This window comes from Hakea prostrata, chromosome 6 (assembly GCF_041222555.1).
Source record: "Hakea prostrata isolate BN-2017 chromosome 6, UWA_Hpros_2, whole genome shotgun sequence".
NCBI classification, from domain to species: Eukaryota; Viridiplantae; Streptophyta; class Magnoliopsida; order Proteales; family Proteaceae; genus Hakea; species Hakea prostrata.
The window spans coordinates 22,364,903-22,653,260 of record NC_142605.1 but is presented as its reverse complement, the minus strand read 5'-3'; the positions used below and the strand labels follow the sequence as shown (position 1 = coordinate 22,653,260).

The 288,358-nt window shown below is 37.4% G+C and overlaps 12 protein-coding genes, 2 non-coding genes and 2 pseudogenes across 18 annotated transcripts; 12 read left to right on the top strand and 4 right to left on the bottom strand.

Annotated features, from left to right (window-relative positions):
* The first annotated feature begins 8,849 nt into the window (after window positions 1-8,849).
* LOC149012664 (putative caffeoyl-CoA O-methyltransferase At1g67980) lies at window positions 8,850-10,465 on the top strand. 2 transcript variants are annotated; one of them, XM_089159104.1, is made up of 4 exons: window positions 8,850-8,965; window positions 9,050-9,135; window positions 9,217-9,361; window positions 9,954-10,465. In XM_089159104.1, exons 1-4 carry the CDS (start codon window positions 8,885-8,887, stop codon window positions 10,374-10,376), a joined length of 735 nt encoding a protein of 244 aa, XP_089015230.1. In that variant the 5' UTR covers window positions 8,850-8,884; the 3' UTR covers window positions 10,377-10,465. The 2 variants fall into 2 exon arrangements, with proteins under 2 accessions (XP_089015230.1, XP_089015229.1); XM_089159103.1 differs by having other exon boundaries at window positions 9,050-9,361.
* Window positions 10,466-22,674: 12,209 nt separating this feature from the next.
* On the top strand, window positions 22,675-24,013 carry LOC149012663 (G-type lectin S-receptor-like serine/threonine-protein kinase LECRK2; the record flags this gene model as incomplete). Its single annotated transcript, XM_089159825.1, is given in 1 exon segment — window positions 22,675-24,013. A coding segment is annotated over 1 exon segment (1,248 nt), but the record flags the coding sequence as incomplete, so codon positions are not given.
* Window positions 24,014-42,840: 18,827 nt separating this feature from the next.
* On the top strand, window positions 42,841-45,600 carry LOC149012662 (G-type lectin S-receptor-like serine/threonine-protein kinase LECRK1). The gene has a single exon (XM_089158851.1). It carries the CDS (start codon window positions 43,046-43,048, stop codon window positions 44,783-44,785), a length of 1,740 nt encoding a protein of 579 aa, XP_089014977.1. The 5' UTR covers window positions 42,841-43,045; the 3' UTR covers window positions 44,786-45,600.
* A 10,814-nt stretch (window positions 45,601-56,414) lies between these two features.
* TRNAI-AAU (transfer RNA isoleucine (anticodon AAU)) lies at window positions 56,415-56,488 on the top strand. Its single transcript has one exon. It is a non-coding gene; the product is annotated as a tRNA-Ile (tRNA).
* Window positions 56,489-60,233: 3,745 nt separating this feature from the next.
* Window positions 60,234-60,307, top strand: TRNAI-AAU (transfer RNA isoleucine (anticodon AAU)). The gene has a single exon. It is a non-coding gene; the product is annotated as a tRNA-Ile (tRNA).
* A 14,219-nt stretch (window positions 60,308-74,526) lies between these two features.
* LOC149012659 (uncharacterized) lies at window positions 74,527-77,555 on the top strand. 2 transcript variants are annotated; one of them, XM_089160161.1, is made up of 3 exons: window positions 74,527-74,887; window positions 75,017-76,321; window positions 76,482-77,555. In XM_089160161.1, exon 2 carries the CDS (start codon window positions 75,199-75,201, stop codon window positions 76,246-76,248), a length of 1,050 nt encoding a protein of 349 aa, XP_089016287.1. In that variant the 5' UTR covers window positions 74,527-74,887; window positions 75,017-75,198; the 3' UTR covers window positions 76,249-76,321; window positions 76,482-77,555. The 2 variants fall into 2 exon arrangements, with proteins under 2 accessions (XP_089016287.1, XP_089016289.1); XM_089160163.1 differs by having other exon boundaries at window positions 74,527-76,321.
* A 10,635-nt stretch (window positions 77,556-88,190) lies between these two features.
* LOC149012658 (eukaryotic translation initiation factor 3 subunit C-like) lies at window positions 88,191-100,041 on the bottom strand. Of its 2 annotated transcripts, XM_089158327.1 has the most exons (5): window positions 99,700-100,041; window positions 94,319-94,445; window positions 93,648-93,714; window positions 91,736-93,559; window positions 88,191-89,564 (listed from the first exon to the last, which is right to left on the bottom strand). In XM_089158327.1, exons 3-5 carry the CDS (start codon window positions 93,669-93,671, stop codon window positions 88,575-88,577), a joined length of 2,838 nt encoding a protein of 945 aa, XP_089014453.1. In that variant the 5' UTR covers window positions 93,672-93,714; window positions 94,319-94,445; window positions 99,700-100,041; the 3' UTR covers window positions 88,191-88,574. The 2 variants fall into 2 exon arrangements, with proteins under 2 accessions (XP_089014453.1, XP_089014452.1); XM_089158326.1 differs by lacking the exon at window positions 94,319-94,445 and having other exon boundaries at window positions 88,192-89,564.
* Window positions 100,042-106,473: 6,432 nt separating this feature from the next.
* On the top strand, window positions 106,474-124,707 carry LOC149012657 (Peroxisomal membrane 22 kDa (Mpv17/PMP22) family protein). 2 transcript variants are annotated; one of them, XR_016173914.1, is made up of 8 exons: window positions 106,474-107,235; window positions 108,417-108,504; window positions 109,185-109,279; window positions 114,734-114,806; window positions 114,928-115,020; window positions 115,119-115,205; window positions 121,129-121,286; window positions 123,468-123,532. XR_016173914.1 is itself a non-coding variant. In XM_089158161.1 (8 exons), the coding sequence occupies exons 1-7, from the start codon at window positions 106,862-106,864 to the stop codon at window positions 123,546-123,548; spliced, it is 891 nt and encodes a 296-aa protein (XP_089014287.1). In that variant the 5' UTR covers window positions 106,474-106,861; the 3' UTR covers window positions 124,217-124,707. The 2 variants fall into 2 exon arrangements, 1 of the variants encoding a protein (XP_089014287.1); XM_089158161.1 differs by lacking the exon at window positions 121,129-121,286 and adding an exon at window positions 124,217-124,707 and having other exon boundaries at window positions 123,468-123,548.
* A 10,957-nt stretch (window positions 124,708-135,664) lies between these two features.
* On the top strand, window positions 135,665-197,060 carry LOC149012656 (myosin-1-like). Its single transcript, XM_089160225.1, has 23 exons — window positions 135,665-137,024; window positions 145,525-145,629; window positions 145,715-145,858; window positions 145,957-146,107; window positions 149,303-149,330; window positions 150,973-151,138; window positions 151,280-151,343; window positions 151,463-151,476; window positions 151,565-151,649; window positions 157,331-157,434; window positions 157,545-157,683; window positions 159,381-159,499; window positions 159,902-160,054; window positions 160,145-160,234; window positions 168,864-168,941; window positions 170,557-170,715; window positions 170,825-171,031; window positions 171,222-171,427; window positions 171,543-171,678; window positions 172,561-172,690; window positions 173,137-173,283; window positions 187,410-187,489; window positions 195,703-197,060. Exons 1-23 carry the CDS (start codon window positions 136,620-136,622, stop codon window positions 196,369-196,371), a joined length of 3,579 nt encoding a protein of 1,192 aa, XP_089016351.1. The 5' UTR covers window positions 135,665-136,619; the 3' UTR covers window positions 196,372-197,060.
* An 8,233-nt stretch (window positions 197,061-205,293) lies between these two features.
* On the top strand, window positions 205,294-207,108 carry LOC149012655 (pentatricopeptide repeat-containing protein At2g20540 pseudogene; annotated as a pseudogene).
* A 1,953-nt stretch (window positions 207,109-209,061) lies between these two features.
* SYP111 (syntaxin of plants 111) lies at window positions 209,062-210,372 on the top strand. Its single transcript, XM_089159883.1, has one exon. It carries the CDS (start codon window positions 209,186-209,188, stop codon window positions 210,134-210,136), a length of 951 nt encoding a protein of 316 aa, XP_089016009.1. The 5' UTR covers window positions 209,062-209,185; the 3' UTR covers window positions 210,137-210,372.
* A 111-nt stretch (window positions 210,373-210,483) lies between these two features.
* Window positions 210,484-221,925, bottom strand: LOC149012653 (uncharacterized). Its single transcript, XM_089159882.1, has 9 exons — window positions 221,175-221,925; window positions 217,801-218,112; window positions 217,476-217,525; window positions 217,101-217,385; window positions 215,959-216,048; window positions 215,433-215,533; window positions 211,790-211,836; window positions 211,605-211,681; window positions 210,484-211,160 (listed from the first exon to the last, which is right to left on the bottom strand). The coding sequence occupies exons 1-9, from the start codon at window positions 221,536-221,538 to the stop codon at window positions 211,038-211,040; spliced, it is 1,449 nt and encodes a 482-aa protein (XP_089016008.1). The 5' UTR covers window positions 221,539-221,925; the 3' UTR covers window positions 210,484-211,037.
* A 20,799-nt stretch (window positions 221,926-242,724) lies between these two features.
* Window positions 242,725-248,319, bottom strand: LOC149012652 (polygalacturonase-like). Its single transcript, XM_089157644.1, has 10 exons — window positions 248,275-248,319; window positions 246,440-246,568; window positions 246,200-246,337; window positions 244,623-244,790; window positions 244,031-244,057; window positions 243,737-243,944; window positions 243,561-243,642; window positions 243,364-243,481; window positions 243,061-243,177; window positions 242,725-242,958 (listed from the first exon to the last, which is right to left on the bottom strand). The coding sequence occupies exons 1-10, from the start codon at window positions 248,317-248,319 to the stop codon at window positions 242,725-242,727; spliced, it is 1,266 nt and encodes a 421-aa protein (XP_089013770.1).
* Window positions 248,320-259,037: 10,718 nt separating this feature from the next.
* On the top strand, window positions 259,038-263,152 carry LOC149012651 (uncharacterized). Its single transcript, XM_089159909.1, has 6 exons — window positions 259,038-259,428; window positions 259,887-259,987; window positions 260,171-260,998; window positions 261,104-261,209; window positions 261,438-261,637; window positions 262,126-263,152. The coding sequence occupies exons 3-6, from the start codon at window positions 260,271-260,273 to the stop codon at window positions 262,391-262,393; spliced, it is 1,302 nt and encodes a 433-aa protein (XP_089016035.1). The 5' UTR covers window positions 259,038-259,428; window positions 259,887-259,987; window positions 260,171-260,270; the 3' UTR covers window positions 262,394-263,152.
* A 6,079-nt stretch (window positions 263,153-269,231) lies between these two features.
* On the top strand, window positions 269,232-271,751 carry LOC149012650 (uncharacterized). Its single transcript, XM_089158900.1, has 2 exons — window positions 269,232-269,788; window positions 270,665-271,751. Exons 1-2 carry the CDS (start codon window positions 269,440-269,442, stop codon window positions 271,552-271,554), a joined length of 1,239 nt encoding a protein of 412 aa, XP_089015026.1. The 5' UTR covers window positions 269,232-269,439; the 3' UTR covers window positions 271,555-271,751.
* Window positions 271,752-273,284: 1,533 nt separating this feature from the next.
* LOC149012649 (putative aspartic proteinase GIP2 pseudogene) lies at window positions 273,285-274,758 on the bottom strand (annotated as a pseudogene).
* Window positions 274,759-288,358: the final 13,600 nt, after the last annotated feature.

Here is a 288,358-nt window from a genome sequence, read left to right as displayed (position 1 = left end):
GTTCATGAACCCATTTAGTCACCAGTATCTTTTCTTTAATGGATTTATCAAGTCCAATAGTATAAAATTTAATCAAGTTAACCTTAAGGGATGGCTTAGTTGGTAAAGATTAATATTTCAAAAATAACAATATAAAAAAATTGATCTGTGAAACCAATGTACCTAAGTATTAATTAAAGTAGATGTTCTACCCAAAAATAAAAATAAAAATGAAGCATACGTACTTCCAGAAATGAGATCATATATCGAGTTTCACTCTCGCGTTGCAACAACCCTCCTTTCCATTGCTACTTGAAAATTTGATATATATATATATATATATATATATATATATATATATATATATATATATATATATATATATATATATGAACTGAATCTCTGTAAAAATAGAATTTAATTATAATAATTTAGCAATGAAAATACGATTGATTCCATTGATCAAACGAAAACAGCTTCTTGCTTTTTTTTACTGAGGCTTTCCTCCTTTCCATGCGATTCTATTTATATAAATAAAAAAATAGAAAGCTCACAGAAAAAGCACCTTGTTGCTTCAGTCATGTACATAAAAGCCAAACTCTCATATTTGACGGAAAATTTCTACCGAAAAGAAATATTGATGGAAAACCATGTGGACCGGCATTACGTAGGTTGAACTAGTTTTTTCCTTTCTTGTTTACCAAGTTTCTTGCAGGAGTGAAAGTTTGACCTTCATGTACAATGTATTATTTATATACATATACACCTAGACAGGTTGTCAATTTAAAACTCTAGCAATGAGGTCAGGATATTTTCAAAATATTCTAGTTCTAAATTAAGGTCAAGGTATTTTCAAAATATTCTAGTTCTAAATCAAGGTCAGGGTTTTTTCAAAATATTCTGATTCAAAATTAAGGTTAGGATAAACACTTAAGATCCATATTTCTCGGTGGAGAGGTCATGGATTAGACCCCTGCGGGCGACAAAGCTCCCACCTGAGGATGTAATCGAGTGCGTGCAAACTGGCGCCGAATGAACCTCAAATACCAAACCAGCTAAAATTTCCTTTTTCTTTGTTGACAAGTTACTGGTTTAACTTTTTAGTGTAGAAGAATGGATATGAATCCTTTGAATTCTTCAACTCAACAGATATATGAAAAGTGATTTTTTTTCTTTGTTGACAAGTTACTAGTTTAACTTTTTAGTGTAGAAGAATAGATATGAATCCTTTGAATTCTTCAACTCAACAGATATATAAAAGTGATTAACTTTTTTTTTGTTGACAAGTTACTGGTTTAACTAGTGATTATTCCGAAAAATGGATGCAAAATTATTGTTTTTTTTCTTTTCTGCCAAAAGAAAAATAAAATCGGACTGTGTCAATGTTACACTCCAATTTTATTTAACATTGTCCTATAGATTTTATATGCCTCTTATGCTTAGGGACAGAGTTACATAGGAGCCACCCCTCCTCCAACACCCTCTTATTTTTATTTTTATCTTATTTTCTCTTTTACATGTAAAATATCATTATTTTTACCTTAAAAAAATAAAAATAATTTTAAAATTGAAAATAACTAGTATAAAGTAAAGGCTTACAATTAAATCTTATATTTAAGAAAGAAACAATTAAATCTCAATCTTCTCCATAATCATTCCTCTCTCTCTTTGTCGAATTGTTTCTCTCTCTCGATTTTTTTTTTTGTTATCTTTTTCATTTGATTTTATATTGTTTATTTTTCTTCATTTATTTTATTTTATGTTATAAATAAAATATTTGTAATTTGTAAGGTAACTAACTACTATGATATCTTTGGTTTGCACTTAGCCTTTTATTATTGAAATTATTATTTATTGTTTGCGACCTTCATACTGTAATTTACCTATATTTTGTAAGGTAAAAATGTAATTATAAATAATTTATCTATCATTTTAATGTATGGGCTCATGTTTGAATATGATAAAATAATTCAGAGGTGGTACCCTTGAGTAGATCTCACAAAGGCCCCACACAATATGTGTGGTGACAGAGTGTCAGTGCTCCCCCAATGGAGAGGTGATCCGGACTCTCATATTTGCACCCCTTTTGTTGAACCCTACATCCACCACTGCCTATAATGTAATCTATTATATTATGCGTTCAAGATAAAACTGTTTGGGCTCCCTTAATAAATTTTTTTCTTTGGTAAACAAAAGGGAATACAATTACTAGAACCCTTCAAGTGTTATAAGGTACAAGTGCATGTTATAAGGTAATGCTAAAACCATAGGGGAAAAAATCACAGAATGGATTTATAGAATTTTGAACGAAAACTAGAATGATGTGCATGAATAACCATATGCACACCCAAATCTCATAACACAATAAGGTAGGAGGAACTCGTATTATCACAGCCAGCTTCCATTCTAGACAACAGTTAGATTGAATCTCTCAATATTATTACAAATGTTTTTAACACTTCTTTCAAATCCACCTTAAAGAACTGATGAAGGTCTGTTGAACTGAGTGATGCAAGGGGAAAAATGTCACGACCCCAGTTTTCATAGGCTTGGTGGGGCCCACATCACGTACATTCCACTAGGGCACGTGAGAGTTCATTCGGTAAAAGAAACCTGTTTTTAACTACTAAAACCGGACTAAACATTCTTTAGCACAAACAAACAACCGATTTGCCTCATAAACATATATATGTACCACTAAAGTCCGGTTATATTTACATTTGACCTTTCAACGTGTCTAGATCAATACATGCAGTCTCAAAGAAATATATACATTCACTGTCCAGTTATACAAACATCAAACGTAACGAAATGAATGATATTACATTTTCAACCAATTCAATCTAATCATTGAACTGTCATCCAATCCATGCATTTTCGCACAATACACATAAACATATATCATGCACTTTCCATAAATTGCATCAATGAATACATAAAATGCTTTTATGTTATCATGTGCATGCTACATATCTATTAAAGGAAAACACCCACTTATCATACATGGTTGGTCAATATTACTTCCTGTTTCGTGCGTGTCCGACCTTGGTTCCATCATAATCCGCTCTCCCCGCATCTCGATCGATCAACGGCAATTACGACGCAGGAGCCAACAGGGAAATTTTTCCCTTTTTATATTATTTTCTCTCTCCTCTTCATTTTCTCTCTCCTCCTTTCTTGTCTTTTTCCTCTCATTTCTCTCTCCTCTTCTTTCCTCTCTCCTCTTTTATTTCTCTCTCCTCCCCACGGTTTGTCTCTCTCCTCTCTTGTCTTTTCTTCTCATTTTCTACTTTTCCTCCACTCCTTCTCTCTCCACTGCCTCTCCACTCCTTCTCTCTCCTTTCTCCTATTCATCTTCTACCTCTGCACTTCTCTATTTCGTCTCTCACCTTTCCTCTCCTCTTACTCCTCCTCTTTCCTCTTCTCCTTAACCTTCTAACCGTTTCTCCAAAATCTGAAATCCATTTCTCTTCTCTCTCTTCTCTTCCCCTGTACGCTTCTCTTCTTCCCCACTTTCTTCACTCAACTTACCTCTATTTTCCTGCAACTTTTCTTATTCTCCACTTCAATCTTCTCTCTCCTCACTTCTCTAATCGCTTCTTCTCCCTCTATTAAACCTCCACCTCTCTCCTCCTTAATCCTCTTCTCTTTCCTCTCCTCTCTGCTATGCTATCCCTCTTCTCTCTCATGCTGCACGCAGTCTTCATTCCAGTTTCCTCTTCTCTTTCTTCTCCTTTACTCCTTTATTAAAATCACAAGGGCGGTGGGAAAGTGGGAGGTGTCACCTCCTCCCTCTTTCCCTCCACTCACCTCCATTGCCTTTTTCATACGGGTACACCTCACCCCCTTATTTCTCACATTTTACAAAAATAATAATATATATATATTAATAATAATCTATTACATATATGATATATATATATATATAGATCCTTATTTCATGGGCTTCTTTATGGACTTGTGAGCCCACTCTTTTACTTACACATGACCCACTATGGGGTGCGAAAATTCATACCTCCGGGTTCAGAAATTTATGCTGATCATTTCGTCGTTTTCGGGGTCTTCCATCGTTGGACCCACAAACGATGTCTGACCTCGATCACAATGACACGTTTGCTCACAATAATAAAATAATAGTAGAAAAAGATGCGGGGCATTACAAAAAAGGAGAGAAAAACAAAATGACAAGACATAGATTGTAGAAAAGGAAAGAATTACCAACAGAAAAGGTGGTGAAGTAGAAGATATAGGAAACAGAACAACATTCTTATCTTCAGAAGAAAATGCAAGAAAGAAACACCCAGCATGGTCTGGGAATGAAGCAATCATGGCCACTTATTCCAAATCTCACTCTGTAACCACAAGTGCAGATCAAGATCAAGGAGGAAATAAACAAGGAGAAGAAATGAAAGTACAAGATGAACCTACTGGAAAAAGAAATGAAACAACATCAGGAGGGAGCAATGAGAAAGCAGGAAATGTTGAAAACACAGAAGCAGAGGGAAGAAAGGGTGAAGAAGTACTTGATGCCTTTGGCTTTAACAAAGCTCCGGTAGGAGAAGAGGGAGAAGTAGAAGAAGGAGCGACACAAGCAGCAAGAAAATTGGTCTCAAACATAGGAAAGGAAAACAATCAGCTTGGTGAAGTAGCAAATATGAAAGACCAACAACAAGAAGTAAGGAGGAAACAAGATACACAAAAATTGGGCTCTCAGAGACAGAGGAAAAAGGAAAAGCAGGGGAAGGAGCAGGGCAGGAGGGCAGACAGAAGGTGAGGGGACCTAGTCACCAACATATATAGCATACTGAGGACCCTGATCAACTCAGTCAGAATACTCAACCCAAGGAGGAACAGCTAAAGAAATTTCTGGAAAATTTCAAAAGAAAAGGGCGAAATCTTCAACAACTCCATTAATGCACAAAATGTGAACTTCTACTGTTCTTGTATGGAACTCATGAAAGCTGGATCTCCTGCCAATCCCCAGGGAGGGGAAAGCTCTTGCCCAAGCCAAATTCCTAGCCCCAACCGAAACAAAAAGAGGAGAAGAATACCTGAAAAGTTACTCGTACCTGACCCTGTTGATACCCTAAACAACACTCTAGACTTTGTGTTAGCTTCTTGCCCTCAACCTTGGGAAACTTTTCAGCGCTACAGGATGGGAATAGAGGCTCGGTTCAACAACTTCATCCTGCCAAACAACCTGATGCAATCCAGAATGAACAACAACCAACAAGTGCCAAATCCACAGCCGCAAAATGAAAGCCAAGACCAAGATACCGATGCCCCCCAGATCTTTCCCTATCACCTCTACAGTGATTTCTTTGACAGTTGTATTACTCACTTCATCTGTGTTTTTAGCATACTGTTTTTTTGGTTTAACAATATTCAGCTTATTAAGTGGAATAGGTATCATGCCTAGTCTTTGCTTTTGAAAATTTGTCTTTTCCTCATACTAGTGATAGGATAACCTTAGATTTTTTTCCCATCTCTTCTGATGTACTACTAGCTTGCTTACTGTTAACTTTGCAATTTGGTCTTGTTTGCTGTGACATGTCTTTCCTTTGTGGCTTTCGGGTGATGAAACACTATCCACTTTCCCTTTCTTTCTTGAGGAATTGCTTGGTCTTGCTTTCTGTTATTTCTATAATGAAGATATGCTCATGGAATGTTAGAGGTATAAATGGAAAGTTCACCTCTCAGTGCTTGTCTAAGATAATCAAGAAACACAATTTGGATCTTGTATTTCTTATGTGAAACTAAATGCATTGATCATGAGAACTTTTAGCCTAAGGAAAAAGTTTTTTAGAAAACTTAAACCTATAGCTTTCTCAAACAGTTATGAAAGAAGAGGCCTAAAACGAGGACTTTGCATCTTGAAGAACCCAAGTGTCGAAACATCCATCATCATACTCATCAATCTTTCATTGTTGTCTCTTGCTCCAATAACAATACCCCATGGATTATCATTTTCATCTATGCTCCACCAACATACTTTAAGAGAAATGTGTTTTGGAATATCTACATTGCTTCATTGACAACTTAGCCCACCCTTTCCTTATTATTGGGGATTTTAATGAGGTATTGAAACTCGCAGATAAAGTTGGAGGACCATAAAAACCCTCACCATCCCTGCATCTCCTTACCCAAATCCTTGCAGGTTTCTCATTAAATCAACTCTCTAGAACCGGGAATCCTTTCACTTGGTGATCAGACATGCAACAACCACCAAAGCTAGTAATAGAAAAACTTAGATCATGCCTTTGTCTGTCCTAATTGGATTTATCTCTTTCCTAAAGCATCTTTTCAAACTCTACCTTGAATTGGGTTTGAACACAGCCCACTTCTTCTGGTCACTCAACCTTTTAACCTCTATGGAAGAAAATTGTTCCACTTCCAGAATGCTTGGTATCAACATCCTGAATTTCTTGATAATCTCAAGATAGCAAGGGCTGTTGATGGGGACTAGGGGTTACATATCAAGTTGGCTAACTTGTCTCGATTTCTCCAACACTGAATAGGACTGTGTTTGGAAATATTGATAACCTCTTCTCCACCATCTCCTTTGAAATCGATGCTCTCCAAGCCTCCATCAATCCGAATTCTGATTTAATCAGTCAAAAAATCAACACCATTCAATGGACTCTTTAGGTTGAAGAACTTTTCTGGTTCCAAAAATCAAGAGAAAAATATATCACTGATGGTTCAAAAAAAAATATAATAAATAAATAAAAGAAAAAGAAATTCACCTAAGGTGAAAAGGGGTTTTTATTTGGCTGCCAGCAGCCATCAGCCATCAACCAACAGTGGAGATTGCACCACGTATACAAGAATCATCCAACGGTGTTAAATCGAATAGTGAGAAAATAGATGTAAATAATATATATATCCCTACATTTACCTGATTCTAGGAATCAACAAATCTCTACCCAAAAAGAACAACAACCCTTCTGCTTCACTGGTTCCCACCCTCCTTTTTCATTGTGCTCTGACGCTGCAAATCCTTTTATGGTGGTAAAAGAGAGGGATTCCTCAACAGCGGGATAGGCCCTTGATTCTGGTGGTGTAGTTTATTGAGGTATTTGAGTCATATCCAACTTATGTTGAGGTACTTAATTTATACCCAACTTATATTATAATATAGGCCATCAGATTAGTTACGATCTAATGGAGTAATGCGCCTTTGTGGGAGAGTTCAATTACCAATAGAATCCAATGTGGTTCTATAAATACTAGTTAGAAGCAATGGTCTAGGTATTCTAATCTAGATACTCAGAGTATAATATTTTAATCAGTCTTGTACTTAAACCTTAACCCTAACATAGTTGTAGATGGGATTTTTCCATGATCTATATACTTTTCCTAACAAGGATTGTTTTTGAAGTAATCAAGATACACGTAAATCCGTCCAAATGAGCTTTAATTCTTAAATTTTTTTTTTAAAAGGTAAATAAATTGAAATTTACCTTTAAAATTGAAATTATCATCTATCTTTTTTAAAATTGAAATTTTAGACTTTATTACTCTTTGTTGATTGATGCGATATTTGACTTAGAACCAATTGGAGAAAGTGCCATTCAATTATGAATTGCATCATCGTGCAAGTAAGTCGATCCTTTCTTTTCCACGAAGAAATTTCATGTAATGGAAAATCAAGCCCACAGGGCATTAGTTTGAATTCAAACTTTGTCAATTTCTCTTTTCTTCTTTCCCAAGCTCCCTAGTTTCCTTGTGCAGACGCCTACCCATGAGGATGTAGCTTATCTATGCCATGCACCTCCAAAGTAATCACTGAAATTCAAATACTAACAATGGAGTTTTTGACTATTTTTCTTCTTTTTGAAATAAGTTCTAATTCTGTAAAAATGTTACTTTTTTGTAAATGTGTTTCAGATAAATAAATGTAAATCTATTGGTATTGTTCAATATCTGGAGCATACAATAGACCATTCAATTCTTAATGAAATGATAAAATATCATTCAAATCCAACTTCTTTTCATCATCATCAAACTAGTAACAGTTTACCAAAAAAAAAACTAGTAACAAGTATCGAGGGTCCATAAGTCCAGGTGAGGGAAGGGGGGAGGGGAGGAAAGTATGAAGGAATAGAGCATGAAACCCAAGACCTCCTTATATTTACTAGCTTACATAAGAGATTGATACCACTATGCTAGAAGCACATCTATTTTCAAACAACTGGAGACTCTTTGATATCTAGGATGGTGAGAATTGAAAAGATTTTATAAAGTGTAGCTTATGTTACTACTAACATCTCTCTTCTCTCTCTAAAATCGAGATCAAGGATATCACTAATTTGTCGTTTCATTCACCATACATTCAGAAATGGATTGTTTCTGAACACTGATACAATAGATCTCCATAAGAGCATTGTTTGGACCCGGCCATAAAACTATAAATATTTTATTTATAATTTTTTTCAAGAAAAGAACATATACAACCAGTTCCAAATTGTAGATTAAAAGGGAATGGTGGATGGGAAAAAAAAAATCCTTTCCTGTCACATCTCTTTACTGTGCACTGCAGTGCATTTTTATCCCACATAGAAGGATGTGATTAAAGGCTGAATAAATAAATAAATAAATCCTCGATAGTCTTTTATTTTTTTGTTTTCTCAACTACTTATTTGGCATATAAGTGCTGTGCATAAGAGAAGATGTAGTGAAGTGAATGGTGTTGAGTCCACATCATAAGTCAAAAATTAAGGGAAGAAAAAAGGCATTGACTATATTACTTCTCATGACTTTTGTGCCTCTAAATTTACCAACTGTGTTTCTATTCTTGGATGTCACTTCTTCTCCAAATCCTCTATATATATGTATCCTTCCTTTGTTCCATCAATCCAACCATCGAACCCAAGAATTGCACAGTATATTTTAGTTTTCAGCCATGGAAGATAGAGAAGCTCTTCATCCAAAATCCGGCTCTTGGAGTTTTAAAGGCATCCTCCAAAGTGAAGCTCTTCATCAGGTCTGTCACTTTCTGTTGCCCTAATTGTGTGCTAGTCCGTCTAAGGGTTAATTGGCATATCATAATTTTCTTCTTTAATTGCAGTATATCTTACAGACAAGTGCTTACCCAAGAGAACATCATCTGCTCAAGGAGATCAGAAAGGCGACCAATGAGAAGTACGGTTGTCGGTATGTGCCCTATAACTATAAAACCTGCAATCTAATTAGCTTCTTGCTGATGTTGATCTGCTCTTCTATGTTATTGAACAGGAGTAAAATGCTTATTCCAGCTGATGAAGGACAGTTCTTGTCCATGCTTTTGAAGATCCTAAATCCCAAGAACACATTGGAGCTTGGCGTTTTCACTGGTTATTCTCTTTTAACCACTGCTCTCGCACTGTCAGATGATGCCAAGGTGGGTGGGTTGTTCAATCGAAAGGTTGATAGTGTATGTTAGGTACTTGAATAATGCTCCAAAAGTTTCAAACTTATGGAACGAGTTGAATCAAGCACTTTAACTTATTCTATGCTAAGTGACTTACTTTAACTCATGCACCAAGGTAGATCTCATTAGTTCACATAACATACCACTACGCTTTGGTAATTGTTGCCATCAACGGCTCTCACTCTAAGCTGCTCACACTCTGGTTACAGGTAACCACCTATTCTCGTTGTATTCCAGATAGCCCTTCTCCTAGGTAATCTTTTTTGAGATTTAAACCCCTTAATGTGGTGTCAGCTCTAATACAAAATGTTTGATAATCTTTTTTCTAGGATCTGAAACCTCTTGATGTGGTGTTAGCTTTAATACCAAATGTTAGGTACTTGTCTAATTCTCCAAAAACTCTAAAGTTGATTGAACGAATTGGGTCAAGCCTTTTAACCTATCCCATGCTAGACTGGCCTAAACTAGCACGCATATACTTAAGTGGGCTTCATTAGACACATAATATTGTATAACTACATATTCAATCGTAACTAATTAATCTATATGATTTTTTTAACAGATAACAGCAATTGATGTGGACAGAGAAGCCTATGAGACTGGTCTGCCATTCATAAAAAAAGCTGGTGTGGAGCAGAAAATCAACTATATCCATTCAAGTGCTCTAACAGTCTTAGACGAAATGCTAACCAGCAGCAATGGAAAGGAGTTGTTCGACTTTGCATTTGTTGATGCTGATAAACCCAATTTCATTAATTACCATGAACGACTGATGAAGCTGGTGAAGATTGGTGGGGTTATTGCTTATGATAACACACTCTGGAATGCTACAGTTATTGTTGATGAAGAGAATACCCAGGAGAGATTCAGAGATTACAGAAGGGCTATCCTGGACTTGAACACTTACTTGGCTTCTGATTCCCGTATAGAATTATCACAAATTTCTATTGGTGATGGTGTTACCTTGTGCAGGCGCCTTCGCTAAAAAATGTTTGAATTCAATAACATGTTTTTATTTTTGGTCGTTCACTACTGAAGAAAACAAGGTCGATATATATGACCAGCAATGTAATAAGTCAGCTTAAAGTCTTTAGTCTAGTCGGAATAAGTAAGTTATTGTCTTGGCTTGTATCTGCTCTTCTCCTCTTAATATCGAAATCCGATTCAAAGTCCATAAGCTAAGTCACTAGACTCGACCATGAGTTCAGCCCAACAAAATATAACCTTGATGTGCCCAGGAATTGGCTAAGTTGATCTCAATTTAAAAGAAGAAGGAAGAGGAGGAGGAGTACTAGTTAGGCTGCGAGTTCAACTAAAAGACTTAACCATGGCCTAGGCTAGTTTAACTCAATTCAAAATATTTCAATCCTGAGTTTCTATTAACATGTTTTGATGCCATGAATCTAGCCATGGTATCTTAATCCAAGCTTTGGTGAGTTTCAGTCCAATCAAAATGATTTGAAAAGTATTGGATTGTAGGCTTAACTAACATTGTTCCATTACTCAGGATATTACTGACCTTATCATTATGAAAGCGGTTATAATTAGGATTTTATATATGTTATAAATAACATCTAAGGTCTCCGTAAGCACCGAAATTGTAAGAAGATATGGAAATAGTATAAAATTTAATCAAGTTAACCTTAAGGGATGGCTCAGTTGGTAAGGGCCAATATTTCATAAATAACAATATAAAAATTGAATTATCTTTGAAGTAGATGTTTTACAAAAAAAAATAAAAATAAAAGTTGAAGCATACATACTTCTAGAACTGAGATTATCTAATGTCACTCTCGTGTTGCAACAACCCTCCTTTCCGGTGCCACTTGAAAATTTGATATTTATAAACTAATCTCAGTAAAAATAGAATTTAATGATAATAATTCTTCCCCGCAAAAGCACCTCGTTGCTTCAGTCATGTACATAAAAGCCAAACTCTCATATTTGACCGGAAAATTTCTACCAAAAAGAAATATTGATGGAAAACCATGTGGACCAGCATTACGTGGATTGAACTAGTTTTTTCCTTTCTTGTTTACCAAGTTTCTTGCAGGTGTGAAAGTTTGACCTTCATGGACAATATATATACATATACACCTAGACAAGTTGTCAATTTAAAATTCTAGCAATGAGGTCAGGGTATTTTCAAAATATTCTGGTTCTAAATTAAGGTCTGGGTATTTTCAAAATATTCTGATTCTAAATTAAGCTTCTAAGCACAGTAGGACGCGAGGAAGAGTCCAATTTTAGTTCCCTTAGAGCCCCTACCTTCCTCATCGGACATTTAAGGAGTCTTGTCTTATTAACTTTCAGAGACTGTCTTGAAAGTGAAGGATAGTATGGTAAATTATGCTCACAAAGAAGTGATCCTAGATCAAAAACTATTGTTATCTTTTTTTTTTTAAAATAAAATAAAATTAGTAACTTTATAATAAAAAGTGAGAACTAATATATATATCACAGATAACATCAAATCTGTAACCTCTTTACTAGAAAGTATCCATGATTACCGACTAAACAATCCTTCAATAGTAAAAAACAATGTTATCTTCTTCAATGGTGTACCATCCTCAACTTGGCCAGAGTGAGTAATTGTAGTCATACTCATATATTTCCCGGTCCATCCATCAAATGGTCAGTGTAACCCCTTAATCAACAAAAATAAATAAAATTCGCTTACCTAATGGCGGCTGGTTTTGTTTTCTTTTTCTGATAAATGTGACAGTTTTGCTTTTTGTGCACAATCATGGGTGTGCATGATTCAACTACATAGTTCAACTCAAAGATTTGGAAAATAAAATGGAAAAGAAAGAGTAAATTACATCCAACAATCATGAAGCAGACATGGTGGATTGGATTGAAGAAAAATTATTTATGAATTGTCAATGCAGGGTTGGTAGAGTGGTAAAATTCATACTTCTCAGTGGAGAGATCATCCATTCGATCTTTACGGGCGACAAAGCTCCCACCTGAAGATGTAATCGAGACGCGCGCAATCTGACGCCGGATGAATTTTAAATACCAAAAAAGAAAATTAATAACTTATGAATTATTTATTTAATGCGAAGCCCTATCCTCTATCTACCAGCTTAAATTTTCTTTTTTCTTTGTTGACAAGTTACTGGTTTAACTTTTTAGTGTAGAAGAATAGATATGAATCCTTTGAATTCTTTTTTAACAAAAAAAAAAAATCCTTTGAATTCTTCAACTCAACTGATATACAAAAAGTGATTTTTTTTTCTTTGTTGACGAGTTACTTGTTTAACTTTTTAGTGTAGAAGAATAGATATGAATCCTTTGAATTCTTCTTTAACAAAAAAAAAAATCCTTTGAATTCTTCAACTCAACTGATATACAAAAAGTGATTTTTTTCTCTTTGTTGACGAGTTACTGGTTTAACTTTTTAGTGTAGAAGAATAGATATGAATCCTTTGAATTTTTCAACTCAACAGATATATGAAAAGTGATTATTTTGAGAAATGGATGCAAAATTATTGTTTTTTTTTTTGGCTAAAAGAAAAATAAAATTGGTCTTTGTTAATGCTATTTAACATTGTCCTTAAGATTGTGGATGCCTCGTATGATTAGGGACTGAGTTACAATTCAGTTTTTGTGTGATGCTTGTTAAAAAGGAAAGAGTCATAAACTCCCCTTCTCCTCTTCTACTTCAGTCTCTAATTAAAGCCCATTTGGATTTGATTTATTCGGATGCGTGGGGACCCTCTCCTATTGCTTCTATTGATGATTTTTGGTACTATGTTATTTTTGTGAATGCTTTTAGTAAGCACACTAGGTTGTATCCTATGCATCTGAAATCTGAGGTTGTTGGGAACTTCAATGGTTTAAATTACTTGTTGAAAATTAATTTTCTAGCAAAATTAAACGATTTCAAAGTGATTAGTGGCGAACATCGCACTGTGTCTACCTTTCTCACTTCTTGTGGGATTGATCATCGCCTCCCTTCCTCACACTCATGAGCAAAACGGGGCTGTCGAGCGCTGTCATCGCCATATTGTTGAAACTGGCTTTACCTTGTTAGCTTATTCTTCTTGTCTTAGAAAGTTTTGGAACTATATATGCTTTTGAAACTACAATATTTCTTATAAATAGGACTCATACCCCTATTTTGGGCATTGTTTCACCACACTACAAACTCATCAAAGTCCATTCAGACTATGCTTCCTCAAGAGTTTTTGGTTGTGCATGCTATCTTTACCTTCGTCCTTATAACAAACACAAGCTAGAGTTTCGCTCTAGCATGCATGTTTTTCTTGGATACAGTCCTCATCACCGTGGCTATCGTTGCTTCAATCCTCAAACAAGTAAACTCTTAATTTTCCGTGGCTATGTTGTTTTTGACGAAAACAGTTTCCCTTTTACCATCTGTCATCCACTGTGATTACCCATTAATCTCAACCACCTTTACCTTCTCTTCTTGGCCCTCCTCCTGTGTTTCCTTCCCCTACTCCATCTCCTCCACCTCTGTTCCCACCACCCCAACCCACACCCTTGGCTGAATCCCCTCCCCAACTAACCCCTGTTTCTTCCCCTAGGCCCCACACCTCCACCTCTTCCTTATCCTCTTCTCCCTCTTTGGATATCTTTATTGACCTTCCTTATGAATCTCAACCTCCTTCTCCTTCCCCACCTCATCCAAACTCTTCTCTTAACACTCATACCCTGGTAACTCGCTCCAAAGCTCACATCCACCTAGAGCCCTACTTACGTCCATCTCTGATGATATCCAAATTGAACCTATCTCTTTCACTACTGCCAACAAATACCCTCACTGGCAAATGGCTATGGATGATGAATTTAATGCATTAATAAAGAATGGCACTTGGTCTCTTGTCCCTTCTCTTCCTCAGACAAATGTTATAGGTTGTAAGTGGGTGTTTCAAATTAAAAGAAAGGCTGATGGTTCTATTGAAAGATACAAAGCCCGCTTAGTGGCGAAAGGGTTCAATCAACAAGAGGGTCTTGACTACAATGAAACTTTTAGCCTTGTTTTCAAACCCACTACTGTCACATCCACCCAGCCGGTACCACATTTGGAATACCCGAGATGTGATCCACAGTCCAAGGATCAATGATCTGAGGTCCATGCCTCCCACATACACGGTAACACAATCATGAACAATAATAATCAATGGTAAAAACAGCTAATATCAAGTATCATGAATAAGACAAGATTAACTAAATCAGAGTGCGGAATATAGATAATAAATAAGGTATGATCAAAATCATAAAGGGTGAGAAGGTATGGTAGTCACCCTCTCAGAGCAGCGGAAAAGTATTAAATCAAGTTAGCTACATATCCAAGTATCACCGGAATAATTCAAAGATAAGTTAATTACAAAATCCAAGGTTCCACAAATACACCAGGGGAATGGGGCACTATGCTAGGGTTTCTTCTATACTAATGGTAGTCTCCTCAACAATACGGATGAAGTAAACCCAGTCCTGCGCCGCCTCCCCGCACAACCTGTGGGGCTAACCCTGGTGCGAATAATAATCCTCCTCGGCTCCAATATACGAATCCTCACCGACGCCCACTACCCGGAGGGTAGTATGTGGAATCATAGTCCGCCTCATAGGAGGTGCCATCGTAATCTTCGGTACTGGAATGTAATCTAAAACATTTGCACAAAAGGAATGAGTTCGAAGAACTCGGCAAGGAAGTTATTCCATAATTAGAAATCATACACATTCGGAACATATAATAATGCAATGTGATATGGAACATATGATGCGAGATATGAGCCTAACTCTATGAATGCTTGGTCTCTAAGGTAGACATGCTTTAAGTCATAGCACCGTACTTCTGCTGGTCGTCAGTCACTCTCCCATTTCCATATCTTGGGAATGCCCGGGGGAAGATCGGTAAAGTCATCAAAAACCATGGTAAGGGGAATCGGTCACCGCTCTCTCACATCACCATTTGGTCAAGTATCTGGCGCATGTCACAAGAAAGCCTAGCCCAATGCAAGTCATCTACTCCGGTCGGTCAAGTCAAATTCAGATACGTCCATTCCTCGCCCCGGCGATCCTTTCCGGTATCCTTCACACTAGAGTCAGCGAAATCCCGGATTTCGGACTCATCAACCCTATTGGTCATCCACATATAGTAAACGGGAAGCTCTCACATCCTATCACGGATTGGTTACCGGTCTTGAGCGCCCGTGAGCCCAAGTCTATCCATATGCAACTCTACCAATAAATGGCCCCTTTCGGGTATCCGTAGCATGGTTTATGTCCCCTACCGGATTGGTTACCGGCCTAGAGCGCCCATCCAACCATACACTACCACGGGTTGTTCGGTCTCAATGCCCTTCTGATTCGGGTCTGACACGACAAGGATGAACCTAGCCACACAACTAGACACTCCTATGTATGTCATCCGATAACTCGGGAAAGTGTCGATAGGCACCATCGGAGAACATCCCATACTATTCCCTCCGATGCCCAAGGACGGAAGTGTCGATGACGACACCCTCCAATCCCAAGTCATACGTAAGCAATCACACATCAAATCTCATCATTTCTCATGCATCCAATGCATATTCATAATAGTACTCAAATCATGATATTGAAACGAATCATTATAAACATAAGCAAATCAAAATGATAGAGTAACACAACAAATGTATAAAGATTTAAATGTTACTTGTTCTAACACATATGTATCAAGATCATAATGATTGAAAGAAATTTAGGGATTTCATTCTTTGAACAAAGCATAGTTCAATATTTGATGACTTATATGTTTATGGATATAACCATCCTTACCTTGGATGAGTTGATGATGAATTGAGAATACCAAGAATAGTCCAATAGAAGTGTTAAGGCCCTAAACAAACATCAATAATAAGTTAGAAAAGAAGTCGGGAAGATCGGATGTCATTTGAGTCAAAATCGACCAAGGTTGTCGACAACAACTTTGGTCGATGGTTTTGGTCGATGGTATCGACCAAAATGATCGACCAAAATAATCCTCGAAAGTGAGAATAGTGGATTTTGGGGATTTTGGTCCGAAATGAGTCTTCCGGTGTTCGGATCAATCTGAAACTTGGAGGCATACTTAACAACAATAGTAGGACACTATAAATCAAGGAATTTACCCAATCCAATGGTCTAATTAAAAAGCCCCAATTTGAGCTATCAAGTTCAAGTGATAAACATCATGGCATGAGTTGGAATTGATTGCATTGATGAGGAATAGCATGCAATAGCTAGAGGGACTAATAGAAATTCGATTGGAATCATATGGCAATGTTAAACATGAACATAATATACTCTATAGCTCAGTTTGATATCAAATGGTATGATGTTAATAGGTAAATCATGGAATACATATGCTAGGCATGAGATATAAGCATTAGCATCAATGAATGGCTAAGGGAATCATGGATTGAGCATGAGTAGGCACTTGGAGTGGTGGTTGCAAGGTTTCAGCACCATTCCAAATATCCCATCAACAAGATGACAATAGAAAAGAGTAGGAAATGGTAGGGTAGAGAGTGGAATGAAGAGTCATACCTTAGTGTAGAAGATGAAGGCAAGAATCAATGATAAACTAAGTGTCTTTGATGAGATACCCTTCACACTAACCAAGGAACTGCTTTGGGAAGCTCTCCCCACGTTCCCTGTGAGAAAAATGATTGCAAAAGGCTCAAGGCTCGAGGTCATATTAAATAGAAAAGGAATATTCCATGGAATCATTAACTTGGCAGACTGGGACATTTTGGTCGATGGTCCTTGGTCGATGGTATTGACCAAAATGATCGACCAAAATGTTTTCAGCAGAAAACTCAGGTTTAGAACAGCAACTTCAAGTAGGGATTTGAAAGGCTATACAAGGTCAAATTGAGTGAGGTTTTCTTCCACAATTCAATCAAGAAGTCTAGTTTTGGGGAATACCTTCGGATTGTGCACAGGAGGTCATTTGGTACATCAACCATATTAATCTTCTCCGATGCGCAGACTTTCCTTAAACACTGACAATGCATTTAAGCAAGGGGTACCATTGTCAATGTCCATGGGCTCGATCTCCGAATCATGATCATCAATCAGAATGGTCCATAAATCTCTTCTTCCACCGCTTCGGGTCCTCGGACCTGAATACAACAGTGGATCCGGGTCAGGGTCAAGGTTAGAATAGGGCTGGATATTACATTCTCCCCCCCTTAAAAGAATTTCGTCCTTGAAATTGAAAGCGTACCTGTGCTTCCAAAAAGATGAGGAAACCTTTCCTTCATGTCTTCTTCTTTCTCCCATGAAGCTTCTTCAGGGGTATGGTTTTTCCATCGGATCTTCACCAGAGGGATGGTGCGATTTCGCAACTGCTTGTCCTTTCTATCTAGGATCTCGGCTGGTCCTTCATCATAAGAAAGATCGGCACTAAGTCCTTCGGGTGCTTGCTGTAGTATGTGCTCTGGGTTTTCTAGGTATTTCCGAAGCATTGAAACATGGAACACATTGTGAACTCCAGCAAGTGACGGAGGCAAGGCCAAGCGGTATGCTACCGGTCCAACCCTTTCCAGAATCTCAAAAGGTCCAATGAAGCGGGGACTAAGCTTTCCTTTCACATTGAATCTTGTCACCCCTTTCATAGGTGATACTTTAAGGAAGACTTTCTCTCCAATTGGAAATTCTAAGTCGATTCTTCTCTTGTCGGCATACGACTTCTTTATGGTCTCAAACAAACCCCTCGTACTTGGTTTGATTGTCTTAGTTCATTCTTACTGGAATTTGGTTTTGTTGAATCTAAAATTGCTCGCATTTTTGTTGGGCATGTGGCTTTCTCCCCGTTGGACTATGATCCATTGACCAAATACCACTGCACTGACCCAAGGGCCAGTAATTCGCTTCAAAGCTGACGGACTGATGCGCGGGGCATCTGACTAGCTTTGGGTTTTTCTGAAACTGTTGATCCCTTGTGGATTATATTTGCTTTCGAGGAGTAGCCTTCCGTTGGTAAGGCGAAAGGACTGTCCACCTTGGCACCGACCCTGAAAAGGTGGTGTTCACTTTTCTTTTTCATTTATCATGGTATTTATGGTACACTTTTTATCAAAATTTATGACTGATATTGCCTCTGTCTTTGTTGTCAAAGATCTTGGTCCCTGACATTATTTTCTTGGAATGGTTGTCTTTATTCCCTGATGGTCTTCACCTTTGTCAACGACAATATATTATTGACCTTCTTCACAGGGCCAACTTGAGTGATTGCAAGCCTGTTACTAATCCTCTTTCTCCCTCTACCCAGTTGAGCAAATTTTCGGGGGTGCTAATGGCTGATCCTACTTTGTACAAAAGTATTGTGGGTGCCCTATAGTATGCTACTATGACTCGTCCTAACATACAGTTTGCAGTTAACAAAGTCTGTTAATTTATGCAAAGTCCAACTCTTGATCATTGGTCTGCTGTCAAAAGGATTCTGAGGTACTTAAAGGGTACATTATCTCATGGAATAGTCATCAACAAATCCTCTAATATGACTTTAACAGCCTTTTTCGATGCTGATTGAGCTGGATGCCCTTATGATTGTAAGTCTACCAGTGATTATGCTATCTTCCTAGGGCCCAACATCGTCTCTTGGAGTTCTCGAAAACAATCCATTGTTGCTTGCTCCAGTACAGAGTCTGGATATCAAGCTATTACTAATACTGTTGCTGAGCTCACATGACTACAATCTCTCCTTCACGAGCTTCATATATTCCTAAGTGATGCTCCTATACTCTGGTGTGATAAGATTGGTGCCACCTATCTCACTACAAATCCTGTATCTCTTGCTCATACCAAACATGTGGAGATTGACTTCTACTTTGTTCGTGATAAAGTTGACAAAGGAGATATTCATGTTCGTTTCTTATCCATTAAGGATCAGCTAGCTGACATCTTCACCAAGCCGCTATCTACTCCACGTTTCAGCACCTTGCTGGCCAACCTCAAGGTCACTTCACCTCCCTTGAGTTTGCGGGGGCGTATTAGGGATATTTCTGGAAAATCAATCAAAACCCTAGCCACCACTCTATCTTAAGCTTATGCGGCTAGGGTTGCTTCCAAGAGTTCCACCGTTGTTAGAAGTCCCATAGCTGATCAAACATCAGTTACTACATTCAAGGCTTCCAAGAGTTCCATCACTATTAGAAGTCCCACAGCTGATCAAACACCAGTTACTACATTCAAGAAGAACTCTACAATTGGTACTCACAAAGACTCTAGTCAACCCAAAGAAAAGTTTGATATTGATTGGTACAAAATCCTAGTCAATATTTTATGTAATCTAAAACACCTATCTTCATGTAAACCAAAACACTGTAACTCAAGAGTAGTAGAACCACAACTACAAGAGTCCTAGAATACTGAGGAAGAAGGACTGTATTTCTATACAAAGCCTTGTACACAACTCTCTGTAAATTATGTGAATAATATACTTGTTCTCTCTCTCTCTCTCTCTCTCTCTCTCTCTCTCTCCCCCCCCCCCCCTTCAACGTCAGATTCTTTGTTCTCCTTACTTCGCTTCCCTCCCTCAACAATCTGCTAACCATCAAGCTGACGGACATCAATTACTTACCATGAATTTAATGATAGTAAGACTAGGCACTTTCATTCCCAACATCCGCTCCAGACAAAATTGATGTGATGTTAAGTGTTACATGCTCCCATACATGATCTCGATTTTGCATCAATGTGCCGGATCCTATTTTGCTTTGTTTCCGTAGCATCTAGTCAGCCTAAACTATTACATGGATGGTACCTAATATTATGGAACCATGAGACCATGGGATTAATCTGCCTATTTGCTATGGAAACCGATTTCTAATATGCCTTAGAATTCCTTATAGAACATTTAGAATTCCAAAAACCACTTTATACAAAATTTGGTATTGACACTGTAAAGAAGCTTCCCCTTTTTTTTTTTTAACTATTGTGGTCAATGGTTGGTATTGTCTTTCTAAACTTGCTAATCTTGAGTGTCTTTTTAAACTTGCTAATCTTGAGTGTTAGTGATCAAGTCTAGCCATCTTGCACCCTTGGTAGAAACTAAACCCCAAAACTAATTCCCAACTGATTACTTTTGATACAATAAAAACTAGTGTTACAAGCAATGTGCATGTATTCTATCAAACAATCAATTCATAACTGACAAATCATAGAGAAATGAATCCACTTTAGAAGCAAGAATGTCAATTGCCTACTTTGATATCCTGGCCATTAATTTCTCTTCTCATTGAGTCCTTTAACTATACAATTAACCTTTGTTTCCCCAATATTTATGAACTCGTATCTGCAAAGTAAAGAAAGAAAGAAGAAGAGAAATGGATTAGTAAGAGAAGAAAATTTAAGAATTATAGTGTAGTTGAGCTCATTCTGAATATTATACGTGTTAAAAGTATAGGAATACAAGTTTCTAGCATCTATTAGAGTATAGTTGCATTATTGCATTTCGCCTCATGTCATACTACACTATGTGATGTATTGATTTGGATTGTGATATTGGTTATTTGTTTTTGAACTACTTGTTGAGTTTTTTTGAGCTCACCCTTCGGGAAATTGTTGTTCTAGATGACTATGCAGGTGAAGAAGAGACCCCGAGCTCAGGTTCGGAGATGCTTCTCATTTATTATACAGCTGAGAAAATAATGGGAGCTGACTGTAGCTCGTGGTAGGATCCCAGTACTGGTCTGGAGCACTATAATGGCTCCGATCAACAATGATAGGAGATACCTCATTCGTTGGTGGGACTACGAGCTAGAAATTGATCATAAGTTGCAATTTACAAGCAATTGGAGAAGAAGGCGAAACATTAAGACACTTGGGAAATTGTGACTTTTATTTATTCTTTCCAATTGATTATTTTAGACTTGACATCACTTCCACACTTTGATTCAGTTTTAAGGTCCTTCTGAGAACCCTAATACTTGATTTATTTCTTTATTAATATTATAATCTTGATTTATTATTGTTCATGATTGGACTATTGTGTGGAATGGTTGGTAATTGTCTAAGACTTAATCTATAGGGCTATGGATCACACCCTTGGGTATTCGAATGAATGGATACCAACTAGGTGGATATGACAACACTTGCAAGGTTTAGAGTTTTAGTATCGAGTATCAGTTAAGGTGATTTTAAAAAACGTATCGAGTATTGTATTGCACTGACATGTACATTTTAATGCAATCCAATAGAGAGATGTATTGATCTGTATTGTACCAAATGTATCCAATATGGATATGTACCGGATATTAGACGTATCGTGGAGATACTTTAAACCTTGTACATTTGTATAGACTTGGGGAACAATTTGAGAATAGTCGCTAGGTCTGGAACCAAGGAGTTTAGAGGTGGTGGTGGTGGGTCGCTTCCTGCAGGTTGAAGGTGGAGCAGTAGTGGTTTTTTTTTTTTTTTTTTCTTTTTCCAGTGGTGGGTAATTTTTCACTAGGGTGGGGCTGCTGGTGGCTAATTTCTGTGATGGGGTGTAGGAGGTCAGGTGTAGGAAGTGGGGTATATTGGTCATTTTACAAATAGACTTAACACCCTTCAAACAATGTTAGTTGGCTTTGGACTTAGACAAAAGATTTCCCATTAAATGAATCCAACAAGATTTTAGGCTTTGATTTAAAGGACTCACATAAAATTTTCTAAAGAAATCCATCAGTTCACACCCATGGAATTTTCCACATGATTCTTGGACCACAATAGAGATTTTTGTTATTGAAAATAAGTATTGGTCTTCAATCCTGTGGTCTCACCTACCCATAAGACTTTGATCATAGTTGCAACAAATAGTTGATGTGGGGTTGGGGATCAGGGACTAGTTATCATGAGCTACCAGTCAAGTCTTTTTTTTCTTTTTTCTTCTTCTTCTTTCTTTCTTGTTCTTCTTTTCTTTGTTTTCTTTTATTATTTTTTTTTTTTTAACGTGAAAGAAATGTCAAATTTTATCAATACTATTTTGTTTTGGTGTTGACCAAGACCAACAGGAAGATGATTCAAATAGAACTCCAATAAGAACCATTTGACAGGAAGATGATTCAAATAGAACTCCATTAAGAACCATTTGAGTAAACTAAAATCTCCACTTTCCGGCTTTTTAAGTTTAGGAAACCAGAACGCTTATCTAATGTGTCATATATGGTCTTTATTTTAATGGCAGAGTAACTGCACATTAGGATTAGATTTCTTTCGTCTCCGATTTATTTTCAGACTTCATCATATCTTGCTTTCAAAATGTTTTAAGTTCTGTTAGGCCTTTGGGTTTCATGCCTTGATATCATAGCTACTGTGCAGTTGTTATTTTTAGTAACTACACATGCTGGAAGAAGAGACTTCCAGTCTCCAATGGGAGGTTGAGTGCAAGTGACACTGGAAAGGCTTTATTCAAAATTAAGCTTGCAAGTTCTGTGACACCTGCAAGCTCTTCAAACTCGACGAAGAAAGACCGAACAATAGCTATCCTGGCTGGATCATTGGGTGGTTCTCTAGTTGTCAATTTCATATTGTTAGCTGCAGCCTGTGTCAGTGCTTTCATTGCATACCAAAGAAGACCAAACAGTGGTAATCAAGTTTCTAGTATTTCATAGACCAATCTACGTTCCTTTACATACAAACAACTTGAAGAAGCAACAAATGGGTTCAAAGAAGAATTGGGGAAAGGTGCCTTTGGGATTGTTTACAAAGGTTTCTACCCATTAGGCTCTAAGAGTCCAGTTGCAGTGAAGAGGTTAGACAAGGTGGTTCAAGAAGGCGAGAAGGAATTCAAAACAGAGGTAAGTGTGATCGGTCAGACACACCACAAGAATTTAGTCCGATTGTTTGGATTTTGTGAGGAAGGGACACACACGCTTTTGGTATACGAGTTTATGAGCCATGGCTCTTTGGCCAACTTCATCTTTGGACTCTCAAGGCCTCATTGGGACCACAGAACCCAGACTGCAATTGAAATCGCAAAAAGACTTGCTTATTTGCATGAAGAATGCAGCTTTCAGATCATCCATTGTGATATAAAGCCTCAAAATGTACTTCTAGATGATGTTTTTAGGCCAAAAATTTCCGATTTTGGATTAGCAAAATTGTTTACACCTGACCAGGTCTTAACTCAAACAGGCATTAGAGGAACTAAAGGGTATGTGGCTCCAGAGTGGTTCCGGAGTATGCCGATCACAGCAAAGGTAGATGTTTATAGTTTTGGTGTGATGTTGTTGGAGATCATCACTTGTAGGAGGAGTGTGGAGACAGCATGGGGTGAAGAAGGCAAAGCAATACTGACTGACTGGGCTTATGACTGCTACAGAGAAGGTAAACTGGAAGAGCTGGTGGAGAGAGATGAGGAGGCCATGAGGGACATGAAGAGGCTACAGACTCTGGTGATGATAGCAATTTGGTGTATTCAAGAGGACCCATCTCTGAGGCCTACGATGAAGAAGGTATTACAAATGCTTGAAGGAGCTGTTGATGTTCCCAGCCCACCATGCCCTTTCCCGTTCATCTCTTATATTACAAATTCCTTGAGTAGGTCTTGATTTTCTTTGTCCATCATGTCCGAATGAGATGAAGTGAAAAGATAAATAGGCACTTCTTTAGACTTTATTTGGTTTCCAGAAGTGTACACAATTGTACCTATATGGTATGAGATTAAGCCATGTTCTTCTTTGTTTTAAAACTTCTCTCTTTCTGTTTGTATCATCTTCTACATACAAGTCTTCTTAAATCCATTTCACCACTTCCATGGAAGTTCCCACTTGACTATGTGGTTAACCACTAATTGGAATTTGCCTTTGAAAATAATGAAGTTTCCTTCCAATACGATGGTCTCAACTACCCATGAGACTTTGATTTCAACTACTAGATAAGATTGCAACGGTGTTGGGACAAAGGAAAAAGGTAACCATGCATTAATGAACCACCAGTCAAAACTAACTTTATTATTATCATTTTCTTTTTTCTTTTTTATTATTATCATTTTCTTTTTTTCTTTTTTCTTTTTTGGTAATATTATTATCATTTTCTGGGGTAAGGAATTATGATAAGTTTGCATCTCAGTCTTTTTTTTCTTCCTTTTTTGATGTAAATTTCATTCATTAATTCAGTAGCTAAAGGACACAGTATAACATCGACAAAGATCTAGCAACCATGGAGTGGATAACGGCCAATAAGTCCGCAGCTGCACGAGGGGCAAACCCCCGCGCGGTAACACAAATGGGGACCCCCCCCCCCGCCCCCCCCCCCCCCCTCGGAAGTTTACAAAAAACACCCGAAGCAGGGGGATGAGCCCACCCAACCCCCCCCCCCCCCCCGCGGAATACCCAACCAAAATAGAAAAGGAGAAGGAATCACACACACACAAGACAAGATTTACTTGGTTCGGTCAGAGACCTACATCCAAGGATGAGATATGCTCTCACCAAGCATATGCAATCATCAAATAACAGAGGAAGGTTACAGCCCTAGACAATGACAATACTCTATACAAAGACTAGAGATAACAACCGAAACAATGGAACAACCACACCTGAGTCAAGATGCAACCAGAGCCTCAAGAATCTCCTGCGTGAATCCAAGAGCATCAAATACCGAAGCCTTTACACGCACTAAACAGTATACACTGCTTCAGCTTTGTACAAGAGCAAAGAACCATCACCAAGAACACATTAGGGCTAACCGAAACCCTCAACAGCAGATGAAGAACCAGCAGAGACCGAGAGCAATCGCCAGAGATCAAAACAGAGAGGAGAGAGAGTGTATTCGTGCGAATGAGATGATACAAACCAAACCCCAAAATACATATCCCCTTAGTGTATACAATTACCCTATTGCCCTCAGAACAAACTAATAAGACAACTTATCCTATAGAATGAAAAAGACCATATTGCCCCTGCTAACCCCTATTACATATTACATTCTCCACCTTGACTCTGTCATTTTGCCGATGCATATACCTGAGAGAACACAACCCATCAAATAAAACATATAAAACAATGTAACAAACAATTTATAGGGATAACAGTTTCAATGAGTTTAAGGCAGATTTAAACTTATTAACAGGTACAACCTTAGTCATAATATCTGCAGGATTAATAGAAGTATCAATCTTACACACATCAACTAAACCCTTAGCAATAATATCCCTAATAAAATGTAACTTTACATCAACATGCTTTGTTCTTTCATGAAACACACTGTTCCTAGCAAGACACAAAACACTCTGAGAATCACAATAAACCAAAGAATGCAAGTCATGAAAACCAAGCTCCCCTAGAAGCCCCTTAAGCCACATGCATTCTTTCACAGCCTCAGACAAAGCAATGTACTCAGCCTCAGTGGTTGAAAGAGCCACCACATGTTGAAGGGTGGACTTCCAACTCACTAGATTCCCACCAAGAGTAAACAAGTATCCAAAGAATGGACCTTCTCTTATCTAAATCGGAGGCAAAATCCGAGTCACAATATCCAACAATGTCTAACTTATCAACACAAGAGTTATCATGAACAATTTTATAAGATGCAGAATTTTTCAGATATCTCAACAACCACATAACCGCATCCCAATGTGAATCACATGGCCTACTCATGTATCTACAAACAAGACCAACAAAGATAAGCAATATCAGGCCTACAACAAACCATAGAATACATGAGACTACCAACACATTCTTGATATGGTCTATTAGTTACAGCAGACAATAGAATCCATTCTAAGCTTAAAATGAGCACCAAGAGGAGTAGAAACAGCCCTAATATTATCATGTCCAAACTTGTTAACAAGTTTATGAATATATCCAACCTGAGACAAGGTCAAAACACCACTAGGCCTATCTCTATGAATATCAATGCCAAGAATCCTTTTAGCAGCCCCTAAATCTTTCATTTCAAACTCAGATTTCAACATAGACTTTAGCTTACAAATCTGAGATTTATCCTTTGATGCAATAAGCATGTCATCAACATAAAGTAAAAGATAAATGAAAGAATTAGTGCTAAACTCATAATAATAAATGCAACTATCATATGAGCTTCTCTTATAACCATTCTTAAGCATGAATTCATCAAACCTTTTATACCATTGCCTAGGAGATTGTTTCAAACCATATAATGATCTTAACAATAAACAAACCTTTGTCTCACTCCCCTTCATAACAAAACCCTCAAAGCTGAACCATATAAATATGCTCATCTAACTTACCATTCAAGAATGCAGTTTTCACATCTAATTGTTCAAGTTCAAGATCAAAGAGAGCAGCTAGGGCAAGAAGCACTCTAATAGAAGTATGTTTCACAACAGGTGAAAACACTTCATTATAATCAATTCCCTCAACTTGGGAATACCCCTTAGCTACTAGTCTTGCCTTATATCTAGGTTGCTCAACACCAGGAATTCCAGCCTTAAATTTATAAACCCACTTACAACCAATTAGTTTCTTTCCTTTGGGTCTATCTACAAGAGTCCAAGTCTGATTTTTCATTAAAGATTCCATCTCATCTTTCATGGCAACAAACCAAAGCTTGCTGTCCCCACATCCAAGAGACTCTTTATAGGTTCTAGGCTCACTTCCTTCAAGCTGGTCAGCTACATTTAAAGCATAAGAAATCAGATCTGGACCACCATTAGATTCACACATATTAGCATACCTAGAAGGTCTCTTTATCTCCCTTCTAGACCTATCTCTTGCCAACAAATAACCATCTAAAGGATCCTCATCTTTAAGCTCTTCTTTAACATCAAAAGAATCACTTCCAACTTCCAAAACATCATCCTCAATCATAGGATCAGATTCATCAACAACAGTTTTAGACTTATCCCCTAACTCCACCTCAAATATAGCCTTGTCTAGATCATTCGAGTTAGGTCTAACACTAGATGAATCAATTTTCAGAAATTCAAGTTCATTGAATTTAACATCTCTACTAATTACAATTTTCTTATCTTGTAAACACCAAAGCCTATATCCTTTAACTCCTAAAGGATACCCTAGGAAGATACACTTCCTACCCCTAGGCTCAAGTTTACCCTTGTTTTGATGAACAAAACAAACACAACCAAAAGGTTTCAAGAAATTGTAATCAGTATGCATTTTACTCCACCTAAAATCAGGTGTTTCAAAATCAACAGAGGAACAAGGAGACTTATTAATGACATAACAAGCTGTACTAGCAGCTTCAGCCCAAAATTTCTTACTTAGGCCAGATTCAATCAACATGCATCTAACCCTATCCATGATTGTCCTATTCATCCTCTCAGCCACTCCATTCTCGCTGAGGAGTATAGGTGCATGTTCTATGTCTAGTAATACCATGTTCCTTACAAAAAATCAGAAACTTTTCATTCACAAATTCAAGACCATTATCGCTTCTAAGTTTCTTAATTTTCTTTTCAGCTTTGATTTTCAACCAATACTTTCCACTCTAGAAACTTATCAAAGACAAATTGATTTATCCCTAAGAAAATACAGCCATGTCTTTCTAGAGTAATCATCAATAATAGACAAAAAATATTGAGCACCAGTAAAGAGATAAAGGTACATGTGGACTTCCCCACAAATCAGAATGTATATATTCAAGTACATGAGAGGTTTTATATGAAGAATGAGGGAATTTAGACTTATGAAGCTTACCCATGGCACACACATCACAAAAAGTCAAAGGACTAAACTTCTTAAGACTTATCTGACCACTTTTGTACAAGTGTCCAAGTCCCTTACTACTTATATGACCCAATCTCTTATGCCATAGCTCCACCTCACTAAGAACCCCACTAGAGACTGATGCAGCCCCTAAAACCACACTTCCATTTAAGAAGTATAAACCATTCTTCAAATCAGCAGTTAGAATTACACTACTACCCCTCATAACCCTAAGAGAACCCTCTCTAGAGGTGTATGAAAACCCCCTAGAATCAAGTCGACTCAAGGACAAAGCAGGTTTCTCCTAAGTCCAGTGTACATGTCTCACCTCCTTTAAGTCTCTAACAGTCCCATCATTCAATTTAAGTCTTATTGATCCAATCCCCATAACATCACAAGCATGATCATTACCCATTAATACTTTACCACCTCTAAGGGACTCAAAAGTGATAAACCACTCCCTTCTTGGAGTCATATGAAAGGTACAGCTGAATCTAAGACCCAAGCATCATGATCACTACAAGTTGAAACCACTAGTGCATCACTAGTAACATCAGCCACATGTGTGGCCTCTATTCTCTCATTTCCATTTTCACTTTGCAACTTTTGAAGTCTCTCTTTACAATACTTTCTTATGTGACCTTCCTTCTTACAATAATAACAAACCCTCTTGTTGTTATAAGACTTTCCATTAAAATTCTGATTTGTATTAACATTAGTGTTCTTTGTAACAAACTTCTTCTTTTTCTTATTATTATTATTATTGAACTTCTTCTTAGTTTCATGCATGGTTCTATTATCAGAGTTAACATACAAGCCATCACTAACATGCTTTACTTTCCTCTCGCTTTTCAATTCTATATCCCTAATTTTCAATGCTTCCATCACATCATCAAGGGTTATAGATTGTCTACCATACTTAATAGCATTCTTGACACCAACATGAGAATCGTGCAAAGATTTCAACAATAGGACAGCAAGTGTATTATCGAGATAACTCTTCATCCAAATCAGCCAAATCACATGACAATTTATAAAAGTCTTCTACATTATCAGTTAAAGACTTAGAAGCATCCATCTTGAAACTAAACAATTGTTCTTTTAATAATGTAACACTAGGTATAGAAGCAGCCATATATAGTTGTTCAAGTTTAAGCCAAACCTGGGCAGCCGTCTTACACTCTCTTACCCTTCTCATTACGGTGTTACTCAAATGCAAAATGATAGTGCTATAGCACATATCTTGCATATCTTCCTTCTCTTCATCAGTCATGGACAAGGGAAGTTCTCTATCAATCTTCAATGCCTTATGACATTTGTTTTGTACAAGAATAGCATGCATCCTATTCTTCCACACCATATAGTCCCCCTTACCATCAAATTTCTCCAACTCATACCGGGTAGGAGCCATAATACACAAATGAAGAAAATACAATCAGATTATATCTTAAAAACAGTAACACAAGATATTACTATCTCTATCAAATTTCAGAATTTAAATAATCCAAAAAACTGAAATAATGATATATTATAATATCAGGTTTAGACCAAGAGAACAAGGGATAGAGATCTAATGTTTTATCTAAATCAAGAGTTCAATAATAATGACTAAGAAATGTTAACTGTAACAAGTTAACAGAAAATCAGATTTTCAGAATTTATATACAACTATAATCAGAATAACAAATCAAATTGAATTTCAGATTATAAACTAAACTCAAACAGTAATTTCATATATGCAAACTACTTTGCATAAAGTCCCAATTTATTTTCAAAGAACCAAGGCAGCCGAACCACTTAACAAGTCAATCAGCAAAATTAGATTCTAATTTCAAACAATAAATCTGAGATTTGATATGCAAATTGATCCAAACAGCTAACAGATGTAAAGCCCTAACTCAATTTCAAGAAACCCCCATGGCCGAACCACTTCACAGTCAAATTGCCAAGACAGAAACTGATTTCAATGAATAGAGAAGAGAGATTATACATATACAACTTCAATTAACCAATTACAACAAAAGCCCCAACCTAATTTGAGTAAAACCCTAAATTAGGGTTTCGGTCAGAAATTAGGGTTTAACAGTAAAAGGAAATTGAAGTAATAGAGAAACAAGAATCAATCAAATAATTAGCATACACGATTCACTCATTAATGAGAGACACTAATTCACAATATAATCACGGTTAACCAAAAGTTAACTAACTCAGGCAAGAATCGAAACAAGCTCTGATACCAAAACTGTTAAGCAAACTAACCTAACGCAGCGGAATAATCAATCAAAATAGAAAAGGAAGAAGGAATCACACACACACAAGACAAGATTTACTTGGTTCGGTCAGAGACCTACATCCAAGGATGAGATATGCTCTCACCAAGCATATGCAATCATCAAATAACAGAGGAAGGTTACAGCCCTAGACAATGACAATACTCTATACAAAGACTAGAGATAACAACCGAAACAATGGAACAACCACACCTGAGTCAAGATGCAACCAGAGCCTCAAGAATCTCCTGCGTGAATCCAAGAGCATCAAATACCGAAGCCTTTACACGCACTAAACAGTATACACTGCTTCAGCTTTGTACAAGAGCAAAGAACCATCACCAAGAACACATTAGGGCTAACCGAAACCCTCAACAGCAGATGAAGAACCAGCAGAGACCGAGAGCAATCGCCAGAGATCAAAACAGAGAGGAGAGAGAGTGTATTCGTGCGAATGAGATGATACAAACCAAACCCCAAAATACATATCCCCTTAGTGTATACAATTACCCTATTGCCCTCAGAACAAACTAATAAGACAACTTATCCTATAGAATGAAAAAGACCATATTGCCCCTGCTAACCCCTATTACATATTAAAAAAAAAAAAAAATAAAAATAAAAAAAAAACCACCCACCCAACCACCCCTTTCCTTCCATCCCCCCCCCCAAAAACAACCCAGGGGGCGGAAAACACAAAAAAATTTTTTTGTTTTTTGGGCACAACCCCCCCACAAAAAAAAAAACCTCCCCAAAAAAAACCCCCCCCCCCTCAAAAAACCCCCCCCCCCCCCCCCCCCCCTTTGGGCCCCCGCTGCCATTCCAAGCTACAACCCCAATGCCACTGTCACGGTTTATGCAAATGGATTTTAGATCCGAAGTAAAGAGGAGAGAGAAAATAAAGGAGAGACAAGAAAACAGAGAAGGCAGGATTGAAGAGATAACTTGCTAATTGCTTTCCACTTTGCACCTCATGTCTTTATACAATAGGCCAGATCTACGAGCCATTACAACATATTCTAGATAGTTCCCCGAGTCCTAAATTGCCCCTTGTATTTGTTAATTATGCCACACAGTCCTGCAGAAAGGCTGGTTTTATGCGGTTCTTCGTGGGCCTGGTTGTTGTAGCTAAGTTAGCTGGGTTGGGAAACATGACAGTACTCTCCCCTGGAGAATTCACCTCGTCCTCGAGGTGAATGTTAGGAAAGCGCTGGAGTAAAAGAGATGCATCTTCCCAAATGGTTTCTTCAAGGGGAAGACCTTGCCAGTGCACCAAGAATTGTTCGACGATGGAGTGCCTTTGGCGCACTCATCGTGACTGCAAAATAGCCACTAGTTGAAGCGTTGATGGAGTAGCAGCTTGAAGAGGCGTCAAAGGGTCAGAGATGCCAACACAGGGTTTCGAAGGGGAGACATGGAACACAGGGCGGATCTGGGAGTCTACTAGTAGCTGGAGTTCATAAGCCACATGTCCAATGCGGCAAAGAATTTTATAAGGGCCAAAATAGCGCCTTGACAGCTTCTGATTCAGGCGAAGTGCCACGGTAGTTTGCCTATAGGGATGGAGTTCTACAAAGACCAAATCGCAGACCTGAAATGTGTGGTCAATGCGCTTTTTATTAGCATGGTGATTCATTCGCGCCTGAGCTCGATGGAGACTCTGTTGAGCACATGCAACATGCGATCCCGAGTCTATAAATCTTGCTCAATGGCGGCATTAGGAGAAGTGCCAGGGATATATCGTATCAGGTGTGGTGGTGGACGGCCGTAGAGGGCTTGGTAGGGGTGATATTGATGGACAAATGGTGCGATGTGTTGAAGGAATACTCTACCCAAGCCAAAAATTTGGTCCACTGATTGGGTTCTTCGCTAACGAAAATTGCACAGGTACGCTTCCAAACATCTATTCAAAGCTTTGGTCTGGCCATCACTCTGAGGATAATAAGCAGAGCTCATTGCGAGGGTCGTCCCTTGTAATCGAAACAGTTCCTGCGAGAAAGATCCCAAAAATAATGGATCATGATCAGTAACGATGGAGCGGGGAAGTCCATGAAGCTTTACAACGTCAGCTTGGAATACTTCGGCGACCATCCTCTCATACGAATTCCGGAATTGACAGCGGTGGTAGGAGCCCTGCCAAAGATGATTGAATGGATTTTGTTTGTTGGCAGGTGTAATGCCCCGCATCTTTTTCTAGTATTATTTTATTATTGTGAGCAAACGTGTCATTGTGATCGAGGTCAGACATCGTTTGTGGGTCCCACAACAGTGGAATTAGACTGAACCGAAAGCGAGGAAATGATCAGCGTAAATTTCTGGACCTAGAGGTATGAATATTAGCACCTGAAAGTGGGCCCTGCATAAGATATTACAGCGGGCCCACAAGCCCATAATAAAGCCCATTAGCCATTTAATATTTATATATGTATTATATATATATATATATATATATATATATATATATATATATATATATATATATATATATATTCTATTTATTATATATATTATATATATATTATATTATTTACCCAACCGACTTAAGAGGACCGACTAAGGAAACTTAAAGGGGAAGATGGATTGTTGCGTAGGGGAGAAGCAAGAGAAGAGGAGTAAGAAAGGAGAGAGAAAGAGTGGAGAAGGAAGGAAACAAAAGAAGAAGCCATTAAAGAAGATTCGAAGAGAAGATTGAAGATTTTAGATTTCGTAAACGTGTAGGAGTTAAGGTGAGAGAGAGAGCTAGCATAAGAAAGAGAAAGAGAAAGTGGGTGAGGTCATTAAAGGAGAGAGAGGGTAGAGTTGGGAGAGGTGAGTTGTGTGTGAGGTGAAGTTGAGGAACAGGGGAGAACGTGGAGAAGAGAGAGAGGGAGAGAAAAGGAAAGAGGAGAAAGCCTAGAGGAGAGAGAAGGAGTGGGGAGAGAAGAGGAAGACAAGAAAGAAGAGAGGAAAACCGTGGGGAGGAGAGAGAAAGTAGGAGAGAGAAAATAAAATAAAATAAAAGGGGAAAGTCTACCGTTGGTTCCTACGCTTTCGAAATAGCCAGTAATTGTTCGGAATACCGAAGGGAAAGCGGTTTTATCAGAATCAGGGTCAAATCACACACACATGGAACCAGGACAGGTAAGTAATATTGACCAACCTATGTATGATAAGTTGGTGTTTTTCTTTCTTTAATAGATATGTAACATGCACATGGCAACATAAAGTTTATGTTATTTATTCGATGATGCAATTTGTGTATTGAACAAAATGCATGGAATTGGATGACAGTTCAATGATTAGATTGAATTGGTTGAAATGGAATGTGGATAGTGTGTTTGAACTGTTAATCATGAATTTGCAAGGATGTTTATGCATGTTAAATGTAATTATCATGTTTTCATATGTAAATGATGGAATGTCATGAACTGTGTTTAGATGAGATTGAATGATATCATGCTCTCATGTTTAAATGATTGAATTGTATGGAGTTGTGTCCAGTTTTACTCATATGATGTTAAATGATGATTGAAATGAAAAATGTATATTGAAATGGGCAGAGCATGGTAATGCAATACTGGAATTGAAGATGAAAAGTGTAAAAGAAAAATGAATAAAATGTAATGGCTTCAGAAGTCCCGGTACTTATGTACCCAAATGGGAAGGCATGAAGCAAGACTGAAAAGTGAAAAGATTGAGTCTATGCTGATGGAAATCCATGAGGTGTACAAGGCCTTGTGCCTAGAAGCCACTTCGGTGGTGAAGAGACAGAAGCCACTTCGGTGGTGAAGAGACTGAAACCACTTCGGTGGTGAAGAGACTGAAGCCACTTCGGTGGTGAAGAGACAGAAGCCACTTCGGTGGTGAAGAGACAGAAGCCACTTCGGTGGTGAAGAGACAGAAGCCACTTCGGTGGTGAAGAGACGGAGCCACTTCGGTGGTGAAGAGACAGAAGCCACTTCGGTGGTGAAGAGACAGAAGCCACTTCGGTGGTGAAGAGACAGAAGCCACTTCGGTGGTGAAGAGATATGTGCATCCTCTGGATTTGCCTAGGCTCAAGACTATATGTCAGATAACTGAAATGCAAGTAAAAGAAAAGGGAAAAGGAAAAAGGAAAGAAAAGGAAAAAGAAAAGGAAAAGAAATATGAACAGGAAAAGGAAAAAGAAAGGAAAGTTTGGAATGTATGATGTTATATGATTTTGATGACAGTGATGTGATGATTGATACATGATAAATTGCCTGACTTACTTACATGGTTGTCTTTATTGCTTACTGGGCCGCAAAGCTCATTATTGTAAATGTTGACAGGTCCTCAGACACGCGATAAGGGCAAGGGTGCTGCTACTTGACAGTACCTTTAAAGTTGAAGATGGGAATATTTTCTTTTTGTTGCAACTAATGTTAGTTTGAATGAACTGTGAATGTATATATTTCTTTGAGACTGTATGTACTTTACTAGTAAAGTACTGTTGTAAGGTCAAATGTAAGTATAACAGGACTTTAGACTGTGTACATATGTGTATGAGTCAAATTATCAGACAGGTTGTTTGTTTGTTCTAAAGAATGTTTAGTCTGGTTTTAGTAGTTAAAAACAGGTTTATTTTAAGGAATGAACTGTCACGCGCCCTAGTTAAATGTCCATAATGAGGGCCCCACCAAGCCTGTGACAACTGGGGTCGTGACAGCAGGTTTGGCACTGAGCCACAAATAGCTGACCGTCCTTAGGAGATACCTCATTCGTCGATGGGACTGCAAGCTGGAAATTGATCATAAGTTGCAATGTACAAGCAATTGGAGAAGAAGGCGAAACATTAAGACACTTGGGAAATTGTGACTTTTATTTATTCTTTCCAATTGTTTATTTTATACTTGACATCACTTCCACACTCTGATTCAGTTTTGAAATCCTTCTGAGAACCCTAATACTTCATTTATTTCTTTATTAATATTATAATCTTAATTTATTATTGTTCATGATTGGACTATTGTGTGGAATGGTTGGTGATTGTCTAAGACCTAATCTATGGGGCTGTGGATCACACCCTTGGGTATTCGAATGAATGGAAACCAACTAGGTGGATATGACAACATTTGCAAGGTATAGAGTTTTAGTGTCGAGTATCAGTTAAGGTGATTTTAAAAAACGTATCGAGTATTGTATTGCATTGACAGGTACATTTTAATGCAATCCAATAGAGAGATGTATTGATCTATATCGTACCTGTTGGGAAATGCCATGTCAGCATTTGCCACATCAGCCTCTATTGGTTTTGATGATAATAAGCATGAATTACTAATGGCTATATTGAGTTATGATGTTTTAGTTCAAGATGAGAACAAGTGGACCAACTCCAAGTCAAAGCCATATGCAAGTCAAAGCCAAGATCATGCCAAGATAGACATGAAGATGGACATGAAGTCTAAGTCAAGATGACCATGCCAAGATGGACATGAAGACCGTTGCACAAAATCAAGTCGAAGATCAAGACTTAGGTTGAATTAGGGCTTAGGACACTCTCGCATACACATTCATGTAAATGCATCAATTATATGTAATTCATATTACTAGAGTGACCTAGGACATGTTAGTGAGGTGTACAATGCTTAGGGTTGACCAAAAAGTCCAAAAACCCAAGCCATGTCCAAGCCCCAACTTAAGTCAGCAAAATAGAATTCAGACGGACAGCCGTCTGAGCAGACGGATGTCCGTCTGTACTGATAACTCTGTTTCTCAGAAAACAACAGAAGGCCAGACGGAATTTCCGTGTAAAACCCAGCCCTAACCCTGACCCGGAAACCTTGTTATTTGTAGGTCCGATGACCCGAAGTAAAGTAAGAAGTCAGCTTTGGGCCATCCCAAGAGAGGACTTGGTGTCTGGCTTTGAATCCATGAAAGTTGATGATGAAGTTTTATTTATGGAAACTGAATCTTGATGAAGATCGGATTAGTTGATGGACTTGGAGTGGTCTCTATCTTGGTTTGAAGGCATTTCTACCTATTAGGTAAGTCACATGACATGTGTGCAAAACCCCTTTAGGATTGGATTTGATCTGGGTCTTCAATTCCCTGTTTTGGATTTGTTGTCAACATTGGTCGACTGATTGGTCGACTGGACCAGTCGACCAATCCACTCGACCAATGAGTGCTGTCTTTGGCAATTAGGTTTTTCTTGCTCTATTTAAGTCCAATCTCGAGTCCACTTCGTACTTGCTGCCTCCAAACTCTTTGGAACGAACCAAAGACCTCTGCAAGTCATCTCCCTTGCATCCTTGGTGATTTTCTTGACGGATCTTCGTCGAAACTCTTCCTTTTGCATCAAAAGGTATGTCTACACTCTCTTCTTCTCTTCCATCTCTGATTTTCTTTCCTTTTTGAGTTGAGACAGTAGAGGAGATGCTGCATTCTCTGTTGCAAATATCTCTGGACTTGTCTCTCATGATCATCCTAAGGATTGAAGGCTAGAACAATGATCTTAACCATGATCATTGCAAGCTTTTGAAGGAATCATGATCAAACCATGATCTAATCTTTGTTAAACTTCTTATTTGAATTCTGATCTCCTTGGATCTTCTATATTGATCATGTTAGTAGTTAATTGCTGTGTTTTCTTTCATGATCCATGATCTATCAATCTCTAGTTGTTCTCTTCTACCATACTATGTGTTCTTCATGAATCATGGTAGTTACATATATGGTAGGTTTTGTTTCCTTATTTAGATTTATGCTTTTAAGCCTATTTCCTTGAAGATCTAGGTATGCTTTTCATGATATCTTTACCTGAAGCAATGATCCATCCTCCTATTGTTCTTGTCTTTGATTTCTATTTCGAATTCATCAAGACCCATGGTTGATCTAATTATGGTAACTTTTTGTTTCCTAATTTGGATCTTGATGTCTTGTTTGGATTAATGTTTTGAGATCCCCTATATGTTAGAATACTACTGATGTAGTTTACCCCTTGATTAGTACCCTTTTGAACCACCAAATTCGGATTTCATATCTTAAAACTCTGTTTTTTAGGCTATCACTGCATTGGTCGACTAATTGGTCGATCGGACCATCGACCAATCCACTTGACCAATGAGTACAGCAACTCCGAATTGGTCCGTGTTGGATGTTTTGGTATCTTTTCTGTTAGGGATCTTTCCTAATATGTTGTATACACTTGTTTAGGACCTTCTTCTCAAGTTTGCCAAGATCTTACTTGATTTCTTAGGATTCCTTTGCGAGTTATAAAAGGTAAGGATGGTTATTTCCTTAATTACATAGATAGCATGAATCTAGTTTCTATATTTGAATATCATTGATATGTTTCCTTAATTAGATTCTTACAACGATATACTACTGTTGCATAACTTTGATTACGTGAGCATTACTTATTCATATTGAGTTGATTCATGTATGATTTACTTACCAATTATATACAAGTTGATTGTAATTATTGATTTCTTTCCATATATGAAGTTACCATATATGTGATGATATGAATTGATGCATGTGTATGCTTAAGTATGGTTTGGAAAGGAGAGGTGTCCTTTTGACATTTCTGTCCTTGGACTACTACGGGAATATTATGGGATGTTTCCGGAGATGCCCTATGGACACCTTCCTAAACTGTTGGATGACATATCTAGGATTGTCTAGTAGTGTTTGGCTAGGATGTCCCGTTATGTCGACCCTATTCGGAGGGGGTATTGAGACCGAACGACCCGTGGTAGCAATGGGGATTCATGGGCGCTCAAGACCGGTAACCAACCCGTGAGAGGACAGGAATCACATTGTGGGGGCCATTTATTGGTAGGGTTGCATATGGTTAGACTTGGGCTCACGGCGCTTAAGACCGGTAACCAACCCATGAGAGGACGTGAGAGCTTCCCGTTTACCATATGTGGATGATCAATAGGGTTGATGAGTCCGTAGTCGTGGACTATGAGGACTCTAGTGTGAAGGATACCGGAAAGGATCGTCGGGGACGAGGAATGGACGTATCTGGATCCGACTTGATGTAACTAAGTAGAAGACTTGCATTTGGCTAGGTTTTACCCCGACATGCGTCGGTACTTAGACCAATGGTGATGTGAGAGAGTGGTGACTTAACCCCAGCCATGGAATGTCCCGAGGGATGCCGGACCCATTACCAACTGATGATGAGTGATTGAGACCTTCCTAAAGAAGTACGGTGCTATGACTTAAAGCATGTCTCGCCAATAGAGACCAAAGCATACATAGAGTTAGATTCATTCATTCATTGCCTGTCTCATATCATATTGCATTTATGTTTGTTCGAAATCTTGCCATTTATGATATTATGGATTTAATCGCTTTATCGAGTTTCTTTGAAACTCATTCCTTTATTGTACAATGTTTGTTAGACTATCCTACAGGTACTGAATACTATGACGGTTCCTATGAAGAAGCGCAAGGCGAAGAGGCATATCTCCAGGAAGGTGATTGCGGTTACCACAATTACACTGAAGATTCCGCGAGTGGTTATGCTCCGTACGATGCTTAGTCCGACCATTGAGTGGAAGCGTCCTTGTGCCATTTATGAGATTTACACTTACAAGGATGTTGTCTATAAAGTGGAGAACGATTTAGTTACCCATTGTACTTGCTACTGGGATTAGATTTTGTCTAGTTTATTATCTTTTAGAGCTACTTTTCCGCTGGTTGTAGAGTGGGATTTTTGCCTCACTTTACTTATCTGTTTTGACACTCTGATTATATCTAGTATTCTGATTTATTTATGATTCATTCTTTCCTTATTGGATCTATGGTTTATCTTCCGCACTTTTATTATGATTGTTCATGATTATGTTATTGTTTATGTGGGAGGTTGATTACTCGATACCTGATCTTCGGGCTGTGGATCACACTCTCGGGTATGCGAGATAGGGTACCGGCTGGGAGGATGTGACATTCCGTCTGGCAGACGGATGTCTATCTGAGCCAGTCCAGGCCAGACGGATGACCGTTTGGGTAGACGGATGTCCGTCTGAGCCAGTCCAGGCCAGACGGACGTCCGTCTGACCCAGATTTGACTATAACGGCTAGTTTAAAGAGAATATCCTCTACAGCTGTTTGCAACGGATACTTTTGAGACGGATGACCGTCTGACCAGACGGACGTCCGTCTGGGCTGAAAAACAGGACAAAAAGGTGTCTATTTTCTATCCGTTGGGGATTGGGTTTTGGCACTCAAAGGTGCTCTATATAAACCCAATTCACCTCATTTGAGAGGTACAACACTCACACTTGATCACCCACTCCCCAAGTGATCCTAAAGCTCTCAAATTGCAAGAAAGCCTTGTGCTTTGCCTTTCACCTTCTCCCCAACCTTGAAGAACATACCAAGGTGTTAAAGTAAGCTTGTGGAAGTCAAGCTTGAGGTGATTAAATGCTTTAGTGGTGCATGCATTTCATATCTTGAGCATACAACTCTTATTGCATCACACACACACAAGAGGTAAAGTGTCACACCTCTTGTTAAGGTAACATCATTCTCTTGTAACTGTTTTCAATTCTAGTCTAGGTAGATTAGAATTGGTTTTGGGTACTCTTGCCCGTGAACAAAGATTGGTTGGGTGCTTTTGCCCGTGAACAAAGATTGAAAGGGATGCTCTTGCCCTAAGATAAACAAAGATTGTAAAGGGTGCTCTTGCCCCGCAACAAAGATTATTGTAAGGGTTTGATCTCTACTCATTATATTGAAAGAGAATCAATAGTGGAATACTCTCTTGAGGCCAAGAGAGGAGTGGACGTAAACTTGTATAGTCGAACCACTATAAATCTCGTGTTGTGGTTGCTTGTATTGTTTAGTTTCATTTGAATTTTCAATTTACCATGTATTTCCGCACAAACCGAAAAATTGGGACAATCCACTAGTTGCAACCTAATCACCCCCCCCCCCTCTAGGTTGCACCAACCCCCTAACACCAAAAAACGCGCCCCCGCTTTCCCCCCCCCACCCCCCCCCCTATATGTTCTAATCTGAGCCCATTCCCGCCCTGACCCTAGTTCAGGGCCAAGGATTATTGTCTCTGGCCCTAAGCCCTACAAGGCCAAGCCAAGCCCATTCCCGCCCTAATTGGCCCTAACCCTGGCCTTGATTGGCCTTGACCCTAATCCTAATTGGCCCCCCCCCTGATTAGCCCTTGTCTCCTAGCCCCAATTGGCCCTATCTTGGCCCAAGCCCTTAATTGATCCGTATCCTTGGCCCTAAAATATCCAATGTAAATTCATAAAAAATAATAATAAAATAAAAATAAAAGTATCATGTAACTATAATTCTAGATTGTGATTGGCTCTTGCAAAATGATTGGTCCTAATTGGCCCTGACCCTGATTAGCCTTGTCCCTAGCCCTAATTGACCCTATCTTGGCCCAAGCCTTAATTGATCCTATCCTTGGACCTAAAATATCAAATGTAAATTCATAAAAAAAAAATAATAATAATAATAAAATAAAAGTATCATAAGTAAACTAAAAATAAAATTCATAGAAATATAAGATGGTTCAAGCTCATACAAAATGATAAAATAATCAATAAGTTGATAATGTTGCTTTAAACATAAATAAATTCATACTCCATAATTCTATATTGATCTTTGAAAGTCTCTCATTGCTTTGACGATGGAAATTGAAAACCTCTCCCATTACTTTGGTGATGGAAATTGAAAATCCCTCCCATTGATATCCTTATTCAACAAAAAAAAAATCATATTCAAAACTTTGTTAACAAGTAAATCAACGATAATTTAGTATTGATATTTTTTTCGTAGTTAAAGAAAATTATATTTTAATTACAAACATAGCTATCTATCCTTAATATTTTGTTTCCCTTTCTTCTGAAATATCACATTGGAGGCAAAAGAAAGATGTCAATATTCATGATGAGAAGTTGGGTCTAGATTTGTTAGATATTAATTCTCTAGATACTAACTTTTATTATCTATAATATATTATCTCGCCTTAGTCCCAAAAAAAAAAATCAATGGTTTTTGGAACTAAAAGTGACTTAGTTCAAAAAATAAAATTATCTTAAAAATAATATAAAAAGTGAACTGAAGGTCAAAGTCGAGACTTATAGTTATATCAATGTTAATGTGAATATTAGGGTAAAAATCTAATACACGATCATGGTCAAATTAACATTAAAACTAGAGCCAAAATTAGGGTCAAGATCTGACCAAAATCACGCGGATGCTTACTACATTGGTAATGAATATATAATTTATTTTTATTAATTTTTTACAAAACATGATCATGTTTTTAAAATTTGACACGTGCCATATATTCATCCATGTGGATTATAATTAATTCCTCTCCATATGGGTGGAGGGTCCATATTCAAATCAGGGCCAAAATCATGGGCCCAGGATCAAGGCCAAGATTAGGGCCAGGATCAGGGTCAAAATCAGGGCCAGAATCAGGGCCAAGATCAGGGTCAGAATCAGGGGCCAAAATCAAGGCCAAAATCAGGGCTATAATCAGGGCCAAAATCAGGGACGGGCCAAGATGGGCTGGGCGGGCCAGAGAGTAATCCCAAACCCGCCCTTGGCCCTAGTTCAAGGTCAGAATATTTTGGCCCTAACCCGCCCTTAGGGCCAAAATCTTTAGCCCAAACCCTATTCGAGCTCAAGGCGGGCTTAGGGCGGGTCAGGGCGCCAGGGCCAAACTTGCACCCCTAGTACCAAATGTATCCAATATGGATATGTACCGGATATTAGACATATCGTGGGATACTTTAAACCTTGTACATTTGTATAGACTTGGGGAACAATTTGGGGATAGTCACTAGGTCTGGAACCAAGGAGTTTATGGAGGTGGTGGTGGTGGGTCGCTTCCCGCAGGTTGAAGGTGGAGCAATAGTGGTCTTCTTTTTCTTTTCTTTTCTTTTCTTTTTCCAGTGGTGGGTAATTTTTCACTAAGGAGGGGCTGCTGGTGGCTAATTTCTGTGATGGGGTGTAGGAGGTCAGGTGTAGGAAGTGGGGTATATTGGTCATTTTACAAATAGACTTAACACTCTTCAAATAATGTTAGTTGGCTTTGGACTTAGACGAAAGATTTCCCACTGAATGAATCCAACAAGATTTTAGGCTTTGATTTAAAGGACCCACATAAAATTTTCTAAAGAAATCCATCAGTTCACACCCATGGAATTTTCCACATGATTCTTGGACCACAATAGAGATTTTTTGTTATTGAAAATAAGTATTGGTCTTCAATCCTGTGGTCTCACCTACCCATAAGACTTTAATCATAATTGCAACAAATGGTTGATGTGGGGTTGGGGATCAGGGACTTGTTATCATGAGCTACCAGTCAAGTCTTTTTTTTTTTTCTTCTTTTTCTTCTTCTTCTTTCTTTCTTGTTCTTCTTTTCTTTGTTTTCTTTTATTTATTATTTTTTTATTTATTATTTTTTAACGTGAAAGAAATGTCAAATTTTATCAAGACTATCTTGTTTTGGTGTTGACCAAGACCAACAGCAAGATGATTCAAATAGAACTCCAATAAGAACCATTTGACAGGAAGATGATTCAAATAGAACTCCATTAAGAACCATTTGAGTGAAACTAAAATCTCCACTTTCCGGCTTTTAGGTTTAGGAAACCAGAACGCTTCTCTAATGTGTCATGGTCTTTATTTTAATGGCAAAGTAACTGCACATTAGATTTAGATTTCTTTCTTCTCCGATTTATTTTCAGACTTCATCATATCTTGCTTTCAAAATGTTTTGAGTTCTGTTAGGCCTTTTCACGAAGCTTTTGGCAATGGCCTCTGATGCTGTTTTTCGTCATGTTCTCTTCTTCTCCTTTCTACTTTTGCCCCTCTTGGCTGTCTCTGAAACTAATGTGACCTTAGGTAGATATCTCATAGCTGGCGATGGAGATTCTCGCTGGACTTCACCTTCCAATGACTTTGCCTTTGGGTTTCGCAGCCTTGATACAAATTCCTTTTTGCTCTGCATCTGGTTCAACCAAATACCAGATCAAACTATTGTTTGGTATGCCAATGGTGGAGACCCAGTACCAAAATATTCCAAAATTGAGCTTACAAGAGATGGAGAACTTGTGCTTAACAACTCCAACGGGCAGCAGCTATGGAAGGCTGAAATCTCCAGTCCTGGCGATGTCTCTTATGCTGCCATGCTCGACAATGGAAACTTTGTGCTTGAAAGTAACAAGTTTGTTCACTTGTGGGAGAGCTTCAGCCAACCTACAGATACCATGTTGCCTGGACAAATACTGCAAGTAGGTAAGAGTCTTGCTTCCAAGTTGTCGATGACTAACTACTCACAAGGAAGGTTTCAGCTCCGATTTCTCGAAGATGGAACTCTTGTTCTCAATCCTGTGTCTTTGCCAGCTTATTATCCCTACGATCAATACTACTCCATTCCATCTACTCCCCCTGATAATCGTTCAACGTTGGTCTTCAATGAATCAGGCCGTTTTTATATAGAAAGGAACAATGGAAGCATTGTGGATCTCTCACCTTCCGCCGTACTTCCAGTTTCTGGTTTCTATCACAGAGCGACCCTTGATGTTCGTGGATCACTGTATCTGTTCGCTCATCCAAGGCCTTCTCGTGGAGGTACTGCAGAGTGGTCCACTGAGAAATCATTTCCTGATAATGTTTGTGACATTACTGGGGAATTTGGGAGTGGTGCTTGTGGGTATAATAGCTACTGTGGAGCTGCTAATGGGATGCCCATCTGTGAATGCCCACCTGAATACACTTTAAATGATCCAAACAACACTGTCAGTGGCTGCAAACCAAAAGTTCCACTTGTATGTGAAGAGGGTGAATCTGGTTCCCTGGAGAGTCTGTTCGAGTTCAGGGAGCTGGGTGGCACGAATTGGCCATTTAATGATTATGAAAGGATTTATCCAGTTAGTGAATCCGACTGCAAAAGTTCTTGCTTGCAGGACTGCTACTGTGCAGTTGTTATTTTTAGTAACTACACATGCTGGAAGAAGAGACTTCCAGTCTCCAATGGGAGGTTGAGTGCAAGTGACACTGGAAAGGCTTTATTCAAAATTAAGCTTGCAAGTTCTGTGACACCTGCAAGCTCTTCAAACTCGACGAAGAAAGACCGAACAATAGCTATCCTGGCTGGATCATTGGGTGGTTCTCTAGTTGTCAATTTCATATTGTTAGCTGCAGCCTGTGTCAGTGCTTTTGTTGCATACCAAAGAAGACCAAACAGTGGTAATCAAGTTTCTAGTATTTCAGAGACTAATCTACGTTCATTTACATACAAACAACTTGAAGAAGCAACAAATGGGTTCAAAGAAGAATTGGGGAAAGGTGCCTTTGGGATTGTTTACAAAGGTTTCTACCCATTAGGCTCTAAGAGTCCAGTTGCAGTGAAGAGGTTAGACAAGGTGGTTCAAGAAGGCGAGAAGGAATTCAAAACAGAGGTAAGTGTGATCGGTCAGACACACCACAAGAATTTAGTCCGATTGTTTGGATTTTGTGAGGAAGGGACACACAGGCTTTTGGTATACTAGTTTATGAGCCATGGCTCTTTGGCCAACTTCATCTTTGGACTCTCAAGGCCTCATTGGGACCACAGAACCCAGATTGCAATTGAAATCGCAAGAGGACTTGCTTATTTGCATGAAGAATGCAGCTTTCAGATCATCCATTGTGATATAAAGCCTCAAAATGTACTTCTAGATGATGTTTTCAGGCCAAGAATTTCTGATTTTGGATTAGCAAAATTGTTGACACCTGACCAGGTCTTAACTCAAACAGGCATTAGAGGAACTAAAGGGTATGTGGCTCCAGAGTGGTTCCGGAGTATGCCGATCACAGCAAAGGTAGATGTTTATAGTTTTGGTGTGATGTTGTTGGAGATCATCACTTGTAGGAGGAGTGTGGAGACAGCATGGGGTGAAGAAGGCAAAGCAATACTGACTGACTGGGCTTATGACTGCTACAGAGAAGGTAAACCGGAAGAGCTGGTGGAGAGAGATGAGGAGGCCATGAGGGACATGAAGAGGCTACAGACTCTGGTGATGATAGCAATTTGGTGTATTCAAGAGGACCCATCTCTGAGGCCTACGATGAAGAAGGTATTACAAATGCTTGAAGGAGCTGTTGATGTTCCCAGCCCACCATGCCCTTTCCCGTTCATCTCTTATAATATTACAAATTCCTTGAGTAGGTCTTGATGTTCTTTGTCCGGCCATCATGTCCAAATGAGATGTGAAGTGAAAAGATAAATAGGCCCTTCTTTAGACTTTATTTGGTTTCCAGAAGTGTACACAATTGGAAAGATAGAGATCTCTGACACATCATTGTACCTATATACGGTATGAGATTAAGCCATGTTCTTCTTTGTTTTAAATCTTCTCTCTTTCTATTTGTATCATCTTCTACATACGAGTCTTCTTAAATCCATTTCACCACTTCCATGGAAGTTCCCACTTGACTATGTGGTGAACCACTAATTGGAATTTGCCTTTAAAAATAATGATCTTCCTTCCACTACGATGGCCTCAACTACCCAAGACTTTGATTTCAACTATTAGGTAAGATTGCAACGTGTTGGGACAAAGAAAAAAGGTAACCATGCATCAATGAACCAGTCAAAACTAACTTTATTATTATCATTTTCTTTTTCTTTTTTATTATTATCATTTTCTTTTTTTCTTTTTACTTTTTTGGTAATATTGTTATCATTTTCTGGGGTAAGGAATTATGATAAGTTTGCATCTCTGTCTTTTTTTCTTTTTCCTTTTTGGTGTAAATTTCATTCATTCAGTAGCTAAAGGAGACAGTATAACATCGACAAAGATCTAACAACCATGGAGTGGATAACGGCTAATAAGTCCACAACTGCACAGACCTGGCCTTCCTGGCTAGAGTAACGGCTAGACATTAACCACTCTAGGAATATGTTTACAAAAACAGCTTGAAATAGATGATGATAACAAACGTATATCATCCAAAATTGGTGCAGCTATCCAAGGTACAATTTTCCTTGAATTCTCCAGCCCTTGAATAAAGTCCACAGAGTCCGAAAGCACAATGAATTTGTCTGCCGTTTGTGCAATAGCCTCAAGAAATAAGAATACCTTCTCGAATAGCAAGAGCTTCCCCTACGATAACTTCGCTGAACTCCACATTGTCTAGTCTTGCCACTTTGAGTACTCTATTGCCATTCCAAGCTACAACCCCAATGCCACTGTCACGGTTTATGCGAATGGATTTTAGATCCAAAATAAAGAGAAGAGAGAAAATAAAGGAGAGACAAGAAAACAGAGAAGGCAGGATTGAAGAGATAACTTGCTAATTGCTTTCCACTTTGCACCTCATGTCTTTATACAATAGGCCAGATCTACAAGCCATTACAACATATTCTAGATAGTTCCCCGAGTCCTAAATTGCCCCTTGTATTTGTTAATTATGCCACATAGTCCTGCAGAAAGGCTGGTTTTATGCGGTTCTTCGTGGGCCTGGTTGTTGTAGCCAAGTTAGCTAGGGTTGGGAAACATGACAGTACTCTCCCCTGGAGATGTCACCTCGTCCTCGAGGTGAATGTCAGGAAAGCGCTAGAGTAAAAGAGATGCATCTTCCCAAGTGGTTTCTCCAAGGGGAAGACCTTGCCATTGCACCAAGAATTGTTAGTGGAGTGCCTTTGGCGCACTCGTCGTGACTGCAAAATAGCCACTAGTTGGAGCGTTGATGGAGTAGCAGCTTGAAGAGGCGTCAAGAGGGCCGAGATGCCAACATAAGGTTTCAGAAGGGAGACATGGAACATAGAGTGGATCTGGGAGTTTGCTAGTAGCTAGAGTTCATAAGCCACCTGTCCAATGCGGCAAAGAATTTTATAAGGGCCAAAATAGCGCCTTGACAACTTCTGATTCAGGCAAAGTGCCACGGCAGTTTGCCTATAGGGATGGAGTTTTACAAAGACCAAATCGCCGACCTGAAATGTGTGGTCAATGCGCTTTTTATTAGCATGGTGATTCATTCGCGCCTGAGCTCGATGGAGACTCTATTGAGTACATGCAACATGCGATCCCGAGTCTATAAATCTTGCTCAATGGCGGCATTAGGAGAAGTGACAGGGATATATCGTATCAGGTGTGGTGGTGGACGGTCGTAGAGGGCTTGGTAGGGGGTGATATTGATGGACAAATGGTGTGATGTGTTGTAGGAATACTCTGCCCAAGCCAAAAACTTGGTCCACTGATTGGGTTCTTCGCTAACGAAAATTGCACAGGTATGCTTCCAAACATCTATTCAAAGCTTTGGTCTGGCCATCACTCTAAGGATGGTAAGCGGAGCTCATTGCGAGGGTCGTCCCTTGTAATCAAAATAGTTCCTGCCAGAAAGATCCCAAAAATAATGGATCACGATTAGTAACGATGGAGAGGGGAAGTCCATGAAGCTTTACAATGTTAGCTTGGAATACTTCGGCGACCATCCTCTCACACGAATTCCGGAATTGACGGCGGTGGTAGGAGCCCTGCCAAAGATGATTTAATGGATTTTGTTTGTTGGCAGATTTGGCACTGAGCCACAAATAGCTGACCATCCTTAAGAATCCCTTTCCAATAAAAAAATTCTAAGAGGTGTTTGAGAGTGTGATGGTAACCAACATGACCGCCATAAGGAGTTGCATGATATCCATGCAGAAATTTGGTGTGTAGGGCCGAATTAGATGAGAGCAAAATCTGGTGCTAATAGCAAAGTATGCTTTCAATGAGAAGATGCTTTGGATGAGACACCGGTGATTGTTGGAGCTCTGTACAAATTCATTGCACTTCGCGAGTATCTCCTCACGTATTTGATCCAAAAAATTGGGAGTACTGCAAGAAAGAGCCATGAGTGCCGGTAAGCAAGAGAGAGCGTCGACGGCAGTGTTGTCCTTCCCAGGGCGGTAGGTGATGTCAAACTAATATCCCATTAACTTAGACATCCAGTACTGTTGTTCAAGTGTGTGTATGGTTTGAGTAGTTAGTTCCTTGAGACTTCTTTGATCAGTTAGGATATAAAACTTACATCCAACTAAATATTGAAGCCATTTCCGAATGGCTTGTGTGATTGCTAGCAGTTCTTGGACATATGTAGATTATGCCTGTAAGTGAGAGGACAACTTTTTACTGAAGAAAGCAACTAGATGGCCTTGCTGAGAGAAGATTGCTCCAATCCCAGTTCCAAAAGCATCCAATTCTAAAATGAAGGTTTGGGTAAAATTAAGCATGGTTAATACTGGAGCGTGGGTCAATAGTTCTTTCAATCTGAGAAATGCAACACGGGCTTCTTTAGTCCACTTGTAATTTCCTTTCTTCAATAAATTGGTTAATGGCTTTGCTACGTGGACATATCCTCAAATAAATCAGAAATAGTACCCTATAAATCCAAGAAAGGCCCGAACATCCTTGAGACACTGGGGAGTGAGCCACCCACTAATGGGTCAATTTTGGTCTTGTCCACCTAGTGTTTGGGCCCATAAGTCACATGGCCCAAGTATGCCATCGTGATTATAGTGCATTTAGTCCATTTAGCATAGAGTTTGTGGGCCTATAACAATCTAAGAACTTGTTGCAAATGAGTTAGATGGTCAGCCCATGTAGCAACATAGATAAGTATACCATCAAAAAAAATGAGAAAAAACTTGGGTGGGAAATGCGGAAATATACTATTCATGGTAGCCTGAAAAGTAGATGGTGCATAGGTGAGTCCAAACGGCATTACCAAAAATTCAAAATGCCCATCGGGGTTCAAAAAGCCGTCTTCGGTATGTCTTGAACCTGTACTCGTATTTGGTGGTACTCGGAGCAGAGGTCCAATTTTGAGAAGACCTGAGCTCCATGGAGCTCATCAAAGAGTTCATCTATTGTTGGGATGCGAAACCGATCCAGCATTGTAATAGCATTAAGCTCAGTAATTAATGCATAATCTCCATGTGCCATCTTTCTTTATAACTAGGAGGATGAGTGAAGAATATGAGCTTGTGCTAGGTCTTATGATCCTTACAACCAACATCTCAGAGACTTGTTTCTTGATTTCATTCTTTTGGTAATGAGGATACTGATATGGCCTAAGAATAATTGGCCCAGTTCCTGGCTGTATTGGTATAGTGTGGTCTTGTGGCCGGTGTGGAGGTAAGTCAGTGGGTTCAACGAACACTTATGAATAGGCTGAAAGTATTGCTTGTAAATCTAGGCTCGAGTTGACTTCAGTATGCCCATGGTTGTCCTCTAAGTAAGTTGGGAAGGGGTTTGTTTTGGGTCTCCTTGAAGCTTGACAAGCTGGCCCATATAATGAAACTCAATAGTGAGCTTTCGATAATTGAATAAAACGGGCCCTAGTTGGGCTATCCATTGTACTCCTAGTATAAGATCAACACCAAAGATGGGTAAAATATATGCATCTACCTTAATAGAAATTGATTGAATTTGAACCGATAATTGTCTTACCAAACCATCACATGTGAGCTTACTGCCCCTGCCACTGCCTACCATCATTGTGGTGTGAGGTACCTTCTTAGCAATGCAACCCCATAAATTGAGCTCCTCTGCTCTGAATGTAGTTATGTGTGGCCCCTCCTCCGTCCACCAGTATTTGAATCGATTGCCTGCAATCGGACCCTGTAAACCATATCATCAAGGGTGTTGGGATGCCATTCATGGAGTGGTATGACAATTCATCCACTATTCCGCCCGCCAAGTCCCCTCCATAGTGTCCATCCTCACTCCGTGTGCCCATCGATCGTCCCCCTCATCATCTTATTCGAGCAACAGGAGCTGTCGCACCTTACACCTATGCAATGGGACAAACTTTTCATCACAATTAAAGCAAAGACCTCTCTATTGCATCTCCGTAGGTGAAAGTTCTTTGATGGGAATGCAAGAAGTGGGCGAAGACGGAGCTGGCTGTCACATCCTCCTAACCGGTACCCTAACTGGCATACCCGAGAGTGTGATCCACAGCCCCGAAGATCAAGTATCGAGGAAATCATCCTCCCACATATACAATAACATAATCATAAACAGGAAAAATCAAGGTTTAATATCATAAACAAAGGTTCAAACAATAATGAATAATCAGTAGAATCAGAGTGCGGAAAAGATACCAGATATCCAATGATATCAAAAAGAGTAAAGTGAGGCGAAAACTCACTCCACCAATATAGTGGAACGCAGTATGAAAGTCAAAAGGAATTACAACTGAAACAAATGTACTAAGAAATAAACTAAGATCAAGCGTCTTCTAGTTTATAGATAACGTCTTCATAAGTGTGGACTTCATCAATCCAATGAATCCATTCTAACTCTATGCTATTTTCAAAAGTAGTACGCAGCTTGATCCGCCAGGGGACCATCAGAGTAATCTTGATCGTTACCAGCACCTTGCGTGTAATACGCTTCATCGGCTTGCGCTTCACTATACTGCTTGTCATAATAATATGTACCTGCAGGATAATCTAAACAAAGAATATACAAAAAGGAATGAGTTTCGAAGAAACTCAGTAAGGTAGTTAATCCATAACATCATAGATAACATGTGGCAAAACATAACATGATGCAATGCAAGATAAATGAGATAAAGTATGAATGCATCTAAACTCTATGTATGCTGGTCTCTATGGTAGACATGCTTTAAGTCATAACACCGTATTTCTTTGGGTAGGTCACGCATATGGCTCCTGTTGGTAGTGGGTCCGGGCATCCCTCTCGGACAAACCATGGTAGGGGGTTAAGTCAACACACTCTCTCACAACCATTTGGCATAAGTACCGGCGCATGTCAGGGAAAAGCCTAGCCCAATGCAAGTCATCTAGTCAGTTACATCAAGTCAGGTCCAGATACTTCCATTCCTTCCCTCTCGGGATCCTTTCCGGTATCCTTCACACTAGAGTCACGGATATTACTCACCGGACTCATCAACCCTATTGGTTATCCACATATGGTAAACGGGAAGCTCTCATGTCCTCTCACGGATATAACTCACCGCTCGAGCGCCCATGAGCCCAAGTCCAGCCATATGCAACCCTCCAATAAATGGCCCCCACAATGTGATTCCCGTCCTCTCACGGATATAACTCACCGGTCTTGAGTGCCCGTGAATCCCCATTGCTACCACGGGTCGTTCGGTCTCAATACCCTTCCGAATCGGATCTGATGTAACAGGGGTATAACCTAGCCAAACACTGCTAGACATCCCTAGGTATGACAACCAATGATTTGGGAAAGCGTCAATGGGAAACCCTAGAAACATCCCATACTATTTCCGATAATGTCCAATGACAGAAGTGTCAAAAGGACACTCCCCAATCCCAAACCAAACTTAGTCAAACACAATCTCAGAACAGTCATGACATACACAACCAGAAGTTCATCATATACAAGAGAATGTAAAAGCAAAAATCAGATTAGGCAATAATAAGTAATTCATATATCATGAATAATAAAAAGACAATATAAACAAGTGCTACTGTTCCCACAGTAGGAGATCAGAATTGAAATACAACAACAGTAGGTAATCTCATAGTTTCATAAAGTAGAAACCAGAGAACAAGCAATCTATGTAGTTAAGGAATTAACTGTCCTTACCTTCTAACTTGGATAGGATCTTAAAGAACCAAGTATGATCTTTACTAAACCTGAGAAGACAGTCCTAAACAAGTGCATACAACATGTTAGGAAAGATGCATAAAGGAAAAGATCATAAATCAATCGAAACAGACCAAGAATGAGGTTGCTGTACTCATTGATCGATTGATTGGTCTGCTGGACCAGTCGACCAATGCAGAAGTGGCCTACAAGAATCCATATTTTGAGAATCAAGAACCGAATTTGTTGGTTCAAAAGGGTACAAATCAAAGGGAAATTATCATGGTAATATTCTAGGGTATAGAGGATATCAATTCATAAATCAAATCAAGTTCCCAAGTTGTAATCTAGGAACAAAAAGGTTAACCTACTAGGTTAAACATAGATTATGAGAGAAAAATATTATAATCAAAGATTAAGGAATTAGGATATGAAGATTACATATATAGTAAGGAAAACACATTGATTGGGTTACCATGATCAAACTAGGGGTTCTTGGTCTTACCCAAGAAATTAGGGTTTCACCCTTTTTGGTTCCCTCGGAAAATAATTGAGAGCTCTGGATGAAGGGAGGTAAATTGTTAGCCAAAAATAATAAGGAGGGTCATTCAATGATAAAGTTTAGGTTTATATAAATGTCACCCAAGAGGATTTTCCTTCACAAGGGAGGTTCCCAAAAGCTCTCCAGACGATCACACAGGTTAGGGTTTCAAAGGATTAGGGTTAGGGTTTCGAAGATTCTACTGGCTGAGGTTAAGATCATGATGATGATCATGGATCTTAAAGAACATGATGAGATCATGGAATAGATGGTTGCAAGAGTGCATCATCTTCTTCCTGATCTCAACGAAGAACAGAATTAAAGAAAGAAAGAGTGAGTGAAATCATACATTTGCTGTAGGAGGATGAAGAATTCTTCTAGTCTTTGCGAGAGATCACCAAAGAATGCAAGGGAATGGGTTAGATTAGGGTTCTAACTCGTTCCAGAGGCTTAGGAGGCAGAGGAGGCGGAGTATTCCCGAGATTAGACTTAAATAGAAGAGACAGGATTCAAATTTCAAAAACAGAATCAATTGGTCAATTGATTGGTCGATTGGTCCAATCGACCAATGAGTCTACCAATCAAGACAGCAACTTCAAAACAGGGAATTGAAGGCTCAGATCAAGTCCAAACATCAAGGGGTTTTGCACACACCTAGAGTGAAATACCTAGGAGTTAGAAATGCCTTTGAACCAATACAGAGACCACTCCAAGACCATCAACTAATCCAATCTTCATCAGGGTGCAGTTTCCACCATTGGAACACTGGCATCAACACTCATGGATTCCAATCCAGCCATCAAGTCTTCAACAGTAATGGCCCAAAGCTGACTTCTTGCCTTACTTCGGTCACTGGACCTACAAATAACAAAGTTTCCGGATTAGGGTCAGGGCTGGGTTTCACACTGGCAGTGGTAGCAAAGGTGGCCATTGTGGTGTCAACAAGAGTGGGGGTTTGGTGGCAATTGGAAGTGGTTTCAGGTAAGGACGTCATGCTTCCATACTTCTGGGCTCATCCATCTTGGATTATTCTAATTTTGCAAGATCCACATCCTCATAGAGATCTACTAGCCCAAATGCCATCACTTCCTTTCGGATATTGGAATATCAACCCGAACTCACCAAAGCTGATGGTGGAAGTCTGATGACTTTGTTGGATAACTCCTTGATCTGGCTCTAGTAATCAGATACTGTTGTAATTTTTGTAAGCTTAAATAGCGTTGCCTAGTGGTCTTCATATGCTGATTGTCCAAATCATTTTTCTAAGGCTTATGTGAATGCTTCCCAGATTGGCAATTGATGATATTTGTACATCCATTGAAACCAGTCAAGAGCTACATCATCCATATAAAATGTAAATACCTGCAATCGTTGCTTATCTTGGATAACATGGAAATCGAAGAACCATTCTACCCTAAAAATCCAGTTCATCAAATTGCTTCCATTGAAGCGAGGGAATTCCAATCCTAAAGTTTGAGAGTTACCAGAAATTGGAGATCGTTCTACTACATCTGCTAGTGGCATTGACTGTGACGATCGCTAAGAGCCATAATCTATGCTACCAGCTTAGACATCATATTCTTCTATAGCATTACTGATGCTTGCAATTGAGTCATGGAGTCCTTTTATTCTATCACCGAAGCCTGAAGAGAGTTCAGAATTTCGTCATGTTTGGATGAAAGTTTAATTGTTTCAATGATTCATCCATCGCGCACCATCGAGTTCCTTCAGCCATCCGGCAGGTTAGACCAATGTCACGGCTTACACGAATGAATTTCATAACGCCTAGCTAATCAAACGATAAAAAATCAAGATTTCATAACCTTAATTATTATAGAAAATGGCTCTGATACCAATTGTTGGATCCATGATGATCTATATTATTCCTATAATAATTAAAGCATGTGTTATGAATATAATCAACGAAAGCGTAAATGAATAAATACATGCATTGTGTTCTTGTTGTATATTCCTCTTCTTTACTCTCCTTGAATCTTCCGAAGCCTTTCACTCTTTAAAATCCTTTGCTTGAAATTGTGTGGAAACAACCTCAAACCCAAATATTACATGTGACGGCTACGGGGACCCAATAAACTATTTATAATATAAAACCATAACCTTTACCCACTCCCACAATTGTAAAAGTCAGTAATACCCCTGACTTAACAACCTTAATGAGTATGGGCCCCAAATAAATGAACAGTGTTAGTTAAGCCCACAACCCAACACACCATCCTTTATTACATAGAGTTGAACACTCTAAATTGGTGTAGATAATATAACTAACAATCATTAAGTTCACCTCAATTCTGAGAGGTTGCTGAAAACATCATTCCAACATATTGGGAGTTTAAATTTCAATATTAATTTCAATATTGCAGGCACATGCGTTTTAGTAACTTCAAAGTGGATAAACAAAAGCATCAGCCCCAAAAAAAAGAAAGGTATTCTTTACCTGTCGAGGATAAAGAGGTTAATGAGGATTGCCATTATGCAAACCACAAAGTGATCAAGGTTAACGTAACAAAATAATCCTATTAAGGGCTCATATACATAGGAGCTCCCTTCTGGATATTCAAGCGATACATCGCCTATTTAGATGATGTCAAATAAATATCAGATCAGGGGTTCAAATTTTTGTGAATTGGACCACAAGCCGGGCTAATACATATCCCAATTTAGGGATTCAATACAACTGATTTTAGTTTTCTTTCCCTGGCTAAAATTCAACTTGATTCACATTGTATTTGGTATTTTCAATTTTCGTCACACAAATTCCGAGTTTTAGAACATGTGTTGGTGCAACACATCAATTAATACAGTTATGGAAGAGTAAACAGCTTAAATACCAACAAACAACAAAGAAAAAAAACCAAATATCAGCCTGAATCAAGAAAAAAATCCAACGGCATTCAAAGCAGATGATATTGAATGTATAACCTGTAAAATGATTCCGATGGACAATATCGAAGTGGGTTCCAACTTCCAATATAGTGAAGCAGCTTTTGGGAAGCATTGTGGTGGGTTTATATCTTTTCAAAGCGGGACGATATTTTGCTCCAGCTCTTAAGTGGCGTTTTGTTTAGAAATGGTGTTTTGAAAGGGCATGTTTGGTAGCGTGGGGTAAACGCTTTGCATGAAGGGTACTTTGGGCTAACAAAAGTTTTCCCATAATTAATTTATGTTTTGACTTTTATATTAGTAGTATGATAATATGATAGTATAATATGATATGAAAGTATTTGGGCTCTTTGGGTGGCGCTTGCATGGAGGTTGGTAGTTGTTGGGTTTTGTAAACGGATACATCTCTATTCAATGGGGAAAAAATCCTCTGTTGTACACAGCTCTCTGCTGTGCACAACAATGCACTTAAACACCAAATAATAAGCTGAAATTTAAAACATGATTTCACATTTAAAAAGTCCAAAATAGACTTGTATTTTTTTTGTTTTTCATCCTATTATTTGGCATCTAATTGCACTGATGTGCACAGCAAAGAGCTGTGTACAGCAGAGGATGTTTTCCCCTATTCAAGGGGGCATTTTGGTTAACCAAAATATATACCATAATTGTTTCAAGTTTTCTTTTATATAGTAGTATGATATGATATGATTAGTGAGCCTTAGGGTTGAAATTTGACAATTTAGCTACTTTTTATTTCTCTTCTCTTAGAGTTTGATTTTCTTACAAATTTTTTTTCTTATTAATTTTCTTGTCTATTTATTTAAAAGAAAATACAACAAAAAAAATCACAAAAACAGAAAAAGTTTCAACTATTACCTTAATCGGGGTAATTACTTCGTTGGAAATAGGTGTTACCAATATTATCTGCATCCCATTAGTTATGGGCCCTAAATGGATAGGGATGCAGATTTCCAACAAAGTAATTACCCCATTAAGGTAACTAATTGGATATACATAGTGTAATCCCCTATCCAAACCATTTTTATTCGACCAACTCATTATTTGATTAAATTACAGCATAAGTTACGTAATTTTTTGTAATTAGTAAGAATTTCAACATCTGGCCTATTAGCTCAGTTGGTTAGAGCGTCGTGCTAATAACGCGAAGGTCACAGGTTCGAGACCTGTATAGGCCATTTTTTAATTTAATTTTCTTTGAATTTTTCTTTGAGCCCATAGACACTGGGTTGGGTTGGGCTTTTTTATTCCACATGGATTGTGCCAGTATTGGACCTCACGCGACCAAGTTGAGCTTAATGGACCTACTTCTTCTATGGGCTCGGATTTTAAAATGAACAAAACACCCCCACCCCGAGCCTTGCCTAGTTAGGTCAAGCCAAGCTAGGTCAAACACTCAACCATTGTCACATCCCACCCTAAATCCACCCGGGAGTACCCTATTTGGATTACTCGGGGAAGTGATCCACAGTCCAAAAGATCAAGTTTAGGAACGATCATATCCACTTAGCACAATAATATAATCAAAAGCAAGAACTAATCTTTGTATTCAAATAATTTAATAATAAAAGTCAAGAAATGATCTCAGAAAGATCACAAAGAACGTCAGAGTGCGGAAATGATACAAATAGGATAAATAGTCAAAGTGTGAAAAGAATGGGGAAACCCATCCTATAATAATAGCGGAATGTAGATCGACTAAAAATAAGGGTTACAACCGGTTCCCAAAGTGACAAGGGAACAAACTAAACTATGGTCTCAACGAATCAAATAAAATGTTAAAAAGGGAATGAGACGATATCTCATCCCTAGCACACAAGTGCAAAACCGAACTGCTCCAGATAAGTCTCAATCTCGGACTGCTAGTCTTTATCAATGTGTTCACCGTAACCAGTGTGGTATGAATCACCAACTTGATCTTCAGAGTGTTGACCGTCATAGTCAACAGTAGTAGCACTTGTAGAAAAGTCTAACAAAATATGTTGCAAAAAGGAGTGAGTTCAAAAGAACTCAACAAGGCAGGTTATTCCACAATAACATAAATCACATGATGCACAGCATAGCATGATGCAATATGACATGAGACATACAATGCATGTATGAATCTAACTCTATGTATGCTGATCTTTATTGGTAGACATGCTTTAAGTCATAGCACCATACTTCTTTGGGTAAGTCTCAATCACTCAACACCGGGGGGAATTGGGTCATGCATCCCTCTCGGACAATCCATGGTTGGGTTTAGGTCACCACTCTCTCACATCACCATTTGGTCTAAGTATTGGCGCATGTCAAGGTAAAGCCTAGCCCAATGCAAATGATCTACTTAGTCATATCATGTCAGATCCAAATACTTCCATTCCTCACATCTCGGTATCCTTCACACTAGAGTCACGGGTATTACTCACTGGACTCACAAACCCTATTGGTCATCCACAAATAGTAGACGAGAAGCTCTCACGTCCTCTCACGGATATGACTCACCGATCTTTGAGCGCCCGTGAGCCCAAGTCTAGCTATTTGCAACCCTACCAATAAATGGCCCCTTTTGGGTATTCGTATTGCGATTTATGTCCTCTCACGGGATGGTTATTGGTCTTGAGTGCCCACAAATCCACACTACTACCACAAGTCGTTCGTCTCAATGCCCTTCCGATTCGGGTCTGATACGACAGGGACATCCTAGCCATACATCTAGACAAGTCCTATGTATGTCATCCAATAATTCGGGAAAGCATCGATGGGCATCTTCGAGAGAACATTCCATACTATTCCCTCTAATGTCCAAAGACAGAAATGTCAATAGGACATTCCTCAATCCCAAATCATACATATTTTATCACATTCTCAATTCCCTCACACCATACATAAATGATATTTCATCATATGAAATGATATATAATATAGCATGATCAATCACATATGTAATTAACAAGAATATATAATCATGATAACCAATATAACATGGTACTACTGTCTTGAAGTATATACAGCAGTCATATGATATTAAAAATACAACAATTAATGTGAATCTACCAAGTTTCCAATATAGAGGCATAATTCACATAATCCATGTAATTATGGTAATAACCGTCCTTACCTTAAGCTGTGATGATGATGATCCAAAGATGGTATTAAGACCCTAGACAAACATAAATGAAAAATTAGAAAAGAAATCGGAAAAATCGGAGGTCAAACGAGTCAAACCGGACAAGATTATAGTTCAACACCTGCTTGGTTGATGGGATCGACCAAGGACAGTATTGGGTTACAAGGTGGATTTTGGTGATTTGATCCGAAATCGGTCTTCCGGAGCTCGAACGATCCGAAACTTGGAGGGATTGTTAATAACTGTATAAGAACACTACCTAGCAAGTATTATCATAATCCAATGGCCCAATTGAAAATCCCCAATTTGAAACCCTATGTTCTATATGCTAAACATCAAGTTTCATAATGAAATCAAATGCAATTGTGAGGGAAATCAGGGATTCAATCAAGAGAATGATAAGCAATAGATTAGGAATGATTACTAACATATAATCAGACCTAGCATACTATAGGAATCAGTTTAGGAGATGAAATCATGTTGCTATGAAGGAATTTCATAAGGAAGACAAGGTTAAGAATCGATATGAGATGCATAGTAATGATAGAATGAATGGGGGTTTATAGAGATCAAAAGAGACACTAGAAGAGGTGGTTGCAAGGTTGCAACACCTTCTTCATAGTCCCCAACAGCAAGAATAAGATGAGGTAGAAGTGGATTAGAGAGAGAGTGAGAGATTACATACCTTGTAGAAGAGATTAGAGAAGAGAAACAATGATTCTTGTAGAAGATCATCACCCAAGCCAAGGAGGAGCCTAAGAGGAGCCTTCCCATGTTCTCAGGTGTTGAAATGAGTAAAATAGGGTTCGAGGTTTCACTTAAAAAGATGAAAGAATATCCAAAAAGCATCTTTTACTCGAATCTGGGCAGCCTTGGTCGATGAACCTTGGTTGATGGGATCAACCAAGCACAGTTCAGCAGAAAACTCAACAATAGTTTAGCAACTTTAGATAAGGATTCGAAGGGCTATACGGGGTCAAATTGAGTGGGGTTTTCTCCTACAAGTCAATCAAGAAGTCTAGTTTCAGAAAATACCTTTGGATAGAACACTATAGTTCATTAGGTACTTCAAATAATTCACCCCTTTTCGATGCGCAAGCAGGATTGGCCAGACATAGTTCAGCAATTTTGGACAAGGATTCGGAGGGCTATACGGGGTCAAATTGAGTGGGGTTTTCTCCTACAAGTCAATCAAGAAGTTTAGTTTCAGGATATACCTTCTGATTGAGAACAGGAGTTCATTAGGTACTTCAAATAATTCATCCCTCTTCGATGCGCAAGCAGGAATGGCCGGACATAGTTCAGCAATTTCGGACAGGGATTCGGAGGGCTATACGGGGTCAAATTGAGTGGGGTTTTCTTCTAAAAATCAATCAAGAAGTATAGTTTCAGGAAATACCTTCGGATCATGCACGGGAGTTCATTAGGTATTTCAACTAGTTCACCCCTCTTCAATGCGCAGATTTTCACTAAACACTGACAATGTACTCAAGTAAGGGGCATCATCGTCAATGTCCATGGGTTTTGGGTCAAACACCATGTCTTCCATAAAGTTTCAGCTATTACCTTAGTCGGAGTAATTACTTTGTTGGAAATAGGTGTTACCAATATTATCTACATCCCATTAGTTATGGGCCCTAAATGGATAGGGATGCAGATTTCCAACAAAGTAATTACCCCATTAAGGTAACTAATTGGATATACGTAGTGTAATCCCCTACCCAAACCATTATTATCTTACCAACTCAATATTTGATTAAATTACAACATAAGTTACATAATTTTTTTTGTAATTAGTAAGAATTTCAACATCTGGCCTATTAGCTCAGTTGGTTAGAGCGTCATGCTAATAACGCGAAGGTCACAGGTTCGAGACCTGTATAGGCCATTTTTTAATTTGATTTTCTTTGAATTTTTCTTCGAGCCCATTGACACTGGGTTGGGCTGGGTTGGGCTTTTTTATTCCACATGGATTGTGCCAGTATTGGACCTCACACGATCAAGTTGAGCTTAATGGACCTACTTCTTCTATGGGCTCGAATTTTAAAACAAACAAAAACACCCCAGCCTAGAGCCCTGCCTCGGTTTGAAGTTCTAACCTCGATGTTGAATTCCAAGCTCAACTTTGATCTTGCCTAGTTAGGTCAAGCCAAGCTAGGTCAAACACTCAACCATGATTTCAAATTAGGTCTCTTACATTTACTAAAAATATTCTAAAAGGTGGTTGGACTGGGTCAAGTCGAACGCTCAAACACTCAACTTGACCTTGATCTTAGTCCAAAGCGAAAATATATCGATCCTAACCAACCTTTAGAATCAATTTTGAGCTCAAACCTCACTTATTTAGATCAAACTAAGGTAAGTTTAAAACATTATAGGCGAACTTTGCATCCAACCATTGATTGTGGCAATATGTAAGCTCTTTAAATGTGGTTTCCATCTAGTTCTATGGCTTCTGTCTAACCAACAAGTAGCCTTTGGTCATTTATATGGTTTGAATTTATGATTGGGTGCCTGACTTTGATACCAATTGTTAAATACTTAACTGAAAAATAAAATTTTCAAGGCTAAACTTAATGAAATATATCAAAGCTAAAATTTTATTACAAGTAGAGTCTGAGTTACATAATTTTATTCCCTTTTTATTGAGAGATAATGAAAAGATAACGACCCACAATTGGAAACCCATTGTCAGTACTTTGGCATTGTATTCGAGAATCAATATATATATGCTTTCCAAAGCATCTTTATGTTTTCTTGGTTGGATTTTTCGTTTGTTTTAAACCAGTAGAAACCATTGGAAGAATAGATAAGTCCAAAGTTTAATTAAAATATAACCAATTATTTTATTTTATTTTTTCCAAGTTTTGGAACACAAAGGTCCTACCATCCATATCTCATGGTCCTTGTCAAGTGCCGTCACCTGCTCCTCAATCCTCACTTTGGGCAGTTTTGTTTATGAGAAATTAATAAAATAACTTCATACACACCCTTCAGAAAAGATCTCCTCGGAGATCTAAATTTTATTTTATTATTTTTTGGCCTTGGGCCTTGGTTCTTTTGCCCTGGATAAGTAGATATTACTTTCTTCAATTAGAAATTTTTTTTTTTTTTTTCTTTTTTTTTGGTCTGATGTTCATCCGAGCCAGCTTGTGCACCTTAATTACATCCTCAGAGGGAGCTTTGTCGTTCACAAGGATCGGACCAATGACATCTCCACTGAGAAGTATGGATCTTACCACTCTACCAACCCTGCATTAACACATGTTCTGCAACCAATGAATTGAAATATCCCACACAATCTCCCTTCCAAAGATTGTGCTTTTTGAGCTAAGTAATTTGCAACATCATTACAGGTCCTAGAAATATGACTAAAGGAACAAAAAATGAAGGAGCTTTGTATCCTCCAAATGTCCTCAACAATAGGCCTTATGGAGTTGAGAATTGAGGTAGATCTAACACAGAGACACCAAATGAGCTAAAGGTTGTCGAATTAATCTACCACTTCATCAAAACCCTCTCCAATAGCATATAAAAGACTACGTTTAAGAGCCAAGGCTTCACCAATTAGGATATCATCAAACTCTGCATGTTCAAATGCTGCCACCATAGGCTTCCCCGAGGAGTTTTGAATAACAATGCCTAAGCCTCCCTTAGTTCCCCCCGGCTTCAAAGCCACATCAGTGTTTACCTTCAATTGTTGATCAAATGTGGGTACCCATGCTTCATTCCTCCTCACTTTTGTAGCTTTACTTGGAGGACCCCCATTTGCTTCAAGAAACTCCTATGTGGCCTTGCTTGCCACTATAACTACATCCATAGGAGAGGGATCAAGTTGTTTGAAGATCTTCCCATTCCTTGCCATCCAAATCTACCACCACATATAGAAGCAAAAACTATGGAATTCATAAGCTTTGTTTTGAGGCCCCGAATAAGAAGTTTGGATGTATTTAATCCATTCAATGAAATTTGATATCCCATTTTCAGGCCACTTGAACCCCATTGGACTTGTGAACCAACAAGCTCTAGCAAACTCACATTCAAAAAATATGTGTTCAGTTGACTCAATTGTCACACCACATCTCCAACACCCATAGTTAGTCTTCAAGTTTCTTCTTCTTATAGCTATCCCATAAGGCTATACCCCTTGCACATATTCTCCAAATGAATTGCCTTAGCTTTGGACTTGCTTTAACTTTCCAAATGAAGTTCCAGTCTTTAGATTCCATCAAGGTCCATGGGGACACATGGGATGATGATGCACCCGGATGATATTGAGCTCTCCTCCTCCTCCTCAACCAACTTTCTATACACGGATTTGACAATTACTTGTCCATTAGTTGACCATTCCCAATACATTTCATCCTCCATTGGAAATAGGCTTAACGGGATTCTCAAAATTGCCTTTGCTTCAACCGGATCAAAGAACTCTAGAAGCAAATCCTTTCTCCATTGTCGATCTTCTTGATTAATGATCTCTATCACCCATTCTAGGGGACACTTCACAGGTTTTTTTTTCTTCCAATTTCTTTCTTGGAAGGCTCGGTATCCATTTATCGTCCCAAATTCTGATTTTATTACCATGGCCCAACCCTCCATATCATACCCTTCAATAGAGCATCTCTCCCCACTAGTAAGCTTTGCCAAGCCCAAGGTGGATGATGAACCCTCTTTGCTTCTAAGAAACTACAAGTAGAAAAGTATATATCCTTCATAAAAGAAACCCAAAGTGAGTTAATTTGAGACCATAATCTAAATGCTGCCTTTGCCAAAAGAGCAATGTTTTGGAGTAAAGAATTTTTGAATCCCACTCCCCCTTTGTCCTTCGGTCTACATAACCTATCCCGAGCAACCCAGTGAATCTTTGTCTTTCCTTCCGCTTCTCCCTAGTAGAAGTTTGTCAACTTGTTTTTTAATTCCTTGTGTGTGGTCTTAGGCAGTAGAAAATGTGAGCAAGCATATTGTGGAAGTGCAAAAGCTACCAACTTCAATATTACTTCTTTCCCAGCCTGTGATAATAATTTCAATTTCCACCCTTCCAATCTCTTGGAAACCCTCTCAAAAATGTATTGAAAAGTTTGGGACTTAGTTGCACCAATTTCCAAAGGCAAACCAAGGTACTTTGTGGGTTGCTTCACATAGGATACCTTTAATACCCTAGAGAACCACCTCATGAAGTTGATTGGGGTATTAGGACTTAACACAAGGCTACTCTTATGCAGGTTTATAGCTTGGCCATTGGCTTTGCAATATAAATCAAGGCATGCCTTCAGATTACATATGGGATCCAGTCTAACTTCAGAGAAGAGTAGGCAATCATCAACAAAGAGAAGGTGTGACAAGGGATTTGTCCTTTGTTTTATCATGATACCCTTAACCAAGGAGAGTGATTATGCCCTCTTTATGACAGAGTTAAGACCTTGTGCATATAAAATAAAGAGGCTTGGTGATAATGGATCTCCTTGTCGAATACCCCATGTAATGAAAATTGGATTAGTTATATTGCCATTAATCAAGAACTTGTAGGATGGTATGGTCACATACCCCATAACCCAACTAATCCATTTTTCCCCAAAGCCCAATTAGAAATTACTTTACATCCTCGATTCATAGTGGGGATTTTAATCTTTTCAAGCCAGGTTAATCTCCTAATACATTTTACATAGAATATCAGATGGACCATCAGGTCCTTAGAAGGTAAGGGATCATTGAGCAAACCTAGCTAGTGCCAAAGGGTTCAATATAAGCACAGTTCAGAGAATAACTTTCCTACTATGTAGATATTTCGGACTTGAGAGAACAATTTTCCATATTAATAGTGTTTAAGCAAGATCATAAATTAGTTACTATATTGAGTGAAGCATAACTCTTTACTATTTGCCGCTTGATAACTCATATTATTTCATACTATATATAAAATCTCTCATGCATCTCAATAATGAAATTATAATCCAAAATAAACAAGTAAATTGCTTGAATTTTGATTCAAAGTTTTTGTAAATTTATTAATTCAAAAATAGAGGTCCCAAGATCTTATCATGATATCATTTAATGCAGATGATCAAAGTATACAAAATACAAAATGGCTCTCTAGTAGCACAATCTACATTGCCCCAGGAGAGACCAATCGAGTGATCAAGACTACTCTTAGGATTCAGTTTGACAATATGTAAGCAGTTGACCACCGATAAATCTACTTTGAGTGATGATGTGTCAATCCATCAGTTTGAACCTACCACCCACTAAGGTCCGATGTGTTAAGCTAAGGGAAAAGAAATTATAGCGTGAAAAATTTAACGGTCAAACCTATCTTAGATCTAACTATAGATACCCCTCACCTATTCTCCTAAGATGTAAACTCTCAACTATCATGATTGATTTATTAAAAGAGTTAAGATTCAATCACAATAAGTGAAATAGTGCAAATATAGTGAAAAACAATAAGATTTCATGCAAGAAAAAGAAATACATTGCTTGATTACACTCTCAGTGCCCTGAAGAACCTCCCATAGATAATGATATATAGGGCTTTCAAATTACTGTAATTTGCTGTTGGCACATGAACTCATCCATTCAATTATTTTGCTGATTGAGATTGATCAAGTGCCAAAAGCTAAGAAAATCAAATGACAAACTAGAATATGCACCAACTCTTATTCAGAAAATCACTTTGGAACTACCTGTTTTTCTTTTTTTCTTTTTGTAGTTTTGTTTAACTTATCCCTTTACCTGACTAGTAAACAAATCCTCCACCAACTATATTCTGTGTTTTGATTCTAAACTTGTAAAACCATTTTAAGAACTTAAATCTTAAGCAAATAACATAACCCTAGGACCCTACAGATTGCCAACATGCAATTTTGAAGAATCTAGTGTTAGTTACAAATTTTTCCAAAATGAAGGTTCTCATGTTTTACTATCTTTAAGAAGAAAATTTTGTGAAAGGGTGAAGTCGATTTATTGCTTTGCTCAAGCACAACGTGAGAAATAATTGTACCACTAACCTTGAGGGGTTGCTCAGTTGGCACGAGACTAATGTTTCATAGTATGAGATCAAGCGATCGAATCCCTTCAAATTATATGTATCAACTATTCCTCTGAGGATGTACTCAAGGTGCGCATAAGCTTGTTCAATTGAACCTAAATTCAAAAAGAATAACAAAAATAATTGTATCAGTGCAAATATGAGGCATAATCTTGCTTCTTGTTTTACAAAGATAGATTTTTGTTGGTCTCTTGCATGCACATATACTACACTCTTGCATTAAGAATACCAACACTTCATCTTGTTTTATGTTTAAGAAGTGAGTTTCCTCTTATTGGAGGGGGCTCTCCTTGTTATGTATGTGGGCCTAATTCTGCCTGATTGTGGGATGTGGCAAGGGGGCAGCAACCATCTACGGAGAATGGAGCTCGCAGAGCGAAGGCCAAGTTGATGAGGGCGTGGCCGAGATTTGCTCTAAAAATTATTTTGGTTTACCCGATTAACATTGAAACTCTTTATAACAACTCATATTACTTTAAGATACGGATGGTTTCAAGATATGGATGGTATTGATTATATCTCCGTTTAGGGTTTTTTAATATAAGTAAACAATTCTCCTCTCGGTAATTAATTTTGAAATTACTAAAATTAGTAATTTATTTGGCAATCGTGGGTTTCCTTTCCCTTGAGGGTTTCTCACGTAAAAATCTTGCATGCTTTGTGTTTATTTTCTTTCTTCTTCTTAGATTCGAGCATGATACTCTCAATGATTGGGAGTTAGAAAATTCGATCACATATAATGTCGTAATTTAAAAAATTAGAATAAATTTAAGGTTTCCCTCCAAGTAGAGGATTTGAAAAAGAACCTTTATAGGGAAATTTTATTTAATTGTTGTTCAAGTCGTTAGCATTAACATTTTCAAATCTAGTGGGCATGAAATGATGATGATGAGGTTGACCTTGTCTAGGCTGACGTGGCATACCATGAGGGTCACCGTACACAGACCCCACTTTGTGTGCCGACGGCTTGGCGTGCCGGGCAAGCAGGGGTAGGTGTTAGGTGTCGTCTTTATCAATGGAAAGAAGTAAATGCGGTAGCCATATGCTCGAATCTTTAAATCTAAGCATGGTGTTGTGAATGTGGGACCCAATTTGATGCTCTGTTTGTGGATTAGAAATAATAACTATTCCGTAATAATGGGAGGAAACATCGAAGGTGGTAAAAGAAAGAAAAAGCACCACCGCCCAGCGGAGCTCCACCACCACCGCCACCACTAGTCCGGTAGTGGGGGTGGGGGAAGGAAGGTGTCTCACTTCAAGCAATTGTAACTGGCGGTCGTGTCTTTGTCAATACAAGCCAAATGCTTTGTGTTCATTCACTTGTAAACCGATAAGAATAAACCGGTTCATATACCAACCCCCAACCACGACTCACAAAAAAATAAAAAGAAACCCGGATTGCTTTAACCGCTTCAATCACAAGAATCATCCAAATATTTAAGCATGAAATCTGACTTGAGAAGAGAAAAGGAAGAAACTGAAACGCATGATTTGGGTGCCATTCTTGTTGATTTTGAACACATAGCTGGGGGGATAATCAAGAATCATCCAAATATTTAACATTTTTTTCTTTTACTTTTTAGGACCTGAATTTTAAGGAATGAATCGATCAATTACCGGGTTGCCGTTGTTATGTAAGATTCAATTTGAAAATCCGAACCTCTAAGGGCCTGTTTGGTTACTTGAGTATGAAGATTTCAAAAATCTATGGAATCATGGTTTATAAAATTAATTGTTTGGTAAGCTTGAATCTTTGGAATGGAATTTGTAGATTCATCTCGAAAAAACATCCATGAGTCATGGTTCAAATATTTAGTGCTTTTATAGTAGGGGTGAAATCTCTAAAATCCATAAATTTACAGATTCACGTTTTTAGTGTAAAAAAGTGAATCCCTAGATATCTTGAATTCAGGGATTCACACAACCAAACATGTATGAATCTCTCATTTGTGAATCCAAACATTTCAAATCTCTAAATTCATGTAACCAAACAAACCCTAAACCAATTAACCTATTTTTTCATTGTGGGCTTAAATTTATATGTTGAAGAAACGTGCAAGGTTCTCAAAATCTATGAGAGAAGGCAACGTGAAGTCGGGTGTTGTTTCTTGTTTCCTCGTCTGGAATGTTGTACCTCTTCGAGAGCTTCAAAATTAACAGCTTTCCTTGTTCAATAAACTGAAAATGGAGAATCTTAAAGTGTAAGCAAAGATGTGGGGGAGTAGGAGAGCACTTTTACAATCAAGAGTTTTGGATCTTCTGTGTAACATCTCTTGTGTGAGGCTGAGTCAGGTTCAAATTTTTTTTTTTTCCCCAAGGAAAACAAGTCAGGTTCAAGTTCATCTCCGAGGCCTTCATCAGCCAGTGATCACAATGGCGGCGACGTTGTGGGAAGAGAATCGATTAGGTTTTTCTTTTGAATTGTTGTTGAGAGTTGGTACAATGAATCGGCTTGTTCTTATTGGTTCGTAGAGATGTGTATTTGCAAATCAATGGTCAGGATTTATTCATGATCACGTGGCGCTCATTGGATAGCGGCTGCTGGATGGCTGCTACTTGGAGTGCCACAGAGGATTTTAATCCCAATTTTAGCCCCTATGCTTTATTTCAATATATTTTTTTATGATTTACTTATATTTCTGTTATCTATATTTTAGTCATCTTATTAATTTACCTAAATTTATAATGTGGACCACACGTCCGATTATAATAAAATAATTCAAAGGTGGGACCCACAATGGGTCATGCATTGGTCCACATAATATGTATGGTGAAAAGTCATTAGTGCTCGTCCGATGGAAAGGTGATCCAGACTCATTATTTAGCCCTCCAATGTTCCATCCTAGCTCCGCCCCAGGTTATGCTCCTCTCACAGCTCTCCATAACATATTAGAAGGAGCCTACGAGAGATTTACTGGAGGTCTCACCTCTTAGAGATGATCCCCTCCTAAGGTATGGTAGAGAGATGTGAGGGAAGCACAAACCTTTACCTTAATGGATATGTGACAGGAACTCCTACAACTCTGTCATGCTCCATTTTTTATAACATGTCTTCAATCATCACATCCATATTTGTAAAATCATTGAACAGTTTCATGGTTTGGCCACTTTAACATTGGATAAACATTACAATTTATTATTGAGAGAAAAGTTAATGAGAATTACAACAAGACCTAAAGTGTATAATATTGATATCGAGTATCATATCAGTTAGACGACTTTAAGAGACGCATGCATCATCTTGTATTGAGTAATTTATCCTACTGATCACTACATTTTAGTGCAATTTGATATAAAATCCCAAATCTGCAACAAGCTACCTTGGCCGTATTTTTATTATGTTAATAATTTTTTCTAACCAATTATTAGAAGAAAAAGAAAACGCATTTTAACCTAAATAGTTATATGAATAATATGATAAATCATTAGAGTATATTGTTGGCTTATTAATTAGAGCATGAGGGGTACAATAATGTTTAGCATATTTTATTTTTCTAATATGAAGCCATTAGGGCTGCCATTAACTATGGCTATCAACAACTCCAAGTGGAGATGGATAAAAAGTCACTGGTTGTGTTTTACTTCTCATATAAAGGGAGCTCTATCGACGAACGTTATGCTCTGGAGATTAACAATGTTTCCGAGTCTCTAGCAAGGAGGGTCTTGTCAATTATGTGCTCGAAAATGCGACCATTATTGGACCCATTCTTAGGTTTGTACTATGGATGAAGTAGAATCTTTGAAAAATTCATCTATACCTGAAAAGTAAAATCATCTCCCCCTATGGTGATGTGACCATATTAGGTTACCTAATATCATTCAAACACCACTGTATCTGTTCTACATGATAAAAGATACTGTATCCAAATAGTAGAAGGGTGGGATTTGAGAATGGAAAAAAAAATATTCAATTGACCATTTTACCCTTTATCTTTAATTCACTTTATTTTTGTGTTACGTTTTTTTTTTAGAATTAAGGTTAGGCTATGTCAGCTTAAGCACACTTCAATTATATTTTCAAGAGATAACTTTAAAACTATTTTACATATGAGACAAAGCTTTGCTACTAATCCCTATAAGATTTGGACACTTAACCTTAAGTTATGAAGTGTTAGTGTTTACCGGCCAACTAACTTAGGCTCTTTTTGGTATCAATTATCATTGTCAATTATTTTAAATTGTTTGGCATCTATTCTGAATTTATTTTATTAAAATAATAGAAACTCAAATCCTAATGACTTTTGTCCTTTGGTTGTGTGATTCATTATCTCTTTGTGTGTTTCTTAAGTTCTTAAGTAGATGGGGGTATGTCATACACATCTTTTACCTACTTTTCCTTCTTTTCCCTTGTTTACTATCTTTTTAATACTTTTATCTTGACCCAACTTTTTTCCTTTCTATTTTTTCGTTCCCAATCTTTTCATTCGCCTAATGAATTCTTGTGCTTATTTTTTTAAATGGCATAATAGGTGGATTGATCCAAAGGCCTTAATTTGTATTGTTAAAGTATTCACGATTGTACCAAAAACTTAGAATATTCTTTATTGATGCCAAAGTTTCATCTTAAGATACACAATCAAGCAAGGAAGAGTCCTACAAGAGTCCAAAGTCTATTGGTAATTCCAACTGAAAGATACCCATAGTGGTGATTAATTTGATTAAAACTAATCAATCAAATCAAATGTACTTAACTAATGCTAATGTCATTCTAATCTTAATGGGTCTTGCTTGAGTTTGCGCAGGAACCTCAAGCCACACATTTCGAATTGTCGGATCAAAATTTTGATTTCGACCGTCAAAATTCAACGGTTGAAATTGAATCTTGGCCGAAATTTTCAATAGTCGAAATCTCAGCTTGACCGTTGACACATGACCCCAAGCAATTTCCAACCTTAACGATACTCTTTTGTACAGTACATACTTGCCATTGTACTCAGCGTGTTTTCCAAACTGCCGATTATTGGTGGGCCCTCGACAAATTCAGCTCCCCTAATTCATTTTACAGAGCGAGATGATCCGGATTCCCCTAATTCATTTTACAGAGCGAGTACGGATACGATGCTGGTGTCTCGTCTCCACTCTCCGAGTCTGAGAGTTCAATTTTGCATTTCTAAAAACACCCTCGTGTTAGGTTGGTGCGTGCCGTCGAGCCATTATAGGTAGCTTTTGTAATTTTGTCTTTTTTTTTCTTTTCTTTTCTTTTTAAGCGCTTTTGTAATTTTGTCGTTGCAGGGAGACGAGGGAGAGATGAGCTGGGTAGTGGGCTAGTGGCAGCTGCTCCCCAGAGACGAACAGACAGGAACCAGATGCTCGATGCCAGCGTGGCTGTCATGATGACCGTTGAATAGTTTTTTGTTTTTTTCTTTATTTTTTTTTCTTTCTTGGAAAGTAGAGAAAAAAAGGGAGGTTTAGAAAGTTGGAACCCCGAGATCTCCCCTTCTACTTCGGGATATTCTTCGGTTCCAGCCGTGATTCCTGAACCTAAGGAACAACTGAATCAAGGGTGTCAAAGAAACCGTTTAGTCGTATCATCTAAAATCGCACCTTTTAAAATTTAGTGCGGTACATATTGAAATTGAATTTCTTCGGTACTGGTTCCGGTTTTAGGTACTCATACCATTGGTATATACCAAAACCATACCGTACCAAATTAAGGAATATAAATGTAATTTTACAATTAAAACACTTTACCTTTATCCTATCCCTAATTCCTTGTTTTAGTTTTTTTGTTCGTCCTTCACTTCTCTTCTTAAGTTTACTTGTTTTGCCTCTGCTAATATCAGATTCTATCAATTGTTTAATCGCAATTTCATTATGATCTTAATGAACTAATAACAAAAGTGGAATTAAACTATTTTTCCACACCGATTTAATACCGAACCGTTTTTGCAAATACCGAAACCGTAACATACCGTGTAAATTCGGTACAGTACGATTATGGTTTTCAGTATTCAAAGTTGGTACTGTACCAAAATTGTACCGTATTACCGAAACCATATCGATTGACACCCTTAAACTGAATAAGGATAAACCGATAAAGGATCAGGTTGACGAGCATGTTTAAATGACTGTTATACCCCAGCAAACTCATGGTTTTAAGTTTTAGTACATTTCTATTTTATCAAAAAAATAATTAGCTTGAAATGTATTTTAGAGTTGGAATCTTTACTTGTTGAGGTAGAGATTATGCTCTCTTCATATTTATTTATCCCACTTTTAAGAAGAGATTTAACTCTAAACATCAATAAAATAAAGTGGATCATAAATATTAAGAGTTGGACCCTGCTTCTAAATATGTGATAAAATGATATAAGGGTAGTGTGACCTTTATCCATTGAGTATTATGCTGACACCCTCCACAAGTTTAAGAGGAGGCTCATTTCTGGCCTTTGATAAAATGGATTATAAAGCATAAAGATGGATCCTTTCTAAATGTGATAAAAATATGTAAGACGAGCACAATCTTTATACATTATACTGGCATAATTTGATGCAATTCAATTAATGTCATTAAAATAAAAAGAAATTCTTCCAAAAAGAAAAGAAAAAATAATTATTTCAATGTTTTAAACCTAATCTCCATTTCCATTTGAGTCTAGGTTGTCTACCCTCTCCATCATATGTTTTCATCCTACATTAAGAGATCCCCACTAGGAATTCCAACTCAAAATTAAGAGGTAACCTCCCTCTCTAATATATAGTGGTGGAGAAGTGTGAGAGAAGCAAAGTCTGGATCACCTCCCCGTCGAGGTAGTACTCTCCCAATGCTTCTTCACCACAAATTTGGATAAGACCCACCTAGAATCCATTAGGGTCCCCTCATTAATTTTTTTGTTATTACTATTTGGATGTGGGTCCCACACCAAAATTGGGTCGTGAAGAAATGCCAATAGTATGTGCTTCTAGGATTGGGAGGTAATTAGAACTAGAGGGGAGCATAGCCCTGTGACAGGTAGAGGATCCAACTACATCTGGAGTCCGAATCCTCTACCCTGATAGGGAGCACAGAGTGCTCCATGTTGCTTGTTGACCGTAGACTAAGAGGCCCCATGAGTTTGTGGTTATAAAATCGTTGAGGGAGCACAGAGAGAGATGAGGATTTCTATTTGCAGCAGACTGTCAATATTGCACCACATGTAAGGAAACCAATCAGATAGTAGCTAATTAGAGGGGCTAGGTTGTGTTGAAAATACGATTTTATTTTTTTTTTTTTTTTATATTAAAGGATTACATATTTAATAAATTTGTAAAAGGAAACCCCTCGCCCTATATGATCCTAAACCCCTAGTTGGAGATTACGACCTTCAACATGGTTTTATCTTGTGTAGCTTAATTGCAAGGAGAGATGGATTCTTGCATCAACAATATGTCATAGCTAGTAGATCACTGGAAAAAGCTATTAGGGTTTCAAAACATGATTTCGTCTTTATGATTCTTAATTTAATTTGGAGAAATCATGCTATAAATCTATGTAACTAAAGTGGGCATCATGTCCTTAGGGTTTGAATGAGAGACATCTTGTCTTTTTCAAAGCAAAGATATGAGTAGCCTGAGGTTTTGTTTGCTTTGAATCTTCCGTGGTTTTTAACCAAAAAAAATCTTCCTTGGTTGCAAAATGCATTATATTTCAATTGGTACTTGTTCTTGGAGTTCTTGAAAAATTACATTATATTTCAGTTGGATCTAGCTCTAGTAGCAGAAATCGATGACTAGTTTCGAACTCTATTTGGCGATTATTGTTATAGCCATGGAAGATTCTTACCGTTTTGACCTTGCAACTTCTTTTTCAGACTGAAATCCCCAAATTAGAACTATGGTTCCATCCTCAAGTCAACTTGGGAATATCTTTCAGTTAGAAGTAAATGATTCAGCTTTTCTATAACCAGGGCTTGCATAATAGGGGTTTTAGGATTGGAAAAAGTAAAGGGTTTTATTTGTAAATTTGTGAAATATTAATTTTTTTGTGTAAATCAAGGTGCAAAAGTTCACACGCTGGGTATCGCCGGTTTGCTACCTAGCGAACCAGCGATACCCAGCTAACTTTTGCCTAAATATCAACATCGAAACGAGTGAAGAGAGAAGGGATGAAAGGAAGTAGATCGGCTTCAGCTGTAAGGGAGAAACGATTTCGGCTTTGACATTCAAGGCTTCAACACAGAGCCAATGACAGCAGACAAGAGAGCAGCGTTTCCGGTCAAGAGATCCAAGGTACTAGAAGATGTAAGCGAAACAGTCGTCAGGGAGATTGGAGACTTAGCTAGACATCAAAGAAAGAACGAAATCAGATCTGCCCTTAGTGATATTCTGTGTAGGGTTTGTGGCTTTGCTGTCGGCGAGGTTAACGGCGATGAAATTAAAGCAGTTGACAGCAACTGTCCCATCCACAGAGAAGGAAGGAGTGAGAGTGATCAGAAATCGAAGCAACGTCGACGATGAGAAGAGCAATCAGCAGTTGTGCTTCCGTGTTCTTCACTTCTTCCTTCATTTTATCTCAAATATTCGATAATATCGCCGATATCTCGCCAGTTCGGCGATAAATGGCCAGATATCGTATCTCGCAAGTTCGAGGTTCGGTCTTGGTTTCGGTTCGTTATAAATCGAAATTCGACGATATTCTGTACCTTGGTGTCAATAAAAAAATTGTATTTACAACAAAACCCTTCCTGTAATTAAATATTGTCTGATTGGTTTTTGTGCATATAGCACAATATCAACCAGCTGCCGCAGGGTTATAGCCGCTTCTATATAAAAATTCAAAAAAAAAGTGATCCAGAATCCTGCATTTGGGGTGGGGATAATTTTTTTCTCCTTTTTGCCCTTTTGGCAACGTGCTTATTTCCAGTAAATAAGCTATAGGGTTTCGGACCATCAACCGCGCTTCGATACGGGTTACATCTGCAATCTGTTACATACTGACGTGGCCAGCGGATTTAAATGACATAAATGCGCCTGGTTATCAATCGAACACTTCTGTGGCCCAAAACTTCCAAAATACCCTGAGTAGCGGAAACATGCTCAAATTTTAACGATTCGGCTCTACAAAAAGCGGTCCGTGTTTTTTTGAATCCTCCTTCTGCCGGTTCTGTAACCAACAGAGATTCAAGGACTCCGACAATGGCGCTTCTCTATCTCTCTCTCTCTGAAAACTACATTTTCCTTGCGTCAGAAGATCAGTAAATCTCTGATTCTGAGTCTCTCAGGCTTTGCCGCTCCTGAAAGCGATCTTTGCTCCAAGCATAAAATAATGTAGCAGAAAAAAGCCAATAGTAATAGCTTATGTTCTAAGTTTTTTTTAAAATCTTCCAATCGCTTTCTCTCTTTTTCCTGTCGTGTCGCTTGAATTGCCTGCAGGAATCTCGAATCGGCGTGATTTCGATCTCCGCGGCAGGTTTCGATGAAAGCTTTAGGGAGTTTTGTACTTTTGTAAGTTTTTAAGAACTGGCACTCTCTTTTTTTTCTTTTTTGAAGTTCACTTTCTTCTTTCAGATTTAGCACTCCCTGAAGTAGAGCCTCTTACTGGTATTTACTGTGTTTTGTTCTTCTAAATGCTAGGGCTTTGGTTCCGGAAATGGTGCTTTTGAGTACCGTTTCAGATCTTTGAGGTACTGAGTTCGTCTCAGTTTGCCATTCTCTCTCTCTCTCTCTCTGCTGTTTTTTCACTTCTATTGAAGCCTTAAAGTAGGAGAATCGCTTAAACTCATCAACTATCAATTTTGAAGACTTGAAGGGCGATAATGGTCGATTTGTTGCAAAACTCGACTAGAAATAGGTTTCAGACGGCTGTTTGGAGTGTAAAGCTCGGTTTCCTCTTCGTCGGGGCAATCTCAGTCGTTCTGCTACTCAAGCTCGCGGTACCGTACTCTGTCAATGCCGTCCTCTCTACTATTCCGCGCATCTGGATCTCGTTCCGTAGCTGGTTAGCTCCTCCGTATCTCTACATCATCGTCAATTTCATTATTATCACCATTGCAGCTTCCTCAAACTTTCAGCAGAAGCAAAACTCGGAGAAAAAAATAGATGAAACCGTTACGGCGGAGAACCAGAACCGACTACAGAAGCAAAAGAGAAATGATTTCGGGGCTGTTTCTTCCCCTTTAGCTTCTGATGATCGCGAGACCGCGATGGAGATATGGTCGGAGATGAATGAGATTCCTCAAGATTCCGTTCAGAAAGCTTTCATTTCGGTTGGAAAATCTGTAGAATCATCCACGGAGACTTCATCTGATGTCTCTTGTTTGACAGATTCGGACGACAAAGGCAAAGCGGAATTCTCTGTTTCTTCTCGTTTCGCCTCCAAAACATCATCGGAGAACAGTCGAAAAATCGGTAAATCAGTGACGGCGTCACAGAAGACAGTGAAACCACTTAGCGTGGCCAAAACTAACAAACAGAAGGAAACCTTAGATGCTACATGGAAGATGATTACGGACGGGAAAGAAAAGCCATTGCCACGGCACCTGAAGAAGAGCGAGACATGGGACGTTCCACCTCGTGTGATTGATCCTGACTTGGATCTGGATTCGTCACCGGTGGTGGTTTATCGGAAGGAGCTAAGAAAGTCAGAGACCTTCAATGATGCTTCGTCTTCAGCTTCTTCTGCTTCATCGGCATCTTCGAGGAGTGGTGGTGACGGTGGGGGGGTGAGGAGGGAGAAATCGCTTAGCCATGATGAGTTGAATAGGCGAGTTGAAGCCTTCATTAAGAAGTTCAACGATGATATCAGGTTGCAGAGACAAGAATCAGTTAAGCGTTACGCGGATATGGTCAATCGTGGAGTTTATTAATGAAAGTAATCCTTCTGTTACACATTCTACTTCTCTCTCTTCCTCAGAGGGAGGAGATGAACCACATTCTCAGGTAAGCTTCTCTGCCGGGACACCATTAATGTGGAAATCATGCCCTTCAATTCTATTAATTCTTATTGAATTGTTTGTCTAATTGTGTTCAACTGTTCATCAGGTTTGCTGTTATGTCTTTACCTGTTGCCCTCATATCGTTAATTTTCCTTACATGGCAGGTACTGTGGGTAAAGGTTGTGGAAACTACAGTTACCGTTTCTGCGATAGAGAGGTAGGTTCTAATGGAAATGCGCTCCTGTTTTGGTGACTGAGTTAGTAGAACTCGATACTGTTATGGATTTTTGTAAAGAAAAGAAATAGTAGGAATATCTAAAGCTCTACCAGGGTAAGACGTTTAAATTTTCAACTTTTCAAAGTAAGTTTCCTTTAAATGTAGCTTTTTCTGTTAGATGTGATGCTATGACGAATTAATACTTCTTTGTCTTATGAAAATTATGCTTCATTCTACTTGTTGGATCGATCCACTGAACCTTCATCTTTACTCCTCTTCAGAATTTTTACTTCTATTTGACATTTTTAGGTAGATGTGTAATGATAGGGGGTCATCAAGAGAGAAACCAACAATTTGGCTACGATTCGGCCATGATTTGAATTGGTTAGGCTATGAATGTGTATCCACAGGGAAGGTAGGGGGTCATTTCATACCTCATAGGACGGAGAGAGTCTTCGTCTGTCTATGACATTGCCCATCATCTGTATCTTAAAATGGATTTCTTGACTGTAATTTTTGAAGGTGATGTTCTTCAATGGGAGCATTATCACATGCAGAGGCTGATAAGTATATGTGCTTATTGACATCATTGGGTGTGGGGCGGTGACATCTGTTCTACCTTCTATTAGGCCTAAAAGATGCACCAGTTGCCAGAACATTTTTTCTTGGATCATGCTAGAATGCTGTGTGGTAGGATGTTCACATCTTGTACAATTAGTAATCTTGCAATTCCCTCCAATTACCTTTTAGAATTTTGATTGACATGTGGCTTCAAAAAATTCTGAGCATAGAAAAAAACTTATTTTTCCCTATAATTTCTCATCAATTTCCTCACATTATGAAAAATGATCCATCTTTCTGCAATTTTTTTCCTCTCATCAATTCATCCATTGTCTCATATACATATTCTATGCAGTAAACTCTGAACCTTCATGTCTTCAGGAGAATGACCTGTTTCAGCATGTCTAAAATTGGACTTTGGGAGTTCACTGTAAATCCTCTTCCCCCTCAGCTTGTTTCCTCAGTTGAAAATCAAACAAAATAATAAAGAAAAAGAGAGGGACTTGAAAGTTTGGAGAAATTTTAGAAATCAGACTGGTGTAGTTAATAATGTATTTTCTAATTTGAGTATCTATATTGACCATTGGATTTTTTGAAGCCACATGTCACAATCTTAAAAGTTAATTTCAGGAAATTATTGGACTGGGAAGTATAAAGGATGTGAACCCCTATCATCAGTCCCTAAACAATTACGCACCCATACGGTGGTACTAATATTTTCATTCTCATCCCCGTTTATAGAAAGCTCCTATTCAAATAAAAATAAATAAAACAATTTCTTTTTTCATGTAAAGGGAAACTTTTGTTTCTAAGCTTCTAATTAATAAAAATTAAAATTAAAAAAAAAATTCTTTTGTCATGTAAAGTGAAACTTATGTTTCTAAGCTTCTAGTATTGTGGGTTTTGAAACTTACGGGTAGGTAAGCATTGATTTTCGATAAGTTTGAAACATACAGAAATTGAGTCTTCTTTGGTTATCTCTAATGCAAAGAGGAAGAAGAAAAAGAAGAGAAACCCTCAAACGCCCTACTCTTCTTTGGCAATCTCTAATGAAAGGAACTCTTGTCCGGAGCAACATCACAGTTGTCATCGTTTGTTGGTGCAAGCAAAGATGAAGCCTGGGTTTAAACTTTAAACCCCTAGGCTTGACGGGTCCCATTGCATTTTTTTGCAACTAGGGTTTGTTAACTAAAATGAAGATGAAATTTTGGGATGAAGATGTAGGTTTTATTTTTTGGTTCGGTTTGATTTGATTTCTTGGGTTGGTTTGGTTCTTAAATAAATTTATGCTATTTTTTTTTTTTTCATTGACAAGAAAACAAAAGTTAAATTAAAGGACATCATAAGAGATGCATTTACCAGTCATAGGGAATCTACAGAATTCATATCTAGAGATTCTAAGTTAATCCTAACATATCCATTGGCTTTGTTTACTTCCATGTCTGTCAATCTAACAAAAAAGTTTAAAAAGAGTGAGGGACTTGAAATATAAAGCATGTGGTTTCTTTCATTTTTGTTACCATATCCAGGATAATTGTCAAGTGTTGTAAAGGCCATCTTGTCTTCGAGGACTTTGGTCAGAGAGACGCGATTCTGTTTTCGCTGCACCAAATTTGTGTAATGGGTATGCTTTCCTTCTTTGCTAATTCTAGTCTGATGTTGAATGCAAAAAGTGATTCCAATCCTATCACTTTTGTCCACACATTCTGTCTCCACTATAACCAATATGCCATATACACCTATCCCCACACTCCATCCTGCTATCTTTTGAGATTCATTAGATACCTTTGCACAAAATAAAATTGGTGAGTGAATCATGGATAAATCTTTGGAAATGAAGTGTACTTATTGCTCCAAAGTGAACTGGTTAGTAAAAGATTGTTGAGTTTCTTCAAACATATAAGAATTTGACCATGCCAAGCAAAGCTCAGTTACCCAAAAGCATATATTATTTAGGACTCTAATCGGGTTAGATTTTTGTTTATTAAACATCACATGGTTCCTTTCTCTCCATAAGAAATAACAAGTGATACTAAAACAAGAAGAAAAAAAAAAGAGCCAATGAGTAGCTTCTTTGTCCAGCTGTGTATTAGCTAGGAAAGCAGCACAGAAGTGGAAGAGAGATTCTCTGGTCAAGTGTTGAGTTCTGAATCCCAAAGGTCTTGCCGCCCAGATCTTCTTGGTCCATTTGTAAGATAAAAAAATATGTCATAGAGTCTCCGCTTGATCTCCGCATAGTTCACAAACAGCGTCTATGTCTGACCATCAGGATAGGATAGACTTAATTGGCAATCATGCATTCAATAGAAACCAAAAGAAAGATTTAAACTTCAGGTGGAGGGGGAGCTTCTAGTAGAATTTCCTCAAATGTTTGAAGGTATTGCAACTGATTGGGTATTTTTGTCTCTACAATGCTTACAATGCTCGCCCTGCCAACTTTGTAGAGAACTCGTCATTGAAAGAGACTTTTGATACCCACCTATCATTTGAGGAGGTTAGCGAAATATGAGAGAGAACGGATGAATGAAGATTAAAAGTTGAGAGATACTCCCTGTTAAATTCAATGTTTCGAAGCATTTGTGCAACCATGGTTTCTGGTGCCCAAACTAGGACACAGAAAGCCCGAGGTCAAACCAGAAAGAAGAATCAATTCCATTCCTGATGTGCTTTTGAACCATTTCCTTAAGTTGAGAAATTATACTGCAGATACTAGACCAAGGCCAAGAGCCTGCTTTCTTTTGCAGTTTGGGGTTGAACAAAGAAGTCTTTGGAAAATATCTAGTCTTAAGAGTCAAAGCCTAGAGACTGTTCGACTCATTGAGAAGTTGCCACTCATGTTTGAGGAACAACGCCATATTAACATCCTCCATTCTTTTAAAGCCCAATCCTCTAGAAGACTTGGGCTAACAACATTTATCGCATCTAATGAGAGTAAGATGCTTAACTTTAAGGGGATTACCATGCCAAGATCTTTGGCAAAAAGAATCGAGTTTTATACAAAAACTTCTTGGGAGGCGGAAGCATTGCATATGAAAAACCGATAAAGGAACACTAGCTAGGACACAACATTCTACGAAGATTATTTTTCTTCATAAATTTTGTACATTTTGAAGTTGTAGAATCACCACTTCGTAAGGCATATCTCTTGTGCTACCTATAAATGTATTATCGGTTCTTGTCATATCATACTACTATCATAAAAACATGAATTCATGGCTATTTTCATCTCATTAAATACCTTCATCTATTCGACCCATTGAAGAGATCTACTGGCAACAAATGTCTAGAATTAGTTGGCTTCAGGCTAGTGATAAGAACATAATCTTCTTTCATTCAATAACAAGCCAAAGAAGGCAAAGGAATGCAATTCACAAACTGAAGTCTCACAGAGGAGCAAGATATTCCAGGGGAGGTAGTATCTTATTTCTCAAATTTATTTTCCACATCATATCCATAATCTCCCCATAATTTCCTTTCTCGCATACAGCCTTGCATTTCTAGAAATAACAATGATTGTTTATGCAAACCTTTTTCGGCAGATGAAATAAATAAATAAAATAAAAAAATAAAAAAAGAAGAAGTTCTATTCCCAATGAAAAGGAAACAAGACTCCTAGAATCGATGGCTTGCCTGCTAGGTTTTATCATAGAAACTGGAACTTTTTAGGGAATGGTGTAATTATTGGAATCCAACATTTTTTCAAGAGGGGTTTCCTTCTCAAAAGCTTAAATAGAACAATAATAACCTTGATCCCCAAAAGGAAAAATCCACAAGAGGTAAATCATTTGAGACTTATAAGTTTGTGTATTGTTCCTTACAAAATCATAGCCAAATGCCTTTCAAATAGACTGAAACGTTTATTACAGTTAATTGTGAGTGAGACACAAAGTGCCTTTATCTTAGGAAGGTCCATCTCGGACAATATTTACTCCGCACATGAGTGTATTCACTTCTTAACACACTCCAAATCCAAAACTGGATACATGGAACTTAAATTAGATCTTTACAAGGCATACGATAAGATGGAGTGGAGCTTTATTAGGGACACTCTAAGCTTCTTAGGTTTTACAAATCAGTGGATACAATGGATAATGCAATGTTTGACAACTATTGAGTATCAAATTAAAATAAATGAACAGCTCACGTGTAAGATAATTTCATCTAGGGGCTCAAGGCAAGGCTTCCTCTTAACCCGTATTTCTTTGTTCTATATCAAGAAGGCTTGGCTCTTCAGTTGGTATCCCTCGATTACCTGGTATTCACATAGCCAGAACTGCTCCTGATATTAATCATTTATCTTTTGCAAATGACGGTATTCTTTTCAGTCCAGCATCCCCTAAAATGCATTCCTAGTTGGTAATATCATCCAAGAATGTGAGCAAGACTCAGCACATAAAGAACATGAAATCATCCATTCTATTTAGCAAAGGAGTGCCTGAGCAAACAAGAAGGTACATCTCTCAAACCCTAGATATAGTAGAAGTGTCTATATATGGTGTTTACCTAGGATTACCATCCAGTATTGGTTAGTTAAAATCCCAAATTTTTGCTTATTTAAGGGATAAGCTCCAAAACAAACTTGCGGGATAGAAGGAAAAATTGCTTTTTCAGGCTGGAAAAAAAGTCTTAATTAAAGTTGTAGCCACAACTATGCCCATATATACCATGTCTCATTCCTTGCTCCCAAAAGAGGTAAGTAACAATTTGATTAGGATGATTAGAGAGTTTTGATGGAAAACAATAATAATTCAGGGATCAACTAGGTTAAGTGGGATAAAATATATCTGCCCAAAAACAAAGGTGGCATTGGGTTTAGGGATAGACATTCTTTCAACAAAGCCTTATTGGCAAAACAATGATGGAGGCTCATAAACCAACCAGACTCTTTATAGGCTAGAACAATGAAGGAAAATATATATTAAGGATCAATCTTTTCTCCATTCACGTGCACTAAGAGGGGCCTCATGGGATTGGAAGAGTTTGTTAGCAAGGTGAGACATATTAAAACTGAGGTTACTTAAAAGAATAGGGAATGGTCTTAACACTCTTGTATTTGAAGACCCTTGGATTCCAAACTCTCTCTCTCCTCCCTACCCTATGAGGAACCAAAACCAATTGAGACCATCTCGGGTACATGACCTTATTGACTAGAGGTGCCATAAATGGAAGGTACTCTTAATAAATTCCCTTTTTACCCAAGCTAAAGCCAAGGAAATTCTATCTTTACCCATTCTAGATCTTGATGTAGAAGATGCATGGATTTGGAAAGCAACAAAGCATGGTGACTTTACTGTCAAATCGGCCTATTATTTAACCATTACCACACAGGGGTAACAAGGCTAACAACTCCACTTCCATGGCCAGCTCCTCAACCCAAATTGGAAAAGGATTTGAAACTAAAGTCCCTTCCTCAAATCTGAAATTTTATTTGGAGAGTTGCAAATGATGGCATAACAACTCAAAAGGCATTTTTTTTACCGAAAGAGTATCCCTCTTCCTTTATGCTTGATTTGTATGAATCAAGTACAAGATATCATTCATGCCAATTTCACAGTGATTTTGCCAAATTAGTTTGGAGAGCATTCCCTTTAATTGATACAAGTGAATTTAGGGGTTTTAGTCTCCATGAGTGGATGTATTTTATGGATTGCAAATTCAAGTACTTTGACCAAATTGAATTAGTGTATACAATGTGGAGTACACTTTGCTAGGTTATTTGGCATGCGTGTGAAATGTTTTTCTATTTCAAGACGTTTATATTTCTCTACCTAATTCTCTTTCTTGGTTTTCCAAACTTGTAGGTGAACTCCAATCAATCCAACCAAGTGAAGGTAGAGGGATCACACAAGTGTGTCAAACTGACTTCTTAGCAATATTGGAGCAAGCCAGGAATTGGGAGAAAGTATTTTGTGATAATGCATGGGACTCTAATATGAAGCAAGGAGGTCATAGCAGTGTAATTTGGGATTCAGGGGAGCATGTTCAATGCAGCAAATGCGATAGCATATTTTGGCTATTCAACTCTATCTTTTGAATTTGAGGCTATCAGAGAAGCCCTTTTGTTTGTGTATGACATAACATTATACAAGTGGTTTTATTTTTTGATTGCTTAGTTGTTGTGCCAGCCCTTAATGGCGAGGTCCAATCTCTTGATTGGCCTAGTTCCAACTTGTTAAAAGAGATCCTCAAAATCTCTACTAGATTCCATTCAATTGTGTTTCGTTTTGTGTCCAAGTTAAACAATGCTCAGGCAAATTATATAGCTCAAGGGTCAAAAAAATTTAGGTTAAACAAAGTTTGGTGGTAGTCTCCACCACGCTTCTTTGTAAACAATAGCTTTTCTACCTCTAGCATTTCTCTAGAGAGCTTAATATGAATCACTATTTGACCTTTAAATTATATCCAAAACTGCAATTTTTCATTTATAATTACATAATGGATAACATTAATTGAAACGTCATAATTACAGAATGTATCAATTAAACATATTATCTAAACTACTATCAAAAAATAATTATTACTATTATTTGTATATGAGGTTCATCCAGACCAACATACACGTACGTCAACTACATCTTCCAAGTAACTTTAATATATAATTAAATATACCAATAGGGAGATTAAAAAATTGACCTCTTAATTGAAGAGAGGGTTTGGTCATTGCCAACGGACCAACTCTTTGATGGTAAAATTACATGATTGATTTGTAGAAAATCTTTCACTTGGACAAATTGGTTCTATTTATCACTTACATGCTTACTACAATTAGTAAATTTTATTGTTTATAAAGACAATTTCATTCGTGTACTAATTGAATTTATAGCTGATTTTCATTGGACCAAATTAAATTAAAAATCTAAGTTTACTCAATATAATTAATATTAAAAATTTGGGTAAATATCACTTACCTCCCCTCTTACTTAACAAACATATCAAACACCTCCCCTTTATTGACTTTCTCAATTATATTTAACTTTTACCGTTTAATATTTTCCAAAAATCCCAAACTACCCTTGCCTAAAAATATTTTTTATTTTAAACCCTAAATTATCATAATCACCTTAACAGTTAAAATACTAAATTACCCTCAATTAAAATAATTGTTAAAAAATCAAAACAGCATAATTAAAACCCAAATTATCTTTAATTATTAAAAGCCAACGTACCCAGTTTTTTTTAAATAAATTTATAAACAATTAGAAAACCCAAAATGTGTCGTGTTTATTTTATCAACATACTTTTTTTTTAATTGCATTTTTATTTACTTGATGTGTTGTGTTTTTTAATTGTTTCATTAAATTAAAAAAGAAAGAAATGGTTGTTGGGCTTTAATAATTAAAGATAATTTGATTTTAACTATGGTGTTTTGGTTTATAATAATTATTTTAATTGAGGGTAATTTAGTATTTATTTCTTAGGGTGATTAAGGTAATTTAGGGTTTAAAATAAAAAATATTTTTAGCTAAGGGTAGTTTTGGATTTTAGAAAAATATTTAGCAGTAAAAGTTAAATTTAACCGAAAAAATTAATAGAGGGGAGGTGTTTGATATATTTGCTAGATAAGAGGGGAGGTAAGTGATATTATCCAACTAAGAGGGGGTGTAAGTGCTATTTGTCCAGCTAAGAGGGGAGGTAAGTGATATTTACCCTAAAATTTTGTAAAGACTTAAGAATGAAAAAATAATATAATCCAGTTTAATGTATTAAACAAAAAATCTCATTTTTCTCCCTCAATATCAAAGCCCTTAATAAACATTTAAATTATTAAATTATTTTGAGGAAAAAAGAAAGCAATGAAACCTATGCACCAGAAGAAGAAAAAAAAATTGTAGAGGAAGAGCCATATTTTGCGGTGCATGCATTACAATCTCGAGTCCAGATCCTCTACATCCGAGCAGAGTGTGCACCATCCAACCGCCCGCTGGATGCTCTGCTCGTAGTACCAAGCATCCACTGTTGTTCATCTAGTTGGGCAATTGAACGGGCGCACACCCTGCCTAAACGCTGAGGATTTGCAATGTATAATCTTAAGAGCTAAATCAAGTAAATGTCCACTTTTTTTTTTCATTTTTGGAGAAGCAGTTAGGTTCCTAATCTCAGTCCTCAGAGCAGAAAAGCCGATCCTGACTAGATTGCAAAGGTACTGTGGTCAAAGACTGACCATGCTCCTAAACTGATAGGGACAATATGCAGGCCTGAGATTGGCTTAGTCTGGTAGGATTGGAGGAGTAAAGTCATCTGAAAAATGTAACTCAAGAGTCGTAGAGAGAGAAAGATGAGAAATGTGTAAGAACCCCACAAAGGATCACCCATGCATCTGTCTTAGTCGACCCTCCTGTCTTATTGGGTTTGATGGGATCATAAAAGATAACAAGAATAAATTAAACCACAGAAAACCAACAAATATCAAAAATAGGACACACAAAAGAAGATTCAAAAACATATGATTTTCTTTCTCAAGATTCAAAAGCATATGATGAGGGCTCACAAAAGGAACTCGACAACTACAAGACCTTAGTTCTAAAGGCTTAAAGGTCCTGCATCATACTGGTAGTCTTTAGTTAAAGGGAAATGGATCCCACACCATACATGGGTCCTAAAAAAATTTCTTTCAGTGATGGATACCAGATTTCATGAAAGGGGGTGATCTGCCCTGCATGTGACTTTTGGTCTGGAAACTCTCTGAATCTCTTTGTGTGAGTTTTGATTCAAATGTCCTGGTATCCAACAATAAAGGCCTGATAGACCAAATTATATTGATCAGCAAAGGTCATTTTTGCAAGTTCACTCATCTTGTAGGGCCTTCTTTAATGAAATTTTGTTTTTGTGGGACTCTTTGAGTGCAATCTATGCATTTTTGAGATCTAATGAGTGTGGTCTTTCTTATCCTTGTAATCATTATTATTGGACGGTCAAGATGTCATGCATTACTATCTAGAGGCGGAACTATTAAGGGGCCTACAGGGGCGATATTTTAGAAGGTTTTCGTTTGAAACAGGAGCTTTCTATATTATGGGGGGAGAGCCCCCAAGAATCTTTAAATTTTCTCCTAATATTTTGATTCCTTTAATAACAATTTCAATCTTATATTTTTAGAAAAAATGGAGACTTTATATTAAAATATCATGAAAGGAAGTTATAGTAAGATTATGCTCAGTAAAACTGGTGGCCATGGCATTCCTCCTTAAGGAAGGATTGTAGTTTATCTCACAGACCATTCGGATCTAGCAGAATTTCCAGCTCAATACCATGTAGCCTGGCCAAAAGGTCACTACATCTATTTGTCTCTCGAACTTCATGAACAAAATAGCACTTTGTGAAAGCCTTGTTCAGCTCAAGAATATCTTCTAAGTAATCATAATGCCCCAATATGGATTGAAGATGCCTAAGATGGTAGAAATAACCACCTGAGAATCTGAGGTGACAAGAACCTTTGTGCACTGGTTTTTTTTTTTTTTTTTTTGCCAATTCTAAACTCCTTTTGATGGCTAACATCTTTGTCTCTAGTTGGATAATATTCAAATGAGGCTTACCTCCAGTGCAGGCAAAAAGAGGTTCACTGTTTGATCTTCTGCCAATGGTTCAATAACCATCAAAATCGTTTCTAACTGATCCATTGCAATTGATTTTGATCCAATCAGGTAGGGGAGATGTCCAATGGTGAACAGTTTCTTTCCGTAGAGAATTCACTGCCTCAACTTTCCATGCTCCTAAACTTTGCCAATTCAAATGGTTCTTGCTATAATCTTCTTGGAGTTAGAGAAACGGAGTCGAACATAGTGACGGATGCGGTTTAATATAGCAGTTGGTTGAAGCTCCTTTTGCGAGTGCACCCTACGGTTTCTCCCCCAAGGTGGGATCTACATTGGGTCCCACATAAGATGATGGGGAGGTGATCCATACTCAGTATTCGACTCTCCCAATGTTCAATCCTGGCTACCCTTGTCGCTATCTAAAGACCACGTGATATCAAACAAAGACTTGTTTTGATGCCTTTGAGGGATTTTTGAGCCAATGCTTTCTCCTACTAGGTCAAAAATGCCCCGGCATAAATAGTTACATAGAAAGAAAACATGGAGAAAGTCCCTGCCAAAGCAGCTACTCTTTCTACTAATCGGTCTAATCCCAATCACAAGCACTTTGGTATGAAGGTCCCATTATTATGATGATGTTATTATGTAATCTAACTTAAGCTTCAGAGGTGGTTTTTCAAACCCAATGTCGGTCCTACTCTAACAGTTTTATCTTTTGAACCGAATCAATGGGTCAAATGCTATGTGTCACCCTTTTAGAACTTCACTTTTTGGCTCTTTCTTTAGTTTTAAGACTCATATAAAGTCGAACCCATGTAAAAGGGAAGGATGTAGCAAACCTACAGGTACACTAAAAATAATGAAAAGTGGGTAGAAAGGATATGCACAACTCAGATCTCGTATCTTGCATGACCTCAATTAAAGCTTGATTGAAAGGCAAAAATCTATATAATGAATCCATTTAGTTGGGCCAAGTCTTGTTATTCTTCTTGTTATTGTCTAGCTTCAAGACTCAAAAAGTCTGTGAAGCGCCCCTCTATGTAGTTTTTACCTGCTGGTTACATTGAAGACTATGTAACCGGATGATCTTGTGTTAGCAAGCAACCAAGCCATTACAATCTCTTACATGAACTCTTTCGGTGGTTGCATGAACTTCATCTCTCCCCCATCTTTGTGATGCACCAACTAACTTGCAGGTTCTCATACTTTCAAATCGATTCTCCTTTGGTAGACCCTCACTGTGTTTTAATTTTCCCACTCTAATCACAGCAGCAATCGCCAAACCACCAAAAGCCGATCTAGTAACCAAGCCGATCTCTCTCTCTCTCTCTCTCTCTCTCTCTCTCTCTCTCTCTCTCTCTCTGTCTGTGGGCAAGAAGCCTATTTGTACTTTGTACAAAGGTTTTTTTAGCTTGTCACAGCCTAAATGTTCCAATGACAAACAGGATCCACAGACTGCTGAAACATCCAAGTGGAATCACAGATAGGGAGATGCAACACAACTTTCGAATCAAACAATTTCCCACTCCTAATTTTCATCAATTTCCCCTGCGTATGCCGTGATTGCACAACTTCATTTCCAGTTGGAACACTAGTAAGTATTCCTGTACAAGCAATGAGATATGGGAAAAAAAGGGGGCAAATAGGAAATTAAACTTAGATAAGTCTTGTATAAATGGTATAGAAACAAAACTACTACTGTTTTGAGTTATTCCCACCCTATCCACTACTAAACCCCAAAACATTGAAAACCTGAACTCAGCAAAATTAAGTTGGGGTAATTTTACCTAAATTAGACAAGAACTCAAAATAAACAACAAAGATTGAATTGCCTCCAAGTTCTCTCTTACAAAAAAAGAATACCAGGAGATACGCACGGCCTTGAAGAAATCCAACACCAAAATCCTTTCAACTTGATTTTCTGCTACTCTTTGCGTCCTTCGTTACTACACACGACCAGCCCTGTTAAGATTGACCATGCGTGCTGAATTGTCCATCTGGGTACCACGTACAGCTGAACCTGTCTGGTAAGGAGACCTCCCAACCCCTCCATATGCATCTTGATAACGGGTGCTCTGGTAGCCAGAGGAATAACCACCTGCTCCCCGTGTATAACCTCCATGATCCCTAGTAAAACCACTTGCAGAAGCCTGACTGGATGTTGGCAGTCTACCACCATATCCTGTGCGCGAGCTTCCTTGCCTTCCCTGGGAAAAGTTCTCCTGCCACTTGCCTGTGGTAGCACCAGCATAGTCCTGACCCTCTCTACGTCTTGGTGGTAGTCCATCCAGACCACCACCTGTCCTAGCCTCGAAAGCCCTCTCATTGCTCTCAGCAAGGATTGAGAGCTTCTCTGTAAACTGAAATGCCAGTGCCTGCAATCTTGTGTGCTCAACATTGTGGAAGATGACACAGCGGGTTGGCTGGTCCCAGCTAGCATGGAGTTCCTCCATGATCATCATCTTGCTCACAAGACTGTGCACATGACTTTCTGAGAGATCAAATAGTGTGGTGAGTTGGTTCAAGCTCATAGAATCATACGAGGAGGAATAAGTGAGCACATAGGTCCTCAGGGCCTCTTCTTTAATCTTGGTCTTGACCATGTCAAGAACTTTCTCTCTATTCTTAAGTAGCTTCCATACATCAAGAGACGAGATCACAGCAAATGCCTTCTCAAAATCTCCCTTGCTCAGGGCCCTAGTAGCAGCCATGACATGATCCCTGACATTTTCAGGGGGACCTGTGAAAGTCTGCCTCTCACTCACCTCAAGCAACCTTCGGAATGTTTTACTTGCAACTTTGCGCTTGGCATCATGACTGTTGGCTGCCATATTAGGGACCTCAATAAGCATGGCACATACCAGATGGACAGCTTCTAGAAGCTCCAGATTTATGTGCATGTGATACGGCATCTGCCGCCTCCTCTCAAGCTTTTCCTAATAGGAAACAAATAAGATGGCAGTAAGAACACAGTACTCCAAAACCAAACAAATGGTATACTTCTCATTTACCAGTAATTTAAGGAACATAAATTATCAAAAAAGGGGTCAAATTCAAACAATACAAACACAGACCCCAAAAAAATTCTGAAATTTGCCACTAACCACAGCCCCCAAAAAACTTTATTAGCATTACAAGCTATAAAATTTAAAGGGAAAAAAATGCTTACAAGAGCACATGTAAGCATATTAAGCCAATTTGTAAGCATATTTAATTTGAACCAATTTGTAGGGTCTCTTAATAGATCCATTAGCCAGAGGATTTGTCTTCCCATAGTAACCAGATTATGTAATACATGATTAAGTTGTTTTGTCAAATAATAGTAGCTAAATGAAAAGATGGCAACAGTTCCCTAGTATCCAATGACAGATACACAGCAGGAATATGAACCTAGAAAATAAACATTTTATTTTCATAGGTAACTAAAACTTATTGCAGAAGAGAATGAAAGAGTACATATATATAATCAAAACAATAACAATGCCCAAGGACCTAGAAGGAGAGAGTCAATTTGAGGGCTACTAGTAGAAGGATTGTCAATTGAACTCTCACTTAGCTACTTAAAGAGAAACAAAGGACAGAAAACCAAAGGTTAGGGTTTCTAGGCAAAATAGCTTGTAAACTTCACCAAACTTATTGATGAAGGGGTCAATAAAGCACTGCTGAATGTTTAAATCAGTTTTCCAGATGCTGAGTTTACAGTATAGACCCATCATAACAAAATTAGTAAGCAGGCAGCTGCAGAACAAATTAATCAGTAGAATTAATCCAAACTTGGATCAGGTAGAGCCCTGTGGATGGTGAGGTAAGGCTATGACTTTGATAGTAAAATGATGATGAGAACCCAATTTAAGAGGGCTCACTGAAACTAGAAACTATGTGTTCACGGAAAAAATAAGCAATGGAGTGAAGGGATGGATCAAATGAAGGGGCGGCAAGATGGAAACGTCTGAAAACCGAGCAGGGCTTGGTGGATGGAAAGAAGGAAAAGAACGTGATGAAGATGCAGCAGTAACCAAGTTCCAGGGTAGCAGCAGCCCACTAAAATGGATATGGAGCACTAGCAACCATCACAGGAGATATAAGGGTTGGAAAGATCAGCATGTCTGTGTCTGATAAAGGTATTTAAGCTCACTCAACAAGGTCCCTCAACCCTATGTGTTTAGCTCTCACTGCAACGTGCTAGCCCTTTGTACCACTTCAACAAGGAAAAGAGAATGTTACAGCAAAGCAAAGTGTCACTATCTTCATCAATCCCTGCATACACACATTGCATGAAAATAGAAAATACTACAGAAAAAGCAAAATTAGGGACTGTAACACTTTTAAGTGAACAGACAGGAACATTGTTTTAGAATCCTTTTCTTCATGGCTGTCCTAAATCATCTGAAACACCTCTAGGCAACTCTAGGAACAGAAATAGATAAGAGGGAGAGGGCGCTTTAGTGCTTGCTCTCAACGTAGCATGAAAATAGAAAATATACTACATAAAAGGAAAATTTGGGGGCTGTGACACTAATTACCATGAACAGATGTGAACAATGTTGTAGCATCCTTTTCTTCATGGCTATCTTAAATCATCTGAAACACCTCTACGCAGAAACTAGTTTAACTTTCAAAGAACAGCTTACTCGACTAATCCTTTGTGTGTGCATGTGCATGTAGAAATGCAGATAATGAGTACTGAGAATAGATTCATGTGTCCACAACAATCTAAATTTAACTTGCAAAACTAGAATCTTGTGGCAACAACCTAAAATCTTTGGCCTCCTCATGATGGTTTGTCCTAAATCATCTGAGAACAACATATAGAAAGTGGACTATGATGCCCCACCATCAATATTTCCATTGCAGAAACCAACAGCTAAAAAAGAAGACTTCAAAAACCAAAAACAAGTTGAGTTCAAAATATTAAAACACTAAATTATAGGACCCGGAAAAACTTCAGAATCATATGATGGGTATATCAAGTAATGAGGTTGAATACAAAAGAAACTTCTTATTAAGATATCTAACCCTTGAATAATGCAACAATAAAAATATCAAAGATGTGACTTCCACACCAAGCAAGCAGCTATGCTAAATAATAATTGAAGACAGGATTTACCTGTTCTGGAGTTTTCTCATGATACCGACTTTGTGAGACACCCTGTGCAAGTAACTCCTTTACTCTTCCACCAGTGTACAGTTCGGAAAGGCAACCGTGCGCTTCAGAGATCAGTCCAACCCTGAATGCACAGAGACCAAGCTGTGCCATTGCCCTGTTAAAAAGAATCTGAGTTGAAATGTCCATATGCTGGACACCATCCTGCAAGTGACTCATCAACAATAGATCACGTGAAGTAGCAAACTCATCCAAAATAGCATGGTGGTATATATCACAGAGCATTGCACGAGCTTTTGTCCTCTCATCTCCATAATTGTATATGAGGGAAACAAGTATATCCATTGATGTCCTACTATTATCTGGGAAAGTGGGTTTTCTAGGCACAAGTTCAGGAGTAACAACAAATGCTGCTTTCCCCCTGCTCTCTTCAACTACTGGATGTTCCCCCTCACCATCCCCCTCCCCATTCTCTCCACCTACGGTCTGTTCAGCCAGTTTCCTCATTGCATCATAAACCTCTTGGGGTTTGTAATAGATAAGTTCTACGCGCTTCAATGATACCTTTGCAGCGGACTTGAAATCCCCAATCCGTTCCAAATAGTTTTGAACATTCTGAGCAAGAACAGAAAAAAAAGGCTCGTCCCTAAGCCTTTCAACATACTCTTTAGTGTGTGGATCAATACACTGCAAGCTCTTAAAGAACTCCGCATCCATTCGTTCAAGGAAAGCAACCAAGTTTCCCCAAACCCGAATTGTGCCCTGATAATCAGCTCCCTTCTGAGACTCATTCTCATCAGGCTCCACTGTGTCATCCACCACAATGTTAGGATACTGCTCAAGGATATCGAGTATGACAAGCATGTTCTGCACACACTTTTTCCACACATTAATGGGCATGTGCCCACTAAGGCTTGGGTTCACATCAAACTGAGCAGAAACAACACTGAAGAGTATCTCAAGCTTCTGAGCAGGTGTCTTGGCGACCTTTGTCAAAAAGGTAAGCTGTTCAACCTGTTCAACCCTTCCAGTTCCCTTGCGACCCCTAGCAGCCACAATCTCTTTGAGTTTTTTATCAACCAAATCCCAAGTGATTTGACTTGGGTCCTTGAATTGCTTATTTATAAGTTTTTCCTTCTTAGTCACCTTCTTTTCCCAAACCCCATCACCCTCAGCCTCGTTGGTTTCATCCTCTTCGTCTTCATCATCATCTTCTTCATCATCTTCTGAAACCATAGCGATGTTGGATGGGTCCTCCTCAAACTCTGTTTCAGAATCATCTTCATCCGCTGACTCATCATCAGGCTCTCCATCATCTTCGCTTTCAGGATTTTCTCTGTACTTATTAATCAGGTCTTCATATTGCTTGTTGTTCTTCTTAAGTTTCTGCTTCATGGAGTTCAAGGCCTTTGAATTGCTAGCACTCATCTTCTTCTTTGCATCCTTATTCGCTAAAGCCTCACTCAAGAAGTCTTCTAACATTACGAGTGCTTTAATATAAAGTGTTGGCGTTTTCTCAGATTCAGTGACACGGATAACCTTTTCAACTTGTTTGTTCAACTTCTCAAAGCTCTCTTGGAGGCTTACCCAGTCATTGATTTTCATGGCATTTTTCATCTGATCAACAGTGGCCGACATCTCCTCAAATCGTTTGTCCTTGGCAGAACGGACAACACGCTTCTGACCATCAGAATCATCGCTGTCCATGGCATTACTTTCCAAGTATCTATTTCCAGCAGCTGCACCGGGGGCATCACCACCTCCACCACCGGTCTCAACATCAGACTCATAATCACTCTCTTCTTCTTCCTCTGTGTCATTTCCACTCTGCAAAAGACGAAATATATAAAATTTTACACTGGTAATACATAGTATTTTCAGAAGTAAAACACAGTACAGGAGAAGTCTGGCAAACCTGAACCCAGAAACGAGAAGACATTTTCTTGTCGCTGCACTGCTCAACGAATGACAAGCCTCAAAATCTGTTCAGACGGGGAAAAATATCTTCATTGGTTCAATAACCATAATCACTTCCTCTCAATTGGATAAAGACTAAATCAACCCTTGATGAATAATCAAATAAAATAATTGCCACTAATCGTATAATACTATTGCAACATAGGAATTTTATCACTAGATCTCAAGTGGGAGGACAACAATCACTTCCCCATCCAAACAACTAAATCCCATATAAAAAGAAATAAGACCAAGAAAGCTATCCTTCAGAAACTCAGGAAATTCTCACAAACCAAACAGACTCATGAACTAGGGAAAGGGCGATAACTAATTGAAGAATAAAAATGAACTTAATAAAAAACTAATTGCATGGGGCATCTGAAAAAGTAATGTATTGGAATCAACAGCAAAAAATCTCCAAATTAAAAAAGAAAAATGAAAAACTAGTCATAAAATTTATCTTTTCAATAATTTGACAAGAAAAAAAGATGGATGAGGGTTAAAAGAGAAAACCATCATCAATAAACTAATGGTGCCCTGTACCCAATTTACATCGTGAAAAAACATGGAACGGACAAAAATCTCCATAATACAAATTGCAAAGAGAGAAGGCACAATGGCAAGACTTACAGTTTCAGAGTGTTTTAAGGGATCTTTGCTGTCTAAACCACTCTCCGTGTCTCACAGTTCAGCGACCAGAGAGATGCAGAGATGTAGAGCCTCCCACAGGATTTGAAGGAGAAAGCTTGAATAGGAGCTAAGGGAAATTTTAAGCGCAAAGGGTTAGAGTTTTTATATAAAATTGAGAAGGTGTGGTTTTGGCAAGGTTTAGGCCTGCCTGGAGATTTAGAAAAGCCCAGATCAAGCTTGAAAAGGGCCGAATATAATTAGGACTGACCAACTTAAAGCTGATTGATACGTGGAACACTAGTGCGCTAAGCTGGTCAACATTAGGTGTCAACCTTATTTTTTCTTTTCAATGGTAAAAAGTATCAACTCTTCAAGCCTAGATAGGGCTGCATGATAGCCCAATGTTTTCACGTGAACTATTTTGAGTCATAAGGGGAATGGGAAAGGGAAGTTGAGGGAATTCCTTTTTCAGTTTATGTTGTTAGGTTGCAAATAGAGTAAAATGAAATTAATTTTACTAAGTTGTTTGGTTCGTTACAAAATTGATGCACAATTAATTAAGCAAGAAGAGAAAGTAGAGAAAGACCAATCTTTGCCCGTCTATTTCTTTGCATGCTTGCATGAGAAATGCATTGATTTTGAGCTGGTCCTCATTAACTTTGCCGTCGACGAGCATAAGCAACCTCCTTTTTCTCTCCTCTCTCTAGGGATGTATTGTACATATCATCATCATCATCTCTCTGTCTCTTTCATTTCTCAACAAATTTTCCATATCATATTTCTGACATGTTAAATTGATGATTGTTGCATCAATTCAGTGTGATTCCATATTGGAATATGGAGTTCTAACGTTATTTTAATCTAAAGCAATAACATCATACTTGTGGAAGAAATACAAGGATCAGGACAAAGATCTACTGAGAATGAAAAGGGGAAACTTGAATGAAGAAGCCATGGAAAGGGTATAGATCAAAGTGGAAGTACAACAATCCTCCCCGCGGCTATCACACTTATCATCTTGGAATACTTCATAGCTCCTATGACAGCTGGAACCCTTGACCAAAAAGAGATCAACAATGGAATCAACAAGTTTTTTGAAGTGTCAGATGTGCACGAGTCAAAGTTGTCGCAGAGTACATGTTGTGGTCGAAAGGGGGGTGGAAGAAGCTGAGTGTACAGTGCGATACCAATCGTGAAAGAGGAAGAGAGAGAAGTCGAGAGTTGAATAGTTGAGCTCAAAGTTTTGAATTTACTTGTGTTTTTGGTCAGTACATTAAAATCCCATTGTCATTTAAAATGTGCAAATTGTTTTACCTAGGAAAAATAATATCCTAGCAACCAAACATCTAAATTATTTTCCTTGGGAAAAAAAAAACTCACTTTAAATGAAAATTTTACATTTCCCTTGCAACCCAACATACACGTTATGTTCTCCATTCTATAACTAAACATTTTTATGATATTAATCAAAATTCTGTTAAAATTAAAATTTTCAAAAGTGCCTTGCGTACGTAAAAATTTGATTGATTGATAGAGTCATGATGATGGCATTGACAGTGTTGCTGGAAGTGGAGTCTGTAGCTGTGACAATTGAAGGGGGGGAGACCAAGTTCATATCAAGTTGACTCAATACTACATTAGAGATCAGCAATAGCCAATCTAATATCATATTCTAAATCAAAAGGGTTTTTACTTTCATTTTGTAACTCTTTCCTACACTAAGGCATTACCAAACCATTCTATACTCTATAACTCTTTATGCCTTCTTCGCTTCTTAGAATCCTTATGGGTGCTTTAAAGAAATAGTGGTATCATTCACAAAGAAGAGACAAATAATCTCTAAGGAAGAGCAAGAGAATTCAATTTCTTTGAAGAGATTGATATACATGTATGTGTGGAGAAATCTTGAAAGACATTCAATGGTTGTCTCAGGCATGTAGAGGAACGGAAGAACTCAAAATAGTCACCTTCAAACTTAAGGGAGAAGCTTTAAGCTGAATTAAAGGGAAACAAGTTCAGTTGATTTTGGTGGAGAACCTAAAAATTTAATAATTGAAGTGAGGAAGAGACCGTCAATGCGATCATAAGCTTTCAACGTTTCAAGGTTTGAATGCAAGATATCATAATTTTATTTTCTTTTATGCTTTGAAAGATGGAGAAGAATTTCTTGAACAGCTATAACATTATTTAAGATTTGTCGTCCATGGATAAAAACACATCGGAATGAGAGAGAATTGTTAAAAAAGAGTCCTTTTGGTTAGGATTCTGTAGGAGACATTGCAAAGGTTAATAGGTGAGTATGACTGATTTATAAGGAAGTATTCTAGTGTTAAAAATGTTGGAGAGGAAATCAAATATAACCTCTTTAACAAAATCCTAACATGTGCAATAGAAGATATGCCATCAAACCTTGGAGAATTGAGAGGAATGATCCTAAAAACCATGTTTTTCAATTTCTTTTTCTTTTCTCTTTTTGCCATTTTTTTCTGGTTTTTCATTTAATGGGGAGGAATAGGTAGAAAGTAGAGGTAGTTAGAAGAATCAAAGATAATTGACACAAAAAGAGATTCCAAAAGAAAAAGAATGGCCTTGGGTGATTAAAATATATAAGCTAAAGAGCTTTCGAAAGTAATTTGCACAAAGTTTAGCAATAAGGAGGAAATCGAGTTTCTTTCTGAGAGAATGGGAGATTTTTTTTTTCCTGATAAACATAAACTATAACAAAAACCGCAAAGGGAAAAGAAAGTACAAGAGCATGATAAAAGAAAAGGGAGGGGAGGGGAGAGCCAGCAAAGAAGGAGGCTGGAGGAGAGAACCTAGACCCCAAGAGACAACAATGAGTCAGTTCCTTAGGGCATCTACAATAAGGGGTGGGGAATGAGTTGGAGCCTAGCAAAGACCTCAAAGCAAATGGCTTTCCAAATCAAGTCTAAAGAGCGAGATTTGGGAGTCCATCTCCTAAGGTTACACTCCCACCATAGAAGAAAATTCGACCATTTTGACCGAAATTTCAGTCGAAATGTCTGCATTTTTCAAAAATGAAACGAAAATCTAATTATTTCGGAATAGTGTCAAATTTCGACCAAAATTTCAACTATTTCGCCGAAATTTCAATTTTGACCATTTCGACCAAAATTTTGACCATTTCAACATTCCAACTTTTTTTCCTTAGTTTTTGTTTATTTCTATCCCATTTTCACCTAATTTCCACAACTCCCTTGCCTTCAAACACCTCTTTTGCTCATTTTTTGCCTCCAAACACCTCCTAAGCCACAATAGCTACAAAGAAACTCCAGCAACAATAGAATTTGGTGTTTTTTACAAAAAAAAAATTTTGCTTCTCCTTAAGAGGTGGAGGGGCATTCTTGTCTTTTTATATCAAACATAACTTCGTATATTGAAACCCTAAAAATTCAATTTTTTTAAATTTCATTCATTTCTTTTTTTTGGTCATAGAAACTTTTTTTCTCTATGTAACCATGCATGATTTTATCACTTCTTTATTTATAGAATGCTTTCATCACTAGAAGAATGATAAACAATGAATATGCATAAAAACAGGAAATATGTTTCTTACCAAAAATAAGGAAATGGAGCTGAAAGGTTGCCATACAACCCTTTTCATACTCTTTAAGACTAACTTAGAAACACCCATAACCACTCACCATATCAAACCATATGTGAACCATTGCCATCTCGTCAAAAAATGCAGCTTTTGAACTCAGATTGATTTACTGGAAAAGTTAGACAAAGAAAAAAGGGTGGAAGAAGAAGCAGGTCCGATAAGATGGAGAGAATGGTTTCAACTCGGTTCAGCAATAAGAAAGGACTAGAAGGAGAAACCCAGGAGAATGAGGTGTCACTCATCACATATATTGTGACTAAACATATCATTGATTTATTAAATAAAAAAATAAAAAATCTAGCGTGAGGCATGCACTGTACATTGTGCACCTAGCGACACTTCACAATTCACATAAAGAAACTCACTCACAGATATAGCTTGCTAAACAAAGAAGTGCCAACACAAGTCACAGAATTTTGCTGCCTAGGCCTGTGATTATGAACTTCTGAGAACATTGTTGAAACCCAAGATTATGGAGCAGCTGAATCAAGATAAAATATCTAGAGTTACCAAGTTCAGGCTTTTCCTAAATAGATCTTGAATCAGTTCTTACATCACCCCATCCATCCCTACCACAAAACTTGAATAAATCAAGAAAACAAACAAGCCCAGCCAAAACCAGACAACCAAAACATAAAATGCCTAAGCAACACAAACAAAAAAGAAGATATAGAAAATCAACGACACATATGAGCATCAATGGCACTAACTAGCAATTTGCAAGCCCATCCAAAACCTTCTGAATAACCAATTAGCTTAAGCAACACAAACAAAAAAGAAGATATAGAAAATCAACGACACATGTGAGCATCAATGGCACTAACTAGCAATTTGCAAGCCCATCCAAAACCTTCTGAATAACCAATTAGCTTCAACAAGTAAAGTTTCTGCACAGTGTGCTTTTCAATTAGTCAATCAATCAATTCAATAAAAGTCCATACGTGTGCAAGTTCTTTTCAAGGCTTTGACATCTTACCTGCAGAATCATTAAAATTAGAGCAAATTGCACTGGCACCCCAAAATGGAGGCCTTAAAGCATTGACACCCCAATTTGTTTTTAGAAAGCACAGAGACCCCCAAAATTGGATTTTCATTTGATATATTTGTCCAATTTATCACTGAAAACCTTTCAGACATTGTTTATTATAGGGATATTTTTTTTAAATAAACAGTAATTTAACTGTTTTCAGTGATAAATTTGACAAATATATCCAATGAAAATCCAATTTTGGGATCTATGTGCCTTTTAAACATCAAATGGGGTGTCAATGCTTTAATGCCTCCATTTTGGGGTGCCAATGCAATTTGCTCTTTAAATTAAGGAAACTTTTCAATGGGTAGATTGATCGTTTTTTATGTACAGAGTTCTCTAAGAAGGAAACTTTACGTATGTCTGAACTGCATCCCAAAGTAAGCATTAGTATATAGGGAATACAGATGAATGACTGTCTGTGGTGAACTACACTTAAAAAGTTCAGGAATTCTTATGTACTAGTGCAAATCACAAACCAGAAGTACGTAAGCCGATGAATGAAACAGGGTAATACCTACATAATCCCGTAGCTAAGCAGCTCAGTAAACAAACGAACTCAACTTAAGAAAAGCTTAACCTTTCTCCATTTAACATCGATTTTTCTAACCAAATAAACAAGCATTATATAAACTAAACCAAGCACATTCAGATTTCCACAACACAGATTCGAGAAAAAAGAAAAAACCAGAGAGTCAGAGAAGATGGGACTAGGGTTTTTCATACCTGGTTAGTAGATACAGCAAGAATGATGTCTCAACAACGAATTGGATACAGAGAGAACGACCTTCAGAGAGACCCTTGGTCAGATGAGAGAGTGATTGAGAGAGAGAATCGGAAACCTTCAAATGAGAAGAAGCTTCACGTCGGAGAAGAAGAGCAAAAGACTCGTTCGTTTCCAGCGAAGGGAAACCCTAGTTTTTTAACCAGGTATGAGTGAAAGAAACCACGTGAATTTTCGTGAATCTAACAACGTTTGGGGAAGAATTTCGAGGAGACCCAAAATGAATAGCAAAAATCACAAATATACAAAACAGACATCCCAAAATGTCACAAAACTCACAACTACCTCACCTCTTTGGCTTTTTCCGTTACGACGGTAAATTGAATTGGAGGAAAAAATTAATTTATCTTTAATAATATTTATTTATTAAAATTTGAACATAATGAAAAATAATAATTTCATTATGTTCTAAATTTCTATATCTTATAACTTGAAAAACCAATGTGTCTTTGTTAATTTGTTTTTTTCTTCTCCGTCAAAATCTAGTATCTCCTTAATACAAGAATAAAAAAAAATTCTTTTTCGTTTTTTTCAAAAGCAATTTTAATTTCTTGATCAAATATATAATGGACTTCCATAAAAATTAATGGGTAATTTTCATTTGAACTCCTAGATGTGACCCAAGCCACTTTTAATCCGAATATATTATACTTTTCATCTACTTCCCTTAGGCTGCGTTTGTTTGCAAAGGTGGGGTGGGAAAAAATGGGTGAAAAAAAAAACATGTGGGTGTCATGTGTAGTGGGGTGAGGGAGAAAGAAAGAAAAGGAAAGGGTTTTGTGGAAAAGTGATAGAGGTGGGTCCCACTTTATATTTTTCCACAAAGTCCCACCAAATATGTGGAGTTTTAAAATGGCATGGGGTGGGAAAGTTGGGCTGCCACATCAGCAGACAAGTTTCTTTGATTTAAGGAAACTTGTCTCCCACTTTCCCACCCCAAGCAACCAAACAATATACCATTTTGGGATTTAAAGGAAAAGTAAGAAATCTACACTTCTTTCAAGAATTTTCCCACTCTTTTTTTCCCACCCCACTTTTATTTTAGCAAACAACCGCAGCCTCAAGCTACGTTTGTTTGCTGGAATAAAGGTGGCGTGGAAAAAAAGGGGTAGGAAAATTCTTTAAAAAAAGTGTAGATTTTTCACTTTTCCATGAAATCCCAAAATGGTAGATTGTTTTGTTGCATGGGGTAGGAAAGTGAGAGACATGCTTCCTTGATTACAAAGTGTTTTTGCCAATTTTCCCACAAAGTCCCACCAAATATGTGGAGTTTTAAAATGGGTTGGGGTGAAAAAGTTGGGCTACTACGTCACCAAACAATTTTCTTTGATTCAATATACTTGTCTCTCACTTTCCCACCCCAAACAATCTACCATTTTGGGATTTAAGGGAAACTTAAGAAATCTACACTTTTTTCAATAATTTTCCCACCCCACCTTTATTCCAACAAACAAACACAGCCTTATGGTATCTCAAAAACCTTAGTAATGACACATTGATTTTTAAATAATCAAAATACCTTCTTCTTTTTTTTTTTTTTTTTTTTTTTTTTTTTTGTTAAAATTGTTGTGGCGAGTGATGTAAAGTAAAGAATATTCAAGAGATTGAGAGAGATACACACAATTGATGACGGAGTTCACTTTTCAACCTACGTCTCCGAGACTCAGGATAGAATTCAATCCACTATATGAGAGGCTAGCGAGACCTTACAAAATAGAGCAATGTGTACAATTGAAGGAAACCCTTGGCTAGGGGATCACAGTGTTGCAATTCACGCTCGAAACCTTCATTTGTACACTGAAATCCTTCACAGAGAAGCAACAGAGCAGGCATTGTTGTTGGAGCCCTAGCTTGCGAGAGAATAACATAAACAAAGCATAATGAACTCCAAAATGAATCTAACCCAAATGCATGAACCAACCCAAGTATAAATAGCATAACCTGAACTGGTTTTATAGGCATTAGTTTAAGATGATTCGAGCTAAACTTAAACCCACAGTCCAATAGAAGATAACAAACAAATCACATATTAGACCCTAACATTCTCCCCCATTGATTTATAAGGTAATCCCTCCATATAGGAGAATGGACTTCAACTATCATCATTCAAGTATACCTACAAGACAACAGAGGAAAATAATAATAGTACAATGCAACACAACATGCAAAATACATATGACACAACTAATATACAAAAGAAAAATATAAAACTTACATGCACACAATATAATAATGCAACAAGTAAAAATGCCCTAAACCACAGCTCAAATATTCATAATTCTAACAAAAAAAACCATGGGCAACAAATCATGCATAAGTAATGCATTCATCTTAAAACTAGAGATAAACATGAACAAGAGCCATAAAAAAGTAGGCAGCATCTCTCCTTAAAATGCAACATATGCAAAACTTGAAAAAGCAACAAATCCACACGACATTCACCATAAACTAACGAAACAAAGTAATATACAATTCAAAGATGCAAAAAGTACATAAAACTATAAAACAACATCACCAATTCCCAACAAGTCAAGACAATGCAAGAACTTTGAGAGAGGCAATACATTTGTACCACAATCTGCAAAATTATGCCCAGTACTCCCTTTTCAATCAAAAGTGTACTATCAATTATTTTCTTTCTAAGGAAGAAGTAGTGAATATCAATATGTTTGGTTATATCATAATAAACTAGATTCTTACATAATAAAATAACACTTTAATTATCTACAAATACAATAGGCTTCTTCTTCAAATCACCCAATTCACATAATAAACCATGTAACCATATACACTCCTTCACACACTCAGATGCAGCAACAAACTCAACCTCAAGAGTAGACAAGGCAACCACAGATTGTTATTGCACATTCCAACTGATGCAATTACTAGATAACATAAAGAAATAAGAAGATAATGATTTCCTGTCATTCTTATTACTAGCATAATCAGAGTCAGTACACCTTTCAATAACAAAGTCTCTAGGTGAGCTATTTAATACAATACATTTATTAACCATACCCCTCAAATGCCTCAAGAGCCACTTGAGAGCAAGCCAGTGTTCCTTACCGGGATTGAATATAAACCTACTAAGTACACTTATAGCATGAGCAATGTTAGGTTTAGTACATATCATGAGATACATAAGAAATCCAAAAAAACTAGAGTAAGGGACTATAGCCATTTCTTCTTTTTCAAAATTGTTCGTAGGACAATGATCATTTGAAAGTTTAAAATATGCAGTTAAAGGAACCTTAATAGATTTTGAATTTAGCATATTAAACTTCTCAATGACCTTAAGCAAGCAATACCTCTAACAATCATACATAGTCCCATCCCCCTCATTTCGACATATCTCAACCCTTAACACTTTCTTGGCTAGTCCAAGTTATTTCATCCCAACTTTATACTTCAACTTGCATTTAATTTATTGAATACGATTAGAATCAACACAGCAAACAAAATATAATTCACATAAAATAGCAGATATAAAGGAATAGAGTATCAAATAAGAAAATAAAGACAACTGCCATAAACACTTATTTTAAAATCAATACTCAACACAAATGAGTCAAATATTTTATTTCATTGTCTCGTGGCTTGTTTAAGTCCATATAGAAATTTATTTAGCAAGCAAACTTTAGTTTCATCATTGGCTATTAAGATGCTTAAAGGGGGCTGCATATATTTTATCTCCTATAAAATGTCATGAAGAAAGACAATTGTAACATCCATTTGCTCTATTGTCAGTTGTGCTTGAGCAACCAAGGTTAGCAACACCCTTATAGTTTTATACTTAGCAACTGGGAAAAATATCTCATTATAATCCACTCCTTTCTTTTGGACAAAACCCTTAGCAACAAGTATCTTTATATCTTTTGGAGTTATTCACCCCTATCATTTTTAATTTTGAAGATCCACTTATAAAGTAAAAGCTTATGGTCTTTAGGTCTATCAACTAGCTCCCATAATCGATTCTTATTCAATGATTCCAACTCCTCATTTATAGCTTGAATCGGCAAATCATTATTTTTGGAATCTAAGGCTTCCTCATAGGAATTAGGCTCACCAGATCCAAACTCAGTAGTTGAATCATCAGCCTCAAGGGAAAAATTAGTTAAATACTTCTTAGGTGGTCTAATTTCTCTCATCACTCTATCCCTAGCTAGTTGGTAGCTACTCCAAATCAAGAACTCAACCCACATCACTAGTAGAAGTCACAGGAGAGGGCAAAGGTTCACCATCAATATCAGGCTCCACAACCTCAGGCTCATTATCATCAGAGCTGAGTCGCAGGGAAGTCATGGGAGCTATAGGTTCATAACTATCAATAGTCTGAACAAGATCCATAGGAATACCAACTTGCTCTCAGTCAAACCGAGTGAAATCAGTCAATCTTTGGCCTAGAGGGTCAAGATTGATATTGTCAATAGACAAGCAAGGAAATACACTCTCTCTAAAGAGAACATCCCTACTCACAAAGGACTCCACCCTAGATATAGATCTATCCCAACATTTATAATCTTTAACTCTCTTAGGGTAACCCAAGAATATACAATTCATACTCCTAAGTTCCAACTTGCAAATGCTTGATGAACAAATGCCTCACAACCAAACACCCTAAGGTTATCCAACTTGGGGGGCCTTCCCCCACCACATCTCCTCAGGAGTCTTGGAACCTATGATCACAAAAAACCATCTATTTATTAGGTAAACAGCTATAGCCACAGTCTCACCCCAAAACCCCTTGGGAAATCCATAACTAATAAGCATGCATTTTGTTTTGTTTAGGATAGTCCTATTCATTCTTTTAGCAATGCCGTTTTTGTTGAGGAGTATCTTTAATTGTTTCGTGCATTTGATTACCTTTGTATTTACAATACCCATTATATATTTCATTAACAATTTCTAACCCCTTATTATTTATTAATGTTTTGATATTTTTTCCATTAATGTTATCAACTAAAACAAACCATTTCTTAAACCTGAGAAAAATCTCATCCTTGGACTTCAATAAAAAAATCGAAGTCTTTCTAAAGTAGTCATCAAATAGGGATAAGAAGTAGGAGTTACCTCCACAAGACATGACTGATGTTGGCCACTACAAATCAGCATGTAAATATTCCAATATGGCACTATATAAATGGGATCCAACCCCAAAACCAACAAGTGTTGTTTACCAAAAACACAATACTCACAAAACTCAAAATGTTCAACTTTATTATTGCCAAAAAGGCCATGCTTATTTAAAGCTTGTATTTCCCAACCTATAATGCCACACACTTGTACATGTATACTCATTAGACAATAAACACGTACTAGAGACATCATTGATATAAGTATTATCATTTAACACATACAAACCAATTCGAGATTTACCTTTCAAACATGCATGTGAACCTTTACAAATTGTAAGAACACCATTAGATATACTTGTATCAAAACCATCACTATCGAGGTTGCTTATGGAAATCAAATTCCTCTTTAGATCATGAATGTATATAAAATTATGCAATATGAAAACAAAATTAGTCTGAGTGAGCAATTTAATAGTACCAATGCCAACCATATCACACACATTATTGTTTTCCATCATAACTTTAACATTATCTGTCTCAATTAAGTATGTAAACCAATGTAAATAAGAACACATATGGTAAGTACAGTTAGAATAAATAATCCAATCATCATGACTATCACTATCAGAAATGATTAACACCTCACAAATATCTTCATACATATTGGCTTCGCCATTACTAGTAGAGGGCATATCAGAATTGGATGTCTCATTTTATTTCAATTTTCTTTTATATGCATAATAATTTATTTTAAAGTGACCAACTTTTTTATAACGAAACATGTTTTAGTGTTAGAGTTAGATTTATTATTCTTATTGTTGTTCTTGTTGTTATTGGTATGATTGTCATTCCCCTTATATTTCCTTTTGGGCTTATCTAGTTTGTAGGGCCCTTGCCCTTCACAAATAGGTTGTCCCCACTTCATTTGGCGTTCATAGAAGCCAACAAATTTGACTATCTATTATTGAGAGTCTCAATACATTGGTCACGAGTCACATTTTGACAAGTATGTTTTATAGAATTTTTAACAAGAAGATAATTGTTGTAAAAGGAATTTAAAAATATAATAGACGAGTCTTGGTCATCTAATTTACTTTTATTCTCAATGCTAGCCAAATCCTGTGCCAACTTCTTAAACATATATAAATTTAAGTCTAGACTAATAGCATGATCCATTTTGAAGCCATATAACATTTCTTTCAAATAGATCCTGTTATTTAGTTTTGATAAATTTGTTCAAACTTTGTCTACACATTTAATAGGAATATTATCTTCCCCACCAAGGCACCTAATAACACCATCAGTGATGTTCCAAAGCATGCAACCAATTGCATTATCCATTACCTTAGTCCTTAATATAGGGTCTATGCTTTTGAAGAAAGCATGATCATTTATAGCCTTTAGTAATCTTTGTTGTGCCATTAGGGTTCTTATCTTTCTCTTCCAAATCTCAAAGTCTTCAGTCCCATCAAATTTCTCAATGTTTATCATTGAGTTTCTCATTAGAACTCTCAAATCCAGATACTTAGAAAATTTTGTTTTGGTGCATAAATGTTTTTTTATTTTTGTTTTTTTTATATGTACCGTACATGATTTCATCACATAGAAGAGTTATAAACAAACAGGGAAATGGAGCTGAAACATTTCCATACAAGTATACAACCCTTTTTTTTTCCTCCAAAAGTATACAACCCTTTTATACACTCTATAAACGAGATCGATACAGCATCGGCCGGCACCAATCCAGGCTTTGTAACTGCACGGAGCTTAACTGGAAGTTAATGGTTTCTCTTTCCTTGGTGGCACTCTCCACGCTCCATCAAGCGACTCACCAACGCAGCTGACAGCTGGTTTTCCATTTCAGGCTTTCGACTACGGAGACTCTTATCTCTGTTTCTCTCTCTCTCCCTCTCTCTCACTGTCCCTCCATAAGCCCTAAACCCAAATGCTTATGGTAACCAGGTATCCGGTTAGAAACATTCTCAGGGGACAAAGCCTTTGAAGCAGATTACTAGACAGAGAGGGAAAGATGGCTATAAACCTGAGTACGATTATTCGTAGAACCCCCTCTTTTCCCCGTTCCATTTTGTTCAATCCAAAACCAGTTTATCCTTTCTGTAACCTTAGTAGGATTGCTGCATATTCTGCAAAGACAAGTGGTTTAAGGGTGTGTTCCACTTGCTTCTTATACACACCCTCTTTAACATCCTTACATGGAAATGGGTTTAAAGACATGGGTGATTCCAGATTGAAAATTCGAGACTTGGGTATGGATTACCTGCGGATTTCGGCAGTTTCAGATGGCGGTAGGGGAGGACCTGGTGGTTTTGGGGGCCAGGGCGACGGAAATTCTGGTGGCGGAGGGGATGATGGAGGTGGAAGTAACTGGTCCTTGCTTTCCTGGTATTTATGTTTCTTTTTTCGCTGCGTTAGTATATTTTATTGTGATGTACCATTTGTGCTGCCATTCGTTTCTGGTCTGATGTTCTTCATCAATATTTTATTATTTTCTGAATTTCTACTGTAAATAGAAAAACCTTCTCTGCCCACTTGTTTCTAACATCTAGTTGAGCTTACATTTGGTTTGATACTTTGATGTGAGTTTTTTTTTTATTGCCCCTCACATATGGCTGAGGTAGTTTCTCATTGTTCGATAAACTAGAATTGTTAGTTATGAACTTATGACACTAGAGCATGTCGAGCTGGACCATTGGGTTTGTTCATTGTTGGGTTAAAAAATAACATCAAATCTCCAGTGACCGAATAATATATTCTATTCACCCGTTCGGTTAAAATTATAAATCAAAATAACAAAATCGACCGAGCATCACGTACAAGTTCTATTCTAAATTCATGTCAAAAGAACACAAACACCAGAACTGATAATTTCGAATGTTGCCAATGGCCAACAAATGCGTTTCTAGTAAGGTACTTTTCTGGTCCCCCGCCAATAGGTTTTATCATTCCTAAAGTTTTGTTCTTTGGTTATTCTTCAAATTCTGTTTCGCTGTTGAATATCATTCAATCATGATTTGGACAGACTTTAAGACCCTGTCTGCACTGTGTTGCCACCTGAAAGGTTATAATAGATATAAATTCCTCAGTTGCACCAACCTCATGCAAGTTGGCACACTGAGAGTGCTTGGCAGCAGGATGGAGCAGAATTTATGTAAGTAGAGGAGCCCAACCCTACATTCTTATTCTTGAAACCCAACCTCTTATATTATAATAAAGGAAAAACATGCGTTACAATTTTGGGTGATTGAGAAAGTTGGTTTTTACCTCTTTGGGTTGGTGGTGATTTTGTTCCTCGGACTCTGGCGGTGCAGCTACATCCCTATTGTGGTGAAGCAATAGGTATGGATTAGTGGTGGTGATTCGAGGTTGTATACTTTTTATTTATTTTTTTCATTTGTGAAGTATATGAAAGTGTTATAAAATTCTGTCATTAATATTGTCTTGTGACTTTTGTCCCTGTATGAAAACCTGTTGCAATCGATCACTTGCTGGCTTTATTGGGCTGAGACCAATTCTGCATTAACTTCTATTTTGCAAGTTAGCTTTCTCACTTTTTGCTTTTCCAGGTATTTGTCTCTTCTTGAGAAGTATCCAGTATTGACCAAAGCGGTCACATCTGCACTTTTGACTTTCGTTGGGGATTTAATGTGCCAGGTATCCATTTTTTTCTTTGTTTGTCTATAACAGACCCATAATGTTGATCCTTTCCTCCCTTAAAGTGTCCAGATATTAGAGCAATTTTTAGTTGCACTGCTTTCCCCATGAGACCACAATCTTGCATAGCCAAGTTGATTATGGAGAGTTAGCTCCAAAACATTGTTTAATTTAGGAAACCTGGGAAAAGTGTTGGTTTTTAATCAAATATTATTGGGCTCGACAAATGCTAGTCCTGAACCCCTTGGATATGTATTAACTTTTTTTAACCAAGACAGGATTGAGCGGAACTTTCAGTTGATTTCTTGAAGTTGAGGGATTTATCTTCCCTTGATTTCCAGAATTCCATGTATCTGTTTCTCTCTTGGTTGCTCCATGCCAACTTCAATTTTTAGCTTTTCGTTTGTTAAAGTGTTAAAAGTGCTAAAGTGTAGCACTTTAAGTGCATGCCAGAGTTTTATATTCATATCCTTTTTCCGTTTCAAAGATGACTGCTTCAAACAGGGCTATAACAGCAAGTATAGTGGATCTAATTTAGTTTCTCTTTTATTTGAAACTTTTAAACAGCTATTCGATTACTACTTAAAACTACATTCCCCCCCCCCCCCCAAAAAAAAAAAAAAAAAAAAAAAAATCTTATCTGTTACTAGCTAACTACTTCATACTATTTTACTACTCAGCTACTAATTGATCAAGTCTCAACGCTGGACTTGAAGCGAACATTTCTATTCACTCTCTTGGGGTTTGCATTAGTTGGTCCCACATTGCATTTCTGGTAAGATTCAGCATCTATTTGGCTGTACAGTTTTGTCGGGAGGTTTGATTCTGTTATGGACATTAATTTATTTATTTGTGGTATCCTTAATTGATTTTTTTGATACTCATTATAGTTGTTTCTCTCTTTCTTTGAGGCATTTATTTGATATTAAGGTATATTAATGAAGAAGGGAATTGTGATACTATAGATATTGTATGTTTTCAGGTGACAGCAAGAATACCCTTCAAAAAAAAAAAAATGCTCATCAATTGAATAGGCTGGTTAGTTCTTCAATCAGCCAAAGTAGCCTGAACATTGTTGCTGCATTGTTTGCATATTGTTAGGTGTCTGTGCTTGTAATTTGGTGGTCTCTACTTGTTTACTTCATTCAAAAACTTTTATTTTTACCTTTCTTAAAGAAGGGGAGGGGGTCAAAGGGAATAATATTTATTCTGATGGTCATTGTCTTTGACTTATTTTCTGTTGGTAGCCTAATTAAAAGAGGTCCCCTTAATTAGTCTAATGAGAAATTGTGCTACTAGTAGAATAGATGATATAGGTGGCATCTTGCCAACTAGCTGGATTTCGTCTTGGGTGTTGCTGATGGCCAACTAATCATCTTTAACGTGCCTGGTTGAACAAGCCAGAAGCTCACCCAAGTTCTCAGGTAAAAACTAGCCAAAACTCCATTTGGTTTACGCATATAGTTCTTAGTTCTGTTTGTTCTCAATATTGGCTGACCCCAAATGACCCATTGTGGTGGGTCATTTTTAGTATGGTACCACTGGGAGTCTGGGACAACCAAATTGTTTTTTTTTATCTGCTTATGACCATAGTTGTCACGGCGAAGAGGCGATGCAATGTGAGGCGGTTTAGGCTAGTTAAGGCGATGAGTCGATGAGGTGCCCTCCGAGGCGCTTTTGAGGCGGTTGAGGCTTTTCCAGTAGAGATCATTAGGCTTCAAGATGCTATTTTTTAAATTGGAATAGGTTACTAATTATGGAACCTCTGATTCTCTAAAAATTATTCAATAATAGCCAAGAAAACCATGTGCCGCAACTAACAAAAATGAAGCAACAAAACACTGAAACAGGGGAAAGGGATCACTGATCAGAGATAAGTATGAGCTTACAAATTACTTCCAAGCAACAGTAATCAATAGAAGCTAATAAACTGGTCTCTTTAGTCGATTATAACAGTATTACCAGTAACAGAGTTTGGTTAAAACAGAAACAAAGTTTGGGGAAAAAAGAAGTTTGCCGAAGACATACCATCGTTTGAGAAGACGGTGAACAAACACCCGAATGATCGCTGATTATAACACTATTAACAGTATCAGAGTTCAGTTAAAACAGATTCAAAATTGGAAGAAAAAAAAGTTTGCCGGAATCATACTGTCGCTTGAGAAGACGGTGAACAAACACCCAAAAGGTCGCTGGATTTTACTGCAAATTGATTACAACAACAACAATAAGCCTTATCCCAACTAAATAGGGTCGGCTACATGGATTCTTGCCCTCCAATCAGTTCTGTTCGAGGCCATGCTAGATACAAGGCCTAAACTATACATATCCTTTCTCACCACTTCTCCTAAGGTTATCTACTTATCTTAGGTCTTTCCCTAGCTCTTCTAGTTCCTTCAATATAGATTATATCACTTCTCCGTACAGGGGCATTTATAGGTCTCCGTTGAACGTGGCCGTGCCACCTCAAACGACTTTCTCGAAGCTTATCATTTATGGGAGTAACTCCTAGACCAACTCTAATATGATCATTTCTTATCTTATCCATCCTAGTTTTGCCACTCATCCATCTTAGCATTCTCATTTCTGCTACACTGAGTTTATCTATATGATTCTTTTTAACAGCCCAACACTCTGCACCGTACATTATAGCTGGTCGAACAACGGTCCTATAAAATTTTCCTTTAAGCTTTAATGGAATACACCGATCACATAAGACCCCGGACGCACCTCTCCACTTCATCCACCCTATTTTAATTCTTTGGGAAACCTCATCCTCTAAATCACCTCTTTTACTTATGATTGAACCTAAGTACCTAAAACAATCACTTTGAGGAATCTCTTTATCGTCAAGTATCACCACCTCATCATCTGCCCTATCATGACTAAAGTTACAAATTAGATATTGTCTTTGATCTACTAAGTTTAAAGCCTTTTGATTCTAAAGCTACTCTCCATGATTCTAATTTGGTATTAATCCCCACTTGGGTCTCATCAATTAACACAATATCATCTGCAAAAAGCATACACCAGGAGACTTCATCTTGAATGTCTTTGGTTAATTCATCCATTACAAGTGCAAATTGATATGGGCTTAAAGTTGATCCTCGATGTAGCCCAACTGTTATTGGGAATTCATTACTTTGTCCTCCCACTGTTCTAACACTAGTCACCGAACCATCATACATATCCTTAACTATATCTATATATTTATTTGCAAAACTTCTTTTCTCTAGTACTTGCCAAATTAATGCTCTAGGGACTCTATCATAAGCTTTTTCTAGGTCAATAAATACCATATGAATGTCTTTCCTACATTCTCTATACCTTTCCATAAGTCTCCTAATTAAGTAAATAGCCTCCGTTGTAGATCTTCTTGGCATAAACCCAAATTGGTTCTCTATAACTGTAGTTAAGTGTCTCAAACGGGTTTCAATTATTCTCTCCCATAACTTCATCGTATGGCTCATCAATTTAATGCCCCTATAGTTATTACAACTTTGAATATCCCCTTTATTTTTGTAAATTGGAACCACAACACTTCTCCTCCATTCATCTGACATTTTCCCTGTGCTCATAATCTTATTAAACAATTTAGTCAACCAAACTAGTCCATGGGTTCCTAAGCTCTTCCATACTTCAATTGGGATTTCATCAGGACCTTGTGTCTTGCCGAGTTTCATCCTCCTTAAAGCTTCTTTTACTTCAAACATCGAAATTCTACGTATATAAGTTCGGACATTGGTGCCTTGGTGAAAGGTGTAATTGTTCGAAACATAAGTGCTTGAAGAGTGCTCATTTAGTAAACTAGAGAAATAGGTTTCCCATCTTTTCTTAATGTCTTCACAAACTAATACTTTACCATCTCCATTTTTAATACATCTAACATGGTCAAGATCTCTACTCTTCCTATCCCTCATCTTAGCTATCTTATAAATAGATTTTCCCCCTTCCTTCGTGTCCAACTTATTGTATAACTCTTCATACTTCTTTTCCCTTGCTTTTCCCACAATTTTCTTAGCTTCATTTCTATCCAACCTATACTTTTGAAGATCCTCAACATCCTTTGTTCTTTGCCATGTCTTAAAACTAACTTTTTTATTCCTAATGGCAGCTTGAACCTCACTATCCCACCACCACGTCTCTCTATAAGAATGGAGCTTTCCTTTTGATTCACCTAGAACATCTTTAGCCACATTCTTAATACACATAGCCATCTCATTCCACATTGCATTGGAATCCCCTTTAAAATCCCATTTTCCTTGTTTGACTACTTTATTAACAAAGGAATTAGAGTACTCTCCTTTCAAATTCCACCATCTTATTCTGGGATAGTTTACTGCAAATCGATTAAACGAAGAAAAAAAGAGAGAGGAAAAGAAGCAGAGAACAACATCCCCAATCTTCGCGGCTTCGCCTGAGATGAGTAGATGATTCAAAGAACCACCGGAGTGCTGCTCCAACTACTAGAGTGAGTTCACTACCGCTGCTGCACCTTGAGTTATGGAGCTTTGTAACTTTGTACCATATTTTTTAGGAAAAAAAGGGAAAAGAACAAGTAAGAAATTGCTGTTCTATTGGTGCGGGATTTTCTCCATTCCCAAATCTGCCATCCATGCTATGGAATCCTTATTCTGTGTTTTCCTTTGGAAAGGGCAGGAAGCCGTGTGCTTCATTCGCTTGGTCAGTTGGTCTTCCATCTGCCGCCCTATCTCTGAAGGTGGCCTCGGAATCCGCCGGATCACTGATGTTAACGTAGCCTACCTTCTCAAACTCATTTGGAAAATTGCCTCAAAGCATAATTCTATTTGGGTTAAATGGGTCCATTCTTTCCATCTCCAGTCTGATTCCCTCTGGACTGTTCCTATGCCGCTCCAACCCTTAATGGGTTTGGAGAAAATTCTTTTGCTGTGCCCCGCGCCATCTCCTCTGGCTCCTCCACCTCCTTTTGGCTTGATCCGTGGCATCCGATGTGCATTCTCTATAACCACTTTGGTCCCCGCACTATCTATGACACCCGTATCCCCAAAACCTCCCCCTTGTCAAACTTAATCTCAAATGGATTTTGGATTCCTTCTCCCCTCCCCATTCTCACACAGGTTTGGGAATCTCTTCTCCCCCTCTCTAGCTCCACTAGAGACCTCATCATTTGGCTCCCTTCCCCCTCCAAAACCTTTTCCATTTCATTAGCTTGGAACCTTCTCAAATCCCATAATCCTAAGCCCCCTTGGCCCCCATTGGTTTGGTTCAAATGTTACATTCCCCTCACTCCCGTACCCTTTGGAGAGCCCTCAACCAAGCCCTTCCCGCCCAATCCTTCCTTATTAACCGCCACATTCCTGCTAAACCCAATTGCATCCTCTGCTGAAACGGTTTGGAGAACCTTGAGCACCTTTTCTTTTCTTGCCCCTTCTCCAGATCTATTTGGGGAAAAGCCCATGCTTCCATTTGGCCCCGTTTGAGGCGATCCTATGGGTTCTTCCGAGATTGGTCTTGGATTTTTAGAAACTTTTCAGGTTCTTCCATCTGCGATCGGATTGGTAAGCTAGTGTACTGTGCCTTGATCCATCACTTTTGGTGGGAATGCCATCTATTTTGATGTATCTTCTAGACTGTTAGCTATGCCCCACCCCCTGTTGATGATACCCCAAGGAATAGGCTTATTGTTGTCTCCTGGGGTCTTAGCTCTTCGTTTCGATCTTCTGATTAGAAGCCTTGTTCTCCTGATTTCCTATTGTTTAATATATTTATTTATTCATCCAAAAAAAAGAAGTTGCCGTTGATAGTTCACCGCAACTCTCGCCTTCTCCTCTAAGTTTTAGGGCTTGGAGTTTTACGACTCGAGTTTAGAGTCAATCGTTTTAACTTTTGGTTTTGTGTGTGTGTGTGTGTTTTTTTTTTGGGGGGGGGTAATGTAATGATCCCATGTAACATCACTGCAAGTATGCATATTACTTCCAACCAATAATTAATTTCTAATTGGAATCTAATTGCCAATTGATTCTTTGCCTTCGATTTGGCATCATTGATTTGGTTTTAAAAAAAACTAAAAAGTCGCTCACCACGCATTGGTGACCTCTCAGACACCAAGGCGACCACCTTATGACCTAACAATAAGGCGACAATTGCCTTACGACCTCTAAGGGCGCCTGGATGCCTAGGCGGTGCCTTGACAACTATGCTCGTGACTTGGGATGCTTTAATGATTTTTTTGACAATGGCTCTGTAGGTATTTTTACCTAAGTAAATTGGTGACAGTGCCTGGAGCTTCTGGTGCTGTATTGCGTCTTCTGCTTGATCAGGTGTTTCCCCTTTCCCGTGCTGAACCAGCTTCTGTCCACACTCAACACTATTTGTCGTGGCTAGTTTATTCTGTTTAACTTATAATTAATTGGGTTTGGAACACACTTTGTTTCATTGCAGTTCCTTTTCTCTCCCATCTTCATTGGAGTTTTCTTATCTGTACTTGTAACTCTTGAGGGAAGACCAGCACAAGTAGTACCAAAACTTCAACAGGTGTATATTCCTACTTTTGATTTTGAGCAAAAAAAATTTAAGCAAATTTTAGTTTCTCTTTTATGACCCATCTGTTTTTATGTTTCAACCTTATACAGGAGTGGTTTTCTGCTGTAGTGGCAAATTGGCAATTGTGGATACCTTTCCAGTTTCTTAACTTTCGATTTGTTCCACAGCAATTTCAGGTTTGGTTAACATAATCCTTGTCATTTGTTTTGTTGTGGTGGTGTTATGGTGACTGGACAGGTATAGTAGACTCCAAAAACCAGAGCCCAAAGAGTGAACTCCATTCTCTAGATCATTGGGCTCAAGTTTGGTCCTTGTTTGAATGAGAGGAATGACTTGTGTTTTATGAGATCACAGTCTTTGGTTATCTGTAATGGGTTGAAGAATAGTCTAGAATGAGTACAACTGAGTAGAAAGACAAAAATACCCTTGAACCCGAGTACACCCATATTGTAAGACTCTCCCTCAAGTTGGTGCATAGATATTGGTCATGCCCAACGTGCTAACAATGGGAAAATAGACTTACTACTGAGGCTTTCAGTAAATACATCAGCAGTTTGCTCCTTGTATTGCACAGAAGGATTACAAAATTTCCCTTTGTTGCAACTTTTCTTTAATCAATCTCAACATGCTTTTTACACTGATGTTGGACTGGGTTGTGAAAAATGCCTATTGCATATTCACTATCAGAAAATAACTGCATGGGCGACTCCCAATTATGTGCAAATCCTGAGTAAGCCCTAACAGCCAAAGAAGTTCACGGATGCCACGTTCGCAGCTCAGAACTCAGCCTCTGCCATTGATGTAGCAACCACAGCCTGTTTTTTCACTTCTCCAAATCACCAAATTTCCTTCTGCAAAGTTGCAATACCCAGATGTTGACCTCTAGTCGTCTGACAGCTAGCCTGGTGTGCATCGGTGTAGGCTTCAACCCTAAACTGCCCATGTTTGGAGAAAAGCACACTTTTGCTGGGGGGCCTCTATTTGGCCTACTTCAAATTGATGTATAACTTCGGCTGAATTAAACCAGTTTCCATTGGACCAACTAGGCCAAGTTAAACCAGTCTGGCAAGTATTCTAGAAGGACCAAATAGAGGCCAAACAGTGTCCCATGAACAGTAATATGACAGTGTAACAGCCCTTTTTGAGCCTTTGAAGGAAAATTATTTAAAGATTTTGTGGGGCTCAGGAGTAGAGTAGGTGAGGATCTTTTATGAACACTGAAGACTTAAAATTTTATTTAGTTTCTACTTTAGTTGTTTCTAAGTTTCTAAAAATCTGTTTCTATTTTAGCATTCAAGCATGTGGCTGATCGATAAAGCCTAGATTCTAATTTTTTTTACTTCTAGTAAGTTTCTAATTTGTCCTATTGCTGAGAATAGTAGCTAACTTAGCAAAATCTAGTGGTTCCTATATTCTGTGCAAACTTGAAGACCATGTATTACACTCAATAAATATGTTCTCAATGCACAGACTTGATGAAATTGATTAATGAAGCTTTGCTTTGCATTATTCTATTATCTCTTGCTTGACTGATAAGTAAGGTCAGAACCTTGCTGTTGACGGCTAAATACATAGGATTGAGGAACCTAGCTGAGAGCAAGGAACCTCCTTTATCCTTATTTTCTAGTTTTCTATTTCTTATGTTCTGCTTTTGTTTAACTCAACCTGATCTGAAGACCAACATCTGCCGCTTCTACTGTGAGAAAACTTGAAGGCTGTTGTGAATCTGAAACCACTCAACTGCTGAGTGTATGCTGCTGGTCATCCTTTTTTTAGCTTTATGTTACTAATACCTTAGGATTCTATAAACAGCCTCATGTGAGAGGTATGTGGACCATGCACATACTGCCTCACCACACTGACATCAAAGGCAAAATATGGCCTTATGTGGCCTGGGTATAGTGATAAGTGGGCAAGGGTTAGCTAGGGCATCCCTTGTAAGCGACGCGTTGCATCGGCACCTGGATGCGGTGATAAGTAGGCAAGGGTTCCTGTGCCGTGGACGAGTGCGGGTAAAGAAGCTAGTCAAAAAACGTAGGATTTGATTGGCATCTTGGAACATAGGATCTTTAACAGGTAAGAGTTTAGAATTGATAAATGTTATGAGGAAAAGAAGGATTAGTATAGCTTGCATTCAAGAGACTAGATGGAAGGGTAAAAAGCTAAAGACTTGGATGACTTTAAACTTTGGTATACTGGGGATAAAAACAAATAAACATGGACTAGGTATAATAGTGGATAAAGATTTAAAAAATGATGTGGTGGATGTTAAAAGAGTGGGTGATAGGATTATTGCTATCAAGCTTGTAATGGAGAAAGAGTTCGTAAATATAATTTGTGCATATGCACCTCAAGTAGGATTGGATGAAAGTCTAAATCTAGAATTTTGGGAAAATATGGATGGATTAATGCAAGAAATTCGTCAAGGAGAAAAGATTATCATAGGAGGTGATCTAAATGGACATATTGGAAAAGATCAAAGAGGCTATAAGAGTGTACATGGAGGATATGGTTTTGGAGAGAGGAATGAGGAAGGGATTTCAATTATAGATTTTGCTATTGCTTTTGATCTAACTATTATAAATACTTACTTCAAAAAGAGAGATGAGCATTTAATTACCTTCAAAAGTGGACACCATAGAAGCCAAATAGATTTCTTCCTAACTAGAATGACTGATAGATTGTTGTGCAAGGATTGTAAGGTGATACCGGGGGAAAGCTTAACTGCACAACATAAACTTGTGGTCTTGGATATGTGCTTAACCCCAAAAACTCATAAAAGGTCCAAGGTTAACTATCCGAGGATAAGATGGTGGAACTTGAAAGGAGAGTGCTTGAGATCCTTCGTTAATGAAGTAGTCAAACAAGGAAAGTGGAATTTTAAGGGGGATACAAATGCGATGTGGAATGAGATGGCTATGTGTATCAAGAAGGTGGCTAAAGATGTCCTAGGTCAATCAAAAGGAAAGCTCCATTCTTATAGAGAGACTTGGTGGTGAGATAGTGAGGTTCAAGCTGCCATTAGGAATAAGAAAGCTAGTTTTAAGACATGGCAAAGAACTAAGGATGTTGAGGATCTTCAAAAGTATAGGCTGGATAGAAATGAAGCTAAGAAAATTGTGGGAAAAGCAAGGGAAAAGAAGTATGAAGAGTTATACATTAAGTTGGGCACGAAGGAAGGGGAAAAATCTATTTATAAGATAGCTAAGATGAGGGATAGGAAGAGTAGAGATCTTGACCGTGTTAGATGTATTAAAAATGGAGATGGTAAAGTATTAGTATGTGATGAGGACATTAAGAAAAGATGGAAAATCTATTTCTTTAGTTTACTAAATGAGCTTACTTCAAGCACTTATGATTCGGAAGGTCACACCTTTCACCAAGGCACCGATTTTCAAACTTATATACATAGAATTTCGATGTCCAAAGTAAAAGAAGTATGGAAGTAGAGAGGATGAAACTCGGCAAGACACAAGGTCCTGATGAAGTCCCAATAGAAGTATGGAAGAGCTTAGGAACCCATGGACTAGTTTGGTTGACTAAGTTGTTTAATAAGATTATGAGCACAAGGAAAATGTCAGATGAATGGAGGAGAAGCGTCGTGGTTCCAATTTACAAAAATAAAAGAGATATTCAAAGTTGTAATAACTATAGGGGCATTAAATTGATGAGCCATACTATGAAATTATGGGAGAGAATAATTGAAACCCGTTTGAGACACTTAACTACAATTACGGAGAACCAGTTTGGGTTATGCCGGGAAGATCTATAACGTAGGCTATTTACCTAATTAGGAGACTTATGGAAAGGTATAGAGAATGTAGGAAAGACCTTCATATGGTATTTATTGACCTAGAAAAAGCTTATGATGGAGTCCCTAGAGCGTTAATTTGGCAAGTACTATAGAAAAGAAATGTTGCAAGTAAATATGTAGATATAGTTAAGGATATGTATGATGGTTTGGTGACAAGTGTAAGAACAGTGGGGGGACAAAGTAATGAATTCCCAATTACAGTTGGGCTACATCGAGAATCAACTTTAAGCCCATATCAATTTGCACTTGTAATGGATGAATTAACCAAAGACATTCAAGATGAGATCCCTTGGTGTATGCTTTTTGCTGATGATATTGTGTTGATTGATGAGATTTGAGTGGGGATTAATACCAAATTAGAATCATAAAGAGTAGCTTTGGAATCAAAAGGCTTTAAACTAAGTAAACGAAGACAGAATATCTAGTTTGTAACTTTAGTCATGATCGGGTAGACGATGAGGTGGTGATACTTGATGATAAGAAGATTCCTCAGAGTGATTGTTTTAAGTACCTAGGTTCAATCATAAGTAAAAGAGGTGATTTAGAGGAGGAGGTTTCCCAAAGAATTAAAATAGGGTGGATGAAGTGGAGAGGTGCGTCTGGGGTCTTGTGTGATCGGCGTATTTCATTAAAGCTTAAAGGAAAATTTTATAGGACTGTTGTTCGACCAGCTATGATGTACGATGCAGAGTGTTGGGCTGTTAAAAAGAATCATATAGATAAACTTAGTGTGGCAGAAATGATGATGCTAAGATGAATGAGTGGCAAAACTAGGATGGATAAGATAAGGAATGATCATATTAGAGTTGGTTTGGGAGTTGCTCCCATAAGTGATAAGCTTCGAGAAAGTTGTTTGAGGTGGCACGACCACGTTCAACAAAGACCTATAAATGCCCCTGTACGGAGAAGTGATATAATCCAACTTACCTCGTATTTGGTGATTCCCGGCAAAGACCACACAACATAACATTTTTGGAAGAAAAATAAAGGTGGATTCCCTCATCAAAACCTGAGGCTGGCAGCAGTTAGAACATGAGTTGGCAGCCTATTAATGAGATATGCCACCATTGGAACACCATCACTCCAGAACTGTGGAGGAACATAAGTGGTGAAAGCTGAAACTGTACCTTGGCTTTTTATTGCTGTGTCTTCTTATTATTACAAACATTATCCCCGAAGGGTGAGCTCAAAAGAACTCAACAAGTAGTTCAATCACAAATAAGAACTACAAATAGTTCAGAACAAGCATGATGCGATATGATGTGAAACAGTAATGCAAGTATGCTTCTAATATTTATCATATATGAGAGGCATCCTTGGTCCTGTTTGCATCAGTTATTAGAAAGTCGTGTTTGTTGCCCTAAGTATTTTTGCAGTCTGACAGAAAGAAACTAGACCATGTATTTTCTCACAAAGGAATGTGACTTGTGACATGGTTCTGTCTGGGACATGCACCTTATTGGTAATTTGATCATACACATCCTACTGGGGCATTTCATTCATGATATTTACTAGTGTACCCCTACCGATTGTCCCCTACGTGGATCTTGTTACCTTTAGGCACAGAATGATGACAACATTGCACATGGATTTATGCAGTCACATGTCAATTCAATTCTTAGATTACAAGTGTTATGTATTTTTATTGGCCAGAATTGTTATGCACTAATTTTATTACGGAGTTGTTAGGGAGTTACTGCTAGAGAAGCTGTTACTACATACGACAGAGTAGTGATTACTAGAAAATTAGTTATAGGGATTTATTTCATTCTTCTTTTCATTTTGGATCTAAAAAAAATTACTGGAGGATGTAAGATAATCAAGGAATGAAAGCATGAGTGATTATGGAGTTCTTGGATTGAATCCATGATGGTGTGAATCCAAGGCAATATTCTTCTTCTATCTAGCCTTTCTTGATAACACACACACACACACACACACATACACACACACATATATATAATTAAAAAAAAGAACCAGGGTTGTTTTTCCCATCATGTTTCATAAGAGCTTTTCTTTTGTTCTTTCAACTAAAACAGCCTGTAAACTCCAATTAGTTGTACTTGTGCCCAGAATAGGACTAGTTTGTGGTTTGATGTGGAGTCTCAACAATTTCTTATGTCACCTAGTCTTTTCCAACCTTAGCCAGTTGATCGCTACTCGTAGTTGGTTTGCCATCTTCTCTATTGAATCACAAAAAATAGTTAAACTTATCTCTAAGAAGGGTGGGCCTTGGTGCAATGGCTAGGTACTAAGGCTGTTCCATTATTTTCAATTGGTCACAGGTCAAGTTTGGAAACAGCCTATCTGTGAAAGCAGGGGTAAGGCTGGGTACATTATGACCCTCCCCAACAATGAGAAGAACCGTACTGAATACACCATTTAGATTGTTTGTCCCCGCGGACTCTACTTGTGCGGAAACCTTCGGGCTCCCGGTATGAAGGTACTCTAGAATGTCCTACATCACCTAGTCTTCTTTTATTTATTTATTTTCTTTTTATTTTATGTGTATGAAGAAGGTACTCTGAGAATCAAAAGTTTCTTTATGGCTGAAGAAAATGAGCTTGTACTTTGGCCACTGTAGAAACACAGATAGAATTGACAACGGAAGAAGCAACAGAACTCCATGATAGCTTTTTTTATACACTGTCACTTGCATCAGACACACAAGTGCTCTCGACCATGCAATAAGGTCAACCATAACATGGCTTTACCTCTTGGATTTCAACCCTGTGGTCCTTAGGTCATGTTATGTGATTAGATTGGAAAGATGCAGCATCAGTGCTGAAAGCTGGTCTTTTTTTGAGCTTAGAAAGCGTTGGGGGGGCCACGTTCAACGGGCCATGCTCCTGTTCGGGTGAAATCCTTTGAGGAACGAGAGCTGGGGGACCAATACCTGGGAGTGGTGAGGGTGGCTTGGCCTTGACGCTGGCCTTGCCCGTGGGGGCGATCCTGCCGCCCCTTTGTTGGGAGGCTTTGTTGTGTTGTTGTGGATGAGCACTGTTGCCCTTTATTCTCCTTCGTGAACATTGGATTAGATAAAGATACATTTCAGGACGGATAATGAGGATAGAGTATTGGCTGGGCCCATTTCTTGTACGGTAAGAGTTGCTCGTGAAAAAATAAATAGGGCTTTTCTAAATGGGGTTAAGGAGGGAGAGGGAGGGGTGGTGCTCGCTTAATTGCTGAGTGGTCTACTCAGGCTGTGAGTTGTCGCATCGGATTGCATTAGATGGTACAGAAGAATCTAATTCTATAAACACTTGAGGCTTGGCCTTGGTCAATTAATTCTCTTGCTGTTCATAGCTCTGTCGAGGTAATTGGAATTCTTCATCTGTTGATTAACCATAGCTTTATGAATCTCTTTATGATGTGATCATTCATTTCTCTGTTGCTTTTCAAAATGGATGAGTGGTTGATACATCTGGTTCATTATAGGCTTGATGCTTGCTTCTTCAAATGGCGTCCCTTATGAGCTGTTGGGGGAATGCATATACCTTTCATAATACTTTATAATCATAAGAAAAATGGTCCCTGACCCAGTCTCCAAGAGCATGGACTGTGCCTAGTCACAGGAAGGGACAATGATGGCCCTGTCCCGATGAAAGTTGTAAAACTCTCCCTGCTCCCATTGGCCCTGGCACTAGTGCCAGGGGTCACTCCCCCGTTGATCTTTCTGGTCATTATGAATGTGTATAGTTGTTAGCTGATACCTAGGTGTCTGTATTTGGCATCAGCAACACTGAGTTTGGAGTATCTTTGCAGATCAATCTCCCGACTGGTGATTCTTAGATTTTTATATGGGTATTCATGCCATGGTTGGCGATTTGGTGCTGATTCTGAGAAAATATTGAAAATTTTAGTTTCTGGGATTGTCTATTAATCCCAAAACCAGAAACTGCCGTTCTGTCCAAACATTTCTGCTGTTTGATTCAGTCCTTTTTGCTCTTCAATGCTCTGTGTACAGTGTTCTTTTTCCCATGTGGTTTGGGATCTCTATACAGACCCATTTTCCATTTGCTTTGCTTATCAAAATAATTCATGTTATTCAGCAAGGAGGATGATGAAAACTGATAGGCCAACCACTTAACTAATTTATGATTCATGTGAATTTTTTTTTGAAGAAAATTACATATACCTATGACAGATTAAGGCTCATTCCAGGCTGTTTAATCTCTTCAGTCTCTTAAGAGATTAGTGCAATCACCATATGGGTATATACTTGTATGTGGATATATTGAGGACCAGGGTTATGGCATAATAAAATATTAGTTTTGCTTGAACAGTCTTTTTTTTCTTTTTTTCGTCCAAAGCTTGAACAGTCTATGCCAATGGAAGTGAGCTAGAACAATCTTATTTAAGCGTCTGTATTTGCAACATGAAAGTTATAAAAAGTTTTTATGAGGTAAATGTTTAGCTTCATTTTCTATTATAGTAGTCCATTCATTCACATTTTCCAGATAACACAATGAACTTTATAGCTCCTGAAAATGTTCGAAGGCATAAGTTTTCCTAACGACAGAACTATGTTGCCCCACCATTCAAATGTTGAAATGAAGGTTTCTTCCTCTGTTTGTGTGTCTGTAATTCATTCCAGTCATCCAATAAATGGTTTTTTTTTCAGGTTCTTGCTGCTAATGTGGTTTCCCTAGCATGGAATGTGATTCTGTCATTTAAAGCTCACAAAGAGATCCTTGTCAAATAGGTAAGCAATTTTCTTTTAAGCGTGTAGTGAAAAAGCCACTGATATAATAACATTGCATGACCTATCACATATACAAGCATGATATTCAAAGTTTCTACTTGTCACCCCCCCCCCCCCCCCCCCCCACAAAAAAAAAAAAAAAAAAAAAAGACACCACAAGGAATATTCACGACCAGCTCCGAATAGTGTCACAGTTGGACACTCATCAGCTACTTGTCCAGAGACCTTGCTCATCATGTTGGGGTTGAGTCGGTTGGCTTGATTTTTGGCCCCTCCAATGCTTTGGTCGCCTAGGCACTGTGACAACTGTGATATTTTAGTTCACGACTACCAAGATGGAGCCTTCATGTAGTTGAGTCAAACAATAGAAGTCATCTATAGGGTAAGATCATGTTTTTCTGGTGTTGTGTTTGTGGCTCAATTTCTGAGATGTCTGCAGTAGATGGCCATGTTTAGCCTATTTACTGTCTTCTTCTTTCTTTCTTTCTTTTTTTTTATTTTATGTAATGCTCATTCTTAAACCTGTTATCTCTGAAAATAATGATGCTGATAACCAGTAGAGGAACTTTCTTGCTGTTGAAATCAATACCCACTTGAGAATGAATTGTTGCAAATCTGTCGATAAGTGTTCCTTTGACTTTTCTATATACGTGCACTGGTGATGGCAGGGAACTATGAGGATGTTGCAATGTTGTTAACCTGCTTACCATTTTGTATGATGAGGCAAGCAGAGAACAAAGATGAAGAAAATGCTTCTTATTATGGATTAGGTCTTCTGCAATTTTCTTTGTTGTGTTTTTCAAATCAATGAACTCATGTTAATATTTATAAGTGTCCAGAGTGTCTTTAAGTGAGTATGTTAAGTGCTTGTCCTTGGCAATTGAGGAATTGTGGCTGAATTTTTGGGAGGATTCTTATTAGAGGAGTGTGTTGTCTCTCACATTCTGGTAAATAGATGAAGACATGAAGTCTCTATAATCCGTATGTTGCGGAGAAAGTGCTCCCAGTTTGGAAACTCAAACAACAAAACAAACTATTAAATGCAACGATGGTACCATCTGTAGTCCTTGGTATAGTGCAATGATCAGTACATCCAGTTGCTGTTGATAATTCGTATTTCTCTTCGAATCAAACACAGGTTCCCTTAGGCTGCGTTTGGAATAAAGGTAAGGCGGGAAAAAAAATTTTGAAAATACAATTTTTTCTATTAAATTCCAAAAGTGTGGTTTGTTGGGTTGATGGAGGTAGGAAAATTAAAAACAAACTTCTTTAATTTAAGGAAGTTTGTTCTTTTTTTTTTGGTACTGGTGTTTTTTTTTATTTGTAAGGGTTGAACCCATGAAATCTTCAGAGAAGTATGCATTTTACCACTCAACCAACCGTTGGTAATTTAAGGAAGTTTGTTGGTAAGGTGATATATTAACTTTTTCACCCTATGCATTTTCAATACTCGGTAAAATATGGGATCCACATTTAACACTGCCTTATGGTACAATGTCAAAAGTTTACTTGTGGAATTTTATCAGGTTCATTTTTGATAAATAAATGGATCATCCATTTTCTTTTGGATGAAGAGATGTGTCACAATCAAAGGTTGAGGCAAGATTTAGAAAATATAAATTTTTTTATTTTAATTCACTCTGAATCTTTGGATCTGACTGATATACACGTGTCTTTCATCCTGGAGGAACATGGATGGTTCATTCTTTTGTCAAAATTGGACCTGATAAAATCCCTTCACCTGCTGGCTAGTAGTTTTTCAGGTGTTCTCAAGTGTTGAGTCCTAAATTAGAATTCCAAAACCTGTTGGCAATGGAAACCAGTTTCTGACAAATTCAAAGGCATAAAATGCTTACGACGTGAGAGAGAAGTCCTATAATAATCAGGGAGGAGAATGAGATCTGCCAGAAGTTGAGAACATTGAAGACATTTTCTCTTGATACATCACAAGAACACCAACCTCAGGCTACCGTAGGAAGCACTTTTGAAAATGTCTAATATGCCCGTCCAGTATTTTCTTTTTCTCATAATATCCCTCCTTTAGAGGCATGAATCTTTTCATCATCCATGCTAATTCTCTCCCTTTACTTTTTTTCCTTCATGTTGTGCAAATTCTATATGCACTTCTTTGGTTTGTAAATTATTATATTACAAACATCTGCTTCTATTCAACACGTTATTATCAAAATTCTAGCCCTAAAGGTGGGTTAGGGTCAAATTATTTTATATTGTGATCTAAATTAAGATTAGGGTTGGGCAGAATTGACTTTCTCAACTTAATATTGACTCTGATTTTTTTTTTTAATCAAAATTCTGAATTTAACTTTGATCCTATATTCTCATAAAATAAAAATAATAAAAATTGATCCTATTGTTCTACCAAAGAAAAAACTTCGATCCTACTGTATTGTGGTCAAAGCCCAATCGTTGATAGTGAAAATGGGTCAAGGCCAATGAGGTCAACCCACTCTGGTCCAGCCCAATCAGGTGGATAAGGGTGAGACTTGACCCATAATTGTCATGATATTTAGGCCAATGACCCGTATTGGAAAGCCCAACCCACCCCTCCCTTTTGCAGCCATGTAGAGCAATACAGGAAGAAAAAAAACCAAGAAAGCGTGTTGGTCATTTTTAGGGGTGTAAATGGATAATTGAAATCCGCTTTCGAATTCGGATCCGCATCCATTTAGGGTTATCCGAATCTGTCCAATTATTAATAGGATGTGGATATGGTATAACGCTTTCTTACAGATTACTATCCTTCCGATTAAGTTACTTATTTAGATTTATTATTCTTATTTTTATAAATTTTTTATCTGTGATATGTGACTATTTTCTAGATTTTCTACTAAAATAGCTACCAAAGTTGCTAAATTCTTAAATTTCAAACCTAGCCCTCACAAATAAAAGGGTAAAGATGTAAATAGGTAGTCGAAAATTTGTATTCAATATGTATTCATGCCCATTTAGAATAATCTACTTAAGAAAATAACTATCCGATTATCATCCGAATCAAGCTGAATCAATCCGAAAACTAATGGAATATTATCCGAATACGTCCAAATATAATAGGATGCGGATATGGTATTACCACTATCCAATCCGAATCCGGTCCGTTTACACCCCTAGTCATTTTGTTCTGTATGAGGCTACGTAAGTGACGATTTTATTATTGGGAATGGGGGTATTACATATGCCGTCTAACAAGAGTCGAATCCACGACTTCTTCACTAATAGATGTTGGTTTTACTAATCAAACAACTCTACGTAATATTCTTTCTATCATAAAACATAAATTAATTAACAATCGTCGAGAAAAGAATAAGCATAGTCTAGATTTGCAAGTACACATGATACATGACATGATACTTTCACCTTTTTTTTTTCTTTGTTTGAATTTAGAAAAGATGCTTACCAAAAAAAAAAAAAAGAGGAATTCAGAAAAGATGCAACAACTATGTAAACTTGGAAAACAATACATGAATGATACTGCATATTGCACATGCATAAAGCAATGAATTATTAGAACCTGCTTAAGGGCTTTATCTGTACTCTAGGGAGGAGAATATATGTGGGACTTACAGTGGTTTTTCTCAATATAGATGTGGGACCAACAATGGTTTTTCTTTTTCTTTCTTCTCCCCTCTTTTTCTAGTGCAACTCATACAATATAAGTGGTACAATTAGGTGTGGTGTCTACAGTTTCTACTTGCCTTTTTTTAAAAGCTTAAGAAATGGATTGCTCATACAAGAACCATTTCCAAGCATTAGTCACTTTCTCCTTTAAGGTCATTCTATATGGATGGATAGATATCTACAAAACTAGGGTGAGGTTTTAGTGGTTTCTTTCTTTCTTTCTTTCCAATCACAATTGTAAGAAATGGATGGAAAGCATTATCAAGGTTGTTGGTACCATGCATGGTTTTTTGTGATATGGACTTGAGTGATACTTTTGAAGTTGAAACGAGTTTGTCCACTATTTCCTTTTCCTTCACTTTCTATCCTTTTTCATTAGTTGGGAGGGACACATAGAGGGGTAGTTATTATGTGTTTATTGCTCTTATCCATTTCCACATCTTTAAGAAACATTTTGGTTCACATGTAATGTATCTTAAAATCTATGCCATTTCAGAAGTGATGTAAAGGCAATATCTTGGATATGGGCCTCTAGGGCAGAAATTGTTCCACAATACTCTCTAGTGCTTTGTACTTTGCCATGTGTTTCATGTAGAACCTACCATTGATGGGTCTTAGAATAATTTATTTATTCTGTTTTAGGTGTTCGGGGTGGGGAATGTGTATTATTTTTTGAAGGTAGAAAATATCCTTACTAACCAACGGGGGTTGATCCAAATGATAAGCAACTTGGTTCGCTTAAGCAAGGTTCCGGTATCGAATCCTTTAGATGCAAAAAATCCCTGTTGGGAGACTCACCCACCACAACCAGGTGTGCGACGCGGGTCGAACCACCGGTTTATAAACCGGGGTTGGCTGGCAAACCAAAAAAAAAGAAGAGAATATCGTTACCCTGACAGTTTCCATCACACATTCAAGAAAGAGGGTTCACTTTTAAATGTTAATAAGACGGACCCTTCCTCTTAAATATATGGTGGCAAGTTGAGAGTAGTTTGAAGTAAGTGATTTAAACTTTGATTTGAAGAGGGTGCTAAAAATAAAAACAGTCAAATTTTTAAAAAGTTATAAACAAGAATTCCAAACATACTAATTCATTTATTATTAAATAAAAAATAAATTTATTTTCAGATCTGAATCTAGGGAACAAACTCCTCAACCTAACAAGCATAATAAGTTCATTTATTTTCTACCAAAAAATAATAAAGTTCATCAATAAATAAAGCAACTGAGAGTCAGTCCTTGATCTGTCAATTGCAAGAAAATTAATTGCTCCACTCTAGTAAAAAAATTATAAGGAAATAAGAAGAATATGAAGAAAAATAAAATTCAAAATAAATATTTAAAAATGATTGCAACTAATTTTTTATTTATTTTGGGGACAAAACTAGGTTGACGGTTATATATATATATTTAAATTACATATAAAAAGTATTCTCCAAATATAATCAAAATACTTGTAAATTGGTCCAAACGAAATTTAAATTAAAGAAAAAAAATAAAAAATAGAAGCACCTCATCCATGAGAGTTTCAAACGTTAGGTCACCGCTCTCAATTATTCTAACCGTTAAAACCTCAGGTGTGAGTCGTCTGACTTTTTTTTAAAATTTATTTTTATGTTCTGTGGAGTTTAGGAAGCATGTGTCATGTGATATACTCAGAACTGCTTAGGAGAGTGCATTAATAATATATAAAAATACTATTTAAAAAGAAAAACAAATAACTTAAAAGTTATTTAATACTTAAGTATGATTTATTATCTAATTTATGAGAATCTCCTCACCTACATAAAGCTGTTCCCAATCCACATTGTGTTGGCCTGTATTCCATCAAACTCTGATACTCATTAAATCACACCCCTTAATACATCTGTTGTCAACACAAATAATTGTTTGACATCTTTTACGCTCTTTTTGGCATCAATCTATCTCTATTGCCATAAATGCAAACAAGCAGTGTGGCGGGTGGCGCGAAAAGTAAACAAGCCCTCTCCTCGCCCTCCTCCTTCCTTTCAAACCCCGCGACCTAAGATGATAACCCCCTTTCTCTCTTGGAGACAAATGCCATGTCGAGATTAAGCATCCTTAAAATACATAAAATTTTGCTGTTAAAAGTAAACTTTCTTTACAAATTATAGAGTGAAGTAGGCACTTGGATGAAATTATGCTTTTAGAAGAGAAAATTAGTTTATCATAACTGATGCGTTCAAAATGTTCACCCCTTAGATCACTTGGAGAATGACCTGCGAAACAATCGTCAGATGTGGTTTGACCGTGGGGGTCGGGAGTCCACCTCCGATGGCTAAGTCAATTAATGAACTGATCACAAAGGCTTTGACTAGTCGCAGAGCTAAAGTATGAATACGATAACTGGGAATACGATTCAGATACCTTCTTTGTACGTAGGTTTTGACTTATATAGAGTTTACCTCTTAATCCCGTTCGTTGAACTCGTGCGTGCCTTCTTCTAGTGACCGTCAGATCTTGACGGTTAGTGGGTAATGGATAACTTTCCTTGGTTGCATGATCTTGATGCTAAGGCGTGGCAGTTATCCGAGTTGGTACGATCGTCCACTCCAGTAAGTCTTGATAACCGTCACTTTGACGGATTATTCATCCCGAGAATCTCGGACTCGTGCTTGCCTGCTGAATGTGTTAGGTTTCTTCTTGAACACGCTATCTTCGAACCCAGTTCGCTCGAACAACATGTCTTTTTGATTGAGATAGTTATATAGTTTTTTTTTTCAGTCATCATCAAACAAATCACGAGGATTTGGGCTCAAAGGCCCAAAGGATGAGGAGAGGAGAAAAGGTAGAGGAATAAAGATTTTAATCCAAGAGGTCTTTAGTCTTATTGTCTCTATACAAGAGGTTACCATTAGCGTATTAAGAAATACGTCATGATTATCTATGGTTAAGGAGTGAAATGGATAAATTATGAATATTCAATTTCTTTTTTTATTCATATTCTTTTTTGTTTTAGATCCAGTGTGCCCCATGCCAATTCCATATGCTTGTAAAATAAGTGAAATAAAAAAAAAAAAGGGGAGGTGGAACCGATAGAGATGTAGAGGTTTTTGTTTTTTGTTTCTCTTTTTTAATTTGTGGCGGACAGTTTTGGAATGCCATGGGGGCAATGGTTAGTATTTATAAATTGCAATTGTAGTCTGAAGTCAAAATAGAAAAAATAGCTATGTTAAGGCTAGCTATATAAGGGTATCACCTCTCAACTCTAATTGTGAGAAAAACAAATTGTGCATCTTTTGATTGTTTATAAATACACGATTTGTTTAGTGAAAATTATAAAAAATAAGAATCTATTTATATATGGACCGTTCTCTATGATGGAGCTTGGCCTCTCCTCACGAAGTCTAATGAAAAAAAGCATCTTAGGCTCTATAATTTCCACCTTTCACATTATGGGGCGTTCACCATTTGTTCCCCTACGCCCAACTTAACAAATAACATAGAAGGCCACAAACACTATGTCTAGCTAAGCATAAATGGTATTGCTCTTTTATGTAAAATGTTTTACTATGCTCTCATATAATGTGTATTGGTAGTTTTATATATAGAAAAAATAAAATTAAAATTATTTTAACTTCGAACTCCTTTCTCCTCCTTAGCCTTTGTTGTAGCTCAAATTTATGTTGAATGATTTTAACTGTTAAGTAAAATAAATAGACAAACAAAGAAAGAACATATAAGTATCAGATTTCCTAAAATAAATAAATGAATAAATAACACTTTGTGTGAAGAAAGCTGTCACCCGTGCCTTAAAGTTCACTTGAACATGTTGAAGATCTGCCAACTTATTTAAAAGGTTTGCTTGAAGACAAAGTGAACAGAGACTTCAGTGACATCAATCATGAATCAGAAAGTGATTCTTGTGATTTTTCATTTTTCCGTAAGAATGTTTTTTTGATTCACTCAATACTGATTCTTTAAGTTATTTTCCGTTCTCATCCCAAAAAATAAAAAATACTCTCTGTTCTATCTTGAGGTGTTGGTAAGGTATGCTGTGTTTCTTTTCTTTTACATATTTACAAAGTTTTCTGTCGCTTGTTATTGACATCTTCTTATCCTTGTTTTCAAGGATTTGCATTTAAGATTTAAGAACCATAAAAAACTTGTGGGTTTTGTTTAATTGCCCACATTTAAGTCAATTGTATGGAGATGTGTTTAAGATTTGATAGTTTATCTTCTAATAACCACATAAAGTTGATATTCAAGTCAAAATGGCATGCAAAAGGAAGGTGAGGAGAGAGGTGGGTTGGTTCTCACGTGTTTTCGAATTGACATTATTACATCGTTTGTTTCTTTCGATGTAAAATGTTTTATGAAAATTTTCCCATGAAACATTTTGATAGAATTCTTTGTAAAATTTCACGCCAAAAGCAATGAAGCCCATAAGAAAGGATAGGCAAGGAGATATATTGATTTAATCCATGAGGAAAGTTTTGAGATAAAATAAAACATTAAACTTTTGTTTGGAATTATAAAGATTGATATAGTAGGGATATGAATGTTTTATTACATAAGAGTGTTATTAAATACGAAAATAGGTCCGCAACAGGGTTGGACTGGGTTTGGCTTTTCAAAACCCTAACTCAACCAAGCTCTCCACCTTTACGCCTAGGCTTGGCCCTAAGTAAGGGTTAGAATACTCAGACATTGATCCAACTTTGGGGTTGAGCAAGGTTGACTGGCTCTAACCATAGGGAGAGGGAAGGAGCTTAAAGGATTAGGTTGGACCAAGCTAGGGAAAAGAAGAAGACAAGGCTAGCTAGATTAGGTCAGGCCATGCTTGTCCCGCTTCGCCACCCTCAATCATTTCAATCTTCGGTTTGATGGTCATGTTTGGCGAACTGGTGCAGGTCTAGGCAAGATCCATCATCCATCAACCACTATACCAAGACCCTTCCCTATGCTTTTGTAGCCGCAATCATGATATCAATAAATGGGATAATGTGGAATTAGGAACTCTATTATCAATCTTCTTGTTGGATCTAATGTAGGCGGTATGCATGTATATTTATTTATTCATTTTTGATACGGAAAATTCATTCGAAAGACTACAAATTACACGTGGGGACATAAACTAACTTGTCCAACTATGGAGTGGTACTAGGCCAAGTTGTATGACCACCTTGGCTAGGTAACATGCCACATTATTATTCCTACTTCACGTTGCATCTAGGGGTACCAATAAAAACCTGTTGATCTGTATAGGTCCAAACCCGCCCTGAGCCTGGCCGAATCCAATAAAAAATTAGAATTTTTTTTAATCAAAATAAAATAAAATAAAATTTGAGATCCTAAACATTCACATGCATCTCCAGCAATTTCCAGATACTCCATCACATATTAGTCAAACATTAGATTTTGGATATTTATCAAGTTTATGATATATGAACCTTCCCACCTCCAAAAAAGTTTATCATAATAAAATAAATTCCACCGCCAAATTATGATCTTCAGTCAAAGTAGTCAACTTTTAAGCAATCAAAACAGATCTAACGGTTCCAATAAGAGTTCCAATAGTCAATATTAATAAATTGACTTTTGGACTCCACAAGCTGGCAAGTGGCAACCCAAGCTCACTGGTCCCACAAGCTTGATGGTGGGGTCAATGAGCCATATGGTCTGTCTGAAATTAGGCTGAGTGTCTGTACCGGGTTGCTTCTGTGCACAGCCATGCTTTTTTCTCTCTCTTGTCTTTTATCGATTGGACTTTCATGGAGAGACAACTCGGTAAAACCCGGGTGGACTCGGATTAATTGGATGCAGTTGGATAATCAATTTATATATATACCTTTCCTTTGTTAGAAGACAATGACAGAAGATGTGGTCAGGATTTTATTCTATTCTTCGTTTATTTTTATTTATTATTAAATTAGGTAGCCTTTAAAAGTTGACAAAGCATCAGAACTTTGAACAAAAAAAAAAAAAACCATTATTACCATTAACAACATGCCACGTGGAATCTGAATATAGGCTGGTGTAATTAATTATCGACCTAAACTTTGAAAGATTGACACATTCTTATTGAATGCAAGTTACTACAAAACTAAAAATTTTTGATATTTTTTCAAATCATTGAGTAATAATTGCATCTTAAATGTTGTTTATGCGAAATTTTTCTGTACCAAGTTTGTAAGTCTGTCTTTATCATTACGAACAAACAAACATGTATATTACACGAAGAACACGAATTTGTGCGTTTTGATTTGGTTTTAGTAAATTCTCAAGTAATTAAAGATGAAAGAATTGTACATTCATGTCTTGTCATTTTAATTTATTCTCTTCTTACGACTTAAAGTTAACTACTATTGGCTAAAGAATGTTGAATTGAAAGTATTAAATAGTTAGATATAATTAATTTAGTTATCCAATTCTAAAATACCAACAACCAACAAATATATTAATTACAATAATTTTAACGTTAGAGTGACGTGAAGATCAAATGTTTGTGAATATTAATTTAAAATCATTTCTTCGAATGGTTTGGTAAATCAATGTACATTATCTATATTTTGTATGCTACGTGTGCGCTGTAGAATAACTTTACCAAACAAAACAGAAGAAGTATGCTATAAAATAAGCTATGCCTAATTATCTACGGATAACATTTCACTTATTCATATGGGCAAGGTAATCATTTCACCCACTTTTAAGAGCATTTTTCTGACTGATAACATTTTCCTGTGATAAAATAGCGTGAACATGATGCTAAGTTTACAAGTTGTTTTATTCAAGGAATTTTAAAAAATAAATTAATAGCTTTTTATTTGCACCCTAACTTGTGACAACTTCTCAAATGTACAATAATTGTAAATAAGTCTAAAAATGTTAACCTATCATTAACACTCTTGACATAAGCGAAGTAACTTACCAAAAAAAACAAAAAACATAAGTGAAGTATATGGTAAAAAATATTTTTCATGTAATCACATATGGTTCTTATTGATTTTGAAAGACAATAGCAAAAATAAATTTATTTGTTCCACTATAAATTTGCTAGTGTTGAGAATTATGCTTCATTTCTACCAAAAAAAAGAAAGAGAATTATGCTTCATAATTAATAAATATACTTTATAGTTTATACCAAAAAAATTATTAAATATACTTAAAAAGAAATTTCCATAAAATAAATATTAGGTGTCAAGAAAAATATTATCTAAATTGCTTGACGTAGAGAGCTCTCCTTATATATATACAATGACGAGGTTTTTGCCCTTATTTTAATGAATTTATTCTTTAAATTAGAAAAAGGTATAATTGATATTTACGTATTATCAAAAGGCTATTTTTTATTTTTCAAAAAATAGTCTATTGACAAGAAAGTGAGAAACTACCAAATGTGTGGGTTAGTTTGATGTGAACCGAAACGTTACGTTTTTCGGGGTTTGTTTAATGCTGTCGCGTTTTACGGCGTTCAGAAATAGAGGGAGGAGCTTTGATTGGTCCGGCATACCGATACGATACAAGCAAAGTCCTTTTGGCTTTCATCATGGACGGCCAAATTATTATGACGGTTTAAAATGGGCGAACGTGGCAGAACGCTGAAAGTGGGGCCCTTCTGCCGGTCTTCCTTTAAATTGTGGTGCTTGACATAATGCGCTGAAAATCGTTTCATTTGTTGGCCCACCCCATTAACGCTTTGATGCCGATCTAGCGGTCCAAATTTGAAACGGGTCCCGCTAATTTCTTCACTTATTGTCCCCTTTCCTTCTTCCGCCCTTTCATTTTTAATAAGTCAAAACAAGACAATTTCAACCATTTTTACTTTAAAATGACGAGACAACCCTTAATCCCTCCTTCCCAGATTCCCGTTATCCAAGGGAGATTCCATTTAAGATTCCAATACTCCAAACACGAAAAGCACAAATCTGTATCAGATAATAATTTGCCAAACGTACCCCTAAGGTTACAGAATTGCAAACCCAGCGCGTGGTTGGTAGTCAGTCCAGTTTGAGTTCTCAGTGCACCAAACGCCACCTTTCCCGATTGATCATTTGAGCCGATTCATATCGGTATTGGATGTGACTGATATCCGATACTAATTTGATATCATGCAAAAATATCGTAGATGAGCATGGTTTGCGTAATTGGTATCAAATCAGACTAATTTGTACTAAATCAAAAATCTAACTACTCAGCACCGACATGAATGAGATTTTTTTTATTTCAAGAAAGTCTTAAGTTCGAATCTTCTCTTACATAGATAACGCCTAGAAGACGTGATGCATACCGGGACGTATGATTGGAAAAGTATAGATGCAAGAGCATCTAATTCCATAAATTTATCATACCGGAAAAATTCCATATAGTTATGGGTGTTATAGTCATTTTGAAATGATTCGCATTTTTTTTTTAAATTAACATGTTATTTTTTTTTTTGGGTAGAAAAATTAACATGTTATTGGATATGCTTATTACTAATAAAGTCCTGGTTTTTAAAACGGAGGCTCTAACTAAATTCATTTTCTCAGACTGAAAAAAAAAAAAACAGAAAAAAGAAAAGCGAATCAAAAGTTGCTTCGTCTCCAGTCTCCGTCTCCACACGCTTTGGAATTCGTAGGAAATTTATCCTCTGGGAAAAAAACCATTGCTTGATGATATTCATTTGGAAGCTTCAAAACTTTGAATTTTGAGATTGGGTTTGTGTTGAGTAAGACCATCACCATATTTGAAAAATTTCTGCAAAAATTGTGGAGTCTTCCCCTGGTTTTTGTAGGTTTTTTTTTTGACAGTGGAAGGATCGAGATTTAATGCAGTTCGGAGAATTCTGTTCCGTTATTGTCATTTTTTCCGATCGTGCAAAAGTGGATCAGTCGGAGCTCTGAGATTTACTGAAGGTCTTTGCATTTGTGAAGTTGCAGAGTGGTTATGCTGGAATTATTCTAGTGTTTCTGCGATTATCTGATTGTTTATAGAATTCTTCTGAGTATTTGACAATCAGTTTGGGAATCCAAATTCCTTGAGGATCGTTTTTGTGGAGGAAATTAGAAGAAGTTTCGGGCGTGTAAGCGTCGAAGATCAAAGAACTGAAGTACTGATTCGTTTTGGTAAAGTTACACATAGGAACCATTGAAAGTAGAAATCCGAAGTTCGAAAAGGAAAAGTACAAGTCCAGCTCTTCGATCAATTTTCGAGCCACTACTTCGAGTTATCTGCTTCGATTCTTTGTCATTGCTCCAGTTGATAAGATTCACGGACCTAATTATTATTTTCATATTGTTAAGAACCATAACTTCTTCTGAATTGTTTCAGTTTTTCTTGGAAATCGGGGAGAGAACTGTGTTTTGTTTCACGGTTAATGGTCCCGCTATCGAGTTGGACTGGGAGAGAGGTAACTGCAAGGAACTGTGTTTTCTTAAGCCTGAAGACCCACTTTGAGTAAAAGAGAGCATATTTTGCTCTCAATTTTATCCGATGGCGCCAGTCGGGAAAGACACACCAGGATCACGAAGCACTACCAGGAAAATGCCGAAGAAGCTGACCTCAAAAGGCCGAGTTCCACCTTCGTTAAAGTCAATCCGATCAATGCCTTCTGATATCAGGTCTGTTGAGAGGTCTCATACAATTAGTACCAAAATTGCTTCTGTCATTCCTGAAAACGATGACTCTGCTGGAGAGGATGTGAAAGGTTTAGATAAAATGGAGCAGAGCAATGAGGAATCTCCATACAGTAGTAGAACTGTATCTTTAGAAGAGACAGAGAAGCCTTTTGAAGGAGATGGAAACTTGGATTCCGCAACTTCTTCTCTGCCTATACATTCGCCATCACATAGTGACTCCAGGTGGAGTGACACTAATGTTTATGCTGCTGCCAAGAAGGTATTTTATGACCCCTATGAAGGTTGTGCTTTTGCGTTTTAGTATTGGTTGGAACCGTTGGCTTATTCTCTATTACCCTGAATCTACCCTCCTGATATTGCAGCAAGTTCATCACTATGGTTTACACATACTTCTAATTTGGATCTAATGCTTTTGAAGGAGGCTTCTTTTTTCTTTACTGCCCAAAAAGCTATCAGCATATATACCATCATCTCTTTCTTTCCCTCCTAAATTTCTTCTTCTTCTTCTTCTTCTTCTTCCTCCCGGGGATACCTGGATAGCAAGAAGATGTTAAGTGGTGCCTTTCTCTTTGTGTCTGTCCAAATACTTTTAAGAGGAAGAAAGGTGAACGCAATATTTGTTTTTGAAAAGTTCTTCCATCTATTGGAAGCTGCACAGCGGATGTGCAAAGTCCAGCAGGTTCTTGTTACTCTCACATTGTGACATGATCTGTCTGAACCTGAAAAACAAGTAAAGAAACCTTTTTGTCACCCTTAGGTATTTTTACTGGGCAGATGTATAATGCAGCTGCTACACAATTATGTAAAGCTAGAAGGAGAAAAAGAAAAAAAGAGAGAGATAGACAAATGATTTTTCACTTTTGAATCTATAGAACCCCTGAGAAAAAAGTGTTCTAACCCTTAACGTGAACTGTGAGACTTACTTCAAAAATTCTAAAAATGATTCATATTTGATTTGGAATTCACAATTGTGGGTTCTATATACTACTCATCATCGTCTGTACCTGAAATAGCATTGAGCTTGGATATTAGGTTGAATTACATTACATTATTTAATATGATTATGTTCTTGTCCCCTTCTTTCCTTCTTTTTTCTTCGCTTTTCTATTGTTCAACCTCAATTCCTACAAAGGATTGTGCCATTCCGACCAGTTAAGGTTTGAATCTCCCAGTGGCTGGGAAACCAAAATGCCGCACCCAAACATGACATGGGGTTAGTTGAGTTATGAATTATGATTATGTCAACTGTATTTTGCACATACAGAGAGGTGACTCGTGGCTGCAAAAATGCCGCACCCAAACATGACATGGGGTTAGTTGAGTTATGAATTATGATTATGTCAACTGTATTTTGCACATACAGAGAGGTGACTCGTGGCTGCAGTGGAAATTATATTAGTGTTTGAGATAATAGATAGAGTTTTTTACGTATGGGTCCCCTTAGTGGACCACAAACTATGTTGGGTCCCCTTAGTGTAATATATTACGTGTGAGTCCCAAGAAGACTTTGGTCTTTTCACGTTTGAAATTTGAATATACTTAACGGTGGTTAACGGTGTTAGTCTTCTTGGGACCCACATGTAATATATTGCATTAATGGGACCCAACATTAGTTTATGGTCCACTAAAGGGACCCCACATGTAAAAAACTCTAATAGATAAGAAATTAGAGATAGACTACATTTGTGGAGAGATAAATGAGGAGAGAGGATAGTTCTAGCTGAGTTTAAAGTATATCCTAGTCCAACTCAGTGAGCTTTTGTGCATGGGATGCACAAGGATAGGTTTCAGCACACCTCCACAATGGAAAGAATTTCAACAAAAACTTCAACTTTTTCTTTTCCTTTTTCAGAAACTGGGATAGGGGGCTAGGCAGCCCTTTTGTAAGAATGTCAGCTAGCTGATCTTTGGTGGAAATGGATTGGACTTGTAACTCATGGTGCACTACCTTTTCACAAGCAAAATTCAAAAAGATCTTGATGTGCTTAGTGCAAGAATAAGAAACAGGTTAGTAGATAAATATATGCTGCAATGCTGTCATGCCACAAGATAGGTTCATCTTATGATAGATAGGCAAGTTTCTCAAGGGAGATTGTAACGATGTGAGCTTGCCAGAGGCATCAGCTACCAGTGGTGGTGAGCTCAATGAGAGAACAGGATGGCGACAGAGGAAGATGATAGAGACCATGACCACTGGGATTGGAGTGTAGTATTTCAGAAATGAGTGAATCCTTGACAAAGAAATCATAGAACGAGGTCTTGTTGAATTCTTCAAGATGTCTCCTTTTTTTGAAGGTCAGAGATTAGCTGGAGGACAAGTTGTAGCATCGACTTGAGGTCTCAGCATAATCTTGTTTCTCTTACATTTATTTTATGCTTCTTGCTGAAACTTGACATTGATTTAGAGAAATAAAATGCAACAAATCACCAAGATTTTGGCCCAACTTGGTTTTCTCCCTGGCAGAAACGTGGTCCAAAATTGAGACTTTGAACCATGAATAAAAGGAGGGGTGAAAATCCAAAGTAAACATTTTGGTGGATGCCAATTTTTTGAAATAAAAGTAAGGGTTTTGAATTAGAAGGAAAATGCAAGATATTACTCAGTTTAAAAGTATGTATAGAGGAAGATAGGGGAACCAACATTTGTCATGGGAAGGCCCTTACAGTTGCTGCCATATAGCTGTCCCTCATCAATGTAGGGTACACATATAATGCAATACAAGGGAGTGGTCTGACATCGTGGGTAACACTATTATGTGGAAATCCTGTAGGGGCTGTGGAGTGGGGATGTAGGTGAGATGGAGCTATATTGGGTGGGGGTGGGAGGGAAGTGAGGCGAGTGTTTTTTTTCTTTCTTTTTTTAGGGGGTGGGGTGGGGGGTTGGAGGTAATAATGTTGAGTGTGAGATGATTGATTTTTTGCCAGATAAAGCACCATGGATGAGGAGCTTGGGGGAATAACTAGCCACTGTGACCATGATTAGTTGTATCCTTGGTTACATGAACATAGACGTATGAGTTCAACACTAGGCAGATGTGAAGACTGAAAAGCAGCCTGGTTCAGATGGTGGAGGTTGGTGCAGGTGAATCCACAGCATTGATGGAGAGCTTGGAGAGGGAGCAAGAAGAAACTCATGTCTTAAGAAGAGGCCCAGTATCTATCAATATTGAGCAGGACCCGAACAACCAACCAAATATGGTACTAAAGTCTAATCATTGTAGGAAGTACTGAAAACATGGATGTCGAAATCTTCTGTGACATAGGGCAACCAATAGCAATAAATTCATCTGCGAGAGACTTGGCATGTTGAAGGAGCTGATTGATTGTTTCATTTGGCTTGGGACAGCTCATGAAGAGCCATGTTCATTGGCAGAACTCTTGTAGTGGTTGGAGAGGTGAAGGCAGATACAAGTGAATATCCTAAATTTGCTTGCTTTACATTTTACCAATGGCAAAGGAAATGAACATTGAGTCCTATTATTTCTGTAGACGAGTGGCAATAGCTTCTCTGGGGCAGACAATGGTAGTGTCAATGTAGGCCAAGAGATTGACGCCTTGAAGAAAATGAGATACTTTGATTTTCAGGCAATTTATTGTAGTGAGTTCGATGGATATTCAGCTATGTGTTGGCGTGCATGAGAAGAGTAGGAGAATTCCCTCATAGGTGAGGTGTGTAGGTGTTGGCATGATAAGGTTGTAGTCAGAGGAGACGAAAAATGAGAAAACGATTGAGATGTTGGAGCTTTTGGCTCTATATACCACTGTATAGAGTTATGAATTATATGTGTTGGTTGTATCAATTTTGCTCTGTACACATAGAAAGGTGACCAATGATTGGAGTGGAAATCATATCAGTGATCAAGATAAGAGCTGCTAAAGATAGGTTGCAACTGCTGATAAAAAATGAGAGAAGTGTATCCCTATTCAACTACAGGGAAGCTGTTCTGCGTGGTTTGCATGGGGAGTCCGGATAGGTTAAATATTAATAATCCTGAAAATGCCTATAAGATAGAAAACATTTAGTGTATATAACAAAAAATGTGAATCTGTAGATTTATGGGTTTAGCTCAGCCCTACTATAAAAGTGCTAAACATTTGCGCATTCCAAAAATCACATCGACTAAACAGTTCTTCAGGATGAATCAGCAAATTTCATTCCACAAATTCAGGTTAACCAAATAGTTAAGTTTATTAATTATGACTCCATAGATTTGAAATCTCTAGATATTTGAAATCTCCAGACTCATGTAACCAAACAGGCTCTAGCAATTTAGCTGAATTTTAATGCTACTTTTTAAAAATAGCTGAATTTAATTCTAGTAGTTTACAGGTTAAAATTTGAAATGAATTGAAAAAAAGCAGGGGGGAATGCTTAGCATCTTCTAGTTGCGGTCATGCTGAAGAAGTCGCTTCTCTGGAAATACCTAACTTAGATTCAGAAGAGCAATTAGGAGTTCATATTAATTATAAAATGAGTGGCTCATCTGTTCACCAGTAAATACAAATTCTAAATGGTTTTTTTTTCTTATGCCAGCAAAGTGAAAGACCATATGAATCTGTCTGCAATTGGACAATAATAATATGGCATGTCTGCAAAATCAAGTGGCAAGAATATTATTGAAGAAATCTAACCTGAATTAAGTCGCTACATTGGCTATGAACACTGTGCTGATCTATTATCATGCTACTCCAACACTGATAAAATGGTGCTTCAATGCTCCTTCTGTAGTGGCTAAAGCTTCATTATGCTGTTTATAACAATCAGGGTTCACATCACATTACCTGTGTTATATATATATTTTTCTGTCGACTGTTTGGAGCTGTCTGCTTAATGCATTGGTAAAGCCTATGGGTTGTTGTACACTTCTACCAGAAGCCGAGGATCAGATCTGGTCTTCATCCCTTCTCTGTCTAACTTACCTATACCTTCCCCCTCACCTTCAATGCCACTAATTTGCTGATTGTGTAATTTTAGTAGACCTTTTGAGTTGATTCATTGCCTATATTCTATTGATGAGCTTCATTGCAAATTGAAGTGTTGGATTTCAACTCTTTTTTGCTTTGTGCCCCCCCACCCCCCCCCCCAGAAAAAAAAGAAAAAAGAAAAAAAGAAAAGAAAAAAGAGAGAAAAATAATGAAGAAAATAGGTTGAGAATTGTACACCCTCAGCCAGTGGCATCTTAGGAACTACCTGAGCAAATTCATCCCATCATTGCAAGTAGCATAAGTCTTCTTAAACGATGCTGTTGATACTTTGGCTCAAGGAGCTCAGTTGCAGTTCTATCTTTGATTCCATCTAAGTTCTATTGCCACTATTCTCCTAAGAGAGTTTCTAAGAAATAAATCCTTGTTTAAATGAAGTAAGGATAAGGAAGCCTTTAAAATATGCTGTCTTATTAAAAATGTATTATTTATTCCAATGGGAACACCTCTTGCACCAGTGCTAAGAGGATGGAAAATATTACCGTTGTGCCATTTGTAAAACACATAATTTACAGTCAATAAACTAGGAAAGGGATCTGATTTTCATCTCTCTCCTAAGTTCCTAATACCCACATTTCAATTTGTTATCCTTGATGAGTAGCCTATGCAACTGGGTTGAATTTAGGTGGATGATAGCTGTGTAACATTAAATTTCAGGTTAAGGTTATGGATAACAATGACTTCATGAATATCTGACTGATCTTTTTGATAGAATCTATAGCCTTTTGAGCATCTGCTGATTTTCCAGGGTATCTGCATTTCATGTTACTAAAGAAGTCTCTATACTGCCCCATGTTTATTAATGCTATTTGACTTCCTTTGGATGACTAACATGCATTTTTTTAGTGCCATCAACTGCTTTGTATTGTATCTTGGTTGTTGTTTATGCTTGCAACACTTGACAACTGACAAGTGTTTTGGGCCTTCTGACTATAACTAATTTCAATATTGTTGTCTTCCTCTTGTTCATCATTCATATATGTATTGGATTTAATGCAAGGAACAAATTTCGGTCGAAACCAGGATTTCGACCTAAGAAAAGGCCGGAATTTTTAGGTTTCGACTTAAATTTTGGTCGAAACATACGGTTTTTTTTTGAAATTTTGACCCTAGGTTTTGGGCCTTATATAACATCCATTTCATTTGATTTCTTGCCTCCTACCTATTTAAAGCATAATAAACACAATGAAACTAGAAGTTTGCCAAAAAAGAAAATTTATAATTCAAGTATATACTAACAAATGACTGGTTCCGACAAGTACACAAATGTATTGCATACAGACATAGAATCATCGGCATACATGAATTGTTTGATAGAATGGTTACATATACAACAACTCAACAAAATAAAATGACCAACTAGATCTTGTAATGGTGTCTCACATATATTAAGTTGAAGCCGATATATCATATCTACATATGTACTTTTTTGAAGTACATAATTTAGAAAATATTAATAAAAATCAGAAAATGAAAAAATGGTAGTAAATAAATAAAAAAAAAAGTTTAGCAAAACATTGTCATAGATCATAGTCCTGGGTTAAACATATATTAATTTCAAGGCAATACAAGATCATTACAAAAAAAAAAAAAGGGAAATTTGGAACTATTGGATATGGTTCATGCTTCACATTCTATTGCCACTGGAGTTTCCTTTGTAGTTGTTGTGTCTTAAGAGGTGTTTGAAGGCAAAAGATGAGCAAAAGAGGTGCTTGAAGGCACATGAGTTGTGAAAATATGGTGAAAATGGGATATAAATCAACAAAAACTGAGGAAAAACAAGTTGGAATGTTGAAATAGTCGAAATTTCAGTCGATATGGTTGAAACCTTCGAAATGGTTGAATTCTCCGAAATTTCGGTCAAAACCTATAACTTTTATGAAAAAATTGGAATTTCGTTTAAGTTTTAAAAAAATCCAGGCATTTTGGTCGAAATTTTGACTGAAATTCTTCTATCATTTAATGAGCAGAAATAAAAAGAAAAATTACAGGATCAGAGTCTTTTGGGTTTTTTTTCACGAAGCTTTCCTCTTGCTGTTTTTCGGACAAAGCTGGGTTTGGTTTACTAACGTAGTCAATATCAGATTTTTCCTTCTCTTTTGACGGCTTTACCCTTAAGGACAATGAAATCAGCAGTCATCTTCTTCCTCTTCCTTTCTGCAACCCCTCCCCTACTCCTGGATTTGGCTAAACCCAATGAACACAATTAAGATAACTCAAAACCAGAGAAATAGATTTCCAAAATTTCTTCCAGGGGCAGTTCCAGTTGTTCTATTATTCTCGTGGATTCCTACAAGAATAGGATAAAAGACTGGTAGCGTGTTCAGCTTGCAGAGGTTGGGCATCTCCAACATATCAGTGGGCAATTCACTGGTCTTGTTGCTCTAATGGAAATCAAGAATTAAGGTACCTGAGAAGGGAAGGCTGGGAATAAAACTAGTGCCCATACCTCTCACTTTCTGCCTTTTCTTTGACCTCATTGGGTTTTTTCTTGGATAGGAAAAGGAACTGGTTTTGATTTTCAAGGATTGATCTAGAGAGGAAGGTAAAAGTTCAGTTTCTTTCCATTTCTCATTTAATGAGAATTTGGGGTATTAGAGAGTCAGGTATTTAGTGCGTTCTTCTTCTCTCTTAACCTTTTTAGGTATCTGTCAGGTTCACACTCGTAATGGTGGGGGGAAGCAATGAGGAAGTGACTGGCAATCCATCTCTGACACATTGCCATACATTATTTGGAGAAAAAGAGATTGAAGAGCTGCGAAAAATTTGTGCTTTTTTCGCAAAAAGAACCCTTTGAAATCTAGGCAGATCTAGTGGTATTTCCTTGTGGCATGGTGATCAACTCATATGTTCGTTCTCTGCTTTTGAATGTCACGCTTTGGGTTCTATTCTGCGTGTTTTCTGTTAATCTATAATGACTTGAAACATAGAGGTTTTCTTTGACATACCTGACAATGGCGGCCATGAAACTTGGTTTTCTGATGCTGATGGCCCGACAGCAGATAGCTCTCCTTCCAGATGTGGCTGAACCAACGGTGGTAGTGTTTGAATTTGGGAAATGATTTAATGCCAGACTTTACCTTCTTCTTTAGATTGAGTGTGGCAGTTGCACAGTTGGTCTGGCTAGGAAGTAGCATTGGTGGGGCCGTGTGGTGGGTGAGTGTGCAAGAGGAGGGAAAGGGATGGGGCTGGGAGGGGCCACCACAACCAATGAGGATCATAGGTTGTTAGTTTTTGAGGTGAAAGAGGGTTAAATATTAGGGGCAGAGTTAGGGGCAAATGTCAAATGCAGTAGGTAAATGGGGGAAACAGACTTAATGATTTTGTAAACTTATACTAATTGTTGTATAATTTTTTCAAATGAAACATTATGTGGATAAAATGTGAAGGGGAAATTAGAAGTGACTAAGCATGTGAATTCCCAAATACTAACTAAAAGGCTGAAGCTACTTATGTGTTATGACTAATAAACTCGTTCATTTGTCTCTTCTATGACTTTTAAGTTCTAGACAGCACACAACTTAAGCATTAATAATTGTTTATCTGGATTCCCTCAGCTTTAACAGGAGATTAGGCATTCAATTGAGAGTTAGACACAGGGTATATAATATGCATGGTGTAGTTTGATTTCTTAGTTAACATATGAGTCCTGATTTGATAATTTTTTGGGTGCGAGTCAAGAATTGGTCTTTTGGATATAATATGCATGTTATAGCTTGATTTCAATACCTACGAGCTGTCTTTTAATTTTTCTGTTAAATTTTTTTGGGTTTCAGAAGCAGCATCAGTTTTGGTGTCAACTTCCGAATGGTGACTGGACTCTGGGGAAGATTTTGTCAACTTCAGGGGTTGAGTGTCTTATTTCACTGGCTGAGGGAAAAGTAAGTGACAATCTGCATATCAGGAATCTGGAAAAAGATGTAATGATTTATATTCATTCATCTACCTCTTTATTCTCAATTTCAGGTCTTGAATGTCAACGTTGATAGCCTAATAGCAGCAAATCCAGATATCCTCGATGGTGTAGATGATCTAATGCAGCTTAGCTATTTAAATGAACCCTCAGTATTGTACAACCTTCAATATAGATACTCCCAAGACATGATATATGTGAGTGTTCACTTTGGTGTTGGATTTCTTCATAAATTTGCTTCCTCAAAATTCATCCTTTCTAAGTCTTTCGCATCCTATATCTGTGTGAAATGTAGACTAAAGCTGGACCAGTGTTGGTTGCCATCAATCCCTTCAAGGAAGTCCCCTTGTATGGAAATGATTATATTGAAGCATACAGGCGTAAATCTATTGAAAGTCCGCATGTGTATCTGATCGCAGATACAGCCATCCGTGAGATGATCCGAGGTGACTTGACTTCTACATAACTCAGTGATACTGTCTTTTTCAGTGCCTACAACTTTACTGCTACTCCTTTGGTCACATAAAGATTGTTTGGTTTGTGTTTTTTTAAGTTCTGATTTGTATGTCCAACAGAATATTAAACACTTCCAATTTTTTTCTCCATGCTACCCTTTACTTGTAGTCGTAATTAGTGCTACTACTACAGAGTTAAATATTAAAGAGGGAGAGAGGAAGGAGAATTTGGTGTGGTTCAAGTCAACCTATTAAGGGTATGCCTTGTAGAATACTAAAAAAATACTTATATGATTAATTCAGCCACATATTGTCATTGTTCAGGTGTACTGTGATGGGGCGGAATGTTTGATGTTAAGAGGTATCTTCTAGCTTTCAAGTCATTGAGTCATTGTTAGCACTCTAAGTTGGCCTTTGTCTTTATAGACTCTAAGTAGGGTCTGCTACCCTTGATGAAAAGGGGATACCGAGTCTGGGAGACTCCCATGGCTGCAGGGAATGGGGAGGGTCATTTCGTACAAGCCTTATTCCTGATAGGTGTCTGATATATAACTTATATTGTGGAGCTAGAAGGGTAATTGTGTATCTAATCGAGCCTCTTTGGGAATACCCATTCTTCAAAATAGCTGCCTGAACCACTTGAACCATCTTTGAGAACTGTTTGAGACTGTATAATTGCTTCTTGAGAAGAAACACTTTCCTTTCAGTTGAGGAAAGCTTGGATCCATGAAGAATTTGCTTGTACATTTGCACTTCCAAGTCATCATGGAGTAAGAGATTCTTCACATCTCGTTTATATAAAGGCAAATTGCTATTTGCTGCAAGTGATATGAAAACCCTAATAGAATTGTGCTTAGCTACAGGAGAAAGTGTCTCCTGGTAGTCAATCAAATATACTCCTCATTGCCTGTACCCTTTGCCAACCTAGGAGTCCCACCCAGGCTCTGTGTAGGAGTCTCACCTAAGCTCATCATTTGATTCCCACAAACAATCTGATGAGACAGATTTTTCCCAATGCTTTCTGGTTCCTGAGGCAGCCTCCACAATTTTTATATGTAGGCCAAGAAGATGCTAAGTAACCTCTTGGATACATGAATTTACAGTAATGATATTGTTGGAATTCCAAAGTCAAATGGAATTCCCAGTGCCTTGTCATCTCATTTTAGATACATCAGGTTGGTTGACAGCTTTGATGGTGCCTCTGAGGCTCTGACATACTCTAGCTTCCCCCATTCTGCAGGGAAAACTTCTTAGAATGTGCCGACTCTAAGTAGTTGGTATTGTCCAAATTCATAAGGAAATCTGGGTGTTTGGGTTTTCAAACAACACCTTAGTAGGAGACTTGATACAACCTCTGTCAATCCAATAATTCTAGATATGATGATGCAGCAGACTTACAAAATACATGTTTCCACACAAAGTCAGAAACTAAAAAGGCAAACATTTGAAGGAAATTCTATTCCACCACAATCTATATAGTATAGCTTCATCACACAACCAGTAGAGAAGCTCAGACAATACACACCAACTCCGAACAGCCAAAAGCTCCACAGACCCATTTTCTGGGCAAAACTGAGAAATAACAAAGGAAAAGTGAGTTGTGGATCAACAATTTTTATAAATGTGGAGTGGTCTGCTGATGTTTCTACCTCATCTTATCTGAAGTTGGCCACTGACATAATCAATGGGAGGATCCAGCGAACATGGAAAGTCCAAATTTTGAAATGGAAAATAAGGCAGAAGGCAACTCTCCCTTCATGATAGGGAATTTGTGCATTTGTGGAGGGAAGAAACCAGCTGGCTGACTGCATGGTTGGTATTCAGCAGAGGGAGGGCCAGAAGAAGTCAGAACCTATAGAATTTCCCAGAAAAGCTAGAGGAGCTCATTCAGAATGTTGCAGAAGCTCATGCTTTGTAGTTGTAACTGGGTTTTCTTTCCTGTTCGGGACCCTGATTAGGAGGGAATGCCCTCTTTAGTTGTAACTCCTCCCCCAAAATGGGGTTCATCGCCTATTCTGTATCTTCCCCCTTTTCTAATACAAAATTATCACTCATCACCCCCCTCTGGAAAAAAAAAATCTATGAAGCATGGAGGCTGGGTTCACATACGCCGTAGGGTGATTAAAAAAAAGCTCAACTTAACTTCAAATATGGATGAGACAGGAAGAGAAAAGTACCAAAAAATCTAGTGGTAAGTTGGTTTTTGGTTGTATATGCTTGGTTTGAGCTCTCTCTGTTTCTTCGAATGAGATCTTCTTTTAGTGTCTCCATGGTCTTCGTTTATGCTCCTTGCAGGATTTCTTCAAAATATTTACTTATCCCTGGCTTGAAACCTCTTCATACCCTAGGTTCCAAAGGGAGAAAAAGGAACGAGAAGGTTACTCGACACTCAAACTGACAAAGTGTGCTTTGATACCATGTTGGAATTTTGTGATGTTAAAAAAAAAAGAAGGAGAAAGATGAAAACAAAAGGTTGAAGGCGAGAGACGATGATGCTATTTTTCGTGTTAGAGAACCATTTCAACCACTCCTGTATTACTTCAGTAATAAGATGAAAGGAATTGCATACACCTCCCTAGGGAACAAAAGCTAAAATAGAGAAATATAATGAGACAAGTAGGCAACAAACTAGTTCCTAAAGTTGGAGCCTTTAATATCTCTTTTGTTGTTTCAAGTTGTGTTGTTTGATATATGCACTCTAGCTTGAGGGGGAATGTTAAACTGTCCTGTGACAGGGAACCCTTTCCTTTAAATGAATGGGCTTGCTCGATGTTGAGAGTTATTGTCTTGCTTTAAGTCATCGAATCATTTTTGGTTATTCTAAGTCGTCTAGACCATGCAATGGTAATATGAAAAATTTCAGTCCTGTTGTGTCTCTAGGATTCTCTGTGCTTTGTCATGTTGTGGTCTATTGTTTTTTCCCCATTCTTTTTTCCTTCTTCTCTTCTTTTTTTTTTTTCATCTTCAGAGATTCTGGTTGATGGTATTTGATTTTGCTACAGTCCTTAAATTTAGCAAAGTTGACAATCTTTGTTGGATGGGCAGAATATATCCTTGTCGACTTTTCTCTCCTTTTTTTAAAACTTACAAATTGTTGAAGACATGACCTCTTCCAGTTATTTATTTATCATTTTCTAATGATTTCTGCACAAATCTCTGCTGATGGTACTTGTATCTCTTTTGCAGATGAAGTCAACCAATCAATAATTATAAGGTTGGTCTGAGACCATTCTTTTTATGTTGTAGTCAATAGTCATTACGTATTTTTCTTTCCATGGTCCAAGCAGTTGTTGATGCTTATCACAGAGAAGTAACCCCCCCCCCCCCCCCCCACCCCCCCAAAAAAAAAAAATCAAAGCCCCCAACTTTAAACTCACTTGAGTAAATGATTTCAGTAATCTTTTGAGAATAAATTTGGTATGGCTTGAAGATAATAGTGTCGGGCATGTGGTGCTGACATCCAAAAATTATTATGCTCTCTAGGAAGCATTTGGCTGCTTGATTCTGCAGTATTGGCATCTATGATACTGTATTTCTGGGTTTTCAAAACTGTTTGGCTGTGCAAAAAGCTCCATTGTACCTACACCCCATTGAATCACCTAAAATCACCTTTTTGCACTATATGTTGATTCGTTGGTGAGATTAGGTCAATAGGTGATCTTAGAATCACATCTACCTAAAAGTGTCATGGTATAAAAGATGGGAATCCATTTTATCAAGTTTACTCAAAATGAGTCATGGTTAAAAATAACAATAATAAAAATAAATAAAGAAAGCTAGAAAAAGTAAAATCCATCTTGTCTTTTTATCCTTAATGAACCAAGGTATAAAAATTCTAAAATAATAGAAGCGGACAAATTATAAAAAAAATAATAAAAATAGAATCCATTTTTATCGGGTTTCATTCTGAATGAGTCACGGTATAAAAAATAAAAATAACAAAAAAAAAAAAAAAGAAAAAAGAAAAAAAAAAGTTCATGGTAACAAATGAAAAATCGAAAAATAATAATATAATCCATTTTCATTGGGGTTTATCCTAAGCGAGTCATGGTATACAAATTCAAATAATGTAATAATGTAAAAATGAAAAAAGCGATCATGGAATAAAAGTTTGAAGCCCTAGACTCAGGGTAACCATACAATTATTTTTCATATAGATTCAAGACCCAACTTTGGGTAACCAAACAGTTCTTTAGGTTGATTTAATTCTTAAACTCAAGGTAACCAAACAATATTTCTATTAAAAATTATATTTTACAGGACTAGTTCCCCATTGCACCTAGATTGCAAATCAAAACATGCCACTACGAAATTACATGACCAAATGCTTCTTTAGGCATCTTCCAGAGCTGTTGCTCTGCATTCTTTTGGCTTGTTCTTCATGTTATACCTATTTCCCATCATTCAGTATATTCTAGTGTACAATCTTTAGATGATTGTTTAGTCTTGCATCATTTGTGTGGCCCGTGCTGTTGTTTCTGACTTAGATATGACATAGCTCTTCAGTTTGCTAAGTATTTCTCTATAAATGCATATGGATTGGTCATGAACAAGACAATGCTTTCTTACATGTCTTTCAGTTTACAGTAATTACTCTACCATATATTCCTAAAAAGCCAGGTGGCATTACAATGAAGTAGAATATATTCTTTCAAACCATGGTCTCTCTCTCTCTCTCTCTCTCTCTCTCTCTATCTCTCTCTCTCTATATATATATATATATATATCTGAGAGATGCATTGCACATTAATGCATACGTTTATTCACTTATATTTATTGAATTATCGGCTTTGATCTTTTACTTAAATGGTGATTATTCAATTCTTTCTTTGACTCCTGTCCATCTCTTCTCCCAGTGGTGAGAGTGGAGCAGGGAAAACTGAAACAGCAAAGATAGCAATGCAATACTTGGCTGCCCTTGGAGGTGGTAGTGGAATAGAATATGAAATACTGAAGACTAATCCCATATTGGAAGCCTTTGGTAATGCGAAAACGTCAAGAAATGATAATTCAAGTCGTTTCGTAAGCTCTCTGTTCCTTTCCATGGATTCAAAGGGCTAGTTTTGTGTTGATTGTCAACTTGACGATTCAATATCCTGTTCTATTTTTTGAATGACCATTCCAATATTTTTGCTCTTAATATCAGTGTTGAATATTCTGCAGGGTAAACTTATTGAAATTCACTTTAGTGAAACTGGAAAAATCTCTGGTGCTAAAATTCAGACATGTAAGGTTTCTTGCTCTGGTCATGAGCTAAGCACTTCCATTGCTTCTTTCCCTTTATGTAAATGTTGAACATGACTCTTTTGTTTTGCTCCTGTGGATGCGGGTCTTAACTCTCTGCAGTTTTACTTGAAAAGGTATCTGCTTTCAACTTTTTAAAAGCCTTGTTACGCAACCCAATTTTTATGGATCAGTTAGTAAATTATATATCTGTCATATGAGCAGTCAAGGGTGGTCCAATGTGCAAAGGGAGAAAGATCGTACCATATATTTTATCAGCTCTGTGCAGGAGCTCCACCAGCACTGAGAGGTATTCAATATCCTGCTTGTACTCTGGAATGTTTCTGCACAATATTGTCTTAAACAGCAGAAGATATTTTCTGAATGTTAATTGTTATTTTTTACAAAAACTTAAGCCAGTTGAGTATTGAACTGTTTCTCAAGTTCAACGAAGGTGATACCTTTTCTCACAAGTCTTTTTTTTTTTTTTTTGGGGGGGGGGGGGGTCGTAAGAAGAAGGTGATATCACAGTTGCAAATGCAAATGTCTATACTACTAGGCTTATGTTTCCTGCTCCTGTCAAGATGTGTCTTCTCAATTTCCTTTTGGATGAATAAAATATCATTATCAAATCCCAAAGGGGAATGAAAGGAGAAGAATGCATGAGAAGGGGGAGGGGGGGTGGCTACAAATGACTAGGAGGCAAAAAAGAGCCTAGACCTTAGGTAACAACAATAAGCCATTCAAACCCCCCCCCCCCCCCCCCCAAAAAAAAAAAAAAAAAAAAAGCATTGAGCCTGCACAAGGTATCCAGTGTCGGGGGTGGGGAAGCATCTAAAGTAAAAAATTTGATAGATCACAGCACCAAACACCAACTTACCTGCCATATCATAAATAGTAGATCTTGAAAAGGCTGGGACCATTTTGAGCAGGGCTAGATGGTGGAAATGACTTTCTCTCAGATAGATTGGGAGAAGGGGCAATAGAAAAACAATGTGGTCCACATCTTCTAAAAGCTCCAACAAAAAATGCAGTTGGGGTTGAAAGGGAGATCTTTGTGGATGAGGAAAGATTGGCAAGGAGATAATGATTGAAGGCTCTCTAGACAGTGATGGCGTGGCCAAGCGATTGTTTTTCTTGGGGAATCGACTAGGTTCCAAGCTGAGGAAGAGAAGGTGCCAGAGGAGGATGGAAGCTAGATGGTATGGTAATGAGAGATAGGGTGCAGGGGGGAGGTTTGACCAAATCTAATTGAGACTTGATAAGGAAAAGGGGGGGGGAGCCTAAGAGCTTTCAAAGATGAAGTCAAAGAGCATTGTGGACTTAGTGTAAACTTGACAAGGATCCTAAAGGTTATGGAAGATACCCAAAGGATGCCAGGATAAAGCCAAAAGGAGGTGGAGGTGCCCACCATAACTAGAGTGGAAGGGGCTGGGCAAGAGGTCTAAGAAGGAGGAGTTTCCTCTAGACCTAAGAGGGGTTCAGAGGGATGGAGATAGTCCCAATAGAGTTAGATCTTAAAAGGTTGGAGGATACCCAATTATATCCCAAATGGAGTCATGCTTAGTGGAGATCTTTTAGATAAGATCATTAGCTAATGTTGTTGTAATTGCAGATGTAGTGAAAACTTAGGCCAAATTCAAATTTGGGTAAGCAAATAGAAGACTAACTAATGGAATGGAGGAAGTGGGAGGATTCTTGATCCCTATGCAAGAAAGCACAAAAGAGGGTTTCAATGGCTTTGATGGTGGCTTTGGAATGGAGAGGATGCCAAACCAGAAGAGGTAGGAGGATTAGAGGATTAATTTAATCGGAATATCTCTTCGTTGAAGGAGAGAAGCTTGCGTTTCCAAAGTTGGAGCTTTTTGTGGATGCGGTCAAGCATTGGGGTACAATGGTGGTTAGTGAGTCTTCTCGGATGAGGGCAAAACCAAATAAATCACAGGAAGGAGCAAGGAGAGAAACCCGTGAGATGCACAAGGGATTTCTTGATTGTATTTGAGACACTTGCCATGAATAAGTGGCACTTCTCCAAGTTAATGCAAGGACTAGAGAGAGGAATGAGAAAATCAAGGAAATAGAAATGTGGGAAGCTTTGGAGAAGGTTATAAGATCATTGACAAAGGCAAGGTGGGTTAATTAAGGGCTTCACACTTGGTATAGGGGAAAAGAAGTGTTGATAATTTTCGATTGGAGGATTCTAGAGAGGACTTCAAGGGCAGGGGAAAAGAGGAAGGGGGAGAGAGGATTGCCTTGGCAAATTGGTGCTAGAGGGAAAGAAATCCATTGGTGATAACATAGAAGTCGGGAGTGGAGATGCTGTGTGCAACGAAATGGATAGAGGAAGGGAGAAAACCCATATGGGAGGGAACTCACAAATTAATTCCCGTCCGAGAGAGTCAAAAGCTTTGGGAAGGTCAATTCTCAAGAGAGCAACAGGGGAATGTGAAGTGCTGTTAATCCTATGACAATCTTTGTGCAGTTAATTGTATGACAATCTTTGTGCAGTTAGTTGTATGACAATCTTTGCACAAAGGATTCATTCAAAAAAAAAAAAAAAAAACACTTTTTTGCATAAAGGAGAATATTGCCAGCAATGCTTATAACAGAGATGATAGCGAATTGATTTTGCATTCAGTAGAGGGGATGATGAGCCAGGTGGTGTTGCAAGGATTTTGGCAATAAATTTATAGGGAAAATTGCGAAGAGAGATGGGTTGATTGTCTGAGAGAGACGAGGATTCATGCTTCATGGAGATGTGGCAGAGAAATGTTTGAAGAAGCTGCAAATGGCTTTTATGAGTTCCTCCTTAAGGAAGCTCTACACGGGCCTGAAGAAGTCCATACTAAATTCATCAGGACCCGGAACATGATTGGGTTTATGGGAGTTAATAGCAAAAAGGATCTAAGAATCGGTGGGGTTAGCTTGGAGAAAGTCAAGGAGGGAAGTGGGAACGAACAAGTTGATGACATTTGAGGGAATGGGGGATTAGGTTGAAAGGGATGAAGGGGCCAGAAGTGAAGAGAAGGAGACCGCTTGATGCTTGATGCTGGCAACATCAGAGATCTAAACTACTTAATAGAGAGGAGCAAAGGGATGGAGTTGTTGTTATGATGAGCTTTGAGAGAACGGTGGAAAAGGGTAGAGTTCAAATCTGTAAGCTCAGGCCATTTAATCTTGGATTTATGAGGAAAGAAACTCTCCTCTTGGGAGCTAAGAGAATCAAGATCAGCTGAGGGTGATTTCTCTTCCTTGGCAAGGGGAGGGCTGAGAAGTTCTGACTGGAGGAGAGATTGCACTGATGTTCCAAAGGTGGTCAAGTTCTAAGCTTTAGCGCAATTTTGGAGTTGCAAAGCTTTCTGGGAAAGGAAAAAGGGGGAGAGAGTGGCAGTGAACCAGTTTGTCCTGTGCCTCATGAACAGTGGGAAGGGGGGGGGATAGAGATTGGTGCGTTAGTGCTCATTTTGGTGAAAGGAGCTATCGTAGAAGAAGAACCAGCAGTTGAAGCAGCATGTAGGGCTGTTCTAGAACCAGAGAGGTCAATGGAGGCTAACAATGTGACATTAAATGGTTCACCAGAACTAGGAGCAGCACTGGCAATTGGTTCAGTGGTGAATGGTCATCCCCTCCTTGGGCAGCAGGAAGGAAGGATGAATACAACATTGTGAGGAACCAGAGGCTGTTTGACCTTGCTGGCATTTATGATGGCTACCTCGACTGGGTGCTCGGGAGGTCTAAGGGTGAGGTAGCAGCAGGCGACCTACATCCTGGAGTGCGCAGTGACAAGCAAGCTTCTGATGGAGCAGGTGGCATAGGGGGTGTGGAGGCGTTGGATGTAGCAGCAGCAGCAGGAGGTGGATGAGCAGTGACAGACCTTGCAGTTGTGGGTGTGATGACTAGAGACCTTGCATAAGGTGCAATGAGGAGGGATCGGACCCTTTTTCTTTCTCATTCTGATTTATGAAGATCATGAGCTGCCACGTGCTTGGGATGTTGGTCAAGTGCTCACTTGCTGGATGCTTGGGGAAAGGTTCGAGTCCTGGAAGGGGTGTTTCAGGAACCTGGGTAAGACTTCTTACATTTGACCTCTAAGACCATAGTACAAGATTTCATGAAATTTTGACAAGTTTCGGTAGTCACAGGACCGAGATGGAGGTTGAAATTCAAAACTGCAAAGTTTTGGTGAATCTTGTTGAAAATTCAGTTAAATTTTGTTGAAATCTTGAAACTTTGTTGAAATTTTGAAAATTTCAAGGGGTTGTACCGTACGGGGCTTATGGCTAGGGATATATATGGTGGTTCATCTGCTGTTACAGTAGCATGTCTACATATGGGTATGGGGATGGATTCGGTGCATCATTTGTGGACTCCATCTTTGGATATCCATCAGAACCAACACAACCAATTATGCAGTTTTGCAATTAGGTTAGGGTTCATGAGTGTATGGAACATTCCCAAGGGTAGGATATCTACTATATGTTGATGATGCTACCTATAGAAGGGTAGTGACGGACCATATGGATGACTTTATCCTTACAATGTCATGGCTTGCTTATGTCTAATATAACCAACGCATACTTGTGTATACCATGACCCAGAGGATGGATATAACCCACGTATACTTGTGTATTGAGTTCTACTTCTTGTTTTGTTGTTGTTTTTTAATGAAAATCTTAGTTTTGTCTTGCATAATATTGATACTTACATTTGTGAAAATTTCAGACTTCCAATTTTGCCTGCATAAAGCTGGGTATGTGCTAATCAAGAGCACCACTGTGGGTTAGGATTAGGCAAAAATAACTCTCCCATTGAGTTTATTGGCCTCAAATTAGGTAGGACACTGGAAACCAACCCCCCAGAAAAATACAAAAAACCTACTGAAATCTACCACTGATATCTAGTACAATTTTGCCAAATTTAAATGTTTTGCTAGTTCCAAGGGCGAATGGCAAAATGAAACAAAATTTTGAACATTGCCCAAGACCTTGCTAATTGTGGGAGTCTTGTGCACCAGGTATGAACAATTTTATGAGGTTGCTAGGGTCTTGGAGTTCACAGTTTGAAAAACTTCCATTTGCAGTTTTGCACATGGAATGATTTTAGGCAGCTGTTGAATTGTGCACCCGAAAAGCTTAAGCTATTTGCTGAGGAGGCGTAATTGGTATATGAAGTCACCTAGGTCTCTTTATAGTCAGTATGGAATTATTTTACTAAGAGTGAGGTGAGGAATGAGGATTTGATATGATGGTGTCAGAAATAAATCTGTTGGAATTTAGAGGTGGCATTAAGCAACTAATATTTATGCATGGAATGTTCATTGATATGATTCATTTGTTTTATGCAAGGACTAAGAGCTGAAATAGTGAGGAGTGCAATGAGGTGAGAGAATGCTGAAAGAGATATAGATTGGGGTAGTGAGTTTACAACTCCTGTAGTAGATCACAAGTATGTTGGTATAAAGCTTTACTGAGTTGTGCTGAAAATCATGAGATCTCAGTCTTGATAATTTTATCATTTAGCATTTCAGTTACGATGTAGCACACCTTGTTCAAAGGTTCTGAAGTTAAAAAAAAGAGAGCATAACTATACAGGTTTGGCTACTTTCAACAAGAAAATTAGGAAAGGTACTGTAATGCGTGGGTTTTTGGGGCATTTATTACCCAATTTCCAGGTCTTTAGAATGGGCATAGTGGAGTATGAAATTTATCTGCTTATTGTCATTGTCCTGGAATGGATAAAATTCCAGTTTTACATCCCTTCTCATGGTTCAGGATTCTTGCGAGATAGTGGCGGTTAGTAAGTAGTAATGTAATCTGTCTCCTCTCATGTTATTGTTGAAACTAATGTTGGTGACATGAAATCATGGATATATTTGAGAATTTGAAATCCTTTTCTGATACAGTAAGATTACTTTCGCTTTTCATTTCTACTTTAAACACATACATTGACTATCTCGTCCCCCCCTCCCCCTTTGTGTGTGTTGGATCTCAGAGAAGTTGAATTTGAAAAATGCAAATGCGTACAAGTATTTGAGCCAGAGCGGTTGCTTTTCAATTTCTGGAGTGGATGATGTTGAAAGGTTCCAAATTGTTATGGTACTTAAAATAATGATTTATAGCCTATTGCTTTAAGTCTCATTGAGAGAGATTTTGATTTCCTTATTCCTTTCTGTTGTCATGCTCAATGCCTCTCTATCCAAATTCAGGAGGCTATGGATATTGTTCATATTAGCAAAGAGGATCAGCATACTGTTTTTGCCATGCTTGCTGCTGTTTTGTGGTTGGGTAACATCTCATTCAACGTGATTGATAATGAAAACCATGTTGAAGCTGCAGTGGATGAAGGTAAACATTTTTGAAGCTAGAATGTGCATGTCTAAGGATATCGTTGATGATTGTTAACCTGTCTTATGGATATAACTGATGATTTTTGACCTAATTTAAGTTTTAATGTGGACTAATCTTTATTTATCTTTGCTGATCTGAAGTAGTTGTTATAGGGTCCAGCATCTTAGCTGGGTGTGATTCCTTTTACTTATAAAGGTTTAAAGGCTTGGACTGGTTATTGAGGTTATAAGTAGAGCCTGGATTGGTGGACCATAGATATAAAACATCCCATTATGCTTTCATAATGCACTACAATAACAGGAAGAAAAACAAGCCTTGTCCCAAGACTCCCAACTAAATGGAATCAGCATGCTTTCATAATTCACTCTGGCTATTACGAGTTAAAAAAAGAAAATCAACCTTGTTAATCATTATCATCAATAAGATGGGATTTCAAACTTACTTCTAGCCCTCCCACAGTTAAATAATGAGAACAGGCTTGATGATGGGTTTATGACATGAAGCTGGTGTCTGCAACAGCCGGATACAAAATTATATATATATATATTTTAAATTACTTGTGACTGTCTAAAATATAAGATCTGTAAATATTAAAAAGAAAAATTTTAATAATAGAAATTAGCTTAGATACCAAATAGCTCCTAAAGAATTACCTAGTTTTATTTAAATTAGAAGATTAAGTTAATTTCCAATGAGTTATTAAGATCTACATTGTTAGCCGGATGCAAAATACTATCACTTCCCTCCATGTTTGGCAAGTGCAATCAACACAAAAATAAATTCAAAGATCATCTGCTAATGGCCTGATTCCACATTAAGGAGATATTGCTGACATGCCACAACTGGCATGACCTACTTGCCAGTATAGCAACGATGTGCCTGTTACTTTGGGATTTCTTAATTGGTTTATGGTGGCAAAGAGAGAATTTGGAGCTGACATCATCAGAGATGGCCTTCCAAATGTGGTCAGTCCAACATGATTTGGCAGTCCGTTCACTGCACACGTCCCAGATATGAGAAATGGTGGCACCAAAAGCCAATACCGGTGATATCATTAACAAATGAGCCTGAGAAGCAAGGCAGTAGCTAGTGCCATTTGCAATGAAAAAGGAAGGTGATGTCTGGTGTGTGGCCAAATGAAGGCAAGAGCTCTCTGCCAGCTGGCAGATGAGATAAGGAAATCAAATAATAGATGGTGGATGTCTTTGTATCAGGGGGACAAATAAAGCAGGAAACATGGACATGGATGTGGCGATGTAAGAGGAAGGAATGAGTAGGGAGGCAAAGGTTTAGACTGTGCTGGGTAGTGAAAGACTGAGGGGATGTGGCCTTTAAACCACACTAGGCTGGCCTAGGGAGCAGTGGGAAGGGGGATCTAATGAAGTTAACAACAATTATTGATAAGAAGATATATTCCTCCCTCTCTGCACCACCACCTGCACCCAAATAAGACCATGAATATTTGTTATTTATCTATCTATCTTGTTATCTCCAATTCTTCAAAAGTCTGGCAACCCTTTGTTGGTTTGGGGATCCTAAATGCATGCTGTTGTTTATTGTAACTACTTCAAATTTTGCTATCAATGATGTGTAACGGTAACACTCGATTTTTCTTCTCTTACCTTCCACCTTATTTCCGACATGCATGATTCATAATTTGATGCACATCCTCCTAATTTGGCTTTCTTTTTCAGGTCTAAACACAGTTGCCCAATTGATTGGCTGTACTGTTGATGCACTAAGTCTAGCTTTGTCAACTCGCAAAATGAAAATTGGGAAGGATAATATTGTCCAAAAGCTTACACTATCTCAGGTAATATAAACTTTATGAAGCAAATCTTTATCTATCTTACAGACTTTATATGATATACCTTTTTCCAAACTCAATGTGGACCAACGTGCTAGGCCGTTGATCCTCTACTTGGTGGGTTCCTCATGGGATTCTTTTGTACTGAATCCAATCTTATTAGATTATTCCCCACTGAATTCCTATTTTTACATATTATTTATTGACTTTCTAACTGATAGAATAATATGAATACAACTACCTGATAAGAATGACATCAAGAAGCAACTCACGTGTCATTGGTTATTTGCTGCATTTTAAAAATATGAATTTTTGACAGACTGTCCTCATGGGTTGTGATATAGCCAGTCTGGTGTCTTTTAGGTTATATTTGAACCTAAACTCTCTATTCAAATTTTCTTGTTTTAGGCAATTGACGCAAAAGATGCTATGGCAAAATCAATCTACGCTTGCTTGTTTGACTGGTTGGTTGACCAAATCAATAAATCATTGGAAGTAGGAAAGCGACGAACAGGCCGATCCATCAGCATTCTTGACATCTATGGTTTTGAATCATTCGATGTGTGTTTCTCTTATACTCGCTTTTTTAATAATTCGATGTATTTACGGATTTCAAATATTGCAAAGTCTTATTTACTGTTTTCTTTACAGAAAAATAGTTTTGAGCAGTTCTGCATAAATTATGCAAATGAGAGATTGCAACAACACTTCAATCGCCACTTGTTCAAGTTAGAGCAGGAGGTAGGGAGCTGATCTTTTCTGTTTGATTAGATGATACATTAAGTTATTAACATATCACCTTGAGTTTTCTGTTTTTGGAAAATAGATTTCCTTGAAAGTATTCCTGAAAAACTTTGATCATTGGTGGCTGATGGAAAGAGTTTTTATGGTTTTAGACTTTTAGTTAGCCTTGATACTATTATTCTGCTGCACTTTCAAATTCAGACATTTTTCTTTTGTTGAATATTTCACTAGTCCTGTAGTATCTTGTCTAGGAATTTTTCTCATTGAACTCTTTTCATGTACCCAAAATATATTTTCTGGAGTTGGTCATAATATTATGAAAAGGAAACTATCTTTTCTCCTCTCTGTTTTTATAGTTCTATCACTGCTTTCTGACTGGCTTTTATTTCCAACTACATTTTTTGGTGAATAAAATTTTTTCATGAAAGCCCCATGGGGAACATAAAAGAGAATGCATTAGTGTAGGTCAAATCCTGAAAGAAAATAGGATCTGACTTGACTTCACCAAACCCTAAAAGAAATGTACCTTGGGGATGCCTTTCCAAGGCCAAATACTGATCTGGATCGTAGATCAGTAATTCATTCAAAGAGTATCAGCAAAGCTGAAATACAGCATCAAATAATCAGTCTACTTTATTCTAATCTCCAGGGTGTATGATTGGGCTTCTAATCAGCCATACAACTCATAATGGAAATAACAATTAAACCTCTCAAAGAAATAGAACTTAAAAGCCTTGCTAGGACTCCTAGTAGACTTACTATGACTTGGACACTTAAATAAACATAAGAAACTGCCTTATAAGTTAAGTTGCAGATTTTTCATAATTCAATCTATCATATCGATTAATTTGTCTGTCTTCAAACCTGGCCTAGACACTCAATTTTAGGCCAGAGTATAGGCCCATGACTGCATAAACCTTTGGGGGCAACGGCCCAACACCTATGTCTATTAATACTAGGTTGATTTCGAAGGAAAAGAGTCTGATTTGATGCTAGGTCTGTATCAAGGGACTTTTCGGATGATTAAGCCTGAACCTTGCGGTTCCTAGGGTTTGGAAGCGGGTGGCTCTCCATCTTGATGATGCGACAGTAACTGATCAGAAGTTGAGGAGACAAAGTGGAGAAGCATTATTGTAAAGGAGTGTAGTCAGAAGATGGAGAAGATCCAGAGCAGTCTAGCATGGCTGGCATTAAGGCATTGGAAGAGCCTTGGGATCTGCTGGGAGGGGAGCCAGAAGCAGGCTGTCTCCTAGAGGCCTTGTTAGTGAAGGAGCTTCTTTCATTCAGGATTGGGTCATGGTTTTTTTTTTTTTTTTTGGGGGGGGGGGGGGGGGTGTGAGGAGGGGGGTTGATGCTGGGAGCAGGGTAGAGGACTGGTTCAGTGGGAGGGGCATTGGAGTGGTAAGAAGTAATGGTGGACTGCGGTGTGGCAAAGAGGTTATAGGGGGAGGATGGAGGGACTGGGGAGGTCAGCAACAATGGAAGTACAGGTAGCAGGACCTTTGTTGAAGCAGAGATTGGATTGGTCACCAGAAGTTTTGCAAAAGATGCAGCGTGAAGGCATCAACTCATACTTGACTGGTTGATCGAACCCATATCCATCTTTCATGATTGAAACATTGATGCAGAGCCTGGCAAATGATTCTTTCTCTATTGTTCTAGCATTGCATAGAGGGGTAGCCTATGCTTGAGAAGATACGATTGAGACCATCACTGCTCCATTATTGAAGGGGGAGCCTAGAGTGGTCAATCCAAAGTAAGATCACGTTGAAATCTTCTTTTTAGGGTTTCAGTTGGCATAGGAAGAGCATCTTTAACCAGCTGGGAAGGAGTAGTGATGTAGCCTCAGTAGGATGAGGGCCAAATCCTAGATCAATTAGGGAATTAACAGCCAAATTAGGTTTTCTAAAACCCTGTGTTGAAAGAAACGATTGTAGTAGAATGGCTTATTGATCCATGATCTCAAGCCCTTTATTTATAATAAAGAGGAAAGTAGACTATTACAAGGAATAGAAGTTTACATGAATGCAAACTCTAATTTAACTCCTATACAAACTCTTATTAGACTCCTAATAGAATCCAACACTCCCCCTCAAGTTGAGGCATGGATATCACACATGTCCAACTTGACCAAAAAAGTATAAAACATCTGTCCAGGTAAACATCTGCAATTTGATCTTCAAACTTATAGATTACGTCTGCCTTATAGACTTCCATTTGATTTGTCCTCATCTTTACTGCAACTTTATGTCTCCAAGGAAGAACGCCCAAGTAAAAAAGTAGAATCTTCAAATGTTGAGAAGACTAAATTTATGCACAAATCTGAGGGAAAATATATTTTTGGGGTAACAATAGCTAGGGTAAAACAGCCAAAGTGAAAGTTTTGATTTGTAGCAATGTTAGATCTTTAAAGGGAAAGTTTGCCAAGGGACAATCTCTAAAGGTAGGGGAAAATTTGTCAAGATAAGTGACAATCTCCAAAGGTAATAGAGATCAAGTTCTGCAAAGGTCAAACGACAAGTCTTTTGCAAGGTTAGATCTCCGAAGGGAAGATGTCAAGTTAAGGGGCAAATCTCCAGGGTTAACAGAGATCAAGTTCTGCACATTCAAAAAGATAGCTCTATAGCAATGTTAGATTTCCAAAGTGGAAGATTGCGAAGGTAAGGGACAAACTTTCAAAGGTAACAAAGATCAAATTCTACATAAGGAAGTCTACATGAAAGGCTTTGAATTGTAGACATCTTCAATCTCCCCCTCACGTGTAGCGTTACACGTGGGAAGATAATAACAAAGGAAATTCCAATGGGGAGACTTGAAAAGGAAGAAATTGTAATGGTAAGATAAAAGTATCAGGAAAACAAATCTAGAGAAAATGACAAAATTTGAAAGGGGGTTGACCGAGCCTACGGTGCCATTAATGAAGGTCTGATATTACCGAATGGACCGGATTAGAAGATGTAGTCAAAGCGAAGTAGATCCTCCAATCGGCTCCAGCAAATAAAGTCCATTTACCACGACCAATCTCCTTCCCCAGATCCCGAAGTAGCTAGGTAGGAGTTAGTAGGGGTAGTAGAGGAAGCAAGTGGTCGAGGCTGTACCGGCAAGAGAAGATCGCATAATACGTCGCAGAGTAGCGAACTCCTCTCCGCGAAAAACCAACGTCTGCAGAGGGTGTGGTGGAAACTGTCTCGTAAAGATTAGCCTTTTGTTTTCCCCTGTCTTTGTGCTCGTTTTTGCTCAAAATCAGCAAGCTTCCCATGCGATTTCCAACAATTTTCCTTGGTATGATATGGTTTGTGACAGTGCTCACACTTAACAATCTCCTTAGCCGGATCGGATTTAGTGCGAACAGATCATAAAGCTGATTTCTCCATAATAGGAGTATGAAGCATGACTAATCGACGACTTTCCTCACACTGAACAAGAGCATAAGACTGTTCTAGTGTAGGAAAGGGAGAATGACTTAAGACTTGCACTCTGATCTGATCGTACTCCACGTTCAAACTTGCCAAGAAGTCATATACTTGAATCTTATCAATGTACTTCTTATATGTCGCCACATCATCTGGATTAGTGGGGTGATAATTCCCATAATGATCCAACTCTTGCCAAAGAGATCGCAACTCAAAGATAATAGTGGGCCACAGTTAGTTCCTTTTGGGTAGTCTCATGAAGCTTCTTTCGTAGCTCATAAACCTGTGCATCATTCCCCAATTGTCCATATGTTTCAGTAGTAGCCTTCCAGATTTGGGTTGCAGTATCAAGTAATAGGTAACCCCGGGCAATATTTGGATGCATGGAATTCAAAAGGAATGACATAATAAGAGGGTCGTTTGATATCCATTTATCCTGTAAAACACCTGCGGTAGTGGGTTTGATAGTAGTGCCCGTAATGTATCCAACTAGTCCTCTTCCAGCAATAGTCAGGTAAGCAGATTAAGACCAGATCAAGTAATTTGTGCCGTCAAATCTTACCGAAAGAGAATGAAAAGTGGAAAAATATTCGGATCCAAGTGGGAGCAAAGAGTATCATCAATAGTTGTCATGTTGACAAAATTATCTGCAGCTTCTTCGGTCTTCACCCTTTCGAAGTAACAGAAACGTCGCAGAATGCAATAGCCAAACAACTCAGACAATTTTTCTCCTTTTTTTTTTTTTCCCCTTCAGAATAGCAGATTATAAGAAAAAAAAATAACAAAATGGTTTGGCCAAATATGCAATGGTCTGGTTTGGTCTAAATTCAGAGAGAACCAAAATATGGTCTAAAGTTGGAGAGAACCAAAATATGGTTCGACCAAGATTTATTGTTTACCTGGTTCAGTTTGATTCGTTTTCTCTGCTTCTTCTTGAAGTCCCAAAAACTGGAGAGACGAAGCAAGTAGCAGCAGCGATGGTGTTTCTTCTCTTTCTTCTCTTCTTCTTTCCTTTTCTTCCTGGTCTTCCCTAATCGAACCCACTGTAGTGCAGTGGGTACTGAAGAACAGAGAAAAAAAAGGAGATGGGTTGCGAGGGTTTGCGATGGGTGTAGTGGAACTGAAGAACCGAAAAAAACAGAACTGTGGGTTGCGAGGGTTTGCGATGGGTGCAGATGTAGCGGTGATGGTATGCCAGAAAAAAACGATGGGTGAAAAAAAAATTCAGGGAATTTCGATGGCTTCTGGCTCGATAAGAGATGCAACGGTGATGGTATAAGCAGGGTTCCTCTTCTCTTCTTCTTTCCCTCCTTTTTCTTGTTCTTGCAAGTGGCAGATTTCTCCCAAAATCGAAGAATCGATAGGTGCGAGGAAATTTCCGAATTTGAATATCTGCGATAGTTGCAGAAAAAAAGAGGAATTTGAATGTCTGCGATAGTTGCAGAAAAATCCTGCGATGGTTGTAGAAAAAGTTCTGCAATTGTTGTAGAAGAAAGAGCTCTACGATGGTATTACAGTTGCAGAAAATTCCTGCGATGGTTGCAGAAAATTCTGCAACTGCGATGGGTTTTACGGTAGCAGAAGAAAGAGAAAATCTGCAAAAAATCTGCGATGGGTTTTGCAGAAGGAAAAAATTCTTCAATCGAACTTAGGCTCTGATGCCATGTTGAAAGAAACGATTGTAGTAGAATGGCTTATTGATCCATTATCTCAAGCCCTTTATTTATAATAAAGAGGAAAGTAGACTATTACAAGGAATAGAAGTTTACATGAATGCAAACTCTAATTTAACTCCTATACAAACTCTTATTAGACTCCTAATAGAATCCAACACCCTGCCTCCAGGGTTTTTGGTGGTTGTAAGAGGGGTGTGCAGGATTTGGTTAGGGTTTACAGCTTAGGGTTGTTGAAAACCTAATCTGAACCTTGCTGTTTTGGTTTCAGATTCAAGTTCCGGAAGTTTAAGGTTTTGGGGAAATTAGGGTTTCAATTTCTAGGGTTCCTGGGGAATGATTAAGATGCTACTTGGAGTCGAGTAATCAGGGATTGAGGGGATGGTGAGTCTAAAAAGGGAGGGATTTCAGTGGTAGGGATTCGGAGATAAAGAATTTAGGTTTTGTGAAAGAACTAGGGTTTCAGATTTTAGGTTTCTAGAGGGTAACTAGGGCTAGGGTTGGGGTCAAGTGCAAGATGAGGGGAGGGGTTGTGTTCGTAGAACAGGAAGGGATTTGGTGGAGGGAATAAGGAGTTCTGGATTCTAGGGTTTTGGGGGAAGAAGAAGTGCTGCAGGAAAGGGGGAGGGAAAATACTAGGATGCAATGGAAGGGGAAGGAGAAAGGGGGCTGGGGTGTTTGCTTAGCAGTTTAGGAGGCTGTGGATGAAGAAGGAATGAAAGAATACCGAAATAATAAAGCTGCTGTAGGGGAATTCCTGAATTACAAACCCTAGAAGCCTCAATCAAACCTCACTCTCTCCTGTAACTCCTTCTCAATAATTTTATTCATGAAAACTGCCTTGTTACAAGCATTAGGCTGTCTATTTATAGCCTTTAATAGACAACTCCTAATAGTACTCAACTTTGAAACATACAGAAGGACTTTGTTTTAAATAGAATCCTATTCTAAAATAGGATTTCAACTTAACTACTCCCAGACTGACTCAAATAACAAAATAAAGGTAGAACTGGACTCCTACCAACATACTGAATTCAGCTATAGACCTAACTGGGCTTGATTAGGACGGCAAAAATTACCAAAATTTCCCTACTATGGATCAAACTTCCTGTGCTGCTGGGCATTGCTGTAGGATGCTTGGCAGCAACCTTAAGCCTTCTTTCGGTCCTTATGGGCCTTCTTGGGGTTGGTTTGGGTCCTACATCAAGTATTATCAAGTGCATGAGATTTGGCTTCATCGGAGAAGAATTTGAAGGTGAATACTCCACTTCAAGGAGGTATCTATGCGTTAAGCCTTCAACTTCCCAATGTTTTTAGAGGGGTGCCTTACTTATGTTGAATGAAGGTCTAAGCCAAGTGGCCATCCAAATAGGATTTCCATATTCAATTTTAGGGAAAGACAAGCATCGGACATTGGGCGTATGTGGTGAAGGCGTGAAGCCATCAGCATGGTGGGAGATCTTGCGAGATATCTCGTTTTTTCACATAGGCGAGATGAGATGGAAGTCGAGAGCAAAGAGTTGGGATATTTCACTCGAGATCTTGCCATATCTCGCCCTGGATCTCGTTGGAACTCTCAAATTTTGCCTTTTTTTGTGGATTTCGGCTGGATTTTCACTTGGAACTATTCTTAGCACATCTACAACATCAAAGGAAGATCAATCATTCTCTACTTGTCTTATGAACTTATGATTTAATGACTTATATAATGGATGTATAATTTTATTATTCTATTCTTGAAAAATGAGATTGTGATACTCATATGGATGGAATTTTGATAACATTTAGGTTACTTGATGCATCTAATACACTTGCTTTTTATTTATATGCCTTAAAAGTTCTATATTACATGTTGTATAACCTTGCATTCCCTAATCCTACAACATTTCGATTTCACACTATGGGTAGACTTAGAAATCATGTATAGGGTTGTTTTTTGACAAATCCAAGGCCACTAATGTGTTCAAAAGGCCTTAAATAGGTTAAATACCAAGTTTCAACCCAATTGGGATCCTAAAACCCACCGAGATGGGCCACCGAGTTGATGCCAATATATCTTGACCGAGATCTCGCTGAGATGGTCGAGATCTCGGTTTTTCAAGGTGGCGAGATTTCGCTTGAGAGCGAATCTTCTACCATGGCCATCAAAGAAGGGTTCAGTGAAATATAGAACTAAGTTAGGTTAGCTGAGGCAGAGAAGAGGGAGCACCAGGATTTAGTTCCCACTGGAAGGGGGAGGAGAGCCATCTTGGGGGAATGGATTTTTGGTGGGCTGGGGCGGGGGCCACATTGGGAAGAAGAGGTCATTGCGGAAAACCAGAAAACATACTTTCTTTCTCTACAACTTTTAAATACTGGTAACATGGTTTGTAGTTTTGGCTGCAACAATCAAACTTTATTGCTCATCTTTTTCACATAGTTTTTCGTCAGTACCCTTTTTGGTTCGTTCGACAATCTTTCATAAAGTGGGTTGACTTCTGTTGCCAAATTATATTTCCTGAGTAAGCCAACTCAGTTTTGTCTGAAAACTAATGCACTTAACACTGTCTATCAGTGTATGGTGTAATTTGTTCTTAACTAGAATAGGAACTCCCTATTTATTAGAACCCTTCCTTCACGAAGAAAGACTTAACCTCTTTTTAGATGTGTTTTGTATTAGTAGAGGTGATCTAATTACCAGATGGTCTTGAACAACTTTATAAGTTAAGTATTATTTTCTCTTGATCCATGGGTTGCTACCTGATTAGGTTACTGGATCAATTATTAGGTTCCTGAAAAATTTAGGAGTGCATGAAACTTATGAAATTAAGGATGAGTGTGTATATTTGATTAGTCATTTTCCTTATTTTATTCTAATTCCTGCCTTCATAGTAAGCTACCGAAAGTTTGGTGTTTGTCACCCAATTGATGAATGTGTACACAATCAGATGGGACTGCTATTGAATATATTGTTTGTGGTCCTGGACTTCAATAAGATCTGAACCTCTTACTTGTGGAGTGGTTCAAAGTATGGACTACACGGTCTTGAGCTATTTACACTCAACACCTCTATCAAGGTTTTGTAGTCAACTCCAATAAGGATCACCTGACCTGAAATTGAATCAGATGGTCCTGTTACATGCATATTAGGGATCATCCAATCCACTTGCAAGATAATTTTCATTCAAGTGGATTGAACAATGCAACCTGGATGTGATTAAGGCTGAGTTGGGATTATTACCTCAGGTCCAGTAAAGATATCCATGCACCTGTGGCAAGATATGTTTTTTTCCTTACTATACACTATACAGCAACAACATAACCTTACCCCAATTAAATGGGGTTTAGCTGGGTATCTTGCTATGTTATTCTTTTTATTTGTTTTGTCCCTTTCCGTTATTAGAAGTGATTTAGAACTAATGTCTTGTGGTATATAAACATCTGCTGGAAGTTCATAAACAGAGGGTCATCATTATGAATATCATGTGTAAATGTAGTTATGACTTATGAGTTGAGTTGACTTTGTTGTTATTGATCAATAACATAGATTCACCCTTTCAGGAATATATCCAAGATGGCATAGACTGGGCAAAGGTTGACTTTGAAGATAATCAAGACTGTTTAAATCTTTTTGAGAAGGTATGCCATTAATTCATTATTCATGGTACTATGCTGGATTTATCTGTTTGTTTGCATTAGTAGCAAATAGTTTACGAGGGAGATACGGTGTTGAAGAGGAAGATGTTCGTATTAAAAGCAACAGCGTGAATTTTTCAAGCATTACTACTCTCTACTTTCTGGATTGCCATTATTTCCTTTGTATCTGTGTAATAGTTTCCAAGTGCCTTCAGCATACACCAAAATCCCCAAGAAAAAATAACCATTATTATCTTTGATAACATCTTCCAAATCTGAATTTCTCAGACTCTGCAGGGAAAGGGAACCCCTTGATCCCCTTTCTCTTTGGAAAACATGAAGAATCTTTAGATGTATTTCATGATTTTTGCTTGAACAATTGAAAATTTTCAATATTCTGCACATTTGGCGGCTAGTTATGAAACGTTTGAATGTTGTCAGCATGTGTTACAGTTGTCCAACCTTGACCTTTTCACTTTCCAGATAACCATTCATTGTGGTTGTATTTAATGAAACATTGAAAAAATGTGCCTCCATAGCACTTGAAAGAACTGCTGGACGCTCTACTGGCACCAAAGTTTGCAAATTATTTTATGTTGGCTAAGAAGAGGGATCCATTTATCTACCCCTTCAAGAAAAGGAAGTTGCAGAAAATAAAAAGTCATAAGAAAGGCTATAAAAACAAGTACTTGGAAAAAGTTCTGAAACCTTGTGTGAGCACTCCACATTGTGGACAGCCTCAAGGGTTTTGATTAAGCTTTATGAGACATCTTACATACACTAACCAATCCCCAACATCCTGGATACCATGTGATGCATCTATCTTAGCCTGGCTGGATTGACATGACCCACTTTGAAGGTCAAAACTAAGTATGTCCTAAACCAGTTTTTTTTGGCTGGCAATGGCTGGTAGTTTAAATTTTTTAGGATGAAATCTTCTATTTTTTTTGAATGGGTAGATTATGTTGGATTTTGTTTAGTGTTTTCCTTATTTGAGAAGTTTCCTTTTTGAGTTGTCCCGTTTTAGTTAGGTTTCTATTTTTGTGAAAGAGTCTGTTATATCTATATTTTGTAATGCTGGGAAAACACAGGTTTGACAGAATGAACTGAATTTAAGCTCATCTGATGCAGTTTCCTTAGCATGGGCTTTGGTATTGTTAATCATTCTCCCCTCCTTGTGTGATTCTTCACTCTTCCCCTCCTTGGCACCCGCCCCTTCTCCTTACGGGCCCATCACTTGATGTCATTGTCACGGAAAAGCAATGACCCCTGTTTTTGAAGACTTTTTGTTAGCTCCATGTTAAGGGGTTCTTCATTATCACCTTACAGCAGAATGTGCCATTTCCTTCTAGTTGTTTAGAAGCTATTTGATCAATTTAGTGGCTTAGTTGAGTTTTCTTTCTCATATACAATCAATTTGTATTCCATTGGAAATCAGAAGGAAGATTAATTAAATAATCAAATCATAGTTCCATTGTTTTTTTAATACAAGCAATTTATATTTCCACTGCTTACTTTTAGGACATATTTCTGTTGCTATATGTGTTGAATTGATTTCTCGTCATCAATTAGTTAATGATTTTACTTTTGAACTGTATTTTTCTAATTGTCTGTGCAGAAACCATTAGGTTTACTGTCTCTGTTGGATGAGGAGTCTACTTTTCCAAATGGCACTGACTCGACATTTTCTGACAAACTGAAACGGCATCTGAGCTATAATTCTTGCTTCAAAGGAGAACGAGGCAGTGCTTTCACTGTCCTCCATTTTGCAGGAGAGGTTGGTGCTTGTCCATCTTCAAACTCTTTTGTATGAAGAACATGGAGGGCACTTATGCATCTCTACTTTTTCTACCTAATGATTTGAAATTTATTTGCTTCTATCTCAGGTTACATATGATACAAATGGGTTCTTGGAGAAGAACAGGGATCTATTGCACCTGGACTCTATTCAGCTTTTGTCATCTTGCACATGCCGACTGCCTCAGATATTTGCGTCAAATATGCTTATGCAGTCTGAGAAACCAATGGCGGGTACTATATATAAATCAAGTGGAGCAGATTCCCAGAAGCTGAGTGTTGCAACAAAGTTTAGGGTAAAAATATAATTTAGTTTCCTTCCTGTGCCTGGACTTGAGCAACCTCAGTGATTGTTGTTTCTATACCATAATATTTGTCTTTTACATTTTATATATAAACTGAATTCATGTGTCAAGACCTGTCTCGCCTAAGTTTAGGTATATGCCGTTCTGATATTGTCTGTATTAACTTGTATAATTTATTTAGGGACAACTTTTCCAACTCATGCAACGGCTGGGGAACACTACTCCTCACTTCATTCGATGTATCAAGCCCAACAATTTTCAACGTCCTGGTACCTATGAACAGGGACTAGTATTGCAGCAGCTAAGATGTTGTGGAGTCCTTGAGGTAGTTCGTATATCAAGATCAGGCTATCCTACTCGGATGTCTCACCAAAAATTTGCAAGAAGGTTTTTTTCTTGCTAGATCTCCTCTATTCTTGTAGTAACAAGTTCTCTCAGAGTATGTATTCTACATGAGCCTAAGGTTTCCCTCCCCTGGTGGTTGTTTTATATCTCATACCAGATATGGTTTCCTTCTTCTGGAGAGTGTTGCATCTCAGGATCCACTAAGCGTTTCAGTTGCAATTCTACATCAGTTCAATATTCTGCCAGAGATGTATCAAGTGGGCTACACTAAATTATTTTTCCGAACAGGACAGGTAGGATATTTTACATACTCTGTCTAAACCAAACTATAATTTATGTGTAATATGCACTTAGAAATTTTCGTTTATGCCATTAATTAGGTGTATCATAGTTTATTCCAAGGTGGGAACCATGATATTTTGGTTATTGATTTGTGAATTCTTTGCTTTATTGAATCTGGCTTCTATAGTATGAAAGGTAACCATAGTAGATACTTCAATATGAAACCAACACATTAATGCATTCTGTTTGAGCTAAAGCCTGCAATTTTTTTTGTGTGGCTACTTCATCTTCCGCTCTTATTAAATGAAACTGAGTTTCATGGCACTGCCTGGCAAAAAATGTGACAATGTGCGTGTCAGGAAGTAAATTTTTGTTTCTATCCTCAGTCGATCCTTTCCACAGAAGGTAAAGTATCAGAGAATATTTGTTTTGCCAGGGCGGGCAACACTTGTGGAGTTGCGGTTATATATTATCTATGGGGAGGGTCCACGAGGCCAATCTGATCTTCTGGTTTGATAGATTACCTCTTGATCAACCCTGCCTTGAACTATCAAACTTTTATGTCGCCCTTTTGCATCACTTTCTACCCGTACTTGTATATCGCCCTTTTGCTTTTACCAATTATCATACATTTGCTTCGTGTGAGTTCATTTCTATTGAATCTTTACAAATAGAAAGGGTTGGTGGACGTACCTGAGGCTAAAATTTGTACTTGCAATTACTTATGTGTTCCTCATCTAAAGTCACAGATTCTTGTGTAGTTAATGAGATTTGGCAAGGAATTGGAAAGAGGATGATTAGAAAATGTTCACTTGTCCTATCTAATTTTTCCTCCAAAAGTCAGAATCATATCCATATATACTTATCTTATACTGATCATTTTTACTTTATAGATTGGAGCCCTTGAGGATACTAGAAACCGTACACTTCATGGAATTTTACGGCTACAGAGCTGCTTCAGAGGTCACCAGGCCCGCACTTATGTCAAGGAGTTCAGAAAAGGAATCTGCACACTGCAATCATGTTTGTGGTTCCCAACTTTCTTTGAACTTAAAACACTTGTTTAGAAAGGAAAAGAATTCCTCAGGTCTTGGTCCAAAGGATTTGAACCGTGGTCTTGTGGCCCAAGAACATGCCATATGTACATTTTTAAGGGATCAATACCCATCCATACCTTAATGAAGATACATACATAATCTGAATGATTCCATCTAGAACTTCGTTTTATTTAAATTCTCTTTGGTGTTAAGAGTTAAATGACCAAAAAGTGCATGATTGTAACCATCCTCTCTTGCATTTTTTCTGCTAATCCCTCATATTGAAGAAATATGGCGAGTTACTAGATTGCCTAACCCTTGTAGAATACCACTCTACTCAATCCATGGAATGGTCAAGTAAATTGAATGCTATTAACTTAGATTTCTCTCCGTTTTAGTTTTGGTAATTAATTTCCAGCTGTGACTTTGCAGTTGTTCGGGGTGAGAAAACCAGAAAGGTGTATGCAATCTTAGTAAAAAGGCATAGAGCTGCTGTGATGATCCAAAAGCAGATAAAAGCCAAAATTGCTAGGAAAAGTTACATTACTATTCGTGAGGCATCAGTGTTGATACAGTCAGGTAAGATATTTCCTGTAATCTGGGGTTACCCGTAGCTGTCACTGTTTTAAGAACAACCATAAAAATTGTTAAAGAAGGTAATTTCTGAAATTTTACTGTTCAATGCTGTATAGTGTACACAATAGCACCAATGTTCTTCAACAATATTCACATTCCTGTATTACAAAACTTTCACTTTTCTGGACCAACCTCTCTCCTAATGATATTTGGTAATGTCAAGTCAATTTTGCATTTCTTTTACTGTTAATTTTTTTAACATATTTTCTAGAAAATTCAGTAATACTGTATACTATAAAGCTTCAACAGTTTCAGTGAAACACGTTGGTTAGCAGTCATGGTTTAGCCACACTTTCATTTTTATTTCTTTATTTTTTGGTCCTTGAGTAGTTGTCGGAACCAGTCATTTGTTAGTATACTTGAATGATAATTTTTCAATGGTTTTTTTTTTTTTTGGCAAAATACTAGTTCCTTTGTGTTTGTTATGCTTGAAATAGGTAGTATGCAAGAATCCAAATCATTTTGAGTCTATATGAGGCCCGAAGTTGAAGTTTCAATTTCTAGAAAAAAGTGTCCAGTTTCGACCGAAACATTGAAATTTCGGCCTTTTGCAAGGTCGAAATTCCTGTTTCGGTCGAATTTTCTTTCTTGTTAAGTACTACAATTGAGATTATGCTCCCCCCCACCCAAAAAAAAAAAAAAAAAAAAGAAAAGAAAAGAAAAGAAAAGAAAAGAAAAGAAAAAAGAAGAAAAAAAGAAAAGAGAAGAGAGATTATGCTTAGCTTTCAATAATAAGGAGCATTTTTTTTTACTAATCAAGCCAAAAAAGTGTAGTCTCTGTATTTACTTTTAAAGCACTCTCTTGACACGGGGTATTGTCAACTTGGTTTGTGTAATTTGATGTTATTAAACTAGCATGTAATATCAATGACAATTTTTTTTAAGTTCTTTTTCAATAAGAGCATATATAGCGAAGATATAGACACGTGATACCGCCAACCAACCCTGATTGCAGATTAGGAATAAATGATTTGAATGGTTTCACCATTGCCCCAGATCTATGATATGTCCTGATAACCAAGAGTTGAAATGGTTGCTGACTTCGATATTCCAGCAGGCATGAAGGGGAAACAAAGTAGGTATAGAAAAGAGGAGATAATCTAAGAAGGAATTACAGATTTAGAACTAAAAATAGTTTTCTGTTGGGAAATCAGAAAGGGAGTGATAACAAAAACAGAACAATGAAATATTAGATTCACATAACAGAACTAACAGAATAAAATCATCAGAAAGAGAGTTATCATAAGCAGAACAATAGAATTTCAAATTTGGAAAACAGTTCAGAATATACTAGTAACATTAGCTTCAGATCTTTAACTTACTGACTAGCTGGAGATTCTAATCAACAAGTCTGAGTTGCGTGTTCTGCAGTTCAGCATCTCAGTAGACTAACAGTAGAAGAATGAAGGCAAATAGAAGAGAAGACGAAGACTGCAGCAGCAAAAGTGGTTGAAGAGTTATGTCTCTTATCAAGAGGATGAAAATTATAGTGGACTAAAGAGTCATGAACCTAGAAGAAGTAGAGAAAATGGAAGAGAAGAGAAGAATGCAGCAGCAAAAAGGGTTGGGGAGTCCTTTTTCTTTCATTTAAGAAGCTGATGAGAATTCTACTGGAACTGAACTTAAAACTCCTGAACTGCTGGGGTTTGAGTCGTTTGACTACTTAATTTGCAAGACTAAGGGGGGGCCCACATGCTAGAATACTAAACTTGAAGACTAAATTTATGTACTCCATGGATTTAACTTTGCACCTTATCTTGGGTCTATTCCAAAGAAATCACTTGGATTAAAAAAACTTATAGACAAGTACAAATACCAGTTGTTTCCTATGACTTCAAAACATGTCTCCAATCCATGGGGCAATTAGCTACAAGTTTGGAATGTGTAAGTGAAGAATATATTATGTTTGATATTATTAACTATATATACATATCAATCTATTTATGTTGGTTTAGTTTCTGTTTGGAAGTCAGATTTGGCCAGCTTCTCCTTTGCCTGGGTTTATAAACTGGATAAACCAGAGCAAGGCAAAAGTTAGGCTTTGTTTAGTCTTCCACCATGAAGCCATTTAAGCTACCTTTGCTTAGACAATTTTGTTTTAGGAAGAGGGAAAGCTTATGGGGTAAAGGACCAATCTGAACTTACTCAGGTGAAGAAGGAGAGCAGGGCCATTCAATTGCAGTGCGGTGCTCTAAATAAGTTAAATCCTCTTTCTTGGTTTCCCCTTTCCATTCATGGAATTCGACCTGGGAACCCCCCATCCTGATCCATGCTTACCAAACAGTTGCAACCCTGGATATGTATGTTGGGAGAATCACATGAATATCCTTAAGGCACTTCTTCCAGTCCAAAAATCAAGGCCTTACCACTTGGACACCATGTGCAGTCTGAGATATAAAACCACCCGTCATTTTAGAGAGAGACAAGCCACATCCACTTAGGAAAGTGGAAGAGGAATATATATATATATATATATATATATATATATGTATTTATATATATATATATATATATATATATATATATATATATATATATATATATATATATATATATATATATATATATATATATATATATATATATATATATATATATATATATATATATATATATATATATATATATATATATATTTTCAGGGGAGGTGCACATTGTCTAGGATTCTTCTTATCCCTAAAGAGGCTTGGATTTGGGGGTGCTATTTTTTCATTTTATCCCTAAAGAGTACTAGTTTGGGGTAGCTCTCGAAAGAGTGAAAGCTAGCATTATATTCTTGTTATCCCTAAAGAGTCACTATATTTGTTAGGTTTTTTTATTTTTATTTTTTATTTTTATAAATATTTCTCTCCACTTTCCTAAGTGGATGCACCCTCTCTCTCAATGAGTGACTTCCTCGGGGGTATTAGGGCATGCTTCTGATTCATTCCTTCGGAGAGGGGTTTGTGTGTGACCATACTATAATTCGTAGGAGGGTTTTGATGTATATCATGCTATAATTTGAAACTTGGATTAAGGAATCTTTAATTGCCTCTTTTTGACTCCACTGGTCCTGTCTGGTCCTCCTAGGCTTTGTTTAGTCTTCCACCATGAAGCCATTGCTACCTTTGCTTAGACAATTTTGTTTAGGAAGAGGGAAGCTTATGGGGTAAGGACCAATCTGAACTTACTCGGGGTGAAGAGGAGAGCGGGCCATTCAATTGCGGTGCGGTGCTCAATGTTAATCCTCTTCTTGGTTTCCCTTTCCATTCATGGAATTCGACTGGACCGCCCATCCCGTCCATGCTTCCAACGTTGCAACCCCGGATATGTATGTTGGGAGAATCACTGAATATCCTTAAGGCACTTCTTCCAGTCCAAATCAGGCCTTACCACTTGGCACCATGTGCGGTCGAGATATAAACCACCCGTCATTTTAGAGAGGACAGCCACATCCACTTAGGAGTGGGAGGAATTATTATATATATATATATATATATATATATATATATATATATATATATATATTTTTTTCAGGGGAGGTGCACATTGTCTAGGATTCTTCTTATCCCTAAAGAGGCTTGGATTTGGGGGTGCTATTTTTTCATTTTATCCCTAAAGAGTACTAGTTTGGGGTAGCTCTCGAAAGAGTTGAGAAAGCTAGCATTATATTCTTGTTATCCCTAAAGAGTCACTATATTTGTTAGGTTTTTTTTATTTTTTATTTTTTTATTTTTATAAATATTTCTCTGCCACTTTCCTAAGTGGATGCAACCTGTCTCTCTCTAAAATGAGTAAAGACTTCCTCGTAAGAGGAGTATTAGGGCATGCTTACATGATTCATTCCTTCAGAGAGAGGGTTTTGTGTATGTATGACCATACTATAATTCGAAATAGGGAGGGTTTTATGTATGTATATCATGCTATAATTTGAAACTTGGAATTAAGGAATCTTTTAATTGCCTCAATTTTTGAACTCCTACTGGTCCTTGATCAATAAGGTCACTCCTTCAATCAATTGATGAAATAGTGATTGGCAGAAGATAAATAATGATGAGATATCCGGCTAAGGGCAAGGCCCTCTGTATAGTGCAGGAAAACCTTGACCACTACTGTATGGGGAATGAATGAACTTCGTGGAAACTATCAAATCCGATAGAATACTTTTTTGGGAGATGGTCCTACAAAATTATGGGGGATTGTATTCCAGTGGAAAAAGAGTTGGTGATGCAACCAAGGTTACCTATGATGAAAGGCAGAATGTCCTATCTAAACTTAAAAAGGAAAAAGAAAAAAGAAAAAAGAGTGAATATATAGATCATCTGGGAAGGTGATATTTGTTTGCTTTCTCTTGATGTTTCCCTTTCTTAGTAAGGCTTTTCTTTTTCAAGGAAAAACTTTTCATTGAAAAGAAAAGGAGGCCCGGGTCAAATAGAATAGATTTTTCAAAAAGCATTTCTTGTTTTTTTTGGCCTGGGGAAGGGGGGAGTGTGAGGTGGGCCCCTTTACTTGTTGTTCAGAAACATGTCATTGTTTAATTACTGTTTGATTCTTAGGCTGTCTTTAATAGGAGTCCTCACTTCTCTTTGCTTTCTTTCCTTCCTTCATAGCATCAGTTATTGCTTCAATGGATCTTCCATTTGTTTATGCTATTTCACCGTTGGTTGTTGCTTTTGTTGTCTTTTCTCAGTAGCAGTGGACGAATATAACCATAGTAGGTTAGGATCATAGTCTATCCAGGGTAACCACATCTTCTAGCCTTTGAGCATTCGACCAGCACGATCATAGGCTATCCAGGGGAACCACATCTTCTAGCCTCGAGCATTCGACCAGCATCAACTGAATAACCTTCTAGGTCAACAGGCAAGACCGGAAAGGAGTGATCTCCCTAAGTAGCATGGATGGTTGGATCCACTCTAGAGGCTAGTAGCTATTAAGCCCCAATTAAAGGACAGGCTCGTGACACTTGTTTGGAGCCAGGGAATTTCTTTCAAGTAAATGCATTTACTCGAAATAAATATTAACCCCCAATTGAGCAGCCCTTTTTGCATATATTCATTAACGGTAATTATGATTGTAACCTAGAGGGAGGGGTGAATTAATTACTGCTAGTTTATTAGTCTAATTTCCACAATTATTGCAAATTAAAAAGTAATTAGATAATAAAACCAACCACAACACAAAATTTTATAGTGGTTCGACTTTACAAGTCTATGTCCACATCTCTTTTGGCCTCAAGAGAGTATTCCACTAGTGATTCTTTTCAATACGGTGGGTAGAGAATTAAACCCTTACAAATATTTGTTAAGTGGGGCAAGAGCACCCTTTACAATTATAATTCAACTTAGAACTAGAACTATGATAACAAAATGAAATTACAAATTTAAGATATTACCTATCAAGGGGTGTGACACCTTACCCCTTGAGTGAGTTTGATGCAAGATGAATGAATGCCCAAAATGAGAATGGCCTTGCAACACTTTGAAGTTATGATCCTAGAAGGCCTACTATCAGTTCAGCCACAATCAATTTGAAGGGCTTCCTTCCTTGCAAAGAGTCTTCAAAGTATGCTCAAGGTAGTGAGAGGCTATATCACAATGATTGAATGAGTTTTGAGAGCTTGGGAATAGTAGAGTAAGTGTGGGTTATGAGCACTTGGTAGAGGTCTTCATTTAAATGGATTTGTGAATTTATAATGTGCAAAAATTCCCTTTGGTTTGAGCCTAATGGATAGTTAACAGTCACATTCTTTACTGAAATGGCAGGCCATTTAGTACAAATGGCTTGCCATTTGAGGAATGTAGCCATTACAGTTTATATATTAACAAATGGTGCACCTTTTGGACAAGAGGCTTGTTGTTACCAAACGGCTAGCCGATTCTGGATAAACGGCAGTTTGTTTAGTTTGGCAACTGAACTCTTGGGTTTTTGGTCCTCCTAACCAGCCCATGTCCAACTTGTGACTCTACCTAGCTTGTCCTCACCCTATCTAATGATATAATGAACATGATGTACAAGTGATTGCAATTTTACATGTGTACAAGTGTTCTAAGTGCGTTCGATCCTTCTTCTTGATTCTTCTAGTCTTCATCTCATCTTCAAGCGTCAAGTTAACATGCTCTGATTGCTGATCAAGTCTTATGCGTTAGGCCTTCAATCATGTCTTGGTTCCATTCTTTTGTTTCTTGATCCTCCTTGCCTTGGTTCCATTTTCTTGATATGGTTCATTTGGCTTGATCTATTTAGACACATCTTAAACAAGACAGTAGTGCCTTGTGTTTGTTTTCATCAAAATTAATTGAAGGCTTATGTGTCATACCTCAACAGTAACTGTATAAACAAATATTAACACAATAGGTGATGTTAGAAATCAAGCTTTAAACAACCAAAATACTGTTTGAACTTTAGAAAAGAAAAGAGAGAAGCGAGAACCATAAAAGAAGCCTGCGATTCTAGCTAAAGTGAAACTAGAACTGCAAGCTTCCTTTATTTATAGAATTCAAGTGCTTAGCATACAACTTAAGAGATAAGAAACTTGTCCTCTAAAAAAGAAATAAAGAGTACAACTCATGGACATAATTTTCTAGTATTCTAATTCCTAAAATCTATCCAAAGTAGAAAGTACAGAAAAAAGAAAGTTTCAAAATTAGTAATTGGTAGAAAATAAAAACTATGCTTTCTAGAAACTTCTAAAACTTGTGTAGCAAGATTCCTACACTAGAAATAGAAACTAGAGTAGCATATCTAAAAAAGGAAGCAAGCATCAAGGATAATACCGTTCACGGGAACAGTAAAACAGCCCGTTACTTCAACACTTCCCCTCAAGCTGGAGCATACAAGTCTCCCATGCCCCGCTTGCAAGTTGCAACAAATAGACTGGAAACTGGGTCAAAATACAGCGTTATTGAAGAGATCAGTGATCTGGTTAGTAGAGCTAACAAAGGGAGTCTCTATAAGCTTTTTTTTGACTGCGTCACACTTAAAATGATAGTCAACCTCTATATGCTTCGTCCTCTCATGGAACATTGGATTACTAGCATTGTAAGTGGCAGCCTGATTGTCGCAAATTTTTTTTATAGGAGCAGAAACTGCGAACCCCATTTCTTCTAATAAGGAATGAAGCCACAATAATTCAACAGTAGTGTGGGTCATGGCCTTATACTTAGCTTCAGCACTAGACCAGACAATAGTGGATTGCTTCTTACTCTTCCAAGTCACAAGATTTCCACCAAGGAATGTACAATAACCTGTAGTAGACCGGCGATCAGTGATGGATCCAGCCCAATTCGCATAAAAAAGGCGACCAAGTCCATACTTTGATGTGGTTGATAGTGGTGCCCTTTCCCAGGCGCACACTTGAGATATCGAAGAACTCGCATCGCTGCATTCCAATGAGCCTTCCTAGTAGACTGCATAAACTGACTCAACATACCAACAAAATAAAAAATATCAGGATGAGTAATAGTAAGATAAATAAATTTTCCAATAAGACTTTTGTAATGATGGACATCATCCAGCAAATCACCATCATTTCGTCCTAACTTTAACCGAGGGTCCATGGAAATGTTGCTAGGCTTAGAAGACGTTGGACATCATCCGACAAATCACCATCATCTCGTCCTAACTTTAACTGAGGGTCCATGGGAATGTTGCTAGGCTTAGAAGCAAGCACGTCAGTCTCAGTCAAAAGATCTATGGCATATTTTCTTTGTGACAAACTAACTCCTTGTTTACTATGGACTACCTCAGTCCCCAAGAAATATTGTTGATCACCCAAGTCTTTGGTTTGGAAACCACTTCTGTAGGTGTGCCTTGACTATATGAATGGCTTCAACGTTATTGCCTAAAAGGATAATATCATCAACAAAAATAGTCATAATGACAACAGAACCACTCTGTTGTCTAACAAAGATAGAGTGATCAGAATAACATTGTAACAAATCCAAAGGACTCCACAATCTTGCTAAATTTCTCAAACCAAGCTCGTGGAGACTGTTTAAGGCCATAAATTGCTTTATGAAATTTGCAAACACAAACACTATCCTCCCCCTGAGCAACATACCTTGGAGGTTGCTCCGTATGAACTTTGTCACGAAGATCACCATATAAGAAGGCATTTTTTATGTCAATCTGAAATAGAGGCCAGTCATAATTTATAGCTAAAGAAATCAAAACACGAACATAATTAAGTCTAGCCATAGGAGAAAAAGTTTCAAAATAGTCCACACCGTATATTTGAATATAACCCTTAGTCATCAAACGGGCCTTTAACCTTTCAACCGTGCCATCAGAATGATACTTAACGGTATACACCCACTGACAACGGACCACATCTTTTCCAGGAGGTAGGTCTACCAAGGACCATTTATTACGAGATTGTAAAGCATCCATTTCCACATCCATGGCGGGCATCCAGCCAGGGTCTTTAAGGGCCTTAGTATGATGGTTGGAATATGAATAGCAGATAGAGAAAGCTCAAGGCAGTGAACGTGAGGAGGTAGATGAGAAATAGATACAAATTTGGAAACAGGATAAGCAATGTCAGAGCGTAAATTACAAGTACGAGTACCTTTCCTCAAAGCAATTGGTAAGTCGTAGTCGGTGTAGGATCTCCACTAGAAGAATCCGTTGGTGGTGAGGATGAAGTAGGAACTTCTGTAAAACCAGCTTTAGTCTCCACTAGGGGAGAGTCGCTAGTATTTACAGGAGGAGAAGTACTATCCACAATGCGCTTTGCCAACTTATGTCTCTGCTGATAAACCTGTAGAGGGTACACTGCCAATGGAAGGAACCACAAAAGGAATAGAAGAAATAGGGGGAGCAGCATCTAAAACATGATTTTCAATAGGTATAGATGGACTAGGGTTATAGGGTGTATCTTCAAAAAAAGTCACATCCACACTTACAAATTGTTTATGATGAACAAGATCATAACAACAAAGACCTTTTTGAGTACATGAGTACCCAAGAAAAATATATTTGACAGAACATGGGGAAAGTTTATCCAAAGGATGTGGTATATGAACAAAACAAACACAACTAAAAAATTTGGGTGAAACTAAGATGGTTCTCTATTTGGAAAAACAACTGAAAAATGAAATTTTTTTAGAAAGTAAAGTCATAGGCATTTGATTAATTAAATGACCAGTAGTCAAAATGGCATCACAACAGTAATTCTTGGGAACATTCATCTGAATCAGAAGAGCTCACGCAACCTCCAAGAGGTCATGATTTTTGCATTCAGCCACTTCATTTTGTTGGGGAGTGAATGGCAACTGGTTTGATGAATCATTCTAAGGGGATTACAGAGGGTAGATATATCATGTTGTATATATTTTAAAGCATTATCAGACCGAAAAATTTCAATAGGAAGAGAAAATTGAGTCCGAATTTCATGAATGAAAATTTTAAATGTAGTTAAGAATTTTGTTTGATTCTTTAAAATATACAACAATGTAAGACGAGATAAATTGTCCACAAAAGTGACAAATATCGAAAATCGTGTCTATTACTAACTCTGCAAGGACCCTAAATATCGGATGAACAAGAGAAAACAAAGACTCACTACGAGGGACCAAGCGTGGAGGATAGGTGGCATGATGATGCTTCCCTAACTCACATGCTTCAAAGTTTAATTTAGACATTGACTTAAAAGAAGGAAATAAAAGCTTTAATCTAACTAAAGATAGATGACCTAAATGACAGTGCCACTTGAGAGCTTCTACACCATTGTCAGAGAGAGCCGCAACAAGGGCAACATAATTCAGACTCCAGATAGTAAAGTCCGTTCCTTTCACACCCTCCACCAATCGTCTTCCTCGTGTGAAGGTCTTGGAAAACACAAAAAGTGGGAGTAAAGGTCACAGAGCAGTTTAGTGCTTTAGTTAACTGACTAACAGATAATAAATTAAACGGAAAGTTCAACATGAAGTACATATGAAAAAGTAAGAGAAGCTGTAGGAGAAATACTTTTAGAGCCTAGAATAGGTGTGGAAGTCCTATTAGCTATGACAACGGAATTATTAGTAGTAGATTTAGAAAAAGAGTTACAAAGCGATGACTTACTAGTCATGTGAGAGGACCCTGAGTCAATAATCCAAGGGGTAGGAGTAGGAGTGAGAAGTGCTGTGTCACCTCTATGAGAAAGTGTTGCAGCAGAAGTACCAGTGGATGTGGAAGCGCCGGTCTCAATATTTTGAAATCGGTGAAGGATATGGCTAACATTATCTCTTACAGCTTTAGACAAGTCTCTTGAAGAAGATACAGAACCACTATCGTTGTTTGCTACAATATCAGTACTACCATCGGAAACGACATGATTGGCAAGTTGCTTTGCCTACTCTGGATTTCCATGTTTGGCCCAACAAGCTTCCGCTAAGTGCCCTGTTTTACCACAATGAGCACATAATCGTGATGTCTTGTCAAAGGATTGAATACCATGACCTCCAGAAGATCTATTGATTTCTCCACGACCACGTCCCCTTCCGCTTAAGGTTGTAAAGGCTGAATTTTCTCCTTTAGAACTTTTTCTGGAGAACTTCCTTCAGGCAAGGCAATACGTTGAAGTTTGGAATATGCTTCACTAAGGTTGGGGACATGCTCACCAGCAAAAGATGTCATTTGACAGATTTCAGTTCAGGGTTCAACCCTACAAGAAACTTGGATACAAAAAATTCATTCCTTTGTGTCTTGAGCTTCTCTATTTTGTGGTGAGAAGTTGAAATACATTCAATTCCTCCATCATTCTTTTAAAAGAGTTGTAATACTCCTGCAGAGACTTGTCAGCTTGCTGAAATTGAAATAGTTTTTAATAAATACTAAAAATCCGGGTCAATCCGGGTCATATTTTTAGCTTGGGAATAGGTCTCTTGCAAGTCATCCCATATCCCCTTTGTAGTTAACATAACGTTGGCTGCAATATCATGTTCCTTACTATTCCACATCCAAATTTTGATGATAGCATCATCTTAGATCTAGTTATGGAACATAACGTTGGTTGCAATATCAAGTTCCATTCTATTCCACATCCAATTTTTGATGATAGCATCATCTTGGATCCAACTAGCATAGGACTTGTCAGTCTCAACAGGAGATTCACCTTCAATAAACTGAAGCTTACCTTTTGCAACTATGTAAACTTGAATCGCTTGTGACCAAAGAAAATAGTGAGGACTACCTTTCAGTTTGATGGAAGTAATTTGAACATTGGCATAATCTCCTTGAGGTCCTTTAGATTCAGCCGTACTCATGGTTGAATCACTTGTAATTGAAGACATTGAATTGAATTTAGATATCACTTGAATCAGCCTTCCAGAACTTGAAGTAGAATGTAAAAAAAAACTCTGCAAACCTTAGGTCCGAATAAAGGAAAGAGGATTTCAGGATGCAGAAAGAAAATGTAATGCACGCCAAGGTGTGACATCTCGCTCGCCAGTTGCCAAAAACAGCGAATCGGCAAGATTTTTCTGACTTATGCGTTAAATTTTGTCCAAAAAGGCAAAAATCAGAATAAAAAATCATTAATTGCTCTACCATGGCTGTAAAGCATCATTAATTGCCCCTCATTAATTACTCACGTAAGGCAAGCATTATCTCTTAAGTCTCAACATCATCCCTCATCATTAATTGCTCTACCACGTGTGTGGTTAACAAGGCTCAACGTCATATCTTTCTTCCTTTCTTCTTCTTCCTTCTTTTTATTTTTTTATTTTTATAAAGTCATCCTTTCATTTCTTCTTGCATAGTTGCAGGGTGTTTTTTGTTTCCGATTGTCGATTTGTGTCGAAGGCTCGAAGGCAACGTCATGGATGATGATCGTCGACCACCATCTTTGGCAACTGTGAAGTAGCGCTTTCTTTGCTGTTCAAGTCTATTTGCTCAACCACTCGACGAACTCTCCTCAGTCTCTCCTCTCACTTCTTTTCTCTCTGAAACGCTAAAATGATACACTGCTAAAGTTTATTGTCTGTTTCAATCTTCTCTCCATTACTGTTTCTCTGTAGAGATGATTAGGGTTTCAGTTTGATTTGAGGATTCAAATGAAAATGAGAGATACCAGCAACGTTTTGGGGTGATTTTCGCTAGTTCGCCAGAATATCGATAATTTTTGGAAAAACTCTTTTTCGCCAGCCTTTTCGGTTTGCTATCCGAAACGGCCGAAATTCCCAATTTCGGTCAAAAAGTTGTTCCATGATGCACGGAAGCAAATCTGGATTTAATCCAAGTTTTGGAATGTGTAAAGGTAAGTTAATAAGTATGAAGATCAGTTCATTTTTTTAGTTAAAAAAACATTCAATAGTCACATTCATCCAAAAAAGAAAGCATTAAAAAATTATAATTATGAAAAATTATCCAAAGAAAAGAACACAAACATAAGTTCATCTTATCAAGCATCATAACAATGACTATGTACTAACAAAATGAACATGATAAATTAATAGATCTCATTATTCCGCTTTCCAAGTCGTTGTCCATTAAATGATTCATTGATTCCCGATGTTGAGTATGGCTCATGCTTCACATTCTGTTGCTAACATGCATGGGGTTTGGGGAGGCAGCCTTGGCAGGGGTGTCGGTGCAGCGCCCTCGGAGCTTGTAGAAGTCCTACGTCACCTTGGGCCTTGGAGTTCCTTTGCAATTTGGGACTCGATTCCGAAATAACTAAGCTATTAAATTTATATATGGTTTTATAGAATAAATTTTGATATAAAAAAAATTATGAAAAAAACATTATGTACAAAATGTAAAAAAAGCGGCTGCTTTAGCGTCTAGGCAGCAATAAGGTGCACAAGGCAACAAAGGGGCAAAAAGACGATGTGTCAATTAAGCGGTTCAAAATAAAGTGGTTGAAAAACTGCTTTGCCACCTAGGCGGGCGCTTTGACAACACTGCTAACAGTACATTAGATATAACATTAGGTGGCTGGCTGTACACCAAGAAAAACTGGAAAAAAGAAAGAAAGCAAACTTTAGAAGAGAACATTGAGAACAACATTGTTTTGATTAAAAAAAGCTCTGTGCCATGTTAGAAATCAAGCTTTAAACAACCAAAACAATGTTTGAACTTGTGAAAAGAAAAAAGAGAATGTAAGAAAAGAGAGAAGAGAGAACCATAAAAGAAGCCTGCGATTCTAGCTGAAGTGAAACTAGAATTGCAAGCTTCCTTTATTTATAGAATTCAAGTGCTTAGCATACAACCTGAGAGACAAGAAACTTGCCTTCTAAAAAAGAAATAAAGAGTACAACTCATGGACATAATTTTCAAGTATTCTAACTCCTAAAATCTGTCCAAAATAGGAAGTACAAAAAAAAGAAAGTTCTGAAATTAGTAACTAGCAGAAAATAGAAATTATGCTTACTAGAATCTCCCAAAACTTGTGTAGCAAGATTCCTACACTAGAAATAGAAAGTAGAGTTGCATATCTAAAAAAGGTAGCAAGCATCAAGGTATAATACTGTTCATGTTACTTTTCACGTGAACAGTAAAACAGCCCATTACTTCCATAGGTGATGAATCATAAAATTCTTGAGCTATTTATGACTTTTTGCTTATATTTATTTATTAAATGAGAAATAGGGTTCATGAACAGTAAAACAGCCCAAGGCATCTATTTATGTTCCTATGTTAGAGACATAAATTTAAACTATACCAAGAGAGCCTAAGCTACCTTAATATGCTTTCGGGCATAGTTGTCAAAGTGTCTGCCAATGCACCTCTGCCCATTTTTGGGTCAAGGCGATTTGGTGTTGCCTAGGCAGTGCCTTATCGCCTTGCTTGGTGTTGCTTTGGTTTTTGTTGTCCTCTATCACCTCGGCTTGTCACCTTGACAACCATTCTGCTAGGGGTACTTTTACCATGTGTGGATAGAAACTGGATTTAGTTATTTTATTTTATTGTTATTCTTTGTGGGGTGCGCGGGGGCTGGGCTGGTCTAAAATGATCGTAACATCAAATATTCAAATGTTTTGATCCACACGTTGTATATAGGCTTATTTGTTTTTTTCCCCAAGAAATGCCGATGAAACTGCTCTGCGTATATTTATAAATTTGTAGAAAATTTATGTGTTGATCCTGATTAGCTTATTTTGCAGGTATTCGAGGCTGGCTTGTTAGAAGGTGTTCTAGTGATGTAGGCTTGCTAAACTCAACCAAAAAACTTGAAGGCACAAAGGTACTTTATGCCATTAATTTTTACTGCAATGAAATCTCCTAGTGACATTCTTCTTGTGCTCAAGGACTAGCTTTTTGTAGTTATACAGTATATTGTTGCTTTATGTTGAGTGGTTTAAAACCAAGGATTTAAAACTCACTGTTTGAGATGGACAGGCGGTGACCAACCAACCTGATCCAACTCAATCTCTAACCAATACTAGCAAAATTTCACATGCATACACTTTTCCTTTATATATATATTTTTAATTTAAATATTTAAATATTTTCCTGTTGAGGGAGAAAAAATTTGTAAAATATTGTGAAATTTTGCTTCAAGATGTCAAATGGAATTTGATTTCCCCCCCCCTCCCAAACTTATGAAGTCATTATGCAATCCATTCCAAAAAAAAAAAAAAAGTCCTTGTGCAATTTAACTTAATATTTTGAGTGAAGTTGCGGATTTTTTTTTTGGTGGAGAAAGAGAGACCATAATGTATTAATAATTTTATTTTATTATTATTATTATTATTATTATTATTATTTTTTTTTTTTGGTTATCAAATATTTTGTAGTTTTGATTGTATATAATGTGAAAATGGGGTTTATTTTGGGAAATTCGGTTGTCAAATGTTCAATGAAAATTGAAAGAGGGATGTTTTCTTCCCCTCCATATATTTTAAAGGAAATTTGATTTTTTTTTTGTGTGTAATAAATTGGATTTTAACTTGAATTAGTTTTTATTAGAGATTATCATGTTTTCACTTATTTAGAGGGATCTTTTGTCTTAGGGAGTAAACTGTACAACTTAAATAAAGGTAATTAGATTTAATTTAACAAACTTTTTTTGGGGTACACGATTGAAGTTTTTATTATTCTGCCCAAAGAAGAGAGTTTCATAAAAGATTTAATTTAACCTTTTTGGGGTACATGATTTAATTTAACCTTTTTGTTCATCCTGCCTCTTTATAAAAGAACCGAGACCAATTAATAACTTTCCAGCAAGTGATAGAAGAAGAAAACGATGGTGATAAAATTTGATAAGGGCGGTATGGTTTGTGAGAATAAGTATTCATAAGAAAAGGGATGGATGTGTTGTCTAGCTGCAAGGCACATAAACTTTCTAGTTGGAACATATGAAATTGAGACAATGTAGGAGGGAGGGAATATTGGGAAAAGTGGTGATTCTTCTTGGCATATTAACTCTCTTGACTCTGATAAAATGGGTCTAATGGGAAGTGAGTGAGAGAAAATAGAAACTTACAGCTTATCATTCTTCATAAACAGCAAGCGAATTTGGTACATGAGAGCATTAGTAAACAGAAGAAGCACAACATTGTTGATTTTCATCTACCCCTTTTCCTTCCTCTCCAAAAATAAAACAGAAGTCTAAGAAATAATGAAAGAAAGCAGGAAATAAGAAATCCATTCCAATCTTTTTGGGTTTTCAAACTCTCCCTCTCTCTCTCTCTCTCTAAGCATGCTAAGGTTCCGAGATGGATGCATGATCTATGAGATTATTGTTTTTGAGGTTGAACAAATCATCTGAGATATAAGCTATAGTGTCACTTGGGGTCCATTCCCCTGTTGTATCAAGTTTTTGGTGTTTTTGTAACAAACTGATGAGACATGTCATGACAATCAAAGTGAGAGAGAAGAGGTTTGGAGTTTAACATATGCTCCACTAAGATATACTTCAGCTGTGGATTTAATGAGGAAATCACTTGACAAGTGAACTTGGGGACTCCAACACTGCCTATTTCCACTGATCCCTCAAAGCCCGGAATAACTTCAATATTATCACCTCTCTCATCTCCAATAATGGCACCTGCATTTCTGATCCGGACAGCATCAAGGCTGAGATCGTCTCCTTCTCCAACCTTCTCTCCCCCTCCTCGTCCCCCCCTTCCCCCCAACCTCATTAACCAATTCATCGATCCCTCTTCCTTCTCTTCTCTCTATGCCATTCCCTCCTCTGAAGAAATCCTTCTTGGCATCCGCTCCCATAAGCCCAATAAGGCCCTGGGTCCTGATGGCTTTAGTATGGATTTTTTTCCTTGCCACCTGGGATTTTATTGAGAATGATCTTGTCCATGCCATCCACAGCTTCTTCCTTAATCCCTCCCAGCTTTCCTCCATTAATTAAACCTTCCCTTGTCTTATTCCCAATAAGCCAGGTGCCTCTTCTCTCTCTGAATTCCGGCCCATCTCCCTCTGTAACCTCCTTTACAAATTCATCTCTAAAATCCTAGCGAATAGGCTCAAAAGGCACTCCTGTCCCTGGTGAGCCCGAATCAATCGGCTTTTATCTCGGGCCGTAGCATTGCGGATAACATTATCCTTTGTGCGGAGATTGTTCGGGGCACTGATAGATCCTCTCACTCCCTAGCTGCACTCCTCAAAGTTGATCTTCATAAAGCTTTTGACTCTATTCGCTGGGATTTCATTAGTGATGTTCTCTTCTCCATGGGTTTCCCCACCCCTTTCATCCATTGGATCGAAACCTGTATCTCGTCTCCCCGCTTCTCCATCTTAGCCAATGGCTCCTCGGCGGGCTTCTTCCCCTCCTGTGTAGGGATCCGACAAGGCTGCTCCCTCTCTCCTTATCTCTTCTCCCTCGCCTTAGAGGTCAAATCTCGTATCCTTTAAGTCAAGACTGACCAGCTCCTCATTTCTCCCATCCCCAAGTGCAAGTCCCTCAACCTCACCCATCTTACTTTTGCTAATGATCTCATGATTTTCTGTAAAGCCTATCACCAATCCATCTCTTCCATCCTCTCAGCCCTCTCGGGTATTCAGGTCAATCTCAACAAGTCAACCATTTTCTCTCTGGTATCCTTGATCAGCTCCGAGCCTCTCTTCTCCAACTCTCGGGTTTCATGCTTGGTTCCTTCCCTGTGGTTTACCTAGGTCTTCCGCTCATCCCCGATAGACTCACTTGTCACTAGTGTCTCCCTATGCTTGACAATATCCAAAAGAAGCTACAACTTTGGAAATGTAAGCTTCTATCCTTTGCAGGGAGAACGGTCCTGATCTGCTTTGTGCTTCAGTCCACCTATCTCTATTGGTGTGGAATCTTCTCCATTCTCAAGTCCACCATCCACGCGATGGAATTCCTATTGTGTGCCTTACTTTGGAAAGGGTAGGACTCCACGCATTTAATTCGCCCGATCAGTTGGTCTTCCATTTGCCGCCCCACCTTTGAAGGTGGCCTAGGAATCCGCCGGATCACTGATGTTAACCTTGCCTGCCTCCTCAAGCTCATTTGAAAAATTACCTCAAAACATGATTCTAGCTGGGTAATATGGGTCTACTCCTTTCATCTCCGGTTTGACTCCCTTTGGACTGTCCCTATGCCCTCCAATCCATCTTGGGTTTGGAAAATTCTCCCACTCTCGGCCTGTGCCATCTCTGCTATCTCTACCTCCATCTCCTCTGGTTCCTTCACCTCCTTTTGGCTTGATTTGTGGCATTAGATGGGCATTCTCTATAACCACTTTGGTCCCCGCATTGCTTATGACACCCGTATCCCCAAGTCCACCCCCTTGTCTAGCTTCATTTCTAATGGGTCTTGGATTCCTTCCCCCCTCCCCATTCTCACACAGGTTTGGGAATCTCTTCCCCTTATCTCCAGCTCCTCAAGAGACCTCATCATCTGGCTCCCTTCCCCCTCCAAATCCTTCACCACTTCATCAGCTTGGAATCTCCTCAGGCATCATAATCCCAAGCCCCTTGGCCCCCATTGGTTTGGTTCAAAGGTTACATTCCCTATCATTCCCTTATCCTTTGGAGAGCCCTCAACCAAGCCCTCCCCACCCAATCCTTCCTTATTAGCCGCCACAACCCCACTAACCCAAATTGCATCCTCTGTTGGAACGGATTGGAGAACCTTGAGCACCTTTTCTTTTTGTGCCCCTTCTCCAGATTTATCTAGGAAAAAACCTTAGCCTCCATTTGTTCCCACTCGAGGCAATCCTATGGATTCTTCTGAGATTGGTCTTGGATTTTAAGAAACTTTTCAAGCTCGTCCATCTACAATCGGATTGGTAAGCTAGTGTTCTGTGCCTTGATCCATCACCTTTGGTGGGAGTGCAATCTTTGGAGATGGACTTCCCGCTCTATAGATAAGATTTGGAATGCCATCTATTTTGATGTATCTGCTAGGTTGTTAGCTTTGCCCCACCCCCTGTTGATGATACCCCAAGGAACAGGCTTATTGTTGTCTCCTGGGGCCTAAGCTCTTCTTTTCGGTTTCCTAATTAGAGACCTTGTGCTCCTTTTCTTGTTTTAATATATTATTTATTCATCCCCCAAAAAAAAAAACAATTGGAAAGTGATGCAATTCTAGAAGTTCTGTGCGCATCAGGGTCCTATGTGTGTAGGAATTAGGGAAGTACACAAATTTTTTTTTTTGGGTAACAGGAAAGTACACTTTCAGTTGCAGAATACCAATGAATAAGTGAAAGAATGCTGTAATCCTAGTGCACTATTGCATGACATCATAGACGATAGGCTGGAAATATTCTTAGAAAATAATGTAAATTATACTCCTAATCCTTTTCCACTTCACATCAATATCCTTTTCCAACTTGTAATAAGTCTCTTAATTAACAGTGTAAGTGACATGCATTATAAAAAATGTTCCACCAGGCTATCTCTAGGGGCGGACCTAAGATTCAATATTGGGGGGGGGGGCGGGGCGAAGAATGAAAGCCAGATAACCTTCCCGTTGGGGAAGCACTAATGCTTTTTTGCCACACATATTGTGTGGGCCCTTATAAAACCTATTGAGGATCCCACTTCTAAATTATTTTATTATATTAGGGAATAACCCACATATTTTGTGGGGCCCACACATATTTGAAAAAAAGGTAAATTATTGATAATGATATTTTTTCCCACAAAATATAGGTAAATTAGAACAACAATATAAACATATATATATATATATACATGACTTCAACCCTAAAAAGTTAGATGCAAGCCAAAATTTTCTTTGGTAGGAGATGTAAACCAAATATTTTTTTAAGGTAAGAGATGCAATTCAATGGTAGTTACCTTACTAACTATAGATATTTTATTCACAAATCACAATACAAAATCAAATAACAAAAATTGCAGAAGAAATAAAGAAATATAGTATATAAAATCAAATAAAAAGATAACAAAAAAAAAAAAGAGGAGAAAAAGAGAAACGATAAATAAATTGAGAGAGAGAGAAAGAGTACCTAATTGTGGAGTATATTTTTTTCCAAATTTTCTTAATCCACACTTATAGAAAAGGAAGAAAATAAATAGGAAGAAAGGAAGGAGAGAGGAGGAGATATGAGAGAAAAAATAGGGATTGAGGAGTTAGTTTTTAATTAGGAATGAAATTTTGAATACCTAATAAGATTTTTTTTTCAAAAATTTCCTTAACCCACGTTTATAGAAAGAGAAGAGAATAAATAGGAAGAAAATATGAGAGAGAAGAGAGGAGAGAATAAATAGGGATTGAGGAGTTAGTTTTTAATTAGGAATGACGTTTATACCCATTATTTTACCTTTGAAAATTGTTCTCAATATTGGGGGGGGGGAATTGGCCAAATAGTGACATTTCACATGTGGGAAGAGAAAAAACCGGAAAAATTAACAAAATTTATATAAAAACTAGAAAAAAATAAAGGAATTAGTACTATTTTCTAAAAATCCGGGGGGGGGGGGGCATGGCCCCCCTCGGCCCCTCTATAGGTCCGCCCTTGGCTATCTCCATTCCAAATGAACCCTGGAAATAGGGTGAGGTGAATAATCCTAAACAAAGTAAAACGTTTAAGTGGTAAATCAAAAAATCATCTTCAAGGCCAAAGATATAAGTTTCCGTGAGCAAATAATGCTGAAACCATGGTGTAAATCATGATGGTGAAATTAAACTCCACAGTTATGGGAGTTCAGGGTAACACAAAGAAAGAAGCTGCAACTTGTTTAGAATGGATTTCACTATTTAAATCAACACAGGTGATCAAACTCTTCAGTTTGTCTCCTCTGTAGTGTGTGACCTTGAAAATAAGAAAACAAACTTATTCATAAAGGTTAGATTGTGTTTATGAAAAATTTGATACCATAAATTCATTCTAACTAAGTAGATGTTTAAAGAATACAACTGAGTTTAAGGCTGGTTCATAGCTGAATCTCTGTACAGAAAGAGCATGTGGATGATTCAATTACGTAAATGGCATTGGGAAAAACAATGAAATGACTAAACTCTGCCCCTCCAGACTCGTAGTCACAGACTAAGGTAATACTCAGAGAAGAAGCTAAAGAACTATTTTGAATTCATTTGGCAAGTTAGAGACGACAGCATCAACCATCCTGTAGGAGCTATTAACTCGCTGTTTGAATTTCTTATCAAAATGCCCTTCACAGCCTGCAATGCTTCCATCGAAGCAATCCGCTTGTCCCTCATATCGGCCCTGAAATGCAGTCTTTCATGCCAGTTAAGACGGAGAATCTCTTGTCATCCAATGTTTTCACATGTCGGCCAAATCTAAAGAATAATCAACAGAATTATGAATGACAATATTAGTCTCTGAATAAATACAAGGGCCAGATGTATAGAACAGAAACAGGGACCTTGAGATCAAAGCTGATTCAGATCATGGCGGATAAAACCTGTTGAGGCTTGCCAGAACCATCACCGGTATTGGCAGGGGTTCGTTGGAGAGACTGATTCCACTTTCAGATGTTATAATTGGATAGATATATACCGACGAAAGCCCAAGCTCCCTTGCTTCTCTGAAATGCAAATCAGCCGGCTGGTTTCTTGGTTTATGCAGTTGAAGAAAGTGGGGAAGATGCCTATGTAGGGGTGATGGATGTGGGTTTTCTAGGGGGATAAGGATTTGGGGAAGCATGGTGGTGGGTTCTTTTTGTAATGTGTAATACTTGTTGGTTTTGAATTGAATAGCTGGCTCTCTGGATGTTTCGGTTCATGGCTTTAATGGTGGTGTTGGTTGGTGTAATCAGGAGGGTGGAGCGTGGGGTCCTTCCGTTGGTGGTGTGATTCAATGGGTATGTGTTCCATGGTAGGAGGTTATATTCTTTTGGGGGAAGGTTATTTTGGTTAGGTTCTTAAGGGGTTCTTATTTTTGGAAGGGTGTGTTCTATGGCGGGGGGTATGTTGCTTTGCGGAAAGGGTAGTTTGGTCCAATGAAAGATCTGCGGCAACTGTTTTGAGGTTTTACTTTGATATAGTAGTATGATATTACAAGGTATCAGCATGCTGACCCATATTGGAAACCTTGCTTGCTATATATATGATACAAACTTTCAGCTTGAGAAAAAAAAATCTCTTTTTTTTTTTTTGGGGGGGGGGGGGGGGGGGGGCAAGTGTTGCAGGGGGTTGGGAAAAGGGCTCATCTTGCCAAAGTAGAGAGAGACTAATTTGTAGTCAATAGCTACTTTTCTCAAACATAGAGTGCCATTTAACCATGGACAACAACAAAAAAGGTTTAGGGGTGGGGTTGGGGGTCATGAAAAGGACTCATCTTGCCGAAGTAGAGAGAGACAAATTTGTAGTCTGTAGCTGCTTTTCTCCAACATCAAGTGCCATTTGACTATGAACAAGGGAAGAAAAAAAAAGGGTTTTGGGCCGGGGTTGGGAAAAGGACTCATCTTGCCAAAATAGAGAGACTAATTTGTAGTTTGTAGCTAGTTTCCTTGACAGTTTGAGTGTCATGTAACTATGAATTGAAAAAAAGTCTTTTTTTTTCCTCGTCTGTTCTTTTACTTCCATTTGGTTGAACATTATCTATATAATCTGATGAGGGAATAATTGGATTAGGAAGGCATGCAATTCATCCTTTATTCTGTGTCATTTACATGAGATTGATTACTATCCATCAAACCTGTGCCATGCATTTAATGAAACCTCATAAAGACCCGATTTCTTTCTTGAAAAGGAATAGACGCGTCAAAAGGGTATTCTGTTGCTGTGACAATTTTTTTCCTAGGCTTCAGGGCTGTTTTGGATAGTAGGTACGTCCAGTTGGTTCTAGAAATAGCTGTCCTAGGCTCTGGCAAGGGTTGAGTTAATAAGATCTAATCTTCATTGTGCCACTGCTTCTTGTCATCTTAATGTTTCCCTTTACCATTTCTCAGGTCCTCATGTACAAGTTGGATAGCTATGCTAATTTCATGACATCTTTCCTTTCGTTTGCTCACTTTTATGGTGCTGAACTAGCTTGGTTGTCCAAACAGGGTTCTGAAGCAGATGAAGTACTGGTAAAGGCATCAGTCCTTGCGGAACTACAACGTAGAGTTCTAAAGGCTGAGGCTGCTCTGAGAGAAAAGGAAGAGGAAAATGACATACTCCACCAACGGCTCCAGCAGTATGAGAACCGGTGGTCTGAGTATGAGGTTAAAATGAAATCAATGGAAGAGATTTGGCAGAAGCAAATGAGATCCCTCCAGTCCAGTTTGTCCGTTGCAAAGAAGAGCCTTGCAGTTGATGATGCCCCAAGATCGTCTGATGCCTCAGCCAGCGGTTACAGCTCAGAACTTGGGATCAACAATAGCAACGTCCCAGATAGCAATGGGGTGGGATCTGGTTCACGGTTCCCAGGCAGAGACATGAATGCAGGTCTCAGTGTTCTCAATCGGATGGCAGAAGAATTTGAGCAGCGCACTCAGGTATTCAGTGATGATGCAAGGTTCTTAGTGGAAGTGAAGTCAGGACAGTCAGAGGCTGGTCTAAACCCAGACCATGAGTTAAGAAGATTGAAACAATCTTTTGAATCGTGGAAGAAGGATTATGCATCACGATTAAGGGAGACAAAGTCGATACTGCAGAAGCTTGGAAGTGATGCAGCAAGTGGTGACAAAAGAAAGAAATGGTGGGGACGGATGAACAGCTCAAGGTTTAATTAAATGTGATCTGCATTTAGGTTATAGTATCACGGTTTGATTGTTTTTTTTTCTTTCTTATTTTTTATTTTTCATCATAGATTTTCAAATGGAAATGTATTTTAACGTTGTTGTTGCAGCTGAATGTAGAGAGGTACTTTCAGCTGCATTTCAATGCTGAGCGAGTTTATATTGTGTCTCGTGGAAGTGCTAGTATTCTGTTGAAAGAAACAGATTCTGGTACACGAATCAATGTACTTCTGTCCAAATGTTGTGTATAGAGTTATTGAAGATGTATCCATATCTGCATTGAAGCTTCTGTTATATATATATAAAAAAAGCCTCTGGTATTTCTGGCTTCCTTGTGTGGATCCTGGAAAATTGAGAATACAGATGATGAGAAAACTGATTGAAAGTAGGCCATCCGGGCTTGGGTGTTAGATGTAACAGGTTCTGCAAACTTCTGAAGTTCAATTCAGTTCAAGTGAGGTCAATTTGGGTACATCCAAAGAAAGGCCCTCTGAAGAGTGACTGTAGGTTTTATGAAAACCAGTTCTTGTGGCATCACATATTTGTAGAGAAATTCTTCTTTTATTGACAGATCTTGAGTTAGGCATACAAAGCCTTTTTAGTAGATATTTCTTTGCTATTGTTGGGCTCGGCAGAGCTTAACTTGGTATGCTCCAACAGAGATGCACATATGGTTCTAGATCTTGATCTTGAAGCCCATCTTGCCGACTCAAGAAAGAGAGTTGGCTTGAGTCCTTGCGAGTTGGTGGGATTTTTTTGTCCAACTCGAGGCTCCAACTTGAATGATATTAGGGATCAATTTGGAGTTGTAACTTGCTGTCTAGCATTTGCTGTTTGGCTCTTCTGAACGCATGATCACCTTACATCTATACTTCCACTTCAGACCCCAAGTGGAAATGATTGAAACCCTAATATCCATACTTGAATGCTCAAAGTTCAAATTCAAACGAGTTCAATATATTACACATGTTCATTCTTCAAATTACAAAGTTCAAATGATAATGCAACAACAACGATCAAAGTTACAATTTTGAGTCGAGACTTGAGACCTCATGGCGCTATAAACAAAATGTTTTTCTGAAAAATCATTTCGTTTTGCTAAATGAAAAAGAGAGAGATCTTGAGAGTTTCTTCCATGGATGCATGATAGAAATCCCTTACTATTCTAGGCTATCCCAAAAATTCTAGGCTATCCCAAAGATTCAGTGTTCCAAATTATATTTCACGAGGCCTGCAAATTTCCATCCTCAATTTTCTCCACTGTTAAGAAACAACACCTTATTGCAGCGGAAACAAAGAAGAAAACATAAAAGAAATGAGACACAATGATTACTTGGTTCGATCTTAAAGACCTACATCTAAGGATGATCACAAAGACTCATTAGGCATTGCACTAATCAACATCAGGGAGAAGGATTACAACACTATAATCTACCCACAAAGAGCTCACAAGACATGAATCAAGAAGTACAACAACAACAATGTTAGAATACACCTTGAATTAGAGGAACTGCTCTTCAATGCCAACGAAGAACAACTAACTCCATGTCTTCTACGCATGATGCAGCCATGAGACTCCATTGTCTTCAAGCTTGAGAACCAATTTGAGTAGAACCATAAACCTCCAACGCAGAACCAAAGAGCAGAACCCTCTCATGCGTATAATAACTCTCAATAGAAAAAGTCGAATGTGTGAAACCCTAGACCTAAAGAGAACACATATACTACTAGTCAAAATGACCAAACTGACCTTATAAACATTCACATAATACCCCCATATCCCAAGTACATGTAAAAGGACATTTATAACTTTAGACTATATATTACAACATTTTCCACCTTGATTATGATATTTGATTATGCAACAACCTGTGAGTAAATAGAGAACTCATCAAAATAAAACAAAAAACAGATTAGAAAGATAACACCTTCAGCATGTTTAAGGCATACTTGAACTTTCCAACAGGTATAACCTTAGTCATGATGTCAGTTGGATTGATAGAGGTATCAATCTTGCAGACATCAACTAGGCCTTTGGCAATAACATCTCTAATATAATGAAGCTTAACATCCATATGCTTAGTTCTTTCATGATACACACAATTCTTTAAAAGACATAAATCACTTTGAGAATCACAATGTATAAGAGAATGCAAATTACCAAAACCAAGCTCACTTAGGAGTCCTTTAAGCCATAGACACTCGTTAATAGCTTCAACCAAGGCTATGTATTGAACCCCTATGGTTGAAAGTGCCACCACATGTTGAAGTATGGACTTCCAACTCACCAAATTACCACCAACTATGAACAAGTATCTAGTCAAAGACCTTCTCTTGTCCAAGTCAGCAGCAAAATCAAAGTCACAAAGCCCAATAATGCTCATATTATCAACACGAGTTATCATGCACAATTCTATAAGATGCAAAATTTTTCAGATATCTCAACAACCACATAACATCATCCCAATGTGAATCACAAGGTGTACTCATAATCCTACAAACTAGTCCAACTAACAATACAATATCAAGCCCAGAGCAAACCATGGAATACATAAGACTACCAACACACTCTTGGTAAGGTCTACTAGTTACAGCAACATCAATAACCGTTTTAAACTTAGAATGAGCACCAAGAGGTGTATCTCACAATCCTACAATTAGCATTTCCAAACTTATCTAGGAGTTTATGAATATATCCCACCTGAGACAAGGTCAAAACCCCCTTGGCTCTATCTCTATGAATGTCAATGCAAAAAATTGTTTTAGCAACTCCTAAGTCTTTCATTTCAAACTCAGACTTAACATAGATTTCAGTTTACAAATATAAACCTTATCCTTAGATGCAATAAGCATGTCATCTACATAAAGTAAAAGATAAATGAAAGAAATAAATGACTAAACTCATAATAATATACACAATTATCATAATAATTCATTTTAAACTTATTCTTGAGCATGAATTAATCAAATCTTTTACACCACTGCCTAGGGGATTGTCTCAAGCCATATAAAGATCTCAACAATAAGCAAACCTTTGTCTCACAACCTTTAACAATAAAACCCTCAGGTTGAATCATGTAAATCTGCTCATTCAATTTATCATTTAAGAATGTAGTATTTACATCAAGTAGTTCTAGGTTGAAATCATAAATAGCAGTTAAGGCAACAACACTCCAATAGAGGTATGCTTCACCACAGGGGAGAAAACCTCATTACAATCAATCTTTTTAGTCTGAGAATAACTTTAGCTACTAACCTAGCCTTAAATCTAGGTTTTTCTACACCAGGAATCCCAGCCTTAAACTTGTAAACCCACTTACAACCTATAAGCTTCTTTCCCTTGGGTCTATCTACAAGTGCCAAGTATGATTCTTAGCTAGGGAATCCATTTTCTCTCTCATGGTAGTAAGCCGGAGCTTGTTGTCCACACTCTTAAGAGTCTCTTTGAAGGATCTAGGCTCACTTCCCTCAAGTTGGTTAGCTACACAAAAAGCATAAGAAATAAGATTAGATGCTGAATTAGACAACTTATTTACATTGACATACCTAGAGGGTCTCCTAATCTCCCTTCTAGTCCTATCTCTAGCCAAAACATAACTGTCTAAGCGGTTTTCATCCTCAAGCTTTTCTTTGACATTCAAAGGGTCACCATCAACACCTAAATCCTCATCTACACCAATGGGATCAGGGGTATTAAGCTCACTTTCAAGTCTCTCATCAAACTCCACCTCTAGGAACCTAGGAAAATATACTTCCTACTACCCCTTTCACCCCTAAGGGGTAACCTGGGAAAATACATTTCCTACCTCTAGGCTTTAGCTTCCCCTTACTTTGGTGAACAAAACCCACACATCCAAAGGGTCTTAGATGTTATATCACACTTAACTTTGCTCCACTGAATCAAGTGTATCAGTTATCAAGATTTGGGACTTATTAATCACAAAACAGTTAACTAGTGCTTGCGCTTCTTCCCTAGACGAGATTCTATCAACATACATCTCACCCTATCTATTATGGTCCTATTCATTCTCTTAGTTACTCTAGTTGAGGTGTATAAGTGCATGTTCTATATCTAGTAATACCATGATTCTTGCAAAAATCCACAAATTTATCATTCATTGTCATTTTAGTCCTTAATTTATTGATTTTCCATTCTAAAAACTTATCAAATATACCTGATTTATCTCTAAGGAAGTACAGCCGTCTTTCTGATATCATCATTATGGACAGAATATTGCACTCGAGATAAGTACTTAGTGCTTCCGGTTGAATGTATATTTTTAGAGTTTGAGGTCGTTAGGTGGGTTTAGTTTTGTGAGCTTACACTGCACACCCTCTTGTTTGTCTTTCTTGAGGTCAATTTGACTACTTTTACACAAGTGTCCTAGGCCTTTATTACTTATCTGACCTACTTCTTTGCCATGCTCCACCTTACGTAGCTTCACTAGTTGCAGCCCCTAGCCACTTCCCATTCATTACCTTTTCTCAATCGTTTTTTGCTACCCTTCATAACCCTAAGGGAGCCCTCTTTAGAGGTGTATTGGAAGCCTCTAGAGTCTAATTGACTTAGGTACCACAGGTTTCTTTCAAGTCCATGCACATGCCTAACTTGTTCAAGATCCCTAACTTTTCTATCATTCAATTTAAGTCTTATGCCCTTCCCCGTCCTGCATTATCATTCCCATTGCCTTTACCACATTATGTACAACCATTTCCTCTTGGAGTCTGTGAGGTCACCCTTTTATTATTATTTTACTTGCTATTATTATTATTATTTTGGTTATTATTAGCATTATTATTCTTTCCCACAAACTTATTCTTTTCTTTTTATTAATATTAAACTTCTTCTTTTATTTTTATTATTATTAAACTTCTTCTTAGTTTCAAACCTATTCTTATTATCAGAATTGCTCAACAGCCCTAAACCTACTTGTTTGCCTTTATTTTCACATTTCAGTTCTATATCCCTAACCTTTAATGCTTCCATAACATCATCTGGGTTATGCTTTCTACTATTTTGATTATTTTTCACCCATGTCGTTTATGTCCAGGGTGTTTCGGTCTTCTCGTCTAGTCAATGTACTGTAATTTATAACTCTTCTACATTATCGGTATAGCTTAGTGATTCATTTTGAACTTTTGTTCATTCAATAGGTATATTTGGCAGCAATCGTTTGTTGTTTTACCCTGGTTGCATTTGTGCCCCCTTCTTCTTTCTCGTGGTTGTTCTTTGTTGCGCTCTTTTTTATTTTTTTTTTATCGTGTGTCGTGTTGGTTTTGATTATTGTCTGTTTTTGTGTTTTCGTGATTTGGGTGTAGTTGGATAGCTTTGGGTTAGATCTTGACATTTGGTCGGTGATGCTTGTGTCCCTGGTTCTGCTCGTGATCGGCTGATTTTGAACCTAGAGGTACTTTTGCACCTGTGGGCTGTTTATCGGGCCGTGCCTTGTCATTTTTTTTTTTTGTCTTATATATTTATATATTTTTTTTCTTAATGGGGGTCATTTGCATCTCTTTGTGGCTTGCGTTTTCTTGGTGTGGTTTTTTGTTGCTTGGTTCTTTTGTGTAGAGTTGTCTTTTTTTTACTTGTGCTTGTTGGGGGGGGATTAGTAGCGGTGGTGGTTATTTCATGGGGTGGGCTTGGCCTTGGGGTTGGTAGTGGGGTGGTGTTTTCTGGTGTTGGCCTTGGGTTGATAAGCGGGATGGACGAAGGTGGTTTTCTCGTGGAGGTGAGCCATTGGCCTTGAGGATTGTCGTGTTTTTTTTTGGAGGGGGGACCTGGTATTATTAAGGGGATCTCCGTGTTCTCTTGTATTCGTGCCTTTATTCGGGATCGAGGAGTGTTTTAACAACCGGGTCCACACACTGCGCGTTTTTGACCAACTTGTTGTTAGTGAGTTTCCTTTTAGTGTCACATGCACATGTCATAGTCTATTCTATTTTTCATCGATGCAATTTATGGGTGCATGATATTGTGCCTTTGTGTATTGACATGCATGGGTTGGATGCGGCTTTGTTTGTTCTTGACTTGAATGCTAATAGTATTCTTGAGCTGTTAATTATGTTTGAAATGATGCTTATGCTTATTAGATATGGAATTGTCATGCTCTCATATTTAAATGTTGTTGATGATTGTGTCATATGAGTGAATGTGATTGATGATGTATATTGAAATGAGTGAGTATGGTTGCAATCTGTTGAGTGAGCGTTGTATGCTTGTAAGTCTTGGTACTTATATCCATGGGGGCATGGCGGCCAGTGAAAGATTAGTTGTGTTGTTGGTCCACGGTGTCTGGCCTTGTGCCTGGCCCTTTGGTGGTGAGGCGGTCTTTGGTGGTGGATAGAGCCATTTCGGTGGTGGAATGTATCCTCGTTTGACTAGGCTAGACTAAAATATCGATAACATTGTATGAGATCAAATGAGTTGAATGCATAATGTTATATGACTTTGATGTGATGCATGATGAATTGCTTGACTTACTTACATGGTTGTCTATATTGCTTACTGGGCTGCAAAGCTTATTATTGAAAATGTTGACAGGTCCTCAGATACGTGATAAGGGCAAGGGTGCTGCCACTTGACAGTAATTTTAAAGATGAAGATGAAAACCTTTTTCTTTTTATTGTAACTGTTGTTGGTTCAACTGAACTGTGAATGTATATATTTCTTTGAGACTGTATGTACTTTACTAAACACTGTTGTAAGGTCAAATGTAAGCATACCAGGACTTTAAACTGTGTACATATGTTTATGAGTCAAATTAGCAGCCAGGTTGCTTGTTTGTTCTAAAGAATGTTTAGTTTAACATTAGTTTTAGTAGTTATAAACAGGTTTATTTAAGGAAGGAATTGTCACGTGCCCTAGTTAAATGTCCATAATGTGGGCCCCACCAAGCCTGTGAAAACTAGGTTCGTGACACTTATCCTTCTCATTACACTGTTGCTTAGGTGCAGGATCAATTGCTATAACATAGGTCTAGCATATCCTCCTTCTCACTTCAATCAAGGACGATGAATGATCCTTATCTCCTTTCAGGGCTTTATGACAGTGATTGTGGACAATGATGGCATGCATCATATTCTTCCAAACCACAAAATCACCTTTCCCATCAAATTTCTTTGGGAGCCATGATAGGAATGAATAAAACCAAATCAGTATTTTATACTACCAATTAGACAGCACAGCAATATGAAATGATTCTTAGAATGATTTTAGATTCATAATAGTATTGATTTTGAGAACTAATATAACTTTCAGATTATCTAAAGAAGGCATATAGAATTTTAAGTGAACAACTAACTTCAAACTAATCAAGCTAATAATAGAGATCACAAAACAACCAAGAAAGACTAATTTATGATTCCAAATTAAATGTAATACATGAACGGAAGCCAATACTCAATCTATTTCAGATTACAAGATTATTTCAAGAATCAATTTCTTACTTACAACATGTAATATGCAAAAGCCCTAATTAAAAAGGAAAAAACAATTTATTTTAACATCGGAAACAATAACACAACAAATTCAGACAACCAAAGCATCATCAAGTAACCCAATCTGGGTCAATGGGTTAAAGTTTCTTATAAAAAATTGGGGGTTTCAAGTGTAAACACCTTCAATTAGGGCTAGGAAGAGAAACCCCTTAAAAAATTAGGTCAAATCCAAAATTAGGGTTTAAGGAAAAATTAGGGTTTCACAGTATTGTATTCGAAACAAAGAATTGCTTGAAATAAAATGCAAGAATCAACCAAAACATCAAAGAAGAACACTCAATTAAAACATTTAAAAGCATACAAGAGTTAAGCAGACAAGGTACATGTAAGAAGACAAGACTCTGATACCAACATGTTAAAAACAACACCTTATTGCAGTGAAAACAAAGAAGAAAACACAAAAGAGATGAGACACAATGTTTACTTGGTTCGGTCTTAAAGACCTACATCTAAGGATAAGCACAAAGACTCATCAAACATTGCACTAACCAACATCAAAGAAAAGGATTACAACACTATGATCTACTCACAAAAGCTCAGAAGACATGAACAAAAAAAAAAGTACAACAACATGGTTACAATACACCTTGAATAAGAGGAAGTGCTATACTCTTCAATGCTAACAAAGAACAACTAACTCCAGTGTCTTCTACACATGATGCAACCATGAGACTCCATCCTCTTCAAGCTTGAGAACCAATCTGAGTAGAACTAGAAACCTCTAACACAGAACCAGAGAGCGGAACCCTCTCATGCTAACAATAACTCTTAATAGAAAACATTGAATGTGTAAAACCCTAGACCTAAAGAGAACATATATACTACTAGTTAAAATGATCAAACTGACCTTATAAACATTCATATAATACCCTCATATCCCAAGTACATGTAAAAAGACATTTATAACCCATCTGGGTGACCCATCTTAATCTAAAATGCACCAGGAAGAAAAGAAAAGGGAGAAGAAATTGAACTTATCTTCCTGAAACAGATTGGGTTAGTGACTTCTGAGCAAGGTTTAAAGTATCTCTTGATATGATATTAGCCAATATTGGATACAACACTTATCGATACATCTCTCTATTGAATTGCACTAAAATACATTGATTAATATGATACAATACTCATACAAGAAGATACGTATCTTAAAATCAATCACCTGACCGATACAATACTCAATGCGATACTATAAACCTTGCTTTGAGACAATACTAGCTTTCATGCATGCAAGCAAGCCAGTTTTAACTTCTAAATCTAAAGAGCGAAGAAAGGACAGGACAGGGGATGTTAAGGGCTATGCAGTGTGGACGGAGGAATTGGGCAAGGCGTTTATGAAGACATGGAAATTGGAACTTGGGAGTCCAATTTTCTGTTTTTCCTTTTTTTTTTTCGTTTTCTTTTTCTTTCCAAATTGGATATTTGACTCCAATTTGGAACCAGAAGGGTGTGAGATCCTTCTTCGCTGCTTGTGTCTTGCTGTAGAAAACACAGTAGAACGTTCAAACTCTTTGTATAAATGAATGGAACTAACTGCCATTTAATACTGCGAAAGTGTGGTAACTTGGAGCAGCTCAAGCAGATTCATGCCCAAGTGATAATACAAGGGCTCCACCATCTTCAACATCTTGCTTGTAAAATCCTCAATAGCTACACCAAATTCAACAAATCAGAAGAAGCTCACAGGGTTTTCAATCAGATACAGAACCCAGATATAATATCTTGGACCAGTCTCATCACTCTGTACTTGGAACTTGATCAACCGTGCAAAGCACTTGCATTCTTTTCGGAATTAATCTGCAAGGGGCAGAGACCTGATAGCTTTTCAGTTGTTGGAGGTCTCTCAGCCTGTGGGAAAAAACAGGATCTGAGTCATGGAAAGATGGTTCATGGGATGATATTCAGGAATGATTTAGGTTATGACCCGATAGTTGGTAATGCTCTGATCGATATGTATAGCAGAAACGCAAGAATTGAAGCAGCCCAGATGGTATTTTTGGAGATGGAAAGGAAAGATGTTTCTTCGTGGACCAGTATGCTTCATGGGTTTGTCAAGTGCAATGACTTGGAATCTGCCCGCTTGGTTTTCAATGAAATGCCGCAAAGGAACTCAATCTCTTGGACTGCCATGATCAGTGGTTATATCCGGGCAGGGAATCCTATTGAAGCATTAGAACTCTTTCAGAAAATGAAATCGGAGGGAGATCCTCCTAATGCAACAACTGTTGTGGCTGTTCTTTCTGCTTGTGCAGATATTGGGGCTCTGGATCTTGGCAGATCGATTCATAGTTATGTTAGCAAAACCATTCTGAATTCAGAGGACATTACCTTGTGCAATGCTCTATTGGATATGTACTCAAAGAGTGGGAACCTCGACATGGCTGGAAAGATATTTCATGAGATGCCGAAGAAGGATGTATTTTCATGGACAACTATGGTGTCAGGATTTGCTTTTCATGGGGATGGGGACAGGGCTCTTAAGGTCTTTTGTGACATGTTGAGAACTGGGGTGAGCCCAAATGAGGTTACATTTGTTGCTCTTTTATCTGCTTGTGGCCATGCAGGTCTGCTTAATGAGGGTCTGATGTGGTTCCACAGAATGAGCCAAGTCTATGGTCTTGAACCCAAGATTGAGCATTATGGATGTATGGTAGATCTGCTCGCCCGTGCCGGCTTGGTTGAAGAAGCAGAGAAATTGATTGGAGAAATGCAAGCTGACCCTGATGCTGTGATTTGGAGATCATTATTAAGTGCTTGCTTAGTTCATGAGAATTACAAATTAGCTCAAGTGGCTGCAAAGAAGGTCATGGAATTAGAATCAGAGGATGATGGGGTATATGTGCTTTTGGGGAACATGTATTGTTCTTCCAACAGGCGGGAAGAAGCATTGAAGACGAGGAAGATGATGAAAGATCAGAATGTTAAGAAGAAGCCTGGGTGTAGCTGGATTGAGGTCAATGGTGTTGTTCATGAATTTGTTGCTGGAGCTAAGATGCATTGCATTCACACTGAAATTTACTTGGTTTTAGAACGTATAGCAGAGCAAATGAAACTAGGATCTAGCCATTACTGTTAATGAGCACGATGGATGAAGAACAAATAAAGATTTCCATAGACATTCCCAGTTAAATAATGGCTTCAGTACTGCAAAGAAATGAATGATATGGACTCAGATTGCTTAAACATTTGCTATGACATGGAGATCTTATTGGATAATTTTGGTTTCTGCTTCCCCTTTAAAAGGTAGCACGGGCATAATTAGATGTTCTGGTGCAAATAATCAACCAACATGGCAATAGTATACATTCTTCAATAATCCAGCTCAATAAATCATGTATGGCAATTGTACTATACTTGTTTTATACATGTTCTAGTATGATTAATTTGAATAAGTACGGAATAAAAAACATATGAGGAGACTTACACCCAAAATCCACATATATCAAACCAAACATTGAGCTTAACATGCTTCTTTGAAGGGGATTTTATGGAATCCCATGAAATTCCTTCGTGGAGAATGGATATGACATTTAAAGATGAAATTCCCATACTTTGCTTGAGAATGTTCAATGTTTCCATTGTCTAAGAACTGATTAGTATGGATTTAAGTATCATGTTATTTGATTTGCATCCATTCTCTTCTATTAAAAATTTTAATGTTTAATGGAGTGACAAGTTCAATTGAAGATTTTTAACCCGAAAAAAAGACAGATAAATAAATAAATAAATAAAAGATTTGGCCAAAACAAGGGTGCAGAAGGTGTAGAAATTGATATTCAACTCAATTCCACATCCCAAACCCACATTACATTTGAACGATTCTAATCTATTTATACAAGCAAACCATGATTTTAGGTTGATAAGCCGGTGTTTATGTCATAAAACGATAACCCAAGAAGTGATATTGATATTTCATCGACAAAGAATTAAGTAACTTACCAACGGGGGTTGGTCCAAGTGGTAAGTAGCTTGGTCCACTTAAGCAAGGTTCCGGTATCGAAACCTTGTGGATGCAAAAAATTCCGGATGGGAGACTCACCCACCATAGCTAGGTGTGCGACACGGGTCGAACACTGGATTAGTCAAGGCAAAGCCTTGCCTTGAAACTGGGGTTGGCAAACCAAAAAAAGGAAAAAAGAATTAAGTCACTTATAGATGGATTGAATCTGACAATGGTACTAGAAAAAATCAAATTTTTTTCTTCCTTTCAATTATACATTTATATACATTGATAATACGATGATTAATACACACACTAATTATGGGCTTTGGCATTAATCTATTTAAAATAATGAAAAAACCTCATAATTGAGAATGATAATTGATACAAAAAAGAGCCTTAATTCTCTGAGTTTGTTTTCCCATGTTTAAGAATGATTTCCTTCGGCTGAAGATGTAATAGCTTGTTGTCATCCCAAAGTTTCGAACCAAATTGTTTTCAAACTTCCTTGCTGAATCTACATTAAGGAAAATATGTTGTATCTGAGAACTACAGAAAACACAATCTTGTGGCAGGTGGCATCCTTTGCTGCATAGCAGATCTGCAGAAGGTAATCCATTATGAAGAATATTCCAAGTAAATATAAGAATTCTAGGAGGCCAAGCTTAATCTCCAAATTTTCATCCACAAACACTCCTGGGTCTCCCTCCTGGGTATTAATTGAATTTTTCTTTCTGAGTCTATATGCTGAAGAAACTGAGAATTTTCTTAAAAGAGGAAGGAGACCAAATAATCTCATCATCTCTTGAAATTGGGTTGTAAATTTGAGCGGGCTTTAAATTCAAATAAAGTCCATATTTTACCAAAAAGAAAAAAAACTCCACTTTTGAATTCTACCAAAAAATAAAATAAAATAAAAGATTTTTTTTTTGGCCAAAAAATAAAAGACTCCTCTCTTGAATAAAATGGATCTATCCCAAGATTCGTTGGACAAAATAACATCTCAGAGAGTCTTTTGAGGTGGAACATTTGGATCATGAGACATGATTAGGATGATGTGTTCTACCGGGAGAGTGGCAATGGCAAGCAACGGCTAGATTTTGAAAGAAACTTTTTTTTGATATCTCTTTTAAAGAGTAAATGCTGCTCCAACGGCTTACGAAAAATAAAAAAACTTCTTTTTTGGCTGCTCCAACGGCTCTCAAAATAAGATCTGCTACAACGGCTATATTGTACCCAGAGATTTTTAAGCAAGGTCCTCGGCATCAATTAGCTCGCATTCGCTTTCTGGAGCACATCAAAGTAAGGATCAAAGTAGAGTGAAACCAACCTTCTCGAAAATTCCTTATCAGTGTCGCTAGCAAATCAGGCAAGATGAACGACCTTATGACGAAGTCCTTTCTCAGCTATGTGGATCTAAAGAAAGAAGCCATGAAAGATCTGGAAGCTGGCCCCGATGATTTCCAGAACGTTGAGATGACTACTGCAACCCAGAATCAGCTCGCCGTCTTCTTGGGGGAGGCAGAGAAGGTGAAGGAAGAAATGGGTTCCATTCGAGATATACTAGAGAGACTGCAAGAAGCAAACGAGGAGAGCAAGTCTCTGCACAAGCCAGAGGCGCTGAAAGCCTTGCGCTGTAAGATTAATGGCGATGTTATAGCAGTGCTCAGGAAGGCCAAAAGCATAAAATCCCAACTTGAAGATATGGACAGAGCCAATGCTGCTAATAGGAGGCTCTCGGGTTACAAGGAAGGAACCCCAGTTGATCGTACTCGTACATCAGTCACGAATGGCCTGAGGAAGAAGCTCAAGGAGCTTATGATGGAGTTTCAGGAGCTGAGACAGAGAATGATGACAGAGTACAAAGATACGGTGGCGCGCCGCTACTTCACGGTGACCGGAGAGTACCCGAAGGAGGGTGTGATTGAGAAGATCATAACGAGTGGTGAAGAAGGGGGTTTGGGAGGAGAGGATCTGTTGCAGCAGGCGGTGCAGAATCATGGAAGGGGGAGAGTTCTTGAAACAGTAGTGGAGATACAGGACAGACATGATGCAGCTAAGGAGATCGAGAGGAGCTTGCTTGAGTTGCATCAGGTGTTCCTGGACATGGCTGTGATGGTGGAAGCTCAAGGGGAGCAGATGGACGACATCGAACACCATGTCATGAACGCTGCTCATTACGTGAAGGACGGAACCCGCAACCTCAATACGGCCAAGCAGTACCAGAGGAGCAGCAGGAAGTGTATGTGTTTGGGCATTATCCTTCTACTCATCTTAATTCTTGTTGTGGTCATCCCTATAGCCACCAGTTTCAGTAATTCTTAAGGTCTACCTTGTCCAATTCTCCTGTCTCTGCCTTTGTCTGTAAGCTTGTAAGGCTCAAGGGAGTTGTGCTCAAGCTCTCCTGAGCATTTGGTTGATTCTTTGATTCTTTACTTCAGCGAGTTTGTACCAGTTCCCATGTTTACTTGAATTTTTAATTTTCTAAGTCGATTTCAGAGCATTTTCTATGGGAAAACATGCACGAAATGAAAACCAAAGGATATAAGAAATTCATAGAATAAGCCAGCTGAAAAGCTGAAAAGCTTTACAAAGGCAACTGTTCTCAATAAACCATTTACAGCTTCGAAGCTGTGGAGCTGACATATTTAGCAATGTGGCATCAGAAGTGTTGGGATGTTATTAGAAGCAATCAATATTCCATCTGCTACAACTGCAAGCTTTGAGGTGGTCTTTCCTCAGTTGTTTCAGATTATTCCTGGTGGAGGTATAACCTAAATTGTTCGAATGAAACAATGACAAGATAGATCCCTGGGTACCAGAAAAATGGTTATGCAGCAACACATCTCAGCCTGTTTACCAAGTTCACAAAAAATGCAATAGTTCGATTGGAAAATTGACCTAGGTGACATTTCAAAATTTCAACCTCAGGTCATTTTTTGATGCTTTCACTAAATTATGATACCCAAAGACTATACAAAAGCCTCACAGCAGAGAATTTTCTCAGTAAGGGGGAAACAATAATTGCTTAAGAGAAATTATTTAAGAATGTCATCTGATCAACATCTATAACAAAGTAAATGCGGTAATGAGGAGGTTTCCATCACTCCATGTTCTATTGAGCAGTTGGTCGTCAGCCCTTGAGACCCACCAAGCATTTCTGTTAAAATCAAATGACTCAGCCTGCCATGTTTCAGCCCTTGTGACCTCTTAAGCCACCCCTTGGTTATGTGGAGGTTCCTGAGCATTGGTTGTCGGCCCTTCTGTCCCGATCCTCCATCCCACTAGGGTCTCCTGATTCCACTGTATCAGCATAATATAATCTCATCCCCTTCTTACCTCGAACAATCTAAATAAGAAAAATGGATAGGACCTTAGCAACTCAACTTTTTGTAGAAAAGGAATACCATGAATACTTGTGAAAAATCCCACCAAGAGTCTGTATAACAAATTTAAATGAAGCTAGACAAATGTAACAATCTTCCAAAATGTTCTTTTCCAAGAATTCACCATTTCACCCTGCATCGCTGACTTTGAATTTGAACAAGTCAGAATGCTTGGTATCCCTGGTTGTGCCACCAGGTGACTTAATGGAAGCACTCTAATACCCTCCTTGGAAGTTCCCCTCCATCTCCCCCCCCCCCCCCCAAAAAAAAAAAAAAAAAAAAAACCGCCAGTTTTTTCCTATCCTATTCCCCAGTATTCCTCACTCATAGAAGATTTAATGAGTTCCGAGCGACAGGGAGGAAATGGCCATACAGGGCTTTGGATTACTATGAAGACTGCTACTTACATATTTTCCAGAGCTCTCTTCTTTATAAACAATAAAGAAATCGCCAGTTTGAAGGTTATGCTTTCTTACAAAGTCTCCTGATAGGAAAAATTAGAACAGCACTAGAACAGATTAGGACACTCAATACATTGAAAACAAATAATTGGCATAAAAACAGGTAGTGTTAATTGTAAATTTTGACATGCCTGTATTTTCCATGATATACATCCTACTTCTGTTGTTTGGCCAATACCTGAACAGAAAATGGAAAGGAAAAATTCAAGTAATTTTCAGAATAAAACTGGTGAATTATTGCAAATGAAGCCTTAAGATGCCGATGTTCTACATTGTGATATCAAGGAAGCCTTGGAAACTACAATTGCATATCAGAGCATTTCATACGTCAATTATGGTTATCAAAAGAGAAATTTGGTTGAAGGGTGCAAAGCAAATAGGAAAATAGAAAAGTAAAATGCTTCCCTTCCATTTGGGGGGGATAGATTGATCATTGGGTACCAGCATAATCAACAATGGCAAGACATGATAGCCAAATACTAAAAAACCCTAGAAAGGGTCAACTACAAAGACATGGATTTAGTGTGGTCACCTACCAATAGCAAAGCCAACGGGCAGAAGACAATCCACATAAAAGCTTCAATAAACTAAAGGGCAAGAGAAAAACAGATAGAGGTAAAATAGAAGCAGAAAAGCTAACAATAATTATTTGTACAGTACTATCTAAGAGTGGAAAATGTAGTTAGTGAAGCAAAAACTACAATTATCTATGTATAGTTTTTTCAATGATCAGTAAATTAATATTATGGGTAGATGCTCCCTGCATCGTGTCCATCTTTACATAACCACATGGGTCTGCTACATGGCAGCTCAAATTGAATCTAAAACTTTGTAGACAGGTGGGCCAAAAGGTCCACTCCTCACGTGCCAAGTTTGAGCCCAATTCAAGTTGGAATGGTCACACGACAAAACAAGCTATTTAAAAATCTCTGACTAAGAAGGGGAATAGGAGTGCAGGGGGTGTATATTATAGATGCATGAAATATATGTCATTGCTCTGGAGGGTAACTGGCTGGACTTGAGGCTGACATTTGAACTTGGAAATGAGCCTTCTTCCCCCTTATGGTGCCCCACCTCACGTGCCCATTGGTGCTGCCTGGTAGCTAACCACAAATGAGGAGTGTGCGTATCCCTTTCCCACTAATTTTTACAGAAAGAATAGCTGACTTATGAGTTTTTTTTTTGGATGAATAATTAAATGTATTAAAAGAAGGCAACGCGCTTACAACAACACACAATAAAGCAAAATACATCGCACATTAGAGCAGGGTAAAAAGCACCAACAAAGCAACATAGATCCAAAAGGACCGACAAAACGATACAAGTAGGGACCAAAGGATATGGGCCGAACCAGATCAGCAAGCCTATTTTGCGGATTTTTTCTTATTCTTCTTTTTCTTGATGGGCTTGAAGTCCACCAAAGTCTTCGCCAAAGGATTATGCCCTTGGGCGTTGCTCCTTCTCGTCGGAACGATGAGACTGGTGGGGTGGGTGGGGAGGATCCTGGGCAAGATGGCGGGGTTTGGATCCTGGGTACTTGGGTTGAGGGACAAGTGCATTATGGGCGGGGCCATATAGACATTGGTCGGGTTTGGCGGGGGGGGATGCTCAGATCATGGGCCGGGGAGTGATGGGCTTTTGGGGTAGGTTCGGTGGGGATGGCTGGGTGATGGGGGCTGGGTTTTCGGCTAGTTGGGTTGGGTTGTTTGGTTAACCATGGGTTGGGCTGGTGGGCTTGGGGTTCTTTCTGAGAGGCGTGGTTGAATTGAAGGGTGGGCTTTAGGGGTTAGAGATGGAATAAATAGGAGGCAAAGAGGAAGAGATGGCATGGGCCTTGGGCTTGGGGATGGCCCATGGCGGGGATATTTGCTATGGGCGGTGGGTATGGTTGGGGTGAGAGCGGCTTTTGGGATCGATCGGTTTCTTGGTAGGAGGGAGGCCGGAGGGCGGGGGCGGTGGGGGGGGTGGCTCGGGAGTGGTTGCGGGAGGTCGGTTGCTCGGGAGACTGCATGAGGGGATTTCTGGGCCCGTTCGGGGCAGCGGTCGGGATCCGGACCATCGGAGGCATCGGGTGGTGGGGCATCAGCAGCTTTCACGGAATCGTGGGGCCTCGGCATTGCGAGTCGGGTCGGTCACCGCGGGGCGGCGGCGAGGTACGGAGGCTGACTTTCCATTCTTCTCCTGGGTCTTCGGGGGGGGGTTGGCGGAGAACTGGAGCGGGGGGTACGGTTCGTCTCGTCGCGGGGGTATCGGATCCGGCGGCAACATCGTTCGCGAGGGCGGCGGCGGCGGATCGGTGGTTGGCCGGCGGGATTCAGGGGGCGGGACCCTACCGCACCTCGGGGCGGAGCACCGGTTGGGCTGCCGCGCGGGTGCGGGGGCGGTGGGAATAGTCTAGGCACTTGTGGATATCGTGACCACGTTAGGCATCTCGGCACCGGGTATCCGGTCGTACGATATCGGTTGATATGAGACCCGATCATCAACATGGTATGCGGGAGGCAATGGTTTGGAGCGGCACCTCGGCATGGCGAGCATGGGAGGCCTTTCAGTCGGGTTTTCAGTCGGTGCGAGGCCTAACGCATAGCCGATGCGGCTCGGGCATTCTGGTTCCGAACTCCAAGGGAGACCGGGCAAATTGATCCACAGGGGGGAGCTGAAATCAACCTGCGGAGGGGCATAGAGGGTTCCCGGGTTTAATGACAATTGGGGACTTCCCCACAACCAGGAGAGCCATCTATGGCTTTGGTTTGACAGCGGGGGAGGAGATTTGAGAGCAGATTCCATTCTCAATAACAAGTATCTAGAGACCCAACGATTTCCCTGTTTAGCAAGAGAGGCTTTGCAATGCCAGGGGAGGGCGGGGGCCAGGTTGTCCCGGGACAGCATTCTTCCAACGGAGTATCGGGGCCTGTGGCTGGGGATGGACACGGCCGGAGGGATGGGTGAGTCGGAAGAAGGAGGGATGAAGAAGGTTGCAAGATGAGTCTGGGGTTTGAAGAGAGGCTCCGGGCATTCAGGCTGGGGAGAGGGGGCGGAGGGGGAGGCGGGGGTGGATGGTGGGGAGGGGGCGTGCGGGGCGGGGTGGGGAGGGAGCCTGGGGGAGGGTCCATCGTCCTTCTCTCGCTGACTTATGAGTTATGACATGTTAAAGGTTAATAAAAGGAATAAGTTAGTATGTTCAACAATACAGGGGAACAAAATGCTTTTTTTTTTATTTTAAATATGCTCTATTCCTTGGTATATTAGCAATCCACCACCAAAAGACATGGAGGAGTATCATGTTTTCTTGCTTGATCACATTACAGAACTCGTTAAATTCACTATATGTAATTGAAGGCACTAACTACCTATCTCAAGGGGTTTTGCATAGAAACAGCAGGAATGAGTCCCTAAGTATTATTTCTGCATATCTATGGATCAGTTGGCCCTGGCAATAGCATCAATGGTTAGGATATGTTGGCCAGCAGATGTGCACAGGGATTGTACTATTTCTGGATTGTGATGCCAGGTCTCTTTCATCATTTAGTAGCATCAACATAGTCTGTAATTCTATATTTTTATCTTTCGAGTGTACGACTTAATTCTTCGTTGGTAATGAATAAAATGCTATTCTTAATAAATTTAAATAGGAATGAAAGATTTTGTAATATTTTCATAGCCACATGAGAGATTTCCATTTTCACATGGATTCAAAAATCTACTAAAGTTATAAAAACACACACACAAACACACACACATACACTCACTCACTCTCACACTCTTCCAACTTACCTAAACTTAAATTTCCAGTTAACTGAATAGGTCATATCTTCCATCTCTAGAACTAATCCATCTTTTGCAGCTAGAGTAGGGAGATTTGCTTCTGCATCCTTCTGCAAAGCAAAGAAAAGAAAACAGAATTGGTCCTAAATCACAAAAGCAACACTGTATCAGGTCAATGAAACCAGAGGATTTCTCAAACTTGTGTGGTTGAATCTCCCTAACTCTTTAGGTCCAGTCAATTCAGATGACAAAAAAAGTACTCTTTCAATAAATAATTTGTCTAAACTATCAGTTGATTGCCTTCTGTCCAGTGCAATTATTGGAGATTAACTTATTAGCATCATTAGATAATACTGCTTTAAGCTGAAGAATATCTGCATATCTGGAACTTGTCAGTATGGTCAAAACCAGCTGCATGTATAGCATCGATGGAAGTGTTTGTAGCCAAGATCTGAAAGTCCATTTTCATTGTAAAGCCCTAGGTTATACTTCAACAACCAAAGATTAAAAAATACAAAGTTAAAAGACATCATACTTTAGGAAGCACGATTCTTCCCAGGTTACCAACATCAGTATTCCGTAATTCCTTCTGTAGAAGTACTGTCCAACCTTTCCCTTCAATCACCTGGGCAAAAAATCAAAATCAGAACGAAACCTCAAGTTATGTCAAGCATAAACAAAATGAAAAGGGTCATCATTTTATAATGGTGGGAGCCTCAAAAAATTGAATCATCCTAATTAATAAAATTAGGCACAACAAAAACTGCTCTATGAAAGTTGCTCAGCAAGGGAGGGCAAAAAATTAAAAGAAAATAAGAAATAAAATGAAGTAACAAGTACCACATATTGGATAAGCCTTTATCCAGTTATTCCTATATTTAATTCCATGTACCCCCTAAAATCTTAAATTCTGGGCTTATAAGAAAGGCCCCTCACATTAAGAAACCCAAAAAAACAAACCCAAGGTCCATATAACCCAACCACGGCCACCACGAAGTATTTCAAGGCAAAATTGGCCCCGTTGGACATGTCTAACTGCATCCGAACAACTTTATGTACCTACTATTTCAATATAAGCTGCTACAGACATTACTATTGACAAGTTCTTAATATCAATGAGAATATGAAGCTATGCATTAAATGTTCCTGCCCCTCTTTAAATACTTGTTCTGTTCAGTAATTAGACTAAGTAGTAGTAAACTTTGGATATATATAATCTTGAACTAGACTTTCTCTTCAGTTTGAAAAAAAAAGAAGATTCAGACTAGAGTCATATGCTGTCTGAATACACCAGGTTGACTTAAATAAAAGCCCATGGCTGGCTGTGACAAGTAGCAAAATCTCGGGAGAAGACAAACCAAAGCCAGGCTAGCCAAGCCACCCCTCCTAAAAGATCTCCCATGTCATATAGTTCGTTCAGTCAATGTTCTCAACCAATTCTCAAGTTTGCCAGAACAGCATGAATTTATTTCCCTGCCCCAGTCATGTAAAAGGTTCTGATAGAATGAATATTGCAAAATCTCAGTAAGGAGATAACTCATGGTAGATACATGGACCACGAAAACCCACGTTTGCACATTTTCTGCTGCCCTTCTATGATATGTTTCTTTAAATTAATATCATAGGCCTTCTATTGTTTTGAAGGATATATTAATTAGAGTAGGAGAAAGTCCGAACCTTGTCATCTTCAGGTTTATACAAACAAGCTGAAGGAACAAATCCAGTTTGAGGCTCAGAACAAGGAGTAAATGATTCCCTTCCAATCGGAGTAACCCCCAACAGGTTACATTCCTCAAAGCCGGCAAGCCGCATAAGTTTATCTGGTGGTTCTGAATTATCCTTCTTTGTACCATCTGAAGTGACTGTCATATTCAAGCTGCTAGAGACACTGGGATGAACTGCCTTCCGCTTGTGCATTGTAGCTGAGGTACAACCAGCTGAAGCATTGCAAATCTGTGAATCCTGCAAATTTGGAGAATGTTCACTATCCAATTTTAAATTGTTTCAGATTGAGGGGTGCAGACACTAAATTATTCAGTGGTAGTGCCCTACCAAATCTGGGGAAAGGCGATTCTGAAACAAGGCTTGAACAGGCATAAGGACTGCAAGTCACAGCAATTAGTTTGGTGAAGTTCTGGCAAATAGAGATTTTGGATAACTTAATTTAGCAAAAAAAAAAAAAAAAAAATGCTGTTACTGAACTAAAAATGAATAGAAAATCCAGTAAACGCTCAAACAACCATTTGAATACGCACTCTAGATGTCTGGCACACTGCACCAAACTACATCCTGTCACTAGAGATTCAGTGTACACATACAGCACTGTTGTATATGGAAGTCAATGGTAATAGAAGTATTTTCTTGAAAAGAGATTGACCTTTTCTTGGATGCTCAAAACTTCTGTTGCTCCATCCCAGAAGGGGCTGAGAACCCATTAGATTAAAACCACTTGGCACATGACTGAAAAAGCTTTCTATGTGCGCTGGGCTGTAAGAGCTCCTACATATCCCAACTTGCTGCTCCAGATCCTGTGCTGCAGCACTTGAGAAACAGGTGTCACTGTATGGAGAGCAGTGCAAATGATATGAACTTCCCACAGGTTTTGAGTGCCATGAATTATTGATCCCAGGAAAGATGGAGCTGACTTCTGAAGTTCCATGACTAAAAGAAGTTCCAGGTTGCAGAAAACCTAAAAAGTGGCAATTACAAGACAGCCATGTTCATGCGTGCATTTTTTAAATTGGAATAACTAAAGCATTGAAATAACTGGTAACAATTACAGTTTCATGATCAATAACAAGGAGTCATTTAGCTGCACAATTCAAAATTTATTGTAAGTAACATACTCGGAGGACAGGTTATACACAGCAGGTAAGCATTAAGTTGCACTGGGAAGGAAATAAGTTTGAAAACTTGCAAATTTACAGGTTCTGTTACAAGCAAGAAATGAACAAAAAAATAAATGTAATTCCGTAGACACATACAAATGATCTTAGCAATGAGATAATGGTTACTCCATCATGTGTTTCTGAACGAACACTCCAGGCCTTAGTAAAGGAAGAGACATTTTTAATTGGCAGCAGTGATGTTACCTTTACCAAACTTCTTAGCATAAATAACTTTAATATTATGTCTTGAGCTTATAGACTAAAATTACACGCATGATTAGTCTGACAAATCTGTTGTCAAGACACTTGATTGAGTTGATGAGTATGAGACCATATTATACTCTTCATCCGACAGCATATTGCTGATCAAACCCGTAATGAACCTGGATCTGAGTCCAGCACATGCCAAGTTGAAGAGACAAACAATGATGGGAGAATTAAGAGACAGAATTGCTGAGCCAAGATATATTCAGCTTATTTTTCTATCATCGCTCTCAAAATTTATTTATATTGTATCATTGGACAAGACTAAGCCTGCCCAAGACTAACAAGAAAGAAATTTAAAAAAAATATATAATTTGAAGAGACTTAATATGCCTAAGCTCTACAGCTCAATGTAACTAAGGGGGAAACTCCCCGTCAAACTGGGGTATATATATTTGTCAGAACACTCCAATTTGGAACAATAATAGACTTTCATTTAGGCCTATACACTGGCTTCTTTTTCCAAAAAATGGCTTGTTCCAGATGCAAGTAGTTGAAGGTGAAAGAGGATTATGTCATTGGGTAACAGGAAGCTGGTATGAAATCCTATCAAAAATACAGGCTGCATTCCAACCTATGAAGGCAATAAGAAAGCTGGTCCCCTGAGGTTTTACCAGAAAGCTGCAAAGGAAGAGGAAGCCTTCATGGATTGCAACTCTCCATCAGCTCAAAGGAAAAAGATGGAACCTGGCAAGTAGATATGCTCAATCAAGAATAGGAATCTTCAAGACATCTCTACATTTGTCAAGATGTTGTAATGATTATGCTGATGCAATGATGTTTTCTTGTGGAAGAAGGACTTAATATGGATCCCTAAGTCTGTCAGATCCAAAAGAAGAAATAAATGCACATGCATCACCCCCCTCCACACCCCCCCCCCAAAAAAAAAACCAAGAGAAAAAATATAATAATAAAAGAGAACTTATTAAGCATACTTCCATTTTATTCTATTCACTGATTCAATACTTTCTTCTGTGAGTGGATTCTCAAGTTCAATTTGGTGGATCCAATAGGATAACAGAAGGATACCTGGCCCATTCTCTCTTCAATTCTCAACTCTATCTATCTCAACTACAGAACTCCCCTGTTTTCACTCAAGTTAACTGATAGCTTTCTTCTACACTATCTGTCAGGTTACTGATGCACTTGACTAGGGAACTCGGCCTCTCCAATATTTCAGTCTCAAATTACAAATATTCTCCTTATATTTATATGCGTCGTTACCTCTGATAGTTTCTCCTAGTTGGAAGTTGGAACTAGATTTGCATGATACACATTCTTCTCCTCTCTATCTGGGATTGATACCATAAGCAATGTCTACAAATATTATTTCCTTTGTGGTCTCTAATTTCATTAGGGTGAAGAGGAGAGTTCTACAGAGTCTTTGGATGCCATCCTTCATGAGATTTGGAAAGGATGTGTTGGGGTACAATGTCTTGTATACCTTCACTTGCATTAGTGAGCTGTTAAGAGGCTGTACAGTGCCACTATATGTTTGTAGTGAAGGTTCTTTCCTCATAACTAGTCTAAGAGAGGCATGAGGCACCAGCCAAACCAAAGGGGGAAAGTAAATCCTTTCCATATTATGTTTCCCTGTATTTGTATGCAGTTCTTTTTCCTTTTCTCCAATAGAGACACAGCAACCCCCCCCCCCCCCCAAAAAAAAAAAAAAAAAAAAAAAAAAAAAGAGGGGGGGGGGGGGTAAAGAGTGGCATGAGGACAAATAAACAGTATGCTCTACTTATAGAGAACCATATCGCATCTCAATGTGGTCAGCAGTCTTGCCAAACCACATAAATCTTTCCTCTGTATACTTGTTGTTTGTGGTTTGTATTCTCTTTTCCATCATTATAGGTTTTGCTTCCATGATACCCCAGAATTTCAAAGATGGTGAGAACTGAGATATCTTTGGAGGAATGTGCAGAAGATGATAGACCTACCGCCTTTTTTGTCTAGGCATTGCTTATAGGAGCTGTTTTTTCTACTGTACACTTGTTGACCAATGGGTACCAGTTCATGCCTATCTACTTCTTATATTGTTTGAAATTTCCTGCTAGCCGACGTTCACTATGCTGCATGTTACTTGTCTAGACGGATATGAGAATTTTAGAGAAGAGAAAAACTTTATGTAGAATGGTCCTTTTACTTCAGGAATGAAAGCATGAATAACTGTTGACATCTAGGACGCTTCTCTAGAGGTGGTGATGTGAGATCATGGACAGTGCTTGAGATGTCTTCAAGGACATTAGAGCTATTAGTTATTTTGTTGTTAAGGACATCCAATAGTTTCTTGCTAAAAGTGAGGTTTTCCACAGTTGCACTATATTGCTAATGTCTATATCCAAACCTTTTTCAATTTGACTGACCAAATCCATGTACGAGATGCCCACAATAAAGCAAATAACCGATTGTAAAACCAACATGAAGAAATGAAGTTTGAATGTTCAATGAACTGTATAATTAGACACACTCATAAAAACATCTTTCCAACTAAAAAATAGAATACTTTGCTCCATTTATAAATCAAATGAAGTGAAGCAATTTCATTTCGGTCATCATCAAAATGGAAATCAAGAAGCAGGGGTAAAAACCCATTAACCTGTTGGTGATTGTAACACCGGGACAGGAGACACTGCCAGATCCATGACATTTTCATTAGCTCTCATGATTTGTCCACCAATCACCTCCCCAGGTCCTCCAACTTTATAATCCTGCCAAGAGTTTACGGAAACCGCTCCAACAGTAGCAGCCGTAACAGAAATCAAGCTTGGAACAGAAATTGAAGATCTTGAAGAATTTCCCTTATCCATAACCCCATCAATTACCCGTTTTCCAGTTCCATTAGTCTTGAACTTCTCTTCACAATGATCCTCGTAACTTTCTGAAACTGACATAACAGGAGAATTATCAGCTGAAACAGAGCTCTTAACCCTAGTTCCATTTTCTAGTGCTGCACTCTCCATCGAAACCCTTGAAGCTTCACTGAAACTGAACCATCATAAACTATAGCTGAGAGAAACCGATGGTAAGAGTTACAGAAGAAGACAAGAGAGGTCACTAAGAGTAACGTATATGACAGATTGTAAAGCCTATGGATGTATAGCATTAAAGAAAACTTGCTAAAGTTAGAAGAAAAGTGGATTTTGCTAAAGTTAAGAGGTGTTTCTGATTCCGCTAAATTTATCAGAAAGCTATCTGAAAAGACTACAGAATCTTTTAAATCTGTGGATCCGAAAAAGAGGAAGAAGAAATCGCCATGGATGTATCTTTCTGAGCTCCAGCAAAGTGGAAGAGATACAACACGTTTCTGACCGTTTTCTTTCTCGCGCCATTAGATTGATTTCTCTTAGCTTTTTTGAATCTTTACTGTTGTTGAGAGTGGGGGTAAGAGATTTAAGAGAGACGCATTTTTTCTTGGACGAAACTAACCCTACTGGTGATGTACACGCGGCAGACATGCAGATAGGTTAACCGACAAAAGCGGGGCTTTTCCATTGGATTCTATGTAGGACCACGTTACAGACTTGCAGTTGACGCTAGCCTTGGATGACACGTGTCAAATTCTCAGTTGAGCTTCGTCATCGATTGAGAGTGCTTTGACTGCTTTTTATTAGCTTCCTGAACTTCCTGTGGTTCAACCGTTGGTCCATAACTAGCCCGGCTCAAACTATGAGACGGTATAGTTGTGGACTGTACCGGGTTGGCATAGATGTGTTCATTGACTTGCAAGAGATATATTTATTGTTGTTGTGAAAATGTGTTTGGAGCTTCTTGGTTCGCTTCTGATCCGGGTCTGATTTCTAAGACCAAAACAATGGTGAGAGTGGGCCGCTTCTTGGAACGGAAAGCCACCTCCAATGATTAAGTCAGTTTAAGTAAGAAAACCAGAGACTTTAAGGAATAAATGCCCAAGAGAATGAAGAAGATAATGTTTTTCAAGAGTTAATGTAGGAAAATAATGGTTGGAGTGTTTAAGTCCTCTTACCGTTATTCGTGTGTAGAAAGATTATATATGCAACTGGTCCACACCTAAACTGATGACAGATTCATCATACCCTTAAGATGAGGGATAACTTAGATGAATGGTGGAGATGGCCTCTTGGTGAGGTTTGCACAACAAGTTGATATGCATGCTTCCCAAGATAGTCGCTGATCTTACAGGTGAATCAAGAGATCAACGTTAAGTTGGTCTTGATGTGACACCATTCTTCAGTTGGGGGGACAAAATAGGAGTACACAATATTCGAGGCAAACTTTGGGTGAATGAGAAGCTTTTGGACTATCCATGCGCATTTAATGAGACTCATTGCATTTAATGCTGGGGTTTGATATCTGGACAAGAATGCGTCAAATCTATTGCCAACGCTGCTTCTGCCGAGAATAAGTCACATGATGACAGTTGCGTGTCATTTTGATGCACGATTCTTGACTTCTCAAATAGCATCTCCTTCGAAAAGCATCATGACAGTGATTCGTCAGTTGAACTATGTTGGATCAAGCTTGAGTCCTTGGTTTGGTTCAAGTGTTCTACTTCGCCAGTTCAAGGGTTTGGACCGTAATGTCCATAACATTTATACACTACAAGCATGGATTGTAGAGTTAATCCGCTTATTTTTCCATATACTCCTAAACTACTTTGAAAGCTCAAAATCCCCTTTTGAAGTGCATCATTTGTAATCAGAGGAACAATCATCGACTTAAATGCAATATCTTATATGGGTAGTATTATACCAAATTGGGTTCAATCCTGGGTCATTGGTTGAACCGATTGAGCTGATCAAATGAGGGTCCAGCTGCGAGTAGAAAACAACGTAACCACCCAGCCTATAATAAGGAAGGCCCAACGAATCACACACATCTCCTACAAGTGAACCATTATGACAAGAAGTGTGATCCACCATGGAAGCTAGAAAAAGTGTTGCAACCGCCCAAGAAGTACTATTCTTATTGAGGAACTGAAGACTAATTGAATTCACTCCAAGATGTGCTCTCTAACAAAGACACCTGGAAGATCTAGCGTATGAAATCAAATTAACAAGGTTAATTTATATAAACCAATCAATAATTTGAGAGGAGGTGACTTTTATTCACTCCAATCCTTGTGAGTTCTTCGCTCTGCAACTTCTGAGTTCGAAGCCTGAAATCCCTAGGAGTTGCATTTATATTGACTTGACCTAGAAGTCGGCCCCTCATCACTCACATCGTTGTTTTGTGACATAGTTCTTAGAGAGTCAGTATTGGACACAACTAAGTAAAGTGGAAAGGCCACACTACTTTTGTGATTGGTATGGGTATCCTTTCAATTAGGTATAGAAGACATTGTAAGAGTCCTTGAAGGAGAGTAGAAAGTTCCATTCTCAAAAAATAGTTTCATAAAAACTCCGAATCGATAATACATTCTAGTATTATTAATTTTTATTCTTTTTGGTGTCTGAGGTTTATCTGAGCCAGCTTACGCTCATCTTTCTCAGAGGGAACTTTGTCGTTCACTATGGTCGAACTCATGACCTCTCTACTGAGAAGTATGGATCTTACTATTTTACCAAACATACATTGACAATACATCCCAATATTTAGATTCAAATAATACATGACTTATTTGAGATTCTACCACTTCGTGACACGACAACGGGATCGGACTTATTGTGTGGTGAACTTTCATATGGAGTTTAGCCTTCTTTTTATTTGTGTAACCACACTGTTGTGACCAAATCTAACCCCTTTTTTTTGGCCACCAGAGTCGAGCCCTAAACTTGGTCACAAGGGCAAATAGTCAAAGAGGGCCAACCAGAGTAATTAGGAATCTGCCTCCAATGATAATCAAATTCAATAATAATACCACCCAAGATTGGGTTTTTAGAGCTCCGGCCAAGATGAAGAGCTACAAGGAATTGAAAGCGTAGTTGACCATTCTTATCAATTGAGGTAATGAGATGGGTTATGGATATCTATAACATGACCAGAGGTATGAGAGGACCATTAGACCGTCCAAGCTAGCCCTAATCTAATCTCCTTGGTCGGCACATTCGATGTCAATGACAACCACCTTCATATGTCGGATGTTAGTGGGCGATTATGGCAAACTAACGCAACAACTCTTCCAAAGTGCAGATTCTCGATGGCCAAGGCAAATATGATGGTAGGTCATCGTATGAAGTCTTATCAACTCAAGCACCGAAAGGACCCCAAGTGCTTAGGGGAATCTTGAGCACAAAGTAAAATCTCGGATAGGAACAAATTGTTCAAACGATGACCCAAATATTGCTATCCATTATTGATCATTGTGGTCTATGTGGATCACGATCGACCTCAATACAAATATCAACTCGAGCTTGTTCTCAGGCCCTGGAATTGACGAACCAACCAATCAAACAGATGCCAGCCAGAGCTGATCACTGATTTGGGACCAATATCACCAACCCGATAGGTAACCAACTTCTACAACCATGGAATGATGTCCCATATGAGATGTGACATGCAATATTGTAGAGCTAAACCCACACTTCTTAGGGCACATAATGCAATTTTTTCTTGCTTGAGGTTTGATATAGGGTGTTCTTCTTCACTCTTTCACTTTTTTTTTATTTTTTATTTTTTTTATTGTCCGGTCGGGGTAATCGATATAGGGTTTTCAAATCTAGTTGAAGAGTATGGAAGAATCCACCAACTGAAGTGGTTTACATATGGAGAAAACTCGAAGAGCTTGAGAGACATAGTTGATGATAAATACACATACTCGAATACTTAGGATCGAGATCCTAAGTCTCACTAAAAAACCAGTGACCCCATGTCTTGCTTAACCAAATTGTGCAACACCTTTTCAATGCTCAGTGATAAAATATACATGCTTGAATATTTATCAATTGAATCCTCTACCCTCGAGGGTAGAGATTATCCCAACCTGATGGCCTTTCAACCACACATTTATGAAGATGGCCTACATCTAAATTCTGACAAAATGGACCTCCTTGAATTTATGGTAGTAATGGACTAGAGTGGGTTATCAGGGTAGAGGAACCGGTGGAACTCAATACTTTTTCCTTCAGTAGAATGGAAGGTTGGGCGTTTTACCTTGAAACACCTAAAAATGCCCATTCAACAAGTGGCGAAAGAGAGATCTGATCCATTAGGCTATGAGCCTTTCGCTAACTTGATCCTAGCTTTAAGCATTGGAGTGTCTGCTACTTGGGGGGGGGGGGGGAAAAAAATACCCCTTACGTCTTGTCTCTTTACTTGTGCCTAGAGATTTTTTGGACATAGTAGTTGGCAAATTTTTTTTTTATACAATATTAGGAAAATATCATATTAGTATTACCACATCAATCCCACATTAGCCTCTATTAATTTTGATGATAACAAACACAAGGTACCAATGGTTATATTGAATTGTACATATTTAGTTCAAGATGAAAGCAAATGGACCAAGCCCAACTCAAGACTAATTGCCCAAGTCAAAGCAAAGATCAAGTCAAAGTGAGAATAAAAACTGAGTCAAGTTAAGCCTCAAGAATGGAGTACAATAAGACTCAAGAGCAAGAATGGATATCAAATCACACATATGAATGTAAATTGCACTCATCCTTAATGAAATCATATACATCATGACATTAGATTGACTTAGGGCATGTTAAAAGAGATGTGTGGATTTCGGATTGTTTGAGAATATATATATACTAGGGGTGGAAATAGGATCTTTTGTGGGGTTACAAGTATTGATAGAGAATCATAGAGGAACGATACAAGTAATGGGGAAGGGGTTTCCTACTTCTAAAGAGAAGTAGAGAAGGAAAATCCTAAAAAAGAGTCCCTTTCACAATAGAGAACACCTCTATTTATAAGAAATGATGGACATTGGTGGATTTGAAGTTCGAAATTTGAAATCCAGAATAGTGCACCTTGAAGATTCCTTTCCAAACATCTATCACTGTAAATGAATAGGAGAAGTTGTCGGGCACTGTAGATGGTTGCAAAAGTATAGATGAGATATTGTTGTGACATGGTTAAGTCGGGTATCGTGTTCGAAAGTAGCTTTGCCTCTCTGCCTTTCAATTGGAAGATCGAATCTTGACCCCAAATTTGTATGTTGAGATATTGTTTGAAATGATATGATTTGGCCGTGATAGAATCCTAGCCTTTGTTTGTATTGTTGAGAGAATCCTTGGTTAGCACCATTGGATTGTCCTTGATTGATGATGAATCTTGGTCTTTGCATTTTTTGAGAGGATATTTGTTTTGCACCATTGGATGCATTAATGATTGATGATAAACCATTTTAGGGCATTCCATGTGTCAAAGACATTGTTTTCTCTGTTTGGTTTGGTTAATAATGGTGAACCCAATTTGGCTAGATTGGTTTCATCCTATTTGACCAAGCTGAATATTGACGAGACCATTCTTAAACCAGAATGATGAACAAATTATGCTTTTACTAATAAGACTCATCAGACTAATCATTGCCAGAATAGTAACGGTAACCTATATCTTACCATGTGTCTTACTGACCATTCTTTGGTGTCGTCATGGTTAACAATTTCCCACTTTCAAGCCCTGGGAATTGGACATCATTGTTTAAGCAGTATGATTATTGCTCATTTTTTGACCTTGTATGTACATTCATGTATAAGCATCAAGGTTAATTGATAGAGAAACAAGACGTGTTGTATTGCCTTCTTCCATAACATTTTTATTGATGATATTGCTAATAGCCTCTTTACACCAAACTCTTTGTGCATTGCAAGCTTTCATTTGTCTTACGTGAATTGTGAAGTACTTCATGATCATAGAATTTAATGGGAGAGTTAAACCTTATAAAGCTTCAACCGGTACAATGTTTGGCTATATAATCGATGAAATTGGATGAAGTCAGAGACTAGTTCTTGATAGTTATCATGATCTTCTTTGGACCATTCTGTCTTCTCAAGGATTTGTTGGATTTCTTAGAAGGTCTCGTCTATAGTGTCTTTATACAAGTGAGCCATTAAAGAAGAAATCTTATGTCAAACATTCTTCATGGATGTGGGTATTTGGATACTGATGGACACCCAAGATATGGGGGAGATTATTCCATGGTTGGGTAGTCTCAAATGGTGGAGTATTGGTAGACTTGAAACCTTGTAAGAATTCGCGGGTTAGGAAGTCGGGAATGGAATTGGATTCTCCTTTGATATGCTAAACATCAAAATCAAAACCAATAATGCTTGCCAACGGGCAAAAATCTGTTTTGAAGCAAGGTTTTGGATGTTTTTTTTCAATACCTATTTTGCAACGCTGCAACTTAACACGTACTAAAAACTTTTGATTGAGTAAATCTGATTCAAATTTTTGAATACACAAAACAATGGATAAAATTTCTTTTTTGATTGCACTGTAATTCTTCTGGGCCGCATTCCAAACTCCAGAGGTGTATTGGACAATTATTTATTTCCCTTGATCAACTTGTTTGAGGATGCCTCCATTATCGAGTTCAGAAGCATCAGTTTCAACAATTATGGGAAGATCAAGATTGGCAAGGCTAAGATAGGGTATAGTCTTGACAAGGTGTTTGATAGTTTGGGCAACCTTGGTGTGGTATTGTGACCATGGTGTGGCATTTTTCTTGAGCTAGGAATAGAGCGGCTCACAATGGGATCCAATTTGTGGGATTAAATCCCTGACATAGTTTAGGGCTCGTAAGAATCTCTGCAATTGAGTTTTATCAAAGATAAGATTAGGGAATTTGTTAGCAAAGGCCAAAGACCTATCAATGGGGACAATGGATTCGTTGTAAATGTTGTTGCCTAGAAACTGGATTTTGGTTTGGAATAGTTCCATTTTTCTTAGGGAAATAATAATCCATTGTTTTTCACGATTTGATGGAATTTGTTTAAATGTTTGATATGTTCTTCAATGGATTGGGAATAAACGAGGACATCATCGATGTAGACCAAAGTGAAGTGTTGGTAGGGATTGAAGATATTGTTCATGAATTTTTTAGGCCAAAGTGCATTACACTCCATTCTTAATGACCAAAGGGAGCAGTAAAGGCCATTTTGTAGTGATCCTGTTCATAAACTTAGATTTACCAATAGCTAGACTTCATATCAAATTTTGGAGAAGATGGTTGCTTGATGTATTTTTTGAAGGAGGTTCTTTTTGTTTGGAATAGGGTATCGAATCCATTCAAATACCTCATTTAAAGGTTGGTAATTGATAACAAGACGAGGGGTGCCTCTTTCATATTCAGCTAGACCATTAACATAAAATGCTATAGAACTCTAGTGAGATTTGCTAAGGAGGATCAACTTTTTATGTAATAAATCATCAATTTTAGTTTTGTGGGTTTCTTGCAGCTCGTAAGTCATTAAGACAGCACCATCCTTTGTTGGTATTCGAGTTTCAGAAAACCCTTTGATGTAAGGTAGTCTTTCAATGTGTTGTTTTCGATGCCAAAAGGCATAAGGAAATTCCGAACATAGTTGCTTTTCAAAGAGACTTTTGAAATGTTTGACTTGATTGTCGATATTTGGTTCAAACCAACGTTATTCTATACGTTTGTAGGTGATTTCATTTTGTAAAAATTGGAGTTGGTGTTCTTTGGCTTGGATACGGTGTATTTGGTCTATTTATGAGTCTGAGATTCTCGCAGGAAAGCAAAGAAAATTTATTTTCCTTGGATATTGGTTGAAATCCCTCCATTAGACACTGTGAAGGGTTTGATCATATCTAGGAATGGTTGTCCTAAGATGACATTGGTGATGATATCTTTGACAAGGATAAAATTTGTCGAAGACATATTTGATTGACGCAAATGTGGACATCTAACAATTTCTAATTGACTCCTAGACTTTGTCCATTGGAACCAAAAAGCCTATGGGTAGTTTCTTCATAATGTTGGGTAGGTACAAGTCTTCTGATACAATTGGAGGTTGCACTCGTGTCCACTGAGGCTTAAATGATTTATTGATGATGAGATTGATCTGAACATGTCATTGTTGGGAATGGATGCTATTGATTTGTTGGTCCGGGTAAGGGACAAAAGGATCAGTGGATTGTTTAGTATTGGTAAGGCTGGATTGTGTGGAAATGTTAGGAAGTTGCTTTTTAAGGAGGACTAGCTCTCTCTTTAGCAGTTTAACTTCTCTCTTGAGGTCATTAGTTGTTGGTTGCAACGTTTGATCTTTTAAATCATAGGTATGTAGGGTTTGGGGAGGTGTATGAGTTGAGGTTGTAAGGCTAGGGGGTTGTTTGGTGGGGAAAGGCGTAATATCCTCATTTTGGATCATATTGATCGTATTTTCTAAGTTCTTGGTATGCTTATTGTTTAATGCCATGGTGCTAGGGTATTGTTTTCTCATAGAATTATTGTATTTATTGTAGGGTGTAAAGAATTTGTGTCGTTCCTTATACTTGTCTTTATACCTATAAAATTTATTCTTAATTTAATAATATGGGAGACTTCCTAGACTCTTTTTATGGCTAATGCTAGACTAATAATAGGCGTTGGTCTGAAAGAATACAAAGAAAAACTCTAATTTTGATAAGTAGGTTGCTTACCTTGATGGGTAAGTTTTATGTATTTATAAATAAACATGGCTGTTGTACTCGTTTACAATATTCAAATTTGAAGTCAAATTTAAAAAACTTGAATTAAAAAACTTGAATTCAAAAATCAAATTCAAACCATAACAGATCCGTTATGGTCTTTCATCCCCCCTCAAACTCTGCATTGGCAAGTGCAAGAGTTTGTCTCTATGCTTGAAGAAAGCTTGTGATGTTAAGCCTTTAGTAAACACATCTGCAATTTGATTATCTGACCGAACAAAGGCACTTTATGGTGTTGTTCTGAACCAAGTCTCTGAAAAAATGATAGTCCACGTTGTTGTTGGTAGTGTTGTTACTGCGGAGAAGATTGCGGTTGTTGTTGTTGTAGCTAGTGGTATTGTGGTTTTGATTGCAGAATCGGTTGTGGTTGTGGCTGCAGAGTATGTAGTGGTTGTTGCTGCAGAGTATGTAGTGGTTGTTGATGTATTGTAAAACTTAAACGAGAAGAAGAATTAAAATTGCATAAACGAGAAGAAGAATTAAACCAGGTGACTCATACTGCGGCTGACATGGATAACCTTGATTTATAATGATCTGAGGCTGCATTGCAGCTGGTTGGATCTGTTGCTGTGGGGAGGCATGCCTACTGTTGAGGCTGCTGAAGTTATGGATGCCCGTGGAAATCATAATTGCATCTCAAGTAGATTGTCTAGCTTTGTTCATACGATGCCATTGAAAAGTTTGAAAGGGAAGAAAAAAAAATCTCAAAACCTTAGCTCTAATACCATGAAAGAATACAAATAAAAACTCTAATTTTGATAAGTAGGTTGCTTACCTTGATGGGTAAGTTTTATGTATTTATAAATAAACATGGCTGTTGTACTCGTTTACAATATTCAAATTTGGATTCAAATTTAAAAAACTTGAATTCAAAAATCAAATTCAAACCATAACAGATCCGTTATGGTCTTTCATGCAATGGTTAATACTGTCCGAATGGTGGCTGGCTTTACAACTGGACTAAATGTTTCATGAAAGTCCACTCCTGACTGCTGGTTGAACCCCTTGGCAACTAAACGTGCCTTGTATCTCTTAATGGAACCATCACTTTTTGTCTTGATCCTGTACACCGACTTACAGCCTACAATATTCATACCCTTGGAATAAGGCACCAAGTTCTAAGTCTGATTATCTATCAAGGCTTTGTATTCTTTTTGCATTGCATCAATCCACTTTGGGTCTTTTGAGGCTGATTTGTAGGTTTTAGGTTCAGTTGGGATGTTGGAGATGGTGGTAAGAAAGGTTTGAGGTATTGGGTGTCTAATAGTGAGTAAAGAGAGAGGGGGTTTTGGTTTGGCAGAATTAGTTTTACTCCTAGTAATCATAGGATGAGATGGTTGGGGCTATGGTTGGTCTATTGTTGGTGAGGATTGATTAACATCTTGGGTTGGATTTTCCATTGATATGGCTGGTGATGATGTTGTAGGGGTTGTTTGTGATGGTTGGTTGCTTGAAATAGGTGAAGAAGAATGTGAAGTGAGTGGAGGCACATTTGGTGGGGTGTGTGGGATGAAAACAGGTAGAGAAATAAGTTCGACTGGTGGTTTGTTTGATGATTGATGTGATGGGAGATTTGAAAAAGGAAATTCCTTTTCTTCAAAAATAACATGTCTGGATAAATATACCTTGCCAGTGTCCTTATCCAAGCATCTATAACCCTTGTGATAGAGACTGTAACCAAGAAAGACATAAGCCTTAGACTTTGGCGATAATTTGTCTTCTCTGTAGGGTGTCAAGTTGGGGTAGCAAAGGCAGCCAAAAACTTTCAATAAACAATAATCTGGTTTGAAGCCAAACAGTGCTTCATGAGGAAATTTTCTTTGCAATACTGGTGTTGGTAACCGGTTTATTAAATAGACAGCAGCAATAAAGGCTTCTAACCAATATGCTTTGGGTCCTACCTTGCTATTTAATAAGGAGGTCAGGAAAAGTGGGTCGGTGGTAATAATGAGCTAATTGATGGGTATTATTAGTATGGAGATTGATTTCTTGAACTTAGTTATGGACTCGCTTGAGTCAGATCCAGAATCATACTCATCCTAAATCGTTTCAATTTGGTGAGTGGTATTGGAATTAGATGCTTATGCAGATTTTGCAAGAGTATTGGGGTTGATGAGGTTGCTTAATCACGATTCAATTTCCTTAAGCATTTCAGATTTTCTTAATTGTTTCGCATTGATCTTGGGGATTTGGTAGGGTTTAAACATTGGAGTGTTTAAAGATTGTTTGGGATTAGAAACTGGTTTTGGAGTTTCTTTGGGTATTTACTAGACTAGGTTTTCAACTCTAGTTAATTGTTCACCTATTGTTTGGAGATTTGAATTTGCAAAGTTTAATTGTTCAACAGTTTTAAGATTTCCACCTTTAAGACATTCTTTGTTCTTAAAAGAGGCAGCTAAAACATCTTCACCATCTATATTTAATCTAATTTGGTCCATTGGAGGGTGGACAGAGGTTATTGTTCTTTGTTCCAAGGATAATCTATCTAATGTTCCTCAGCATAAGAGGCAAACCAGACAAGAAATCTCATATTAATCTTGTATTGTTCTATATCATGATACCAAACATCACAAATTTGGACTCGTTGAGGAAGATTGAATTACTGTTAAACCAATCTTTCCTAAGGGCATCGGTTGGACTGTTAAAGTCTTGCCGAAGCAGCTCTTTATCGATCGAAAAAGGTCAATCAAACATAATCATCATCAATGATGAGTTCCTTGGGGGAACTTCCATAGCTGATGGGGTCGGTGACTCTGGATGAGCTTGGCTTTGTTCATATTGTTCAGATTGTTTGTCTATAATGTGAACACTATGGGCTATTTGGCTATTGGTAAATAATTTGTTAAGCCTAATTGTTGATTATGACAATAGACTACTAGTGTCAAAGGGAATATTTAATCATGATGCTCTGGATGGTTGGTATTTGATCGACTTTGAGGATTCTCCTTGTAGTCTGCGTGAGAGGTTCATTCGGTCGAAGGTCATCGTTACCGGTCCAAATTGGTCCTAGGTTATTGATGCAATGGTAGATGTAGGTTTGACCTGAGGCTGCACATCTTGAAAGGTCCATTGTTCAGAAAGACTAACATCTTCCCAATGAACATACTTGGGTTCTATTGTTCTTGATTCGCAATCAATGCCTTCAAAGAACTCTGTTCGTCCTTTGGTGGATTTTTTGAGGGCTTTAGGGGCTATAAATTTCATAACCTTACATTGAATTCTGTAAACTGAGGATATTCGTATGGATCTGGGCTTCATGCCATAACCACTGGCCTTGAGGTTAACGACTAAAGAATCCAAGATATTTTTGTCGTCAACTGATATTGTTAAATTTGGGAAATGGTTAAACAAAATTGGTCCACAACAAAGACTTATCTCGACCGCTTCTAAAAGAGAATCTTGGAATTGGGTAAACCTTTGTCTCTAAGGGCCAAAACAAGGGAAGTGTTTAATCCTTCTCAGTGGAAAGGTTTAATTACAATTTGGACACACCTAAAATGGATATAATTGTATTGTTGTTTAAAAGGTTGTGTATTGTTTGTTTGTGGAAAAGAGGATTTTCTTCCAATTCAGAGGACACACTTATTGTTTGCTCAACGGTTCTAATGGTCTCTCTAAACTGAAGATGAATTGTTGGTAAATTTCACGCTAGGGGACTTTGGGCATACTCCATTCTGCCAAAGATTGGTCAAAGTCATTGTTTAATTCATCTTGGTTTAGGATATTGGTAGCTGTATTGGTTTCCTGCTAACTCATTGTTCTTGAAGACATGCTTCGGGAAATCACACTCATTGTTTTACCAACTCTCTCTCCTCCTACTAAAAAAAAGTGGTCCACTTAGAAAAGTCTTCACCCATCACTAAGACCTAATACAAAAGAGGACTTACACTCACCTTCTGCCTCACCTCTAGGAATCATACAATGACGGTCTGTTATACTCCTCAGATACTATAGCCAAACTATTAGGAAGAAAATCAAAAGAAAGAAAACAAAAGTATATTTTTCAAAAGCATATGAATAAAAATAGTAAGCAAATAGGCGGCGAAGCCAACCAACAATATACCAAAACGAAGAAACATTATACAAAATATGAACAAAAATTGGAGAAAAATATATGCATAAAAGAATGAAGAAATGAAAATGAAAGAATTAAACATAGGCGACAAGCCGACCATATGCAGATGCAAGAAAAAAATGAAAGAAAGGCAACAGAGCCGTCCATTTCATGCATTGATGTAATGATAGGTATAACAAATGATAAGGTTATAGAAGGGGTAACGATAGAATTGGAGATGGTAACCAAACTTCCACTTGTAAGGGAGATGACTATATACATATTTCCTACTACTACTACCATAAAAATACGAACTAAAGGGAGATGACTACATTCTTTTACCTAAAAAGCCCTTATTCATTCACTTAATAGACATGATTAAATGATGTCCAAAAATATAATTTATTACTACACATATCGACTGTTGTGTTACAAGTGAGTAGCCTATATAGATAGAAATTTAAGTTTTCAAGGCATCATAAAACAATACTAAGAAAATGAAAAAGCATGAGTTTTTTTATATACCCCCCCCCCCTTCTGAATCCAACCTAAACTTTGTACACCCCTATAAAAAGTAAACCTTGATGATAGGGTTGCAACAGGGACAAGTTAGAGCAGCTTTTCAAAACCCAATCCCAACCCTAAATGTTATTAGCTATGTCATTCCCACCCTAACCCTAACTTAGGGCATAATATTCTTGTCCCTAACCCTCAATATGTGATCAAGCCCAATCTTGCCCTAATTGTCCCTGATTGGATTGGATCTGGACTATTTGGTGCTAGCACTGTCCTACCCTAATCTTAGCCATGGTCCTAACAATCTGATATAAAAATTTATCTCATCAATTTTTAAAATTATATGCACAATTTGGACAAAGAAACTTACAAAATCCAAACTTTTATTAAATTTGATATAAAAACTGAAGAGGAAAAAAAAAGACAATAAATCATTTACTTTTTTTTTTTTGTGGGTACAAAGGGGCTTTATTAAGCCGGAGGATGGGGATTAATATGTCTCAACAAGAGTCAAACCAACAATATTAACAATGTAAAAGGTTAATTAGTAAAACAATCCGATTTGTAATGCATAGTATGTATGAGTAGCATCATTCAATAAATAAAAAAAGTCATTACCTAGTATAATCTTCTCAAGGTCATCTAAGTTTCCTTTAATATTATTGCAAATAATGATGCTTGCTGTAACCAATCTTGTGTGCACACCAAAGCTACAAGCCGTGGTATTAATGAGCTGCGAAATTGGTCTAGAAGCCGACTGCCAGTGCTAAAAGATGATTATGAAATTATAGTTGAAAAAGAACTTGGCAAAATGTATCAGGCCATTTTACTAAAAATGAAAAATATTGAACTATTAATCTTCCACTAGTTCAAGATATCCAAACTATCTCCGTTATCCCCACCATCTACAATAGTTTCCAATAAATAATGATCCAACTCGACTTTCACTTGTAAACTCACTTTGTTTTTCATTTTCCAAAGAATCTTGTTTTAAATATCCATCTCAAATTCTTTGGAAGATTACTAAATTTAGAACTTAAAACAGCTTCAATTGTATTAGGAGGTATTTCAAATGATTAGTAAAAGTTATAAAGCTGATTCATGACATTCATCACATTGAGAATATATTTCTAAAAAGCAAGCCTCCATAGATGCTAATTTGAAGCGGGGATAAAAAACAATAGCAACAATAAAAAAGATATTAATTTTGTCCGGCACCATCCCAATACTTCTTCTTAAAATTTTCCATCCTTACCAATGCTAAATTATGACATATAAGATCTTCACTTTTTAGCCATTCTTCCAAAAATGATTTAGTTGCATAGACTTTAGAAAAATAAGAATTTGAAGAGATGTATAGTGATTAAGATAATCTTGTGATGGCATTGTAAAACACTTCCAAAAAATTACATGACATTTTTGCCCTTTCCTAATCTTGTTCATTTGGAACCATATCCTTACAATCCATTACAAAAATCAAGTCCATATCTTCCTAGCACTCAAAAGTGTTTTGGAATTTTAAAACTATTCTTAACATGAGATATGTAGAATTCTAACGAGTAGCAACATCAAAACAAAAGTAACCTCACATTGAATTTTTTTTTTTTTTTTTCTTTGTTTACTATGGCATGGATTTTTTCTATTGAGTTCCCACAAATTTCAAGACAACTTTTAACAATTAAAATCAAAACATGTGCACAACATTTGACATGAAAATATTCACCATTTAACAATAATCCTTTTAAATGGCCACATCATTGTCATCTACATTATCTACAGTAATAGTATACAATTTCTCCAAATTCCAATCCAATAAACATGATTCAAGAACATTACTAATCATCTCACCGGTATATAGTGATTGGACAATGAAAAAATTAATAATAATTTTCTATAATTTCAATCCAAATCAATGTAATGTGTTGTGTTGTTACACACATATAGCTAAGGTTTTGGATTGAAGTCCACATATCTATACCAATGCAAACCCGATAACTATTTTTCTCGAATATCCTTTAATTTCTTTTTTTCTTCCAAGTTTAGTGCAAAACAATCTTTTGTCATAATGGAACATGACAAAAAAATAAAACCTAGGTTGTAGTGGCCTTAGGAATCTTCTAAAACCTCCCCGTTCAAAAAAATGTAAAATGTAGCTTATTTATAATGACCATATTAGCAAGCTTTTTTCTATAAATCTTTTGGTCAAATTTCTAACTTGATAAAGTAGCAAAGTTTTTACCATCACTCTTCTCAACTGAAAATGTAACAACTTTTGCTTCTTATCATTTTGACTACCATGATATTTGTTCATCTCTTTAGGTGTCTCCTTAATCCACTAGTCCCACTTGAACTAACACATGAAAATTCTCCGTGACAATAGTTGCATTTGCATTTTGTGATTTTGAACCACTAGGAGGTGCAATTTTAGTAAAATGATTTCAAACACTATTTGGTCCTACTACTTTACTACCAGAGGATACCTCACTTGAAACAACGTTTTTATTTGTAGAACCACTTGGCTTATCTGTTGCACTTGATTTAGTATTTCCTTACATTGTTGACATATGCAAATATAAGATTTGATTTGCGTAAGAACACAAACTAAGAATGCTACCGGAAAAAAAAAATTACTAAGAAAGGTATTGAAACATATGAACTTAGATAATTGTATTTATTATCATAAGTTAGTTTAGACCTAAAAATAGGAATTCTTTCTATAGATGACTAAGAGGTGTGCCGAGAAGAAAAAAAAAGATGTTATATTCAACTTCAAAAAGTCTCACAGTAAGTAGTTACCTTTGGAAGAGGTGAATCTTGTTTAGAGGTGGAGAAGATAAATGATACCTAGATGCATATACAAGACTGTGAACGAATCAATATCATAATATGTCACATACTTAGATATGCATTCAATAACAATTAAGTTTGCAACTAATAAAAAAATAATAACATTAGAGGCATGTAGAACAAGATGAATAATAAAATGTTAGTTTGATGCACAATAATGGGAAATATATAATACAAAGAGTTGCTCTAGAAAAACAGCAATGCAGCCTTAAATAGGATAAAAAAGGAAATATCTTCTTTCTCTTGGTTTTGAAAACTTTTCTAGTGGTTTTCTAAATGATTGAATTCCATTTGAGGGTGGGGGTGGGGAGGAAATGACGAGCGAGCACAATCAGTTCATAACTATGAGAAGCCCCTCTTGCACACTAGGTGAAACTGTCATAGAAACCACTCTTCTTTGCGAGCGGACCGGACTTTAAAATTGACCAATACCTCGGGACACCCATGTCACTCCCTCGACCCTTGCAAAGAAAAATACAAGAATATTATGAGATTTAGAGGCTCAACCGTGTAACTTGTAGGGTTCTAAAATTGAATTTTTCTTTTTTTGGTTACCAGTTCTAGAAAGGAGTTGGAAGCAACTTTCTCTCCTCTCCCATCATGGTTTAATGCATAAAACTGAATCCCACCCCAATCACTTTTTAAAATAAAGTGATACAACTTATAGCACCTGACTGCGAATTTAGTCAGTAAAAAAGTGTCCCAAAGGATCAAGATGAAGATCCGAGTGAATTCCAGCAGAAAGGATTTGGACTCCGAGAAGAGGAAGGGGGGGCAACTCTGAGCGGTTGTGCTGTGTTTGACTTCTTGCTGGGTTGATATCTTCCTTTTTTTGGGGTTTTTTTAGTTTTCAAAACCAGATATTTCATGAAATATTTTCTGTTCCATTAAAAACGATGTAGCATATAGTAAAATCTATCAATAATCGAATGGTTGCCTTCATACAACAACACAATACTAAATGTTGTTTCATTGTATCAGGTGGTCATGGGATCGAGTTTGAAAACAATATTGTTGTTAAAGATGCAATGAAGTTCTTCGAATTGGAATTCCCAAATCGCCTACATTATGATACCAACGAAAAACACAGTATGGGGAGGGAGAGGGGGGGGGGGGGGGGGCAGATGATCCAAAGAATGGGTACATACCTTGAATTTCAGACCTTGAGTTGAGATTCGAGAAAAAATAATAAAAGATTTAGACCATTTGAAGAATTAAACACAATTTTAGACTTGAATTGATAGTTGACAGTTGATACTTGAGAGTTGAGGCTTTAATAATCTAATCATTTTTATTTTTGGGTAGCATTCTAACGATCAAATCTAATGCATGGTTTATTAGAAATTTTCAAATCTAAGAACAAAAATATTTTAAAAAAAATTAGGAGAAATTATGTAACTAATGAGAGGGTAACTTATAGTTTTGCTCTCAAATGGATTCTCTTGGAGGTTTTTCGGTGGATATAATGCTTGGCAACCCATGCACTCCTACTCGAGAGGCAAGCTTGGTGGTGCAAATGATACAGTAACAAGCCGAATTAAAAGTATCTTTTTTTGTTATATCCGATAAAACTAGCTGATTTGATCTATTGAAACCAATTTTCAAATGTTTTTTACAAATCCACTCTCATACCCTGAGTAAAAAGGTTGAGGGAGATGAGTCGATTGGAAACTCTCTCCAAAGTCAAACATTTTCCTCATTATTACTATTAGTTATTACCATTAAGTATTAAGAAGGCCTTATCAATATAGGTTTGACCCAAGCTAGTTTCAATGACAATCACAATGGGTATTTGGATTTACCCCTTGTAGGCCCTACCAACATAATATTTTTCAAAAGATAAAAGACTTATGGCCTTTAAAATGTTTTCCCATTTATCTTCAAGTTTGATACTTAATTTTTTTTTTTAATTTAATTGAATTAGGAATTTGATTATAAGTAACTCACAAAAAATATAGGATGTAATTTAGTGTGTAAATGACTAAACGGATAACTGAAATCCACTCCCGGATCTGCATCCGTATCCATTTAGGTGTATCCAAATCCATTTGATTACTAATAGGATGTGGATATGGTAATACCCTTTACAAGTTCCGACTAATTATTATCCAATTAAATTACTTATTTGAAATTTTTATTCTTTTATAAAATTATTGCTTGAGATATGTGAATATTTTTTCTGGATTTTCCACTAAAATAAATATTAAAGTTTCTAAATTCTAAAATTTCAACATAACCTCACAAATAAAATGGTAAAAATGTCAACAAATAGTCCAAAACTTGTATTTATATCCATTTAGATTTTAGAGAAATACTGAAACCCTATTTTCCAGTTTGTTATTTGATAAACATTAGGGTTATTATATGTAAGCTTTTAAAAGAAAAAGGTAAAGGACCTTGTCTTGATTCTCAATTTCTAATATAGTGGTGGAACTTCACTCTAGTCTATCTTTCCCCCAAGTTTCTCTCTCCATTTCTCTTTTTTGTTCTATCTCCGTTCTATGGTTTTCTTCAGCAGTAAAGAGTTGAGATTATTTTTGAAAGAGAACAGACAGAGAGAGAAAGATTGTAATTAAAATTGGACAAATTTGAAAATCCAAGTCGATTGTAGAGAATGTTATACATGAACTCTTTTTGTAAATTTAGAAACATCAAAAGGGATCTGATAAAATAAAAAGTTTATTTTCAAAATTAAGCACTTAAAGGCGTAGATAAGTTTGTTTGCATTCACAATTGTTCGATAAATTAATATCCCTATTTAACAAAAAAAAAATCATATTAAAAACCTTGTTAACAGATAAATTGATAGTTTTTTAGTATTCTGCAAAGAAAAAAAGGTATTTTTCATATAAAAAAATGGTATTTTAGTTACAAACATAACTATTTGTCATTAATAAGTATTCTTGAGAATCCACATTGGAGGCAAATGAAAGATGTCAATATTTTTGGGACTAAAAATGACTTAGGTCGAACCTCAAGGGGTCCAAATAAAAATTATCCTAAAAAATAATATAAAAAATGAACTCATAGTCTAATATGATTAAAATGATTCAAGGTCAAAATCAAGACTTATATCAAGGTTAATATGATAATTAGGGTAAAAATAAAAAACATTACCAGGGTCAAATTAGCATCAAGATTAGGGTTGGAATTAGGGTTGAATTAGGGCCAAGATGACAATTAGGGTTATAATTAGGGATAGGATCAGGGCCAAATCCGAGTTAGGGCCAAAATTAGGGTCAACATCATGGCCAGAATGAGGGCCAAAATCAAGTCCAGGATCAGAGCCATAATATTTTGGTTCTAACTCGCCCTTAGGGCCAAAATCTTGAGCCCAAGCCCTATTCGGCCTCAGGTCAAACCCAAGATTAGTCATAGCCGTCAAGGCCAAACTTGCACTCCTAATAAAAACACAAACAATAGGGAAATGGCTAGATTTTTTTTTCCTAAAAAACCTTATTCATTCACTTAATAGACATGATTAAATGATGTCCAAAAATATAATTTTGTACTTACGTTTAATAAGTATGAGTTGAATTAATATTAATTACATCCCTTTTTCCTTCTGAAGATCATAATTAACAATTTTAATTCATAATTAAATAATAAATTTTAATAATTAAATAATATTAACAGATTCTTTTTCAAAGCCTTAAAAATAGAAACTAATATCTCTTCACTTTCCTTAGTCTTTTACCATTCTTAGTCTTTTAATTCTTAAATCTTTTTTATTTTAATAATTATACAAACTCACTCTTCATATTCTAAAATAAATAATTATCATCTTAACTCTCTTCTTTTTTTCTAGTCAATTCTTAATAAATTTAACTCTTTGTATCATAAAAGAAATGTTTTATCTTATTAGCTCTTTTTGGTATCAATTCTCATTCTCTATTATGTCTATTTAAAATAAATAAGTACAAGAATTCATTATTGGTCAAGAATGAAAAATGGTTTGGCGAATTTTGACAAAAATAAATTATGGAATGAAAAATAAGTTTGGTGCCAAAATAAAAAATTATTAGTAAGTAATAGTGAGCAAGTGATAAAAGAGGGGAAAAAATATGATTTTTATAAAAAATGTGTATTGACTATTTTACCCTCATCTTAACCATAATATTTTAAGTAAACTTTTTTTTTTTTGTAAGAAATTTTAAGTAAACTTGTGCATAAATGAAGAGAATGAAATTCTCACCATAATTCATAATAGACAAAAAGTTCATTATGGATTTTAGAAGATTTTCTATTATTTTAAATAAAAATAAAACTGATAATAGATTCCAAACAACTTAAAATAATGAAAAAACTTCATAATAAAGAATGAGAATTGATACCAAAAAGAGCCTTAAGCCCAACGATTCTGTCTTAATTTCTCAAAAATCATGAAAATCTTCATAAATGTTTTAGGGCCTGTTTGGTTAGATCTTCTTTGTACTCCAAAGTTTCCATGCATTGGTTTGAGTTATTATTAACTTCGGGTCATCTAAAAGAAAACATTCATTTGTGATTCACTTAATTTATCAGTTTATAATCCTCCCATCTTCCTTCTTCAATCTATATCTTATTATAAAGTACGAAAAGAAAAATGTAGCTTTCTAAATTCCATACTTTTCTTTATCACTGTAACTCTTTCCATGATGTGGCATGTCTACAACAGGTGCCATCCTACCTCATGCGAAATCTTCATAATTTCTCTTGACATCAATGGCCATTCTACCACTAGCCCTAACAATATCTTCAAGTCTTTATTGTCAACTCTACAGAGAGAACCCTCAAAACATCATCATTATCAATTCTATCATCTAGGTTCACTATGGAAGAACAGTAGAAGCGAGTCATCACCGAACTCTCCCTCAAGCTCATCTAGACCACATGAAAAAGAGATGAAGCTATTCTCAAAAGCATCCAAGCTAAAGCAATCCATGGTAGAGTTGGAGAAGAAACTCAACAATCTCACATCTACTACCATGGCTTAAAATTAGGTTTCTAGATATGCTTCTCAGATTTTATTTTTAACACTTGCTTCAACTCATGATTTAATTCTTTTATTATTATCATAATCGTTGGTTCACTGATTCAACAATGAAGAGTACAATGGGTTATTACCCACAAAACTTAATAGAAGAAACTTAAAAGAAAATTACAAAATTGATCATTTGCTTTTGAGACAGGATTGAGGCTCCACCACTCCTTTAGTCCTTCCATAAGCACTACTACAACTTGAAATAACTTCCCCACTAGAATCAACGGGACGCAACTCTACAGTGTCCAATACTATTCCGGTGCAAGGAACAGCCTGACTGCAATTTAGATTCACGGCCACTTTGCTACTTGATGTTCCTTGAAATCCACTATAAGTTACGTTGCTTATTTGAACACCGCTGGTCTTCTATAAGAACACATAATAAATACATTCAGTAACAAATGATATGAGAATATAATAGTAGTAGCCAAAGATGAAGAGAGAGAGAGAGAGAGAAATTCTCACCTGTAGATTACAATGATAACCTTTATCGCAATAATACTGATCAATAATAACAGGGTTTCGTACATTTGTGAAATTCATATGTTCAAATGAGATATTTTTAGCGTAACCACTGCCACCCTGTTGAAAGTAAGTAGAGAAGAAGAGTGAAAATACTATCTTTGAGTGCAGTTTCATGCTCTTAGATTAGAGGTATTAGCGAAAACACAAATAAGTCTCACAAGGCATAAATTACTATAGCACGAAGATTAGAATCCTGTGCTAGAAGCACATTGAAAGAACCCATCTTAAATATATAACATAAACCTGCCATGTCTTGATCCTTGCACCATTGGTAGTCTTCTCAAAATTTGCAAACCTCACAGTAATATTCTCCACTTGTGCTTCTCCTGGCCCTGAAGGTCCCATGCCTAAGCTTCCAATGCTGATTTCGCATATCAAATAAAAATCAGAAGCTAAACAAAACCTTACTTCATCTAAATATATAGTGCAAATTAACTCACCTAATGCCGTGACCGAGACCACAATGAGCAGTGTCAACTAATACATTGGAGGTGGAGTTTCCAATGGAGATACAATCATCACCTATCAATTATTATCATGAGAAAAGCTTAAATTAAATTAACCTATAGTGTAGTAAGAAAGGCACACATATGTTAGTTTGTGTATATATGCTTACCAGTTTCAATGTCTGAGTTTTTGATGGTCACATATTGAGAATATTGAATGTGAATGCCATCAGTGTTAGGGCTGTCCCCAGGTGCCCTTATGGAGATGGTATTGATCTGGACATTGGAACAGCCCATGATGAAGATGTGAAACTGGGGACTATTTGTTAGCTTCATGTTATTTAGTGTGACTCCATTGCAGTGAGCAAACTCAAGTGCCTGCCAAGGGAAGTATATAAGAAACTTGTTTTCAAATTTTCTATTTTTCCTACTAATCTCTCTACCTCTCAGATATTCATACTTACCAGTGGCCGAGAAGAACTGCTACATCCCTGTTTAAAAAAGATATTGAAAGAAAACATTGTTAAGACTAATTAGGATGAAGCAACAAAAAAAATTTCATATGCAGTTGTGTGTGATGCATTACCAAGCTTTCAATTACACTTTTATATTCATCTATGCAGTCGTCGATTTTGTATTCTCTATCATGATTCATGATAGGTAGAGGATTATGTTCTCCTCATATCCCTCCACCATATGTTAGAAGAGGGTCGACCTCTAAATATTGATAAAGTACGTAATGAGTCATAGATTGGTAGAAATTGTTTCCCTCCCAACCTAAATATGTGGAAAAGAAGTGCGAAGAGAGCACAATCTGCTACCCGTTAGAATAAAGAATCCCAATTCAAGACATAATAGTGAGTATATATATACATACATGACTGTGTATGAAAGCCTTGTCAAATTAAATTTTAATATAATGTTTATTTGTATGAATGGAACCGATTCAAATGTTGATATGAATCTTAGCAAATCTCCTTCAACAACTAATTGGATTTGCTACGCGTCAAAGGCTAGCCAGCATGATAAAAAGAAATAATCAAATAATCGAGGTACCTGTTTTAGATAGTATTCACATACATCCTTCCACCAACTAGAACCTTGTCCATCAATCAGACCAGGACCACTGATGTTGAGTCCATTGATGCCATCAAAGCTGAGCCATCGATATGAGTCATTTTCATTCCATGCAGACTTGATTGGTGCTATAATGCTTCCCTCAATCTGTATTAGAAACAAATTGAAATCACATGAAAGTCATAAATTAAACACTAAAACGGGCAAGAATAATATTGTGACATAGAATCCTTTTGTTGTCAATTTTCATTCTCATTTTGTGATGATTTTTTATTTTCTGTGTATTTGGTATCCATTATATAACATATTTTTATTTAAATTTTTTTTTTTTAAAATCTCATAATCCATAATAGACTTTTAGGGCATTTTTGGTATTTGTTCTTATTCTCTATTTTACCTATTTAAAACAAATGAGTACAAGAACTCATTTTTTGGGCAGAAATGAAAAATAGTTTTGTAACTTTGTTCAAAATAAATATGAAATGAAAACAAGTTTGATATCTCAAAATGAAAATGAAACTTGAGAACGAATGGCTAAAGTTTAAGAGTGAAAAAAAGGATAAACAACAGGGTTTTTATAAAAAGAATGTATGTTTATTATTACACCCTCAATTTGCATTTGAATTTTAAGTGATTTATAAAAATAAAAATAAAAATTGAATGAGCTGTTGAACTAGAATCTATAATAGACAAAAAGTCTATTATGGATTTTCAGATTTTTCTATTCTTTTAAGCAGAATAAGATTTAAAATAGGTACCAAACTCATTAAAAAACTGAGAATCAGTACCAAAAAGACCCTTAAGTCTATTATAGATGTTAGGAAAAAAAAATTCCTTTCTTATAATTTTTGGAGTATCTTATATAAGCATCTGTACATATACTTGAAAAACAAGGATAAGAATGTCAATTACTCTAAGATATTAGAAAAATATATCCCTCCCAACTATTCCTCTGTTAAATTCCTTAACCACTTTCCATATCAGTTAAAAACTACTACAAAACTATTTATACTTATTTACTTCCCAAACTTAGGCCTTGGACAATACATTGCATAGAGTTCATATTTAAATTGTTGGCACATCGAATTATTATAAAAAAGAAAACCTCCAAACCTGCTTTTGTCCAGGTGCTTTCTTCGTGGTTCGTCAGGAGGAAAACACACCTTTATAACAACCCTTTCCTTCTTTTCCCTTGTTACACTTTTAACATTTTTACTTGACCCCTTTTTTCCTTTCTTTTTGTCCCACCTTTTCCTTGCCTGTCTGTCTTTTTTTAATAGGCTTGGTTGTCCAAGGCAGTTATGCATTCGGTAATTATTTTAGACAAAAATAATCAAATAAATTTTCATTATTGTTCAGAAAGAGATTTTAGTATTCATTTCTTGTAATGGAATAATATAAGAATAAAAATGGACACCAAAAAGAACCATAATTTTATGCAAATCAATTTTAAATAACCATGACTTCCAATTGTAAAAATAATTTTTGCTTTTAAAATAATCTCTATAGTCTTTTTTTTTTTTTTGGTAAACAAATAATCTCTATAGTCAACACACCTTTACATCAACATAATTAGCCTTGCAAGGGCCCTCGAAAGTCAAGGGATTCACCAAAAATGTTTTCTTCCCAGGAATAATCATGGAAGGAGAACCATTTTTAAAATTACATACGTCTTTCCATGCCCTGGAAAATGCCTGAAAAAAACATGCATGCATTAGAGTGACAAAAACCAAATGAATAAAATTTTTTGGAATTAAAATAGGAAAAATGATTTTGATAGATATATGTATATATACGTTGGCATCATTTGTTTTGCCATCACCAACAGCTCCATAGTCAACAACGTTAAAGCTCTGTTGAGCTGCAGTGACTATCACCAAATAATAAACCATGCAGGAAGTAACCAAAGTGGCCAGTTGATGACCCTGGAATAACAAAAACCAAGCTCATGATCAATAAGGACTTCATCCTAGAAGGCATGTTAGCCTAAGAAAATATTAGATGCTTCTCACCATGATAAAACCGCAGAAGGGAAGGATAGGCCAGTGCAATCTCTCGTACGTAACTCCTTAATTTACTTTGCATGTAGAGAACACAAGCTTATTTGGTCTTTGATGATAGAAGTAGACAAACATGCCTTTTTATACTTGAAATGCTTCGAAGCCCTCTTAGGTTAGCAAACTATACATAAAGAGTTTTCAAGTTAACCCTGTTTGATATTAAGCCTAACCAGAACGACTCTAAAATGTCTCTGATAGGAGTATTAATGGTTTCCTTATGAGGTTCCGTATTTATTACATTTGACCAGTTCAATCTCCAAAAGATATTAATCACAAGTCTATTCCCATTGCGATCTGATCCACATCTCGCCTCCTTTGATAGAAAAGTTCTATGATCTGTGGTTTTAGCTAAAAAGGAAAATTCCACGAGAGGTGAGTTCCACAGTTCCACCGAACTTGTGAGGAGGAAACAAACATAATCATATGTGTGTGATGTTGTCCCACATGCCATCCAATCATCATACAAATAACACAAGTCTTTAACTTGAGTAACACCCTTTCATAAATAACTAGTCGTCAGGGACGGTCTCTTAGTCCATGAAATGAAAGTACACAACTGGGAGTATAAAGTAATTAAGGGTCACACTCTGTACCACAATTAATGCTATGGATAGTATGTCCACACTAGGCTCGCACACTTGAAACAATAGATGTGGTCTGGACCCAATCCATCCAAAGTATAAGCCATCAGATTAGTGTCTTGAACCCTATCGTTGATCGCAGACAAAGAATCAACAATGCATTTGATGTTGTTCAGGTTCCCAGTAATGGTATGTAACACCTATGACTAAAGGTATAAGGGTATTTTAGACATTGCATATTAATATTCAAATAATTATGCTTGAATAGTGAACTAATATGAGATTAATATACTTATTAGAACTAATTTACAAAATTTAGTCATAAGTTGAGGTCTAACTAAATGGTTAATAATTACCTTGAATAAAGGAGGTCAAAGTTTTGGTATTGTTTTGACCCCACCCAAACCTAATTTGGAATCTAAGGAGAATCCATGTGCGGAGGTCAACTATTGCATAAATAGGGGAATATAAGACAAATCAAATATTTCATGTGTGGAAACAAATATTGGAATGCAAATATCTAGAAAACTAAGTATTCCATAAATATGGGAATTAAATTTGTGTAAAAGAAATGAAACAAATATCTAGAAAACTAAGTATAGAAGACAAGAAAATGTGGAAATAAAATTTATAGAAAAAAAAAAAAAAAAAAAAAGAAGCAAATATCTAGAAAACTATGTATAGGAAGACAAAAAAACATGGGAATTTATGAAGAAAAATATTTTGGAATATTGAAGAGAGAGAGAGAATAAAACAAATATTGAGGAATATTGTGAGAATTTATGAGAAAATAATATTGAGAAATATAGAGGGGAGAGAGAAGATTGATGGTAAATATATTGAACAAGGAGAATTGAGAACCCATATCTACTTAATAGATGAAACTTAAAGAAGATTACAAATTGATCATTAATGGCTTTTGACACAGGATTGAGGCTCGACCACTCCTCCTTTAGTCCATCCATAATCATTATTACATCTTGAAATAACTTGCTCGCTAGAAGTAGAAGCTGGATGCAACTCTACAGTGTCCATTACTACTTCGGTGCAAGCAACAGCCCCTGACTGCAATTTAGATTCACAGCCACTTTGCAACTTGATGTTCCTTGAAATCCACTAAAGGTTACATTGCTTACTTGAACACTGGTGCACTTCCACCAGAATACAAGATAAACACATTCCGTAACCTGAGTATATATATAATAATACTAGCCAGAGATGGAGAGAGATGAATTCTCACTTACAGTTTACAATCATAACCTTTTTCACAATATTACTGTGAAATTCATATGTTCGAATGAGATATTTTAAGCATAAACCACTCCTATCCTGTTAGAAAGAAAGTAGAGAAGAAGAGTGAAAATATGGTCTTTAGTGGTAGTTTAATTAGGGCTGCAACACTGCAACAGGGTTGGATTAGGTCGGGCTTTTGCAATCCCTAGCTCAGTTCTATATGTTTTAATCTGAGCTCATTCCCACCCTGGTCCTAATTCAGGGCCAATGATTATTATCTCTGGCCCTAAGCGCTACGGGTAGGTGTGTGGATAACCGAAATCCGTTTTCGAATTTGAATCCGTATCTGTTTAGGGGTATTCGAATCCGTCCGATTACTAGTAGGATGTGGATATGGTATACCCCTTTCTAACTGTTTATTATCCGTCCGATAAAATTATCCGATTTACTTGAGATGTGTGACTATTTTTCTAGATTCTCTACTAAAATAAATACCAAAATTACCAAATTCTTAAATTTCAAATGTAACCCTCAAAAATAAAATGGTAAAGATGTCAACAGAGTAGTCTAAAACTTGTATTCAATATGTATTTATACCCATTTAGAAGAATCTGCTTTAGAAAATAATTATCCGATTATCATCCGAATCCAATTGAATTCCGTCCGAATTGAAAATCGATAGGTTATTATCTGAATCCGTCCAAATATAATAGGATGTGGATATAGTATTACCACTATCCAATCCAAATCCGATCTGTTTACAATCCTACCTATAGGGACAAGCCAATCCCATTCTCGCCCTGATTGTCCTTGATTGGGCTGGGTTGGGACGGGTTGGCCGATCGTGCCCCTGACCCCTAGCCCTAGCCCTGATTGGCCCTAGCCCTAGCCCTGATTGGCCCTATCCCTAACTCTGATTGGCCTTATCCTTGGCCCTAAAATATAAAAAATAAATTCATAAAAAAATAAAATACATAAAAGTATCAAAGGTAAACTAAAAATAAAATACACTAAAGTATAAAATGATTCAAGGTCCTACAAAATGATAAAATAGTCAGTAAATTCATAATGTTCCTTTAAACATGATATAAATCCACACTTAACAATTCCATATTGAGCTCTAAATATCTCTCATTGCTTTTGGTGATGGAAATTGAAAACCTTACACAAAGTTTCAAATTTTGAATCAACAACAAATTAAAAGAAATCACTAAAAAGTGTTGGTATTACAATTAAATCGATAAAGAAAATTTTTTGCATCCTTACTATAGTCCTTACCTTCAAATGAAAAATAGGAAGCCATGCTATATCATACTTCAATTCAAACTTGTAATTGTGATGTCTGCATTGAAGTCTAAAGATATTAACAATGTAAAAGGTTAATTAATAAAATAATCAAATTTGTAATGCATAGTGTGTATAAGTAGCATAATTCAGTAAATTCATTACCTTGTATAATCTTCTTAAGGTCATCTAGTTTTTCTTCAATATTGCAAGATAGTGGTGTTTGCCGTAACTAATTTTAGACACACACCAAAGCTTCTATAATCCGGGGTGTTATTGAGTTGCAAAATTGGTCTAAAATCTAACATTCAGTGTTAAAAGTTGATTCTGATGCTACAGTTTACACAGGATTTGGCAAAATGTCTTGGGCCATTTTACTAAGAATGGGAAATCTTGAACTATTAACCTTCCACTAGTTCAAGATGTCAAAACTATCTTCATTACTGCCACCATCTATAATAGTCTCCAATAAATAATGATCCAACTTAGGTTCTACTTGTAAACTCACTTATTTTTTTCGTTTTCTAAAGAATCTTGTTTTAAATATCCATCGCAAAATCTTTTGGAAGATCACTAAATTTAGAAGTTAAAGCAACTTCAATTGCATTAGGAGATAATTCAAATGATTGGTAAAAGTTATAAAGTTGATTCATGACATTTTCAATTTCTCCAAACTTCATTTTTACATCACATTGAGAATACATTTCCAAGTAGCAAGCCTCCACAAATGCTAATTTGAATCGGGGATCAAGAACAACAGCAACAATCAAGAAGATGTTAACTTTGTCTGCACTAGCTATCCCAATTCTTCTTAAATTTTTCCATCAGTCCCAATGTCATATTATGACCAAGGTGCAACTTATCAGCGAAATTTTGCTGAATTTCGGTAGATGGCGAACCGAAATGGCGGCCGAAACTCGAGAATGCAAGATATCGCCAATATATCGGCGATATCTCGTTGTTTTATCACCAATTTGGCGAAATTTCAACAATATTGCTGGAAAATCGCTGATTTTCCGGCGAACCAGAGATACTCTTCCATTTGCAACCCTACAATTCTAAAAAAAACAAAAAGAATCCAACCGTCAAGCAGGAACAGAGACGAAGCAAGAGTGAAAACAAGAGTTTCAACTTTCAACACAACGGTATGCCTTGAGCCCTTGATATGGATTATTTTTCGCTCTTTCCATGTAGAGACCTTCTTTGCCTTCTTGTGTTGCTCTAAAATTCTGTCTAACATCCATGCTAGATTGAAACCCTAAATCACAGTGAAGTTTGAAGAGGGAAGAAAGGGAGGGTTGCATGTGTGGGATAAGCTTGAAGAGAGAAGGAATTGGGTTGCGTGTGATAAATGGGAGTTGGGTTGCGTGACTGACAGCTGACAAGATGGGGAATTAATGGAAACTTTTGAAAATTGAATTTTGAAAGTTGGTGGGTGCGTGAGATAATAGGAATTGGAATTTAAATATTTAATTATGGAAATTTGGGAAATGAATTTGAGGAGATCTCGGTGAGATTTGGCCGATTTGCTAGTTTCGGCAAGTTGCAAAACATGAAATCTTAGTGAGATTTCGTACATTGATTATGACATATAGGATCTTCACTTCTTAACCATTCTACAAAAAATGATTCAATTGCATAGTTTTTAAAAAATAAGAATTTGAAGTGATGTAAATTGATCTACATAATCTTGTAGTGGCACTGTAAAACACTTCAAAAAAATTCCATAACATTTTTGCCTTTTTCCAATCTTGTTTATTTGGGACAATATCCTTACAATTCATTATAAAACTCAAGTCATTATCTTCCAAGCACTCAATAGCTTATTGGAATTCTAAAATTGTTCTTAATATGAGATATGTATAAAATTCCAATGAGTAGTAACATTAAAACACAATTTTCTTACATTGAATTTTTTTTTTTTCACAACATAGCTTAAATTGTTGAGACTTTGCAGGTGAACTTCTTAAATATCTCACTATGGCACAAATTTTTGCTATTGAGTCCCCCACAAACTTGAAGATCACTTTTAATAATTAAATTCAAAATATGAACACAACATCTGACATGAAAATATTCACCATTCAAAAATAATCTTTTCCTTATTTTTTTTTTATTTTTATCGAAGTCCTCTTCAAATTTCAAATTGTCACATCATTGTTATATGCATTATCTACAGTAATAGTACACAATTTCTCCTAACCCCAATCCAACAAGCATGATTCAAGAACATTACTAATCATCTCACTGGTGTTTGGTGATGGAACAATAGAACAATGGAAAAATTAATAATCATTTCTTGTAATTTTCAATCCAAATCAATGTAATTTATTGTTAAGCACATAAAACTAAGGTTTTGGATTGAAAGTCCACATATGTGTAATAATGCAAATCCGATAACTATTTTTCTTGAATATATCATTCAATTTTTTGTTTTCTTCCAAGTATAGTGCAAAACAATCTTTTGTCACAGTGGTGTGTCATAAAAGTTAAACATAGGTTATAATGCGCTTAGGAATCTTCTAAAACATTTTTGTTCAACAAATGTAAAAAGTAGTTCATCCATAATGACCATAGTGACAAGCTCTTTTCTACAATTTCTTGGTCAAACTTCCAACTTAATAAAGTAGCAAAGTTTTTACCATCACTCTCCTCAACTGAAAAAAATAATAACTTTTATTTCTTATCCTTTTGGCTAGAATGATATTTGTAACATCTCTCTAAGTGTCTCATTAACGCACTAGTCCTACTTGAACTAACACATGAAAATTCTCCATGACAATAAGTTGCATTTGCATTTTGTAATTTTTGAACCACTAGAATGTAAAATTTTAATTAGTAAAATAATTCCAAACACTATTTGGTCCTACTATTTTACTACCAAAAGATAACTCACTTAAAGCAACATTTTCAAGTGTAGAACCACTTGGGTTATCTATTGTACTTGAGTTTGTATTTCCTTGCATTGTTGGTATTTGTAAATAAAATTTGACTCGCATAAGAACACATACTAAGAATACTACAAAAAAAAAAACTAAGAAATGTATTGAAACATTTGAACTTAGATAATTGTATTTATTATTATAGTTAGTTTAGACCTAAATTGAGCAATTCTTTCTATAGATGACTAAAGAGGCACACCATGAAAGAAGAAGAAGAAGAAGAAAAAAACAAAAAAAAAAAAATTAGATGCTAGATTCAGCTTCAAAGGTCTCCTAGTAAGTAATTACCTTTGGGAGAGGTGAACCTTGTTTAGCAGGTGGAGAAGATAAATGATTCCTAGATGCATGTGCAAGACTGTAAAAAAAGCAATATCACAATATGTCAGATACTGAGGTATGCATTCACTAACAATTGAGTTTGTAGCTAATAAAAAAACAATAACATGAGAGACATGGAGAACAAGATGAATAATAAAATGTTGTTTTATGCACATTAATACTAGGAAATATATAACACAAAGAGTTGCTCTACAAAAATAGCAATGCAGCCTTAAATAAGATAAAAAAAAAGGAAATATCTTCATTCTCTTGAATTTTGAAAACTTTTCTAGTGGTTATATAAATAATTGATCAATTCCATAGGGGGGGATGACAAGCGAGCACAATTTAGTTCATAACTATGAAAAGCCCCTCTTGCAAGCTAGGTGAAAGTGTCATAGAAACCATCTCTTTCTTTTGTTTCCTTATAGTTAGTTGACAGGGCCTTTTAAAATAATGTGAACCAAATACATCTCAAGAGGGTACAACACTACAATAGCTAACAACATCCCATTTAAGACCTACTTGCAAAGGAAAACACAAGAATATGAGATTTAGAGTCTCAACCGCATAACTTCTTAGGTTTTTGAATGGAGTTTTTCTTCTTTTTGGTTACCAGTTCTAGAAGGGAGTTGGAAGCAACTTTCTTCCCCCTCCCATCATGGTTTACTGCATAAAACTAAATCCCACCCCAATCACTTTTTAAAATAAAGCAGTATAACTTATAGCACATGATTGCCAAAAGAAAATGATTTGCATTTCTACTCCCCAAGAGACATTTTGGAACCCTCCATTGCATGGTTGGGTAAAGCTAAATATTGATGGCAGCTTCTTTGGGTAATCCAGGAAAGGCAGGGGTAGGAGAAGTTTTTAGAGGTCATACGACAAGAGTACTGTGGTCTTTTAACGTTTTTTTGGGTGTAAAGTCAAATTTTGAAGCATAATTTGAAGCTCTTTTACATGGCTTAGAGTGGGCTTGCGCTCTAAAATTTCTTTGTCTTTGGGTGGAATGCAACTACACCTATAGTTGTATTCTTGGTAAAAAAAAAAAACAACGCATTCCATGGTGTGTTCTTTAAAGATGGAGAGGTCTTGAGGTATTCTTGAACTCAACTCAATGGAGAATCTTTCATTGCTATAGAGAGACGAACATTGCAGTTGATTTTTTGGCTGGTTCAATAGCAAGACTAGAAGTTTCTGATACTAATTCACCTTGGTCGGCCATGATTAAGAGTGAATTAGATTGAGATGCCTCCAAGTGTCCTCGATATTGTTTTAAATTATGAGTGAGCACATGTTTAAATCTTGAGGTTTCTGTGAGATTGGGTGTATTTGGGGCAATTATTGTTGCGGGATTGAGTGTTTGAGGTTCCTCTCAACTTGCGTATTATTGTATGGTTGTACTTCCTTTTTTTTTCCGCCTTTAATACAAATGACCTTTTAGCATAAATTTTTTTTTATAGCATCTAACTACATTAATTAGTAAAAAAGTGTCCCAAAGGATCAAGATGAAGATCCTAGTGAATTCCAATAGAAAATGGAGAAAGGTGGATTTTGGACTCCATGCTTCAAATAGTAGGAGGAAGCGGTTGTGCTGTGTCTTAACTTTTTGTTTGGGTTGATATACTATATTGCAACCAATGGAGGGTTAGTAGAATGGTTAAAAACCTAACTTCTCAATGGAGATGTCGTGGGTTTAACCCTTTTCGACGACATATGTAATATCCCAATCCCCAATTTCCCTATAAATAAAAGCGACTTTGTACCAAAAAAAGAAGAAGATATATTGTATTGTAGATTCCTTTAGTTTTCAAACCAGAAATTTCGTGAAATATTTGTTGTTCCATTATAAAAGATGTAGCATATAGTAAAATCTATCAATAATCGAATGGCTGCCTTCCTACAGCTACCCATTACTTAAATGTTGTTTCATTGTATCACGTGGTCATGGGATCAAGTGTGAAACTAGTCTCTTTGTATGAGATCAGTAGAATACGTAGGTGAGGACGCTTGGTGTCTTCTCAGTTTTTATTTTATTTTATTGTATTGGGTACAGAATGTGTTCTCAACATCTTTCCTTATCTTTTTCTAAGTTTCCTTGTTAAACACACTTCTTATTCCTATTTCCTATGGCTTTGGTCTCTCCCAATGTAATTTAACTATTTGATAGGTGAAGAGAAAAATGAAGACGAATATTTTAGAAGTTGAATTGTAGGCGATCTATGAAAGAATCAACATTGCATTCGAGAAGAATTTCATGCCTTTATATGTGGAATCAGACTCTCTCAAAGCTGTTAATATGTTAAAGCCTAATGCAAGAATACAAGGGAAAGTAGCAAGAGTGGTGCATGCAATAAAGGAAGAAGTGGGAAGCTATGAAGGAATTAGATTCCAACATGCGTACCGGGAGTCCAACTACGTTGCTAACTGGATCACGAAGAGACCGAATTCTTTAGAGGAACCTTCACAATTCTTTTTGAATCCACCCCAAGAATTGGAGGAGATCCTACTGGCGGATAAGATTTGCATGCTTGAGTAGTTTTCTTTTTCAGGGTTGCTAAATCCCGTTTATTTGTTACAAAAAAAAAAAATAAATACTTAATTTTAAATTTTTTCCCTATGTGAAAAAATAGGTGAGTTAATTTAGTTCTTATGAAATTTGAATGCTTTAATATTCTTAAAATAAAATTATATATATATATATATATATATATATATATATATATATATATATATATAATATATATATATATAATTTTACTAATAAAACCCGGTTCTTTACGGAATTGCTGTTGTCCCCCTTCCTTATAACGGTGTTAAGTTGCCGTTAAGTTTGAATGTATAATGTCTAATTTGCCCTTCATTAAAATTAAAAAATTAAAAGATGATGATACCTCATTTATAAAAACCAAATTAAATGTTAATTTTACCCTAAACTTCATTTATTTTGAATTAATGAAATGGGCAAAATCCAAATCCGATAAACTTCATTTAGGTGATATTCAGTTTCCAATTTGAGTTGAATTTGATTTTCCTTCCTCTTCGGTTTCTATTTGAGTTTTATTCAATCATTCTTTTTTTATTTGATGGGTTTTTTTTTTTTTTGAGAATAAAACGGATTATAGTTACTTTTTTCTCCACAGTTAATTAAGGTAACTTGATAAAAGGGTAAATAAGTAAAGAAATAAGTATAAGGGTATTTTGGGGTTTTTGAGAAAATATAAAGTTGCCACATCATCAGTAAACTAACGGAACTTAATGGTAGGGGGCAATAGTAATTGTAGACAAAGTTAAAGATTGGATTAGTAATTTTGAAAAATAAAAAGATACAATAGTAATAAAATTAAAGTACAGGGACCAATAGTAATTATCCAATGTATATATATTAGGCTTTCGAGGTCAATTGAAAAATTCCCAAGTAAAAGAAAGAACCTATGCTTCAAGGAAGTTGACATGTTTGGCACCTTCTTACATCTGATGAAACTGACGGAGCATTTATTAGGTTAAAATAAAATAAACTTATAAAATATTAAATAGATTAGAAAAATACGTGGATTTGGATTATTTTTTGAAAAGGTTCTTAATATGAATGATAGTATTTAATTATATAATATTCTAATTAAAGATTAACATAAATTTAGTAAATATTTTTTTATTAGAATATTAATCTTAATAGATTTCTATAACTCATTGGATATTTATTGAAAGATTTCTTTTAGAAAGAGTCAAATACCATGTTACATGCTCTTAGTTATTTAAATATATAATATTGAAAAAAAGCTCTATTGATTAGTTAATTATGCTTCTACCAAAAAACAGAAGAAGATAATTATGCAAAAACTTAACTAGATACATGGAATGATGAAAGGAATAATACGACAAACAACATGGAAATAAAGATTATTAACTTAAGTCTGCCAAAAAAAATCATTAAATTGAAAAAAATAAGACTAACAATAAATGTTCACGTTTTAGGTAAAAATAGCACAACATGTTTTTGGAATTAGTAGTTTTATATTAGAGAGTGATGATTATTAAATATATCATTGGGAGCGTTGAATCCGTGATATTTTCATTTTGATGTGTTAGTCATTATCAACTGAGCAATCATTTGATAGTAAATAACACAACATGTTCAACGTATTGTACGTATAAATGATGTTATCTGAGTTTGGTCATCCTTGGTCCCCCATCAGCAGATTTGGAGTCATCTTATGCCCTTCCCTTATGGAGTTTTGAAATGAAAAATACTATGTCTAATTTGACATTTAAGGGTAACTAAGATATTGGTAAGGGTTGGTTTGTTCGGTTTTAAAGGCATGGTAAGGATGTTTGGGGAAAAGGTATGTTGGTTTGTAAGGGGCATTTTGGGCTACTAAATGATATGCCATAACTGAATTTAGGTGTGTCGGTGTTAAGGGTGTCAATTGCGTACCGAACCGTGCCGTCTAAAACCGCATCGTACCGTACCGTTCAAAATTTGGTACGGTATGGTTCCGGTTTTAGGTATTCATACCGTCGGTACGTACCGAAACCGTACTGAATTGGTACCGTACCAAATTAAAGGATATAAATTATAATTTTACAATTAAAGCACTTTACCTTTACCCAGTCCCTAATTCCCTATTTCAATTTTTCATTTCATCATTCACTCATCTTCTTAGATTTACTTGTTTTGTCTCTATTAATTAGATTTACTTGCTTTATCTATGTTAATTTTAAATTATATTATTGGTTGATCACAATTTCATTGGGATCTTAATGAAATAATAACAAAAGTGGCAAAAGTTCATTCGTACCAAAATTGTATTGCACTAGATACCCATGTTTAAACCGTTTTCCCGTATCGATTTAATACCGAAACCGTACTGAACCATTTTTGTAAATACCGAAGCCGTAGCGTACCTTTTAAATTCGGTACGGTACGGTTCTGGTTTTTGGTATTCAAAGTTGGTACCGTACCGAAACCATACCAAATTACCGAAACTGTACAGATTGACACCCTTAGTGGGGGTGTGTAGGTTGTCACTTTTGTCCAGTTTTTAAAGGATGTCGTGGGTAGCTTGTAGGTTCTTTGTGAAAGTACATGTCTATTAAGGAGGGGTATTTTGGTCAACTAATTTACGTGCCACAAGTGTTGAAGGTTTTCTTTTTATATAGTGGTACAATAGTATGATGTATTGGACATGGTTAGGGACCCTAGAATTGTCAACTCAAACCAAGCACAAGGGCACAACTTAACCATAACAAGGGTCAAGGACCTCACTTGTGTAAATGCACATGACTGTCAAGCGACAAATTTCAGACTATCGGATGTGTCATGTTGAAAGAAATCAAGTTCAACATAGAAAATATAATGTACGAGTTTATCTCAGGTCAAACTATAAATACTCCTTACTTACCCCCATTAAGCGGTAATTGTCAACTACTCTTCCACTCTACCTGACTATATAGCTCGGACTTCTACACTTTGATCGTGGGTGTTTTTATCTAATCTAATTCTAACTTGAGCATTGAAAGCAGCCACAATTCATTCGAATATATTCAAACCCAAACAATCAAGGTTGTTCTATAAAAGAGTTAAATTTGATTTTTTTTTTTTGGATATAAAGATACTTTTATTTATAGGGGATAAGAATATTACATATGCCACCACAAGATAGAAATGATTATTATTATAAAAAAAAAAAAAAAAAAAAAAACGGGGGGGGCGGCCACCCCACCCCCCCAAGGGGGGCCCCCCCAACCCCTTAGCATTATGGCTCTTGTGATCAAATCACCTTTATCAACCATTAACAAAAGAGATCTGATTCGATTCACAGATCAAGGGGAACCATCAATGTGAAGCAAATGATTCGATGAGCATGAGCTTCAAATTTACGAAACCATGGAGTCCACGAGATCTATTGCCTAAATTCGCACTTCAAAAGACATCGCTCCCCTTTGTTATGGAATATTCTATGACCAAATCCTGAATATTCCGAAACAAACCGAAAAATCCAAAACCCAAACCTCGAGAAAATGTGAACAGAAACGAAGACTTGTGCCAACAGCTTTGCGCCCTTAGCCGATTCCACTTTCCAAGGCGAGATTTGTGCAGAGGAAATAAAAACAAGGATTCTACGTGTGTTCTCCACTGTTCTCGGTGGTGGAAGAACGAGACTTTTCGTTAATCGCAAAGCAAATGCAAATCAAGCAAAGATTCACGCCTCCTATACAGTAGGAAAGAAAGAGTCACGCATTAAACATCGAGACCCAAAGCGAGAATTGCGAAAGAATCGCTTCCCCACCAATTCTCTTCTTAAAATCCCCTTCTCCTTCAAATCCAGGCGTCATAGACGATAGATTGCTGCTTTACTCTCTGAAGGTGAGTTTCAAATGTATCATTACTCTGTTCTTTAAGATTCTTGATTTCATAAGGATTTTGAAAAAAACCTTTCAGTTTCGAGTGTTCAACGAGTTCTATTTTGTTGTTTCTTTGGATTAGAGATGAATGAGGCTCCTCTTTCGATCCTCCAAATCTCCTCCTTTCATCTTTTACATCTTGAATCGAAAGGGAACAAAATAGTTTCTATGGGTTACAATCCTAATTGGATTTTTCGTTTGGTTGTCGTTCCGTACCTGTAACAGAGATTCAGAAAATTACTCTCCTTCACCTCTTTTAGAAAGCTGAATCGTATCAAATCTCTTGTTATTTTCTGCTTGTAGTTTTGTGAATCAGATGACTATTTTACCCTAAAAAATAATCAGAATTTGTAGCAATTTCGGATTCTAATTTATTTAAAAAGGTTAAAAGTTTGATAGGTTTTCTTTTGGGTTTCGCAGGGATTGGAGGATAGCTTGAAATAAAAGGCAGGGCTGTCAAGGTTTCTTGGCAGCCCAAATTCCCCACAGTTCTTCAAAAAGTCACAAGTCAAAATCAACAGGTATGATATGATTAAAATATTCTTTGAATGCCGTGTTTTGCTTTCCCTTTCAAATTTCAACTCAAAATCCAATTTTGCAGGAACCGTTCAACCTTTAGGGCACCTTTGACCCTTTTTTCTTGGCCGCGTTTATAGCCCATGTGAAAAAGCTGTTTTTTTTCTAACTTAATTTGATTCTTTCAGGTGACCTATTTCGAAGAAGTTTCTCTGTTGTTGGGTTTCCTGTTGTCTCCTATATGAAGACTTGTTGATATTGGTATGAGACAATCCAATATTCTTCACAATGGGTTCCATGTCAGGAATCCTTCAGAGACCTCTAACTGCTGCTGCCGCCGTTGCCATTTCTGCTTTCTCTGCTAATAACCTGACAGATATATTGCCCACAACAAAGCCAGAATCATCGAGTTTAGTTGAGGAATCGAGATCATGGGTATCTCGGGTTTCTGTTTCTAATCTCAAAAACTTCTCCTTTGATACAAGGGTTCGGATTCCTGTACCTGATATTAGATACCCAGTTCCTAATTCTGGTATTTCAAACGCTCCCACTGCATGGTTCCATTCTCTTTCTACTTCTGTTGCTTCTCCTCCTGCTCTGGTATCTTCATACCAGTCTGCGGATTTAGCTAAAGCCCCAAAGGCATCTGATTGCGTAATTCGCCCCTCTGCATCATCCTCGGAGGTTCTGTACAGATGGCATTTACCTGACCCAAATGCTTATGAGGCTTCTGATAACCCTGAATGTTCGTCTACGAAGTCTAGGACAGTGGTTGTTTTACTTGGATGGTTAGGGGCCAAGCAGAAGCATCTGAAGAGATACGCAGATTGGTATACATCAAGGGGTTTCCATGTCATTACCTTTACCTTCCCAATGTCTGAGATCCTCAGTTACCAGATTGGTGGGAAAGCTGAAGAGGACATAGGGTTGCTTGTGAACCATTTGTCTGGTTGGTTAGAAGAAGAAGAGGGGAAAAATCTCATCTTTCATACTTTTAGCAATACTGGCTGGTTAACGTGAGTCTCTCTCTCGCTCTCTCTCTCGATCCCCCCCCCCCCCCCTCTCTTTCTCTCTCAATTGTCGCCTTCTAAACCTATGAGTAATTGTGCATTGTGTAACAGTTATGGTACTATTATTGAGAAGTTTAAGAAGCAGGATCCTACTTCAATTGGTAGAATTAGGGGTTGCATTGTTGACTCGGCTCCTGTTGCAGCTCCAAATCCACAGGTAAAGGATTTTACTTATATGATTTCTGTCAATTCATTTTGGGCTTTGTAATGATCATGAATGTACATTAAGTAAACCAATTATCTATACCCTGTTGGGATTGTGTTGTGCCTTTTTTAATCCTTTTTTAAGAGACATCGGAGCAAGTTTGAGTCCTTTCTGAGACTATTTTGAACGCTTGTATAAACATGCTAATGCACATATTATTTTCCTTTTCTATTCTTCCAGGTTTGGGCTTCAGGGTTTTCTGCTGCATTTTTGAAAAAGCAGAGCATTGCAACAAAAGGATTGGCTAGTGCTGATTCTGGTGTTAATGTCAGAGGTAGTGGCAAAAGTGAGGAACTCAAACCAGCTGTAACCGAAACAGCTTTGCTGGTTGTTCTGGAGAAGTTCTTTGAAGTGGTTCTGAATCTTCCTAAAGTTAACAGGTTATTTCACCATTGCTGATTATGTTTTCCACTTTCTTTCCCCTTATTAAATCTCCTTTTAGGTTCTGTATGTTTGGCAGTGAAACAAAGGAAAGAAGATAGAAATCAAAACTAGAGAATAACTAAATTTTACTTCACCTCTTACTCAGATTCCTTGGATTTGAATAGATAAATAAGAAAGTAGTCAGTAGATTTCAAGCAAGTTACATAATCTTCAAAAAGTTAGTTACAGTCCCATTCATTTCCCTTGCTACTGAATGCAAACTGGCTCTTTTTATGAAAAATGTGTTCCTTTTGGGAAAGAGGAGGGTGTTATGGAAGTTGTGGACTGTACATATCCTCTGGTCAGTTAGGAATTGATAAGCATATGTGCAGCTTTCAGTTTGGATAATCATAATGAATGATATGCAGCTATCTTGTTGTAACCAAGTACTCCATTCCATCCTTGATGTCTCATCTAATTAACTCTCTGTATTGAATGACCACAGGAGGCTTTCTGATGTTCTGGGTGTGTTATCATCGGATCAGCCAACATGTCCACAGTTATATATCTACAGCTCTGCAGACAGGGTTATTCCTGCTGAATCTGTGGAATCCTTCATAGAGGAGCAACGAAGGGCTGGCCGTGAGGTCAGAGCTTGCAATTTTATCTCCACTCCTCATGTTGATCATTTCAGAAATGACCCAGACCTTTATACATCTCAACTCACCAATTTTTTGGAGGATTGTGTACTCACTTGCTGTAAACATTCTTAACTGAGAAAAAGTAGCATGTTCATTTTCTTAGATTATAAAAATTCTATAGATTATATACTCAAATTCTATCTGAATTGTAATTGTTCTATTAAATTTGTTGTAGAGGTTATTAGATGCAAGGAAGAATGATCTCTTCCCATTTTTTCTTTTCATTTTATTTGCTGTACAAAACTATAGTGGAAGGCATTAATATATTCAGGGGTATGTTCCATATTTCATTGAAAATTGAGAAACAATGAATTACTTTTCTTCTTTTCTTTTATGTATGTTAGTGGTTTTGTTAGTTTGATCTTCTGTTGGATTTTCCGCCAGAATTGAGATAATCTTCTCTGAATTTTTATTGATCCTGATTAACTTATACAAAAATGGATTGGTATGCAAATTTTGTGGCTGTGGATAGATGAAGATGTTGTGGGCATATCCATCAAATTTGGAACCCATGAAATACCACTTTCTGCTGTTCAGATTGTGATACGGAAGGGTTCTGGAATCTAGTGTGGTGGAATTTCACGCACGTTTTTTCATGTCAGTTTGTCTTTGGAGATTTTCTTGTTCAGACCAAAATGTTTTTCTAGGGGTTACCTTCTCCTTGCCTTACTAAAATCCCAAGGCTACATTTAAATAAAAAGGTTCACTAATTTCACATAGCAAATTGATTTGTGCATCAAATAAAAAATTGATACTTTTAACACTTAAAAGTATAATGTACATGATGTGAAAAAAATAATAATGCAAGTGTATGCTGCCGTAACAAATAATATAATGATGAAAAAAAGAATTCTTTCCAAAAGGATATAATGGTGCAAATCTAATTGTTATTAGAAGGATATGGATGAAGATTTAGTTTTAAGAGCTAAGATTGATGCGCTTGGTTTTCAAGTGTCCGTGACGGAAAAGATTCCATCTCGAAGTGTTTGGTTGGTTGGGAGTATGCATATATGATATATTGCGAATTATAGTGATTAAAGTGACTCAGTGTATTGCATGTTTAAAATAGAATAAAAAAGATTCTATTTGAAATAATCTTGTGAGGTCTCCTATAACTTAAGACATCTAACTGCCCAGATCTCACTCACCATTTTAAAGTGGATATCCAACAATTGTGTGATTAGATTCTTTTTGGGACTCATTCAAAAAATTAAATTCAGCGGTTTTTGTATATCAACGTTCATCCTCTTTAAAAACCCGAATTTGATGAAACATAAATGGGTTTTTTAGGTTTTTGGTTTGTAGATGCTAAGAAAAACAAGAAAGAGAAGCCAAGAAGCGAGATTATATAGAAAACAAGCTTGGATGCATATTTTGGTGAAAACGATGAAGAAGAAGGCTAGTAATCTATTGTAATCTCTCTCATTTAAAAAGTTTCACCTTTCAAGTAGTTGCTTGTTGGGGTTGAGTTTTTTGAGGATGTAGTCTTATACTTTTATGGGTACTAGAGTTCATACTGGAGTGGATTCTGTGCATAATGATAATAATCCACTCCATACTATCTATTATTGTTATTTTATATTGTATAAAATATTGTATTACTACAGTTGTGCTTTATATTTTTTTATAAAGATATAAAAATATACTATTAAATATAGTATAAAAGTATATAGGCTTACTATAGAATATAGATGTAATATGTATCTTCATATATGTACATATAATTTATGTATACTTATATGTAATTTATGTGTACATAGCACTCCAATTCTATTTCTTCGCTACATCCATTGGAAAAGGAGTAGTAGAGACCACCATTTTAAAGGCTTGAACCGTGATATGAGATATGAGGTGAGTCGATAAACGATAAGGTAGAAATAATATTTCTAAAATCTAAAACAAACAAATGGATGGTAAGTGCGCGTGAATCGTCTAACGCACGATCGTATTATGCGTAGTACCTCGTTGGACAACCACTATGTCTATGTTGCCTCATGTTTCAAATTTAGGATGTCAATAGTGCGGTTTGGTGAGGTTTTGGGTTGGGCTTAACAATTTTGGGCTCAAAAACACCCAGCCCAAACACGGCCCATCGGTATCGGTTTGGTGTAGTTTGGGTTTGGGCTAACTAACGGTTTGGACTGACCGTCCATACTTGGGTTGATTAACGGTTTGGGCTATTAATTTATGATATGCAAAAAAAAGAACAAAAATAAATAATTGAGCATCTTGCAACAAGAGCCAAAATTCTATAGAAAGCAAAATTGCTATTGATCAATTCCCATTAAAAAATGAATAGTTATTCTATATTATAGAAATTTCACCCCACCTTATAGAAATAAAAAACTCAAGATAGTAAATAATAACATAGAAATTGCAAGCTCATTTCTCAGGCTCCACCAGATAGTCCTAAAACAAATCTTCAAGCTAAAAACCCTTTTAAATTCCATCTTGTGCTATGATACATTGTTTGGTAGACCCAACCACATTGTGGTGTGTGGTGACATGTCCTTGTGTAACATAATATAAGTTATTTTTTCTTATGCTTATTACCTTGTTGTTTATGTTATTGCCTAATCGATTCTATGATTGCATCATGTTTTTATAGTTACTACTAAAACTTGTTAGAATTTGTTTGTTCTTGTTTCATTACATAGTTTGCATTTGTAGTTTACTTGATCTCTCCTCAATCTTCGTTTCAACATTACCAGCGAGTCCCCTGTTTGAGTCATGTTTGAGTCATTATTTCCACAGAGATCTCTATATTTCACAAATTTGCATAATTGCTATTTTGGAATGTGAATTTTATAATCAGTTTTAAATTTTGGATCCCACATCTCCTTTTTATAATACCTTGAGATTGGAATAGATTGTTGAGATTAAGAATCTGAAAAACTTTTTTTTCAATTTTGTTGCCTTCAATGAGGCCTTGGATGAATTAACAAACTATAAACAAAGACTATTATAGAGGTTGGTTCAGTCTTTTATTATCATCCAGTTGCACTATTTCTAGGTTATAATGGGTACATTATCGAATTTTTTTTCTTCAAAAATTTGTGATTTTGCTTTATTGTTAGCACTATATTGAGCAAAAAATAATAAAAAGCAGTGGCAAGGAGTAGCTGCTGCTACCAAAGAACTTGTATATAAAGGCTTTGAAGGATCAAGAGGTACTCCGATATATATTTTAATTGTTTGGCAGTTCCAATTCCCTTTCCTCTATTCTAATCCACAATCACAAGGTAGGTCTTTTGTTCATCTACTAAGACAGTCTCTATCAACTAGTTTTCTTTCAATAGTATTGTGTTTCTTTTTATGTTAGATTTTCGAACAACATGATAAAAAAATTTGTTGGGTGGTTCAAATTGTGCATTTTATACCCTTCTCTGTGATTTCTTGTGAATTGTTGTCATAACTAACACTGACATCTTTCATACGAAGCAACTTCTCTAACTACGTTTTTGTTCTATGACTACGAACATGATGTTTGACTGTATAGCGAAGATCTTTTCTAAATTATAGATTGCATTCAATAAATTTAGTTAACACAATTCTGATCCAAAATATATATATTGGTTTTCTTAATTTTTGTGTTGGTTTTCATATTCTTTGAATTTTGCATACTCCCTTTTCATACAAGGACTCAAGAATTGAGTGAATAAGAGGAAGGATAACCAAAGGGGGGTTCCAACTTCTCAAGTTACCAGTATGATCAGATTTTGTAATTATGGTTTGGTTAGAACCCTAATATTTGACTTTGTGTTGTTTGTTTCTTTAGTTTTTGGTCATATTTTCCCTACAAGAAAATTGAGATAAGTTGTTCTCAATGAAGTTTGTGGGGGGGGGGGGGGGGGGGGGGGGGGGGGGGGGGGGGGGGGGGGGGGTGTTGGGGATTTTTTTGCCTCTTCACCTAATTGATTGAATACAAAAGAGTATTGGAGGGAAATGAAATGTAGCCATGTCCCTTGAGTTCATACTTTTATAACGAAGGTTGGAATTTGAAATAAGTTTATCTGAATTTGAAATAAGTTTATCTTTTAAATGTTTGATTTTAGTTTCTTCTTCGTCAATTAATATTTCTTGCTTTTTGGAAGACACTCTTCATATTCCTTTGGTTGTTAATGGTTTCTTTGAAAATGAGAAAGAGAGAAATTGAGAATTTAAATTGATTTAAATAATTTCAAGAATTTTAATTGATCATTATAGACGTTATTTATTATTAATATAAATGTCTAATTGATTGAATACAAATGGGTATTGGAGGAAAACGAAATGTAGCCGTGTCCCTTGAGTTCATACTTTTATAATAATAGTAATAAAATGATATAAATGTTAGACTCTTATTAGAAATAGGGGTGTAAATTGATCGGATTTAGGTCAGATATTCTTGATCGCCCAGCTCATAAGTCAAAAGGGTAAAGTTTGTTTTAATTGAGGCTAAGTTTGAGGACAAATGCTATCATTTTATATGTCTATACAAAAATGTGTAGCTTTTAATAATGAAAATTGAAAATCTAATCTCCTTACGACCAGGGGTGTACGTAATACTCCCTTAATATATTAAAAATGGCCTGTTTCAAAAGAAGAAAAAAAAATTGAAAATCTTTCTTCCTTTTTCTTTCTTTTGTGAAAAACCAGAAATTGAGAAGAAGTCAAGAAGCATATAAAAAGATCACACTTTTAAAACAAAAAAATGGGTAGTGGCCAGGATATCCGACCCACGATACCATCTACATTCTTCGTGCGAAGATGATTGATAGTGATAAAGCTTTGAAAATATAAATTTTAGGCGTGGATATTATGCTCATATTAAAGATTTAATTTTAATTTTAACTTTTTTTTTTCAGAAGATCACACAGATTTTATTAAAATTCTGAAAATATATGATTTGGCCTCCCTATTTGATTAGAGAGCCTTCAAATTCTGAAAAATATACGATTTGGCCTACCTCTTTGATTAGAGATCCCCAGAAATCATGGGAACTTGATGAGAAATTTGGGAATAGAAATACCTCAAAACCTTTAATAGATGAAGTCCCACTTGTAACCATACCGAACACAATCAACGAGGCAATCAAGCAAAGCCCTTGGATGGGCAAATCCAAGAGGCTGCCAGTTACATAGAAAAAATTAAACAAACTGATCATAATCCAATAAGCACCATGCCAGTTGATCTTTTATTGCTATTATGTTCATGAGAAGCTTGTCACTTTCTAGAATTTGATTCTTACAGGAACTGCACCGTCAAAACTTAATAATTACATCAGGGCAAATTCCTTTATAGAATAACCTTCTTGGGTCATTTTCAAATGAAGTAACTCTTTTGGGAGAAAGACGTAGATCGTGTCATTTTCAATGATACTTTCTGGAAAGTCCTATGATCCCTCTGGTATTAAATGATTATGAATTCCTTATCTTGATTTTTTTTTTTTTTTATAACAAAGACGCTTTATATATAAGAAAATTTTGCGGTTATGAGTTCAAAGGCTTCTACCAACAACCTAATTTATTATTCGATAGCACCAAGTTTTGGATAGAAGGAAGGAACTAAGTCCTTATCATTGTGGTTCAAGATTCTTTATTAAGGTTGAGGGGTCATCATTATTCTTAAACAACATGAGATTAGATTAACGTTATAAAATTAATAGAATAACCCTATTGATTGAGGTCAACATTAATATTCACAATTTAATTGATAACTTAATTTAAAATAAAAATTAAGTCCCATCCCAACAACCCTAAAATACCTCAATTCATTAATACTAACCACTTGTTAGGTACTTGATGTTAAAGCTATGAGGTCATTGGTTGGAGAAAGATAGATAGTAACTTGTAACCAACGAGGTTTAAGTTTTACCTTAGGATTATCATTCCCATAAAAAAAAATATAGGAAAATAGCCCATTGAATGAAGGGTAAGATTAGTAACAAGTAACCATATCAGTTTTGCACCTTAACCTTACCAATCCTAGTACGTGCCAATATTATTATTATTATTTTCGTTTTTAGAACTGAGGTTCATTCGGGCCAGCTTGCGCGCACCACGATTTACTTCCTTAGGAGAGAGCAAGGTTGATAGCATGGTACAAATTAGGGATGGGTTGAGCCAGGTTGGTCTGTTTGGCCTTCACTTTGTTCCAATATTAAGAAACAAGTCCTCATCCATCACGAAATAATATGGGTCGGGATCAGTGTTAAAATTAGGATCAATATCAAGGTCGAAATCATGATTAAGTAGGGTTGGATTGATAAAACATCCAGCACTTAGGACCTAATTGACAGCCCACCAAGATATAGTCTTGACCAAAAATCATTTGAACAAGCTGTTTTGTTGCAGGTAGTATTTTAAACATAAATTGAAGTTATCAAATTTTCTACTTCAAAAAACAAATTTGACTCAACAACCATTTGATGTTGCGTCAACTTCTCGAAGCAAAAGTTGCTACTTTAAGTTAAAGATTTAAGTTAAAGATTTTAAAGAGAGGGATCCATAGATCTTGATATCCAAACACAAGAACTCTGCTATAATCCACTGACAATGTTTTTGTTTCTAAAAATAAATTTTATCAAAAGCTTAACAAATTAAGTGTTTCTACTTCCGAAAACAATAAAAACTGTTTTTGATCTTTTTGAATATAGAAACACTCTTACTTTATCAACGATGATTAATCTTAGAGTCAAAATTTTAGTCTCGAACCATATTTGAGATATAAGACAAACCAACATAAGTTCGGGCTATCAAAGTCAACCGTGCACTCCCAATCTACTTGAATCTATTTTTGATACCTTCAGAGTCTCTTTCTCATATATAAAATATAAATTAAACCAAACGTGGAACCCATTAATTTTTGTAACTTAAATTTTAAATATAGGTTAGTTAGTATGTAGAGACTTAGTGGTACATACGTAAGTTATCAAAGAGTCCAATAAGGCCACCCACTCAACTGCGTCTTATATGTATGGCATTTGGAGTTGGCGTCACAGCTCGGGAGCATGAAACCAACCTCTCTTTGTCTCTCTGATTTGTGCTTTACGGAATCCAAATCCTTCTCAGTTTTGTGCATCTAATCTTTCCCTTGGAGACCAAACCAACTGATCAAAGTTGGGTTTTCAATTTCTGATGGCAAAACGCGAGAATTCTGATGGGTTGAGTAGAGATTGGATTAACCAAATGCTCACAGACGATGAGCTACGAGTGATATTGTTGATGTTAGAGAATAACAGGGATAAAGAAGATTTTGGGCTGGTCTGCAAACGATGGCTTCTTCTGCAGAGTATGGAAAGGAAGAAGATCTGTTCTCGTGCAGGTCCCTTGATGCTTCAGAAAATGGCTGCAAGGTTCACTCGTCTTGTTGAGTTAGATCTTTGTGCCTCTCGGTCGTTCTATCCTGGTGTCACCGATTCTGATCTCTCCGTTGTTGCTGCAGGGTTTAGCTACTTGCAGGTTCTTAGTCTACAGAACTGTAAAGGTAGCTTCTTTGAATTTCCTTTTCTGGGTTGAATGCTTCTCTGATTCTTTGTCCATTTAATATCTAGAAACTTTTGGTGGGTCTGTAAGGAATTTAGATTTTAGTGTGGATAAAGATGATATTATGTTTGGTATGATTGTTCAATGGCAGTGAATATATTGAGGCAATTCAAGTTTGAAATGGTTTTTGCAGTAAGAATAAATAAGACCTGAAAAGTAGAAGCTTTCTTATTCGAGTTGTAGCAAGTTATAGAGAATTAAGGAATATCTTATAGGTGAATTGGTATTATCAGGAGAACCAATCAATCCATCTGACTTATATCTGCAAATTTCTATCTATGGTTATTTTCTTTGTGTTTAGGTTTTCTGTTCATCTAATTCTAATGGAGTTGGCTACTGACCATCATGAGGTTGCTGGAGAACTCTATAATTATTTTGGTTTAGAGTGGAAGCCCCTTTTGATCTTTTCTGTGATTCTCTTCTTGTCACTGAAGCTGTATCTGCATTTTGTTCCTCTTCCATGATTGTTGTTTGATGACACCTGATTATCTTTAATTCAATGCTGAAGATTTACAGTCAAGGGATTAAGTAAGGTTGGATGACTGTTTTAGGCTGTCTTTGTGTGGTCTGGTTAACCTTTGAGTTGGATGAGAAGCTATCTGATTGGTCTGGATACAGAAAGCATTTTCTTGTTCTTGTTTGTATGAATTCATTTATCTCCTCTTGGCAATCAGAAGGTCCTAGTTTTTCTCTTTTTACTGAGCTCTCTTCTCACACATGTTTCAAGTGTTCAACTTCATGGTCAAAATGCTTGACACCCTTAATTGAAGTTCTAATCTTTGCTGCTGCTTACTTATACTTCTTGGCCATTGAACAGGTATTACAGATACTGGATTGGTAGCAATTGGAAAGAGCCTTACCTGTTTACAATCCTTGGATGTGTCATACTGCAGAAAGTTGACAGACATGGGACTTACAGCCATAGCTGAGAACTGTAGAAGCTTGAAAAGCTTGCATCTTGTGGGATGCAAATACATTACTGATAGACTATTAACAGTCCTTTCCAAGAACTGTCATATCTTAGAAGCATTAGTACTAGAAGGATGCACTAACATAACCGACACAGGACTCACAATCCTAGTTGATGGTTGTCGACGCATCAAGGTTTTAGATGTCAATAGATGCAGCAGCATTGGAGATACTGGGGTTATGACTGTATCTAAAGCTTGTACTTCACTGAGGACTTTGAAGTTACTGGATTGTGACAAAGTTGGAGATGATTCTATATTTTCCTTGGCTCACCACTGCAAGAAAATTGAGACACTAGTTATTGGGGGATGTAGGAATATCTCTGATGAGTCTATCAAGAGCCTTGCATCTACATGTCATAGAAGCCTAAAGAATTTGCAAATGGCTTGGTGTTCAAATATCTCCGACTCTTCACTGAGCTGTGTGTTATCCAAATGTGAAAGTCTAGAGGCCCTTGACATTAGGTGCTGTGAAGAGGTGTCTGATACAGCTTTTCAGGCATTGTGCAGTGGCAGCTGGGACTCGGCTTTAAGGATTTTGAAGGTTAGTAATTGTCAGAAAATTACTGTTTTGGGGATAGGTATAATTCTGGAGTCCTGCAAAATGCTTGAGTATCTTGATGTGAGGTGTTGCCCATATGTTACAAAGGTAGGTTGTGAGGAAGCTGGTTTGAGATTTGCAGAATGCTGTAAAGTGAATTTTAAAGGTAGTTTATCTGAGCCAGATGTGGTGATTTAAAATGGGATCTCTATGGTCCAGCATCATGAGAACTCATCCTTAGAACCAGCTAATTCTTGAAGGTTCTGAGAACTCTGCTGTAGCAGGTGACCAGAGCTTATTGTATATGTTACAAACCAGAATTCCTCTTCTTGCTGGTTGTTATTAATTGTGAAGGCCTTGCTCTCTCACCTTAATAGTTATTCTGAACACGAGGCTTTAATCTATTTATGCAATTGTAGAGTATTTTTTGAGTTTTCTCATAAATCTAGTATATAGAATTGCAAATGGTCGGATTCTCATTTCTTAAATTGTTAAATTTATAAATAAAATATTTTAAAAAAATTTTTTAGCAGAAAGAACGGGTCATGTAGGATCTCAACAAAAAAACAAAACAAAGAAAAAATTAATTTGGGCCAACCAACATATCAGGCTGAAGAAATTCTTCTAATCCAATTTTTTTTATTAAAATGGATTATATTTTTAAAAATAATTGCTAAATTCCAAATTTTGCAAATGGTTAGATAAAAAATTATTAAATAATATATTTAATTTTTTTTACTCAAATGAATTTTATTTTTAAAAATAATTACTAAATCCCAATTTTTTTGGTAAAATTTTCACTTAACTAATTTTCCCCTATGAACCATTTAAATTACCCTCAACCAAAAATAATTAACAGTTATATTTTTTAAATAAAAAAGAATATTAGAGAGTTTCCATCCCCTAATATAAAATTTCCAATTCTCCAAAATATTTATAAATATAGATTAAATTATCATAAAATTTAAGATTTGATAATTACTTTTAAAAATAGAATTCATTTGAGTAAAAATATTTTTTAAATATTTAGGTAACTTTTTTTTCAAATCCCACCATTTGAGAAAATTTCTTCTTTCCGCTAGAAGGCCAAGATTAGGATCCCCAAAGTTTCATTTTCAGTCTAAATTTAAATAAATAAATAAAATTTCAATTGAGGACATATTGTCATTTTCATGGCAAAAAATGTCCTAATATTTTTTTAATTTGTTTTATTCAATTTATTCAAATCTTGGACAGTGGTATGAGATACCAATAATTTAGTATTTGAGTAAGTTTTTAACCAAAGATAGTACCAGTTGAAGAAACGAAAAATGAAAAAGTAAGAGTTTTTTTTTTTATCATAAAAATGATGATGTTATAAAAGATTTATAATAGACCTATCTAGGTCAACCAAAGAAGTACCAAACTGATCAAACCTTGCTCCAACCACGAATAAAATGGAAGCACTAAACAACATGTATAATTTGAATCATATCCAGTTTCCTTAAAAATAGGAATAAGGATTCCCATTAAGTCTAGTATTTTGAATTACTCTTAATCCAGATCGAACTCTACAACTATAATCCAAGTAATATTTTTTTAGAGGAAGTTAATAGCAATTATATATAGAATTTCATTTGAACTCCATTACTGTACATTTAAGATAATATTTTCTAAGATCTATAAATACCCATACCTTCATCATTATCAGTTATACACTTTTGAGTTACTCTCTCTAGCATTGAGAGCTCTACAAGTTGTTTTCTTCTTCTAAAGCTATAAGCTTCCACTAACTTGATCATAAGAGACGTTCCTCGACCAACCAAGTTGAGCATGTTTTTTGCAGATTGTCACTCGCGTGACCAAACGGATTTTTATAGCAATAGATGATATGCTCTTAATTGATTTTTTTAACTGAAAATGACTTAGACCAAACAATATGGGTTCAAATGAAAATTACCTTGAAAATTATGGAGTTGATACATGAGCTGAAATAAACCTGTAAAAGTGCAAAACAACTCTAGAAGAATACCAAAATTCAGGATTTCATTTCAACTCATCTAAGCCGTTGAAGTGAAGTTGTAGTTTGCACAGGTAGTTTGACGAAACAGGAGAGAAGAGCTAAACCCTAGCCTTGACTTAGCCAGATCGAACTCGAGAAGATTATTTTCCAGCTGAAACCCTCCAATTACGATCGCAGCCTTTACTTTTGTGGAAGCCGTTGCCGTGGCATTTGCTTTCACGAAACCCAAACACAGCACATCATCCTTCACTTGGACCATTGAATTGGCACCAAAGATCATCCAATCTACGACTCCAGTCGAGTTTACATTTTCAAATACCAAATCAACGGTCGGCACGGCTGGTCCCACTCTCGTACTCAACACATTCTTCGAGCTAAAACACACCTTAAAAGGCTCCACCGCCGCTACTCTGGATATATTCATTGCCTTTGCTTCTGCAATGAAAGCCTCCGTAAAGGCCTTATATATGGAGTGTGACATGGTAGTGTAGGGCGCTGCTGTACTGATCTTTACTCCACCGGACCCCTTTCGACTGATCGAAAACGAAGATGGCTTTATTGACAAACCCTGACCGTTGATTTTAATAGACTTCATTGGAAGAAAGTACTCCACTGAAGATTCCTTCTTAAAGGTGGTGCCACTTGTACTGACATTATTGGTTACAAGCTTAGTATAGATCAGAGATGATGACATGTCAACATTTGGAAGGAACATGTACGGGCCATCGCCGATAAACATGACCCCAGCAGGTGATTCGGTGACTGAAACCGTAGTCACCTGCGGGAAGCAAATCGCAAATTTCCGGGTCAAATTAAACTGCGAAATGAGTTGATTCGGCAGTGAGATCCGATTCCGACCGAGTCCAGCAACGCCTTGGGTCCCACTGGCTAGACCGGACAAGACATCTTTGGAAGCGGAAGAGAATATGAAGTGCGGATCCGTGATGACGTGTCCATTTGAGGAACGAACAGCTACGGCATCCTCTGCGACAAACCCTGCGGCGTTGATTTGGGTGAAGGAGTTGAGAGGAATGAGAAGGCAAGTGTTGTTGGAACCGCAGAATGCTGGAGGAGAGGAAGAATCACAGAGACGATTACAGTAAGCTTTGGCAATGGAACACTGCGGAGAGCCACAGTGCGGTATGTGGAAGGTAGAAGAAGTGTAGTTGCAGGACATGAAGACGAAAGGACCACCAAGGTCTACTGCGAGATTCACTGCGGTTTGAGGTGTTCCACGGTAGATGGTTGTAATGTATTGGAGGGTTTGGCTATCTTTGTTCAGTGGAAGGATAAGCATGCGGGGTTGTGCGGTGGAGCTGAGAAAGAGAAGAGAGAAGAAGAAGCAGAAGAAAAAGACTTGCAGAGAAGAAGCCATGATGGAAGGAAGTTGAGCTGATGGGTTGGAGAGTGCGAAGTGGTGGGGTGTTTTTATAGGTGTTTTGGGTATTTGACTTGAGACATAACTTAATTGCAGTGCACATTACGAGTTGCAGAGCTAGCTGTTTGAAAATTTCTTGTCTTCTGATTCTTGATATGTAGGAGTGCATACAACATTTAATGCTCTTTATGGGGCTGATAGTGGTTATAGTTTAATCCTCCGCCATTGGTGGTATCATGACTCTCTCATCCTTCGTTTTGTGATGGTCACTGGGGTGTAATTCAAAATCATGAAACCTGGTCTTTACAATTAAAGGGAGAGAAATGTTTAGATTTCCTACCCACATGCTACATGCAGAGCTTACCCATTTTTTCTTTTTTTTTTTTGGGTGGGAGGGGGTGGGGAATTTATAGGTTGCACATCAAAAAAGGTGGAGATTCATCTACGTGTGGGTGTGGATATGCTTCTAGCACAATAGTGCAACTTCGTATAAGTAGTTTCACCAAGGAAGTCTTAGGTTTGAACCTCTGTCCTTCCACAGAATGTAGATCTTCTCCACTGTTTGATTCACCTGTATATTTTTCTTCCTCACACTCAACTTGACATAGGTGGGCTTGAGTGGCCCGTGACAAGTTGACTGTAAAAGTGGAAACTTAGGTGCACAGTGCACCTAGGTGGAGAAGATCTGAATTAACTTCTACACTGACTCTTTCCATCTGGTATGCTTGTTTGTTCTCCTTAATAGTTCAACGATGACCAAAAGAGAAAAAAAATTTTAAATTTGAGAAACCCGTTCTTCTTGACATTTTAACAACCTTAGCTCACACTCGAAACAACCCATTTGAAAATATAAGTAAGACAGCGATGTCTAACTCTCTTCAAACTCAATTAAACACGAGAGTTCTTGTACACTAGTTACGACCATTAAAAAACAACCCCCCCCCTCTTGGATGAATGAAGAGAAATTTAACCTTTTGAGATCCTGCTACTTGCTGAAATGGAATCAAGGTAACATATATAATCCAATTAGTGCATGATTTTCGAATGTTCTATTCAACAAATGGCAGATCTAATTTGAGCTCAAGCTTCAAAAGTGTACAATAACCTCTTGAGGCCAAAATTTCTACTGGACTTTCTGAGCCCCATTTAGACATTTAGTATGTCCTAGGCAAGGCCCACCACCAAGTGACCGTGCAAAAATTTGATAACCCTATTTAGTTTTCTGTTGTTTTCCACGTTCATGATTGTTTTGATCACATAATTAGTTAAGACGGATCCCGATAATAGTCAAAGACAATTCTGAACCGGTGATCCAGAATACGTGCACTAATTTTCTGGTTTCAAATCCAACAATATTGAACTAGAAAACCTAATGGAATCTCTTGAAAATTGTATAGCATTTACTCTCAATAAAATAATTGAAGCAAATTATTAATAAATGAAACCTTGCTTTTCTTATATGGTATTAACGTGCCTTTGTCAACGCAGGGACTTACTGGTCTTTCTTTTTGGGACTGAAAATGCCTGGGATAGTGGGATTAGACACACCGACACTGGTAGGAATTGGTTTTACCTATTTACAGCAGTTTTTCTGGTATCTTAATTTCCACATAGATATGGTCAACTACTTTTTGAATATAAAATTACTAGGGTAGGGTCAGTGTTGTTTGGGTGGAAATTGGACTCTAGGCTCCTACACATAGAAATTTTTGTAAAACACAAAAATATCATACTATCATACTACTATTATAAAAATATGAACTCAAAAGTCATGGCTACATTTTGCTTTTCAAAATAGCCTCCTTCTCTAACTACATTGATATAAGGGTGTCAATTGCATATCGAAACCGTTTAACCATACCGAACCGCGCCGTCTAAAACCGCACCGTACCGTACCGTTCAAAATCCGGTACAGTACGTACCAAAACCGAATTTCTTTGGTACGGTTCCGGTTTTAGGTACTCATACCGTCAGTACGTACCGAAACCGTACCGAATTGGTACCGTACAAGATTAAGAGATATAAATTGTAGTTTTACAATTAAAACACTTAACATTTTCCCTATCCTTAATTCCCTATTTCAATTTTTCGTTTCATCATTCACTTTTCTTCTTAGATTTACTTGTTTTGCCTCTATTAATTAGATTTATTTGCTTTATCTATGTTAATTTCATACCATATCGATTGGTTGATCACAATTTCATTAGGATCTTAATAAATTAATAACAAAAGTGGCATTAGTTCATTTGTACCAAAATTGTACCGCACTAGATACCGTGTTTAAACCGTTTTCCCGTACCGATTTAATACCGAAACCGTACCGTACTGTTTAAATTCGATACGGTACGGTTCTGGTCTTTTGTATTCAAAGTTGGTACCACACCGAATTACCGAAACCATACCAATTGACACCCTTATTGATATAGTTAATTGTGTTCAAAAGTGTAAATTCTCATTCTATACTTCCAATAATATTTTACATGTTCAATGCAATTTGTGATGTCCAATACATAAAATGCAAAAATCTGTTTGAAAAAAAAATTTACCCATTAAAATTTCCAACACATAAAATTCTTCAATTTGAAATTCAATCGGTTTTAACCATTTTCAACACCTAAAATTTTTAAACGTTTGAAAAAATCCATTACTCTCTCCACCATCTTATTAAATTTTCTATTTTCCCCTTTGTTTCTTGACGCCCATCTTCCAATTAATATAGTTACAAATTTAACCATTTTTTAATGCATAAAAAATATTTTGGTTAGTTACTGTGATAAATTGACTATTTAAAATCTCAATAAAAGCATTAGCTATTTCATCATAGGATCGACGCTCTTATTGAAATCCAAAAATTGAAAAAGAAAAAAAAAAAAAGTCGTGAATTTGTACTCCTGAACCTGCTCTTGAATTCGTTTTATAACTAATCCCTAAAGGCCAACCAACCGTATTTCTTTCCCATAGTTTTGCCTCTTCACCATTTTTCAACATACATGTATTCATTGACCAATGAGTATTTATCATAGTCATATTTACCAAGAAAAAGAAAAGAAGTACCTAATAAAATTAAACTTAAAGATAAAAATAAAATTACATAAAAATAAAAAATTATATTAGAGAACATTTCACAAGTGCATATGCACCTGCGTCATTATTAATAAAAATAAATAACATAACCAATTCCTGTGGGCCCCATACATTTTTGTGGTGGTTAAACCGTGAAGCACCTCACATCCGGACTCTAGCCATGGTGACAGTCCCTTATTTTGAGAGCTCAATTGCATTCGGATTCATTATCTGGAGGCTCAAATTACTGTGAAGAATGTACGGTGTTGATTATCTCTCCTAGGATTTGATAGAAATATATTCTTCTCTGAGTTCTCTCTCTAACTGATTTTTGACAAATATGTTTCCTTCCCCATAAGGCTTTCAAATGAAAAAAATATTCTCTTTTTTTCCCTTGTACAAATACGAGGTGAACGACCAGGGATCAAATGAGCAAACTAGCCAAGGTGAGCATCCCCATCTGCCTGAAGGACCGGCCTCCTCCACACCTGGGAGGACATCCTGAAAGAACATCCCAGAGTGTTCTGGTTTAAGTGCGACTTTTGACACCAAATCAACACCCTTATTCGCATCTCGTCCAATACATGAGGCAACAGCCCACACTTCGCGTCACCAAAGTTAATCTTATCTACTAGCCGACCAAAACGACCCCTATCAACACAACAAACATCTAGCATATCATACGCCTTCTAAGAGTTTGTCTCTGATTGCAACGGCTTCCAGCTAAGCTCCACAACCAACTTCAAGCCCTCATGAATTGAAATAAATTCTTCCTTAAGATCACTAACTGAGGAGATCTTCTTCACAAACCCACCCCTAAAACGTTCCTTCAGAATCACAAAACACACCACCAACCCGGGCCCAGTTGCTGCTGTGACTAACTGCTACATCTATATATGTGGGCCTTTATCCTCCCTGCAGGCAGAGCTCTCCACCAAGCTAGCGGCTTGCAAAGCGACATGACTGAAAGCACGAGTCCTAGGCTCCAACCGCCATGGCACAAAAATCCTGCACAAGCTACTGGCCATTAGAAAGCCTCACAAACTCCTCCTCGTGCACATCCCTATTAAACAACCACCAGAGAAGATAGGAAGTGCAAGCAAACTGAACTGGCCACCCATCAATAGACTTGGTTATAGAACTTGAAATATTAGTCTTTGGCCAATCCGCCAGGGTAGAAATGAAAAAGTAACCTCTTTGAGACTCAGCGAGCAACTTAGTTACACCACACGCCCTTAGCAGTTAGCAATGCTACAGTTCCTAAGAACATGCAACTCATCTTCAACCCCTTCCACACAGAAATTGTATCTATCATGGCTCTCAAGATGCAATCTTTTCTTTCTAGAGTTCTTCAACAATCTACCATGGGCGACCAACCAAAGAAAGTGAGAAATCCTCATGGGAAACCGCAACGACCATACTGCTTCCCAAAACTGAGTATCCAAGCCGTGAATGGCAAGAGAGAGATGCTTGCTTGAAATAAGATCATATGTAATTCAAATCGAGAACGAACCATCCTTTGTAAGGCTCTAGAGTGTTGAAGATACACCGGCAGTGTGGATAGGAATATTGTTCTACTTGAATTTTCTATAAATACCTTGTACCTCATACCTTCATACATATGAAATACACTTTACTACATGGTATCCGTTTAGGTTTAGGGCTTTCGCCCATTTCGGTTCTGGTTTAGGGCTCTTGGTCATTCTTTCCTTTTGGTTATGGTTTAGCCTTTGCTCTCTCTCTTCGGTTATTGGAATTGAAGGTTCTCTAATGTCTCCGGCGTCAGTTTCTCTGGTTTCGATTAATGTTGCTGCAGCTTTGCTGATCAAGTTGAGCTCTTCTAATTTCTTGCTTTGAAAGCTCAGTTTGTTCCTCTGTTGCACAGCTACGAATTGTTAGGATTTCTTGATGGTTCACATCCATGCTTTGCTGATTCTGATGTTTCACCTGCAATAAATTCTCCTTCGCCTTCTGTTGCTTGGGATCGACAAGATCAGCTGATTCTTAGCTGGCTTGTTGCCTCTGATTCTGAGCAAGTCTTGCCTCATGTTGTTTCTGCAAAGTCTTCTGCTGAAGCTTGGGATAGATCGAATAGCGTCTTTGCATCTGGTTCTAAAACATGCATTCTTGAGCTCAAGAACAAGTTATTTCTTGTCCAAAAGGGTTTGTCTTCTATGAATACCTTCTTGAAATTCTTGAAATTTCCGACACTCTGGCTGCTGCTAATTCTCCAATTAGTGATGAGGATCTGGTGTTAACAGCATTACGAGGGCTTGACGGTGACTACAAGGATTTCTCAACTTCAGTTCTTCTTTATGCTGACACCATCACTTTGGATGTTTTACAAGGTTTGCTATTGACTCAAGAAAGTCATCTTCGGTCCTTTGCTTATGCATCTGTTACTCCAGTTATATTTGCTAATGTTGTGGTAAGAAATGCCCCATTAGTGCTTCTACTTCCTCTGTTAGTTTTGGTCGCAGTACTCAAGGTTTTAGAGGAAGGTTTGGTGGTCGTAGACCTTGGAACCGAAGATTTCAAGGTAGATTTGGTTTGCTGTGAATTCTTATAATGGTGGTACTTCTACACAAGGAAGAAATGGTGGAATGTTCTCTGGTCATGGATGTGAAATCCCCCGGATTTCTAACTCGTTAACCTATGCATGTTTTCAAAACCACGAAGCCGGGCCTCGAGTCGTCGACAACTGTGGGCCATCTGAGTTGAGCCCGAAGGTTCGGGAGTGGACCCAATGCAAGTGGATGACCCTAGTGATGACTTGACACCTCTTATAGAATTTAAGAGGAGAGAGAAGTTTAGTCATGAAGGTTTTAAAATGCGATATTGGTACGTCCGTAAAACGATGATGGAAAATTCAGATGACGAGGTAATTTCACCCATGATTAGATCTTTGAAAGACCTTTCTAGCAAGCCAAAGATCTCCCAATTTGGACTTTGTTTGAGCCCTCAACCAGGGCCGGTCGAACGGCCGGTCGACCGCCCCCAGCCCAGTTTGGGGCAGAATCGAGTTTTACTCTTTACAACCCTATTTTTAAGCTCTCTTTCACTCATGCTCGCATTTTATATTACTAGTACGAGGCTGAGGCTCAAGGAGGATGAGAAACCAAGGGAGAGGAAGGTTCCTAACCATTCGGAAGCGTGCTAGCACATGAATCATTATGGAATCATTAGGAAAGGTAAGATTCATCAAACCCTCTTCTTTGGGCTTGGTTTTAGGAGTAGTTCTTCTCAATAAATGTTGGATTTGAGTAGTTGTAACATGATAGGTGTAATGAATGCTTGCAAATAGTTTCATTTATGTTTCTCTTTAGTTTGTGAGTGGTTTGTGTGAATCATTGCAAACGATCTTACATTTTTCACTCTCAAAGGCACCCGCGGGCACTCGCGAGAGCCAAAATTTGGGCCTTTTTTATTTAGATTGAATTGGGTCAAATTGATGATACCCTTAGGACCGTATTGCTTCCAATTACACATTCCCAAAGTTTCATTTCGATTTGACTTTGAATTGATAACAAAATGTTGATTTTTTGCCGAAACTAGGTATAAAATGGCGGGTTTGAACAAAATTGTCAGACTGGGTTTTGTTGGGTAATTTTAGGGACTCTTTTGAAACCCATTTGATTTCTCTATTAATCTTCTTGTACGATTAGAAAATTCTGGTGAGTTAATCGCCGACTCTTGTGAGCCGAATTTGTGAATTTAAAAAAGGAATCGAATTGAAAGGTGAGGATTGACTAACCATGTTGTGTATTATTAAATGTTGTTATTTTGAACTTTATTAGTGGTACGAATCTCTCTAAATTGTTATCTACCAATATATGCTTGTGTGTGACTTTGCGCGAACGGAAGGTAAGCTTGATGTTGAATGTTATCCCTTATTTGAAACTTTATATTGATGATGTGTATACAATGTGAGAACATGTGTGATGAATGATGTGGAATGGGATTATTCTTCTTAACTGATCTTATCAACTGAGGTTGTGGGTTGCCCATTACCCTAGTGACCTCATGTGATGGTATCTATATTTAAATTGCATAAATGATAGGTGTCTAGAAGTGTTGGGTTAGGAATCTCTATGAGTACTACTACCCTTCCGGTAGGGGTATTGAAGCCGATTAACCCATGATACTAGTAGCTAGGTCCTGGATGTCGAACAGGCCCACTATCATCATAGAGAGGTAGGGTTGCATATAATATATAAGGGCTCCTGGGCACTCAAGACCGGTAACCAATCTGTGAGAGGACATGGAGAGCATCATGTATATTATATGTGGACGACCAATGGGTTAAGGAATGGGGTCCAACAGATGCCTCCTATTGAGGATTCCATTCATAGGTGGGAAGGTATTGAATCAAAAGGGCACTAGGCATGAGGGGAGATATCTGGACCATATGTAGTATGAGACCGTATGACCTTGCACTAGGCTAGGATTATCATTGACATGCACCAAATCTCATGCCAAACGGTGATATGAGAGAGTGGTCACCTATACCCCAACCACGGTTTGACAGGACTTTACCCAATAACCGCAGAGAACCCAATAGACGTCTCTTGTTGAGGAAGAGTGACTGAGACCACCCAAAGGAGATTGGTGTTTATACTTAAAGCGTGTTTACCATAGAGACTACATGATAGAGTTAGGAACATCATATCATAATCATACATCATTTTGGCTATATTGTTAATTACATGCTTATCTTATATTTATGATGTGGAGATGATGGATGAATGCATGACATGAATGCTATCCTTGATCTCATCTCACAGTGAAGCCCTTGTCATTGATAAACAGGGGAGAAGTAAAACTACACCACCTCATCTTTATGAAAAATCACGAGGAAGATCCAAGTGAAGAAGCAAGATCATATACTACTACTGCAAAAAGGTAAGGCAAATGAAAAAGGATTGCATAAGCTTAAGGCACGAATGGAGAATCAAAATGAGGACAAAGAAGACCAAGAAACCACTACCATTAGTTCAAATGGAGATATTATCATCATCTCAACTAGTGACAACTTTTGCCTCACTTCTACATGCCATAGCTCGGATTGGGTCATTGATTCAAGTACATCCTTCCATGTTACCCCCTATAAAGAATTCTTTACCACTTATGAATCATGTGATTTTGGTACAATAAAATAGGGGCAATAGTGGCATTTCAAAAATCATGGGAAAAGGAAATGTGTGCATTAAGACAAATGTCAAATGCCAATTGGTTCTCAAGGAAGTGAGGTATGTTCTAGATCTTTGTTTATATCTAATCTATGCATGGAAGCTAGATGAAGAGGGATACCATAACCATTTTGGCAATGGTCAATGAAAACTTACCAAAAGATCCCTAGTGATGGCAAGAGGTAGCAAATTTTGTACTTTAAAACACAACTACAAATATGTAATGGAGAGGTAACTGCAACAAAAGAAGAGACCACTACAGAATTGTGGCATCAGAGACTTGGCCACTTAAGTGAGAAATGTATGCAAATTCTAATCAAATGGAATCTTTTGCCAAACATTAAAGGTACGCACATAAAGCGATGTGTTACCTTTAACAGAACCTCATCCCAAAGAAAACAATATTGTGCTACCTTTAATAGAACCTCATCCTAGAGAAAAGGGAAAATTTTAGAATTAGTGCATTCAGATGTATGTGGCCTTATGAAAGTAAAAACTCTTAGGGGAGCTTTGTATTTTGTAACTTCCATAGATCATGCATCTCGAAAAGTGTGGGTATATGCATTAAAAACTAAGGAATCAAGTTTTTTATGTATTTAAATATTTTCATGCCTCTGTTGAAAGAGAAACAGGTAAACTCTTAAATGTGTCTGTATTGACAACGGAGGTGAGTACAATGGAGCATTTGAAGAGTCCTGTAAGGAGCATGGAATTCGCCATGAATAGACAGTTCCAAAGACCCACAACATAATGGCGTAGCTGAAAGGATGAACCGCACCATTAGTGAAAGAATAAGATGCATGCCATCACATGCAAAGTTGGCACAGAGTTACTGGGGAGAAGCAATGCACACAACCGTTCACCTAATCAACTTATCTCTATCAACCCCTTTGAATGAAGATGTTCCTAAGTGAGTCTGGAGTGGAAAGGAGGTATCCTATAACTACTTGAATGTGTTTGGTTGCAGAGGGTTTGTGCATGACCCAAAAGATGAATGAACCAAACTTGATGGGAAAGCAAAACAATGAATTTTCTTGGGTTATGCTATTGTCAAGTTTGGTTACAGGTTATGGGATCCAATTGACAAAAAGGTGATCAGAAGTAGAGATGTGGTCTTTCTAGAAGGCCAAACAATTCAAGACCTAATAAGATTGAGAAACCTCAACCATAAAATGACGATCTTATTGACCTTGGTCCAAACAATTCACCATCGATGCAAGGTGAAGGGGGAGATGTTCAAGAAGGCAATGGTGATGTGATTAGTGATGGTGACACCAACAACGACACTCTTACCGTTGGTGGACAAAGGGAGCAACCGACTCACAAACCACCAGTTGAGCCTGAATTAAGAAGATCCACTAGGCCATGGCATCAATATACCAGGCATTCACCTAATCAATTTGTGATGCTAACAGATGTAAGTGAACCAGAATGCTTTGAAGAAGCAAATGACAGCAAGCATAGAGATAAGTGGTTGAAAGTCATGCAAGAAGAGATGGATTCTCCACATAAAAACTACACAGATGACTTGGTAAAGTTACGTGAAGGTAAGAAAGCAGGAGAAAAAACGGGTGTTTAAGCTAAAAACCCAAGAGAAAAGCTCACAACCAAGGTAAAGGCAAGATTGGTCGTGAAGGAATTTAAGAAAAAGAAAGGTGTTGATTTTGATGAAATTTTTTCACCTTGTAGTAAAAATGTCCTCTATACAAGTGGTGTTATGTCTAGCTGCTTTATGGATTTGGAAATCCATCAACTAGAAGTAAAGACGGCCTTTTTCCATGGAGATTTAGTGGAAGAAATTTACATGGAGCAGCCATAAGGTTTTGAAGTCAAAGGTAAGGAACACATGGTCTACAAGTTAAGAAAGAGCTTGTATGGTTTGAAACCAGCACCAAGGCAATGGTACAAGAAGTTTGCTTCATTCATAATGGATCATGGGTATAATAGAACAACATCAGACCATTTTGTGTTTGCTAAGAAATTTTATAAAAAAGATTTCATTATTCTCTTGCTCTATGTTGATGACATGTTGATTGTTGGTCAGGATGTCAATAAAATTGACAGGTTGAAGCAACAATTGAGCAAGTCCTTTGCAATGAAGGATTTAGGAGTTGTGCAGCAAATCTTAGGCATAAAAATTTATAGTGACTAAGCAGCTAGAAAGATATGGTTATCAAAAGAAAGGTATGTGCAGAAAATACTTAAAAGATTCAACATGAGTAAAGCAAAATCTATAAGTACCCTCTTTGCTAGTCAATTCAAGTTGAGTAGTGAACAAAGTCCCTTCAATTGAAGAAGAAAAGAATGAAATGAAGCGTATTCCCTACTCCTCAACACTAAATAGCCTAATGTATGCCATGGTCTGTATTAAGCCTAATATTATACATGCAACAGGAGTTGTTAGTAGATTCCTAGCTAACCTTGGAAAAGAACACTAGGAAGCAGTGAAATGGATAATGAGACATCTTAAAGGTACTACTAACATTTCCTTATGTTTTGGAAGTTAGACACATGTATTACAAGCATATACAAATAAACATGATATTATACATGCAGTAGGAGTCATTAGTAGATTCCTAGCTAACCCTGGAAAAGAACACTGGGAAGCAGTTAAATGGATAATGAGATATCTTAAAGGTACTACTAACATTTCCTTGTGTTTTAGAAGTCAGAAACATGTATTTCAAGCATATGCAAATTCTAATATGGCAGGAGACATTGATTCTAGAAAATCCACACCAGGATACCTAATTACCTTTGTAGGGGGAGCAGTGTCATGGCAATCCAAGCTATGAAAATGTGTGGCTTATTATCCACAGAGGCTAAGTACATCGCCATTGTTGAAGCTTGTAAAGAAATGCTATGGACGAAACAATTCACTCAAGAACTCGGTTTGAAACAAGATAAGAGCGCAATCCACGTAAGTATGCATATGAGTTTCCATTATAAGTCCAACCACATACATGTAAGGTATCATTGGATACGAGATGTACTGGAACAGACTACAGCTGACAAAAAATAGAGCAAATATGATGACAAAGGCTCTACCAAGGGATAAACATGACTATTGTAGAAGCATGGCAAGCTTGACCTGTTCCTCCTTATGAGTCAGAGGGAGAGTCTGTTGGTCCTTCTCATTAAGGAGCATAAAAGCTTGGCAGCAACTTTTTACCTCTATGCTGCCAAGTGAAGTAAATAATAAAAAGGGGTTAAAAGAAGAGAAAATGAGAGTTTTCTCTTAACTCTCAACCACTCACCAACCCCAATGAATGTGGAAAAGTTTCTACCACCTACTACCGTAACAAATGACAAGGCTCAATCACCTCCCTTCCTCTGATCTATAATAGGGTGGGAGGGTTTGCTTGTAACAAAACAACACAAGTGAGAAACACTCACAACTAGAGGTGTGAAATAGGAAGTAAGGGCTTTGAGTGAGCTATTTAGAGTTGGAGTAGTGGGATTTGTCTATAATCTTTTTCATGGGGTTGAGAGTGTGAGTTGAGAGAGGGTGTACAGGGGTATCTAGTTTTGGATACAGGGTTGAGTTTGGTTATAAATCTAAGCTATACAAATCTTGTGTATTTCTACTCTCTTATAGTGAAATCCCATTACGTCCGTGGATGTAGGCAAAGCCGAACCATATAAACTATTGTGTCGGTGTTTCTTTTGTGGTCATTTATTTTGTTACTTTCACATGAGTCCCATACAAGAACTCTTCATGTGGGCCCCACACAGGTTTTATTCACAAGTAATTTTTGTACTTCTTTTTCTTCGTCAATCTTTTACACAGGTGGGAAAGGTGAGCTAGGTCACGGTATTTTTTCCCAACAAGAATGAATACTCACAAAAGCTTGAGAAAGAACAATAAATCTCCAACACTCCGGTACTTCTAAACAATCCAGGTCGCCCTATCCTTACTTAATTCCATCTGAGGCATAGATTTATCTCCAATTATCTGTGTTTTTGTCATCTTCCTTTGAAGCCGACAGACAACGGTGATTTCACTTCTCCATGACTACGAATGGCCCTTTCCTTTAGTCTCTCTATCTCTTCTTCCAGAATGTGTTTTTGTGGAGTTCTAGAACAATCGAACTAGGTTTCTACAAAGAGCTAGAATGGAAAGTGAAAAACCCTTTCTGACTTGATTTTCTCTCAATTTTCTTAGGGAGCAAAATAGAGAAGTCTTTGTCTTCCTCTCTCTATATCCTGAGTATGAAAAGGGGTTTAATACTAGTTGGAGACAATGGGTTGCAAAGAGCTGGAGGTTGGGATATTTTTGTAATTTCCCCACTCAAAGGGCATTTACATAATTGAGGGGTAAGGGCATTTAGGTAAAATCCACCATTTACCAGCAAAACTTAACTGTGGGTAACTTGCAATTTTTCAAGTGGAATGCTAGGAAATTTACAGCATAATAATGATTGGTCACTAATTTCACCCCGATAATTATGGGTGCCGCATTATAAACTCTTTTCTTTTTTCTTTTTTTCCTACCAAAAATATTGAGAATTTTTTTGATGTACTTCCGATGTCTGCAAAACTGCACTGAATGATAATAAATTGTTTGAGATACTCTCCGTGCAATATCCACGTAGGATTTGTTTGTCGACATCAATCGGTAGTTTATTGATGTGTCATTTACTTTGGTAGTTGTTGATGTCTTTTTTTTTTTTTCTTTTTTCCTTTTAAGATATTGGTAGGATTGTATAAGTGGAAAAATAATGTACAGTCAAGTTACCATCCTAACCAAAGTTTGTCAAGAAGAAAGTTCTCCTCTATATCAACTTCAATGTTTCAAAAATTATTTTAACATCGGACGGGTCTTATTAAAAGGTTATCTTATTTTAGTGGTCCTTGTATCTTTTCTTAGTTTCACCATTAGTGGTGTCATTATTCTTATAAACATTGCGAATCGACATGACTTAGTTCACCTGACTTTGACGTACATACTTGTTCTAGTTTCATCTAATCAGTGATCAGAGACTTCTATCTTTATGACAAAATACTATTTTATCAAATAACTTTATAAACAAATTTTGTTCTCTCAACATAATCTATTCATATCTATGCTAAAATTGAAAACATGTCATTGATAAAAAAATACAATTTTTTTTGGTAAGCATTGTTGCTAAAGTTTCAGTATCAAATTTTCTAATCATTATAAATAGAATTTTTTTGGGTTTTTTCTAAATTGGTAGATGAATGTGATGGCTCCATATAAAGAAATAAAATGAAGACGGCTAAAATAGCAACTAACCTTTTAGATGAAGATTGAAATCAATTAAGTTCATAAAGGAATATTATATGTTTTAGAGTCTTTGTTTGCTGCAACATGTTTATTTCCTGCACAGTTCTTGGATTGTGACACGT

Excerpts from the sequence above, each read along its gene's own strand:
- LOC149012650 (XM_089158900.1), top strand. The coding sequence starts at position 269,440 with ATGGCAAAACGCGAGAATTCTGATGGGTTGAGTAGAGATTGGATTAAC. Across the intron at positions 269,789-270,664 it reads TAGTCTACAGAACTGTAAAG|GTATTACAGATACTGGATTG; the intron begins GTAGCTTCTTTG and ends GCCATTGAACAG.
- LOC149012658 (XM_089158327.1), bottom strand. The coding sequence starts at position 93,671 with ATGTCTTCTCGTTTCTGGGTTCAG. Across the intron at positions 93,560-93,647 it reads CTTCTCGTTTCTGGGTTCAG|AGTGGAAATGACACAGAGGA; the intron begins GTTTGCCAGACT and ends CGTCTTTTGCAG. Across the intron at positions 89,565-91,735 it reads ATGAGAAAACTCCAGAACAG|GAAAAGCTTGAGAGGAGGCG; the intron begins GTAAATCCTGTC and ends GTTTCCTATTAG.
- LOC149012656 (XM_089160225.1), top strand. The coding sequence starts at position 136,620 with ATGGCGCCAGTCGGGAAAGACACACCAGGATCACGAAGCACTACCAGG. Across the intron at positions 149,331-150,972 it reads AACCAATCAATAATTATAAG|TGGTGAGAGTGGAGCAGGGA; the intron begins GTTGGTCTGAGA and ends CTCTTCTCCCAG. Across the intron at positions 171,428-171,542 it reads CACCAAAAATTTGCAAGAAG|ATATGGTTTCCTTCTTCTGG; the intron begins GTTTTTTTCTTG and ends ATCTCATACCAG.
- LOC149012652 (XM_089157644.1), bottom strand. The coding sequence starts at position 248,319 with ATGGACACTGTAGAGTTGCATCCAGCTTCTACTTCTAGCGAGCAA. Across the intron at positions 244,058-244,622 it reads GTGAATACTATCTAAAACAG|GGATGTAGCAGTTCTTCTCG; the intron begins GTACCTCGATTA and ends TTTTTTAAACAG. Across the intron at positions 243,945-244,030 it reads GCAGTTCTTCTCGGCCACTG|GCACTTGAGTTTGCTCACTG; the intron begins GTAAGTATGAAT and ends TTCCCTTGGCAG.
- LOC149012659 (XM_089160161.1), top strand. The coding sequence starts at position 75,199 with ATGGTCGATTTGTTGCAAAACTCGACTAGAAATAGGTTTCAGACGGCT.
- LOC149012651 (XM_089159909.1), top strand. The coding sequence starts at position 260,271 with ATGGGTTCCATGTCAGGAATCCTTCAGAGACCTCTAACTGCTGCTGCC. Across the intron at positions 260,999-261,103 it reads AGCAATACTGGCTGGTTAAC|TTATGGTACTATTATTGAGA; the intron begins GTGAGTCTCTCT and ends ATTGTGTAACAG. Across the intron at positions 261,210-261,437 it reads TTGCAGCTCCAAATCCACAG|GTTTGGGCTTCAGGGTTTTC; the intron begins GTAAAGGATTTT and ends CTATTCTTCCAG.
- LOC149012653 (XM_089159882.1), bottom strand. The coding sequence starts at position 221,538 with ATGGAGAGTGCAGCACTAGAAAATGGAACTAGGGTTAAGAGCTCTGTT. Across the intron at positions 217,526-217,800 it reads TTTTGAGCATCCAAGAAAAG|TCCTTATGCCTGTTCAAGCC; the intron begins GTCAATCTCTTT and ends TGTGACTTGCAG. Across the intron at positions 211,837-215,432 it reads AACTGGAAATTTAAGTTTAG|GTATTGGCCAAACAACAGAA; the intron begins GTAAGTTGGAAG and ends TTTTCTGTTCAG.
- LOC149012662 (XM_089158851.1), top strand. The coding sequence starts at position 43,046 with ATGGCCTCTGATGCTGTTTTTCGTCATGTTCTCTTCTTCTCCTTTCTA.
- SYP111 (XM_089159883.1), top strand. The coding sequence starts at position 209,186 with ATGAACGACCTTATGACGAAGTCCTTTCTCAGCTATGTGGATCTAAAG.
- LOC149012664 (XM_089159103.1), top strand. The coding sequence starts at position 8,885 with ATGGAAGATAGAGAAGCTCTTCATCCAAAATCCGGCTCTTGGAGTTTT. Across the intron at positions 8,966-9,049 it reads AAAGTGAAGCTCTTCATCAG|TATATCTTACAGACAAGTGC; the intron begins GTCTGTCACTTT and ends CTTTAATTGCAG. Across the intron at positions 9,362-9,953 it reads CACTGTCAGATGATGCCAAG|ATAACAGCAATTGATGTGGA; the intron begins GTGGGTGGGTTG and ends TTTTTTTAACAG.
- LOC149012657 (XM_089158161.1), top strand. The coding sequence starts at position 106,862 with ATGGCTATAAACCTGAGTACGATTATTCGTAGAACCCCCTCTTTTCCC. Across the intron at positions 108,505-109,184 it reads TTGGGGATTTAATGTGCCAG|CTACTAATTGATCAAGTCTC; the intron begins GTATCCATTTTT and ends TTTACTACTCAG. Across the intron at positions 109,280-114,733 it reads GGTCCCACATTGCATTTCTG|GTATTTTTACCTAAGTAAAT; the intron begins GTAAGATTCAGC and ends ATGGCTCTGTAG.